The sequence below is a fragment of the Alosa alosa genome, chromosome 19, assembly GCF_017589495.1.
Source record: "Alosa alosa isolate M-15738 ecotype Scorff River chromosome 19, AALO_Geno_1.1, whole genome shotgun sequence".
NCBI lineage: Eukaryota > Metazoa > Chordata > Actinopteri > Clupeiformes > Clupeidae > Alosa > Alosa alosa.
In genome coordinates, this window is record NC_063207.1 from 28,823,514 (window position 1) to 29,058,371 (window position 234,858).

The window sequence follows — 234,858 nt, forward strand, 5'->3', positions numbered from 1 at the left end:
TTGCCACTGCCCAGGTTCAGAATGCTTGGATCATGTCACTGTCTGCTCACGTTGGTGACCGGACCAGGGCAAGCACACTTTCGCAGTTCCCGCCGGAAATGCAGTCTAGTTATCATAGTTAGTCTTTCTGAGTATGCACGAGTCTCCCTCGTATGAACTCTAACAACAGTTAATACCTTGGAGAATGTAAAAGGAATTGAAAGTAAAATCATTTTCATCTTTTTACCACGTTGCCAGGGATGGTCAGTATTTCTAATTTAAAATACGTATTTCAAATACAAAATACTATTTTGCTATTGAAACACTTGAAGCGAAAACTATCATTAACTTGTTCAGAAAATTGAAATAGTCTGGCGAGGTGGGGCCACAGGTTGGCACATTCCCGGGATGGACCTGCTCGCCTTCATCCATTGTTTAGTCTGGTTTCTAAATCTGACCATGGAGTTGACTTTGGCGGAAAGCTGAAGGTAATTGCTGATAGGCTGTCCTAATCAGTGGCGCACAATCCAATCACGTTTGAGAGGGAAACAACAAATTAAGGGTTTCCGAGATTTTTCTTTTTTCCTTTTTTTTTAGAAGTAGATAGATGATAGACTTTATTGATTCCCAGGGGAAATTCAAGAAATATAAGTAACGGGTACTCACGGTTATGGATAGAAATGTAGTGGAGTAAAGAGTACAATATTTGCCTCTCAAATGTACTTGAGTAAAGTCATGAGTACTCCCCAAAAATGATACTCGAGTAAAGTACAGATCCCTCAAAATTGTACTCAAGTACACTGTACTCAAGTAAATGTACTCCGTTACTGTCCGGCTCTGTTTAGTAGTAATAACGCAACCTCAAGCTGATGCAAAATGGCATGCTCACACAATAGGTACAACTGTTTTGAGGTGATTGTTCAGTTTTGCAGAGGTTGTCAGCGTATGCAAGGTTTCTACGTGTTAGGCTAGTAGTTCGCTAGTTAAGGACCAAAAACTCCATAATGCTTCTCTAAAGAAAACAGGCTCTGAAACAAACTGAAAAAAAAAATGTTTTAGTCCTGATTTGAAATAATTACTACATAGACTGCAGAGTGGTGTGCCTTTTAGAAATATCCATGTTGACATGGTAACAGTTTGCTCTGAAACTCCTTCACAAAGACCAGGTGATAATGGGTTAATTTTGGATGATGTAGAAAAATGGTGGGATTCTATGCATGTTCATGTGTGTAAGGGACCGATCAGTGAAGGCATGAGGACACAAGGAGGTTTGGTTCAAAATGGAGGGTTTTTATTACGCAGAAAATGATCAAAGATTGACAAAGTCCACAAACTGACAATTAGGCCTATAAAAGAGGTCAACCAAAAGTATAATGACACTAAAGGCACAACTGACGTGACGTAATCTGAACAAAAAACTGACCTGACACAATGAAACAAAAGGGAACATATATATCGGCTTGGCCAAACCAAAGGACACAAAAAGGGGATAAACTAAAAAATAAAAAAGGGGATAAACACAGAGCAAAGTAACTAAGGCCAAATTCCCCCCTCGGGCACATGGCAGACGTGGTACGGTCTAATATATCGGCACAGAGACTTAGTGTTAGACTTACTCTCAGCCCTCAGCCACGCCTTTGCCCAACCAGGAAGGGAACGCCCCCAACGCTCAGCCCAGGTAACTCAAGACAAAAGAAACACATGATTAGTAACAAACAACTTATATAACCTTACAGTGTTAAAATGTGTGCACCCATATAAAACAATGTAAAGCTAAAGTACAAAAACGAATAAAGTAAATAAATGAAACAAAATGTTGCGTGAGTTATTTCAATAGAATAGCACATGTGACTGCAAACAATAAAATGTGCAGCAAATTCATGATGCACCAAAATAAACTAATAATGTGCATTTGTGCCCCAGCTGTGGCGCAAGTGGCTGGGGCACCTTCACCATATGCCGGCGAACCGGGTTCGATTCCCGCCCGTGGTCCTTTCCGGGTCCCACCCCTGCTCTCTCTCCCATTCGCTTCCTGTCACTCTCCACTGTCACTATCATTAAAAGCATAAAAAGGCCAAAAAAAATATTTAAAAAAAATAATAATAATGTGCATTTGTAGAGTGAGGGCTTGTGTTACCATGTGCAGCTGTGGCCATCACAATGTGAAATTGACATGTATCGAAAACAACCAGACTTTTTGAGGTAAAAACAATTGAGCCCTGCTTTAAAGTTGTAGGTGTTGCCTTTTTTGTCACCTTTCTGTGGCTGACCAGAGGTAGGCTCTAAAAATAAAACAAAACACAAAAACAGTGTTCAGCAGCTCTCCACTCACTTTTATCTTCTGTTCTTCCTGGCAGGATTTGACAGGTTGATAGTAACTCAGGACAGAAGAAAATGGCTTTTTCTCCATCACTCAGGCAAAATCCTGCTGAGTGACTTAATTTCCAAGTTCAACCTCCAGAGCAGAGTTGGCAAAAGTAGCCTATAAACTTTCCTCAAGGAGACACACAGATTAAAAACATTTATGAGCTCCGATTCAACTTCTTTGATCCAGTAAGTGCAAAAAGTGCAGACTATAAAAGTAAAAAATGAAAAAGTAAAAAGTATCAAGGACTATTTTACCAGCTGTAGTCTAGAAAGATATTCTAATCTAACAACTGTAATTTCTGAACCACTATGGAATTTCATAAATAAAAAACATATAGGGCAGCATCCAGGGAAGAGAAACACTTTAGCTGCAAAGGTTATAACAGTGCATCAGTGGTAAATATTGTGAGAAACTATGATTAATCTCATCCCAAAAAATTGATAAACTGACCTCCAATATTACCAAGTCAGCTAGTGGCACAGTAGTGGCATGGCATATGAGGAGAAATATGTGAATGGATTAATGCATTTTTTGAAACCTTCCACCATTTTCTCAAAACTGTAAACACAAACTCCACATTTCAATCTACATTCACAAAACCTCTGACAATCTCAACCACAAAAAATATTTCATTACTCAGTGGATTCAACATTTACTGTAATAAGTTTGTGTTTACAGTTTTGAGAAAAGGGTGGAAGGTTTCAAAAAATGTGTTTTAGCATTTGTAAAAACTGTATACTGGAAAACAGGCATTTCAGCACTTGTAAATGAGAAGTACATTACAGTCTACAATGCACTCTAATGGCTCACTGATAGTTTCTCTGTATTTGTGATATGAACCTGCACTTTCCATCAACTTGTTTGCACTCTGAAATAGCTTATATTGGTTGTGTCACATCATTTTAAAACAAGTGTGATCAATTTTGAGTCGTTGTGTTTAATGTATGACATTTGTGCTTTCTTTGTGTTTACCTGGGTTTGCCACATGTGGTTACCATTATGCATCACAAGTGCATCAAAGTGCATGCAAAATGTGTTTTACTGCATGAGAATGTGTTTTGCAAAGAGTGAGATCTGCAAGTTGTGTTTTATATTTGAAAACTGGTTATGATTTTGCCAAAAGAGTGATCGATTCAAGAAATGTTCTTAAGCATTTGATTCAGAGAATGGCTTCCCACAGCAAAAAAAGAATGCAGGATCCCAACAGCCAATCAGATTGCAGGATTCCCACAGCCAATCAGATTACAGGATTCCATCCCCACCCATATTGTAGGATTCTGAGAGCCAATCAGATTCCAGAATTCCAACAGCCAATCAGATTGCACGATTCTGGGAGCCAATCAGATGTCAAGGGTCGTGGAACAGCAGGTGCTCGGGCCCGCCATCGCCGCTTGTGGCTACATTTCTATTTAGAGTTTTGAAGACAGTGACTACAGATTGCACAACAGCATGTTAGTGCATGTTAGTGTTATAAAAAAACGGTAAAATCTTACTGACTCCATACATTTGTTGTTATTCATATGAACCCTCGCCTTTGCTTACATTTACAGTGTCATGTCCTGTGTAATATGTCAGAGCACGCCATTTGAAAATGCCTTGCAACTATTGTTTGCCCTGCTGTTATAATTAGCCTGCAATGGCACTGGGTGATTGTCTCTAGGAGTGCCGCCATCTCCCTGATGTGTTTGTTTCCAATTGCATCACCTGGTCGCAGTTTTCCCTAAAAACAATTTAACATCAGTGGCTGCAGCAGCTGCTGGCACTGACAAAACAGGAAGAAGGCCGTGGCCGCAGGGCACACAGGTAATGGCATCTAACCACAGCACACAACATTAACATGAGCTGATGGAAAGAGAAAAATGTGAGGGGAAGAGTGAGTGAACAAGGGAGTCAGATAATGAGAGGGACAGTGAAAGGTAAAGGGAACAAGAGAATGAGGGAGAGACAAAAAGTGTGAGAGAGAGAGAGAGAGACCAAATGGACTGCAGAAAAAGTCAGTTTTCAAATGCCACGTCGTCTGTACTAGAAGCACAAGGTCGATTGCTGAGATTTTCAATAGACACTCTACAGAAAAAAACACTATTTATTAAGAGACAGAACACATTATTAAGAAACACACACCTGCCTTTCAGACAGGAAATTAAAACAATGCAGTGTCATACTGGTGAAAGTCTGTAGCAGCCATATTTTTGTCAGGGTGCTTCTTCATCCTTGAGCACATCCATTAGATTAAGAACTATGCTGTACATTTCAATATTGAAACCCATTCACACCCATGATGCTTTATCCAGCCACATGCCATACAAAGTCGAGCAATAAGTCAATACATACTCATCGGAGCAGACCTTTTGAATACCATCACATCACATCACATCTGTATGCATGTGATTGCCAAGGCACATTCTAAAGCCTTACAGCCAAAAAGTCAAAAACGTAAAAAACTTTTCAAAAAGGTATTATAGCAAAGTAGCCTAATTATTGGTTGGGTTGGGGATGGGGGTGCCGTCCATGGTGCTGGCCCGTCTGTAGCATTTGGTGCAGCAGAGGAATAAGGGGCACAAATAAAAGGCTCTGCAGCAACTGGTTTGCAGCACTAAAAGATGTTTTGCCGCAGCTTTGAGATATAGGCAGTGGAGTTGTCCCTGATGCTGCTATGTCTTTTAGTATTGCACAATGTGTTGCAGAGAATAGCATACACATTGGAATTTATCTAACCAAGTCTGCAGCAGCTTTGAACAACTGTTCAGCAAAGAGGTATTTGCATTACAGGAGCTTTGAGAAGCATCTGGCTATGAGCAGTAAGACGTGTTCAGATTTCTGTTGCAACTTTGAAGTAAACTGGACTAAAATATATGATCTGTTTAGCCTGGGTGCCAGCCGAACTTAGCCCTGCCCACAACATTTGAGGTTGGGAAGTTCAGTCTGGCATTGCTCCATTGTGGAGCAACTATGCTCGAACCAGAGCTGTTCGGACCAATCAAATCGGGTTTTACGATGATGGACAGGTGAGCAACAGTGCCTCGTCTATCACGTCATCTGAGCATGCTTAGGTTGATTTTGTTTGCAACAAAAACGCTGTGGCTAGAAGGAGACAGGTGGCTTCTAAGACCCCATAAGGGAAAATGCATATTATTTCATTTAGGTTTTATCACTGAAAACGATTATTTCTGAAAACTTTGACCAAAGTTGAGATGTGGGAAAACACATGGTTTCACTTTCATCAAGGGAAAAAAGCGTGTTGCATTATTTGCGACAGACTTCCCCAGCTGTTTATAACATTGTAGCATATTGGTGTTTTAGAATTATTTTTAAAAACGGAGGGGAAATATCAGTTTTTCCTAATTGCCTACCCTGCTATGTATCTCTTAGATTTCGCTAACAAGTGTTGTAGGAGATATTGATGGCACAATAACTTTTACAAAAAAACAGAAAACAATGTTAAAGCATTTGTGGAGAAGAAGGATGGTTTGTGTGTTCTTCCTACATCTCACCGTAAGCTATTTCGTTGCTCTGATTGGTTAGGTCTATCCAATTGAGTGCAGAGGCATTCCCCCCTGTCTCGGTTGAAACACGCCCCATAATTACATCCCATTGGAGCCGTATCAGACTCATATTCTGACTAGAATTTGAGTATGACAACGTCAGGCTATTATCTGTTAGCTAAGAAGAGAATTACTAGTCACAAATTATGTTAGAATTCTAAAACGCATTGAACTAGAACTAGGTGAAATTACATCTAAAAATGCAACTGTTCCATTCCATTTGATAGATGTTATAGCAAATAACTTTCCTGTTGGAGAGAATTTAAGACTTTAGACACTGGGTGAAGTGTGTATATGTGCTGCTGACACTCTACCGGACATATACAATGCACTCTTCTTATTTAAAAAAAACTTTATTAAGTAGACTAGTGTGTGTGTGTGTGTGTGTGTGTGTGTGTGTGTGTGTGTGTGTGAGTGTGTTTGGGATTGTTGGAATTGGACATCTCCCCCCGCTGTCATCGCTTCCTGTCTGCATTGTGGCGTGTGTGTGAGAGAGCCAGTGGAGCCACTGTAGGGACCATTACAGGGTCCGGTGGGAGCAGGGGCCCATCCCTCAGCGGTGCAGGCATGAGAGCCACACATTTGTTATCCAATCGTCCAATTTATGGAGCTGTCAGCTGCCCGCAGGAGAGAGCAGCACGCGATGGATGGAGGCTGCGGGGTGTGTGTGTTGGTGTGTGTGTGTGTGTGTGTGTGAGTGTGTGTCTGTGAGATAGATAAATAGATAGATAGAGGAGGAATGGAGGTTTAGGAGAGAGGCAGGTTGCCTGGGGTTGCTTCTGTCGTCCTATTAATCTATTCATCAAAAGGAACCATGTCATTGTGAGCACTGGATTATCTGCAATGACTGTTTTTGCAGAATGTGTTTTTTGTGCATCACTGCATTAATGTGGGGGTTTGCCACCCCCACACCACACAACAGTGATTCACCTGAGTAACCATTTGTTGTTTTTGACTACAAGTAGATATGGAATTATTGACCAAATATGGACAGTGCCAGCGGACACAGGAAGTATCCTGTGCTTCATTCAAAGCCGAGGTGTGGGAGATCACTGTCATCCAGCTCCAGCTAGCTTTGTGCCCTTGAACATTTTCGAGGTTTCCCCTGCTCGCACTCATCCCGGCTCCACTGGACAGGGTGCACACGGACAATTATTCTGGTTGCTGGATGGCAGAGCTCAGGCTGTTGTTGCACAGCCAGCCTTGGCAACTGTCTATGTGCAAAGACCTCCTGACAAGCGATGTGGCACCCGAGAGCTGGCGTCTGACTGCCTAGCCTGTGAATGGTGAGATTGCTGAAGGCAGGACTACCAGGCTCAGTCGTTGAACCATACAGAGTGCGAAAACCCTGTCCAGACAGTTCCTCTACTGTACTCTCTATCTACTGACGAGGTAATGTTTCACAATTCTCGCAAGATGTGTCCGGGTCGACAAGAGCTGAAGTTTCAAGGCTGGTTCTCCGGGTCACTAACTAGCTGTGCTCTATGGCTATGCTTTTATAAGTTTGTTTACCATCAAATTGGCTTCAAAGCTGTTATAAAACCGTAAAAACGTTGACTTCCCATTGGTTAGCGTCTTGCGCTCTCCCTCAGAGAATCAAGGTTATATTCACATCCTTACGTAATGTTTGGTTCTTTGACTGTCCTTGAGCTCAGTCAGAACAGGTGGATGGTTGGGCTGGTTATTGGCCTTCAGATTAACAATTACAGTTTTTTCCAGTTGCTGACATGCAAAGCACAATTACATGACCACTTCAATCAGGAAGTAAAGCACTATGAAAAGACCACAGGTGAGCCTTGTGAACAACAATGGAAGACGTTGCAGCGAGAGGAAGAGGGAGGGTGAGAATGAGAGCGGGAGGAAGAGTGAGAGCTGGTAGAGGAGTTCATGGCCAAAGAAGAACATTTTTCTGCAATTTTCTTTTTTAGTTTACTGCTTTTTGTGAGCATATTTTTGTTGAAACATTAAATATTTCAACAACATGTATGTATATGCCAATATTTGTTTTAGTATTATGGCAAAGCATACTAAAGATGAGAGTGCTTTTCATTATGCCCAACAGTGTGTAGTTGGTTAGACAAAAATCTGGTAATATGACTGAAGTGTGTGCCATTTGGTGCAAAAGTTTGATTTCGATAATGCTATACTGTATGTAGTTTTGGTTGCAGTGCTTCATTTTGCAGGCTATATGAGGTATTTTGCAGTTTGGGTGTGTGGTTTTGTGAATTGTGTTAAGTATTTTTATAAAACCACAATAGTTTGCAAAATAGTGTGCAGGATCCTTAATGGCTTGGTCAGATTTTGTCTTCCACGATGGTCTTTTAGGATTGACCATATCAGACTATGCGAGCATAGAACCATAAATTCTTGCCACGTGTCTTGGTCAGGAGACTGGACACATTACATAGTCTATATTTCACGTTGTGTGTCGTCATAAGGGCTACATACACACCGGTGCCGACATGAGTGTGGCCCACTCCGCTTTCAACATTCAGTTACATTCCACTGTTCTCAGTACAACTCTGCACACCTTTTTCATTAACTATTTTTGGCACAGTCCTTTTTTCACACTTTGGGGCCGATAAAAGTAATGTTTTCATTAAACTAGATTTCTATTGTTTGCTGCTGCATTCCCACATACATTCCCACAATCCCTTTGCTCTGCACATGGCAAATTCAACATTGCTGCTGTAGAATCACACCACCCCACATGTGCTCTCCTGATGTGTTATAGGAACCATAATTAGGCCAAAAATCAAATACATTGTTGCATGATGTGCGAAGACCGGCCTCCACTGCAGCAGCTCAGTCAGAAATGGCCCTTGGTCCTGTAATTTCCAGTTGTCAGGCTCAGCCACAGTGGAGGCACTAATATTAGACTCACCTAAATTAGAGAAGTCCTGCTCCCTGCTGAACACCATCTGCCCTGATGGGGATGGAGAGGGCTCTGTAATTGATAGGTTGTGGAGAGACAAGTAAGCATTTGGGGAGGCTGACTCTGTGATGGCTACCCTTTTATTATTGACAAGCAGGTCACTGGGGTGGTCCTCTAACAGTCATCTCCCTGTCTTCCACAGACTCTAGCCCATGTGTGCTTTTAAAACATGCAATGCAATGCGGCAAAAAAAAATACACCAGTGTACAACTAGTTTTCTGTTCATGTAACTGGGTCATACTTATTCTATTTTGTTGTTTCATTTTAGTTCTCTTCTTTTGTAGTGCATTATAGTCTTCTGGTATTTTAAAGTGTCCCCTTTAAAATACCAGAAGACTATAATGGTGTCCAGTAAATTTCTAATTTATTTTGAATGCATAGACTGGATGTCTGGTGTATTAATGTATTAATTGTAATGTTTCTTAATGTCTCACCGTTACTGTTTTGCTGATTTTTATACTGCCGTGTTAAAGTAGTTTTCTGCTACAGTATTTGACATAGCCTTTTTATATTAGTGAAGCACTTCTGTTTTGTGTGCTATAGCTCCTGCTGCCAGGCATGGAGAGTTTCCCTACATAGAGAGAACAAAAGTATTTTTGTAGTGAGATTATTGGGAAATGTTTTTGTTGGTCTCGTGTGTTATCTTCACTGCCAACATGTATGTGACGTGTATACTATACTGCACATACATATATGTACAGTCTATGTCATCTGGTCTGATGAGCTCCCAAAACTCTTTCTTGCACAGATGCAGGAAAGACACTTTTGACTTCATGTTGAGCACTGCCATCAGTTTGGCTCCATGTTTCCTTTAGGATGTCTAGCAGAGGAAGTGTGATGGCAACCTCCTGTTGCAATGGTGCTGGTGTGAGCTTAGGACGGAAGATCACTCTGCTGATGAAGTACTTCCTGGCAGATACCATTGACCTCAAAAGCCCGGAATGCCTCCTTGTCCTTGGTGGACATGTGGTCCGGCACCGTGACAGTGTTCCAGCTGCTCACACCCATTCATGATGACAAAGTGTGAAACTTTCACTGAACTCAAGCTGTCGTGCGTCCTCACTTGGAAAGCGAAGGGCATTACAGGAAATAGACATAGAGAGAGAGAGAGAGAGAGAAAAAGAAGAGAGAGGAAGAGAGAGAGATTGAGATGGAGGGATGGAGCCAGGAAGTGTGAGAAAGAGATGAGAGAGTGATGGAAAGAGAAGACCAGCAAGTGAGAGAGAGGAAGTGCCAGAGAGATGGAGAGAAAGAGAGGCAGACAGAGAGAGAGAATGAAGGAGGGAGGGAGAGTGACAGGTGAAAAACAAATGTGTGAGGTAGGACCAGACCTCGGGCTGACAGTTGCATACAGAAAGTTCAATCAGGCAAAACCCATTTTAACAGTCATGTCATGTTCCCTGTTCGCCAAGCAGACAAAGCTGCCACTTGACATTATGCAATAGTGGAAAAGCACTGAGTCAAAAGGAGAAATGAATGCAGCATGAGATGTGAATTTCAGCCATGACAGGCATGAATAATCTCTCAGAGGTGGCGTGTGTGTGTGTGTGTGTGTGCTGCCAGTGATCGCAGTACTGTGGTTATCTTGTTTTGAATTCAGCCATTTAGAGAAAGCCTCTTTGTTCTAGTCTACCCCACTTTATGGTGATGTTTGCGGGCCTAACATGCAATAATGACCATGACCAACAATCATTAGGGTTTAAAAAGTAAATAACCCTGACCTAAAGATACTAATGTTTTCTGATTGAAATGTCTAGGGGGATAAGGGTTAAGGCTGCCAGTTGTTGTGTTTCTTAAACATCTCTATGTAAAGTCATACAATCACAATACATGTTAGCAAAGCCTATATATATTTCTGATATGTTGCTGATTGGATCATAAACGGCCACAGCAACGAAGAGGAATGACTGATAATGACTTTTCTCTATTATTGTGTTAGGCCTACATGCTCCAACTGTAAAGCACTTTGAGCTGCATTCTGTGTATGAAAGCAAAGGTGTTATACAAATAAAGCTTAATATTATTATTATTATTGTTATTATTATTATTATTATAGATAATCTGGAAGTATGTGTTTTACTTTCTTAAAGAAGATGAAGTAACTAGCTGTACTTATTATTCTCCCAATGGAATTTTTAACAATCGCTAATCTTTTCAGTCGAGGGGACTTAAGAGGGACTTAACATTTCGGTCTCTTTACCTCTACCAAAAGAACCGATCACCATCCACTCTGTGATTTCTCAACTCTGAGCTGGCTTTCTGGGGAGAAACCCGTTTCCTCACCTTTGAGTCTGTCATCTTGTGCCAGTCATGGTGGGTGTCGATGTTACTAACGGCTAGTCAGTGGAAGAGATCACGCTATGACACCTCCCTCGCCTGCCCCCTCTCTCTCTTTCGGCCTGGTGTACTGTACCATGGAGACACGGCGAGACATGTGAGTGAGAGATAGGTCCTCTCGGCAACTCCTGAGGGGACTCATCTTCTCCAACGCAATGAGGAGGACGATAAGAGCCACCCCCCTGTGGTCAACACACTTCTTCAGAGGCACCCGAGACGAGATGAGGCATTAGTGCCAAACGAACTCAAATTTGAAATCATTTATTCTGCGAAGGCATCGTCTTTAATGACACTGAGCGAGGGGAACGTGAATATTTGTGTCCATCTCTCTCTCTCTCTCTCTCTCTGTATAGGTGTGTGCATACATCTGTGCAATTATAAGGCATGGCCACCAGTGGCATTCGATTCATTTGCCATTCATGACGATTGTTTGCATAATTCAGCGCTTATTTTTAAACCTCTATTAAGACGGTCACTTCACACTTTCAAAATGGGTGAAACGAATGGGTGATAATGGCGGCGAGTCCTATGCCCATGCTTTTTAATTAAGTCTCCTTTTCTGCTGTCACATGCTGGCCATGCTCATGCTGAGAGGCCCTCATTGCAGGTCCTATTTACAGAAAAGGATCTAACGCCGTGGTGGTCAGCTAACTAGACTTTTTCTCTTTGTCTCTTTTTAAAATAAAGAGTCCTTCAGAAGTTCCTTCTGACATGACTTGTAAGTCTTATGTAATACCATTTACACAGGCTGAAGTCTATGTGTTAAACAAAGCAGCGAGATCGCATTGACTGGAGGGAATTGAGCTCTTTAGACTATGCACAGATGGTATATATTGCAGGGCCAGTGCTATAGAGGAGGCATAGAATGCAGATGCAACCGGGCCCAGTGTAAGGAGGCGCAAAAAATGAAATGATATTGCATGACCTTAGGCAAGCTCTCCGTGTTCTCTCCACAAAATAAACCTATTCAGTGCTTTTAATCGGTGATGGGAAATGTGGCTTGAACTATCTAATAGCAGTGTTCACTGTTTCTTAGGCCTATTCCAGTGGGCCACATGGTTCAGGGCTTGTTCTCATCAAAACACATAATTGACACTGCACAGTTTACAACATACTGTATGTGCCACCCCTATTGGAGCACTATCCTCTATCAGTTCTGAGCAAATAGGGTGTCTGACAGGAGGATCGCAAATGGCCTTGATATATTGTGAATTAGCAAAGATTCACAGAGAAAGAAAGATTCACTGCTTTCCATGCATCAGTATTGAAGACAGATTAAGGACGGAAGCACTGGGACCAGAGCTGTTTATTGTATTTTTTGTTGACAAAAGCCAGTAGCAGTAAATTATTGTTGTGCATTTGTAAAATATACCATTGTGCTGTAGCAGGTCTGAGTTCCACAATATCCACAACTTACATTAAACAATTCAAAAATTCCAAAACATATCCAAAAGAAAATATTCACAGCATGTATATATAAACACAAACATACACACACACACACCCCTGTATCTCTGTAAGTAGAAATATTACAGTGTGTCAACCCAAACTCCTGCTCCCTAAAAATAGCAACTGGAGCATCCCTTAAGCTAGCACAGTCAAGCAAGGATAATCTTCCGTCACCAAAAAGCGACCGAAGCGGCACAATAACTCATCCAGAGCCCGGAGACAGGCTGAGAGGATTCTGGAGTCTATTTCTAGAGCGGCCGCTGTCTCTCTTAAGTCCCCTCGGCCAAAGCCTTTTCACTGCAAAACCAGATAGCGACAATGGATGGTTGATGGCAATTTTCTCTGCTATTCTCCCCCCCCAACGTAATTAAAAGTACTCTAATTCAGTTTTTTCTTTCTCTGACAATGCTGTTTATGGGCCTTGCTGTTGGGGAAAAAAACACACCACTGCAGCCCCATGGCTGCTTGTCTATAGGTCAACTTGCCATTACTGACATTGACACGACAAAAATGGCTGTCCTGATCTTATCCAGCCTGACCTCATCGTACCCAGTTTAGATGAAAGTCATTACAAGTCATTATGTTGGCACATGAACGATTAGCTGGCGGGGGCAGCAGGGGTTTGACTGGGAGCCGTTGCTGGATGAGCGAGCGAGCAGATTTTGCACTGCCCTGATTAGGGCTGTAATGAATCAGACATTGGCATGATGGCTGCTGGATCACAAACACACTGCCACTGAATCAGACGGCAAATCCATTGTAGTAATTAGGGCGTGGGGCCAAAAATGCAGGACGGACTGGTGACTGTCCTGAGGAAGGAAGAGTAATTAACTGGGCCGAAGCAACAATCTCATGTCAAGGACTTTCAACCCATAACATGAAGCCAAGTAAAGCTCCATTTCACCACTTGTCATTTCTACAGTGTGATCAAATAAGCCATAAAGATGACTTTGTCAAGGGAATATGCATCACCAAACAGACACAGACAATCTGAATTTCACATGTAACAGATGTCTGCTTCTGCCTAGAAGTCCTTTGCCCATTTTGCTAGCTGTATGACACCACAGTCAAAGGTTTGGCAGCATCAGGCCCCAGCCTTCAAACAAATTCCAGTGCATAGTGCAAAAAGGCATATTCAGGTCCTTAGTCTGCTCAGTGTCTTCAGAATAAGATTTTGCGTTCTTGGATCTTTTTACCATTGGATGTTTTCCAATGTTCTTTTAACTGTTTTAATGCTCTTTGCCATTTATATTCCTTTGTCTGCTCATTTGTAAAGCCCCTTGAGTTAATAATATGTGTGAACTGTGCTAAAAATTGGTTAGGTCTAGTCAGAGTTTTTTTCACATGCATGCACACAAACGCACATAAACACACACACACACACACCCCATTACCCCCACACACATTCACAAGCGAACAAACACACACACACAGAGAAGCACACATGTGCATAAAAGCAAACACACACATACACACACTCATTTACACACACAAAAGTTGCAAGAGTAGGGGATGGAGTCGGAGATGGAGACAAATTGACATGCGTGATTCATTTTTGCAGAGAGAATGTGCAGGACTGAGCGATGATCATATTTTGTACCACTATGCGGTACATCTAGTTAAAGGTGCTCTACCTTGCTTTGCTGATGAAGCCGAGACATTCTTTAGGATATAACTTTAGGGGGCAACTGTGCATCTTAACAGTTCTGACCTCTAGCCCCCTCTAGCCTTCTGTAATGGGATGATAGATGTGGCCTCTGTGGACCCCTGCTGTGGCGTTTATTAAAGAGACATGTCCGAGACAAGGTGGCACTTAGCAACAGCCGGGCACCAACTCTGCCAACGTTTCCTCGCCCCTACTCCACCTGCTTTTTTCTTATTAAGCAATTAAAATCTAATTAAAACAAAACCGCAAGGCAAAGATGACAATGTGACAATGTAACCACATGGCGTAATGGACAGTCTGAGTTGAGATGAAAGCATCGTGTAACCTATTATGTCACTTTCAAAACTCCGTGTTTATGGGACACTTTGACATTACAGGAACTCTGTGCATTGGCTGGAGCAAAATGAGATTACATCAATTGCAGTCATGAGAGAAAAGGACAAAAGGTGTTACTTTGCAAAAATTTTGTCATCCCTGAGAATTTGTGAAAATGCTTGTGATTTACAAATGTAGGTCATGTGCAAAACATATCACAATTGAGCAGCATCTCTCTCACACACACACACACACACACACACACACACACACACACACACACACACACACACACACACACACTCAAGTCATTACGAGCTGAATTTGTTTCGGTGGTCAGATTCATATTGACAAACAGCATGTGAGAGCTGCTGGCAGGAAAGCAGAAGGGTACAAAGGTTACGTCCCTTTTACTTTGTTCTCACTTTCTCCTTTAGTGTGTGTGTGTGTGTACTGTATTTATGTGTGTGTGTGTGTACTGTATTTATGTGTGTGTGTGCTTCTAAGTATATACATATTCCTCACGGGATCAAAAGAGGATACTTATACTTACTTACTTATACATAGGTCTTGGTTTATATAAAACCGTATGCTGTACATACAGTATGTCTCTCTCTCTCTCTCTCTGTGTACAATTTTAAATCAGCAGGCCTGTGTTTGGATTACAGTAGCATGATCTTCTGGACTGCTCTAACTACCAAGGGAATACTGAGGGATTAGCATGATCTTCTGGACTGCTCTAATTACCAAGCGAATACTGAGGGACGCAGGAGCGGCAGGAGATTATTTCATTACTTTGGAGGAGGGCAGCTTTGGCCCTCGCCTGTTATTCAGTGCCAATGCCATTCTCACCTGCTGTGCACTGAATGACTGTGTAGCTTCCACAGCAGTTTGCACCAGTGACACATCGTGAAAGGGACAGCTTAGGTGAACATTAAACGAAGACGTGTTACTTGTTGTAAAAAAGAAATAGAAAATATAATAAAAAAATAAGAAATATAAAATTGAATATTGACATAAAAATGGAAACAACTGTTAAGTAATTTAATCTATTCCCCTAAAATGTCACCTTCACCTAAAATTTCATCATGAAATACAATGGTGTTTAAATGCAGTTCCACAGGTGATTCTACAGCTTCAATCACTTTAAAATAGTTGCTTTACTTCGACACACATCTTTCCAAATCACTTGAAAAAAGAAAAAATTCAGTAATTTTTAAATACAAATAGAGAATGTTTCATTTTGTCATGTAACTATTTATAAAACTATTATTTTGGGCATGGTGGAGCAGCGGTAATGTAAATTGTCACTGACTTACAATTACTGCACCCAGGTTTGATTCCCACCCTTGCAAGTCTGTGTGGATTTGGATAAAAGTATCTGCTAAATATCAGTACACTTTAACTCTTAACTTTAAGTAGCTTATAGTATTTACTTAGTCTCAGAAAGAAAAGAATCCATGACCTTGGGACACTAGTAGCGTATCCAGCACCTTATTACAACTAATTAAATAATCAGTCCAAATCAATCAATCAATCAATCAATCAATCAATCAATCTATCTATCTATCTATCTATCTATCTATCTATCTATCTATCTATCTATCTCAATACAGTAGCATATTTAATTCATTAATAAATGTAACATGACACAGCCTCAAGAATAAGAGTGATATGGACCTTTTAGAGTAAACAGTTGAGAACAGAGATTAATGCTGCAGAGTGCTGACTGACATTTCACAACAGAAAGACTGAAAATGGAAATTTCACCACATGCTCATTCCTTCTGCACGTGCCTCCTTGGGACGGCTAAATGAGTTCGGAGAGTGAATGAATGGTCACCTGGGTAACAGAGAGAAGACAAAAAGAGATATGGAGAGAGGAAGAGCAGAGGAGTGAGTGAGACATTGAAAAAAGGCAGCAAGAGTGCAAAAATGTGAAGGTGTTTTACTGTTTTTCTCTTGGTAAAGTTTGTTTTCCTATGAAGAGATTCAAATGATCAAACCCATGTTTACGATGTTCAATTTTCATTGAATAATTATCCACCTGTAAGTATGCTGTATGTATTAAACAGCGTATTTCTTCTCTCGGAGAGAGAGGTAATGTTGAATAGAAGCTGAGAGCAGCATCACGGTCCTCAGATGACTGTTTCCTTGGCAACAAAGAGCAAACGCATGTGTGTATGTGTGTGTGAGAGAGAGTGTGTGTGTGTGTGTGTGTGTTTGTACAGAGGGAGGGTAGCGGAGAAAGGGAGGTATAAAACCAATGAGCGCTCCTCAGCCAGGCTCACAATTCCAAGCTCACTGCCAACTCTCTGAGAGAGAGTAACAGAGATAGAGAGACAGAGAAAGAGAGAGAGAGAGGAGAAAAGAAACAGAGATAGAGAGCTAGAGAACTGTGAAAGAGACACCAATCAGAGAAAGAACTCAATTTACTCTGAGCACAAACCTTCCCGCTCCAAGGCTGCTCTGCTGTTGAGGTGGTTCAGTATGCTCCGACCAAAGGATCTGTGCCAGGGATCTGGCACCAAGACCTTCCTGGATGCCATGCACAGTGGCAAGCTGCACCTGGCCCGCTTCGTGCTGGACGCTCTGGACGGCCGCATCATCAACTCCAAGACAGAGAGCGGCCGCACACCGCTAATGTTCGCTGCCAGCTTGCAGGAGTCCGCCGGCAGGTCAAAGTTCATCCAGATGCTGCTGGAGAAAGGGGCAGATGTGAACGCGCGTGACGAGCAAGGGCGCACTGCCCTCAGCCTCGCCTGTGAGCTTGGACACCTGGATGTGGTCAAGCTGCTGGTCCAGTTCAACGCTGACCCTGAGATCATGGACACCTGGGGGAACAGCGCACTGATGTATGCCGCCTTTGCCGGGCACAACCAGGTGCTTGAGTTTCTGGTCCGGGCTTTCAAGAGGCTGGGGCTGCAGCTGGACCACACAAACCGGGCTGGACATTCTGCTATACAGGTGGCCGACTACTTTGGACACAGTCAGTGTGTCCAGGCTCTGAATGGTCCTGGAAAGAAAGAGGTGGGGCTGAGTTTGGGGAACTCTTGGAAAGACCAAGATGGAGAGTCACAACATCCAAACAAACTCCCTAAACAGGTCCTTGAAAGGTTCTCCAAGCCGTTTCACAGTAAGAATGAGGAATCACTGCCAGCTCTGTTCCAGAGACAGGTATGTGTCGGGGACACCCGATTCAAGCGCCAGCCACCTTCCCCTGAGAGAATGACTAATGGACAGTGCCCCTCCAAAAACAATTTTGGGGAAGAAGATGAAAACACTTTATTTAATACCAAACAGATCCAGAACTCTATGCTGAGGGATACCAGAGTCAGGAAAACCATAGACTTCAGTCCAGAGAAAGGCACAAGACATGACATAGGGGGCAGGCAGGAGGTGAACGGACACGTTCCCCTCTGGGGCAAAGCAAAGTCATTTAACCTAGAGCTCCTAACTGGCAGAAAACAGTCCTATCAGGGTGATGTCCAGGATTTGCGCCATTCCGCCAGGCAATTCAAGAGAGCCTCACTGCAGGACGAAAAAACTTTGATGAAGATCGACTACCTTGAAAAGATACATAGAACTCGGCAGTTGGCGAATAATAAGGACAATCCTATCAAACTTGCGCCACTTTCAAACGGCACCAGTCACTTTCAGGAGGAAAACAGCAGTGACGACGAGTCAAAAACCGTCGGGGGCAAAGGCGGGTGTTTTTTGGTGAGAAGAGACGCACTCAAACGTGGTAGCATTCCACAGGTCGCGCGACAGAACAAGCTTCTCCTCCACCGAGAAGAAATCCAGCCGGAAAAAATTACAGTCCGTCCACCCGGCTACACCGGTCTGGGGACCAGGTTACTGAGGCGCTTCACTGCCCCAGAATTCATGAAATTCGTCAGAGACTGTCCTTTGGGAAATGGCAAAGGGAAGATTGCCCGGTCGGAGACCTTTCCACTGTCACACACGCACCAGAGAGTCAGCAGTCAGCCGAGCGTTGACAGCATCAGTGGCGTGAGGTGTGAATTTGAGGGCAGCCCTCGTTGTATGTCTAATAATAATGCGAATTAATCTGTCACGTTAGCAATGCGAGTGCTTTCAGTAGGCTACAATACATGCAATATCGTGATTATGAATGAATAACTTTTTTGTAGAATGATGTCTTTTGCTTTGATAATTTACATTGAATTGAGTCGTTGAAGAATGATCCAATGCCAGCTTAATGCGCTCCAATGACTATTCTTTCGTACAGGATGAATATGTATAGGTGTGCCTATGTATAGTGCAATATATATCATGCGATTATATGCATACTGCAGTTTGCAATGTGTTTGGCTGTGCTTTGGTCGATCAAGAGACGTGATACACAATAAAATCAATCATAAAAAAACGTGTCTGCTCAACTGGTTTAACTGGCTCACTGAATGAAAAATATGTATAATTACTTGATTTAGACAGGAAGATAATGGGTTGGGGATGGGCAGAAGGACAGGGTAGTGGTCTGACTCAGTGAAAATTAAGTTACTTACCAAATAGCCCTTGTTGAATATTCAATATGCATAATTTATTCATTTTTACAAAATTAAAATAATGCTTTTCTCTTCATGAATGACCTACATACAAATACAACCATGAAATGTATTCTGAAAAGAATACCAAGATGATGAACACTGTGATCTCAGCTGGTGAGGTCCTTTAGAATCATGTACCAAGCCCGTGTGCTTTGTCTAGATGCAAACCAAATGCAGAAAACAGTCTCACAATGTATTTTTTGTCGTTGTTCCAGTAGCAATACACACATCCTGGGAAAAAAAGCTATCACAGTACCACTGATAGGATGCTCACCTAACAACATTAACAAAATGCATCCCCAACGTAAACACTCACACTTTCCAATTAAAGTAAATTAAAATAACATAATAGTGATAGTGATAATAAATTGGGTTTTTGTTATCTCATAATTTGACTACAGCCATCTTGCAGACACATACAGGTTTATATTGATTTTGAAATATACATCACTTGACCTTCAGCTAGGATTTTGAGTCACAATTTCAAAATTAAACCACTGAGAGATCAAAGTGCCATATTTAAAATATCACATCTTACAAACATCTTGTTTTGGAAAAGTATAGGGACCACTTTTAGGGAATAATTCTAACAATAATATCAACTCAGTAATCTCATTTGAAAAAGTCTGTCACCACAGCTGATAAACACCATTATGGTTGGTGACAACAAAGCATAATCATTTTTTTCTTAAAACATGGGAAGCTTTTATGCGCATTCAGATTCAAGCTAAATGTGCCCCTGATTTAATCATGCATATCATATGCAGAGGAAGTCCCAATCGAGCGCACAGTGTTCAGAGGAACACAAGGAAAGCGCTGCTCTTCATGACCCACGGCAGAGCAGAGCGAGAGTCACTTTAAAAAGTTTGCAGTTGGAAATAAAATAAAAAACAGCCTAAAAAGCATGATCAACTGAAGAACAATGGGGGCTCAGTAGAGCATTTGAAAAGAGAGAACCCTTTTAAAAAAACAAAACAAGTTTGGACCGATCAGTAGTTCAGGAAATTCCACCACCACAGAGGTTCACTTGGTGAGGAACCAGTCTGGGAATCAAGTTCTCCTCGGTCTTACGCTTGTCACAATTACAAGGGAAAATTACTGTCTCTGAAGCGTAGCCTACAGACGCATAAAGTGCTTTCCTTCTCTCGTGTCATTGCATTGGATAACTCTGATGTGGTTACTCCGTACTTCAACCAACCAGGAGGGACCCATTCACAGAACCATGCAGGGAACCATTTTCTCTCCCCCTGCAAGATGCCATCCTAGAATTCCCACATGGGCACAAACTCGCCAGTGGAGCCGGACGTGATGACTTGGCATGTCAGAGGATGCCTGGCTGGTGAGCAGTGTGTGTGTGTGTGTGTGTTTGTGTGTGTGTGGCAGGCAGGCAGGGGGGTCTGACAGGACTCCAGCAGCACATTGTGAGGGTAGTGTAAGAGGGTGTTCCAGCCTCAGCATCGGGACATGCGCTTGCGGTACTGCTCCACCAGGGGGACCAGGCACTGCGGCGAGCTGCTCTTCAGCAGGAATGGGTGCTCCAGAAGGTCCGTGGCCGTGGCCCGGTCCAGTGGGTCCCGCGTCAGCATGCGGTCCAGGAAGTCCCTCAGAACTGGTGAGATCTGTGGAGAAAAAGGCCACAGAAAAAAGCATGCATAAACTGTCTTCAGAGGTGCAGAGCTGTACCCACAGTATGTGTATAAGCCTTTCACTGTGGATGAAGCAAGTTGGTGTTTATATGTGTCCCTGCACTTGTCCCTTCATTAAACTTCTACATGTGAATACATTTGCTAATAGGCCTATATAATTATATAATAATTATTTGCTAATAGGCCTATATCCTTTTGTGTGAGTGTGTGTGTGTCTCTCTGTGTGTATTTGTGTATTTAGGTATGTATGTACTGTATGTATGTATGTTCGCATATATGTTTGAACGTGTGCTTGTGAGCATACAGTATGTGTTTGAACATGTGACCGCTCGGTCATCAGTACTCATTCTGCTTGACTTATCGGCTGCCTTTGACACGGTTAATCACCGTATCCTTCTCTCTATACTCGCTGACATGGGAATCTCCGGTTCTGCTCTCTCCTGGTTTGAATCCTACCTCACAGGACCTTTCGTTTAACGTATCATGGCTTGGTCAGCTATCCGCACCTCACCATCTCACCACAGGGGTCCCCAGGGCTCAGTGCTGGGCCCCCTCCTCTTTGCTATCTACACCACCTCCTTGGGACAGATTATCCGTTCGCGACGGCTTCTCATACCACTGCTATGCAGACGACACACAGCTCTATCTGTCCTTTCCACCTGACGACCCCTGGTTTCAGCACGGATCTCAGATTGCCTTTCAGACATAGCTACATGGATGAAGGCACACCACCTCCAGCTGAACCTCTCAAAGACTGAACTGCTGGTCATCCCAGCTAAACCTACCATACACCACGACATCAACATCAAATTTGACTCCCTGTCTGTTTCACCCAACCAGGACTGCAAGAAATCTAGGAGTTGTTCTCGACAACCAACTAAACTTCTCAGATCATATTGCCTCAGTCGCCCGGTCATGCCGTTTCGCACTCTACAACATAATGGAAAATCAGGACTTACTTGACTCAAGATGCTACCCAACTTCTGGTTCAGGCAATAGTCATCTCACGACTTCGACTACTGCAATGCCCTCCTGACAGGTCTCCCAGCCTGCGCAGTGAAACCACTTCAGATGATCCAGAACGCGGGCGGGCGCGCCTGGTCTACAACCAACCCAAAAGGGCACATGTTACCCCGCTGCTCATCCAGCTACACTGGCTACCTATGGCTGCCCGCGATCAAATTCAAGGCTCTAACGCTTGCCTACAAAGTAGTCTCCGGTTCTGCTCCCACCTACTTGAATGCCCTCATACAGACTTACACTACCTCCAGACCGGGCTGCGGCTCCTCCTCTGATCGAATCCACGCCTAGCTCTACCACCGTACGCCAAGCCAATCCAAACTTTTCTCATCTGTTGTTCCTCGTTGGTGGACACACTGCCAGTTCCTACAAGGGCAGGGACATCCTTTTCCACTTTCAAAAACTCCTGAAGACCCAGCTCTTTAGAGAAACATCTACTCTCATAGCAACACTTACAACAAGTCTTACTGATCCTAGCACTCACCAGCCGCTTTAAACTGACAAGTAACTGCTAAAACAGCACTCACCGACGACTTATTCTTACTGTACTCTAATGTTTTTTTTAAACTGTCCTAAAATTGTGAGAATTGTTCTAAAACTTACTGTTTACCATGTTGTTAGTCGCTTTGGTTAAAAAAGCGCCAGCCAAATGTAATGTAATGTAATGTAATGTAAATGTGCTTGCAGCCTGTGGTCCACATGTGTGTCCACTGACCTGATTGATGTTGCGTACGGTGGGAGCCGGCTCATCCCGTAGCCTCTTCATGGCTGCCACCGGTGTCTCGCTGAAGTATGGAGGCTCACCGTCCACCATCTCCACCACCATGATGCCCAGAGACCAAACATCCACCTGCCAAGAGCACATTCATCAACAAAGGGCATTGGCTACACACCCATCGGCCAACATAATACAGAGTTACGAACAAAGTGCGAGGACAAAACCTTTACTTCTACCACTTCTACCTTCAGTTCTAAAAATGACTGTTACAGAAATGGCAAAGAATAACACAGGGAAAATATCATAATCTCATCTTCCCTTTTTAAGTGGATTACTTAAATGTCCAAGGACCACTGTGTCCACCTGCCCAAAGCAGTTACCTAACGTGAGTTACCTAAAGCCTCACACCAGACACCGCACACCTCTATACAAATCAAAACTGTTGTGCAGAGATAACACTCAGACTGGCTCGATGACTAAGTTGAGATCAAAAGCAAGCCTGTGACACATGTCTACACAACAGTTGCTATTCAGTGTTGTTCTGAGCAGTTATTTAATATGGTTGAGGGACACTTTTGGAGAGGCCATTTAAGTCTATTTTTAAAACTATAACCACAAGGAGCTCAGTCATGGCTAAATGGATTTTTAATGTGTTATGAAAGTCAGCTGTTGGACATTGGGCACTTCATTCTGAATACATAGTGCTTTTCACAAAAACGTGTTACAAAATGTCTTAAACACAATACAAGAAGCTTATGCAAGCACCGTGCACTCTACTTGACATAAGACTAACTTATAAAGTATACCTTACACATATAGGGCCAGTTTCCACTACATGGGTTAATGTTAGTTCATAAAGCTTTTGTCAAAGGACATTTTCACTGATGTTCTCTTTTAGTTTAGGACTAGGCTTAAGCCATGTACAGGAAATCAGCCCACACTGTGTACCATAGAGAGAGAGCAAAAGAGAGAGAGAGAGAGATAGAGAAAGAAATATAATTTCCTTTAAAGAAAATAAAAGAACTGTAGTAGAAATGTAGCAATGTAAAGCAAAGTAGTGTTTACCTCAGTGCCATAGGGTGATTTAGAGATCACCTCAGGTGCCATCCAGTAGGGCGTCCCCACTAGAGACTTCCTCTTAGGGATATCTTTACTGATCTGGGCACAGAACCCAAAGTCTGACAGCTTAACCTAGAGAAGAAAAGCACAAAGTACATTTGTGACACCTTAAAATAGCATGAACAACAACAGTATTACATAGCCTCACCGGCCAATATAAAACATTAACATGAGCTAACATAACAAGTTGACGACAATTGACGAGCCTTGAGATATTTTTTTACATTTATTTTATTTAAGTATTGGCGATTATAATATATAATTGAGTAGTGTTAATTTCGTCAGACGAGACTAGAGAAAAAATGTTCGTCAACAACCTTTTTTTCCATGACTAAGACGAGACGATGACAAGACTGCACTAATGTCCTGAAACACTGACTAAGACTATCTTAAGATGCATTATTGTTGACGAAAAAAGACGAGACTAAATTGTTTTGCATGAAATAAAAACTAAGATAAAATCTCTCTTCATTTTCGTCTAAAAAATGAGAAGACAGAATAGCTGTTACGTTTTCAAAATATTCCGAATGAGTTCAGGTTCATGCGCAGCAGCTTTCCTGTAGGCTAGTCTACGTGCTGTTGCTGCAACTAGACAGTCTCTGCTGCAACCCTGTACGAAACTACATGGAACAAGAACACCGGAGATTTCTGCCAGAGTTAGCAAGCTAACTACCTAGGCATTAGGCCACAATGCTACATACCCAGAAGTTGAAGCTTCTCTCATACATATACAGATTAACATCCCCCAGAATGTCCATACGAAAATTTTCAGCAAGTAATGTCAACTATTTAACTAGTTACACTGATGATGCAAAGTTTGCTAGCAAGTAAGCTAATATGGAAAGTTCGCTAGCAAGTTAGCTAAGATAGAGAGTTTGTGTTGCGTTTGGGCGCATATTGCCATCTAGCGTGACGGAGTAAACATTCATACTTGAGTCTAAGACAGTGTTTCTCAAACTTTTTCAGATGAAGGACCACTTAACTAATCAATAAAAAAGAAACGCACGGACTACCTAGCTAAAAAACAATTAAAAATAGACCTAGCAGTATATTAGCCTACACAATACTCACTGAACCACCTTGCTTATTGTCTTTGCACTTTGCTTAATTGTGTCAGAGGATTCATATGATTTAAACTGGCATATCTGACATAGACAGTGTTGTAGAACTGTTTGAATTTACATACAAGTTGGTTCAATATTGCAAACAACTCATCTATATTATATTTTACCAGGTCTGCTCGTGGACCACTTGGGATAGCTTATGGACCACCAGTGGTCCCCGACCACACTTTGTGAAACACTGGTCTACTTAAGATCATGACAGTGGTGCAGTCAAATCTTTTACTGTCTATGGTCAAATCCCAGCCGAGCTATAACTGTAGCTTGACTTACCTGTGCATGTAAACATACTGACTGACTGAAATAATTTGTTATAAAAAAAGACTGAAATGTTTTGACTAAAACTGACTAAGATAGCTTTAGTTTTCTTTTGACTAAAACTAGACTAAAATTACGAGACTTTTAGTTGACTAAAACGTGACTAACAAAAATGATATTTGAATGACTAAATATGACAAAGACTAAAAAGGACATTTCGTCACAAGACTAAGACTAAGACTAAATGAAAAATAGGTGACAAAATTAACACTATAATTGAGAAACAATCGGCAAGCTAACCATTTTTTTTTTTTATCAAAATATGCTTTAATGGTGATCAACATTCATCTTTAATGCCATACTGATGCTAGCCCTGTCGCCTAATGTCTATGGTCCCCTTAATTCTCAGAACCAAACATGGTGAAGTAGAGTTTAGCTGCTATGCGGTTCAGCTCTGGAACCAATTTCCAGATGATATAAAAATGTTAATAAAGAAATAATTTACTAGTATTTGCTATTCTCTGTTTCTGTCTATGTAAAGCACATTGGCTTGCCTTGCTGTATGAAATATGCCATATAAATTCATGTGTGTGTTAATAAATGAAAAAGACAAAAACATGACATCTAGATGTTGACAGCTCTTCTTAAAAGCTGTAAGTCTCTTGCTCATCGTGAAACAGCAGTGATGCACACTGTGTTTGTCAGTGTCACAGTTAAGACAACTGATGATTCATGTATAGTGGGTAACAGGCAATTGCCTCTGGCTTCCGAACAGCTTCACTAAATGCAGAGCAGAAGAGAACCATGGGACAGAAAGTCAGAGAGATAGACAACTTAATGGTTTCATTTGACACGATCCTTATGGTAGGGCCATTATCCCAACACAGTTCCTGCTAAACATATGTCCCATGTCATTTCTGGGTGGAATGTCATTTGTGTCTTAATTGCTTTATCTGCTTTGCTTTCTCCTTCTCTATGTCATTAACCTGTCATGGTAACTTTGTTCAAATGCTTTAATGACCTGTCATGGCTTTGTTGGAACTTAGTCGCAAAGCCTGCCGATTTTATTCATTTAGTAAGGTTTGCAAAGGTTACTGTTGTACAGTACTATGTACTATACAGAAATACAATATATTGCGCCAATGTCCTTGATGCACTGGGAAATATAAAAACCACTGCATACACTACACAATATAGCAAATAAATAACACTTTACAATTATTTTTACATCCTAGGACAGGATTTCTAATCTGGTGTGAGGTCTGGTGACTAGGTTATAGGCACAGGTAGATGTACACAGACATAGGGAGGCTAAATCATCCTAAAACTGGTTTAAAAACAGTTAAATTGTTAAATTGCATAATATATGATATATGCCACAGTATTTGTATAACTTGAGCATTTTGTATTTCTAGTCTGTTCTCTCCTCTGCTGTTATACGCAAGAGAGCACGCTCACCCTGCCGTCCAGTGTGAGGAGGATGGAGTCACTCTTGATGTCTCTGTGGATGACGCCCTGTGAGTGCAGATAGGCCAGGGCTTGCAGCACCGCCTCGCACACTGTGGCTATCTGCTCCTCACTCAGCCTGGACACAACAGACACACAGGGAGACAAAACCATCATGGGACAAAGGAAACAATATGGAAAAGGTTTATGAAACCAAAAATAGGAATCACATTTCAGAACAACTGCATGATTAATCTGTTAATTACTTAAATTGTAAAAAACCCTGGTAGGTCAGATATACATTTAAACTTATATATTTTCTACTGGTATGTGTAATATATAATGTAAAAATGTATTTCATGGATTTTTTTCCATATATGAATACAACCCCTAATCAAAAGAAGTTGGGTTGTTGTGTAAATGTGAATAAAAACAAAATGTAATAATCTGCAAATCTCATAAACTCATATTTAGTTGCAAAAAGGACACAGACAACATATCAAATGTTGATAATGACAAATTTGATTATTTCATAAAATATGTTAAATTTGATACTAGCAACACGTTGGGACGGAGGTAACAAAATGCTGGAATAGTTGTGTAATGATAAAGAAAATCAAAGGAGGAATATTTCCCAACTAATTAGGGTCACTGGCAACATGATTGGGTATGAAAAAGAGCATCCCATAGAGGCAGAATCTTTTAGAAATAAAGATGTAGGGGTATTCATCACACTGTGCAAATCTGTGTGGACAAATGATGAAACAACGTAATTTAAATGCCTCTGAACATGAAATTGTGAAGTATTTGGGGAGTTCATCATCTACAGTACATAATATCATTAACATATTCAGAGAATCCAGGGAAATCTTTGCAAACAAGGGATAGAGCTGAAAAACAATATTGGATGGCCGTGGTCTTTTGGACCTCAGATGACACTGCATTAAAACCAGACCTGTTTCTCTAAAGAAAATCCTTGTATGGGCACAGGAGAACATCTGATAACCATTGTCTATAAGCACAGTTTGATACTCAATTAAGAAATGCTAGTGCAAACCTTACCATGCAACAGCCAAAATTGTATTTAGACATGAGTCAGAAATACCACCATCTTATCTGGGCCTGAGCTTGTTTAAAATGGACTGAAGTAAAATGAAATAAGGTCCTGTGGTTAGACCAATCAAAATGTGCAATTCTTTTTGGAAATCATGGACTCATCTGGGCTAAAGAGGAGAGGGCCTATCCAAGTATCCAACCTATCCAACTTGTTTCAGTACTCAGTTCAAAACCCAACATCTATGACGGTGTGCAGGTGCTTTAGTGACTACAGCATGGGCATCTTGCACATCTGGCAAGGCACAATCGATTCTGAATGATGTATACATGTTTTGAGCTATGTATACTTCTATCCAGGCAATGTCTTTTCCAGGGAAGAAGACATCGGGCAGGAATGGGACAACATTCTCACTCTAGCAGCTGGTCCATTCAGTTCCTAAACATTTATAGAATTTTGTTAAATGAGGAGGTGAAGCAGCACAGTGGTAAATATTCCTTGTTCCAACTGTTTTTTTAAATATTATCACATTCTGTTTTTATTTGCATTTTACATAACGTCCCAACATTTTCTGATTGTACATCTATAGTTACATTTCTATACTGTATTTACATTCATTCACACTTTTATCAATTAATCACATTGTCTGAGCTTTTCCAAGAACATAAACTTAGTTTGAAAATTTTCTGTGAATAAACATCTTTAGTCACATTAAAATGCCAGCAATATAGGGTTGCTGCATATTTAATGCCAGCCAATGCACACAAATTGCAAACGCTGCAAAATGGAAGAACCAGTTTTTAATTATCAGTCTATGAACCCAGCTTGGAGACTGGTCAGGACTGAGGACAACTTCATCTACATTCTGCTAAATAAATCATGGGATTGATTTATTTTTTTAGTCTTTTTTTTCTATATCTCCATGGGGATTGCGAGCTTATGATTAAATAATAAAACTTGTGGTCACTCTTTCCGTGTGTCTGCAGTTTGACTTTCTGACACAGACAGACCCTGACAAGTAACACAAACTGAATCTGCCCCCAGCTGTCATGTCAACTGTCCACTGTCTTAGAAAAAAAATCTGGCATCTCTTTCAATATAATCTTTCAATACTCATCCCTTAGGTCAATGCTTGTCTCCAATGCCAAAGCCATTTCTCACTCAATCGTAAACAGCAGTGAAAGGCTGAGATAATTTATGCAGTGTTAGCTGTTTACTTTCAGCACTGTTGAATAGGCTATTTTTAGGGGAGTGAATTTAGCCTGCAGAATAGAGACCGCAGAGGTCCAAGGTTTGAGATACTGACCCAGAATAAAAGGATCTCTTTTTTTGCATGACAACCTAACTCAATTTCTCCATGTCATTTCAAAATGTAATAATGCAATTATGTAATTAAATTTGCTAGGTTCCCATAGGAACAGAGGCTGACAGTGAGTGTAGTCTGTCAGAGAGTGCAAAGAAGACCATGCAGTGCACTCCATGACCCCTTCTAACACACAACGTTATAGTGTCCTCTAGTGGTGATGAAAGCACTCACAGAAAAAAAAAATCCTGGCAGCAGAGTGGTCTTTTTTACTGATGAGAGGGGTATTTATTTACTGATTCCAGAAATCAATGAATTATAACAGTCTAATGAACAACTTATGAAGGCATGGAAGACATTGCCTATAATATCAAAAAGGAATGGACATAATTCCTACTGCAAATCCCTGTAATTGAATGTATTCAACTATCCATGGTGTTAACAGATGGACGTGTACCTGGTCTCGGAGACAATGTTGGTCAGAGCTCCACCCTGCAGGTACTCCATGATGACCCAAAGCTCCTCCTCGACCAGAGCGCTCTTGAACATCTCCACCACGTTCTTGTGCTGGTAGTCCCTCATGATCACCACCTGAGAGGCACAGCAAAGAAACACGCCCTGAAACAGCCTGCTTTAATACTATTGCTCTGTTACACTGTTTTACTATGCAGCAATTACAATGTTGTTATGGTTCCTTTGGGGAGCTGCCAACGGTTTTACACAACTCATATAGTGAAGAGAATGTGCTGAGAATGAGGATTAAACATCTCTTGTGAACAACTCATCTCTTGAGTAGAGAATGGAAAATGATACTGCTAAGTGTGCTGTTAAGTGATTGGAGTGAGACTTGGAGTGTGACAGAGAGGAATTCTAAAGAATTTTACACAGCTTCCAGGAATCTTTCCTAAGGGTCAAATAAAAGATAACATTTATTCATTATGAATCTTTCTATCTAAAGTGAATTTAAATGTAATTATTTTTCAGGACACATATTTAATGTTCTCTTAGCTGATGCATATTGTAGGGGAGCTAGATGTAACATTGCACACCAATATATTTTAGATATAATATTTAAGCCCTTATGTCTGGCTAGGGCAAGAACATATTTCACACTCCAATTCTACCAAAGCCATGCAGCATTATACTTGACACAGTGCCCTTTTGAAATTCACTGACTGGGTCACCAAGGCCCATTTCCATTTAGAAACCTTAAGGGTTATGAGCCAGTAAATTGCATTACATTACATGTAGATGCATTACAAAAGAATCCATTAGGTATTAAGGAATTTTTAGATATTTACTTCTTTCTTTTACTTCTTCATTCTTTTACATTATATTCTTAGATGGAAATAATATATCCTGCAAACTAATCTGTCAAAACATTACATTCAAATATGAAATCATCATATAAATATTTTTACAAAGAACCACAGAGTTACAGCTTTAGTCGCAATACACTATTCATTTCAATGATTTATGAGTGAAGTATTGCATTCCAGGATGCAATCTCAGACTGGCAGATCTAAACCTGGCTCTGTCTCATTGCAACCGCTCTATTGGGGTTTAAGCCTCAGTGACTCTGTCTTCGCTTTTTTACCACATGACAAATTGAATAGCATCCACTCTCCTCCTGTCAAAGGTGAGACATTTCAAATCTCCCTAAGGGACAGGGCTCTCTAGTCTGCATGACACCATCAGCAGGTGGGGCATATATAGGGACGAGAGGGTTTGATTTTATTGCATTTTCCCCATTTTTTTAATCATTGGGGCGTTCTACCTCATTAAACAGCAGCTCCCTTCGCTGCTGCCTGCGCAGGTCCATCATCTTGACGGCCACCTGTCGGCCGCTGTGCTTCTCACACGCGATGCACACCACCCCTGTCGAGCCCTCGCCAATCTTCACAAAGTTGTCCAGGTAGGAGCGTGGGTCGCCCTTGTCCACCACCATCTGCAGTGCCGCCTTGAACTGCTCGTGGGTCACCTTGGGCGGGTCAGGCGGTGGCCGTGGCGACGGGTGCTGGGGCGGCCGGAAGGCGGGCGAGCAGGTGCCTGGCGGACTGGTGGCCAGCGAGCCCGTGGGCGAGGGCCGAGGCTGGGACGGACTGTCCTGCCGCGGGTAGAAGCCTGGGTTGGTGCTGGCCGAGTGGCGCAGGTAGGGCTCGGGCCCGCCGGGCCGCAGGCTGATGTTGGGTGACAGGCCGATGGTGTAGCTGGACGAGGAGCGCACGGTCCGGTGAGGTGGACGGGCGCCGCTGCTCATCATAGGGCTGTTGGTGCAGCTGGCGAAGAGACCAGGCTGGTGCCTAAAGACAGCGTCGGCCTGGGAGACAGACAGGAGAGAGGGAGGGAGGGAGGGAGAGAGTGAATATATGTAAATTTAAGTTAGATTGGGAAGAGGGAAGGAGAGGAAGAGAAACACAGAACATGTCAATCAGAGAGAAAGAGAGAGAGAGAGAGAGAGAGAGAGAGAGAGAGCTGCAACACAGAGAAGTCAAACAGAGAGAGAGAGAGAGAGAAAAGAGTGCAGAGAAAGCAAATACACACAGACAGACCTAAAGAGAGCAAGTCATAGAGAGAGACAGAGAGAGGGAGAAAATGCAGAGGGATGCAGAGGGCATAGACAGAAAGAGAGAGAGTGAGAGAGAGAGAGTAAATGAAAGAAAAAGAGAGTTAGAGATAAAAAAGGACAAGCGTTGGCACATCTCCCAGAGGTCTTTGCCCTCCCCGGCTACGTCGCTGCATGCTAATGGAGGCTAGACACCTTGCCACCTCCGCAACCCCCCTGCTAGCACGCCACTGTGCCCTCTCATGCCAGCCCCACGGGACTCTGGGTACACTCGGAGACACTGCCAAAGGCTAGTGTCGTAATGTTTACAGCCCCACTGCCCTCCCCAGCCTGTGAAGCCTTTAGCTCCCAAATCATGTTTTATCACCTTGAAAAACTAACAGCTTTAATTGAGCAAACCTGCCGCAGTGAGAGAGGGAGGAAGGGAGGGGGAGAGAGGGAGTGTGCCTTTAGGGAGGGAAGGAGTGGGGATTGCATCAACACATCCTGAGATCCAGCAGAAACTTGTTTTCAGGAAGGATGGAGCAATGGGTCCTGGCATCAGAGTTAGCACGCAAAGCTGCGAGTCAGTGCCTGCAGTTCTTTTCAAGGCAAATCAATACAGATATGTTGCCATTAAGTAAAGAAATTTCATCATCTGGACTTCACCTGAGTTAGACTAGTGAGGCAATAACTTGATTTAGTGTCTTCACATCTGAGCCTCCCACATACATATTTGTACCATCAGAAAAAAGTGCTGGTAACGCTCAAAAGTATGCTTAAAGGAGCCTCTCAGAACCAAGGAGGTGAAATTAAACACTATCCTTATATTACACTATATAACTTCCTAACATTTACAACAGATGTGAAAACACAGTATTTTGTACCAGAAATGCATAAGTAATCATTTCCTGTGTCAGTGATGTCAGTTTTGCAAGAGATCTCAATTTGTACACAAGAGCTCTCATGTACACCTACAAGAGTACAAGGGATACAAAGAGCTAAATGACACTTGTATCTCCATATCATTGGTATTCACCAGATGCAACATGCTGGATCAATAGTCACATTCCGTCTAATTTGAAGTTAAAGTTCTTTTCTTTGTTTATTTGTAACATTCTTTGTAAGTTTCTGTATCAAGCTAATTGCCTGTAAAATAGTTCTACAAGAACACCCTCATTAATAGATTCTAACTAGGATCTGCAAAGTCCTGCCAAATAACTTTATTTCCCCCGATTAGTGCACAGGAACGCTGTTTCCATCCTTCTGACCTCATTACACCATGGCTATTCCACTTGTCTGTCAAAAGTAGCCGTGCCCCCACACTGCGTTATATTCACCCTGTGAGTCACTCACATGAAAAACTGCAGTATGACGCAGCCGGGCAGAAAGAGAGAGAGAGAGAAAGAGAGAGAGAGAGAGAGAGAGAGAGAGAGAGAGGTTCACCTTCAGGTCGTAGGACGAGTACGGCCTCCCAGGGCTGTTCTGTGAGTGGATGAGGAATCGTTCAGGGGGATGTCCACCAGGCTCCCCCATTGGTGGTGGCAGTGGTGGTGGCGGTGGCTGGACATGTCCGGCAGGGGTGTAGAAGCACGACATGGGCCTCTGGCCTGGGGGTGGCAGCGGCCGGGATGGCGGTGGTGCCACATCCCTCCGTGCCATCAGGCGCTCGGTGGGGCTGCCCATCTCGCCACCGCCTCCGCCGCCACAAAGGTACATGGGTGGAGGGTAGGGCACAGGGATGGGCGGAGGGGGCAGCGGAGGTGGGAATGGCGGGGGCCCGATGGCCTCCAGGGACGTGATGCTGACCTCGTGACGTGGACTTGGCGCGGGGCAGCATTCCATTGGGCTGCAGCGTCATGCTCTTCTTCATGCCCATGTGTGGCGTGCCACTCTCGCTGTGCACGATCCGCGCCCGCTCGCGTTCCCGCCAGCGCCCCTGTCCGCTGTCCGCGCACTCGCCGCCGTGTGGGTCAGCAAGCGCCAGGTCCTCGTACTGGTAGGGCTCGCCCTCGCGCTCCTCGCCCAGGCGGCCCAGCGACTGCGCCCGCTTGCGTGCCGACGGGCTGCTCTTGCGCAGGGAGTTGGAACTGCTGACCGACAGGCGGCTCATGTCGGACAGCATGGCGGAGATGTAGTCCCCATGGCCAATGAAACTCCCACGCACTATGGTCTGAGAGGAGGGAAGGAAGAGGGAGAAAGAGAGACACAATTAGAGAGCATGTCTGTCTGTCTGTCTGAGCGCATGTCTGTCTGTCTGAGAGCATGTCATGTCTGTCTGTCTGAGCGCATGTCTGTCTGTCTAAGAGCATGTCTGTCTGTCTGAGAGCATGTCTGTCAGTCTGAGAGCATGTCATGTCTGTCTGTCTGAGCGCATGTCTGTCTGTCTGTCAGGAGAGCTAGAGAAAGTCATAGGAAGAAAGACACAGACAGAACTGGAGAGAGGGAAGGAAAGAGAGAGCCTAAGATGAAAAAACTAAATGGAGGGAGAGTCACAGAGATAGGGAAGTGAGAGAGAGAGACAGAAAGTGAGAGAGCCTGTCCGACAGACGGAGAGACAGAAAGAGAGAGTGAAGGAGTGCTTTCTTGAGATTTGCGTGCCACTTTGAGTGCAGTCGGAGCAGACCTTTGGGCTTTGGGCTTATGAGAGCAGATCTGAAGACATTGCTCTTCAAAGGGGAGCTAATTTGGGAACTCTGAAATAACCTCTTCAAACTCGTTCTGATAATCTGTGCCTCTGTTGAATCCAACCGTAAAAGTCTGAAACACTGGAGGTTACAACGGCGGCTCTGATACATGACCTGTGTGTGTGCATTTGTGGACGGACATATCACCTTTTACATCCCACATGACAACAGAAAATGCCCAATTCTGATACACAGATAATAACTGAAAGCATATGAGAAAACAAGACAAACAAAAGCAGTGAAAAGGATCAAACTGACTGAAATCTGTTTGGCAGTTGACATTTGACACTGTTGGCAATAAACAGTGCAAATAAGATTAGATTTGCTCTGAGTCATCTTATCATAGTTCACGTTTGTTGACAGTTTCATTATGTGGTAAATAGATAAGCATCCATTTGGGATCATTAAATAAACCATTAAGAAATTACATGAATACAAAAATGAAAATAGCAGAAGAAAACAAATAAAGATTGATGCATTAAATACATAAAAAATTAAATAAATAAAGTCTTTTAAGTCTTGTATGAATGCAGACATCTTTTTAAAAAATGTTTTAGCCTAAAATGTGTTTTCTTTTTTCATAGTTTTATTTTCAAAGGCACCAGAGCTAGAAGCACACAAAAGCGGCTCCTCAGGCTAAAGAGGTAGAGCACTGTGCTGGGGATGGGAAGGTCACCATCATCTAGAGCTTACTAGACAGCTCTGCACTTCACTTTCAATAAAAAGCTGCTAACCCTTCCTTTTACAGTCCCCGAAAAAATACTCAGCACTTAGTAAATACTCAGCACTAGTAAATACTAAGTAATTAGTGGACTGTAAAGGGAAGGGTTAAAAGCTCTATAAATATGTATCAACATGCATACTCTGTATTTTGGCAGTAAGGATGAATCTGTTCTGAATTTGTGTCTTTAGGGCATTTATTCAGGCGTACAAGGACGGATAACCTGCTGTGGCCTGCTACGTTCAAGAATTTTATTGCAACAGTATTTTGCTCAATGTGAGAAAACAGAGCATTTCTGTGCTTCCATGTAGTATCTGTCAGGCACCGATGCTTCAGAGGGGACCCATCATGCACACGAGAATGTCCTGACGTTCCAATACTCCCCACGTCTGATGCAACACCATTCTGTCTCGAGGACGTTTTGGTGTGCTGTCACCTCCAGCTCACATCAGGGTGACACAAAAAGAATTGTGTGGCACATAGCTGTGACGCATGGCACACAACTACACTAGGGGGGAGGGGGTAATGAAACCCTTGGCATGACGCTGTGCTTGCTTAACTTCTCCACAAAAGTTTCCAACAGCCAGTTAATCAGACTCACAGTGAGGCCATGCTCCACTTAAATCTTGTGGAATATTCTGTCCTTAATATACATTACGTACAATACGTTTTTCAAAACTCTTAACACAGCAACCCACATACAGTACATCGTGAAACTAGCCTGTGACAAGAACACTGTCCAAAACTGTTGTAGAGAGAGTACCAAGTTTTTCAATTATGGTAGAACTTTGCAAAAAAAATCCTAATCTCAGTTCTCTCAAATTGTTTCTCCTAGATCATTCTGTGAATGCATAAAATGATACACTGTAATATTGTCCTACAGGAAAGTTGAAATTGATGGCAGGGATCAACAACATACATAGCATTTGGACATTTGAGATTTTCATGTCTAGCATGCTGTGTGTAAGCATTTGCAAATTAGACCAGAAAGATTCATAATTTTGGTATTGGGTAAACTTGTATGCAAAGAAAATGTAAGTGTTCATTGCCTGCATATTGCGTGAAAACAACATGACGTGTGTTAATGGTATGGCCAAAACAGTAGGCCTTTGTGGTAACTGAGTTAGAGTTTTGAAAATTAATACAGATTGGTCAAAAGCTAGCCTGGATGCCAGCCAAACTTAGCCCCGCCCACAACATTTTGGGGGTGGGAAATTCGGTCTGGTCTTGTTCTGTTGTGGGGCAACTATGCCCAAGATGTTCAGAGTCACGGTTTGGACCAGAACTCCTGACCGGTTTTGTTCAGAGCTGAATGCAACTGTGTTTGACAGAGGACAGATGTTGCTAGTGACAAAATATTAACTTTCAGTATGGTACGATGTCTTTGTAAGTGACATTTAAATAAAAAGCGTCTCATTCTTCCTAACAACATTCTTCCTAATGTCTGTGGTACAAGATATTGACAGCGCAATAACCAGAAAACAATGTTAAGGCATTTGTGGAGAAGAAGAACCCCTGTTGAAAAACACACCATAATCCCAATGGAGCAGTATCAGACTCAAATTCTGACTAAAATTGAGTATGACGACGTCAGGCTAGTCAAAAGAATGTTAGCGATTGTAAAAAAAACTTTAATTCTCAATAAACTGATTGATGTATTGATTGATTGAATGGTTGAATGATTGTGAATCAAAGTATTCTTTTTATATTAATAACATTTACAAAACGTACTTAGGTGTTAGTGTTACTGTTTTTAACTTATCTAAACATTAGCACATAAGCAAAAGTGCATTTAGTACATTTCAGAATACATTTAAGTGCACTATTTATAGAGTGCACACCTGACTTTTCTGCATCAGTGTCTGTCTTTCTGTCCGTCCCTGTTCTTGTCCTGTGCGACACATATGCTCAGGTGCCATGGCCACATTTCACATCTCACCTTGTCCTCTAACTGAGACACACTTGCACTGACGATGCGAATATAAACATGTTTCTAAACCAAAACACCACACTGAACTAAAACACAAGGTGCTCCTGCTCCACTGATGCTGCTTTTAAATCACTACTGCTGCTGTACGGAGCTGTTCTGCTCCACTCCGGAGTGCTGCCGTGTAATATTGGTGCTTGTTTACCCTTTACTGTTTCCCCTCAGGACACTGCAGCACTTCTCAGCACGGCAGCAGATTATCCCACATAGTGCTGCAAATCCACATCTTATATCACAGCTCACAGCCATATGCCGCCGCACACATGGCCCCGAGCTGACAAGGCCGTTTCAGAACGCACACCCCGCACCCGTCCAATGTGCCGATGGAAACACATGAACTGATTTCCCCCACTTTGCTCTGTGTTGCGTGGTTGTAGACGTTCCAGGAGGAAACCCCAGGACCTGGAAGGTGAATCTCTCATTGTCTCTATCTCTCTTTTCCTCTCTTGCTCTCTTCTCACACACATACAGTAGACTACAGTATATATACTGTACATTCAAAAGCACAGAAAATACACACTCTCATACACTAATACACATACACTTTCTTCCTTCAAACTCTTTCTTTCTCTCTGTCTTCCTTTCTTTCTTCTGTTCACTGTCCCCTACCCTCTCTCTTTCTCACCCTTTGTCTCTCCTCTCTCTTAATCCATATCTCTTTCTATCTCTCTTTATCTTCTCTCTCAACTCCATTTCTCTCTCACACATACTCCCATTCTCTCTCCTTCCTATTGTCTCTCTCTCCCTCCCTCCCTCTCTTCCTCTCTCTCTCTGCTGCTCCTGCAGTTTTTGGTGGCTGGGCCTGCTGTGGGTGGGTAGGCAGTAGGCACGGCGGATCGTTATTAATTGCCGTCGAGGAGTAATAAATCTTGCAGCCCCTCTAAGGACTGGCGTTGTACAGTCAGTGTACACAGCAGGGTCGTTAGCCCAGCCTCATGATAGATAAGAAAGCAATATGACAGCAAGTGGAGAGAGGGAGGGATGGGAGGAGAGGGGGAGAAAGGGAGAGAGAGGGGAGGGGAGCAGAAAGGGGGTGTTTGCATATGTGTGTGTTTTTGTGAGTGTGGTTAATGTGCGCAAGTTTGTGTGTGTGTGTGTGTGTGTGTGTGTGTGTGTGTGTGTGTGTGTGTGTGTGTGTGTGTGTGTGTGTGTGTGTGTGTGTGTGAGAGAGAGAGAAATAGAGGAAATAGAGAGAGAAAGAGAGAGGGGAAAGGGGGAGAGAGAGGGAGAGAGAGAGGGAGAGATGCTGTCCTCAGTGCTGTTTTCTGATCTCGCTTTTAAGTGAGACAATGGAGAACGTTCAGCTGCAATGTCCTGGCGTGTACTCATATGTCACTGGATTGCACCATCCAGGGGTAGTGCCTGCTAATCAACGTGCCAGCCTGCCTCCTCTTAACTGGTAGCCTGCACCTTAAGTGTAATTGGAACAAGACAACAAAGTGTCCCTACAACATACTACACAACAACACAGATAACACAAAGAAGACATTACTCCTGACCTAAGAAAACACATAGAAACATGAACGGAACAGGCACAGCAGTAATCAGTGGGGAGGTAAATAAAAACGTCATTCTATTTCTAGGTAGTTAACTAAGAAAAAAGGCCTAATTGAGAGACAGGCATGACTACACACAACAGGCACTCTGCACCTCCAGACACCTTTGCAGTTACATAAAAACAATCTGGGCTTCATCGCCTACTCCATCCACCAGCTGATGCTAGAACAGATTCACAGTCTCTCACACGCTCACTAAGTAAAACACTTCTACACTGAAAGCATTCTAGCTCAATTTGATGAATACATAGAATGCTATATTTATAGATTGTATGGGGAAATTTGAAAACAGATACAAATGTCTAATGCAATGCAATGTATGTTTATGGCAATGTATGCATGACAGTAAAACTGTATGCTAGTAAAAAAAGAGAGACATTTATAGTGTAATTACATAAATATGACTTATTTGTATAATCAAACACAGGAGGTAAGGAGTGGCTTCACCAATGCACTGCCATAAATGACATTAATATACTTCTGATTAGATAAGCAGTGAGATTAGAATGTCTCAGTTAACCTTTGCCCTACCAGGCAGATCAGTAGAGATTAAAAATGTCTCTCTCAGGAGACATGACCCATAAAGTCACATAAGAACATGAATGTACTGTACAGGCCAGGCAATCAAAGCATGACAGCCCCTCTACAATACAAATACTCAGGACCAGGACACGTGATCCCAGCCATACGTGACCAGAGCCGTGCTGAGGTACCTTCTTTGGTTTGAGCTCCACCGGCGTTATCCTGGATGGGTCCACCATGGGCCGGGGCCTGCGCAGGTTCTCTATGATGCTCTGCCATTGGGTTGGCAGGCCCACGAAGCAACCACGCTTGGCATCGAACGACGTGTGGACCCGGTGCTCAAAGTTCTTTGGCGCTGATATTTCCGGTCTCTTCTTTTTCTTCTTGCGGAACATCGTCAGCTCTATACACGGAAACCTGTCAGGATAATAAAAAAAAGCGGTCTGTTAATCGAAGACACGCGATGTGACTTTGTTGTTCTTTCTCTGTTTGGTTTTGGGGTTTTTTCAGTGCAGGTGCCACATATAGACACTTTTAATATATCTGCGCCGGATGCTTCCGGAAAAGATGAAAGGCACCTTGTGGGCTTAGAAGCAGGCTCATGTACCCTGATCAAGCATGGTCAAAATCCACAAACGCTGTCACGAGCTCGCTCCCTTGGCGCACAAGCACACCAAACACACAGCTATAAATGTTAGTCTAAAATTACACCAGTGCTGATTTCAAGCTTGCTTATGTTCCCTGGATTAGAACCTCCAGTGCTGCGCTTCTGCCTCTTGCAAGGCTACGCAATGAGCATTTTCTATCCCTCATCTAAAATGCTTAAGTCGGGTCGGACAAGCTTTTTCCTGTCTGCCTTAGTGGCATCTGAGCCTCTCTACTTGCCTGGGAGCAGGATGGAGGGTGGGGGTGGGGATGGGTGTGTGTGCCCACGCGAAATGAAGAATATCTGCTCAATTAGGGCTCGCTCTTCCTCTCATGGCCTTTATCTGACAGGCTGAGCAGAGCGCACTTGAGTGAGCCGCTGGACCAGGCCTGAGGGTTAACAGTGCATTAGCCGAGGAGAGGAAAGGGAGAGAAAAGGCCCATGCCACAAAGACACCGACATCGCCGTAACCTCAGACTTGCCATGCAACTGCTCCCAAGGGTACCCTGCCCACCAAGCGTCCACTTTCCTTATTTCCAGGGAAAATAGTCATTCAGGACATCTTGTGTTTTGTGCTGTTTTATCTTTTTAACCCCGTTTCCCTCTCCTCGTAGTTTGTCCTCTTACTCTGGAGGGCATTCAATGAGTCTTCTCCCTCCCCGCCTCACCTTTTCTCTCCCTCCCTCTCTATCCCTCTCTCTCTTTATCTCTCCCCACTCCTCTATCTGTCTATCCCTCTCTCTCTCTCTTTCTCCCTCTTTCTCTCTCTTTCTCTCTCCCCACTCCATAGTGATGAAGGGCCGAGTCAAGCACTTGTGCAAACACTCATCCTAGAAAGGGCCTCCTTTGATGGTTAATGTGACGCACAGTCTTGCTGACTTAGTGTTCGGCTGGACTTAATGGACGATGTAATCATAAATATTGATGAGGCGACGCAGCGTGGGTCCTGGGGACGGAGCGAGAGTGAGCACGAGTGTGAGTGTGAGTGTGAGCGCGACCGTGAGCGTTAGCGTGCCCGCGACGTCGCCTCCCACCCATGGAGCCAGCGCCCCTGTAGTGGGCGTTTGATGCGGGCGCTCTTGTTATGATACGGCCCAAGAACTTGGACGCGACACCAAGCAGCTGAGCAGATGCTCGATTTTGAGATGGATGCAGAAACATGAGCCGAGGCCCCGGCCGGCGCTGGAGGACAGATCGAACGCCGACGCCAAGAAAGAATTTAACAGATAAGATGAGACGCTGAATAAATGAATGAGCACTGCCTCTCTTTTCCCCCTTTCACTCTTCATATTCATGTCTCTATCCCCAATTCTCTCACTCTCCTTTTGTCCCCTGAAGCCCCTTCTTCATCAGCGCTCTCTCTCTCTCTACCCCCTCCTCCTGCTCTGCCATGTCACAGTGCTTTGGCCCTCAGACACTGTGTAATCAGCTGTAATGGGGCCTGTTATGAGTTGTATCAGTGACTGAGCAGGCCGCCGGCCCCCAGCCTCCTCTCTGCATCCCAGGGGGGAGCACGGAGCAGAGAGATGGAGCCCGCATCCATGTGCAGGATCAGCCTGACTCACTGGGACAGGCCAGAGGAAGAAGAGAGAGGGAGAAAGAGAGAGAAAGGGAGAGAGAGAGGGGGAGGGAGGGGGGTGAAGGGGGAGTTCAATATAAGCATTCACATGATTGAGACACATACACACACAACTGAGACAAGTTATGAAAGAAGACACATACACACACGCAATGACATGCATGCAAGGGCATCCTACTCATATCTATAGATGTGATCTTTAAGACGCCCTTGCACTAACGTTAAAAAATGGATCACATGCATGCGAGGCATGTAGGCTATAGCATGCGTGCACACACACACACACACACACACACACACACACAAATTGAATCACATGCAAGCAGGATAAGACTGAAACCCACACATAGGAGTGTCCCTTGGTCACACACACACACACATACAACGTCAGACTCCCTAGTCCTTCATGGATAACTCAATAAGTGCTCTAATATGCTGCATACTGTAAGCATGTCCTGTGGTCTCCCCATGGACCCACCCTAATGCAGGACGGACAAACTGAACTGTCCCCTTTAAGGATGGTATGATAAAATGATTTTGTATGCAATATTCTATGTGTGTGTGTGTGTGTGTGTGTGTGTGTGTGTGTGTGTGTGTGCATGTGCATGTGCATGTGCATGTGCATGTGAATGTGAATGTGAATGTGAATGTAAATGAATGTATGTACATGTGTATAAAGGTTTTTGTGGTTGTTTGTTTGTGTGTGTGTGTGTGTGTGTGTGTGTGTGTGTGCGTGTGTCTGTGTGTGTATGTGTGTGTGGGTGGGTGGTTGATAACAAATGTGGGCAACAGTGTGTATGTGGTGGAGTGGTGCATTTCTGTGACAGGAACCTTGTTTTTTTTCTATTGGCCTAAAACACAGAAAGGCTTTTTGCCATCCTCAGCCCTGTGATTCAGACAGTTAATCCTGAAGAACATGTTCGCAAAGTACTGTAAGTACCAGGAAGACTTAGTGATAAAAAATTATCGCATTGGAGAGAATAATCACCAACAGTTTACAATTTACATGAACACAACTCACTCCCTGTTCAATATATGACAAGCATGGGTCCCCATATGGACAGTGACCCATGCAATTCCCTAAAGCCAATTTAAGAGCAAGCTGTGTATTCCTAAGGTTAAATGTTTCAGATCCACACAACCCTGTCTATTTGTAAAACACTGCAATACAGCCCAGTCCCGAGAGACTGTGTGACTTACTTTAGCAATATCCTTCAGCTCCCTTCTCTCCCTATGGAGTGGGCTTCATGCTATCACACTGAAACGTCATATTGTATTTCTGTGAAGAGCTGTACTGATACTATCAACAGGAGCCTAAATATTTACTAGCAAAGCTTTTGTTTGTCCAACCCAAACAGATCGATAGGTGTTTATGGGGGGAGTGAAACTTGAGCCTGCCCCCTGAACCCTGGGTGCAAACCATAAGAGTATTGCCAACCGCTATCGCAAACACAATCTGTGTATACTGCATCAGTGGCCGCAACATTACAGACACTTCAACAGCAGTTAGATAGCCTGGTACATATAGATATATATATAGCTATATTAGCAGAGGACGTAGCTCTCTATTGCTATTGCTTTCTATTGCTCTGCTATACTAGGTCCATTGCTTCTAAAGCCATTTTTCAAAGGATTTTTAACAGCAAAGATTCAGTCTTCAGTATGTTTGTTTGTGATTGTGTGTGGCTCTTCTCTCATGTATGCCCCCATTTTAGTTTTAGCTTTAAAGGGGGAAAGCTCCCTCTGGTCCCTCCACTTCCTCTAAAGCCTGCCCGGTTTCCTGTTTCAGAGGACTCGACAATGACAGATTTGTGCATCAAGGAGCTGAAATCGGATTATAAAAAAGCATCTGAATGCCATGCTCTGCAGAATAAATTGAAAATTAGATATCATTATTAATTTACATCTTTTAATCGCAAGCACATGCCCTGCTATCGACCCCAGATAATCCACTGAGCTTATGGTGTGGCTGATAACAACAGATAATTGATTTTTTCATTCTGTAGGAAAGACAAGAATAACAGAACCACGGTAGTAAACTAAACCAGCAAAGGCATTAGTTACAAGTCCTATTTACTTATGAAGACAAAGCAACTTGACTAGATAGGTGCTATTGCCCTATGACATTCTCATAACAACATTCTTTCAGGAAATAACATCATTTAGCTATAGCATCTCTTGTTATAGTAGCAGTGACATTTTCTGTAACAATAATAAATAAAAAAATCACTGAAATCCAGAAATTATGCCTGATGTGGTTAATTCTCCATTAACCAGATGAATAGTCAAATGAATTCTCCATTAAAGTACTGAGCAATACAACGTAACACAAAGCCTCTCCAACACAAGGTTTCTGTAGTCCTGTAAAGGACAGAAAAGATCTGAAGGTTAAATAAAAAATAATTTTAAAAGGTAGGTCATTATGGCATTATACTAAGAGCCTTGTCACTGGGTGCTTTGAGCGGAAACTGAAAAGCTACTCACTGTGAAACATATAAATGAGTAAATATTAAAAAATAAAATGAAATAAATAAACTTATCCAAATTATTGTCCAAACCATTAGCCACATGCAACATTAAACCAAGGCTTCACACTGCATCCCTGGAAAGAGCTATCTTGTAAGAACTTCCCTGTCAATCCTGACCTGGGGGATGAATGAGTGAAAGTGTGTGTAAGAGTGAGTAAGTGAGCCTGTGTGTATGTGTGTGTGTGTTTGAGTAAGTGAGTGAGAGAGTCAGTGAATGAGTGAGTGAGTGAGGGAGGGGGAGAACATAGAGGAAGGTGGTGAAATTAACCTCCATCTCACATTCAGAGAGCGAGAGAGAGCAAATGAGACAGAAATAGAGACAGACAGGCAGGCAGAGAGTGAAATAGACTGTATGTGAGACAGAGGGGGCTGAAGGAGATTGATAATACATACATACATGGACAAAAGAGACAGCCATACAGGGAGAAAATAGAGACTACTGAAAAGAGAGAGGAGGAGGAGAGATTTGCTATTAAGTCCTCTTTGCTGAAGACCAGAAAAAGAGGGGGGGTGATGTTATAATGATCTAACTGATGGAACGTCTGCTAACGCAAGCAGGCACGCCACACAAGCACACAAAGAGCAGGCAGGTAGTGATAGCGATGCTAGTGAGGGATTAGCGCCGAGCCCGCCCGCCCGCCTTGCCCTGTGCTGATCCAATTTTGGGCTCGCGTTCACAGTTTCCGTCCTGGATCCGTGTCACATTGGGAGGTGTGGGTGGGAGAGAGACGCTCCGTAGTCCTCTTTTCTTGTACTCGCCCGTGCACAAATAAGCATAATCCCGTCCAAATTACACACATAGATTTTGTTTGGCGGCAGAGATAGTGACCGGGTCGGAACAGCTGTTTTTCAGTGTGTGTGTGTGTGTGTGTGTGTGTGTGTGTGTGTGAGTGTGTGTGTTTGTGTTGGTGCACTGGAGTGGTGGCCGCACAAGCACAGACTGGTCCTCTGTCAGCTTCATCACAGTGACCGGTTTGACCTTTGAGTATAATGAGACTGCATCACCTCTCAAAGTGTGTGTGTGTGTGATAGGGATGTTTCTGTCCCTTTGTACACACACACACAAACATTTTCTGCCTCTTTTTCACTCACTCACACACACATGGTATCAAAGGACAGGAGGGTGATACACTTAAACAGCAGTCCTATTTCCTATGATGGTTACATCTACACACATACGGTATGTACTACATATTTATCTGTGTAAAAAATTCTTGGTACAGAAACGTTACATGGTACAAAATCACAAGGAACAAGTACTGTAAACACCATAAGATCCTATTGTATGTGGTGTTGTTGCTGATCTGCCCATGAAATCGATAGCTGGTTTACTAGAAGAGGAGACATTACTGAGAGCACTAAATTCTGCATTGGACTAAAATGTTAATTGGAGATGCACCATCTTATTTGAGAATCCATCCCATGAATGCAAGTGCAGTCAAAAAGCTGAGCAGTGTTATGATGAAGGTTACTGAGGTGAGGAAGTCACACTTCCTGACGCATAGCGTCATCATAAGACGTTGAGCCCATTTCCTGCAGAATATCAGAAGTTGAACAATTCCATCCTGACTAACATACAGTACTCCAATCCCATTAAAACCTGCCTGGTAGACCTGAAGGATCAGATTGGTGTCATCTGCTGCAGATCATCCTCTTGGCTGTATTTAAAACCTCCTGGTTTAGCTCTATGGGCTTGCCAAGTGAACGCGTTTTGTTGTGTGGTGGAGAAATGACCCATCTGACATCAATGTGTTTTGTGCTTGCGCTGAGGCGGCCCGAGACTCACTCTTCCACCCCATTTTGTTCGGGCGCAGTTATTGCCATCTCATCTTGCCCTGTCAGATGTGTCATTCTGTTAAATAAGCAAAAAAAAATTCAGAGGGCGCAGAATCATCCTTGATGCCCTTCTGAATCCCTCGCTCTCTCTCTCCCTCCCCATCACCCCTCCCCCTTATTCCTGCCCATGCTCTCATCCTCTAGCCTTTCAGAGACATTTCTTTCTTCCCTTTCTCAGGAGATCTCTTGCCATCTTAATGAAAGGAATCGCCTCAGGTGAGGCAGTGTACAGCGAGTAACTTTTACTCCGACACACTCGGCACAGCTGTCTGATGTTCAAGGGCAGACGATGAGGGTAGGAACACACACACACACGCACACACACACACACACACACTAACACAGGCCCTCCTCTCTGTTGTGTTTACAGAGACGTGGGCCGGGGCAGAAAAGCCCAAAAAGACAGAGAAAAACAAAGACTGAAAAAAAGAAAGATGGACAGAAAGAAAGAGAGGCAGGTAGAAAGAAGAAAAACAAATTCAGAGGATAGAAAAAAAAAATGATACAAAGTAAGCCAGGCCAAAAAACAGAAATAAAGAGGAAAGAACAAATGAAAGAAAGGGGGGAAGAAGAAAGAAAGAACAGTCTGTCAGCAGGGCTTTTACTGGCTGCTGATGTCGTCATCTCTCTTACTCGTTTATTGTGTGCATTTGTGTGTGTGGTGTGGTGTGTGTCACCCTCCCTCTGTGTTTGCATGTTGTTCTCTTTCATGGGGACAATGTTGTTTCCTTGCACAAAACAAGGACAGCTGGAGTGGCAACCTCAAACCGACATTTGTTTTTATCTGGAAGCTGATTTGATAAAAAAAAGGACAACAAACTCCAACTGCAAACATCCCTGCACCTAGATCACACTGACACAGATACCAGGCAAACATCCCTGCACCTAGATCACACTGACACAGATACCAGGCAAACATCCCTGCACCTAGATCACACTGACACAGATACCAGGCAAACATCCCTGCACCTAGATCACACTGACACAGATACCAGGCAAACATCCCTGCACCTAGATCACACTGACACAGATACCAGGCAAACATCCCTGCACCTAGATCACACTGACACACTGAAACATCAGATCACACACACAGGCAAACATCCCTGCACCTAGATCACACTGACACAGATACCAGGCAAACATCCCTGCACCTAGATCACACTGACACAGATACCAGGCAAACAAGCACAAGAAAAAGATGGGCTACAACAAATGTGTCCATCCCCAAAGCAGGACAGAGAAGCGGTGTTGTTGTGCTGTGCTGAGGACCTAATCTCCTGCAGGAGACGGGCAACGCTGGCACGCCTTCAGGGCCAATCACAGCCGCTTACACCCGGCAAACACACAGCCTCCCCGCATGCACTGCTGGGAGGGCTTTACTCCACACTTTGCTCATATTTGTATTATTTATAAAAGAGCTAGTGACAGACTGAACTGAGGTCAGTGCCATGCGGGGTGGGAGAAGTCATAATGCCCATAGGAGAAAGTTTATTTCTGTGCTCCTGTGCTGAAATTATTTTAATTAAAGATGCCTCTTCGCCTCAGCATCATATCCCCCTCAGCTAAACTCCCCATACTCGTTCTCTATGGGCAGATGAAGAGGTATCATCTGCCCGGTCCAATCAGACAGGCCAAATGGCCTCTCAGGGGCCTAATTTATTGATGTGATGAGGCTTCCTCCAGAGCTTTACTACACCGGCCCCTTTAGAGAACCATCTCCCACCCCCTCACTCCGCCTTTCACTTACTCTCACTCACTCACACACTCAGCCATTCACATACTCTCTCACACACTCAGCCATACACATACTCTCTCACTCTCTCACACACTCAGCAATTCACATACTCTCTCACTCTCTCACACACTCAGCCATTCACATACTCTCTCACTCTCTCACACACTCAGCCATTCACATACTCTCTCACTCTCTCACACACTCAGTCATTCCCTCATTCTCCTGCTCAAAGGCTCAGTCATTCCCTTTCTCTCACACACACTCACTCTCCTACATACTCACATACTGTCACTCACTCACACTCACTAATGTGCTCGCTTGTTCACTCATTCACTCACTCACTCACACACTAACTAACTCACTCACTCTCTCTCCAGTGGTCACCCCATCACTGTACAATATCCAGTGAAGCCCAACTTTACCAGACACTGCCCTATTTTTAGTTCCCCCTGTCTGTTTTGACACTGGTTAATCCAAAAATGTTTCACATTTGGTGGCGCTTAGCCCCTGTAAGCTGTTAATGCAGGTTATCACCACTCCCGGTTTGATTATGGCTACATGGTGAATGTTCTCTCTCTCTCTTTGTCTCTGAATGTCCAGGTCTCCCATTCTCTCTTTTCTCTCCATTCTTTCATCATCTGTTTCTCCTTTCTCCATGCGTTCCTTCTCCCTCTATCCCCACATACCTCCTTGTTTGAGGTGACACATGGGACTTCTGACTCAAACAGCTGTGTGTGTGTGTGTGTGTGTGTGTGTGTGTGTGTGTGTGTGTGTGTGTGTGTGTCCATGTGCGTTTCACTGGGTCTGCTGCCCTGTGACAAGATGTGTCATTTGTCATTGGGGTGACAGTGGCATCTTTGTGGCTAAGGCAGGGTAACTAGACCGTGAAGACTGAGGATGCTCTGAGGGCAACAAGACACAGGGGTATCGAGTGTGTGCGTGTGTGTGTGTGTGTGTGTGTGTGTGTGTGTGTGTGTGTGTGTGTGTGTGTGTGTGTGTGTGTGTGTACATGTCTGTGATGTTTCCCTTGTGTGCAAATTGCCCCCACTCTATCCTCCACGCTGCCATATGCCACTAGTTGAACTATAACATGTGTCCATTTTCTCCTTGTTTGACTGTCTCTGTCACCCTCTTCAATCTGTGTGTGTCTGACACAGTCATGTCATCTCCTACGCAAACAGGACGTGAAATCTGAGAAACAAATATGAAAATATACAGCCAGCCTGAAGAATTGAAGAAACCTGAACACTGATTACAGTTTTTCTCGATTGCTTTTACCTGCTTAAGTAAACAAGAACCCACTTGGTCTTCATGACTACTTTCTTTGCACAGCAGAAGTCATCTCTTGCGAATGTGTTCACACATTTTCTTTGGGTTCACACATTTCTCACACCCTTTTGCAAAACAGTTAACACAGGTGTCATTCAAAAGCCCCAAACTCTATTGGTTTTCCCATGCTAAACAAAAGGAAAACATCTTTTCACAGGTGGTATAGATTCCTTGCATAAGTCTGAATTTCTGATACACCTGTGTGAAACTCCTTTGCACAATTCTTCAATCAGCAATCATTCATTCTACATAAGAGATGTCTGTTCTGTGTTGCTATTTGCAAGTATGGATCTAATGCACATTTAGACAAAGTACTGTATTGCCTATTTGGTGGAGAAAACAGTACAAAAGGTCTTTACTGTATGTCTATTTCGATGAAAGTTGTAGTTCAATGAAATGTACAGTATCTTGCTAGGTGTTTGCTGTATGTCTTACATGTCAATGACAGTTACATCTTGGGAGGAACGAATAATTTGTTTTTTTATTCAGTACATTTTGTCTTTTCAGAGTTTTTTTCTGATACCAGAAAAATGAGAAAGTAATGAAACAGACATAGCAAAAATGCTCATTTTGAGAACTAGATTTTGCATTTTGTTGCCCAGTGTGTAATGATTGATTAAAGAGTGTTTTTGAATTGGCAACAAGTTGTAGTGTTTGAAGGCAAGATTTGCTTTTGCTGCATGTTTTAAGTGTTTTGAGAGAGTAACAGCCTTTTGCAAGCAAAATGTGTCATTTTGTCCAGAGTGCTTTTGTTCAGACACAGGTGTTAACTGTTTTGAGAATGTGATGTCAGAGTTGACACAGGTATCAAAACGATCGAGAAAAACTGTAAATAAAGCCATTTAAAAACTGTTAAACGCTTAAACCAATTTTGACAGGATATCAATGGGGTGAAATATCCCCCAAATTCTGACAGTTTTAGCGAAGATATACAGTATGCAGAACAGAAGGAGATCCTTTTGTTAAGAAGACCAAATTCTGGTCCTACACACCTGTATGTATGTCATATACTTATCTTGGAAGTACACACTCACACTAATTTTACCCTTAAACCGAACCACAGCCACTATGTAAAACATGATAAAACACTAATGTTGACACTCATGCACCATGCTAATCAGTTGGACTCATATGCATAATACCTAATGTCACACAATATGGCCTATGTTTTACAATGACTTCTAAATCCTCGCAACTGATGCTTTAAAGGTGTCTGTTCAAACATGACCCCCACCCACCCCTCACCCCAACCCCACTCCTCTTCATAGGTGATTACCGTAGTTTCCTGATTACGAAGTAGTAACCTCTTCAATCAATTAATCTGAGCTAATGAACGTGTGGAGAGAAGGGGGTTTATTTCAGTACAAGTCCATTAGCTGCACCGCTAGTGTCAAATGTCTGTCACAGACCCCAGTGGACCGAATTCAAATGTCTGTCACAGACCACAGTGGACCGAATTAGCAGCTAACACGCACGCCACACGCAGACAAACTACATGTTTGACATTCCCAGCAGAGACCTTGCGTCTGCATGTATTGAACTACTGGATGCAGTAAGTGTCCCTGTGCGGAGCAGTCACTGTCATCAGCTTACACTGAACAGTCCAACAGGTCAACATGCATGCTAATGGCTGGTTTCTGCAGTCTCTGTAACATGTCATTACCAGAGTGGTGCAGACAGGTGGTTCTCTGGGTTGCCTTAAGTATGGCACACATTCCGAAAGAGCATTCATAAGGAAAACTGACAAGATATATATATATATATATATATATATATATATATATATATATGTTAGTGTCAATATTATGATTTACCTGATATGTTTTAAAAAGGAACAGACTTTTAGGCTCTTTGTACTTCTGGGTATTGTGCTGGGTATTGTGCTCCAGTAACATATTATCATCTCTAAGCACACATTTTGGTTACTTGGAATAAGAAAAGACTTTTGCACTAGCATAACCTCTGCTGTAGGCTTGCATTGACAACACAGCACTTTGTGTAGTGTTACCCAAAGGTGCACTCTGCTTTACCGATAAGCGAAAACTTGCGTGAACAACATACACACACACACACACACACACACACATTCACAAAGAGAAGAGTACAAAGGGGCAGGGAAAAGGGTTTTCGCCCTGAAGAACCTTGCGTGTCGGCCTGCTTCAAGTGAGTCACTTTTCCTCCACCTTCAGCGGCACACTTCCAGAGCATCTGGATAATTCTGGCTCCGGTTCAGTTCAGTGCACGTCTGATAAGATCGGCTCTGCCAAGCGCTCTCACTCTCTCACACGTACACTCACACTCATCTTCACACACATACACACACACACACACACACACATACAGTACACACACGCATAAGATGACGGCAAATACTCAATGACAGTGCTAGCTGCCCCAGTTCCCAGAGGCTGAATCTGCAAAGCTGTGTCAGTGTATGCTTTATGTGCCTCGGCATCCCAAACGCACTGGCCTTGGCTACAGGCCGGCTGCTTGGACCGCCTCCATGCAATGGAAGGTAAGGATAGACAGACACAGTCAAACACAGACAGGAGGAGAGAAAAAGAAAGAGACAGAGGGGGTGGGGGAATGGGAGTCAGAAAGATGAGTAGGTGAAGGAGAACCCCGACAATCTACCAGAATCTGCTAGCTGCCTCTCCACCCCCACTACCACTACTGCCGCTGCCCCCTGAAGCTCAACTGCCTCCATCTAAAGCCCCTTCCTTTCATTAGCACCTGAGCTTTGCGCATTCACTCCTCTGTCAAGCCCCCACGATGCAACGCTGCTAGCACACCCCCGTCACCTCTGTATGCCTTCTGCCTCGGTACACTACCCGCTACTCATCAATGAAGCTCAGCCTTCTTTCTCTTTTTACTATAGACCCTCCTCACACACACACGCACACACACACACACACTCCTTCTGTCCTCTCCAACCCCCACCGCACTGGCTCAATATCTTTTGTTCCCGGGAGGAGGAGAGCGGAGGGGGGTCTAGCAGGATAAATTAGCAGACAAAAAAAACACAGGCCTCCTTACCTTGTGCTGAGAGCCGCGAGGAGGAGAAAGAGAAGGAGGAGGTGGAGATGGAGGAGGTGGTGGTGTCGGGGGCGAACTGAGGAGCGAGCGCAAGAGAGAGCAAGCCTCTCCTATGGGAGGAAGAGGCTTTCTTTTTGCGAGCGAATGTGTGCATACACACACAGACTCTTGAAGACTCACACACACACACACACACACCACACACACACACACACACACTCACTCGCAGAGGAGGAAGGCTGGCTGGGCTGTGCTTTCAGGCAGAGGCAGCAGCAGCAGCAGCAGTGGAGGCTGAGTGTGAGTCTGAGGTGGCAGCAGCAGCAGCAGCAGCCCAGGCGGAGGAGGTGGAGGAGGAGGTGGTGGAGGCAGAGGCTTGGGCGGACTGCAGGCTGCCGCTTGCCCGGGAAAGCCTGATGCGTAGCTCCCTCCAGGCAGACGCTCCACGCTCGGCCATCTCAGAGGCTTCTGGTTGGGGGGGATCGGCACGGCATGCTTCCACATCCGCGCCCGCTACGGCAGCTGCCCGCTAGTAGCCCCCGCGTGGGGGCCGGCTCCTGGCAAGGCGACTGGGCAGCTGACGGAAGGGAGTGAGCCATGCTGGAGGTGTGCTAGCATCCAGGTTTGATTGGGTTTATCCTAGCCTGACAGAGAGCTTCGCCGCCTTGCCCCTCTCTCCCTCCCTCCCTCTTTCTCTCTCCCTCCTTTTCTATCTTTCTTGTTTTGTCTCTCTCTCTTTCTTGCGCGCACGCTCACTCTCTATCATACTGATAGCTCTCTCTCTCTCTCGCTCTCTCTCTGTCCCTCTCATACACACTGCCTCCCCCTTTCTCAACCCTCTGTCTCTCTCTCACTCGCTCGCTCACTCGCTCTCGTTACGTCTGTCTATTACCACTCTCACCCCTCCCTCTCGCCCTCACTTTCCCCTCCTCCTCCCTTTCTCTCCCTCTCTCTCCCTCCCTCCCTCTCCCTCTCTCTCTCTCTCGTGGGCTGTCTTTGCAAAGACCCTGTAAGCAGCAGCCAGCATGTGTACTATACATGTCTGTATAGGCTGGATTCCAGAAGAAGAGGCCACCCCTATATCACCTGAAATCCCACCATCCACCTGTGCCCCAGCAAACCCACAACCCCCAACACACCAGGGTTGTGCACAATTCGAATTGCAATTCTGCTTCCTGTTTGTAACCTCAATTGAAATGCAAGTGAAATTCAAGAATTGAATTGGAATTTAAGAGCCAGTTTCAATTAAATTCTGGAATTTTGCACAAGCCTGCAACACACACACACTTCCCCATCATCATGTTTGGAAGGAGCCCTTTCACATGCACTGGAAACATGAGACAGCAGGTAGTATGTTCTATGAGGTGTAGCTACTGGCTATCTCTTTTCCTCATGTATTATCCATGCACAACAAGGGTCCAGGATCAGACTGGCTTTTTTATCTCACTTTATTCTAAGTTAATTAGTCAAGATAGTGTGACATTTTGCCATATAATAATATAGGGCTTAATGCATAATTAATTCATAACATGAATAAAATCATACATGTTGTGTGTCATTAGAACATAATGGTGAAAAAATAGTTGAATCCTTATATTTTACGCATAAATGTTTCATCAACAGCCGGAGAGATGTCTTTCGTATTTCTGATTGCATGTATAGGGGACAAACACTGTCTCCTCATTTGCAGACATGGACATGGGTAAAATGTTGAAGGACAGCCTAAGCCATTTCTTCATTTCGTGTCAGCTCACACGCAGCTCACACCACTTCCCTCCAGGCTTCCCTCCAAATCCTTACCCCTTCTTCCATCAAACACAAATGCACCCAAAAGGAGAAAATAAACACACACACACACACAAACAAACAAACACGAGAAAAAACCCTCGGCCTCGACCTATTTGCATTTCAATAATAGAAAAAAAAATTGCGCTGGCGGGGGAGCATGGCAGATGTGACCCCCCACCCCCACCCACCCCACCCACACACACGCACGCACACACACACACGCACACACACACACTCACACCATCTCTCCCCTATCCCTCTTCTTTTCTTGCCGTGGCTAATATTGATGACCCCACACGTGCCTGCCCCTGCCCCTTCCTCTCAGCTGAGTGCACTCAATGGGCTCAATGCTGCTGCATGGGATTACTCCTCTACTGCTCCACCCCTCTCTCCTGTGATGGCTGAGGGAGGCCTGGCCCAGTGAGGGCCCCGGGGCCTCGTTTGCATGTGACATGCATATCACACTTGAGTAGCCATGTTGGGTTCTTCCATATAAATAATCTCTCACACACACTATTGCATGCCTGTACAAGCATAGTACATACATCTCTCTCCCACACACACATACACACACACACAGGAACATAGGTGTGCATACTCACATTCACACAAGCACATAAGTAAGTTTATAAAACTCACACAAATACACTCACTCACTCATTCTGACACACACAGCAGTGAGTCTTTCAGAGCCACGAGTGTGTGTTGACCTTATACCAAGAGTTGCTTCAACGCACTCCCTGTAAAGGACGACTCCGCGGCAGAAATTCCATGACAATGGGCTTTGTCATCCCAGGATAAAGGGCTCCTGAATACCAAAGAGTGTAATTGGAAGCCCTAATGGCCAGTGTTTCATTCGCATTTTGCATGTCAACAGAGAAACCCAAAGTTAATCATGCAAGCTGACCGAATGAGATAATTCTCTTGATCCCCAAGAGAGATCCCTTCACACAGCAGTTCAACAACAAGCAAAAGTATTCAATAACAGTTTCTTTCCTCCAGAGCATGGCACTGACATTCATTTCTAAATATGTGGCACAGACATTTGAAGAACATTGGCCTCTGGCACTTGTTTGCTACTGGCCTGTTAATGTCAAGCCAGCCAACGCATGATGACATTTATGTTTACTTAATTAGTGCAGATAGCACTTTATCCACGCCAGATTCCATGGTTGGCAACCCACTAAAGTAAGCAGCTGACTCTGAAGCGGCTACGGCCTTGCCCAGAACAGTGGCACACCTGAACCAGATCAGCACCAGGTCGGGGTCAGAGCCATGCCAAGTCCTCACCAGCAACAGCCGCTATAAGAAAGTGCTACACTCTATCAGTTGTCACAGGATGCATTAGTGATGTATACAACATGACATTTTTACATCTTTAGGTCCGATCTGAACAAGATCATCACTAGATTGGGGTCTGATCGGAGCCAAATCCTTACCAGCACAAGTAACCCAACACAACGCTCCATCAGTTGATACAAAATGAAGGTATACAGCATGAGATTTTTACATGTATGTGGGTCTGATTCTGTGTTTTCTCCCTGAATCTTAAAATGCACCTTGAGCTTCAATGTCATGTAAATTGTCCTAGATGTGGCCCGTGGCTCTTTGACCTGTTACACTGCACCACCAAGCCTCCTCTGGCCATTACTGCAGTGGCTCTGATATTTCAGCGAGAATGAATGGATGGGCTTTTGGCTTCGTCATTTTGGCTGCTGGTCCCAGTGAGAACAACTGACAGAATGTTACAGGCAAGACAGGACCAACACTGGAACCCTTTCTGTCTATTTAAGTCAAAAGAAACTAAGCCAGGACAGCAGAGAAATGGTCCATGGCAAGTCTGTATGAAAACCTGTTAAGCACGCGCACACACACATCAATACTCCTATTGAATGAGAGTGCTATTGATTTCCTGTCTATGGATATATTTATCTGAATCGGTTACTGGTTGCCTCTTAGCCTACAGGTGAGAAATGATCTGTCTTCATAGTCTTCACACAGTGATCAAAGAAAAAATATAACTTAGGTTTTGTAGCCTATATTTTCACAAAACATTGAATAAATGTAAATAGGCCTGTAAGTACTCACTCCTTGTCGAGACAAGAGAAAAAGCCGACAATAGACTACCATTAACTTCTTCAGTGATGACAGGTCAGTTGATAAAAGTTCTCCGTATAGCCTAAGCCGTGAATGACGACTGGATGAAATGCAGTTCTCTCTCCTGCTGCTAAACACATCTGCTGTGGGGTTAGGTCCCAGGGGTACCATCAAGCCAGCCCTCTCCACAATGACCCCAAAGAGACTGCTTTTGACGTGCTAACAGCCAAAGATGCGCGGCCATACCAACACCTGGGTCTCTTTGCAGCCTAAGATGCTGGATTGGCAATCACTCAATTTCTCTCACCACCAACGCCAGCAACACACGGTTTAACATTCTACTTGGAGGACATTTGTTGAAGGGAAAAAAAAGATTCACATAAACTTTACACCTACAAAATAAACGCGTAAGCTGCTGCCTGGCGTTATAACAGATTGGCAAAGTAAACACCCTCTTATGAGGAGCGGTAGGGTCGAACGCTGCTGTCAGAATTAGGTCCAGAGAGCGAAGCAAGAGAGAGCGTCGTCTCTCTGCGCATTTACCATGCAAGACCGTAGGCCGAGTTTTCATATCATTAACCTAATTAGGACATGAGGGCAGAAGTGGATGCATTAGCCTATAGCCTACGCCAAACTGCCCAGTGTTCGTCTGACAGAAGTCCGCTTGCATCGCGACCTGGACGGTCAAATTGTTCTTCTCTGGGGAGCATATTCATTGAATAGGGTAGCACACTTCCTCTTCTTATCCAATTAAAGATTCAAATGTCATTAGTAGCCAAGGTACAATAAGTATCCATTCATAGGACTATGCTCTAATGAACCCAGGGCTGTTCGGTTCTTTCCCGCTCTTGCGCCCTCTGCTGTCAATCTAAGGAAACTCCGGCAGGCCACAAATCCAGAGCAGTGGTGGACATTGTGTCTACACATCATAATCAAAGCCTCCTGCCTCAGGGAAATTGTTTTATCAATACAGGCGACCAATAATGTGTTCAAGCTCATCACTGAGACAAACCCTATTTTACACACACTGTGATGGCAAACGTAAAGGATGTTTTGCGAGACATTTATGACATTTAAACGATCACTTATGAATAGCTGCTGAATCATACAGTCAGTAAAAAAATGACTAGACACACCCACTGCTCCAGCTCTTGAAATGGAGATTAACAGCTAAAACTAAACAATGTTAAATCAAGGGACCCCATTTTCATTATTAACATCTAGGAAACAAAATAACCAAGTTAGAGCTTTGGGTGTCTGAACAACTGCTTTATTTGGGGATCTGAATGAAGGCATACAAAACTAGCGAAATATTGTGGTTCAGGAAATCGTGCAATTCTTTTTTTTTTTATTCTTCAAATTGCATTTGTTTCTGTTGAATTCTTCACAATGCATATGTTTCTTTAAGAGTACAATGTATAGAAATGTCCCCTTAATTTACAGTAAAAATGTACATGTAACTGGGAAACCTCAGGACAATCTCATCTCAAACTCATTGCTGGGAAGGTGAAGCTGAATATGTAAATGCCCCTATATCTGATTATGCACCAAACTGCAGCTTGATGCCAGATGGAGGAGTGTGAAGGTTAGTACAAAAAGTAAATGAGTACTTAATCCTGCTGCTTATATTTACAGTATCTCGGTCATAGCTCACTTTTAGACACAGAGAGACAGAAGGAATAAAGGAGGAAGATCACATACAAAAGTGAAAAAAAAAAGAGTTGCATTTACTGTAACACAGTAAGTGCACACGCACACGCACACACACCCTTCCTGAGGCCATTCACTGTGAGGGACCAGAGCTGGACTGTCCTGCACAGAAGCTCTCAGAAGCCGCAGATGTTCCTGCTGCAGATGTTCCTGCTGCGGCGCTCTGGCCGCTGCCGCTGGCTACCAGTCTCTGGGCGTGCTTTTGGCGGTAGCGCTCGGCGCGCAGCTCCTCGAAGCAGAACTCGGAGGCGCCGCTGAACAGGAGCTCCTTGCAGTACATGCTCTGCTCGCGGGGCTTGCCGTTGGTGCCGGGGGCCTGAGACCCTCCGGCCTGCTGCTGCTGCTGCTGCTCCTTCCAGTCCTGCAGGCGCTTCAGTGGCGTCTCCTCGCGGTGCGGCTTACGCGCAGACAGTACACAGTTCACCGCCGGGTTGATCTTACACGGCGTCCTGGACACAACACAGGGAAAAGCAGCAGATTTTAATACAGAAATATAAATCCCAAATTACGACACCTACTATTAGTAGTGTTAATAGAAATACCATCTCCAGATCTGCTGACAGGGGGTAATTCTGTGTATTGGGACACCTATGAAGTAGATCTGGTAAATGAGTTTAAGCAAGTCTATGTGCGTGTGCAAGCTGCTTTAGCTAAACCCATTCAGTAAATCAGCAGAAAGATGTGCACTCACACAGCCGGAGTATGCTCACACTCCTCCACAAACGGCTGGAAGGAAGGCTTGGCCGGGGCGGGCATCACCACCGGGAGGCCAGCCCTCGTCTTCTGGGGCAGCTACAAACAGTCGAGGGAAAATGAATGAATGAATGAATGAATGAATGAATGAATGAATAAATAAATAAATAAATAAATAAATAAATAAATAAAACGACTGGGATCCACCATTTCTCAGGACCTAAAGTGGACTTCCCACATGGTCACTGTACAGAAGGCAGAGGTTATAGTTCCTGCCACAGCTCAGGAAGTGCAACCTGCCACAGGAGCTGCTGATCATGCTCTACTCAGCCATCATTCAGCTCTGCACTTCCATCACCGTCTGGTTTGGTTCAGCCACCAAACGGGACAAGACCAGACTGCAATGGACAATCAGGGTTGCAGAGAGGCTCATTGATGCTGACCTTCCCTCCATCCATGACCTGTACCGGTCCAGGGTCAGGAAACAGGCAACAAACATCTCTGCTGACCCCGTTACACCCTGGACACAAACTGTTCAAACTCCTTCCCTCTAGTAGGCGCTACAGGGCACTGTTTGCCAGAACCAGCCGACACAGAGACAGCCCTTTTCCCCAGGCAGTCGCTCTGATGTAGCATGTAGTCACAGAGCATGAGGGAAACCACTGTGCAATACGGTCCACTACATATTCGTTGTTATTTATATTCTTATTTGCTTAAAAGCCCCGCCTTATATTTAAAAATGTAATTCCTTTTATTTTAAACATGTGATATTCTCTTTTAGTCTATTTCTTAAATTCTTTATGTATGTACACTGAGAGCAAAGCTTAACCAGAGTTAAATTTCTTGTTGTATACACAACTTGGCCAATAAAGCTGATTCACAATGGTGTTGAAATGACCAGAAATGACCATTTTGTTTTCTAGCGTGCGCTACCTTGGCCTTGGTCCACTTGTCTGGTTTTTGCTCATTCTCCTTGTGGCGGGCGCTGGGTGGACCCATCCAGCTCTCCAGCTTGGGCTCCTGAGACTCGGCCAGTCCCTTGTTCTCGTCGAACACCATCAGGCGGCTGTTCCTGACGGGAGCCATGGGGGCCTTCATCTGCAGCCCACGAGGTTGAGCTGACCACGAGAGAGAGAGAGACAAGAGAATGATGGTCTGCCTAAATCGTATCATTCATTTACAACTAAACAAAGCCCACATGACAGAACTCATAGGGAATGTTCTTCCATCAGAAAACTTGCATGTTACTACATGATGTGGACTTCAAATGCAAATAATATATAGTACTCCAACAAAGCTTGAGTACACGAGAGCCACAATGCTTGCAGGCCGCTTCTGAATCTAGCAAAACGACCAACCGATGCAACAATTCAATCACTTAATAAATCAAAATTCAGTTTATGTATCTGTATGCCCAATGACCCTTACATTACCATAAATCGGACAATCTTAACACAAGTGCACTCAAAAACAAAAACTTTCACTTTTAAAAGTGGTTGGTAAGAGGTTAATGAGCATCAATAACGCTGATGCTTCAAAAACAGTATTGCAACCAAAGAAAGATTTATAATTATGGGAATTCTATGAAATATGCTTAAATATACACATGTACCAGCCAGAGCTTTATTCAGAGCTGTAGAAATGACCCTAAGTGTGTTTACTAATGTTAATGACAAGAGTGTGATGACAAAATAGGTGACATACTCGTTCATGCTAATCTTAAGAGTGCCGGCTCCACTGAAGTGTAATTTTTACCGCCACAGGTTTCAGACCTGTGGGAAACGCTTAAGTGTTAATGTAAAGACATCATTAGGTCACGATGAGGAGGCCCTGGTTTCTCTTACTGTTAACGATGCTGCTCCCTCTGCTGATTGGTGCCACGGCCTTTTTCTTCCCCAAGGCTTTCAGTTCTGCCAGTGTCTTCCTGTTAGGCTCCTCCATCTCCATAGTGTCATCATCACTTTCTTGACCCATTCCCAACATCACATGGCGAGTCACACGTGCCTGCAAAGCCCTGTGGACATACAGACACAACTTTATCTTGTGGTACTGTATAAGAGAAAGCAGAGTAAAAATTGGTTGATAAAAAAACAAAAAAGCAAAACAAAAAAACATGCTTTTAAGGTGCACCGGCGAAGTCTTTGAATACACACACACTGAATTTTACCCCACTTCACAAAACGCTTTAGTGGTTTATTATAAAAGGAACGCACCTTTAACAGAACTGCTAGCTGCTCCATACAGAAAGCATAAGAGCATAACTATGCTGGAGGACAGTGACGAGCTCATTAGGGACTTACTTGTGGAACTGTTTAAGTCGATCTCGAGGTTCTGCCCCACATTTCAGCCCGTCCTGCAATGTGGTGTCAGCGTTCCGGAAGTTTCCCCTCTTCTCATACTCCTCAGACCAGGCTATGTAGAACGCAGACAACATCAGCCCAATCCCCTGAGCGTGCATGTACCGGTAGATGTCCAAAGGCTCTGAACAGCTGTCCGCCTGAGGAAGGACAGAAGTGTTTAAGTCAACAGCATGCCTCAGGGATTTCAGATTAGTGAAACCTATTCTGACAACAGGATGGAGCACTTTTGAATCTGTCCATATCGAGTCAAAGGGGCCCAATTTAAATGCTGGGCAAAGTACAAGGTCAGTCTATGACTGCGTTTACATGCAATTCAGTGTCCCGGTTATGGGGCTTATCCCAATTTTGATCATACTCAGGATATGGTGTTTACATGAACAGAGAAACCCGGTTATTAATATCCCTGTATACATGATCAATACTTGTATTACGGTTACCAACAATAAAGTTCTATTAACACACATCATCCCGGTTTATAATGCAATCACACATTTGCAAGACAAACCGGGATAAGGTGTATGGAACAGTATCCCGGTTCCTTTCGGAGTACTCCACCAAGCATAAAGTGCATGTAAATGCATTCTATGAGCAAAGTTCTCCTGCATGAACTAACGACATCATGTGGCATGAGGCAGCTTTTAGCTGACCCACCGCTGTTCATGCTTAGGATCTCTCTCAAGGTATTGAATTTGCAAACAGATTTTGCCACTTATTTAAATACCGGGCAAAGTCAGTCAATGAGCAGGCATGTGAGAGCTTTCAGTTGATTAACTGATGTTAGCACTGAAGTGTCTCATGCAGGATCCAAAGCAATCTTGTGGCGTGTGAGAACTTTTAGCTGATTAACTGATGTTAGTGCTTAAGATCTTGCTGATGATAGTTGTTGCCATTAGCTAGATATAAAATTAGTTTTAATTCGATTTTGCGCTTTGTCCAGCATTAGGGCCCATACTGTCTACCAATCAATCAAATAAAAGTCAGCTACAGCGTTGTCACTTACAAACTTAATCCAAAGGTCAACATAACGGACATCATTGTAGTACTTCTTCTCTTCAGTAAACTTCATGACTGCTCTTTCCAAAAGCACAGAGAAGTTGCTTTCTTTCCCTCCTTGAGGGAAGGTCTGTTCTGTCCACTTGATGTACCTGTCAGAGACACAATTAATACTTGCAGGGACATATAATGGGTAAATGAGCCAATATACACAATTTTCTTTCACCAAACAGTCGAAAGGAATCTCACCTATCCCATACATCTAGTGGATCGTCGCCTTCATATATGCGCAGCTCTGATTCAAATGCCCTGTAGACAGAAAACAGTATGACATTATGTTCAATGAACTTTTACCACATAGAAAATTCTCACTTTTTAATTTACCCGACCTCCAGATCACTATGCTTTGCAAAGAATTCAGTAATGTAGGGTCACAAGATGAAGGGTGGTGTGTGGGGGGGTAGATGACACCATTCAGAGAGCATAGAGCACTGTTGCCCCTCCCCAGCATCTGTCCAAAACATCCCATTTATAAATGCAGCCTCTTACTGCTGGGTGCGCTGTGTGATGGCTGAGCTGCCCTCCTGCTGCAGACTGAGGGCCTCTGTCAGTGTTGAGATGGCGCGGCCTCGCCTCAGCGGCTGGATGTTCTCCTTGCAGAGCTCCCACTCTGCTTCTGCCTCGGCCATTGCAGGGGGGCGGGTAGCTGACCAGACTGGATAGGTGGCATTGCAAATGAAGTTAGTTAATAGTCAATACATAATATTTAGCATGTGTTTATCCACTGAAATAGTGTATTGTTGTGAGAATAATTGTCATTAGAAAATTGCATGAGAATCCACAACAAATTAAAACAAGTTAATACAGCTCTTTACTGCAAAATGATCAATATCAGCATGAACTAAATTCTGTTTCAGTATCATCCAAATTATGCCTACACTCATACATATGCACGAAGACGTTCACTTGTCAACAAGTGGTTGACATAGGCTACTGTAAACAGCAAACATTCAAAAGAAATCCTGGCATTCATTGGCCAAAGGCCTTCGCCTGTTAGCCAAGCCTGATCTTGCCCAAACCACTGTCTCAAGATTATCATTATCAAGGTAACCTAACATAATTGAGTTTGCAAAGTGACATTGTTAGCAAGCTTATTGCTATATTTCCACCACAGATCTATGATATCTACTGTTACCAGAGAACAGCCATCATTAACGTTATGCTATGTTGCACTGACAGGCTGGCTAGCTAGCTATCCCTACTAGCTAGCCGCTACCTGCAGTTGAAGACCTCACAATGAAACAAATCTAAACTGACTTGTAAACATAGATATCAACACAATAGATATACAACCACACAGATAAACACGTTTTACCTTGTTTCGCCTAAGAGATCAAGGAATTCGTCTCGAAAACCGTATACAATGTAAAATATCACAGTAATAGTAAAAAAGCTCAATTTTAACGTGGTTAGAAGACGTTGTTCCAAGTCTGTCTCCTCCCTTTTCTCATGCCTGGCTGTCTGACCCCCACAAGGCAACACATTCAAACGAAAACCGCCATCCCTTTTTCACGAAGCTGATTGGCTAATCGCTGTAGCCACTAGATTTAAAGCAACTTTAGATAATATCTGGTTGAAAGTATGATTAAAAACAGATTGATATGTGACGTTTTAGTGACATGGAGACTTAGAGGCTGCTTGATTCCCTAATTTCTATGTATGTATTATTTTGAGCAACTTCCCTACAACAATTCTGGCCACGCCCATAATGGTGTTCGACGGGAAATCGTGTTTGACACTTTTCGGGTATAGTTTATTATTTGCTTACAACTGAGGATTTGACGAGTGATTAAATCATATTTATGCACAAGATAGCATATCAATATAGCCAGAAACCTTAGACAATTTTACATTGCAAACAGTACAAGATATTTACTAGAATATGTTCCCTGAAAACTACATTTACCAGTGTTCCAATTTCCTGACAAACTTCCTGTGTTTTTCCTGATGTACATGAAGTGCTGCTTTGGCATTAGAAATGCACTCATAAGTTGGAAGTATTCACCTTCTTCAGAGTGATCACTCTGTTCAAATTATATTTCATGTTCAACAAAGTGCCGTACATCTCATCTGAAGGTATCTCTGCAGGTCATGTTAGATATAAGTCCTGTCTGGCAGTTTTACAGCTGACAGAAATGTGAGAGTTTGCTATTTCTGTAGACCTAACGTTAGCAAACATATCTCAACGTGTAGTATAACTTAACTTAACCTATCATTGTTATTAAATCATCAATTATTTGGATCAGAGTCATTATTTATCGACATGGATAATCGCTGCTATGGCTGTGCTTCAAAATTCACCCTCTTCAGAAAAGAGGTAAGCATGCATGCTCCATTTCATTTTATGTGTTATGAAATGTCCCTGGCACACTAGATATGTGGGTAATATACGTTTGAAATAATACCCCATTAAGGCAGTGTGAAAACCCTCACTGTTACTTATTATTTTTCAGATAGGCTGTAAAAATTGTGGACGGGGATTTTGCTCTGGATGTCTCACCTTTAACGCTCTGGTGCCACGCTGCGGCAACACTCAGCAAAAAGTCTGCAAGCAATGTCACGGGAATCTCACAAGGTGGTAGAGTAGACTTAGCATTGGATATGGCAATGCAGTAGCCTACTTGTGCCATGTGGCATTATTAACCAGTGACGCATTACTTTTTGCAGCAGTGGTGTCCCCAAAAATGATGCTGCAAATTGGTCACCACCTGAGAACTACAAGAAGTAAGCATATTTTTGTACACTGGTCTTGATTTTCTTGTCTTAGTATCTTTGTGGGTGGACAATTTATCGTCTTTACAGGCGGGTTGCTGCACTGGAAGCAAAACAGGCCCAACACCCTACTAGACCTGGTCAAAGTAAAAACAGCATGGTAGGAAATATCCCCACCAAAGGCTTAAGCAAGGAGGACCATGCCCTGGTGGAGAGGCTTGAGAAGCTGAAAGAGGACACTAAACTAAGTGAGGGCAACATTTTAACAGCATACCTTATGTAAAATGCGATGTTTAACCTCTGTGTGAACCTATCTCAGTATATACTGTCCATCCTCCATAGAGTCTTTACCATCAGACAAAGAGATTGAGGCACGACTAGCCGCTCTGAGGGCCCCTGTGAAGCCGGTGCCTTCTTCTGAGGAAATGGAGGATCGCCTTGCTGCTCTACAGGGCAGACCACCATCATCAAAGGCTCCCCCACCAGTAGGCTTATACAACAACTTTGTTTGTGTCCTCACATTTACCGTATTTCATTTGGTTTCAGAGATCTGTTCAAATCCAGTGCAATTTAGTTTTAAAGTAGCTGTAAGGGATACTTTTCACATATAATACAGCTCTGTAGATACAGTTAGACTAAAAAGGTGATTGTTTATCGTAATCACTTGGGCATGGTAACTTGGAAGGCTATGTTCAGGTTGTAAAAAACAATCCAAAAAATTACATTCCACGGGTATTCCACTGCCAGCCATTTTTTCTGTGTGTTCATTGCATATTGTTATGGGAGATTAGGGAGGGGCTAGACTGTGGTAACTGCTAGTTTACTTCTGTTGGATCAGCAGCAAGAACTGATAACGTAACTGACTGTATAATTCAGCTGAGTCATCACAGCTCAGTACCTCTGTGGCTCTTCTGGTGGCTAGCCTACATCTGAGTCTTTTCTTGTGCAGGTGCATCAGCCACCTGATACTCGCACACAGACAGAACAGGCCAATGACCTCATGAAGCAGTTGTCTGAGGAAGTGGCCATTGACGGCCAACAGCCAGCAGCTGAAGGTATAATGCTTGTGGCTTGGAACAAGAGCTTGCTGAAATGTTACCACAAATCACAAAGTGACTGAGAACTTTGTGTTTAGTTTATAAAAACTTACTCAGCCATAAAGTCCTCGAATCAGACGATTTCTTCACATAGTGGCGTACTTTGTGTAATATTATTTTTTATTCTTTTTTGTAAAGACCATAATTTATATAGCTACATCCCAGATGTGTCTGTGTGGAAAGTCAATATCAAAGCTATTTGGCTTTTTCAATTACGTCTATGAGATGCTACGAAATATGCATGTTTTTAATTTTCTAAAATGCACAATTTGAACCAAGTGCACTGTCCTCCTGACAAATTCATTCATCCACTGTCACATCCAGTAGCACATTTATCTGTGTATTTAACCATGCCTCAGTGCATTACTATGGTTACCGTTTTTCTCTTATTCTTCAGCTCTTTTTAATAGTTTTCCTTTTCCACAGCAAGTGCAGATGTTCTGAACGACCTGAACAAGCCCAAGGATGAGCTACTGGACGAGAACCTGGAAGATGTGCAGCAGGTGGCCAAACAGCTGGAGGCGGAGAGGAGCCGCGTGCTGGCCGAGGCCATGATGGAGCTGGAGAGGGACCAGCAGAGCCAGGAGCAGATCCTGCACATGGCCAAGAGACTGGCCCAGCTCAAGGGGCAGGACCCTGACAAAGGTGCTTATTAGTACCCCTCACTGCCAGTAGGGGGCAAGGGATATGCTCTCTCTCTCTCTCACTTACTCACTCACACTCTCTCTCTATCTATCTCTCTCTCTCTCTCTCTCTCTATCTATCTCTCTCTCTCACTCTTTTTCTCTGTGTATGTATTTGTGTGTGTCGGCTCATATAACTTCAAATCTACTCTGCACTCTACACTTTTCATTGTGAGATACTGTATAGGCAGAGAAGAAGAGCAAGAGCGCTAAAGGAGAAATGACCAATATGAGCGGATCCTCTAGAGGAGTTGTTAGACTGTACCTGTAGCACACTCTGGTTACTGGAAAAATGCAGCATTATTGACCACTTTTCTAAGGTTATGCAGCATGCAAAGTGCTTTTCAGATAGATCGCAGTAGTGTAAGAACCTGAATAATACATACTGCGTGCAGACACAAGTAAGAGATGAAAATCCAATCTATTGAGAGAAATCCCTGTAAATGCATTAGTAAAAGTAATTACACTATGTAAAGCGACCCTGGGTTTGAGAAATGCGCTATATAAATGCAACTTATAATTTATAATTATTTAATTAGTGTATCCAACAGAGATAATAATTCAGCTTTTAATCCTAGTCCAAGGGTGTCTCTCAACAAATTCGAAAGTTTTATACAAATTAAATCTTCAAAACCTGAAGTTCCATCTATGTGAAAGGCCATTTATATAAGGGTTTTCAGCAGTTCCCAGCTGGGCTGTGAATGGATTCAGTGTTTTGACACGCTTGTGTTGGTCAGGCTTGGCCAGGCAGATGACCAGTGTGTATGTCATCCACACTTCCACTTTGTTGTGTGCTCTATCAAACTGTGTGCTCTGTTAAACCCTAGTCTCAAAGGAGGACTTCCAGCAGCCAGACAGTGATGAGGAGACAGAGGAAGAGGCCATGCAGAGGATACTGAAGAAGGTAGGTAATACACATGTGCCCACGCATTTACATGTAGTCACAACAACTTACAGTACAGATGTACATATTCATTGGTTGTTTCCAGTCTCCCAAGTACCCATGAACTTGGTGTTTGTGCCACAGCAGCATGTGATGGCATAGTTGAACAGGATATCATCAATCCAAAGTTTTAATTTCTATTTCTAGTTCTTATTTCTACAGAAGTAAGTAGAATCATTAGACCATGATCTGAGATTATTACATGTGGTTTAAAGAGACATCTGGCATATTAAAGCTCAGTAGACCAATCACTAAGTATTTTACTCTGACAATCATCCTAAACAAGGACCGTAAACAGAAAAAAGAAGAATGTGAAACCAACACTTCTCTTTGACCCTGTCCAGCTTTGTGAACGTTCCCTCGTAATTTGCACATCAATGTCCCCTTGAAGAGAACAATTTGCACATCGTCTGGCTTTCACATTTAAGCAAATAAAGAACACGATACTTGAAGGGGGGTCAAGGCTGTACCAATGACTCACTCTTTTTTTGGAGTGTCATTGGAGTGAAATTTTGTAAAGGGTTGCTTTCATCCCTGGCAATTAAGGTATTCAAATGTGCTTGTGTAAGTGAATGCAGATCTTGCACTTGCAGATCTAGTTTCATAACAGTTTTTTTTCAATTATGTTTTCTTTCCAGCTTTCAGAAGAGGCGGCACTGGACGAAGCGAGTGGTTACAACATCCCCCCTGAGCGCAGCGGCCCTCGAAACATAGAGAGCACCAAGACCAGCAAGACAAAGGTGACTGAACAGGACCCACTTCAAGAGGAGTTGGAATTGTTTGTTGATGACTACCGTATATAAATCAAGTGTATTATTCTTTTCATCAGTCAGGTGCCATTATATCCTACGTTTGTTTTCGTGTTTTGCTGTATTACCAGAGTTAGATTATTACAAAATGACAAAAAGCAAAATTTGGAAGCATCTTTACAAGACCATGAAATACTGATCTCATGGCTGAGTTTCCAGGCTTTATGGATGATCAATATTTGACTTGTAGATCTCTTCCTGGTTCAGTACTTTATAATAGTTTACATTTCTGAGGCTGTTCTATTTGAGTGTGTTAATGTAGTGTCTCTAAGTGTTGATATTGCAATTAATGGACATCCATTCTAATTGGAATTTCACACATTAAAGTAAAACTTGATGAATGATTGCAAGGTACAAAAATCAAGAAGCTTAGAAGTACTCTTGTTTTATCTTAGCGGTCCAGTATTTAGAAACTGACACCATTGTAAAATGCAGTTACTCAATATATTACTGATTACAGTTTTTTGTGACATACAGAAGATGTGATTGGTGACAGGCTATTATTATTCTGGACAAAGTAGAATTTTATGATGAAGTAGTCTGGCCACTGCTGGTTTTAAAACACACACACATCCTCTTGCAGGTCCCTGCTCAAGGACCGGCCCTTTCATCCAAGTCCAGGCCAGCTGCGACTGCCTCTGCTCTTCGGCGCTCAGACAGTGAGGATGACGAGGATGAGCTGCCCTGGTGCTGCATCTGTAACCATGACGCCACCATCCGTTGCCATGGCTGTGATGGGGACCTATACTGCAGTCACTGTTTCAGGTGGATGGTTGCTTCTACATTACTACTACACACAGGAGTTATAGATATTAGCATTGAGTTTCAACTGATGTTTACTATCATTCATCTCTCTTGAGCTGCATCTGATTAGCTAATAGATAGTGGTCCTATACTGAGAAATGTTGATGAATATTTTACAGCTTAGAGAGAACTTTACCCTGATAATCAGTCACGTTGGAGCGTTTCCAGTTTCAGAATCACTCAGACTGCATAGTTTTACATGGTAGTCAGCTGGATTAGTTCATGATCAATACCCTAATGAACAATTAGGTGTGTGTCGGTCATGGGTTGTTTCTACATTTGAAACAACTGACATTATCTTGTAATATTACGAATGATGTGATTCAGTTGCGGTTTTAACTGATCCAATGTATGTCAGAGACTGAACCTCTCTGGTGTAGGTGTTGTCCAGGCATGCCATGCAGAACACAGCCTACAGATACAAAGATCAACACCAGTGTTGACAGTTAGTGTTCAAAACGTTTTGTTGGTTGGTTTGTGATTATTTGTGATTGTTTGTAATTCTATTACTTCATCACTACAGAGCTTGTTTGCTATCCCGGCCAGAGACTTTGAGAACAGGTCTCAGAGAGCTAGCTGCCTTCTCCGTCTTCTTTTCCTCATCTCCTGTGTCTACAGCAATTCCCACCGCGTTGCTCACATAGACTGGAATCGGTTTCCCTTAATGTGTGATAACAGAGCAGTTAATGCAACGCGTTTAATGTAGAACTATTAATAGCACTTAATGCAGCAGTCCCAATAAGTAGGTCAAGGAGGAATCAGCAAATCAGAAAGTGACTGAAAACATTTAGAAAATACAGTCACACTGGTCTAGAACATAACAGCATGCACTGGTAATTATATTGCACTGGTGGTGTAATCACTGGTTGGAGGAGAGGGACAAAATATCATGGATGGAGCCAGGTGACCCACAAACAACAACAAACAACATTGGAACCCCAGGAGCCATGGGTCACCTACATCTTAGAGTAGCGTTTAGAGTTGTGTAGAGGTCAGATAGATTAAGACATAAAGGACACTCATTTCTAAATTCTGACTAATCCTTTATATTGATATGTTGTGAATTGTTTAAACAACATGTTGTTAAACTGCCCAATAGAACAGCATTGTGCAATGGGGCGGTAAAAGCATTCATTTATATTTAGTCGTTAAATATTTATGAATGATTATATGTGTCTGTGTCTGTGTTATATGTCACTGATAATCATCAGTGGAATTCACCAGTCTCCCATTTTCATTCATTAACAGGGAAGGGCATGATGAATATGACAGGAAAGACCATCGCACATCCAAATACTCGGCACCAAAAAAGGCCAAGAGGAAGTCTTGAGAAGAACAGGGTTGGGCAGCAATTGGCGACTATCAACCAGCATTCTCAGAAACCTGGAGCTGTTAGTCAGTCAAGTGTCAACTTCAGGTATTGGCACATAGACTTTGTTGTAGACCGTAAATCACGCCGTTGCCAGTGTCATGCGAAAGGCAGCAGTCTTTGTACTGTAGCCGCCCACTGCACCACAGCCACTGTTGTGTCTAACAGAGTAGATTCCATAGTAGCACTTCAGCTGGTCTAGACAGTTTATTAATTGATTTTTAGCTTGGTAGGAGCCTTAACTACATGCTACAGTCTTAATAGGGTTCTAAAGCTTTTCATTTTATATTTTAATTGTGCAATATTTCATGTACTGCCTTAATGATAATAATTGTTATAATGGTAAAAATGTCTGTGTCCCTTTTAAAACGAGCCATATACTGTAAGTATCAAATCCAGATAGGGCAAATAACACTCCTGAATGTTATTTCAGTCCTCAATGAAATAAACTCTTAAGCACCGATACTGCCTCCTTGAACATGTGATATAACACAGGAATTCGTTAAAGATGGGTGTGAGTGCCAAGGCATGTGGGTGCATTTGCATGTTATCGAGACCTCAGAAGCCCCATCTGCTGTCATCTATTGCCTAGGGCAGAACTGACTCATTTGGCAAAACACAACAAATATATACACACACACACACACACACATACACACACACACACAAGTGCACGCATATACACATTTCTCCAGCATGAATCGACTTCCCTGATATGGTGTGCATGTTTGTGTCCTTTTATGATCATCTAGTGTGTGACAACAACATAATGCTGATCTAAGCCAGGCATCACTGAATTAACTAACCATCTCTTTAACATGTGTCCACACAAGCACTATCTGATCCATGTTTGTAGGATTATCAGTGCTCAACAACACAATTTTATTTTATTTTTATTTTAACATCACATTCAGCTGTGGTATTTTATGAAGCTGCCCTTATGTAGTGGGATACCTGAACTGACCCAGACTTAAGCACACACACACACACACACACACACCTCCCAGTGGGGTTCTTTGATACGGGGAGATGGAGCAGGTGACGTGATGGGATTAGTGGATTTCAGTTGGCAGGCATCACAGTGGGAGCTCTGAGCCCTTTTGGGCCGCTTGTCTGAACTGTGCGCATTGGGCATTTAAACCCTTTATTTGGATGACTCACCTGCATGTAATAGTGTGGCCAGTCCGTCATGTCTCTCGTCTGTCTGATTAGTCCGAGCGAAACCCTCACTGTGACAAGTAATGCTTGTATTAGCATAGTTTACAGTACTGCAGACCTTTCACACAAACCCTTTCAGGAGCTTGCCAGTCTGAGCGGAGGAAGACCAGTGGATCAGTGATGTCCAGTCAATCTAATGGAAATATGCCACTTACTACACAAGCAAACTGAAGGGTGATGGTAATTTTGATACCACAGATGAATAGATGCAGAACATTAAACCACATATTGGAATATTGGACATAATGTTCTATTCCACATTCTGTCAAGGGATACAACTGAAACATGCATAGCAACATTGTAACACTCATTTTAACCTTAGAGTACTATCAGAAATCAGACTATAATGAAGATTTCGCACAACTCATGTCTGGACTACATACAGACTATGAGTTTTTTTGGAATCACTGGAAATGTTACATTGTTTTTTCTCCCTTTGAACAGAAGTGGGCAATTGTATAAACTCTGAAGGAATGCCTAGACTCATATTCATGCTAGATGAAGTTACTGTATGCCATTAAAGGGAGACGTCATGTTTTTTATTGATTGCGAGCATAAGGGTAAGAGTGTTTACAATTCGCTGGAATGATGAGCTTGCAGAGCAGTGGCCCTGTTATAGATTTTTCCGCCTGCTGTTTAAAAACAATTAAGATCCAATCAGTGGCGTGGGGATGATGTTGCACAGAGGCGTGGACAGGAGCACTCTCAGGTCACCGGGGGTACCCACAAGAGGATGAGGAGTCAGGAAGAGCGCTGTCGCCAACTAGTCTGTCAGAGACACTGATGGAGAGGGAGGGAGGGAGATTGCCACGGAATGTGAGAGAGAGAGAGAGAGGAGGAAGAGGAGAGTGCCAGAGAAAGAGTAAGTGCCTCCACATTAGTGAACATTACTGTCAGTCATTCCCAGTGGGGACATAATGAAGATTGCCCAGGGGACAGGAGGGGGCCATTATGGGCCAGATGGACACTCTCCGTGCCCACACACCCCTCCACCCCCACTGCTCCTGTAGTGGACTACCTCTTGAAATTCCCCTGAACACAGCCAACAGGAAATGCATCTTGCTAATGGATTTCCTCATTGCAATGTGGATGCCTGTCAGATATTGCTAAAGCACACTCCTACTGTGAACTGCGAATTAACTACAGCTGCATTTGTCACATTCCACCACACACAGCTAATTCGAGCTTCAGTTTAGTGTTGACCGCATACAATGTAATGTGGGGAGAGAAACACGCAGACACACAAACACTGACATCTGACCGCTCATCTGTCTTAGATGTCTGCCATGCTCAGTCTCAAGGAGTAAGACTCAAATGAGTAAGTCCAACAGTGCAACAATGCAGAAATAAAGTAAAGTAAAGTCTATATATCTATATATTTAACTATTTAAGAAAATGTGTGGCCACAGTTTGGCTGTGGCATGGAGGGGGGGTATACATATGTGCTAATGTGCTAATATAGCATGCAAACAGTGAGGCATAAAGACAGTGGTAAAAGTGGCTAGTGGACAGACAGTATCCAAACATGGAGGGGGTGAAGAGGCAGACAGACTATGCAGAGAAGTCTATCTCTCCTCTTCCCTTAAGTGAGGCATTGAACAGTTCAATGGCCCTGGGGACAAATTACTTTCTCAGTCTGTCAGTTGTGCAAGGCAGTGGCTTAAGTCTACAGCTGATCAGGCTCTTCTGCTTAACAATAGTGCTGTGGAGTGGGTGACACTCATTGTCCAAGATGTTGATCAGTTTGTTCAGGGTCCTTTTGTCAGATAGTGAAGTGATGCACTCTAGTTCAGCTCCCACTACAGAGCCAGCTTTCCTTACCAACCTGTCAATTCGCCCCACATCCTTCTTCCTTGTGCTTCCTCCCCAACATACTACTGCATAGAAGAGGACGCTGGCAACAACAGACTGGTAAAACATCCTGAGGAGCTTACTGCACACATTGAAGGACCGCAGCCTCCTCAGGAAGTACAGCCTGCTCTGCCCTTTCTTGTAGAGTGCATCAGTGTTGGCTGACCAGTCCAGTTTATTGTCCAGGTGGAGACCCAGATACTTGTAGGTGCTAACCACCTCCACATTGACCCCATGAATGTGGACTGGTAGCAGAGTGGGCTTAGACCTGCGGAAATCCACCACCATCTCCTTGGTCTTTGAAGTGTTAAGTTGAAGATGATTGAGTTTGCACCATTGCACAAAGTCCTCCACCAGGCTCCTGTACTCCTCCTCCTGCCCGTTCCTGATACACCCCACAATTGCAGTATCATCAGAAAACTTCTGCATGTGGCATGACTCGGTGTTGTAGCAGAAGTCAGATGTGTACAGGGTGAACAGGACTGGAGAGAGCACAGTTCCCTGTGGCGCTCCGGTGCTGCAGATCACAGTGTCAGAGAGACAGCTCTTCAGTCTGACGAACTGTTGTCGCTCGGTCAGGTAATCTGTAATCCAGGTTACCAGGTGAGCGTCCACACCCATCTGCAAGAGCTTGTCTCCCAATCTGAGGGGCTGGATGGTGTTAAAAGCACTTGAGAAATCAAAGAACATGATTCTCACAGCACTTTTCCCCTTGTCTAGGTGAGAATGTGTCCTGTGTAGAAGATAAGTGATGGCGTCGTCCACGGCCACTTTCTCCTGGTATTCAAACTGTAACGGGTCTGGTGCATGGCGTACCTGGGGTCTGAGCATGCCTAAGACCAATCGCTCCATTGTCTTCATCACATGTGATGTAAGAGCGACAGGTCTGTAGTCATAGGCTGTTGGCTGTTTACCAAATGTATAACCCAATATAATGTTAGAGGTATTTTCCTCACAGACCCAAGAGTTGGCCTTCCGCATTCTCCCCATCTTCAGATTGTTTTTTTGGCCCTGCTTTAGAAATCATGTTTTGGAACAAGTCTAAGCTGTAAAAAGGGTTAATGACTAAACTATATAATAAAGATAACAAGGTTAAACATCTACATCCTGAAAATGTTTCTTTTTTATTGTTATTATATTGACATACAACACTGGTCAGAACAAAAAAATATATAAATAGGCAACCAAAATTTTGTCGTCATTCACAGGTCACTGAAAAAAAATCATACATTTAGAATAATAGACATTTCCCATTCCCAATGATACTGACGTCTGCCAGAGAGAGGTGATTCTGTTCAACATGTCCTTAAATAATAAAACCATTCCTGGAATCTGTCGTTAGCAGAGACCATTATTGACCCACAGAGCATAGGGAAGAGGGACATGTACTTTTTATGTTCCACATTACAGGGTTTCTAGATACAGGTTACTGTGTGTGTGTGTGTGTGTGTGTGTGTGTGTGTGTGTGTGTGTGTGTGTGTGTGTGTGTGTGTGTGTGTGTGTGTGTGTGTGTGTGTGTGTGTGTGTGTGTGTGTGTGTGTGTGTGTGTTGAGCGAGGAAAAGAGCAAGGGAGCTGGGGGTGTTTACATAAACTACATTTGGATATTGACCTAATCCTCATTTCTTCAAGGGTCCAGACATCTTGCGGAGGCCCTTCATTCGGTAAAGCAGGCCGTTGATGAAGTCCTGAGAGGAGAGGAGAAGAGGAGATTTTTAGCCAGTCCAGGCGAGCCCATCTTAAGTCTATAGCTGCACCAATACCACTCTCTTCAAACCAAGTGTGAGTGCAAGTACTTACATTTGTGTGCTCACATACCACAACTTAATAAGGCAGATAAGGAGGGCTACTTGATAAGGGAGTATTTCTACCATAAAAATATCACTATCAAAGTGCCATGAATTTGATTTGAATGTTTGCTGTATTTTCATCAGATTCACTCTGGTTGACATAAAATGAAATAAAATGAATTTCAAATTGATTAATTAAATTAAGTAATTTTACCACAAAGTGGTATCAGTGCATTCATTGTGCTGAGGGAACACAGCACTAAAAGCTTCAGCTTGCTTGAATCCCTGACACACACCTTGTTCAACTTCTAAGCCACCACATGGCCTCAATAAGAGAGAGAGAGACTCAAAGCAAATGCAGTTTTATAGTCCTGGGCAGTGAAGACTTGCGTAACAGTGCTAAAATAATTCAAGAAGTTATGCAATAAGTTTGTATTATCTTAAATCTACAAGCTGTGTCACAGGGCATGGGAAAATAAAACCTTATTCGTATCTTACCTCTTTTGGCTTGCCACATTCCTGTAGTAAGTCCTGCAAAATAACAAATGTTTGAAAATGAGCAAGGTGGACAGTAAGTAACCATTATGCCTGTATCATTATGTATAGTCTAACATGGGAATTATAGGGTAGCATAACACCACAATGATAGGCTACTCTGTAGGTAAATATATCTTAACGATCCCAAATCCTGTTCGATCCCAAATCCTAACCTAAACAATATGTAAGTAGAAGGTATCAGTGTGCTGTACATCACTGTATTACACCATGAACCCTAATTTAAAAGGGCAAAGTCTTAAGTCTTAACTAGCTCATTTCAAAATGAGGCAAAATTATTTTGCTAATTTAATATGATGTGCAAGATCTTAAGCTTTAACATTGGTGGATCAATTCAATCCTCCCACAGCCAATGCAATAGCTTTAAGTCCTGCATGAGACATGAGTATTGTTACATTATGACAAGGACACAATAACATGACATGTGACCAGACAGGGATGTAGAAAAAAAGATTCAAGGAAGAGGTGAATCTGTGAGGGTGTGTTTGGGGGGAATCTCTCAGGAAGACTGAATGGCAGTGGCACTTTTTTGCAGTAGGAGCACTCAAATATCGATTACTGCTGTCAGTGTGATGCATCGCTCCCCAGCACTTCACTCGATTGGTCGGGTGGCCTTGCCATGATTCATTCATCGTGTCACACATCCATGGAGGCAGCTCTCTCTCACACACACAAACACACACACACACACACACACACACACACACACACTAGAGTGTGTGGTGGTGACGGGATGCGAGTATCAAGGTGACTCACCTGTAGCCGTGATCTCTGCTCTGCATCAGGAAGCTCGAGGAGCTCATCAATGTCGATTTCCAGTTCAGGAATCTCCTCTTCCTACACACACACACACACACACACACACACACACACACAGCAACAAGGGGGATCAACTCAACATGCCCACTCCATACTAAACAGACATTTTTTATATTTGTCTACCTGTCATATTTCTTTTGCTCAATTTAGGTTTAGCTCAAACTGCAGTTCATGCCAATACTGGTAATATGCAAAAAGGTGTGCCAAACCTAGAAAATCAAATGAACAATAAGGGGAAACATAGTTGAATAGTATCAACTTCGTCATCACTCTCACAATCTGTGTCCATTTTCCTCTCTCTCCATCTCTCCACAATTCATTAGCATTGCTCACATCCATCGCCACTTCCTAATGTTTTACTAAATATACTTCATGGAACATTTGTGTCTGTCTCTGTCTCAAGACATCCATGAAAGTTCTCTGGGTAATCAAGCCTGGCAGGAAAGAGCAACATCTCAGTGATGACTCACCTCATCTGCCTCCCTCTCCCTCATTAGGGAGACAGAGTGAGAGAGTCACACAGCAGCTCCAGCTGCACATTTGGATGTGTTGGCCTCCTGTGCTAATGATAGTGATTGTTTTTCTGTGATAGAAATCTCTGGATGGATTTAACTAGAGTATGTGTCATCTCATCTGTCCACTCTTTCTTGACCTGATATGATTTGTATACTTCATGGGGCAATTTGTGTGTGCAACCTCTTAAGGGGTTAGTAGAGCAAAATTAAATGTCAGACTTGGCCTTGCGTGACCTCCAAGTGAATGAGTAAACGGCTTCTATATTCACCTACCATCTGATCACCTGGGAACACTACAAAACTGTGTTAAGAAAATCCAATGCAAAGCCAGCCCTTCAAGGCGTTAATGAGTAACCATCTACAACTAGCAATAACAACAGTCCTCTAGCAAATCAGTGCTGCACTCCTCTCCTCAGCTCCTCAGCAGAGCTGCTATGCACAGAGACTGATGTGGCCGACGGAGGAGACATATCCTGGCTGTGGTTTTAGTGAGATTTTAATGGTCGATTTCCTCCTTGCTGAGGGCTGCAGGCTGCAGTGCAAGTGTTGATGAGCAGTGTCACTGTCAGCACAGGGCTATTTTTAGCCAACTCATTTTGGGAGAGTGTTTTTTTCCCACTCGGTGGGTTTTTAATGCTGGCTGGAGAAAAAAAAGAATCTGTCAGGCCCACACATACATCAGTGTCTCTTTTGTCCTTCTTTAGTGGCAGAGGTGACAGGAGTCTAATCAACTACGCTGACAACTGACAGGGAGGATGCAGAGATGTGTTTCTCTCTCTCTCCTGCTTTCTCTAGTTCTCTCTCTCTCTTTCGTCTTCACTCTGTTTCTCTCTCTCTCTCTCTCTCTCTGTCTCTGTCTCTCAGCGGTGTTGGGTCTATGAGCCCCTTCACTGATGAGTGATCATTTGTGGCGCAGTGGCCTGCATCTCTCGCCCGCTGAGACTAAGAGATTTATCTCTGGGGGAGGAAACAGTCGCTGATGCACCAAATCCACCCTCTTACGTCCACATCTCCTCCCCAAACAAGTAGCACACTATTAGAGCTGTCCATCCACCTGTGTGTTTGTCTCAGTCTCCCTCACCCACGCCCTCTCTCTCCCTCTATCTATCTACTGTATCTATCTATCTATCTATCTATCTATCTATATATATATATATATATATATATATATACAAATAAAGTGATAGATGATATGCATAACCCAATTCAAACACATGTACTCAAATGAGGACATTTTTTTCCAAGTATTTTTTTTTAATTCTGGAGAACTATGGAGAACTTGACTTTGAAATAAGATATCCCCCACTGCATGACTATCTGAGCAACACGGGGAACAAAATAATGTTTTAGATCTACACTGCTGCAAGAATCTTGTAAGAATGCTGTAAGAACAGCCCAACCCCATTATGGAAAATAATACTGGGAATGTAGTTTCCTCAAAGCAATATATATTCATTTTTTATCACTCTAGAGTGATATTCTGGTGTAGACTCTATAGGTTATAACTTGAAAACTCACTGAATGGTGTGAGGAAGATGATTGTTCTTTGTCTTCTATATTGTACTAGTGGGCCTATGGGTCAGGCAGACAGTATTATTGTTTGATGGGGAGCAGGGATGTGTGGTCAGGACAGGATCCCTGCTCAGTGTCAGCACAGAGAACGCGGGAAGTCGGACAAAGGCCGCTCGTTCACTCACTCACTCGTGTGTGTCTACCACTAATCAGATTTCCCTCTCCTCGCTTCCTGCACTGCGCTGCTGAAGCGCCTACTCATCCAATCGTAACAAGGCGAGAGGTGACAGGCCGACCTCCCTAATGTTGTTCTAACCCCATGGATGTGTAGGAATGTGCGTGCTTATGGCCAAGCGTTCACACTGTGTACGTGCTCTGAGCCCTTCACAGACCCTGGAGGGCCTTTGGATCTACCTCATCCACATCTCCCCATAGATGTGCATGCAGAGATGGACTCCCACATCTCAGAAGCTTTGACCAAGGCACATAAGTACTTTCATATTTCTGTGCTCAGTAATATGTGAATCGGTTGGTATAGTATTATAGACCTGTGCCTCATACACTGATATTGTTAACAATGAAGAGGAAGGTGAGATGTCAGGTTTTGGGGATAGAGGGAACTCATTCCGACCCAGCATCAGCATGGCCCTGCTGCATACGTATGAATTAGAAATGGAGCTAAATTATTAAGCACTTGACACAGGGGGCTGGCTGCACCTGCTTCCACACGGAAGAGTCAGGATACCCACAGCGTAACCTTTCCTGCGCCGCCTATGCAACATTTATGGCCTTTGCCCAACACGTGGTGGTGGTGGTGCTGCTGAGTCCTGGTCCACTCCTACAGTAAGTAGGCATTTGCCCCCGCACCCCAACACACAGGACAACTCTTGTTAGTTTGATTTTCAGAATTTGGGCTCTCTTAATGGACATGGTGGTTTTGATATCCCCAGATAAGGAGAAATATTTCATTTGCAAGCATGTTATGTCATATGTATGAATCTGCACTTCTGTACAGTTAAGCCTAATATATTTCCTCTTTATCATTATGTCTACAGTATGTCCATTAAAATGCAATCAGCCTTAGTCTAGATGTGTGGCTGATTGACCAGCATCAGTATGTGGTCAGCTTGTGTGCATACACTCAAGGAGAAACTCAACAAAGACTCTGTTGTACCCCCAGCAAACAAGACACAGTTTGTCTGAAATAAAGGCTTTTCAAATAGAAGAATACATTATCAAATAAATTAATAAATAAGTGTTTAAATAAATATCATGTTGTTTTGCTGTTGCTCACATTATCATAACACAACCTCGGTACGAGTCTTCAAAAGTCACCATAATATTTTTTTCTTATTATTAAACGTAAGTAACAAAAGTAAGATGTGTCCTGTTCTGAATTGGGTGCCCCATTCCCTTGCTGGGTGTGGAAAACAAGAGCTTTCACAGCAATCAAGATCATATATTACCTCACATTCCACGACTGTCATTGGCCAGTCCTGTGGGGAATCTTGTCAAGACTAACCCAAGAATTCAATTTGCTGTTGTACCAATGAAACAATCTAATTTGAACTAATTTAAACAAATCTATTTGTCTTTGTGTCTTGACACAGTGCATATAATTGTGGTGTACTAAAGAGAACTATAAGTCTACCAAACCTCCAACCAAGAAAAGTAAATCGCTAGAGAGTCCAATTAGAGCTGACCATGAACTGACCTCAGCCCACACTTCCCCACTACATTCATCTCTGATCCAAAACCAGTTCATGTCACACTTGACTTGTCCATGATATGGCCAGGCTCAGAGGGGAGAAGGTCATCTCTCTCCAGGTCTGTGTCATCGGGTTCTTGCTGTTTGAACACATGCCTTTTATTCCTGCTCTAGAATCCTGTTGCCATGACATCCCCAGAGATGGCTCAGTGCATCAATAGAGCTCATACACCTCACCCCCCACCACCACCCAAGTCATCAACACACACACACACACACATAACCCTTCCTGATATAATTGGATTTCCCATGGTCGGATAAGAACACAGGGACAACACAAGCGAGGCGCTTGCCAGCTAAACCTCATGGTCATCCCTTAAGTCGTCCGGCGTCCAAAATCAATCAGTTGGCCTTAGAAGTCAGAGGGTGCAGCCCTGGCTGGAGGCAATCACTCAGACAGCCACCCTGCGGGGCCCCTAAACCTCTCAAGTTCTTAGATGTGCTCAGACAACAAACTGTAGGGAGAGCAAAGATTTACGATCTGTCTGAACCCCCCCCCCCCTCACAGCAGGAGATATATTTACATCTTTTGCATAAAGAGGCTTTCTGAGGTTGCTTGTTTGGGGTGGGGTGGTGGGGTTCTCTGTGAATTGCAATTGAGGGAATCCACTCCTCCATGTGCTCCTGATAAGGCACAGAGAGAGTAGTGTTGTGAACAGTGCCTTCTGCATACAGGACATGCTGTCATTGTTTTCTGGCTACTTTCTTATGCAAGATTCAATTAGCAATCCTACGCTGAAAACGTCCCATTCAAATACCAACCCCTCTCATATGGGAATTATTAATGTTGGGAAAGTCCTTTCATTTCAAATAATGATCATAATAATCTGGACCACAGATTCCCGGCAGGTTCTTATCTTATCGTCCACGAGGTCCCAACGACGCCCCAGAGCAAAATACAGCGCCGCTGATACCGTGACCAGGGCTGAGCAGTACAAACACCCCTGAGAAACAGAGACGGCCGTGAGACGCTCCATAAAAAACAAGAGCTGCACAAGGCAGTTAAACACAGAGCAAGCCCAGACGTGTGGCTGCTCTCCCACCCCTCTACCCATGAACAGCTCTCTCTAGTCTGCTCTGCTGCTTTCCCCCTCGCATGTGAAGAATGCACTCGGCACACACTAGAGACACACGCACTAGAGAACAGCGAAGAGACAGATGTTGTTATCCACCTGCTGTGAGCCCACACCGTTACATGTGTGTACATGTATGTGTTTGTGTCAGTGTGTGTGTGTGTGTGTTTGTGCATGTGTGTGTGTGTTTGTGCATGTGTGTGTGTGTGTGTGTGTGTGCACATGAGAAGGAGAGGAGACAGAGAGGGAGAGATGATGCGTGCATGTCTCCGCTTACCTCACAGTCGAACAGCAGGTGCAGCTGGCCGTCAATCCACTCCTCAATGTCCAGCCTGCGCTGCAGGTCCTTGCGGTTGTATTTGACCGTCAGCTTTCCCAGTTTACGGTGAGGGGGCTCTTCCTCTTTGGTCTGGAACATCACCCTGGTCTGGGTGCCGGCCTCCGACGCCATGCCTGCCACGGCCGCGGTGAAGCACTGGATGGCCGTGTCTCTCCGTCTCGCACTCGCTCTCTCTCTGTTTGCCTCCCTCCCTCTCTCTCTTTCTCTCTCTCTCTCTTTCTCTCTCTCTCTATCTCCGTGGTGAGTCTGTTCCTCCCTCCCTCCCTGTCTGAGTATCTCTGTCTCTCTCCCTCTGCCTCTATCAGCTGCTGTTCCAGTCTGAAGGTCCCTCTCTATTTCTCTCTCTCTCTTTTGCTTGCTCCCTCCCCCTCTCTCTCTCTCTCTCTTTTTTTCTCTCTCTCTCCTCCCCCTCTATCTCTCTACTGTTCACTCCCTCCTCTGTGGTAGCTTGCTCACTACCAGCATTCTGGGAAGGATTGCAATAAAAATTGCTTTTTTGTTGTGTGCGTGAGTGTTTGAGCGGATTTCTTTGATCAGTCTAAAGCAAAACAAACACATTGTTTACCCATTGCTTTTCCCTGTAATCTGTCCTGAAAAAAAATACTACCTCATCAGATCATTTTGTTTTCCCTGCTATTGTGAAAAGGGAGTAAACATTTTCTCAATAAATCAAATCAACCAGGTATGCACTGTAAGTATAAAAAAACTATGGGATTAGGATTTTATTAATCGGATCACAAGACACTGAGGAGCTGATTTCAACATAGTCGAGCACCTTTTCCTTCCTAATGGAGTTTTCTGTTGTATCCCATACCAGGAAACAGCTGAGAGTAATGGATGGTATCGACCCCAGATTCTCTAATTAAGAGTGAGACTAGAGTAATAGCATATATGCTGAGGATTGGAACCAGGCATATTCATTTGATATGCTGACTTTGCCAAACGATGCCTCAGATTGAAGCTCTGTTGTTGCCAAAGTATTTATTATGCTGTTGTCATTATTCTCCCTGCTCAGATAATCCTGCTCTAAGAACAGTGCTATACTTCTCTGTAGTAGTCTGAATGAGGGGATTAGTACTTATAGAACAGACGATTAATCTGAACTGCTGAGAAGAAGAGCCTGATGCTTGTTGGTGAGGTGACTAAAAGAAAGGTGTGGTTTTGATTTCATGTCTGCAAACTGGCCCAGGCTCATTCCAGTCTGAACAGCCAATTAAACCAGAAACCAGAATTGTCTGTGATGCAGGAAGCCTTTGCATATACATGTTGGCTTCCTGCAGAAACCTGAAAGCCACCACACATTGGGGAACCCTCTGATACTTGTAGTATTGATCTGCTGCATCTGCTTTGACTCTCTGATTAGTCATCATCCATCACGATGTACTTCGCCATGAGTACATGAGACACCAAGCGTGTCCTTTATAAGCCGCCATTATCAGGTGTGCGTTTAATAAGCCTTGAAGCTAAATTGGCAGCCTGGGTTACATGTCAATAAAAGATGGATGAGAAAAGGTGCACAACCAGTTACTGCCATTAACACTCAGGGGGTGAAAAACATGACAAAGACTTCAGATAGGACAAATGAATGGAACCATTTTACCCAAACATCACTACGAGCAACATAAAATACAATAATGTCCAAAGCGTGTGGCAAACTATTACTAGCCAGAAGAGTGTCTTACAAGGGTAAGCCATGGAGTTTCCAGGGATCCAGTTACTGATCATAACAATGGCTTCCCTTCTCTTTTTGTGTGTGTTTTGGCAGAGTGTGTCAATCACCTACAGCCCTGTCCGCTGGGTAGCTGATGCACCGTCTGTTAGCAGTGCTGAATTATTAAGCACCTTGGCAGCTCACCTTTCTCAGACAACAAATTCATTCTGCCCGGCCCCTTACGATCAGTTCTACTCCATCTGTTTCCGTGAATGGGCCTAGTTTGTGTATATCCATCATTATGTTAATTTACATAATTATGCAAATTAGGATGGAGTGGAAATTCTCCTGTAGAAGCACTGGCAGAGCAAGGTAACAGGTCATCGGCTCATGTGTCTCGATCAGCATATCGGCTCTAACTTAAATGTGCCATGCTGTTGTTTTTTTGGAAATTGTTGGTGAGTAATATGAAGGTAGGCCTGGAATTGGAGGAATAGGAGTGTGTCCTGTCAGGAATTCTAATTCACTTCTCCATTACTGTGTATTGATGAGATATACAGTTAGTTGCTTTTAGAATTGCACATTGCAAACTTTGAGTCAAGGGTAACCCCATGCTTTACAGATACAGACACATTTAGCATATTTATGTGGATGTGCTACTTTTTTCACTTTAACAGCGTGAAGATAGAAATCTTAAATGAAGTGAACTGCCTCAGTGCATGGGTGCAGCAACAAACATGACTGTGTCACAGAATATTCTTCTTCTGCAGTGATGAAGATGTTTTATGTTTTAGTATCGGCCTATGTTTATGTTTATGATATTTAGCAGACACTTTTGTCCAAAGCGACTTACAAAATATAACAATTCAATAGTAACAATACAAAATGAACAAAACACAGTTTTAAAAATTAGACTACATTAAGTAAAATAATAATAATAACAATAATGTCAATGCAATATGATAATGATCTCTGATATGTTTGCTTGTCTAAAAAACATAGAGCTATATATACCAATCCACTCATATATGCTGCAACCTTTTTGTATTGTACAACACATGTTTTTTTAGATGAATTTAGTCTAGTCTTTATGTAGGTCATTTTGTCTTGTTCTCCACCTTCTCAATTAAGTGTAGTAACCTTGGGTGGGTTAAAATTGTCTACATTGGCTACATTTACATTTAATGATTTAGAAATACAATATGGAACAAGGTTTTCAGGAGCAGGCCTAATACTCTTTTGGTTTAATTGATTATTATTGAGCTCCAGTAACTGCTGTAACCTACTGAAATAGACAAGAGGTTCAAAGTCTCCATTTCTTAAAACTGTGTAGTTCACTCAAACATCATACCTTCATTAATTACATACATGAGAGGGTGTGTAGTGTATAGTCAAACTAGTCTTTGCAAACATTTGGTTGTCTGGAGCATGGGAAATTCAAGGGAAATTCAGCCCTTAAACTATCCACAGGCAACTCTCAATTTATGCCCCCCTCTACTGTGAATGACAGTGCCATCTTGTGGTTGATGAAATCAAAAAGCACATTGCTGATTGAGGTTTATTTTTGAATGAATAAAGAATGTTGGGTCTTGGGTCATAGACTCCCTTACAAAAAAGAACTATAGTAATACTATAAGATCTATAGTAGTCCTATAGTGATGCTTCTATTTTGTAACACCTCTATAATATCCTTGCCCTCTGTAGAGTTCCTAGTCTTATAGGATTCTTCTATGTCCCAAAATACATTATATATAAAGTGCTGTACATAGGTTAAGACACCCATGCTAAAGTTGACTAAAAAGAGGAATAAAAAATCTTTTGGAAATGGATCTGGGGCAGCCGGTTAGCCTACTGGTTAGCATTTTGGACTTGAATTAGTGTGTGCTTCACCTCACTGTGTGTTCACTGTGCTCAGTGTGTTTCACTAATTCACAGATTGGGATAAATGCAGAGACCAAATTTCCCTCACGGGATCAAAAGAGTATATATACTTATACTTAATGTCTTAATTAAAAGAAAAAATCCAACCTATTTTCTTGCCATGGTTTTATTTCAGCCTTATAGCTGGTTTGATTTGCATTGAGAGATGATCTTATGGAAAGTACCCCATGCCAATCTCTAGGTATGGTGAAGGGTATGTGATGATGTGGGGCTATTTATTTTATTTTATGATTCATTCAAAAAGAAAATTGGTTCGAAAATTGGTTTATTCCTCTTTTTAGTCAACTTTAGTGTAGGTGTCTTAACTTATGTACACCACTGTATATACAGTACCAGTACATACATACACACACACACACACACACATTTTATTGGAATATATATATATATATATATATATATATATATATATATATATATATATATATATATATATATAAAATGTTTTTTCATAAGTCTGCAAATCAGGTAGTTCCATTAGATGAGTGTTGGTTGTTTAACTGGTATAATAGAAATGATTGTGTCACTTTCCCCATCAACTATGTGTGGATATATTTGTGGATGTCTTTCTCTGAGAGGCTTAATCTGGGTTGCTCTGTTCCCTTTTAAAAACAAGGTAGGCTAGGCTTATCAATGTAGTAGACATATGGCATAGTAGGCCTATGGCGCATTTGTTGTAGTGATTCCATATTTTCCTTTTTTTTCCAAAAGTCAAAGATGGCAAAGATACGAGAAAATTTCATAGAAACTACGTCCCAAGTGCAACAGCCATGGTCGTGAATCACAGTGGGCGTGGTCGAATAGAATTTCACTTCCTGGATATCACAGGTATCCGGACACACCTGTACCTATACACAAGAGCGTAGTAGTCGCAATCAGTCGTTTTACCTTGATTGATAGACCTTTTATTTCGAAATCGGGCATTTTGGTGGATTTCATACACATTTAGCAGATGCGAATCTCCAGAACGCGTGAGAATTGAACAAGTTTGATTTAAATGGTAAGCGTGAAATGTATTTTCTTTCGTCTCTGGCAATCGGTAGCCTAACCCATTTTCACACTCAGCGCCATAGTGCTGCGGAAATAGATCTAGACGGCTACTTCACATCCTCATTTAGGCTACACTTTATTTTAAGCAGATTGACTTTCAGGAATTATTATTAGGCTATGTTATTATTATGCCCTATAAGGGAAATAGCAAGGCGTAGGCCTACTGAAAAGTATGGATAACAGACAATCGATACAGATTAGCCTAATGTTGATATTGAATGTCCACTCACTCATTTAGCTTTATAAAGTTGCGTGTGTTTACGGTTTTCACAGGTCCTCATCTGAGAAGTATTTGATCAAAGAACTGTCTATAAGAAGGATGACACTTTCCCGGATAGAACTCTTGTTCGGCACCGTGGTGTTGCTTCAGGTATTTACGGGGAGCACAAAGGCCCAATCATCCGGTGAACAATGTCTGACGACGTTCAAGCAAGGGAAGATAGATTTTGTCCTGGACACCGAGGAATCTCTGAAAGATGGCGCGACATTCATCTCATCTCCGCCTGTGACGGTCGTTAATGACTGCATAGTGTCCTGCTGCAAACACCAATACTGCAACCTGGCTTTGGTGGAGAACGGCGACACAGAAGGATCAATCAAGACATGTTATCTGTTCAATTGTTTGTACAAACAGAAGAAGGTTTGTCGATTTTGGAGGAAGGAAGGATTCAATAATTATGTTTTAACCTCAGTCTTCGGGAATTACCTGGATGATCCAAATCCAGGTAAGAGCACAACACTATTGTATCTTGCAAATAGCCTGTTTGTGTGTGTTAGTGTATCTGTCTGAGCATGTGTTTAACAGACAGTCAAATTCAAATAGGCTGGTGTTTGTGATGAAGATATGAAGTTCTAACTAAAAATATGCAAACACTGATAGTTGAGTAGCCTATAGCCTGATGATTTGTCTCCCTGTTTGGTTTGTCTCTCTAATGATTTGTCTCCCTGTTTAATGTTTGGAGTTCTCAGAGGCCTGCATAGTGGCCTTGGTAAGGCTTCACAACAAAACATTATCAGGCATGTCCTCACACGAACATCCTCCTCAAGTAACCCCCTCGCATATAAGGTTTCGTTTGTTGGCTACTTCAGTTTTCCCACTTTGAGTTCCTTACGGGACTTTGACCACTGCAGTGCCCATTTTTTCCAGCGATTGAAGTGTCCTCCTCAACAGTGTCTATTGAGCATAAGCTATTCTTAATAAATCTGAGCCATGCTTTTTCCGTATTAGTGTTGATCTGCTTTGTGGTGAAGGTGAAGTATGTCACTAGAAATCTGGCAGTTCTCATAAGATGAGTGTTGGCTTGGTATCACAAAAAATGATGCAACTTTCCCTATCAGCAATGAATCTCTGAACATATTTGTATCGGTGCCATATTTCCTGTCACACAACTGAGATCACATTATTTTATCACACCTCAGAAGATGAGGATGACCACCCCCCGATTGCCAACGGTGGCCAGGACCGAGTCATCCAGCCTCAAGAAACAGTGACCCTCGATGGCTTTCAGAGCAAAGACGACAAACAAATTGTCAGTTACCAGTGGCGTATGGTATCAGGACAACCATCTGCTGTTATAGAGGTGCGTGAGTTCATTAAGAAGACCTGGGTAAACCCCTAAGCACAGTCACAGATTTGGTCTTTTCCACATCCATTATACTTTTGTGTTTTGTGTGATGATGAACTTTATCAAAAATCTTTGGTATTACAAAAGGATGGAGGGGTTTGTTAGTGTGTTTAGGGACCATCGAACCTAGCGACACTTTCACTGTATTTGAATAGGAAATGCCATTGAGAGATAATCCAATGTGTTTTGCACAGGTTACATGAAATAAAAAAAAAAAATTAAATAAAGGAAAAATAGATAATAGATTGTAGATGTCAAACATTAACATTTAGCGTTATTGTTTAATCTTCTGAAACAAATATTGGTTTATTTAAAGCAGTGACCGTACTGAGAAATCTGTCTAAACCTTAGTTAATGTGGTGGTCAAAAAAAATTGAAGTGAGGCATAATCCATTTTTCATATCTCCACAGAAAACAAACTTTGAGGATCAAGTGAGTGTGTCCAACCTGTCCTCTGGTGTGTACAAGTTCCAGCTGACAGTCACAGATTCTATCGGCCAGTCCGACTCTACTCAAGTCACCGTCCTAGTGCTTACCCTTGAACAGTCCAACCGTAAGTCCACTGTGGTCGCAAGTGCTTTAAAGAAATGCATTTGTACATTTGCTACATAATGAGACACTGCACTTAATATAAACAATGCTTTGACAGTAACAACCATCAAAAGGGGGAAACAATCCCAAAATGAAAAGGAAAATGTCAAATGAAATCACTATATTTACCTATAGCATGGAGTGTTTTGCATGTTTATTAATGTGCATGAAAATGCACTGTACTGTTCTTCCTAGGCTTCTTTTTCTTATTATTCTGCTGACCACTTTTCCCGTAAGCTACACCCTAGCAACCATCTTAATTATTGTAGCAACAACCTAGTAATCACCACTATAATGTCATCCTAGAAACTACCATAGCAACCAACATGATTACCCTAACAACCATCATAGCAACCACTTTATTTAACATAGCAACCGCCATGTCTACCTAGCAACACCATAGTAACTATCTCTGCATACTTTATGGTATTTTACATTACTTTACTTTACTTATTTTACTTTATGGTTTTTGCATTTTCATGCACTGGTAATTCCCTTGGAATTTCATCTCTAGTTTAAAAAAGTCTAGTTAAATAGATGGACTACAAGGACTTACTTCTGCTACCCAACAGCCTAAGTTAGGTTAGAAGTTGTTAAAGGGACTGTGATTTCCAGTCAACTGGTTATTGTTTAGTGTGAGTCTGGTCCTGTAAGTGCTGATGACAACAGACCAACTGTTTCCTTCTCCATTTATGGAAGTAATGTTACTTCAGAAGACTTTTTGGTTTTGCTTAACATTGATACTGCCATACAATAGTGTGATTTCATTTTTTATAAACATAGTTTAAACATGCTAAAAACGTAGTTGCAAATGTGTTTTCTTTTGAAAAATGCTGTCCACTTTCCATTTTGGTTTTGATCATCCTGTCCAAATAACTTGTTTGGGCTGGACTTCTGTTCTCTAGATAAAATCTGCTTACCATATTCTAGCAATGTTCTCAAGACTGTGTTAGAACGTCCTTATTTCTGACGTCAATTCATGCATGATTTTTAAATCTGGGATGCAGCCTATTATTTCCACAATATATTTCACTTCTTGTAGGTGTGAATATGAATGGACTTATAGTTGTTATTAACAATTGCTTTGTCGTTGTAATTACAATTACTTTGTCGTGTGTATTCAATCACACGCAGGGATTAAGATGTCTCTGTGAATAAGTAAGTAAGAAGACTACCTTTTTCGGTAGAACTCCTTCACCCCTCCCCTCCCGTCTCAGAACTGGTTTGGTGAGTTTGTAGGCAGTTTCACATACAAGGTAAAACACTGATACCCTTGGTGGGTAACATTGTCGTCACTCTCTAGCTCATGAAACCCTCTCTGGTTGGCCTTTTTGTGTACACGCCTTCACAGACATGCACATTGCTCAGGCCTACCTCATTTCCTCAATGCCAAAATTCATGTGAAGGTTTTTCAGCTATCTCTGTGCTATAACACAACCACACAGAAAGAAACAGCTGTCTGGTTTAGTCAGTTAATCTTCTGTGGTATTGGTGGGAATGTATTGCAGTGCCAAGGCACGCTCCCATGACGCCAGACAGAAAAGCGTGTTCTTAACACCAATGAAGCTCTGTGTAAACGGAACGGCACTTTCAACAGTTTAAGGCGGACTGGTTAGACAGAGGATGTTTGTTATTTTAAAACGGTCACAGTGCCTTGGAAAAGTATTCACCCCATGCTAAATCATCTTTTTGGAAATTGATCTAATTAAAAAAATGAGAAAATCCAACCTTTTAAGGACACCAATTTTATTTGCGTATGAATAATGTATAGTAAATAAATCAATGTTCTTCATTAAAATGCAGGGTGCATAAGTATTCACCCCCTATGTTGAATTCCTATAAAGGCAAGCAGATTTTTATTTTTAAAGGCCGGTTATTTAATGGATCCAGGATACTATGCATCCTGATAAAGTTCCCTTGGCCTTTGGAATTAAAATAGCCCTACATCATCACATACCCTTCACCATACCTAGAGATTGGCATGGTGTTATTTCAGCTAGCCTATTAGCTGGTTTGATTTGCATTAAGCTCAAGCCTAACCAGCCTACTCCAAGACCGCTCCCACCATCACACCAGCAATCACACATGTAATTAACACTTCTCTGGCTTCTAGTACATTCCCAACTGCTTTCAAACTGGTTCAGGTAACTCCTTTGCTTAAAACCTTCTCTTGCTTCCACCCAGGTGGAGAACTATCGTCCTGTCTCACTCCTACCTTTTCTCTCTGAAGCTATAGAAAGGGCATCCTCCAAACAAATCACAGAATGTCGCTCACAGAACAACCTCCTTGATCCCAACCAGTCTGGGTTCAAAAGTGGCCACTCCACTGAAATGGCTCTGTTGTCTGTGACCTGAAGCCTTAAAATCTGCCAGAGCAGCTACTCAGTTTTCAGTCCTCAGTCTTCATCTTGCTTGACCTATCAGCTGCTTTTGAGACAGTCAACCACCGCATCCTATCCATACTCTCAAACATGGGAATTACAGGCAAAGTGCTCTCCTGGTTTGAATCCTACTTCACCGGGCGTTTGTTCAATGTGTCATGGCTAGGAGACAAGTCTGCATCACATAGCCTTGCCATAGGAGTGCCCCAAGGCTTAGTGCTGGGGACCCTTCTTGCTGTGTGCACTGCCTCATTGGGCCCAATCATCCACTCACATGCCCTCTCATATCACTGCTACGCAGATGATGCATAACTTTATCCTTCCCATCTGATGCCACAGTATCGGCACGGATCTCGAACTGTTTCTCTGGTGTATCTGCTTGGATGAAACATCACCTCCAGCTAAACCTGTCTAAGACTGAACTACCATTCTTCCCAGCCAAACAAACCATACATCACATCAACATCAAAACTGACACCCTCTCTCTTGCACCTACCAAGGCGACAAGAAACTTAGGGATCATGATGGACCAACTAACCTTAGTCTGGACCAAACATTGAAAAAAGGCCTCAGAAAAGAGGCAGTAGGCATTTTTGAGGAAAAGTTGTTATACAGCATTTTTAGATAGTTCAAAGGGTCCTTAATACAAATCCACCATATAACATTTTGTTTAGTTCCCAAGTTTCTCAGAATTTTCCTTCAAAAATGGATGCCTTGCTCTCAGGCGAGAAAATACTGGTAGATAGGGTAAAAAATTTAAACCTTTATGGATCACCACAAAACTTTCCCAGTTTGTCACGTACATTAAGACAAGTATTTTTTTGTATTACAAGTTTTCTGAAATGTAATGTTTTCAATATGCAATTGAGGCTTAATCTACTGAAATATGCGCTAATATGCACACATTTCCAAACTTGACATGTACACATTGGATGAAGCATCAATTGCATTTTTGAGGAAAAATTGTTATACAGCATTTTTAGTTCAAAGGGTCCTAAATACAAATCCACCGTATAACATTTTTTTAGGTCCCCAGTTTCTCGGAATTTTCATTTAAAAATGGATGCCTTGCTCTCAGACGAGGAAATACTGGTAGATAGGGAAAAAAATGTAACTTCTACGTATCACCACAAAACTTTCCCAGTTGGTGTCTTACATTAAGATAAGTATTTTTGGTATTACATGTTTTCTGAAATGTAATGTTTAAATATGCAAACAAGGCTTAATCTACTGAAACATGCACTAATATGTACACATTTCCAAACTTAGGCTAGGGTACTACTATGATCGTATCAAAATGGCTAGTTTTAAAATACTAAGGCAGCTTGACACAACTTGACACTTTGCTTGTACTATTATCAGGCTTCCTACATATGAACTCGAGCATTGATAACATTGTTTGTTGCAAAGAGTTTACTTTAAAGACGTTTTTGTTAGCACAGGACCTACATCGCCTTGTCTTCCGGTTGTTGCCATAGGTAAGGTCCAGTGTTGTTATTTTAAGGAAACTTCTTCTAGGCTACACAAACAATATTCCCAATGCTCGAGTTGATGCTATTATAGCAGTGCCCCTAGCGCTCCCATTCCCGTTTGGCCAGGGACCAGATGATGACTACATCCATAGTGAAACGAGAAAAGGCAGAATGAAACGGGACAATGCAGATGAAGATGCTTTGCTTGCAGTCTTGCAGAGGTTTGGCCTTTTCTCTGCCAACCTGTCCCAGACCCTGCAAAACATTGCAAACAAAGACTTGGCCACGCAGGATATTGAAAGCGAGCTGTTAATAGCACCACAGAAAGGTCAAAGTCAACTAGATACATTTGTTGTTGAGAGGCTTGTTGCCATCTGGGGGGGGGGGGGCAACATCTGCCAGAGACAAATGCCCTTGTCTCTGGCAGATGTAAATAGACAGCTTCGTTCAGGTTCAAAGGCAGTGTTTACTAAGATTCTAGCTGCTGGCATTCCATGTCCCAACCACCTTGATAACAGAGACCTTTGGGATGAACCAATGCTCATCATTGATGGTCAAGCTCTGGTCATTGCCATTGGAAATCCACAAGCAGCAAAGAGTTTTGTGGACCTTGCTGACGTTTTTGTGGAATCAGAAGTGGAGCACAATTCCAGCGAATTGATGTTTTGTTTGATCACTACCACACACATTCTATCAAAAGTGGAACATGAAAGCGCCGCGAAAGAGGCTTGGTGGCAATCAGAAGACCAATTGAGAGCAGAGATTTGCCTCTTCCTGCAAAGTGGGAGAACTTTATTGCTCATGCAGACAACAAGGCTGATCTTGCACACTTTTTATCCCAACAGCTGATTGTTGGAGCTCCAGCAAATAAGATCATAGTTGCTGCAGGTGGCTTCAGTGATGAATAGAGAGTTGAAGCCTCTAATTCAACCTTTAACACTGACTGCTTGGAAACCAAGCATGAAGAAGCAGACATAAGAATTGTTCTTCACTGCATTAGAAGCAACGCATCAAACATTGTTGTCTCAGCGAGAGGCACCGACATCTTGATACTGCCGATTGCCCATTTCCACATGTCGTCATGCCAAAAGATCTGGATGAAGGCACGTACAGCAAAGGACAGAAAGTACATTCCACTTCATGCCATAGTGGAACATTTGCAGATGGAACCACAGGTCCTCGATCTGCTTCCAGGTTTTCATGCGCTGACTGGAAGTGACTCAACTTCGTACATTGCTGGACGCACAAAAAAGTCATGTTGGGATGTATTTGTACAGCATCATCATCTGTTAAAGGGGCTTGGTGAAGGTCCTGATCTTAGTGAACTCACCATTCAGAATGTAGAACGTTTTTTCTGCAAACTGTATGGAGCAATGAATGTTGACCACATCAGATGTTCGAGTAAGCATGTTTGTGAAGGGCATGACAATAGAAAAACTGCCACCCACCAGAGATTCTCTCTACTTCCACATTCAGCGTTCTCACTTCCAGGCTTTGGTCTGGCAGCAGGCCCACATGCAGCAGCCAATTCTGCCACCCCCTGAGACCATGGGATGGAAAATGGAGGAAAGTTCACTTGTTCCTCAACTCATGTCACTACCTCCGGTTTCGGATGCTTGTGAGGAGTGTATCTCCTGTGGTTGCACCAAAGAATGCAAGACAGCTAGATGCAGTTGTAAGCCTAACCCATGTACTGCTGCTTGCAAATGCAGAATGTCATGTGATACTTGTATGAATCAATAATAAGTAAAAATAACATTTCAGAAAACTGAGTTTTATGGTGGTATCTCTTAGTTTTTTCCCCCCCATTCATACGGTGGTGTTTTGAAAGTGTCTGAGATGCATATTGTTTCAGTACAAAATATTAAGAACTGGTACCCTAATGAATATGTTATATAGTGGATTTATATTCAGGAGACATTGAACCGTATTATCAAAATATCATGTATAACAACTTTCCCCCTCAAATGGCTTCATCCAATGTGTACGTGTCAAATTTGGAAATTTGTGCATATTAGCTCATATTTCAGTAGATTAAGCCTCATTTGCATATTTAAACATTACATTTCAGAAAACTTGTAATACAAAATATACTTGTCTTAATGTAAGTGACAAACTAGGAAAGTTTTGTGGTGATTTATGTCCCTCTTAAAAAGTCAGATGCTTACAGTATTAAGCCATTGCTAGAGTGCCTACATGACATTAAAGGAGAATTCCGGTGTGATATTGACCTAAAGTGTGTTGAAACATGATACCGAGTGTGAACGTATGTCTCATTGCTGGTATGATACAGGGATCAGATTCCAAAAATAATTCTGTGGAAATGCATGGATTCCAGTTGCTGCTACTGGAAGAAACTGGAATCTATGCATTTCCACGGAATTATTTTTGGAATCTGATCCCTATCATACCTGTTCATTCTTACTTTCGTCAAATTTCGACTTATATCGACTAAATTCAAGATGGCTGCAAACGCTAAACTTTGAAGATACTGTCTGTATAAATCGTCTTGTAAGTAAACTACCAGTGCTTTTTTAAAGTTCTCAATGTCTCGTTTTAAATGTCAGGGCCCTCGGAAGTCTACCAATGAAGTGTGGAGATGCATTGAGCCTCGTAAATGGTGTAAAACAGTGATTTATTTGCATGGCTAGCCCGATGCCGAAGCACCACCATTGAAAAAGCTGTTGGTAGCATCGGCTAACTAGCGCCAGATTTTGGAGTGCAGGGGACAAGCAGAGATGGGCTATGAGACATACGTTCACACTGGGTATTTCAACACACTTTAGGTCAATATCACACCGGAATTCTCCTTTAAAGCCTGGATGTCTCTTAACTTTTTAAATTTTAATGAAAAAAAGACTGAAGTCATGGTCTTTGGTGGCACTTCTGTGACCCCCCCTGGTTGTTTTGGGTTTGTTAGCACAGTACCACAAGCCAATCATGACAAATTTGCGGGTAAAAGTGGACTCTGACCTTAAATTTGACAGCCAGATTAAATCTGTGGTAAAATCAAGCTTTTTCCAGTTGAGGCAGCTGGCAAAAATTAAACCAGTCCTTCAAAAACAGCACTTTGAAACAGTAATCCATGCCTTTGTGACCACCCGGCTAGATTACTGCAATGCACTTTATATTGGGGTTAGCGGGTCCTCCGTTGCTCGTCTGCAACTGGTACAAAATGCTGCTGCCCGTCTTTTAACTAGCACACGAAAGTATGAGCACATCTCACCTATTTTAGCTTCACTCCACCGGTTGCCAGTCCATTTTAGAATTCATTTCAAAACTCTTTTATTTGCTTTAAAAGCCGTGCATGGCCGTGCCCCACCTTACCTTTCTGAGCTGCTCCACCCATACACTCCCAGCCGCTCTCTCAGGGCCTGTCCACACGGAGACGCTTTTTAGGTTAAACGCAGAGGTTTTGCCGAGCATCCAAACGAATCCTGTAAACGCACTGCCCGAAACCGCACTTTTCTGAAACCTGGTCCCAGAGTGGAAAAATCTGAAACCGTAGCCCGTTTGAATTAGTTTAGACAGCGAAACCGCACATCCTGCTTGTGTATCGATGATGTCATCGCCACACCTCAGCTGCCCTGGACTTGCACTTATAGTATTGCCTAACAATACTAGTTTTCATACACGACATTACCTACGATTACACTCCGTAAGATAAATATCACAACTGGTGCTTTCTTGGCCGATAGCTTATGACTTGCTGGACTGAACACTGTTTTTCCCAGTGTTTTTTTATGCATTCTAGCTACTGTCAGTGGCCTTGAGAGAACTTAAATTATTAGGAAAGTCACGGTGTAAGTTTAGGCTACATTAATTTGTGCGTAGTGCCAGTGTCATTCATTTATTTTACATGTCTTACAACAAATATACATGCATTCACAGTCGAGTGAAATCAGATATAAGCATACAAAGACGCTTAGAACTCACGTTAAGCCGATGGTAGCACACTGAATGCAAATGCGCGATTTGATGCAGGCAAACGTATTGACTGTTACTAACGAAGGTTTTATAGCAATATTATAAATGTGGCGACAGAATAGCCTAGAACTTGGGTAAGCCTTGCGTTTAGTAGCCTAATTGCTGTGATGGCCAAAACTAATGTGAATCACGGACTATCCTACAACCAAAGGAAGTAAAGGTGATTAGTAGGCCTACCTGCGTTAGCCAAATAAAGGACGGGACTGCACCCTTCACAAACCGTAAAATAAAGTTTATTAGTTTTACAGTTGGCTACAGTTGACAGTTCACCATCAGTCCACACAAACAATTCTGGTTTCCTTGCACTAGCCATTTTAGGTAAGTAGCCTATTCTGTTTGTAAAGCGCAGGTTTTGGTCAATTTCTGTAAAGAAACAGTGCCACCTATAGGCCTGGGGTATGAAGTAACGTTTTGAGTCGTGTTGAGATGGATCCGTTTGGACGCAAATATTCTTGATACGGTTCCAGGGAAGACGGAGGAAAAAAAGATCGGTTTGGTACGTGTGGACTAGGCCTCAGGTCAGCTGACCAGCTGCTCCTGACAGAGCCCAGAGCCAGGCTAAAATCTAGAGGGGAACGAGCTTTTGCCGTTGCAGCTCCAAAACTATGGAACGATCTGCCCCTTCACATCAGACAGGCCCCTTCACTGTCTCTTTTTAAGTCCCATCTTAAAACTCACCTCTTTTCTCTGGCTTTTAACCCCAGGTAGCGTGTTGATGGTATGTAGATGTGTTATGTGGGCAGTATATTTTATTTAATTGATTTTATTTTATTTATTGGATTTGAGTTTTTACATTTATTTTAGTTAGTTTTTATCTCCTTTTAATTTTAATACTTTATCCTATTATTGGGCTTCTGTGGTGTCTTGTGTTTCTTATCTTGCTGTACAGCACTTTGGGAACCTTGTGTTTGTTTAAACTGTGCTATATAAATGAAGTGGATTGGATTGGTGATGCATAAAAGTTAAAAATTTTACCCTATCTACCAGCATTTTTCTCACCTGAGTGCAAGGCATCTATTTTTTAATGAAAATTCCGAGAAACTGTGGACCTAAAAAAAATGTTATATGGTGGATTTGTATTAAGAACAATTTGAACTATCTAAAAATGCTGTATAACAACTTTTCCTCAAAAATGCCTACATGGTTTCAGAGTCCTGAAATCTGGTCCTGACTACCTTCTCCGACCATGTCGCCTCTGTTGCCCGGTTGTGTCGGTTCACACTATTCAATATAATGACAGTCAGACTGTGCCTAACCCAACACACAACTCGGCTCCTAGTACAGACCATGGTTCTGTCACGCCTTGACTACTGCAACGCCCTCTTCACAGGCCTTTCAACTTGTGTGGTAAAAGCGCTACAAATGGTCCAGAACGCTATGGCCCATCTGGTTTTCAATCAACCAAAAGGGGCACATGTCACCCCGCTGTTCATTGAGCTCCACTGGCTTCCCTTAGCCGCCCACATCAAATTCAAGTCACTAATGCTTGCTTACAAAGTGATTGCTGGGTTTGCACCCACTTATTTAAGTGCTCTCATAAAAGCGTATGTTACCCCTCAGCTGCTGTGCTCCTCCAAGGAACATCGTCTGGCACTGCGGCCCCCACTCCCACGCCATTCCAGACTTTTTTCATCTGTGGTACCCTGATAGGGGACCAATCTGCCAAGCTCCACCAGAGCAGGGGCGTCCCTCTCTGAAAAATTTTTGAAGACCCAACTCTTCCAAGAATACCTCCTCTCCTAGCACTTCTGACAACCTCACATCTAATGCGCACTTAGCACACTCTTCCCCCTCTTCCCTCCTCCCACTCCACTAGTACTTAATATGTAGGCACTGCTATCCTCTAGTACTAGTGTTGATAGATACAGCGATACCTCGCTAGCTATATTCTCCTCTGCACTGTAGTTATTCTGCTGTAGCTGAAGCCCAGTAGTTTAAAAGTTTAAATGGTAAAATGATTATATGTTAAAGGCACCTTTAACAAGATTTGCTCTCAGGGTCCCCCTCTGGTTGAGAAGTGCAATTATAAACAAACTAAATATATAATTTTTTTGCAACAAAGTATGAACATAACTCCGATATAAGTATATACTCTTTTGATCCCGTGAGGGAAATTTGTCTCTGCATTTATCCCAATCCGTGAATTAGTGAAACACACACAGTGAACACACAGTGAGGTGAAGCACACACTAATCCCGGCGCAGTAAGCTGCCTGCAACAACAGCGGCGCTCGGGGAGCAGTGAGGGGTTAGGTGCCTTGCTCAAGGGCACTTCAGCTGTGCCTACTGGTCGGGGTTCGAACCGGCAACCCTCCGGTTACAAGTCCGAAGCGCTATAACCAGTAGGCCACGGCTGCCCCCAAAGGTAAAGCACACACTAATCCCGGCACAGTGAGCTTCCTGCAACAACAGCGGCGCTCGGGGAGCAGTGAGGGGTTAGGTGCCTTGCTCAAGGGCACTTCAGCCGGATAGAGGGAATATATAGAGGGAATGCACTGACACCAGTGTAGAAATATCTCATAATTCCTGTAGCATAGCAACTCTTTTGCGTTTAGATTTCCTACCCAAAACTAGAATGTTTGTAGGTCAGTAATCGCCTACAGAGGGACAATGGCAGAAGTGCCGTTCGTCATGTTATGATGTTATGCCATCAAAATGATTTTTTGGAAATGTTATATTAAGGCCTTTAATGGCTTACATTTCATTCTATTGCTGTAGTGTAGCTCTGTAGCTTAAATCTAAAAATGCAAATGCGTTAATAACCTAAATGTTCTATTGCTGTAAGTCACTTTGGACAAATTCGTCCGCCAAATGAATAAATCTAAATATGGTAAATATCATATTTTGAGCATATGTCATAAGTAAAATGCTATACACAATTCAAGGCTTACTAGACTATTGCTCAGAAGTGTTTTTTCTTCCTGATGACACCTGAATGCTGAATGCTGGTGATGCATGCTGGACTTCTGTACATTGCAAACATGCCTTGTGTGAAGTCCATCAAGTTCAGCCAGATCTGCGCAAGTGATGCATGAAGTCTAATGAGCCTATTATTTTAGCAGGCCAAACCCTATTAGTGTTTGTCAGTAGCCTATATGTCACTTCCTCTCAGAGAAGCTGTTGTATCATCTTATCCATACAGGACCAGGTGTTATCATGGATATAAATAGAATGGGAAAAACACATGAAAGCCACGCTTTCCCCCTCACCTTCACACATTCACACGCTATCCCACACATGACCGACGCTACCACTGTCCAGACATTCAGTGCGGCCACTGGTTTGTGTTGAAGTGCTATAAATATTTGCACTTCCCCCTTAAGAAATGACTGATATTTTGTGAACTCGGCACTTCATGAGCATTAATAATGTATTTGTTAACGGTGTGATGGGCAGTTTTCGTCACCATATTATAGTTAATCAAAGGTAGTGGATGAAAAAGTAAGCATTCTGAATGGTAACATTATTGTTGTCTTTAACGACAGTAAATGGTTCCCAGTGCATATTGAGCAATCCTGGAAGAAGATAATAAGCACCTGATTCCCAATTCAGTCGGGGTAGATTATTCATTTTACACTGAACTCCAGAGTGCGTGGATTTCTGCGGACATCAGCACAGGCTCCAGCTCTCACACAAGGCAAACGCTGGAAGTTGCGGTCACTTTATAGTGGGATACAGCATCAATGCTAAATGGACTGTGTACACTCTTCTACTCCTCAAAGTGCTTCAGAGATAAATGCTTCACAATAACACATTCATACACAGACATCAGAGGCAGCCATGCAAGATGCCGACCTACACATTGGGCCCCCAATGACTCCCCCACACACACACACACACACACACACACACACACACACACAACATACAACATGCATTCATTTACAATCCTTTTCTTGCAGACCACTGCCTAGTGCCCAAGAAGGTGGGCCCCTGTCGAGGCTCATTCCCCCGCTGGCACTACAACGCTGTCACAGAGAAGTGTGAGGAGTTCCGCTTCGGAGGATGCAAGGAGAACAGCAACAACTACCTGTCCGACGCTGAGTGTCAGGCCGCATGCGATGGAGTATCAGGTATGAAGAAGAGGGGCAGGGGCAACACAAGACATTAGTACCGTAAATCCTCAAATTATGGCTGGGATTCTATTTATAGCCGGGCCTCGGAAAATAGACAGGTCGATTCAGACAAATAAATGTCGGTCCCCAAATGCAAGCCGGGGTAATAATTGCCTACCAGTATCAGTCCAATAACTGCCTACCAGGGCTATTAGTCCTCGAGCACTAGAAGGCATTGTTTCGATTTAAAGGTGCTCTAAGCAATGCCACACGTTTTTTGTCATTTACTGCAAACATCACCTAACCAACCGCTAGCTATCTGTGTCCTGAATACACTATAAAAAACGTGATCTCTGTGGACAGCCCAGGCTCCAAGAACAGCAACAAAAACGACCTGGGCAAACCTAGCCCATTAAAACATAAACTGTTCCAGCAAATCACAGACGAGATGCGCGTTTAGGAGAGTTTTAATTGCACGGGAGCAGCACGGGAGGGAGGGGGAGGAAGTAGCGAGCTAGCTCTCTGTTTTGTTTGAAAGTCAACAGAAGTGTCGTTGCCCAGCATCACTTGGGGCACCTTTAACTCAGTGAAATAAAAGAGTTCTTCTTAATATTTTATTTTGTTGGTTGGTTTAATAGCCAATGAAAAGCCGTTGTCCTACACCATGGTCTCCAACACGTCGCTCTCAAGCTACCCGTCGCTAGCCGCCCCCTTTTGAGCTTGCCACAGAGGCTGAAGTAGTACTACATTTAAGCAATATAGCACGAGTGAGAGGGTTGGTCATGGATATTCCCAGGTGTTGTTAGGCCCGTAGCCCCCGCGGGGCGGAGGCGAGTGGGGCAGGCAACAACAGCCGTGGGAATATCCATGACCAATCCCGATCACGAAGTGCTATATATTACTTTTAACTAATTCTACCACAAACTAAATCTGAAAACATCCCGTTATTGTTTAAAAATTTTAATTTCGACATCGTTCCTACGCACCAAAAAATAGTTCCCTTTTCAATAGACAGCGTCTTGGTTGCTAGGTAACCAACATTCCAGATCCCTCATTACGGGTCTTTGTGGTTTACGTGTCTTCTTGAAAGAAATGTTGAAAGTCGGGCTGAAATCACATTCATATCTGGAACGTCTCTCGGCCAATCAGAAACAAATAAATAGTTCCATAGAACCCAATTGTTGTATAATTAAATACAATTGTTGCCGCGAGGCATTCTAGCCTACGAATTTAATAAAAAGTAGTTAATTAAAAAAATAACTCAATTTAGGCTACTTGGCTTCGCAATAAGGTTTCCATTAATAAATCACTCCGCAATACAATGCGAAGATTAGAACTAGCTGTGCAAAAGTCTGAGTTGAAATCAAAGATTCTAAAACAGAGCTCTGTTCTAGAATCTTTGGTTGAAATGTCCAAGGATATTCCAACTCATGGAACGTCTCTCAGCCAATCAGAAACAAATAAATAGTTCCATAGAACCCAATTGTTGTATAATTAAATACAATTGTTGCCGCGAGCCATTCTAGCCTACGAATTTAAAAAGTAGTTAATTAAAAAATGACTCAATTTCGGCTACTTGGCTTCGCAATAAGGTTTCCATTAGCACAGCGCACGTTCATGAGTGAATGAAAGCGGCTGCCTTGTCTCGCAATAAACAACGGGCGGAAATCCTGACACTCTTTCAACTACATGAAACTTATTAGTGAACCATCAAATACCCCCCAGATTTTAGTGCCCATCAGTCCCAACATTTAGCAATATAATCAAACAGTCCAAGAGTAAATTAAATCCCAAACCAAACCGAAAGTCTGCTTTTGATAGCCTACGGGTATGCCGCTCCAAACGAAACACATGTCTCATAATAAAATGCCCAATGTAAGAAATAAAGGCCTGCCTCGAATACAAGCCTGCCCCAAATAAAGGTCTGTGCTTGGTGCAGCCTAAGTAAATAAAAGACCCCCATAATTTGAGAATTTACGGTATTAGCCTTTCGCAGTACAGCATGATGTGGACTTTCAGAATTGTGGTGATTTGGCAACACAAGGCAAAATCAGTCCTGTTGCTTTGTCTAATATCTATATTTTGACTTGGTGTTGTGAAGCACTAAGCAGTCTTATTCCCAATATAGATTATACAGATAACAGTAGTATTAGTCTTTCGCAGTACAGCATGATGTGTAGACTTTTGCGATATCAGAATTGTGATGATTTGTTTTGTTTTCTGTTGTGCAGTTATGCCAAGCGGGACAGGGACAGGAACATCAACAGGAAGAAGAGTGCCTGCTCCAGTCCCTACAGGTAAGCAGTGAGAGGGTTCTGCATTTGAAATGGTGAAGGCTACTGTTTGTGTGCCTGAAGAAAAAAAATAGTTTTTTTAAAAAAAAAGACCTGTGCTTCTCTAATTTTACCAACTACTAGTTCTCAGTTTTGGTTGTGTGGATATAAGGCAATGTCTGCCAGGGATGCAGGAGATATTTTCAAAGTGAGGGGGACTAAATTGTCAGCAAAAACCCAGATAGTGAACTCAGGCTTCCAGATATTATTTAGCGAGTAAGGCTTTTTTTCCTTATCAAAGGTGAGAGGGATGATTGCTTTCGCTTAAAAAAACTGTGTCATATCTCTGTGCCGCCGGTGTGCCTGCTAATGGCAAATGGGCGGGCATGTCTGACCTTTATATAGGGCAATGTCTGCTATAGGCAAATGGGCAGGTGTCAGGTCAGAATTTCAGACTATTTGATCAAAATCCTAAAGGAAATGACGACTAAGATATATAGGTTCATTTCAATTGTTTACTGCACTTTTTCATGGTTCACACTTAACGTTTAAATTGACGTGATTGCGTGATTACACTGTACGTTTGACTGCTCACATTGTATACATTACACATGCCACCCTTTCACTGTTGTTTGTGTGTGTATGCACGTGCATGTGTTCAGTGGAGATGTGTGGGCAATCCTGCCATTCTGATCAGTTCACATGCGCTAATGGCTGCTGCCTGCACCCGGGGCTGGAGTGTGATGGAGAAAAACAGTGCAGCGATGGCTCAGATGAGAACTCTTGCGCAGAGTGTGAGTGTCTCTCTCTCTCTCTCTCTCTCTCTCTCTCTCTCTCTCTCTCTCTCTCTCTCTCTCTCTCTCTCTCTCTCTCTCTCTCTCTCTCTCTCTCTCTCTCTCTCTCTCTGTGTGTGTGCGGTTTGCCTCTATTTCTGTAATTATTGATCTTCCTATCTGTCTTATATATATATTATATCAACATATATTGTTGATGTATGATTTATTATTAGATAAACATTCATTTTAATCATTTATTTATTAATTAAGAAATACAGGATGCCTAGCTGTGCAGAGTAATAGTTTGATGGCTGTCCATTCAGAGGATAAGTTTCCTCTCTCTGTTTCTTTTGTTTTTCTCATCAGTGAAGGATCACCTCACAAGGCTTCTCGACATCAAAGTGAATGAGGGGAAAGGTAGTATATGTAGTTTTTTCCCTTAATCTTTCATTCATCCTTTCTCTAGTTACCGACCCTCCTGAACCAAGTGTGAGAGGTTGCCTTGCCTACATTAATTATTGTTTTATTTTCAAATTCTGTAATTAAGGTTATACTGTTAAAGGTTACACTGTAAAAGTTAATGATTAAATATTTCAAATTGAAAAGTAGCTCGAGATATTGTAATTAAATTATAAGCCTATTCTTCTTCATTTGACATTGATCCAAAAAATATTTGACGGGGTCATTGCCCGATTATGGGTAACACTAAACTATTCGGTTGTTACGTCCGACGTCTAGGGCCCAGCAGCTTTTTTTTTTTAACCAAAAAAAAACATTTACTAGCACAGCCAGCTGGTTTTCACAACTTGTAAACCTTGTCACCATAACCTCCGTTTAAGTGAGGGTAAAACTAAATCACTTAACTTTAACAGAGTAATCAGTGTAGCTGTGCAGCTAATAGCCGATGCAGATGATATAATTAAGGGTAACGTCCAGGCTTCCGCGTAACATAGGATTTTATTAGGTTGAGGCAACAAGTGAGTAGTAGGATGACAATTTTCTGAATATCTTTAGTTTAATAATAGTTTATTTTACTGTTTATGGATATTCACAAGTATGGAACCTGAACATGATCCCCTGCCTGTCTGTGTGCTGTGTTAACCTGTGTTAACCTGTGCTCTAGTTCTTCACTCTCTCTGTGTGCCGTGTTAACCTGTGCTCTAGTTCTTCACTCTCTCTGTGTGCTGTGTTAACCTGTGCTCTAGTTCTTCATTCTCTCTGGGGTCATTCCACGTCAATTTAACCAGGGCCCACGCACTTAGGTCTCAAAAAATTCTGAAAAAATGACCAGGTGTACCTATGTTATCCAGGAGACACTGTAAAATTACTTTTATGTAAGATCAATACTTTCCAAGATACAGCCAGTTTTACAGGGGGAGAGGGGTGTCGATTTTGTTCAGCCTCTTTTTTTTTTGTCAAAGTTCACAAGCCCATAGCACAAGAACTAAACCATGTAGGAGACTCAAATGTTGCATGCTGGTACATACATAGGAATAGTAGGTATCAAAATCATCACATTTGGTCTGGATGATCCTGCATGGTCATAACTGTCCCTCAAAGTTGATCAAAATGTTATTGGAGTTTTTGGCTGGGCTCTGTTTAGGCCTTCAGAAGACATATTTGTACTCAACATAGGGTCTTGATTTATTTTCATTCATATGAACCAAATACTGAGTGATAGAACCCACCCTGGATGGCTGACTGAAGGGTAAACAGTCCTGATCCTGAATGACCCCCAGAAGTGGGCAACCCCATCCAACTACAGGCCAATAGCATGCCTCTGTACAATGTGGAGGCTCCTCTCCGGCATCATAGTGGATGTGTGGTAGAGTACCCGAGTGGTGAAGGAGAAATCAGGCAGAGACAGCAGGTTAAAGGTCTCTTATGGCTAGGCTACATACCAGTATATGAAGCAGACCTGACCGCAGGACTCACACCAGCCCCTTACCGTGCGTCCCAAAACTTTGAACCCTGCATAGAGAAAAGCCGGCGTTCAAATGGCCAATTAACGAATTACTTCCGCCGACACCGGTGAAGTCTAAACACCAAAACGGGCACGCCGCCCCTACCTGGCGGACATCTAAAGCAAACGTCATGACATCAAAAATGACCATAGCACACCCCCAAAAACACACATGATCAAATATTAAAGCAACACCAAAGAATTTTTGTATCTTAAAATAATGTTTCCAAAGTTGTTTCCGTGGTTCATCAACTCGTAACAGGGTGAACGGCACTTCTGCATTTGCTTCGCGGCCCTCTACCGGCTATAACCGCACTATGTAAGTTTGCCAGATCGGGTAGCGGATCTGTAGTTCGATGGAATGAGACATAAGAAACTACAAATTTGATTTGCATGATGTTGCAATACATCGTAATTTCATAAAATCATGCAACATATTCTACCTTGTCTATGGACATCGTTATTTGCAAAGCAGTTGCTGGATAAACAAATAGCGTGCGTGCGACAGAGGAAAAGTTCTTTGGTGTTGCTTTAAGCAATGCTCCTCGCGCGCAAAGGAACGCACCCAACACATTGAACACGCACAAATAATAAAGTCATGAAATTGACATAACATGAAACATGAAAGAACCATAGTGCGATGTGCTGCTGAGGCGGCACATCATCACAGGATATGATGAGTGGGCACATCAGAAAATACATGAGTAGAGCACAGAAAGGGATTGGCAATAACACCATAGGAGCCAAGCAACCGCTACTGGTGGATAAAGCGGTCTTCAGAGACTGCCAGGGTAGACAGACCAACCTGTGCACTGCCTGGATTGACTACAAGAAAGCCTTTGACTCCATACCGCACACATGGATCCTGGAATGCTTGGAACTCTACAACATCAAAATGACAAGAGCCTTCATCAAGAACTCCATGGTGCTGTGGAAGACAACCCAAGGCCAACTCTTGAGTACATTGCAAGGTCACCATCAAGTGTGATATATATATACCAAGGGGATGCTCTGTCACCACTACTATTCTGCATAGACCCCCTGAGCCAGATCAATGACAAGAGAGACTATGGCTACAAACTGCAGAATGGAACCACAGGATCTACAGTAGTGACATCAGAATGACATTCAGGCTAGACAAGTGTGGCAGGATGGTAACAAAGAGAGGTGGTCAGAACAGAGGGGATAACACTATCAGAGGGCAACCTAACAAATGTGGGGGACAGCTACAAATACCTTGGAATGCCACAGGCCAATGGGAACCAAGTGGACTTAGCAAGGAAAGGTGCTTCTGCCAAGTATGTACAGCGGGTGAGAGGTCCTGAATAGCCAGCTGAATGGGAAGAACAAGATGCAGGCCATCAACAGAAACACCTTACCTGTCATCAGGTACCCTGCAGGCATAATAACCTGGCCAAAGGAAGAGATAGATGCCATTGACATCACAACAAGAAAGCTCTTCACAATGCATGGAGGGTTTCACCCCAAGTCCAGCGTCCTGAGGCTGTACTCTAAGAGGACTAATGGGGGCCGAGGACTAGTGAGTGTCCAGGATGAAACAACTAAGATCCACCAATACATCCAAAAGATGGCCCCATGTGATTGGATACTTAGTGAATACTTCAGGCAGCAAACACCTGAAAAAGAGGAGTGTGAGGAGGAACCATCATGCAAAGACTCAACCCTGTATGGTATGTACCACCAACAGATAGAGGAGGTAACTGACATTGAGAAATCCTACCAGTGGCTCCATACAGCTGGACTGACGGATAGCAAAGAGACACTGATCATGGCAGCACAAGAGCAGGCCCTGAGTACAAGATAAATAGAGGCTGGGGTCTACCATGCAAGGCAAGATCAAAGGTGCACACTGTGTAAGGAAGCCCCTGAGACAGTCCAACACATAACAGCATGATGCAAGATGCTGGCAGGCAAGGCATACATGGAGCGCTATAATCAGGTGGCTGGGATAGTATATAGGAACATCTGTGCTAAGTATGGGCTGCAGTCAAAATGGGATACACCTCCAAAGGTGGTCAAGAATGACCAATACTGTGGGACTTGAAGATATTACCTTGAATTTCCCCTTGGGGATCAATAAAGTATCCATCCATCCATCCATCCATAAAACACTACATTTGAATTAAATCTAATAGCAAAGTATCTTCAAGACAGCACTACCTTTGAATGAAATCTATAGTATCTCCTTCCCATTTTGAATTTGCACTTTTCTTATCCTGTTCTGCATTGTCTTGTGTATTCTGTCATTGTTCTTCGATGTTACATTAGAAATGAACAAGCTGTTTTATTGCTCAATTTTGTTTTGTTTTGTTTTGAAAGCAATTTCAAATTAACATGGTTATGTCATATTTCGTATTTACCTTTTCAATGTCCGCCTACATTCCATGTATGTTGAAGGGTATGTTTTTGCTACATACTCATAAAAAATTGTTAATTTATCACTTCATTTTATGGGCCAACTACCTGGGAACATACAGTCCAAATTTGGTGAGTTTCTGATCATTACTTCCAAAGATATATGTAACAAAGCAAATGATGTCCTTCTTGCAGAATCCGAAATTTTCACAAGATCCGGTTTTGGGGAGGATTCAAATGCCATCCAAAAAGCTAGTTGTGCAGTAAAATATTTTTATACAACAATCCATTTCATAAACTAGACATATCAAAGATATAAAAAAACATGATTGGGTGGAGGTATCTCAAAAACTAGGCCATTTGTCCCTGGACTAATAGGGTATTCTATTTGTCCATTCTATTGGCTCCATTCTATTTTGAAGACTTGTGCTGGCTACACAAGTCTAATTTAAGGCTCTCACAAATAAATAGTATGGCTATATTGTATATATTGTACATTTTCTGAATCATCAGAGTGCCTTGAGTATTGAAGTTGTTGAGTTTTGTGTCCCTGGTGTTCTTTCAAGCCACAGGGATAAAATAAAGCATACAGTTTAGGCGGAAATTGTGAGAAAATGTGTGTTATTTCTGGTTTAAAGAAGTCATGTGACGTCTGTGTTTGTCAGACAGATTCAGCACTGGCCTTAAATGAAAGGTCCCCTTTCCAATGATACCAAGCACCATATTATCGAATATTGACAATATCCCTACCATGAGATGAAAAAAGATATACACCAGATTTAAAAAACGGAATTTATCTTAGGGGGTTAGTAACTTCATGAGCTGAAAAAAGTGATTTCGCTACCACCCCTGCACTGCTATCGTGATTTTTCTAGTACTAGGGGTGTATACCTTGCCAAAAATCACTATGAGAATTAGTCCCCCTAGATGATACCGATGGCCCAAATTTGGGGCCCTGGCTCATGGACTATATGACCATGCAGGATCATCCAGTCCAAATGTGACAATTTTGCTACAAACTATTCCTATTGATGTACCAGCATGCAAAATTTGAGCCTCCTACATGGTTTAGTTCTTGTGCTTGGGGCTTGTGAACTTTGACAAAAGAGTCCGAACAAAATCGACACCCCCCTCCCCCTGTAAAACTGGCTGTATCTTGGAAAGTATTGATCTTACATAAAAGTAATTTTACAGTGTCTCTGTAAATTACACCTGGTAATTTTTTCAGAATTATTTGAGACCTAAGTGCGTGGGTCCTGGTTGAATTGACGTGGAATGACCCTCTGTCTCCTCTCCCTCCTTTCCTCTTTTACTTTTTCCCTCTCTCTGGCCCCCTCTCACATTCCTAATGTCTCTCTCTCTCTCTCTCTCTCTCTCTCTCTCTCTCTCTCTCTCTCTCTCTCAATTAAATTTGAACGGTTCAGGAACATTATTGCCAAATCTCAATTACATGTACACGTAAGAGATTGAAAAAAACAATAAATATAAGGGGACATAAAAGTAGACATAGAAGACAAAAAAGTAAAATGACAATTCTGATGATAAAAACAAATATACAACATTGTTGGTGGTCGTGGCCTCACCGGCTGTCCCTCAGGTTGTGGCAAGCTGCTACAAATTTTGCAGCCAGAATGGCCACATCCTCATTCTCTCCGAGGATGTAGGGCAATTTTGCCTCATTTGTCCAGGTTTGAAACTCAGGCAGGGTTGAATTTTTAATTTATTGAATGATATAATATCTGTATCCATATAATATCCGGGGTTACTCATTTTAATGTGTCGCTAGAATGTAAGGGCTCTTTTTCGAATGTTGATAATAAGGGGGTATTGGCCTAATTCTGCCCTGCATGCGTTGTGCATCTACATCTACATACACATACACATACATACTGTACATAATGCAGTCTGTTGTTCCTTTTCTGTACATAATACAGTCTGTTGTTCCTTTTCTGTAATGCAGTCTATTGTTCCTTTTCTCCAGCGCGTTGCACTGAGCCCCCGGTCACTGGACCCTGTAGGGCTAGCTTCAGCAAGTGGTTCTACGACCCTTATAGCCAGTCCTGCTCTCGCTTCAACTACGGTGGCTGTAGTGGAAACGACAACCAGTTTGAAAAAGAGGAGGTCTGCATGAAAGCCTGTCAAGGAGTAACTGGTGAGAGTAACTAGCGTTTCATGATTATAAGAACACGGTTTTAGCACTAGGCCTATGCTACAATTCTCCCCCTTTTGCTATCATTGTAAAATTTATTTTGATGGTATATGGACACATGAAAGACAAGATGACAAGATACCGGCTATTCCCACTAGCTATCCTGTCCTATATGTCTGTGAGTCTCAGAATGGACCACAGTGTAAAAACATTAGAAAAACGTTCTCTACAGGCTTTCGCCATCCATATTGCCAAAAGACACCAGTTATATTTGTATGACATTTGTCCCCATTGTGCTGTTGGTAGTGTGTGTAGGGTTTTAGGTGCTTTTAGACCACAGCTCTCTCTACTGCTACATACTTCACACGAGACTCCAGAGACAGAATCTAGTCACAATGGAAAAGAGGTTGCATTTGCTAAATGGCATTTTTGTCTGTTTTGTTCTAACTTGAACAGACAGGGATGTGTTTGAACGAAAGGGGCAATTCCAACCCCTGGAAGGTGACAGTGATAAAGGTATTTTTTTTTCTCTATCTTGCACCACTTTTCTTTATTTTATGGCATGTTATGTCATATTAGTACCATAAGAAAAAAGGAAGAAAGCGCTCGCTCTGTTTCTAGATGCAGTACACATTTTGCCAATGTTTTGGCTGTGCTCCCCAAGCGCCGCTGTTGATGCAGGCAGCTCACTGCGCCGGGATTAGAGTGTGCTTCACCTCACTGTGTGTTCACTGTGTGCTGAGTGTGTTTCACTAATTCACGGATTGGGATAAATGCAGAGACCAAATTTCCCTCACAGTATCAAAGGAGTATATATACTTACTTACTTATACTTACTTTTGCCATGCCATATTAAAGCACATCATACTAAATATTAGCATTGTTGCTACAACAAACTACACCATGTCATACCATGCCATACCTTACATTATTACTGGTGCTCCATGTCATTACATAACAAAACATACCAAACTACACCATTTAGAAGCGCCCCATTCCACCCCATGCCATCGCAGTACCTAACTGCTGTTGTGGTCTCTACTCAGGCCCCATGATTATCGCTGTCCTGCTGGGTGTGGCCATCCTGGTCCTGCTGATCGTGTTGGGCTACTGCTTCCTGAAGGGCAAGAAGAAGAACCAGTCACACCACCAGCGAGTGGGGGTCAACGGTACACATGGCACTGCTGAGTACACCGAGAAGCTTGTCTACAACAGCACCACCAAGCCCATCTGATGGGGTTGGTCAACATCAGCACCACTACCTGATGACCTACCTGATGCCACCACTGCCTTTCAATTTCCCTCTCTTACGTGTGTGGACATTAGGAAGGCTAGGAGGTAGCTTTCTGTACACAAACTCTAGCTATATATATGTAAGTGTTTTTTAGCAGGTTTGTCCACAGTGTGTCCCGGTGCTTTGGATTGTTGGTAAAGGGACAGTGGGTGCAACCGAAACTGTGAGGCTTTTTTTTTTTTTTTTTTTTTTTTTTTTTTTTTTTTTTTTTTAGAAGTGGTCTGATTTGTTATGCTATAACAAATGTGCTATGTGAATATTTTTAGGGTTAACATGAACTTTATTTCCTACCAAATATAAGCATACCGGTAATTATTTTAAGTGAAGTGAGCAATCTTAAGAAGCTTCATGATTCCTTATTTTCACAAGAAATGTTTTTAATAGTCATGTCTGTATGTTTAATCAGGTTGTTGTACAGCAACTCTGTTCTCAGGGTACCAGTGGTCTGTGGTTAAATGATATACATGGCTATGGTGTTACTTTTAAAGCCCCTTCACACCTATAAAAAATATTCGCCACTGTATCGACAGCTGTCTAGTTCTTGCATAACAAATGTATCTCTTTCTGACAGAAGAGATTTTTGTACATAAATACAAATGTTGTGTAGTACAGTAATGCTATAGTATTAATTTCTATGATTTGCTCAATGTAAGAACAACATACATGTCTGGAACATATATTTTATCTCTCAGTCGTATGTGTATAGAAGGAATATGTTACTTCCCTTCCCTTCTCCCACCTGAGCCTCTTTCTGCATTTGTACATAGTTTTAAAATATCCTAGAAGTGACTTCCTGAGAAGAACTGTTGCATCACCTTACTCCAAGAACTGAAATAAAATCTGAATGATAAAAAAATGACTGTGTGGAGTTTGTATAGATGAGGTAAACCATCTTGGTGATGGTTCACCTCATTCAGCTCGGTGATGGTTAACCTCATTCATCTTTTTTATGCGTACCTGGAATTATTTTGATCTAGTTGAGGTTTGTTGGACATAGAGAAAGATGGGAGATGTCTCAACTCATCTTTCATCACATCTTCAGGGTCAATGCTTTCAGAAAATATATTGTGCAATTGGTTAAATCAATTTTCCCTCCATGAGATGCCAAAAGATAAGTCATACACTCGATTTTACCTACACCATCTTATGCATTTGCAACAAGGTAAATAGGAGGATGAAACTTATCTCAAGACATGTTAAATAACATCTTAAGGGAATATGCTTTCAGAAATAACGTTTAGGTGGTTAAATCAGCTTTAGCTAAATGAAAGGATATTAGCCATACACCCGATTTCCCTATACCCAATGTGTTATGCATGGGCAGCAAAGGCATGAGGAGGGTGGGAAATGTCAAAACGCATCTTAGTTCAAATCCTGGGGCTGGGGGTATATGCATAGACTATATATGGTTTAGGTGGTTTAATTAGTTTTCCCTTCATGGTACAGTCCAAAATCTGTCAGCCATACACTTGATTTACTAATACCCAATGTGTAATGCATGGGCAGCATACTAATGAGGAGAGTGGGACATGTCTCATGTCATGTGAGATTACATCCTGAGGGTATAAGCTTTCAGAAAAAAGTAGGGTTTATATGTTTAAATTGGTTTTCCCTTCATGAAACAGACCAAAATATATTAGGTGTACACTTTTTTTCACCTAAATCCATAAAATCCCATTCATGTCAATGGGAAATTTACTTAAGAGGGTGTAGAAATCTTCCGCTGTGAGTTTAGAAAGGCCATCACACATTTTTGTCATGTGGGGGCCATAGATAAACAAATTAAAACAGGTTTAGTGCCCTCTCGTGGCACCAATTTCTCCTGTCTCATAGACTAAAAGGGTAGCCTAAGGCTGAAATTCTTTGTAATACTGTACACTACAGGGACCGTTTAATGTAAGACTACATTTCATAATTTGCAGAGTGCATCATAATTATGTTTTTTAATAAGACTGACATTGGATTTAAACCTGTTTTGTTTGAAGAATTTTCAATGGCCTTCTGGTTTTCCTGTGAGGTAAATTATGCCCAGAATTCACCAGCAGAGGGCAGCCTTATTTCAAGTTTTACAGCACAAGTTTCTGTCCAAGCCGTTGTAGTTTCACTGTCTATGGTTGTAGTCTAGTTCACAAACCATGGTCAGAATGTTGCCTGTTTACAAACCCATACTTGAATAATTAAACACACTTTTTGTAGTGGCGTTCAGGGACATAATTAGTTGATATTTGAAAGGCATGTTCACATGTATCAGAAGTTAGCAAAGGTAATGTGGGTCCATGTAATTTCATTTTCACATGAATCATTTTCAGTAGGCTTATGGGCATTATTAAATGGTAAGAACTGAGTCAGAATTTTCAGCTAACTGGCTGGAGGTAAAGTAGTGCTTCTGAACAGCATGTGTCACTATGCCTTCACCAAGTCTGTAGCCTAATGATCAATCCATGATTAATGTGTAGCTTTCCACTTCTAAATGTATTTAGGAGTTATTTACGTTATATTTATTACAGCGGCCAGATGTGGTACAAAATGGCATAGCAAGAGAGCCGGCCCAGCGGTATAGGTTTGCATGTTGTCTTTTAACATGAGCCTTTTAACTAAGCATATACCTGGTTGATCAAATGATGGATGGAAAATGTCATCACTTGCAGGGTTGATATCATTATGCATTCTTTCAAGATGTGTTGTCTTTGTGTAGTCTGATCACAGACCAAATTTAAAATTCTGCTTCAATGGAATTATGGACATACCATGCAAATATGTTCATATACCAAAACAAATGAAAGAGGAAACCAGATTAGATCAAATATTGTTGCTCCTTTGCTTTCCATCAACCCTTTCACATTGTGGAGAGAAGCTTCTACAAATATAGTAATATTGAAGTGGGTTGAGATGGAGAGAAATTGTTGACTTCAATCCATGTAGGTGACACTTCAAGTTTCGACAACTTTCAAATGAATGGCATAAGCAGAAACATTATGAGAAGGTGCGCTCAAGGTGAAGCAAGCAACTCTGTTGTTATGCCAGTGACGTAATGGATGTGGGCGGGGTGGTTCTCGCGCTGTAATTACAGCAAAGTGGAGTCAAGTCGCGTTTTGAGCAGGATGAGAGCGGGACATAACTTGAATAGGATGGTGCAATGATTTCAATGGAACGGTGTGATGACCAAGTCTTTGCGAATGTGAATACATAATCGTATCGCTCATTTTTTTGTTTGGGGACCTAACGCGCAAGAGCCAGATCTAAAGTAAACTGGTAAGTGCAATTTGGCAACTGTTGACCAGGCGAAATAGAAGCGCCCTCCTCATTAGTAGCTTGCACAATATAGCTTAGTTTGGGAATATACGCCAACGGCAGATGTTAGGGTATCTGACAGTTGCATTTATCTTAAACATTTTTCAGTTTTTGAGTTAGGTGTGGTGTGAGACTGTCAAACTTCACCGTAATGTTGCTGTAGTGGTGGTGGTGAAGACAAGACTGTCTTGCTCACTGAATTCCTCAACCGGACTTTATTTGCGTTTAACTGGAAGTTTTGTGCCCGTGAATCATGAAAAAGACGTATTTTTTTTAATGAAATTCTTTGAAAGGACGTTTTGGAAGTCTTTCAGACTAACATCTAGATGGCTATTAGTCTGCCACTTTGTGTTTCGTTACTGTTCTTGTAGCCTATCAAATGTTTTTTTTGTGTTTCCTTTCATTATAGACATTTACATATGTTTTGTCGGTGCATTTATGTTGTCATGCCTTTTGAGGGTCAGGCTGCCATACTTGTCCCTTTTCAGATCTGTTTATTGTTAAATACCTTTACTGATACCCTGAAGGATAAAATGCATTTTTACCTTAGCCAAATACTCTGACGATATGGTGACCTACATCTATACTGCTCTCACTCACTCACACTCACACACACTCTCTCTCACACACACTCTCTCACACTCACACTCACACACACACACGCCACAACGACGACCCAGAGCCCTGGCAAGGGTAAAAGTTTCTGGGCAGATAAGGGCTGTTTGTTTTATAAAAGAAAACATTACCATTAGCAGCTGAGCTGAACTTTGCTCAGCCCATCAGCACAGTGTGCTCTGAAAGTGAGGGTTGACCTTGGAAAGATTTTTATCCACCTCCTCCCCCTCTGCTACCTCCACCTCCTCCACCCATCCCCAGAAAATATCTACACCCTCTACTCTGTTTCAGTGAGGAAGGACTGCAGAGTGGTTCCTCGCTATCTGATCGTGCATCTTGTTGTGTCTGGGGGGACACATTCACTGCAGCTGGAAGGGGAGGAACACAGATGGGGAGAGTTTGTGGCTTCTGCTGTGCTGTCAGAAGAAGGGGAAGATTGTTATCTATGACCCAGACATTTTGGAGAAGGGGAAAAAAATAAATGTTTTTGCATTTCAGAAAACTAACCATAAAGGAACTCCACCTCATACCCCAGACATAACTACATGACTCTGTGTCCCAGAGGACACACACACACACACACACACACACTTGCAGCCAGCCTGCTCCAGCACATATAGCATTGTTAATGAGAGGATATGTTTTAAAAACTAAAGAGCCATAGTTAAGTCTAGTGCAGTTCTCATATGGGAGGTGGGGTTGTGGAGCAGTGTGCTCTAGTGTGTCCCATTGTGTGTGGAGCAGGCTGCAGAGCTCAGCAAGGGCCTGTGGCGTGCCTCACCCCAGGGTGTTGAAGCGTCGTCTGCTTCCTGATCTCGGCACAGATAGGTGCTGCCAAGGGAGTGGAGCTCTTCCGCCTCACACTGCGCTCACTTCCCCTTATCGCTGAGCACAAAGCCAAGCGCCTCACACAGTCATCACCCCATCTGATGGTGAAAACCGACTGCTGGCTGCCATAATGCTGACAAAGGCCCATGTGATAAATGGTGATGCTCAAAAATGCTGTGTAGGGTGTGGAGTATGTTTGTATGTTAATGCTGGATGGTTTTTAGTATCTCTATGGAAATTAGAGTCTTGTCATGTGTCTGGTTCTATTTCATACAGTCGATGTCTATGCCGAGGATTCTCTTTTAGGACCAAATTTGATACCATTTGTGGAATTTAAAGGAACTGTATGTAAGATTGTGTTAAAAACTGGTACTGCAATCACTTTCAAAATACTGTAGAGCGATGTATCCCCTCCCCCTCCCCCCTGACTGGCAGAGCTGGCAACCCGGATGCCGAAACACTGACTTTGTGATTAGCTGATAGGTGGAGGGTGGCGCATCAGGCCAAAACACAACATGACAACATCAACATCAGTTGAGGGCTGCAATTTCACTTTTTAAATGACAACAATATCCTGTCCGGACTACTGTTGTCAGTGATATAAGTATTTGAAATGAACATGATTTATTAATGTCTAGTGACATATCAGGGCCATTTTATGATTAATTGAAATACATTTCTTACATATGGTTCCTTTAAAAATAGGTGTACACACTTAATTGCTTCTTCCCACAGAGGTAAATTTAGATGTTTTACTCATAATCTGGTGTGGAATGGTTATTTATAGAACATGGCTGGCACTCTTGGGCTGACATCCTTATAAAAATAAAATAACCTATGAGGAACCACTCTACCAAGAGAGTCCAGTAACTGATGAAAAGAAACGGAATATTTTCCTGAAAGAATCCTTTGTAGAAGTATAGTTTGGAAAAGTCCTTTTTGTATTAAAATAAGTTGTTTCCTGCCCCTCATTCGGTAAGGTCCAGTGAAATTGATACTGGGTCTGTACCACCAGAGCCCCAAATTATAACAGAAGTTGAAACAGACTCGGTAACTGTCACTTTGCTTTGGAAAAGATACAGAATGACTTACATCTGTGTGGAGCAAAGTGAGATCATCAAATAGGTTTCTAGTGTTTCGACTGTAGAGCCTTTCTAAAAGATGCCAAATGGAGCCATTTAAATCCAGGCAGCTGGAAATTGGGTAGCAACCCCTCTGGCATTTATCCAAACAAAGAGGACTGAGTTGCCAGAATTGAGTCTGGACGTTTCAGGTTTTGACTATTTTATAAGGACTTAGTGGTGGATTACATGGACAAGATAAGAAACCCTGGGAAGGTCTGATTGAGGCTGAACGAGGATTAGTCTTAAAACATACATTCGCTGCTGTCGTGTACAAGCCCCATTTCCCAGGCCGCCCTCAAGGACTAACCACTCAAGGCAAGATAAACAAGGTGACTTAATGACCACTTTCTAAAAAGGTTGTGTTCACGGTCAAGTCTTTTCCATGACCTGATTTGTGCTCTACGACATTTCCTTTTTTAGAAGTCCAATTCACTTGAATATTAGGTTTCCTCATGTCACCCCATTGTGGGAATTGGGTCTTTTGAGATCTTAGAGTGACACAGTGTGCACACTGTGCTTCGGTAACAGATGGATGTCAACTCAAGACTTTATTCCTCAGAAAGAGCTTCTCATTGAAGGTGAAGAGGTTCTGTTAATTATTAGCACTTGAAGCTGAAGGGTCAGTTAATGGTCCTGGCTGCCCAATATCTAGTGCTTTATAGTGGCTAAAGTGTCGTATTATTGAAATGGTAAGTTGTGCTCAAAAGTCTGCAAGTATTATTACTGAGTAGTGGTAGAGGAAGAGTGTGTGCGTGTGTGTGTGTGTGTGTGATAATAATGAAATAATATGTGTGCTGTATGTACACACTACATATCCTGAGAGAGAGAGGGAGAGACTGTGGTTTATCATTATCCTCCTGTGGTTGGCCAAACGGCAAGCTGTTGACCTGTGCCATAAACGCAGAGTGGTGGTGTGGTGTGGGAGAGGCATTGCTCCCCCAGCATTGTGTGAGCCGTGAGAGATTTCCTTGAGTGGGGGGCAGGGTGGTTGGGAAAGGGTAAGAATGGGGTCAGGCTGCATAAACAAAACCATACCACTGAAATAATAAAGACTGTTTTGGTCCAGAAGTCTCCGCAGCCACAGTTAGTTTGTCAGTTGGGATTTTGTTCTTTGGGAGGTGGGGGAAGGGCATTAAACCCTCTTCTCCCACCCCGTTCCTCTCTCTCCTCGTCATGTAAACGTTATGACGGCATTTTTCGGGAAGCTTTCTCATTGCCTTGCAAGCAAGTTTCAAGGGGCCCCAGTGATGCCCTCACAGACCCTGGAGCCGGCTAGGATGGCTGATGTTAAGAGCAGAGGCTATTTGTGGTCTTTCAGATGAGGCTTTCTGACAGGGTGGAGTCAATTCCCCAAGTAATGTCTTTGTGTGGAAGTTTGTATTTTAAGTATTGTGATGAACTGCGTCCGGGAAGCACACACTAAAAAAGTGTCCAAAGTGATACTTTTCTGGAATATGTCAGTTTTGTTGTTTGACATTCTGATATCATCATGAAAATTAATGTTCTGGGAAAAAATGCTGTGGGACTGTCTTGGGCTCTGCTATGAGCGACTAAAATGGCTTCACTCTGGCTCAGGAAACTTTAAGGAGAGGGCCATCTTTGCCTGTGTGCACAGTGCACATTGGGGGTATATATGTACTCCTATGCACGGCAAATCAGGTGGACGTTAGTAAGAAATGCTCACATCACTTACAGTGTGCCATTAAAGTTGCCCAGAGTGAGTGTTTGTCCTCTATGCCCTAATGAACCTCACTTGTGTGAGTGCATGATCACTCACTTGCATATTAGTTGAGCTGACCTTGAATTTGGCTTAACATAGACACATAGCCACCTCTTTTTATCTCTGGTAACACTTTGTTGTGAAATTAAATCATATTCAGCAGCATGTCATATGATACCTCTCTGACCCCATACAGAGAATGTGAGAAGGGCGTACTCACCTTAAGGGCTAACTTTGGCTCAGCTTGCAGTTTATTGGTCCCTTTGGGCAGGTTAACCATAGGTATCCCAATATCCCAGTATCCCAGGCCTATACTCACAGGAAGGGCTTCTTGGAAGTTTCTCAATGAGGAGCAGGAGAAATCGTAAAAGATTGTTTACAGTTCCTGTGTTCAAGAGATTATTTATGAGATGCACGTTGCACGTTTTTAACAGTATGGGAGGCTGTGTGTGAGTTTTGTAATGACTTTTTATATCGCACACACATATTTATACACAGACACACACTCACACACACACACATCCCTCCTCACATGCCCAATGGACAAATTTATGTAGCACATTGCCATTATTGCTACACATTAAACACACACACACACACACACAACCAGGACTTGTGCTATTGGGAAGACTACTCTGATAGCATTGTTTGCATTATATCTATAAGTGTGCGTCTGGTCCATTCTTCGCTCTCCTCAAGGGCTTGACATAAGCTGCTGTTTGAGCTCGGGCTCAGGCTCTGTGCTGAGGGGGAGGAACATGTGGAGATTAGAGGGCCCCTAGATAGCGGCTGGAACAGCGCCTGATCAGGGCCAGGAAGATTCTAGAATCATCTTCTGTCAGACATGTTATCAGTTACCAGGAGAGAGAGAAAGAGAGGTAGATAGAAAGGATTTAGAGAGGGAGAGGGGTCGATTTTCAGGAGAGTGATGTCATGAGAGAGAGAGAGTGAGACTGAGAGAGAGAGAGAGAGAGAGACTGAGAGAGAGACAGGGACACTTGAGTGGGAGAACATGGTGGGTGCAGGGGGAGAGATTGTGAGTCAGAGAGAAAGAAAGATGGACAGAGGTAGAGAAAAAGAGAAGCAAGGAGGATGGGGTAGCACACGAGAGAGGGGGCGGGGCTGGAGGGTGAGAGGGAAGGTGGATGGAAGGGGTATGAGTGGGACAGAGAGAGAGAGAGAGAGAGAGGGAGGGCTTGATGAAGTGTGTGAGAGAACAGGGCATGAGGGAGAGTGAACAAGTGAGAGAAAAAAGAGAGGGAGTGAAAGAGATATGGGAGTGTGGGGAGGAGGCCCTCCATTTCCACTCCTTAAGCCCATGTTCATATGATCCCCCTCAACCCCCACCTCCTCTCCACCTCCCTCCCTTCACATCTGTGTCCAATTAGGAAACAAGCTCCAGGCCTCCGTTTGGGTGGTTCGCCCCTCGGTTAACACACTTATCAGCTGTGGGAACAAATGCTCTCCATTTGTGTGTGTGTGTGTGTGTGCCATTCGGGTGTCTGGCCTCGACCCAGGTGAGCAATTACAACGCCGCATCGGCCTGCGAGGGGTTTATCCAGTGGAGATTATGAAAACAATAACAGCTGTCGTACAGAGCTAAAGTTTTTGGAAGTTTTGTAATTGATTTGTAACACTTGTTTCAACCACAATGTTTTTGTGTCTTTGTTGTGTGTTTTTTTCTTCCCTTCCCTTTTAAAAGCTTCCTTTTTGTTTAGGGTTCACGTTGGTCATTGAATAAAACGAGAGCCCCAGTAAGCCTGAGTTCTGTTGTCAAGCTTGCGTTCTCTGTTTTGTCTTTGGCATGGTTTTCCATGTTCCATGGCTGTGTTGAATTTTTAAATGTCAAAAAAGCCACGCACATCCAGGCAAACCTTTATCCATTGGTGCTACAAATGAAAAAGTATAGTCTGCACACTAGATACTGCTCCCTAATTAACTTCATGTTTTTAAACCACCATGCATGACTTTTCAGGCTCTTTTAGGAAGGGCTTGTGTTGAATTTCAGTCATTTTCCATGAACTGGGTTATTGGCCTTATCCATGTCCGGCCAGATGACCAATTGGGTCTCCTATTTTCGAGGGGAATTCTACTCAGGCTTTTTGAAGTGGGCATTGTTGGCTGTGTAAACTTAGCAAACATTCCTGAGTATAGAAGGACCTCAAAGACTGATATGTGTGCTTTTGTGTTCTGGCAAAGCAAAGTAATCCTTAATCGCCCTTTTATTAGCAATAAGGGCTGAGATGAATGAATGGGGCTTGTAAGCCAACAGAACTTAAAATCAATGAACATCCCCCTTTTTCCAAACTTCTTACAAGCTTTTTTTTTTCTCCCATTCACTGTCGAGCTCTTTCTTGCTCCCTCACAAACACTCACTCACTCACTCACTCACTCTTTGACGGTCACCTCACTAAACTGAGTTTATGCAGTGGATATTGAGCTAAGATGTTGAGGGAAGAATTTGAGTTTTGAACGTCTATCTACACTGTTGTAATTCACTTCATCCTCTTTACTGTGTGTACAATAGAGCATTGGCTAGATAATGATGTGGATGTGGATGTGGCTCTCCACAGCGCTAATGCCGTGCCCTGTCAGTGAGGGAGCCTTCCTCTGCTTACTCACTCATGCTGACCCTCCCGTGACATGAAAGCTTTGGTCTCCCTTCAGCAGTAGCCGGCCGTCGTTTCGGACCAATGACGAGCCCACTCTCCGGAACAATGTCCGTCCATCCTAATCCCTGAAGAATTTTAGCCCGGCTCTGATCTAGCTTGCGCCAAAGTATGCGGCCCTTTCAAAGGCCCCGACGGCTGTGATGATAGCTCACCAGGAATCACAGTCTGGGCCCTCAGAGGTGAAGTCTTGTGGATTAATTTAATTCGATTTCATTTGGGAATGGAGATTTAACCCAGCCTCCCCCAGCTCCCCAAATACACACACACACACACACACACACACACACACACACACCATCTCCTCTGCAGGCCTGTGCGATGGCTTCAGTGATGTGGGAAACAGAGTCATTTGGCGCTTTGACACGCCTCATCCACATGAGAGAACTAGCCGGGGGATTAACAGAGGAAGACTTTTTTGAACTTCTGCTGCAGCTGTAACTTCTTCCCCTTTTGGGCTGATGTAATGAGAGGTGATGCTTCTGCCTGGAGTGTTGGCCAAAGCACCTCGACCTCCTGGCCCTTTCAACTTGGCCTCTGTCCAAATCTTGCCACACAGACCAGAACCTGCTGAAAAGTTCAAGTTTACTGTAGCCCACAGAAACTGTGCGTCATAAGGATTTTTCATTTTGACAGAGGTCCTGAAAAGCTTAACATTCTTTAGGTGGCCATCTGGACTTCTTCAGTCCATAGTGGCCGTGATTTAGTTGGTCTCTTGGTCCACTTAATGGACATACACTGTACAGGTATTATCTGCAGACGTGCATGAAGAGGAGAAGAAAAAGGGAAAACCCTAAAGGGCTTCTCAGGGTGAACCCCGGGGTAGAACACCGCTATCATTTAAACAGAGGTGTCAGGGCGCCTGCAAAGCATACCTTTTATTAGATGCTGTAAAAATTTAATTGAGCTTTGAATTGGACATGGGAAAAAGTACTTAGTACTTAAACACGCTGCGCAAAAGAATAAAATGCTAATTAAAAAGAAATCTCAGTCCCACAGGTGAAAGAAAAGTGAGATTTAGTAAAACACAAAAAAACAAAACAACAGTGAACATACACCAACAGCTGAATTAAAATAAAAATGGAATATAAAGACTTGAAAAAACCTTAAGAAGGAACAGAAAAGGGAGTGAGGATGTCAGTGGGAACACGACCCATATGCCGCTCATGTCATGAGTCCTGTAGTGTGTCCATGCCGGTCATGAGTCCTGTAGTGTGTCCATGCTGGTCATGAGTCCTGTAGTGTGTCCATGCCGGTCATGAGTCCTGTAGTGTGTCCATGCTGGTCATGTCATGAGTCCTGTAGTGTGTCCCAGAGCCGGGTCATGAGTCCTGTAGTGTGTCCATGCTGGTCATGAGTCCTGTAGTGTGTCCATGCTGGTCATGAGTCCTGTAGTGTGTCCATGCTGGTAATGAGTCCTGTAGTGTGTCCATGCTGGTAATGAGTCCTGTAGTGTGTCCCAGAGCCGGTCATGAGTCCTGTAGTGTCATGAGTGTGTGTCATGCCGGTCTTGTCATGAGTCCTGTAGTGTGTCCATGCTGGTCATGAGTCCTGTAGTGTGTTCCAGAGCGGTCATGAGTCCTGTAGTGTGTCCATGCCGGTCATGCCATGAGTCCTGTAGTGTGTCCATGCTGGTCATGAGTCCTGTAGTGTGTCCCAGAGCCGGTCATGAGTCCTGTAGTGTGTCCATGCCGGTCCATTGTCATGAGTCCTGTAGTGTGTCCCAGAGCGGTCAAGTCATTGGCTTTGACCGCCTCATCCAGTGTGTATGTGGGAAACAACTTGAACTTCTTCCCCTTTTGGGCTGATGATGTGGGAAACAGAGTCATTTGGCTTTGACATACTCATCCACATGAGAAACTAGCGGGGGATTAACAGAGGAAGACTTTTTTGAACTTCTGCTGCAGCTGTAACTTCTTCCCCTTTTGGGCTGATGTAATGAGAGGTGATGCTTCTGCCTGGAGTGTTGGCCAAAGCACCTCGACCTCCTGGCCCTTTCAACTTGGCCTCTGTCCAAATCTTGCCACACAGACCAGAACCTGCTGAAAAGTTCAAGTTTACTGTAGCCCACAGAAACTGTGCGTCATAAGGATTTTTCATTTTGACAGAGGTCCTGAAAAGCTTAACATTCTTTAGGTGGCCATCTGGACTTCTTCAGTCCATAGTGGCCGTGATTTAGTTGGTCTCTTGGTCCACTTAATGGACATACACTGTACAGGTATTATCTGCAGACGTGCATGAAGAGGAGAAGAAAAAGGGAAAACCCTAAAGGGCTTCTCAGGGTGAACCCCGGGGTAGAACACCGCTATCATTTAAACAGAGGTGTCAGGGCGCCTGCAAAGCATACCTTTTATTAGATGCTGTAAAAATTTAATTGAGCTTTGAATTGGACATGGGAAAAAGTACTTAGTAGTTTAACTGGGAAAAAGTACTTAGTACTTAAACACGCTGCGCAAAAGAATAAAATGCTAATTAAAAAGAAATCTCAGTCCCACAGGTGAAAGAAAAGTGAGATTTAGTAAAAAACAAAAAAACAAAACAACAGTGAACATACACCAACAGCTGAATTAAAATAAAAATGGAATATAAAGACTTGAAAAAACCTTAAGAAGGAACAGAAAAGGGAGTGAGGATGTCAGTGGGAACACGACCCATATGCCGCTCATGTCATGAGTCCTGTAGTGTGTCCATGCCGGTCATGAGTCCTGTAGTGTGTCCATGCTGGTCATGAGTCCTGTAGTGTGTCCATGCCGGTCATGAGTCCTGTAGTGTGTCCATGCTGGTCATGTCATGAGTCCTGTAGTGTGTCCCAGAGCCGGTCATGAGTCCTGTAGTGTGTCCATGCTGGTCATGAGTCCTGTAGTGTGTCCATGCTGGTCATGAGTCCTGTAGTGTGTCCATGCTGGTAATGAGTCCTGTAGTGTGTCCATGCTGGTAATGAGTCCTGTAGTGTGTCCCAGAGCCGGTCATGAGTCCTGTAGTGTGTCCATGCCGGTCTTGTCATGAGTCCTGTAGTGTGTCCATGCTGGTCATGAGTCCTGTAGTGTGTTCCAGAGCCGGTCATGAGTCCTGTAGTGTGTCCATGCCGGTCATGCCATGAGTCCTGTAGTGTGTCCATGCTGGTCATGAGTCCTGTAGTGTGTCCCAGAGCCGGTCATGAGTCCTGTAGTGTGTCCATGCCGGTCTTGTCATGAGTCCTGTAGTGTGTCCATGCTGGTCATGAGTCCTGTAGTGTGTTCCAGAGCCGGTCATGAGTCCTGTAGTGTGTCCATGCCGGTCATGCCATGAGTCCTGTAGTGTGTCCATGGTGGTCATGAGTCCTGTAGTGTGTCCCAGAGCTGGCAGAATGAGCTTGACGTTGGCGAGCATCTGGCACAGAGGAGCACAGAACACTGAATGACTCTGTCTGCTGGAATGACCGGAATTCTCCCCCCTCTGAACGGAGAGATAAGACCCATGGAAACACCACTGTGTGTCCACACAGAACACAGACACACACACACATATCATATACACACAGACCATACACACAGAGACCACAAGTAGTTCACACACACACGCATGTCTGCGTCTGTGATCCACGATCACGCAAGCCCTATAAAAACATGACAGTATAGCGTGTATATCATTAGCACAGTGCTTAGACTGACAGGGTTCCATAAATAAGAGAGTGCTGAATGACGGCTGGAAGCCCCCCTTGTTTTTTTACAGACGTAATGGCTGGAAAGGCCCTTTTTTGTCAGCAGTTTTGAGACACGCAGGTGGATAGTTTTTGTTGGTGTGTTTGGAGGGCAGGTATTTTTTTCCCGGTGTGAGACCTTGACATGGCCTTTGGTGATAGAGGAGTTATTCACTACTGGAAGGAATTATTAGAAATAAATATTACATTTTATTTCCTTGTAGTTTGTTGTCTTTGCACACTTGTTTTCGTAAGCAAACATTGTCTTTACTGCTCTGGCTAATATTTCATAACTGAATTAATGAAATGATTATTGTGCACTCCATTGATGTCGGATAAAAGCCGTACCATACTGTATCTTGTACCTTATCTTGTTGTGCTGTGTGTATTCTACCTGCTTGTGAATTCTCCATGGTTGTGTATTCCCTTTGATGTAAATCTCTCTCTCTTTCTCTTTCTCTCCCCCACCCTCTCCCTCTCCCTCCATACTCCCCACTCCCTTTCTTCCCCAGCAGGCTCTGTGAAGGGAGTGACATGCCCGAGGGGTCCCACTGGACTCTCCACAGCAGCCCAATGGGAGAAGGTAAGGCCCACCCCAGACACTGCACTCCTGCTTTTACTCCACAGCAGAGCTCATGGCTGCTCTCACTCCATGAATAATGGATGTGTTCATCTCTCTTTCTCTCTTTCTTTCTTTCTTTCTTTCTTTCTTTCTCTCTCTATCTGGAGATGTTATTCATATTCCTCCTTTCTGAGATGCAGCTGGATAACGAAACTGATATGAATTTAATATGTACCACTACCAGGTTAAAATACACAATGTGTATTATTTTTTTTCTTTTTCATCTTAATCTTCTTTTTTCTTACATCCTCATTCATTCATTTTCAGTGCAGGTCACACACTCTAATATTTTCTTGGATCGCCTTTAGCTTTGATTACGGCTCGCATTCGCCTGTGGCATCGTTTCCACAAGCCTCTGCAATATCACAACATTTATTTCCATCCAGCATTGCATTAATTTTTCGCCAAGATCTTGTATTGATGACGGGAGATTCGAACCACAGTCTTCTCCAGCTCATTCCAAAGATTCTCAATGGGGTTAAGGTCTGGACTCTTTGGTGGCCAATATATGTGTGTTAATAATGTCTCACGCTAACTGAACCACATTGTCATCTTGGAATATGCCCGTGCCATTGGGAAAGAGAAAATCCATTGAAGGAATAACCTGGTCATTCAGTATATTCAGATAGTCAGCTGACCTCATTCTTTGGGCACATAGCGTTGCTGATCCTAGACCTGACCAACTGCAGCAACCCCAGACCATAGCACTGCCCCCACAGGGAGGCTCTAACCTATTTGCTTAGTTAAATCCAGGTGGTGACCTTTATTTTGGCCTGGCAGTGGACATTCATATAATACTGTATATCCTCAAAATGTTTCTGAGTGGACGAGAGGCGGAGGTGATAACAATCACAAGCTTCACTTGAATGTTATGTTGCCACAGCAACCGTGACCAGTTCGATCTGGTCTAAACCTGATTTTTATCGAGGTTTGAGTTTTTTCCCACTCTCAAATAGACTAATGGCCCATCACCTCTAAACACAGGATGTGATTGTCTAAAGCCATCATGCAGTTAATATCTCTAGACTAACACTCATGTAAAGTTGTAGCTATTGACCCAGTGCCAAGAATAGCCTTGTGTGTCGGTGCTCGAGCTCACATTGGCTGGACCCCTGCTCTTTGCGAGGACCAAACAAGTGCAGGAATGTCTGTGAATCATGCCCAATTAATATGATTAGGCTCTGGGAGGTATGGCCAAAACCCTGGCACTCGGACCCCAATAGCACCATTCAGTGTTTCCATGGCAACAATTCCAGGAGCAGGGCCAAAGTCAGGGCTGTGGGTTATGTATGTGCTGGACTGTTGTGTTTGGACTCGGGAGCTCAGGATTTATAGGACGTTATGCACCAGGGCAGTGTGGAGGGGGTTGGGGGGCATCCTCCAGTGCCAGAGGCGTCGTTGTTGCCCCTGTGCCGTCCCTCTGCCCCTCCTCTCCAGCTGGCGAGGGCAGTTGGCGTGGAGCTGCCACCCTGGCTGAAAAATGCCCTTCGTGTCAAAGGCTTCCTTCTCTCCCGTCCCTTCCCTTTCCCAGGCTGTGCCTCCCCAACGCCAAAAAAGGGGCCCGGGACTAGGGCTTGGCCGGTGTGTGTGTGTGTGTGTGTGTGTGTGTGTGTGTGTGTGCATGCACCACCCTCTCTCTCTGTCTCTCTCTCTTTCTGTTCCTCTGTTCTGAGAGGCTCCAGCGTCCACTCCGCTGCGCTCCACTCCGGGGGACTCTGCGCTGCTCCTAATCTCTGTTCCGTGTCTGGGCACAGGCCCCAGATCTGGGATTTGTATCAGTCTGCCGCTCGCGAACCTCTTCCTATTTATAGCACCAGTGTATCTGCGTTTGTGGGTCTTTTCCCCCCTTCACGTTTTTTTTTTGCGTGGGTGGATGTTTGTAACCTGGTATGCATGGGGCCAGACGTCTGCTGAAAGCCTCGTTCTTGGGGAGAGACTGCTGGACAAGCCCTGCTTGTGATCTGCGTGGGGGACGGTCCTGGCGAGGACGGCACAGCTGTGAAGGCGTCCTGGTCATCTGCATGGCCAGTCTGTCGGAGTGAAGTGAGAGAGGCAGAGCAGGCGCTGGAGGGAGGGAAAGAATGCGAGTGCTGAAAGGAGGGGCGAAGGGCTCTCTGCTCCGCGTCAAGGTAAACAAACAAACAAAGAGACACACTGAGAACAACACCAGCGGTGTGTAAAAGAAGGCCAGTGTTAAAGTGCACCCGCACTTGAGTTCACTGCTGGGGTGACCCACAGGTGTGTAAAGATTTGTACAGTTGGACTGGAGAGTTTGAGTGTTTTGGTTGCAACAAAGCCAACAGCTGAGTCCACATTAGTTTCAGTCCACATTTGGCTCTGGTCTGTCTCAGATTGGGCCCAGATCTACATCTGGCAAAGATGTCTCCCTGACTCTGATGCTGTCTGCTGCTCATTACTTTGTGTGGTTTGGCTGTTTTTAATATTAAAGGTCATCTAACAATTGACTTTATGTTGAACGTCAGAGGAGGGTGGGTGTTGTGAGGTTGTTTCCACATAGGCACTGCATTGGAAAACATGATTTTGCCACTGGGATTTAAGTACAAAGTTAATAAGTTTTCAACAGCAATCCTCTTAGGAGCTTCTTCTTAATTCACCACTTGGAGCATGTGATGTGGTCAGGCCCTTGGATGTCGGTCAGTATGACATTAGTCAGAAACGTGCTCCGACCCTCTCTCCCTCTCTCTGTCTCTCTGTCTCTGTGCGTGTGTGTGTGTGTGTGTGTGGTGATTACAACAAAGACGCCACTCTGTTTTCACACACCCTGCAGTCCCTCTTGTCTCCTGCTTATGATCAATGTCCCAGACTGAGGCGGACCCTAAAGAAAACATTCCCCCTGACCCCGGTGGAATTCAGCTGGGCCTGTACAACCCAGTGGCTTGGAAGTGGAGGAGATCCACAGACTGATCCCAGGAGATTTTCCAGGCCACTGGATCACTGACCTTGGCTCCGGGAGTGTCCAGCTCCCTAGGTCAGCGAATGACCAGACAGTAAACACACACACACACACTCACACATACTTGCACACACCACTTGACGTTTGCTGCTGTAATTATGGCAGGCCCCACACCAGAGCATCTGCTTAGTAAATATTTAAATTATTTGGGTGCAACACATGGGAGCATTTCTGCCCCCATCCCCACCCCACGTTTCTATCTTGGGGTAGAGTTTTGTACCCGGAGACAGTGGGGGTGGTGAGTGGGCCGTTCTTGCCCCCTGTGGAATTTCAACAGCCCAAGATTTACTGTCCTTTTACCGCATTGTCCCCTATACCATGGTCTTTCTCTCATTACTCCCACTGGGGATGATTTTAGTGCGTCCAACAATGACTTTCTCTTCCAGTGAATTAGACCGATTCTCCACAGTCCTTCAGCTGCGAAGGAGCCCTTTTCGCTTGTGGCACTGCCAAAATGCTATTGATAACCAACCACCCTCTGCTAAAAACAGATGCCATACTGCACATTGTTAACATCCATTTAATGAGGTCCTGCAGGTTGCCATAGAGATGTCTCGTGGCCCCCTTGGTGCTATGCACTGACCTCGTCATGCGGGAATGCATTGCCTCATTCTGAAGAAAGAGTTGTGGCAAAGCCCCCCGCCACCCCCCTCACACACCCTGAAAAAATACAGTCCTCTTTCTCCCATGCACCCCCAAAATCTCGCCTACTGAACAAACCTCTTACCCTCCTTTCTTCCCAGATCCACTCCTGAACACACACACACACATACACACACACACACTCTTCCTTTCGTCCAACTTCCAATGCAGCCATGGCTTGATTCCACAAGGAAGTGCTAACAGGGTCACTGTTTTTTTCTGTGGATTTTCAGGCCAGTGGTAAAGTTTACAATGGACTCACACCTTTGACATCCAGCTGCACAGATGGCTTGTGTCGGCGACCACAGGAAGTGGGGATTTGTGCGGCCCAGGCTCCAGAGAACAGAAGGGGGGCTCTTGAGGGTCAGGGACTCCGTAATAGCGCTCAGGCTAATTGGATCTGGTGCTTTTGCCTTTATTCTCCAGCATGGCTTTGCTAACATCAATGGTGACCCCCGCGGAAAATCATTCATCATCATCAAAATCGAGTTTAGCTTGGGGTCTGATTTGATCTCTCACTCTTTTTCCTCCATCTCCCAGCCCTCTCTCCGTGGTTAAATAAAGACTTCTCTTGCAGTCAGTCCACATGCCCATGGAGTGAACACTTCCTCGTGGTCCTCTTTGATCATACACACCGAGATTCTCTTTCTGAGCTTGCTGAGCTCTTGAGGTATTTTCACACAGGAACTGTCCACTGTACGAGAGGACATTAGCACTGACCGCTGTATTTTCATGACCTTTCTTTGGGTGTCACAAATGAGAGAAAACACTCTGGCTCCTGAGTGGCTGCCATATTTCGTAATCCTGGAAAATCCTGTTCTCAGAAGCCTCTTGATTGCCTCAAATTACTGGGTAGACCTGTAAGAATCCACCAGCGTCTTTAAAACGCTGCTGGAAATTGAAGGGGGTTCTGGACGATTATAAAGAAGAAGGTGACACAGGTAGCTCTTACACATGCGTTACGAGATACCTTACTCTAAAAATAACTGAAGGCATAATTTGGATCATTTGTAAGAGCAACTGGGGGATAGACTGAGCACCGCCAGTCAGTATTTGAGCGTCTGAATGGTGTAATTAAGCTGTCATTGCCTGCAGCTCCGTGGAGCATATGGCAACCAAATGGGGAGTCTTCAGAAGTGCCTGTTAAAAGTATCAACACACGAGTGGCTGTTTGGGGTCTTGAGCACCTGTTTTTTTCTCCTTTTGGGGGGTTATTTTCCCTTCTTTTTCTGCATCTCTGTGATGAATGCGTTGGAACTGACCTGAACTTAAACCAACAACGTCCCGACCTTGACAGCCGCGATGGAATGCTGGACTAGAATTTCCCCCCGCTGGTCAGTGCTGCCACTCTTAACCTGTTTACCAGCCGTCGAGCTAATTATTAACAATTTCCCCGGTCCACTTTGATAGGAGGTGGCTGCTGATACCCTGGTGGTGTGTGAAGGGGGACACAGCAGGGATTCCTAAGCCAGTCAGAGTTTGAGAAAGGCCCCTAACAAGCTTTTCCTTTTGCCAGCGTTTGTCAGACATCAAATCGACTCAAGCTGCGACAGCAAAGCTGCAGTGCTAATAAGAGGGCAGCGCTCTGGTGACTTTAGCTCTGTGGCTCGTAATGGAATTTGCCGCTGGTGGCCTCTTCTGACTCCATGTTACCCATAGAGCTCAGTGGCTAAGCCCTTCATAGCCACAGTCACGTCTTAAAAGCTACCTCCTCCTCCTCCACCTCCTCCTCCTCCTCCTTTTCCTTCTCCTCTTTCTACCTCCACTCCACACTGCATGCCCAGTGGGGCTGTCTTTTGCCACTGCTGCTGTGGAGAGGGAGGAGACTTTCCCAAGGGGGATAAAGGCAAAACCGCATGCCCCCTTGTGTCTTCCATTACCCCTGCATTGGCCTCTTGGGAACCCCTGGTGTGGTTTTTGTGGTGCATGTGGGATGCATGTAGGGCCACTGAAGGCCTTGTTTGGATGTAAAGCGGAGGACCCATTGTGGTCTTTGTGGTGCGGTGAGAGGGGTGACTCGTGAATGTTAAGGACTTGGCGGTGTGGGGCTGATTGACTCTCAATGGTTAAATTTAACTGATTAATGAAAGCTGGAGGCACCATCGGGAGATTCTGGCCGCAGCTGAATGACGACCCACAAAAAGCCCTAATCAACAAATTAGAGGGATGGATTCTCTCGGACGTGCTCTCCGTCTTTGTGTGGGAAGAGAGGGCCATCCCACTCAGAGCACTGGGCTTGTCTTTCAGCACGAGAGAGAAAAAGAAAGAAAGACAGAAAGAGGAAGAGTGAATGAGAGAGGGAGAGAAGGCAAGAGAAGGGAAAAGGAAAAGAAGTGTTTCACAAAGACTCAATCTTTCTGTTTTTGTCCTTTCTTTTGCAGCAAGTATAAGTTGGCTAAAGGGGGAATGGCTGCTATCATTAAGGTTTTGAGCAAAGTCAAGTGCAATTCCTCTCTCTGACAGGAGGAGGGGACATTCGGGACAGACACATAATTATGAGGGTATGATAAATGAAGCTTCAGATGTGTTGCTTCTGAGTGGAACAGTGTGACAAAAGCATTTGTCAAGACATTTGTCCTCTAGAATGCAACATTCCCATCCACTAGATGAGTTCCTTAGAAAGCGTCCAAAAAGCATACATTTACATGGATTGGCAATTTGTATCGTTTACATCCTGCTGTGTCTGGTGTTGCTCACAGAGGCTTGCGACTGTAGCCCCTCCTCCATAGTTCTTCTGTTTTCTTCATTTTGAAAGAGGGGAAAGAAAGAGAGTTTGGACAGGAAGGAAGCCCATGATGCAAGACATCTTTCAGCACGGGCCCAGATCGGGTGATGTCATGGTAAACCAGGGTGAACACTCCACGGGCCAGATGCAGTAAGCCCTGTGTGTTTTCTTTCTCTCAGCTTCACCTTCACTGGTGTCATAATGGAGCAGTGAGAGTGGGGGAGCATTTGCATGAGCTCAGTCAGCTGTTCCTTCAGCCAGGCCCTAGATTTGGTTATGAACTACCAGTCAAATAGCTGCTCTGAACCTGCTGCCAAAGCACTGGTGATAAGACTGCTCATGTTTGGGGACTCATCGGGCCCACGGTTACATCACAGCCCAAGGCATGGAGATGGGAATTGTTACGCAACCCATACCTCTGTGCTAATCGGAGTCAGCTCGCAATGGTTGTCGAAAAAATACAACAGAGCACTCTTTTGTTTAAAATATAAAAGACCACGCCAAAGTGAACTCCATCTTTGAGGTGCCTTTTAATCTTATTAGTGTCATGTGATCTCCCACTGCCTTTGTTATTGAGTCGTAAAAAAGGTGTGTGTGTGTGTGTGTGTGTGTGTGTGTGTGTGTGCATCCTAGAAGGGGGAGAGTGAAGCCTTAGAAGGATGTTTCGTTATATGTGGGAGTGGCATATGATTCATCCCAGCTCTGTCTGAATGAGCAAGGAAGATCCAAACATCTCCAAACGTGAAGAGAGAGTGAGATAGAGAGAAAGAGAAAGTGTGTGTGTGTGTGTGAGAGAGAGAGCGAGAGAGAAGAGGTACAGAAGCCTGCGCTCCCGCACTACCAGACTCACTAACAGCTTCATACACCAAGCTGTAAGGATGCTGAACTCTCTCCCTCCTCTCCCCCCTCCACCCTCAGCTACATAACATCCTGGACATTGGACCCACAATGGCCGCCTGCACTACTCCACCTGCACACTTGAACACTTGCACACTTGTACACTTTACAACTTGGTGTTGTTGTCCTGAAAACACAACACTTCTGCTGCTCTTACATAACTTGCACCACTATGCCACTTTCTTTATTACTTAGGTCAAACAGTATTTTATAGTATTTTACAGTATTTGCACTAGTATTTTATTGACTGTCTATGCACAATTTCAACAAAATTTTGCTGCTCTTATTTTTTCATTATTATTATATGTGCCCTCTTATTTACTTATTTACTTACTTTTTTGTTTACTTGAATGTTATGTTTGTCTGTGGACTTAAAATTGGTCAAATATGTCTTGTCTTCACCGTGGGATAGTGAGAAACGTAATTTCGATCTCTTTGTATGTCTGGAACATGTGAAGAAATCGACAATAAAGCTGACTTTGACTTTTTGACTTTGACTTTGAGAGACAGAAGTGTGTGTGTGAGAGAGAGAGCGAGAGAGGGAGAGGAGGAGAGACTATTCTTGATGGGGATGTGAATAAGTAGTCTGCTGACGGTCAGGACCTGCTATATCTCACTCTTGCGCTCCGACTGACAGGAATGTCTCACCTTGCGCTGTAGCTGTAGCACACACCTGTGGCACTGATCAAGGCTTTCGTTACCATGTCAAGAGGAAGGTATGTGAAGACGTTTCAAATGATGCCTTTCTGTTGCTTTCAGCTTTCATGGGCATATTGTTTTTCTCTCTGACATGTTTCAAGACTGATTTTGTTTCCTGGTTTATAGCTGTCATGTCATGATGTCTGATATGATACTGTATGTTGTGTTTTGCTGTGTTGATAATTTGTGTGACCATTAGTGTACTCTGGAGTTATCTATGTAGAACATATTCTAATTTAAAATTTGAACTATTTAAAAGTAATATTTTGAATATTGCTGTAAAATAATGCAAATGTAACCATGGGCTTAGTACTTATTTAGCTGAAGTGCAAACATGAGCATAATACTTATTTACCTAAAATGATATGCATGATGCATTACATTATGCACTCATGTTGAAATAACAAAGGATGTTCTGAAGTTTTGAATATACTTAACACTGTCTAGCTGAGGTGATAAGTTCTGTCGAACACAGCGTTGGCCATGTGTGTAATATGGCTGCATGTCCCCTGGTACAGAGGGCTCCATCATGGCTGATTTGACTGGCAGGGAAATTTCAATGCTGGAAAGAAACAGGTCTGTGTTGCCCAGGCCCTAAATTTGCATTAGGTGCACACACACCCCACCCAAGTGTCTACGTAAGGATGGGCAATGATCAGCACTAGTAATCCAAGATAAACCTTTAGACATAGTAACCAGTTATGGAGAAGTCCCAGCTCAGGACAGTGAAACCATATAGAGGCTGTTTTAAAATGAAACTGTTGTTGCATTAACACAGGCTTCCTGTAATGTGTTTGGGTTTAAACCGTAGTTAATTATGCAGTCTTTTGTACTACTAATTGGTGTAACTTGTATTATCACCCACAAAATGACCACTCTGGTCAAAGAGTTAAGTTATGTTAAGTTGTAACTTTGTTCTCTGCATTTTGCCCTTCTGGGGGTAGTGCGCACATATACATACACACACCTTGCGCTGCAGTGGAGCAGTGAGCTCAGAGCACACATACAGTACAGTACACACCCAGAGCAGTGGGCAGCCGGGGAGCAGTTGTGGAGTAGGTGCCTTGCTCAAGGGCACTTCATCCGTGGATGTGAATATAGGAGAGCGCTGTTCGATCACTCCCCCCACCCACATTTTTCCTGCCAGTCAGGGATTGAATCGGCCACTGTACATTGAGTAGAATCAGTTCTACTCAAGGGTGGGACTGGAATACCTACCATGCTGGTTAGTGCCTTCAAAATAAGATATGCCATGTCAATCAAACTGCTTTTAGGCAAATGCTAAATGCCAGTGCCATGGCTGAGCTGCTGACTAAATGTCTAGCTCTGCCCAAGCCACCTATGTCTGAGTGCCACAACACACACACACACACACACACACACACACACACACACACACACACACACACACACACACACACACACACACACAGTGCAGATTGGGATCGGATGCCTTTGCATAGATTCCCTTTGCGGAAGCAGCACGGCTAGGCTTTGTATGGAGGCCTTTGTTTGCCTCTCCTGGAGGACGGATGGAATATGTTTTTGCAGTCTCGGCAGGAGGAAAAACATGAACTAACAGCGTCGGTGACATTTTACTCTCCATGGCACAGCCTGTGCTTGCAGCCACAGGCAACAGGTTATGGGGGGAATGCAGAGCGAGAATGAGAGAGAACCGGGAAAGATGTGTCGATTGATGGAAGCTCTTGGATTTTTGAACCACTAGCTAATACCTTTTGTTATGATTTATGGCCATTGCACTTGAAGTGTGCACGTTATTTACGGAATTCCTCATTATATTGACTTCCTTTTACAGGCAATAAATCTTCCGAATCCCCTTTCCCCCTAAGAAAAACTAGAATACCTATCTCTCTTCCACATCAACTCTATCGTCAAGTTCATCACCTCTGCCGTCGGTTCTGGCAGGTAGCACACAAGTCTCATTCATTCTCGTCAGACCTAAAGGTAGACCTCCACCTCCCTCCTCCACCCCAGTGTACCCCAGCACCACCCTCAGGGCTTGAGCACAGCATGGCCAGGTGCAAGGTGAGAGGTGAGTGGGGGGCGTGTGTGAATGACATGAGATGGAAATGTCCCGTGCTGCAGACAAACCACCCCATTGGCCATTCCCGTAAAGTTTAACCCACCGGGTAGGAATGGCAGGAATGGCTGGTTGAAACGTTTAGGCAAATCGCTATGTCTGGAATTTTCCCAATCTACTCCCCAACACACACACATACACACACATACACACACACACACCAGAGTGATGGTGACATGGTGAATTATTTGTTAATCCACCCAGAAGTGACCTAGACCCTCTAAAGTCCTTTTAGTGTATGTTTAACAGATTGCTATGGCTTTGTCTTGGTTGTTGCACCATGGTTTGAGCTGCTTGTGCAGATTTCTGCTGTGTAAGGCTGTGTTTGTACGTAAACATGTAGATTTGTCACAAAGGAATTCAAAAACTACACTAACTCTGTCTTGAGTTCCTTCCTGCCCACAGTATAGCAGCGTGGAAAAATACAGAGTTTGTTCTGAGCAGGCACTGAGTTAGGCATGAAAGCGAAGCCCCCCCACCCAGACAGGGAATACAGGAGGAGGAGGGACAGAGATGGATTTCCAGAGTGTTGGCACTAGCAGTGTGGCATGCACTGGGCCTGCTCTCATGAATGGGCCCTTTTCTGAAGACTAATATGCTCTAACTGTGTCTGTGCATGTCTCACTTCTACTGTGGGCCAAGGCCATGGCAACAAAAACATCAAAAAAAGTATTATAAATGTTACTGTGTGTGTGTGTGTGTGTGTGTGTCCTAAATTGTGTAATATATTATACATGTTGTTGTAGATGTGTTTGTGTGTGTGTGTATGTGTGTTTGCGTTCACACACACGCTGTAAATCATGTAACATTTGCTATTTGTGTATTATTCATACTGAATGACCGCAGAATGAGTAGCTGTACTTGCGTGTCTCTATGTGTTTATGGTTGAATCCAGTAACAGTCATCCTAGTGTATAGTCTGCTTTTACTTGTTTCTCTGTCACATCCCTCCTGTTAGATGAGTCCTCTCCCTCTTCTCTCTCTCATCTTCCCACTCCCCTGTCTCTCTCTCTCTCTCTCTCTCTCTCTCTCTCTCTCTCTCTCTCTCTCTCTCTCTCTCTCTCCCCTCTATCTCTCCGTCTCTCTCTCTTTGTCTCTCTCTCTCATCTTCCCACTCCCCTGTCTCCCTCCCTCTCTCTCTCTCTCTCTCTCTCTCTCTCTCTCTCTCTCTCTCTCTCTCTCTCTCTCTCTCTCTCTCTCCCTCTATCTCTCCCTCTCTCTCTTTCTCTCTCTCTCTCTCTCTCATCTACCCACTCCCCTGTCTCCCTCCCTCTCTCTCCCTGTCATTACCTGTCCTGCACGTGGGCAGCTTGTCAGTCAGCAGTCTAGACAGTGATGACTCTCCCATCACCCCAGTGGCAGCAGCAGCTGTTCTTGGCTTTGAAACGGCATCTACATCTGTCCAGTTGTCATCCCTTCATCTTCGGAAACCGTTCCTTGAGATTGAGAGAACTTCGAGAGCCGTCTCTCCTCAGGTGTCGGGACTCTTTTGTTTTGCTGTGCGTTCGTTTCACCGAGTTTCCGCTGACAAGAATGTAGCCACCTGTCGAGCAACGTCATGGTTAAAATAGCTCTGCTAATGTTTGGTTTACACCAAAACCACAAGGTTGCCCCAGCTGCTGAATGGTGTTTTGTGTGTGTGTGTGTGTGTAAACCTGTCAATTCTTCTCATGTTTCCCAACAAAGCAAGCAGTGACCTCTTGACACTGATGCTCTTGATGTTCTGAAGTGTGGCATGCTGCTGCTTTGTTTTGGTCCACGGGAGCACACTGATGTCATTGGGCTCAGTCATGTGTAAACGTGAATTGTTCAGTAATGGCTTCTTCAGGCAAGAGGCGCATAGGCAGGGTGTCATGGCGGCGCTGGCTTTGCTCATTGTTTCCGTGGCCTTTGACTCTGGCTGACACAGAGTGGAGTTGTTGTTGGCTGCTGTCTGTGATCCTGTGAGGATCACTGTTCCTGCTTGAGTTGAAAAGTCTCTCTCTCAATATCTCACACACACACACACACACACACACACTCCTGTCCGCTTGTTAGCTCACTCACTTTTTTTCTCTCACACATACACACACACACACACACACACACACACACACACACACACACACACACTGACACACACATACCTCCCGTTATCTCTTCACCCATATGTTCACCAAGTAGTTTTCATTCCATAGGCTCACCACTCTGCCAGCTGGAGGAGAGATCATGGACGCTCATTAAAATGACATGTGTGCACGTCCCAGGCCTCTTCAGCCCTCTTTGAATCTTATCTCACACAAGTGGGGAATCAAAGCAACAGTTATCAAGGGCTTCTGGTGGGTCTCTCCTGCCAAACAATGGTGCAGGTTCTAACAGTACCCTTAACCTCCAGGGAAGCTTGTAGCTGTGGGGCTTTCAGGTGTGAGGGTTGGCTATTGTTCCCTCTTGGAACATCTACTTCAGTGAGGATGATGACGATCCTAAAATGATGATGAGACCCTGTAATTGCTTCGCCGTGACACTTCACACTGTTCCAGACTTGGGACAGTGACTCATTCATTCGTGTGCTTTTCTCCATTGGGTTTGCATAATAACCTTTTATTGTCTGACTGATTACCTGAAGCCCAGGTGTCAGAGCGGAGCAGTGCAGGCTCATCAGTCCTCGTTTTGGCAGGCGTCGTGCCACGTTTGGCAGCTGATACAATGTCAATGGAGTTCATAAAATTGGCCTCTGAGACTGATTGTGAAGTCTACTGTGTGTGCAGGTCGTAGTGTGTTGTTTTGGAAAGCACTGCCTGCTCACAATTGCCTGGCTGCCCCTCTCTTCTCTCCCAAGGCTGGTGTTTTTACACAGGCAGTTTGATGGCAGACTAATGTGATAATACTGCCGCAATTGCCGAGGCCCCTTCACAGGGGCGTGAAATTGAAATGAGTGCTTCCTGTTGTGTGGGTCATCTGTTGGCCACTCTGCCCGGGCTGTTACCGCAGCAAGGAGTATGTGACCACAGGGAGGAGTGTGTGTGTGTGTGTGTGTGTGTGTGTGTGTGTGTGTGTGTGCGCGTGTGTGTGTGTGTACGTGTGTGTGCAGAGAGAGGAACAAGTGCGCCCTCAGCACCTCAGTGGTAAGACAGATGGCTTTTCACCTCACACTGGTATTCGACACACGCCATAGGTGACTGGACAGAGCACAATGCAGTGTAGTGCTTAATTTAACTAGGATTGCTGTGTATAAACCAGGCTCCACTCTGTAAACTATGTTTTAGCATTTATACAGTATGCTTGAAAGGCAAATGTGCTTTCTTATTTTTTGACCACAAAAGCCACACATTGTATCCCCAAGTGACTCCTGCTGAGAGAGTTTAGAGTTGTGTTTCGGTGAGCACACATGGATTGGCATCAGAATTGGGTTTATTTGTGAAGTGAGTCAGTACACACAAGAGATTCTGGCTGATGGCGTCACTCTAGAAGTGATGAAGAGAAAAACAGAATCATGTTTGGGGGTATAGAAACTGGTCACTGGTTCAACTCTGTAACCAGCGGGGTTAATGAGTGACCGTGAGAGAACTGTCCAGGGGGCAAACACCACCAGAAAAGGGTCAGAATTTGGTTGTTATGTGTACATGTGTGTGTAGCACATTCCCCTAACAGACTCCTCATATTGTCTCCTAACGTGTGAAAACAGGCAGGGCAGCCGCTGACTAACCGTGAGAGGCCGTGCTCTCTGGCAGACGTCACTTGGAGGAGTGAGTGGCTCTCGCTGACTGTGCCCGTGTGGATGTTCCCAGGAACAAACACTCAAACTTGACTCACGGAAAAACGGGCAGAGCTGTGCCAGTGTGCCACAGGGCGGGTTGTCGTGCGGTGATCGTGCAGTGGCACGTTCCGAGGTCCTGCACTGGCATGCTTTTTTGAACGTCTCTCAGTTTCCCGCAGCTTGTGCCTGCCTCCAACTCTGCTGCTGCTCTGCGTCTGTGACGGTCGCTCCTGAAATGACAGGCTTGGGCCGCCTCACGGCAGCGATATGACGTCAGCCGCCCCTCAAACTCACCACCTCGCCACCACACAGCCGAATGTAGCACTTAGCAGAGAGTCAACTCAGAGCAAATATCAGGAATCTCGACCGACGCCTTTGTTTGTCTACAGAAATAAACAAGGGGTCATGACAACTCCCATAGAGTTGCATTGTGAGCTTTGTGTGCTACATGCCTAGCTTATTAAGATAGTCTAAGTCTGAACTGATGAAGAGTTTATTTTACGATTTTATCCTAGGCTACTTTATCCTACTGTCATTGGTAGACCTACCTCTGAAACACATTGCACAGTCCCAGTCCAACCCTTGTTGCTTGTAGCCTACAGTACTATCTGTGCAACATGGCAATTTACATAACTAAACAGGCTAGCTACTAATTTCTTTGACACTTTTTCTTTGACATTTGTTGTCTGCCTTACCTGTCAGATTCCAAGAAAATTACCTGCCTGTGATGTTTGGTACCCTACCTTAGTACAGTATGAGAAGTATGTAAACACTAATTGCTAAAAATAAGACTCGCATTCCTAGTCTTGGCCTTTAGTGGTATTGTTGTGTGGCCTGTCACTGCGTGTTCATTGTGAACTCAGTGAGCCGTGGTGGGAGTCTTTAGTGGTGAATGTTGATCTGATCTGATCTAAACCAGAGCGTGAGCCGGTCCTCCTATCTCTTCTTATCTCCTCCCCTTCTTCCCTCTCCGTCTCGTTCATCTTGGGGCACACAAACGATGGGAAGCTTCTTCTCCAGCGACAGACTGTGTAGACAATCCCAGCCAGTGAGGCCATCCTGTCAAAAGAGGAAAAAAAAAAAAATTTCCATGAGCGGGTGCTCGTCATCTTTTTCACCACTGCTCCACTTCCCATGCGTGTTCCAGTAGCTCATGCTAGTTTAAGGATGACACACAAACACAACAACGCCCGAATGCCCCCCAAGCCTCTTCCTTGTCCCAGATACTGTACCCCCCCCCCTCCCCCACCACCATGACCACCACCACCATTTCCTTGTCCCACTATTCCCAGCCTTGGCCTCCACGAGTCCAGGCGCTTAGAGGAAGTTGTCAGACTTTCTGAAGAATGTGAACCTCAGTAATTAGGACACGTCAGTAATCATTTTCAATGAATGCGCCCCCCCCCCACCCGATCCCACCCCATTACTGCTTAATGCTTGAGAGTTCTATAGGAATGAAGCAATGATTGGACTGGAGCCACAAAAAGTTAATATTTTTTCCTTCCCACAAGGCACGAGAGGTCAGTGAAAAGCTACATCTCGTCTGCCCAGTGTGCTTCCTGTAAAATCTTGAAGTTGGCACACTACAGCAGGAACATTGTTCTGTGTATTTTGAATGCAAGGAAGGCACATGTAGAGGGGGAGTCCTATCGCTGGCCCCAGTGTGACGGGTGGAGTGTTTGACTTTCTCAGCACCTCGTTGAGCGGCGGGTTAATAAGTATGGACCTTTGATCTTGTGTGTGGAAACTGGGTTAGGAGCCCAGGAATGTCTGTATGAGGAAGAGGAGCTGGGAAAATGCATGCTTGTTGTTTTTTAGGTCTGCAGAACCATGGGAGGGAATTTGAAACACGTTTTGGAGATGTCATTCATCTCCATGGAATTCCCCGCGCTTACCCATTCCTCTCAGTTTCTTGATTAGTCAATGCTTTCTCTAAGAGCTTCATACCGTGCACTCACACTGACACAAACATATGCTCGCTCTTTTGCAGACACATTCCTTATTCATTTGGATTTGCAACTCCGACTAAACAGTTAAAAACACTTGAATAATTGAACCAAAGTCCAAACACACTTGATTAATTGAGACTGCTTAGGTGAACAACTGTAAACAAATCTCCCACACATAACACGCACAGCACATACCCACAGCCTCTCTCACTCCCTTTTGATATATTTGTTCACTAATGTCCTCTCCCTTCTCTCTCCTCCCTCTCTCCTAGAGTCTCCTCGCTTGTCCACGGGCTCGTCCGTAGGGAGCCATGACCCCTTGTCCTCTGGCGCCCCGGGTGACTGCTGTGGCCTCCCCTGCTCTGAGCACTCGGAAGACGAGCGTCCTGTGAGCCTGGTGTCCACCCTCTCGTCCGGCTCGTCCCGCGACGAGGGCCCGAGCGTCGGCTGCAGTGCTGCCACGACCCCCCTGCCCCCCCTGTCCACCACGCCCTCGCACGCGCCCTCGGAGGAAGAGGAGGGGGAGCAGGACATTGACCTTCACCTCAGCCCACCCTCAGAGGCTCACCCCAGGCAGCCCTCACTGCCAGGACTGCCCCCTGAGAACACAGGCTGGCAGGAGCTCCGGCAGGACACTGACCACGTCCACCTGTCGCCCCCCGCAGACGGACCTGCACCCAGGAAGCTCTCCCTGCCCGACTCGCCCGGGCACTCGCCATTCGCCACTGTCGCCATGGCGCCCAACCCCCAGCTCACCTACCTGGACCGCGTGGTCATGGAGATCATTGAGACGGAACAGATGTATGTGCGGGACCTCTGCAGCATAGTGGAGGTGAGAAGGTCACATGATCACTTGATAATCACTCCTAGTATCAGTATATTGAGGAACAGCTGAGGAATACAAACTGCAATGAAAGACTATTAGATTATTAGTACTGTAATAAAGATAGCCCAGGCTGTCCTTGAATAACATCAGGCTTCTCATACACGCTGCCTGTAAAGAGTCTTTCCTCACCCGCTGCTCCAACACTTGCTAGATCATTTAACAGCTGTGGTGAATTGAATGGCTCTCTATTGCAGTGTAAAGGCCAAAAACAAATAGCGCAGGCTGGCTGGTGCCAGAGGCGGGCTGTGTTGCGTTCACCGCGGCCCCATGGCCCTGTGGCAGAGCTCTGCTCCCAAATGAAACAGCCGCCGCGGCTGAGCCACTGGAACGGCATAATAGCATTTTTCAGCAGCGTCAGCCGTCGCAAGTGTCTGGGTGCGTTTTCATCATCTGCATGAAACGCATTTACAGAATCCATTTATTTTCCCCCGAAAATAAAATTGCGAGGGGGGGGGGGGGAACAAGCTGCAACCATGCAGAAACAGGTTGAGAGAGATTTTTTTTTATTACTGACATTACTAGACAATTTGGGCCCAATGGGCTCTCAATCCTTAGAAAAATGCACAGTCGTCGCCACGGGGCATAGAAGGGAGCGTTAGCAAAGCAACACAATCATGGCTCGTCCCAGTCTGTGTTCTGCTCAGATGAAAGACGAATGGCAGTATGGAATAGGAGGCGGTCCACTCCACGTGAGGCGCTTAGGAGTTTGGGGCTGTTTCCTGTTGTAGTCGGCCTCATGGTTTTACAATCTTCCCAGAAGCCCCCAGAGCAGTGTAAATTGCCCCCATTTCTTGTCTGAAGGCTGTTTAGCGTGCAGCATGTTGAAGTGGAAAAAGAATGCATCAGAGTTTCTAAACATATATACACCAAAGGCTGGGATCTACTTATGCCTTTTTCTGTTCTCAACTTGTCAACTTCTGTATTCCTGTTCTCAACTTCTGCAATACTCAGAGCTCACACATATTGGATAATGGTGTGTAGTTAATGGAGACAAAGAACACAAACTTGCACGCATTATTGGAAATCTAATTTGCTGATTTATATTGATGTTCCAATGCTACGTTCATTGCTAGACTAGCTTACAGATAAATCTACTCTAAGATGGCATGAGCAGGCATGTCCTATTAGGGTGCCTGGGTGAGGAAATGACTACATTTCACAATATGTTTCTGTGATCATCAATCAGAAGAACATGATGAGATCATTTGGAACGTTCCTTTCCTCTCTTAGTAATGATTCTAGTTGAGCGTTTTGAACAAACCCAGTCCTGGGTTTCCACGTCTGCTGTGTTGAGGGGTCGTGTGATGCTCTGAGGGGTATTGAAGCCCACGGCCCCAGCTGTGGCCTGGCCAGTGGTACCGCCCTCTCTCTCAGACTTCCTGTCCAGCCTGGCCCCACTTTTCCACCAGCTCTGCAGTTGTGCCCCCTGCCCCCAACACCCCAATGATACAGAACCCCTCCATCTAAACCCCCACAAGAGCAACATTGCACCTTTTAGAGTCACGCTTGGATTCTGGGGGCCTCTGATATAAATCTTCTTCATACAGCAACTCCCTCTCCAGCCCAGCACCCCCACTCCACCCTCATCTGTGACTCTCTGAACAGAGCCCACAACAACTGCTGCTGCTGAAGCTGGGAAGAGCCCACAGAGTTCTGAGCGCTGGGGTTTTCCTGCGACTCCCTGAATGGGAGCCAGGCTCTCGGTTTCTTTTCCCTCGGCTGTGGTGGTGTAGCCATACCTGTAATTTGAAGCCCCACACACAGTTTGGCTGGAGACGCCTCTGGATTCTTTGTAACGTTGTAAGGGCTGCCCTCCCTGCCTAGGAATGCGTCTGCATCTGGACAGATTAATGTGTGTATGCTAGCTGTCCATACAGCTGAATCAGGGATGTGCAGTGACCATGACTGTAAAACAACAATGGATTGCATGGTGTCATACACTTGCTTTATGTTCTGGAAAGAAAGGAAGGAAGCCATTTTGCCAGAGTCTCTCTGTGCAGTGAGTGCTTTTTGGAGCCAGAACAGAGTATGGAGAAAATCTGCCAATCCAGCACCCAAAATCAACCATTTTGTTTAGTTCCTTCCTGTGGCTTCACTTTTGAGTGGCCATACTAGGGGCTCCCCCTGCCTTGTGACAGCAGTGTGCTGTACCTCATGGATGGCTTGTCTTGCTTGTGTTAGACACCATCGGTGTGTTCAAAGGTGGCAGCGGCTGTGTTTATCCGCGCAGATAGGTAGTTGCACATCTGTGTATCGCATGTTGATCAATGTGTGTGTCCAGTGAGTGTTTTTATTTGTATCAGGGTGTTTCTGTCTGTTTTGGGGTATGTATGTTTATGTTTTGTGTGCATATATGTTTATGCATGTGTGTTTCATGTGTGCTTTGCTTGTCTGCACGTGTGTGCACATGTGTGTGTGTGTGTGTGTGTGTGTGTGTGTGTGTGTGTGTGTGTGTGTGTGCTGAAACAGCTGTGAGTCTCTGGAGGCCAGTGTACCACTCAAGGCCCAGCAGTGACTCTGAACCACAAACACACCACCGACAGAGTGGTGGAGAGGAGCTCCACAGGGGCCAGACATTCTCACACACACACACACACACACACACACACACACACACACACACACACAACACACTCAAAATACACACACACACAACACACACACACACACACACACACAAAATACACACACACACAACACACACAAAATACACACACACACACAACACACACACACACACACACACACACACAAAATACACACACACAAAACACACACACACACACACATAGCTGGATGGTAGCCACAGAGTTTGGAGAGACCGTAGCCTAATATGGCAGAGCCCAACTTTCACCATCTCACCGAGGCAAGAAAGTGCGCGAGAGAGACCCCGCCCCCCGCCTCTCTGATCGCTCTGAACTCGCTCACAGACAACTCGTTCTCATTCCCTTTTTTCCGAATAAATGTGTTTTATTTTCCATGATGTTTGGCCTTGGTGTAAGGGGCCAGAGGCCGTGGGCTGGCCAAATACCTTCTTGGTGAAGTCCAAACGATGTGTGTGGGCATTATGGAAACCGCCGTGACCTCCCTCCTCTGGTATTTCTCACCGGCTGCTGTCTGGCCCATGAAGGTGCTGGTAGTCAGTTGCAGTTGCCCTGTAATGCCCTGCTAGGTGAAGTATTTAATCCATAGGGTGGTGGCAAGCAATGAGCGCTAATGCTGGAATGCTAGACCTACTGGAATGCTGGAATGCTAGACTAATGTGTGTGTGTGTGTGTGTGTGTGTGTGTGTGCGCGCGTGTCTATGAGCAAGGGAAAATGGTAAATAAAGAAGTGAGCCTCTATTAGTTTATGACTTTATAATGTGTGTGTGTGTTAGAGGGTAATAGAGTCTCAAAAAGAGCAAACAGACACAGTCAAGCTAGCAAGTGTGCCTAGTGTGTGTGTGTCTGTCTGTGTGTGTGTGGCCCAAGCATCCACTTCAAATGACCCAGCTCTCTACAGGGGTTATATTGGGTCATCATTTTGGTCACTGCTGGTTGTTGTTTAAAAGCCTGCTACAGGCAAGGAGACAGAGCTGCGCACTGCAGGGTCAGGAGATGGGCTGTGGGTAATGCACAGTCCACTTTGGGTTCCATCCCAGCCTGTTCAGTCAAGGTGTGCGTTCAAAAGGGAAGATGTGAGGTTTCAGAAGGTCCTCGTGACTTTTTTCTAAGTACATCTGTCATGTCTTTTGCCTGTTACTGCCCTCTGCTGGTGAAGAATTGCCCATGCTGGAAAATTGTGGGTGTAGATGGGTTGAACAAGAATATTTATTTTATTTATCACATTAAACATGTATGCAGTAGCTAGCATATCAAACACAGTAACACATTATTCAATATTATGCATATATTTTAATAATATTTATTTTGTCATGTTTCATGGCAGGATTACTTGGCCCACATCATAGACACAGGCACTCTGGGTCCAGAGCAGGTCTCTGCCCTGTTTGGAAATATAGAGGACATCTATGAGTTCAATGGGTAAGTAACAAACACACAGCCAATTTAATACAAATTCCTTCCGCCAAGTGAATCGTGTGTGTTGATGTAAATAATCTTACTAACAAAACTGTCAAATCTGTAATGACTGTCTAGGTTCAGAGTATGTTTGTAGTCATTGTGCAGCTTGGTTAAATGAATAAAGTTAGACTTCAGGCTAAGCCACAGTTTATTTCCCAAAAGAGCATTTGTGTCATCGAATGCAACACAGAGTAATCTGACATTCAACAAGGCTTTGCTAAATATGCAAATGCCCTTTATGAAGTGGATTTAAAAGCAATCTGGCAGCTCTAGGTTTGAGAAGGAGAGAGAGGGAGAGAGAGAGAGAGAGAGAGAGAGAGAGAGAGAGAGAGAGAGAGAGAGAGAGAGAGAGAGAGAGAGAGAGAGAGAGAGAGAGAGAGAGAAAATAATAAGTGGAGAAAGAGATAGTATAGCAGTTTGACCTAGACACTTCATTATTGTTCATGGAGGCAAGACATGAGCTGGCCACCAAACTCTGCCCTTATGTAGAGGTCATGCTACAGGGTACGTTATGTGTCCAGTGGCTGTTGTTAACCCTGTGCCATCCGCACTGACGTCACCACCAGCACCAGCACCAGCACCCAGCAGGATATTCTAATGGAATGAAAGTGATGATGCATGTTGCCCTTAAAACACCTGGAGGAATAAAAGAAGACATCGAGTGCATCTCTATGACGTACAGCCATCCATCCATTTAAAGCAAGGGATTGTATCACCACTCAAGACATAATTTGCACATCACAGCTGACACATGGCCACAACCCCCTAGGAGAGGTTTCCCAGCTCATCCTATCCTACTGTCTAAACACTGACGGACAGTAGAAACTGGACAGTTAAACAGACATCACCCAAGGTCCATAGCCTGTTGTATTCCGAGAAGTGGCCTTCCAAGCTGCTTTGGGACACAGTTTTGGTTAAACATAAACGCTGACGATAATGAGCGAACGTGAGGAACCGGGGGAGTTGCGCAGCGTGGTGTGGTGCGCGGTGGCTCGGCTTCTTTGCTGTTGTTTAGCATTCTGAGTGACTGGTGCCAATTAGCGTGAAGGGCTCAGGGGAAGCCAGAGCCACTGATGTGAGCACAGCCCTAATCTCAGCACGCCATCGCCATCGCCCGTCTGAGAGCAGGGAAGGCGCGCGTGTGTGGCATGCAGCAGGCTCTCTCTCTCTCTCTCTTTCTCTCTCTCTCTCTCTCTCTCTCTCCCTCTTTCTCTCTCTCTCTTTCTTTCTCTCTCTCTCTCTCTCTCTCTCTCTCTCTCTCTCTCTCTCTCTCTCTCCCTGAGGTTTTCACAGAGGGAAGGAGCATGGGAAATGAAATGTGAATCATAAACACGTCCAGAGACGTTGCATGCATTATCGACCACGCGGAGCTTCCTGAAAGCAGCGGGCGAGTCTTGGGGATCTCTGGCCAGGGACAGTGTAACCTTTATAGCCAGCCATGTACCCTGAGCACAGCTCTCACGGCTGTCGCTCACAGAGAAAAGACAGAGCGGGAGAGAGAGAGAGAGAGAGAATGAAAGAGAAAAAGGAATATGCATGAGGCTCTTGAGCCGGCAGCGTGGCTGGTATTTAAAGCTTGTGACGTATAGGCGAGGTTCCGCTCCAGTGGAGCTGGCCAAACAGGCCCAGGAGCCCAGCTGGGGGGTGGGCGGGGCTGGTTTCTCAGCTCCACCAGGCCTCATGTGATTGGCCATGAGATGCTGGTCTGTGTGGGTTTATTTGTGAATGTTTAAACTAGTGTGAAAAGATGGAGTTTGTTGTTAAACATTGATCCCTGGCAAACAAGCATAAATATACACACACAGACACACACACACACTCTCTCTTTCTCTCTCTCTCACACACACTCTCACCCACACACACACACACACACACACACACACACACACACACACACACACTCACACATTTAGCTCCTTTTTGATGTGTTGTCCCATATTTACATGGCTTGTCAATGATTACTTATTGTCCAGTCTGTCCAAGGAGAGAGAGGATGCTGTGTAAGTACAGTCATGTAAGCGTTTGAAGACCTTGAGTGTGTTTGCTGGTGCTTGACCCTGTGTGTTTCACTTCAGATGCATGCGGTCTTTGTGTAACAAACACTGTGTGCATTTCTAAGCCGTTGTTTTGCATCGTTTAGTGTGTGCTGGGGACCTTTTCCATTGTGGTGTCTCTACTCCATGGCCTGTGTATTGGTTCAGTAAACTATTACAAAACAGCCAGGTGTCCAAAATGAAAAGTAAACTATCAGCCATTATAATTTTGTGTAGACCAGTGCTTACATTGCTGACAACCAGTACTGTCTGCTCTTACTGTTTTATGAATTTAACACAGTGATGTATTCATCTGAAATAATGCAACGCAACCCTCAAAATCTGATGTGAATGTTACATTTTCTTCCAGGGAACTGTTGCAAGCCTTGTACATGTGTGACAATGACCCAGTGGCCATAGCCAGATGCTTTGTTGACAAAGTGAGTTGAGTTGAGCCTTTTAGTACACAATGCAAGTATATGTCATAAAAATGTGTGTGTGAGAGAGAGAGAGTGAGTGTGTGTGTCTATATGCATATATCTTATATATATTCTTCTCAGTTACTGCTCCAGACCAACTCAATTTCCTCTCCCCCTGTCATTTCAGAGTGAATATTTTGCCATCTACACCCAATACTGCACAAACTACCCCAAGTAAGTGAAAGGAGAGAGAGAGAGAGGGAGAGAGAGAGATATTTCTTGACAATGACTTTACCACTGAGCTGTCTTGTCAGGTGATGGAGAAAAGTGGGGTGGGTGGATCTCAGAGCTCATGGCTTTGGGCTTGTTGGAGACAGCTGCCAATCCAACATACTGTAGACCCCTGCCCTTACATACATACACACACACACACACACACACACACACACACACACACACACACACACACACACACACATCCTGGGAGCAATCTCCGTTAGCTGGAGCTGACAGCTGTGTTGTGCCGTAGCCTTTATTCCTTCCTACAGCTTTGTCACTGGCATGCTCAATATTCCCCTGGGACTTCTCAGGTAGTCAATATCAACTTGACACAATAAAAGTCATATATTGGAACGCTGCTGCTATATCGGCTTCAGAATGGTACCGACGTTTATGAATGAAATATTCATGAAGGGAATTAAAATTCCATGGGCGTAGCACCGTTGGTGGCCGTGGTAAAATGGCTCATGGAGCCCCGCGCTCGGTGCAGGCCTCCGGGTCACAGAGGATTGGCTCTCTGTAGGGAGGACTGAGGACCAGTCTGTTTAACAACACAGTGCAAGTTCAGCATGCTCAGTCTGTAGCCCTGTGATCATTCTTTTCTTTTCTATTATCCTCCTTCCTTCTTCTCTCTTTCACTTCCTTCTTTCTTTCACTTACTTTCCTCCTCTCTCACTATCTCCTCCTCTCACTTGCTCCCTTTGTCTCTCTCACTCCCTTCTTCTACCCTTCATTTCTCCTCTCTCTCTCTCCCTCTCTCAGTTCTGTGGCTGCTCTGACAGAGTGCATGAGGAATAAGAACCTAGCCAAGTTCTTCCGGGAGCGGCAGGCCTCCCTCAAGCTCTCCCTGCCTTTAGGCTCCTACCTCCTCAAGCCCGTCCAGAGGATCCTCAAGTACCACCTCCTGCTCCAGGTACCTGACCAGCCGGACAGCCTGACCGCAGGCCTGGGTGCTCTGCTGTGCACCACAACCCATTTGGAAATCATTAAAAAAAAGTTTTTAAAAGTTTCTGGTAGCCTCCCATGTGTTTATATATTTTTCATGAAACACAGAGCTCCAGTGTCTCTGAGCAACCCAAGGACAGAATGTAGTTTTCTTCTTGGTCAAGCAAATGTTTTGTCTGAGCTCTGTTATAGCCACTTCTATCATATCTACATTAAAGCAACATCTACTAATGTTGGATTCTACTAATCTAATTGGGTTATTCTCAATAAATACATAAACATCTGTTATGTTTTAATTTGATTCCTTCAACATTAAGCAATCATTAACTCTGTAAATCAAACATTTGTTCCTAAACCTACTACCAGTCCCCAGTCCCCACACTACCATGTTTATTTGAATTCGGTCCATCTCATAATCCCTTGTTGCTATGTCTCTGTTTCTCAGGAGATCGCCAAGCACTTTGGCTGTGAGGAGGAGGGCTACGAGGTGGTGGAGGAGGCCATCGACACCATGACTGGTGTGGCCTGGTACATCAACGACATGAAGAGGAAGCACGAACACGCCGTCAGGCTGCAGGTCAGTGCCAGGCTCTCTCATTGGTGGACCCAATTAAATGCCACCAATCGGATGTAGTCCCTGTGGGAAGCTGTCAGGGAGAAGAGACTGAAGCCTCTGAAGGACACAGGAACACACTGATTCCAGTTGACAGAGCTGCTCTTTGTCTGAAAGCCCTTGTGTCTTCTAGTTGAAGATTTCTCGTGTCTGTGAGATTTATGAAATAGTGCTGCAAATAAATGCTGGATAGGTTGGATAGATAATGCTGAAATGTTAGATATGTGGTCTCTTTTGAAAGCTCGATTTAATGCTTGTTTTTTAGTCCAGTGACTAAAATGCCCAGGGGCTTACTTATAACTTGATAAAAGTCTCAAGCTTCTTTTTATAGATAGATTTATAGATAGATACATGCATACATACAAGGTAAGCAGCAACAGAAATTAACTATACATATTCTTAATACTTTATACTCTAAAGAAGTTAAAGACAAATGCTGAAAATGTTTAAGAATGAGGACATAACAGTTATGAGTTCACTGGGCTGTGCCTTCTTTGGAACTGGGATGAGAGGCCTGATGGGTTCCACCCTCCCCAGTCACACACTCAAGTGCTTAGCCCTCCACAAAAGCCAGCTCCGCCCAAAAAAAACCTAAACAGTCAATAACTATGCTCAACATGGAGCCCTCGCCAAAGTCAGACATGGCAGAAGCAACACAAAACAAAGCTCCATTTCAGAGTGCGTAGATTTTCTTTTTTCTCTTTTTCCCCTCTTCTTCTCTTCTGGAAGTGCTTGTAGGGAATCGATTACTAGTAAAAATCTGCTGAGTCCTCCTTACCTTGCACCTCTCCCCATCTCAGCCTAAGCTGGAGCAGCCGGAGGAGCTATGAGAGCCTGCTGCGTCCTCTGGGCTCTCTGTATTGAACTGCAGCGCTGAATCCACCCCGTCGCTGGGTCATCATAATGATTAGCCCCTCCTACTAGCGGCATCAAAGATTCAAAGTCTCTACTGATGGTTAGATTTGCCGTGACTGTGATGCTGTTTGGCTTGATAGACATAAGTGCTTTTGGAATGGGTTTATTTGTTTTGTTGATGTTGAAATGGTATTTAATGATTATTCACTAGAGATGTCAATAAATTGATCAGAAGTGTATTGTATGGTGTTGCTCTGTGCAGGAGATTCAGTCGCTGCTGATCAACTGGAAGGGACCGGACCTCACCACCTACGGGGAGCTTGTTCTGGAGGGAACCTTCCACGTGCATCGTGCCAAGAACACCAGAACCCTCTTCCTCTTCGACAAGATCCTCCTCATCACCAAGAAAAGGGGAGAGCACTACATCTACAAGAACCACATCTCGGTAGGGACTTCAGCCATGTCTAAATAGTTCTGCTCAATCACACAACTTCAGTTTAGATTCAGATCAACTTTAATTGAGGCATTTGTCAACACTATGCAGATTGCAAAAAGTAATTGTTGCATTAGGAATAGAAATTTTAGAAATTAAAAATTTGAGATTTATAGTAATATCAGAGCCTTCAAAGAGACAATCCATTATAAAAACCCAACTCTATTAAATAAATACATATGGAATGTATTTGGGTATTTGGAATGATATGCATTAAACACTATGTAACTTTGAATCTGTAGTATGTCACAGCTGAAAGACAATGTGATGTGAGTGTCTAACTGGAGCCTTGGCCTGTCCATACATTTCAGTGCTCCACGCTGATGCTGATTGAAAGTGCCAAGGACTGTCTGCGCTTCAGCGTCACCCACTACAAACACCCCAAGCAGCCGCATACAGTCCAAGTGAGTCTGACCCTGGCCTTGTGCCCGCTGCTCACGTCCCGGGTTGGCCCCTGTGACACACACACACACACACACACACATACATACACACACACACACACCGCCCATGCCCTCTTGTCTAATCTGCTTTGAGCCTCGCAATTGGTCGTTAACCGTGTTTGTTTGTGTCGGCCCTTTCTCTCAGGCCAAGACGCTGGAGGAGAAGAAACTGTGGGCTCATCATATTAAGAGGCTCATTCTGGAGAACCATCAGGTGGTCATCCCACAGAAGGTGGGCAGCGCAGGCCAGAGACTTCCTGTTGCTCCATCCAGCCTGGGTTTACGGCTGATGTGTTTCACAAAATGTACTTTTATTTATTTGCTCTGTGTTTCTTTGTTTGCTTTGTTGTTTGTGTAGGCGAGAGAGGCCATTCTGGATATGGACTCTATTTGTAAGTACTAGACATTTTCACATTTATTATGATGCAGTACCATTAGAAGATGATGGCATGGTCTGTAAATGTTATCAATCTTTGTTATGAAATATTATTTCTACAATGCAAAAGATGTGTTTACACAACATAAAATCATATTCATCATAATACAACAACTATTTAAAAGTACTAATGATAACACAACACGCACAGCAACATCATCTGTATGCTGAGACAGCAGAATGCACAGCTCTTCCAGGAACATCCAGCCTCAGTTCCTAGAAATGAGTCCAGGTGACCAGTGGGGTTTCCACTGCTGCCCGTCTGGCTCAGGAGCAATTTAAATGAAAGCCATGACTCACCTCTTGCACTGCTGAGAAGGTATCTGCTCCATTAAGAGTGTCCATGGAGAAAGCTAAAGCCTGGAAGTAGAGGAGAAGAGTTTCTCACAACAGCTGAGAAATAGGCTGGCCTGAGTCCTGACCAGTGATTTCTCGTTGGTCTGGAGAGTACTTTGCATCTTGGGTGTTTTTTTTGTGCTAAGACAGGAGGTTGACAGGATGACTTTTTTGCAGGCTCTTTACCGGTGTTAACTGTAAATGGTGTTTTTTTTTTTGGTCTAAGAATACTCTGTGTAATTAGCCTAGAAATCTAGACGCACCTTAGCGGCAGCAAATGTAATTTGCAGCCAGGGTAGTCTAGCAACTCTCCGTTGGCTTACGAGCCGGAAAAATTAAACTTTAATGAGGCCAATCACATCGTGTATAGAGTCGGTGGGCGGGCTTAACATAAGGATGGCAGAGTTGCGACGGTTCTAGCGAACAGCGCGACACGAGTTAAGCTTTTTTTTAAGTTGGCAAAAGTTTGATCAACTAGCCAACTAGCTCCGCTGGTGGGAAAACGCATGGGACTCATCAGTTTTATTCTATTGCGTGCAGAGGGGATTTGAAAGACAATCATTCATCCCACTCCTCGGATTGAGCACTGTGAATGATGAGTTCCCAGACCCTACATCTTGCTCTGGGTCTGGCTCATCAGGCTACTGTGTAATGGGAAAAGGAAATTAGGTTGACCTGACTCAGCGAGCCCAAAAAGTGCCAGTACAAAATCCCCACCAGACATCCCCTGTGGAGCTGTGCTTAAGGGAATGCTTGAGCTACTGCTGTCTCCTTCATGCCCTCTACCCTTACCCATGCCTTATGCCCCCACCCCACCCCACCCAGATCCTGTGAGGTACCGTTATAGCCCCGAGCGCCTGAAGAAGCCTCTCTCCTCTCAGGGCGAAGACTTCACCGGATTTGGCCGCCAAGAACGGAGGAGATCAGGTCAGTCTCTCTCTCTCTCTCTTTCTCTTTCTCTCTCTCTCTCTCTCTCTTTTCTCTCTCTCTCTCTGTCATTTTCCCTCTCCTACTGTCTTTCTCTCTGTAATTCTTCCTATCACCCCCTCACTCACCTTTTCTTCTTCTGCACATCTTTTTCTCTTCGTTTCTCTTCTCACGTTCCCTGTTTTAACACCTCCATCCCTCTCTGCTTCTCTCCTCCTCTCCTACTCCTCCTTCTCCTCTTCTCACCTCATTAATCTCCTCCTTTCTATTCCTCCTCCTCTCTTCCTCCTCACAGTCACACATGACAAAATCCACAGTTCCAAAAAACAGGACTTTAAACAATAATAAAAAAGACTCTTCTGTTTCCCTCAGACTGATCAGCAGAAGAGAGAGAAATGATGATAATGAGATTCTACTTTAATGACTCAGACAGACCTGTTAGAGCTCATCTCATCTACTCACTGTTGCGTCTGAGAATACTTCATCAAATCATTTGACTCTTTTGTCTTTTTTAACCTCAGAGCCAGCCAAGCAGATCAAGAAGTCCACCAAAGGTACAGCAACACTGTTTGTCTCTCTTCATTTCTTCCTGTTCTTGTCTTTTCTTGTTTTTTTTAGTCATGTTTTCTACAGAACTCCATAAAACACAACATATACTTTACCACAATCTGAAAGATGCAAACCAAGATTCGGTGAAGGTTTCAATGTGTCGCTGATATTTGAGTTCATCAGCCGATCAAATTGCACTCCTCCTTTCAGTGTGCAATAAGCATCATGGCTCGAGCCACTATGTGTTTGTCCTGCTTGAAGAGCAAGAGGTGAAATGATAAATGGTAGGTGTGTAGAAAGTGGGCAAACAAAGGCTGAAATTGTGGCTATTGTCAGTTGTCGCCTGCCATTTTGTTTACAGTTGTTTATAGTTCAATCTCACATCTCACTTCATAGTGTGCCCCGCAGTACTGTGTATGAGCACCTGAGCACCCGGACCATGAGGAGCTATTTATGGGGGTTTCTACAAACAGTTCAGTTTTAAATCTGGTATCATAGGCTGCACCTCTAACTGGATATGTGGCACTCTGTATTTATGATGAACCTGTACTAGATTATTATGGTCTGTAGATGCAATAGATTCCATTTTTGGCCCTAATTTGACCTGCCATTGCCCAGATAGAGGTAGCGAAGACAGACAATACACAGGGGGGGAAATCTCCTGGTCAGAAAGGTGGACTTCTTGCCCACTTCATTTGGTGTGGTTTTTATGACTTCAAAGGCTTCAGGGGAAACTGGACAGCCCCCATACGCCAGCCCTCTGTGGCCAGATCAAAGGCCGGGCCCCCTCCCCACTCCTCTGCGCTCTTAATGATGTTAATTACCCGGCCCGGGCCCCACAGCCTTTGTGGAGCCTGCTGCTCCTTTCCGTGGTCAAATCTGTTTTTTGGCATCCGATGGCTGCCTCCTATTATACCATCTAATTTAGTGGTAATGAAAGGCAAGGCTAAGCAGTTGTACATCATCCATTCTGTTCTCTTGTATCCGCCTCCACCCCCTCTTCTCTCTCTCTCTCTCTCTCTCTCTCTCTCTCTCTCTCTCTCTCTCTCTCTCTCTCTCTCTCTCTCATACACACAAACACACACACACACATCTCTACACTCAATCTATTTGCATTTCTCTCTCTCTTCCTCTCTTTCAATACCTCTTTTTCTAATTCAGTCTCTCATCCTTCCTTTATCTATCCATCTCTCTCTCTCTCTCTCTCTCTCTCTACCTCTCTCTCTACTTGACCCACTAGATAGTGAACAAAGAACTAAGAATATTAAACTAATGTCATTTTCATCTCATTGTGTGTATTCTGTTACAAAAGGATGAAACAGATATGTCAGAGTAAATTAGTGGGAGCGGTCCTGATTTTTCCTGTTTATGAATGATTTAATTACTCTGCCAAAGGGAAGCCATAATCTACCTTCAGCTGATGAGCAGAGTATCATTATTATCCATTTAAACAGACCCTTGGGGAGATATAGTTGGAGACACCCATAAAAGACACACAGACACAACATAATAACAGACTGTTAGCATAATTACATACTCCTGTCTGAGCCAAGTATTCAGAGGCGCTCCAAGCATGACATTGAAAGTGTTTGTATGCGTCGCACGCCAGCAATCTGTTGTTGTGTATTGAATCTCAGATACGTCCTAAAAATGCCCTATTCAGAAGTCGTATTTGACTGTGCTGTGCTGTGCTGTGCTGTGCTGTGCTGTGCTGTGCTGTGCTGTGCTGTGCTGTGCTGTGTGAATAACCTTGGCTACTCTGATTTTTTTCCTCACCCATCTCTCCTCTCCCCGATGCTGCTATCTGATTCCACCATGCAGCTGTTCTTAAGGTAAGCTTGTCGAGGTCACTCTTCTCTCTGTTTCTCTCTCCCTTTCTCTCCCTATCCCTCTCCTTCTCACTGTGTCTCTCTTTCTCTCTCTCTCACTATGTCTCTCTCCCTTTCTCTCTTTCTCTGACTCTCTCTCTATCCATCTCCTTCTCTCTCTCTCTCTGTGTCTCTGAAACTCTTCCCCAAGGGAAATATGTACTTTGAGTCCCTCTCTCTCTACTCAGTGCTCTCATCTCATCAGAACACATTTCTTTTTTTCCTCCCCTTTTGCTCTCTAAATGCGCTCCTGTCGAGTAATCCTCTCACAGGTTTGACTCAGCAAAAGTTTTCCTCATTTCTTTGTGAATGTGTGTGTGTGTGTGTGTGTGTGTGGGGGGGTGGTGTCGGATGCATGTGTGTGTGTGTGTGTGTGTGTGTGTGTGCTCTCTTTTTATAGTGTGAGGGCAAATCTATTTCTGTTGCTAAGTGAGTTTCACAGGCCTGGCTGCTGGGCTTATGCAGGAGCCAAAAAGGAATATTCCGGAAAAAATAATCAAATTCACGCTGATTCTCCACTCACCTCAAACTCCACCAAGCCCCTCAATGCATGTCTGGTGTCCTAATTTAAGTTTCATTCAATTCTTGTCATGGTTTTTAGTTTGGTGGAGCAAGTGGAAAATTAGTGTCTATGAGATTCTTTTAGCTTCCTGTAAGAATATTCCTCTAATTTATAAGTACATTTACTCATGCAAGCTTGAATGGACTGCTTGCATTTTGTTCATCCATAGCCATAATCTTCTGTGTTGGATGATGCATATCCTCTCAAATCCTCATGCATTTGCTCTGTAAAAAATGGCTCAGCTGAAATACAACTCTGCATCGCCTGTTAACAGCTCCGTCACCCTTTAACATGTTTGACTTCACGCCACAGCACGCAGAGAGTGAGGGCACCCTGCTGGTGGACAGTGCAAGCGACAGGTGCTCACTGCAGCCAGCTACCAGCCTCAGCTCCCTGGCCTCCAGTCTAAGCGAGTCCCAGGCTCCGCCGAGGCCTTGTCTAGAAGACGGGCGCGAGGTGCTGGACTTGGGCAGAGAGTCCGAGGAGAAGCTTAGGGCCGAGGAGGAAAGGTCGGAGGACTCGCTAACACAGAATGTTCCAGAAGTGGAGGTGGAGCTGCGGGAGACACCGAAGATGGAGGAGAAGGAGAAGAAGGAGGAGGAGGAGAGAGGGAGCGAGGAGAAGGAGGAGGAGATTCTGATGGTGGACGACCAGGTAGCCGACTTTGCCAGCTCAATGCTGGCCGCCATCTCCTGCTGGCACTATAGGGCCCGGGCTTTGCTTTTCACTCGGCTCACAACGGTGAGGCTCTCAGCCACCCACTTCCACCTTCTTTGTGCCCCTCCACCCCCCATCACCACTTTACCCAACACCCTGGACCCCAACCACCTCACCCGCATTTCTGCCATCCCATAATACTCACCTGTTTTGCTGACCAATCATATTCATTCCTCCGCATCACCTGATTGTTGGTCACTAACGGTACTACAGTCTGCGCATGTGGAAAGACCCGGTGCACTCACACTCTCACTGCAGAGTTGCATGATAAACGTATAAGCCAATGATAAAGCGCATGAGGAATGTACTGATTGATTGATTGCATGCATGTTCCCATGGTCAAGGGTGATGGCATGCTCGCCCTTGATTGCCTGGCAACTAAACCTGATCACTGGTGCCTGGCCTGAATGACTGCAACTCTCCTTCCTCATTTTCCCCCTTTGTCTTCAGTGCTTGGCTGGGTAAATGTACAGAACAATGTATTATACATTCGCTGGCTGTGTCATGAGTCTTCTGTCAAAAGAGTTGTGTTTTCTGTGTGGTGTGTGGTTTTGATGAGTTTGTCACATGGTCTTTTCAAGTCATTAATGATAGGGTTGATGTTAATGTGGTTGACAAGCTTCAGCTTAAGTCATAAGAGTATTGCTAAATAGCTCTTCACAGAGTGAGGCTTTCAGGATGTCCAAATTACCTTATGTTGGGTTGCCTACCATCGCCTCCTTTTAGGCACAGCAGAACAATTCACAGCTAATCAACCCACCAATTCAGCAGTAATTTGATTAATTATATTCCCTGCAAATTTGTAGACACAATGCTTTATTCAGCTAATGGATTTGCACTTCAAGAAGTGAAAACAGAGGGGATAGGCTCTGGCTTCAAAAGGAAATTTGGCTGCCAGATTTTACAGGCTATTGTAATACAGAGTGCCCTGTCATTGTAAAATCAAATTCAACCCCCAAAGGTTCCCCTTTTATTTTTAATTATACCGAGATTTCAAAAGGTCACTCATTCTAATCGAGATTAACAATGGGCTAGCCTTGCCTTATTTTTTACACGATTGCCAGCACTTTTACAAGTTCTCCTTTTACCTTTTGTTCCATCAAAGCCCCTTTACAAAGCCATTCATCATGGTGCAAAAGCAAGGTAGACAGAGATAAAACATCTGAATGGGAAGCTGGGACAGATATGGATTTTCTTCCCTTACGGAGGCTCCCTTGTTTGAGTGTGTGTCCCCTCTGTGTGCTGCTGTGTCTCTGTCTCTTTATGCATTGTGCTGTGGCTTGCAGGATGGGGAGGGCTGCACTGCTGTGGAGGAAGACCAGCCGGTCCCGGGAGAGGGGACCCAGACTGTCCCCGAGGAAGAGGCCTCTGAGCCAGCCGTGGATGAGACGCTCAATGACCAGGTAGGGACGAGAGACGGAGGGGACGATTCTGCTGGCGGCTAGATAACAGTGTAGTTGTGATGGTCAAATGGGTTTAGTGTGTCTCAGAGAGCTGTGTGTTCTTGTGGCTTTTCAGAATCCAGCAAGGTGTCACTCTGACATTCAGTCTGTATGTACATTTCAGTCTGTATGATCACTGAGCTATAAAGTTGTCTCACACCACAAGATTTGAGTATCATGAAGAAAACATGTGAAGGCTTTTGTTTGTGTGTGTGTGTGTGTGTGTGTGTGTGTGTGTGTGTGTGCACGCATGTAGAGTACTTCTTGTTTTTCACCTGGTCCGTGTCTCATTTCCAGTCTGCCCTACACAAGCACAGGGACTCCACCTCGGTCCTCTCTCTGTCCTCTCTCTCTGTCCACTCTCTGTCCTCTGTCCTCTCTCTCTCTCTCTCTCTCTCTCTCTCTCTCTCTCTCTCTCTCTCTCTCTCTCTCTCTGTGTGCGCTGAGCTTTCCCCAGCTCTACCTCACAGTGGAGAAATTAAACCATGAATTGCATTTAACAGAAAGGACAGAGCTCTTCTTCCACACATCAGCAACGGCCTTCAGACTTAATCCTGCACCACACATGCCACGTCCCTCCTCCTTTCCCACCTCCCCACTCCGGATTGCACAGTTCAGTGTATTTCCTAATCAGCTCAAACTCACCTAATATTGCTAATCACAAGCACTATGAATATAAATGACTGTGAATTACAGTGAGTTTGACGTTGATGTGCTGGAGTGGAAAAACACGACATGCAGGGATCTAGCAGGACACAGAGACACTAGTAGTGGACACTAAAACAGGCATTTTATAGAATCTAAAATCTGAATCCCTTAGAGGAAACAAGCTGATAATGGCAAATAAAAAAGCCTGTTAACAGGAAGACCACCTCAGCAGAACCCAGCTCACCTTGATCTGGTGTGATCCTGCAGGAGCAGAACCCAGCCTATACCAGGGTTTGGACCTAGTGTACCTCTACCTGTCTTCTCCAGTATCTCTCTCTCTCTCTCTCTCTCTCTATCTATCTATCTCTCTATCTCTCTCTCCCCCTCCCTTTCTCGCTCCCTCCCCTCTGTGCAGTCACATGAGAAGAGGGGCTGTTTTTCACAACAGGAAGGGAAGAGTCTGTCACAAGTAATTCCTCTGCCTCATTTTTCTGCTAATCATCATCTGCACAGCTCAGCATGTGGCCACAAAATAAATGCATGTGTCAGTGCCATTCCCTCTCCGCTTGGCTAGGGACGGATGCTTTCTTAGTGTGTGTGTGTGTGTGTGTGTGTGTGTGTGTATATTGACTGTTTATGTGCAAATGAGAGACAGTGAGCATGAGGCAGAGAGAGCGAGCGAGCCGTAGAGAGAGAAGAGATTCAGAGGACTAAACGAGATGTGATGGATGTTGGGTGTCTGTGGCACTCACAATGGGATGTCCCCAAACAGGCGTGATGTCGACGTCGTCCCCGTGTCCTCTCCGTGTCCTCTCTGTGTCCTCTCCTCTTGTCTTATCTCCTGCCACCAGTCCCTTGGCCAGTCCCCCTAAGAAGGCACGGCAGTGCCAAGCACAGATGGCTGCATCCACTAAATCAGGCTCTATGAAAAGCCTGGGGGGTCTAATCACTCAGATGGAGAGAGAGAGAGAGAGAGAGAGAGAGAAGAAGAGAGAGAGAGAGAGGGACTTTGGGGATTGGAGGGCAAGGCTTAGTGAACAAACAGATGAGTTGTTGCGCTCGTGAACTGCATACTTTGAAGACTGTGTGTCTGTTTGTCTGTGATGATGTGATTGTTTAGCCTGATGTGACCTCCACACTCCAGTACAGTGGACACACACACACACACAGCACAGACAGTCATTCAAACACCAACGTTGACATCAAAAATCAAATTAAAGGGATGACATGGATCCCTAGAACTACTTAGTAGAACTAATATCATAAATATGGATTTGGTTTTATCATAATTTCCTTGTGGCATCAAGCTGATGAGCTTATGACCATGTCCTTAAGTGACACGCTCTCCTCCCTTCATCCCCCACAGATCTTAGCAGCTCAGGACAGCACTGACCAGCATGAGAGCCCCGTGGAGAACCGGAAGAACATTCCCCGCATCCACATAGAGGAATGCCCCGAACTACCACCCGGCTATGGACGTCAGGGTGAAGTGGAGGAGTGTTTGAGGGATGAGTCGGTTGTTGATGAAGACGGGTTGGATATGAGCACCATGGGCCAGGAAGAGAAGAGTAGCTTCAACAGCGGGACATTCTCCGAGGCTGAGGAAGAGGAGGAGGCAGTCGCCATGGAGACAGAAGCCTCCAGCAGCAGCATCCTCCCTCCATCGGTACTGGACCAGGCGAGTGTGATCATCGAACGCTTCGCTGGCAGCCTCTCGCGGAGGAACAGCCTGGTGATGGCTGGTGACCTTCCACTCACCGCGTCCCAACAGTCAGGGGTCCTGACCGGCTGCCCCCCACCCCTGGCCACCTCCCTCCAGAAGCCTGCGGCCTCTGATCTGCCGACCCCGGCTCTGACAGTGGAGCAGGACCGGACACCCCAGTGGCGTCAAGACTCGACACTGTCCAAGAGGGACCAGCTGCTGATCCACAAGATCCGGCACTACTACGAGTGCGCCGAGCACCAGGACGTGGGCTTCTGCATCAAGCGGCGCGAGAGCCTCTCCTACATCCCCGCAGGCCTGGTCCGCCACCTCAGCCGCCAGATCGACGGCAGCCCCACGGACGAGGCCACCACCGCCGCGGCAGCGGCGAACAGGAAGGGAAGCCCCAGCGTGCGTCCAACTTCCTGGTCCGTATTCAGTCTCCCCGGTTTGGACAAGAGGGACGAGGCGCCGAAGTCTTCGGCCAGCGCTAGAGCTGCAGTGTGCTTGGCTACTGAGGACAGAGGCTCCAAACGGAGAGCGGTCAGCGTCAGTGATGAAGACTTCCACTCGCCCTCTCACATCATCCCAATGTGGCAGGATATGGAGGCAGAGGTGAATGGGGTGCGGGAGGATCGACAGGCCAATACAGAGACAGAGGATGACCAGACTGGACACGACATCCCAATGCTTCACCACGTGAGCTTCCCCAGTCGGGAATGCAGGCGTGCTGAGGACGGCGAGGCTTTGCGGATCCAGGAGGAATCTGACGTCAGCACGGTGGTGACCGACGCGTCCTCTGTCCCCTCCCCTCCTGTGTTTCTGTCCCCCACCAAAGAGGAGGCACCAGTGCTGGACCCCGAGACCAGGGGCTCAGACAGGCACCTCCAGACAGGCCGGCCACCGCGGGCGCCCCTGCCCAGAATCATCACCCTGCGCTCGGGCGCCGAGGAGGAGCAGATCCTGCAGGATGTGGAGAAGGTGAAGAACAAGGTGTTCCAGCTGGCCCGCCAGTACAGCCAGCGCATCAAGAACAACCGGCCTGTGCTCAGAGCCAGGGCCAGAGAGACGGACAGCTACCTGATCCCCAAGAACCTGGCCTCTGTCCAGGAGGAGAGGAGTCCAGTGAGAGAGAAGGGTAGGTGAATTAGTGACCCAGTTTTTAATTAATCAAAAGCTAAACAAATTGTATTATCTATATGGCCCAATAAAAACAAATGTAAAAGCCTTATATGCAAATCATGCACCTGTCAATCATCTATGCTACCTTTATTTTTACCAGGGCTCTTGACATTACAAATGTTATTTTTCAAGAGCAACCTGACAATGACAGCAGGTTTAGGGCACAAACTGCATGACGGAGCATGAAATGACAATAAGAAAAACAGTCGGTGAAGTACATTGAATACATAATCAAATATTAAGGCGAAAAAAAGAGCTGGCCAGTAAAAATTCACAATGAAATATTTCTCCCTCAAGTTTGTTTATGCTCTCTCTTTGTCTTTGTCTTTCTTTTTCACGCCTGTCTGCTTTTTACATAGGCCCATCTCTCTCTCTTCTTCCTCTCTCTCTCTCTCTCTCTCTCTCTCTCTCTCTCTCTCTCTCTCTCTCTCTGACACACTCTGTAGTAGATCAGTATTGTGATGTGTTATTTTGTGTTCCAGGCTCGGCCGGCCTCTTCCTCTCTCTCAGCTCCTACGATCAGGTGACCATTCAGGAGCTGAAGCTGCGGAGCCCGTCTCCCGGCGCCACCACCACCAGCTCAGCGGGCAGCTCCCGTGTCCAGTCCCCTAGTCCTGGCACCAGCACCAGCACTGGGCCGCCCCTGAGCCCCAGTGCCGTGGAGCCCTTCCCCTGGCCCGACGTCAGGGAGCTGCGCTCCAAATACGCCCCCGGCCGGACCGGTGGCGCCATCGGCATCAGTCGCAGCCACTCAACCCCGGACAAGATGATGATGATGATGATGATGGCAGAGGAAGGGGAGGAGGGGGAGGGGGAGAGGTCTCGGACGTCACTGAGTCGCTCCAGCTCCAACTCCAGCGGCTGCTTCTCCCCGGAGCCAAGAGGCTCCCTGCCGGACATCAGCTCTGCCGTTGCCGCCTCTGCCAGCGATGTCCGCTACTGCAGCCTGGGCAGCGATGTCCAGCTCGGCGTGGGCACTGCTGGGGAGAAGGAGAAGAATGAAGGGGCTTGTGCCCCCAGGCTGTTCCGGGTGAACTCTCTGGATCACGTCATGGGTACACTGCATACCAACCAGCAACAGCCACAGCAGCCGCATCAGCAGCACAGCCTGACCAAGTCACACAAAGACACCCACAGATGTGCAGGAGAGGGCAGGCTGACACAAGACAATCGGGTGGTCGCCGCGGAAACGGTCAGCATGCCCTTGACAGGACACCGGGGGGGAAAGGGTACCGAGACGAAAGAGGAACATGACCAAAATATCCTGAACGGGGGCTCTGAAGACAGTAGGTCAGCCCTGGAGCTGGAGGCCTGGAGAAGCCTGCGCCGGAGAGACTGGAGGACTTACGAGAGGCTGCAGAGTGCTCACCGGTACTCCACTGGCTCGCTCAGGAGACTGGACGGCAGCCAACACAGCCTGGTCAAGAACCTACGGGAGAAATTCCAAAGCTTGAGCTCATATACATAAAACTACACTTTAGACATATGGGGTTATATATACTGTATGTTCAACTGTCTGATCACTGGCTTCGGCATGCTCAAGGTGAGAGTATCTAAGCACCTGATGGGAAATGGGAATCGGTACTATGTGTCAATAAGACTTGAGTCTGTTAAACAGATTGGCCAGTAACTAAACTGTTCATTGCCAGATTGGCAGCTAACTCTGGCGTGGTTTGGCCACATAAGGGTCAGATCTGCATTAGACCAGGACTAAATTGTCATGGGATTAGGACCAGATTTGCACTAAATCAGGGCCAGATCTATACTGCACCAGAACCAGATCCAAACCGGATCAGCAGGACCGGTTCTGCACCAGATCTAGGCCAGATCAGTGCCACTTTAGTTCCGGAGTTGGCTGCCATGTCACGTATGTCATTGCTTGTGGTAACGTCATATACATTACTATGTGTCATTTCTTATCTTCTTATTTCTTGACACATCCTGCAGTATCTGGGAATCTGTTAAGGGATACGTAGCAATTATGAGTTCTATTTAACTTTTTTAAAGAATAAGTCTTACAGAAACAGTTGTACATTTGTTTATACCTGTACTCTCTTTACTTTTTATTCACTAATGTGGATATTTAAAATGTATATACGCTTAAATAATGAGGAAAAAAATATACCGTATATACAGTTTTCACTCATCGGTCAGAGAAAATGCATCCTTTGTTGGAAGAGATTGTTTTGTATTCAGCTTTAACACGTCTGTACGTTGTAATGTAATATGGGTTTGGGTCACATAGCAACACCTTGCTGATTGGATGTCAGATCTCCTTGTTGAACAGTTCTCTAAGGCCCAGTAGGCTCTCCAGTGCTGTGTGTAGATGTGGACGTGCACTGAGACATGACCAGATTTTGGCAATGGCTGACACATTCCCCAGGTGTTGATGGCCTCCTGTGACTTACGAGATGGCAAAAATAATTGCCAACACTTTGTTTGACACAAATCTTAAGGCGTTGGTTAAATGACTCACCTATGAAGAGATGGAGATGGAGAGGTGTCATGTCATATCTGTTGAAGTAAGACTCTTTAAACAGACGCCTCTTTTCATCAAGACAGATTTCATAACATGGCTGCTTGTATAGTGTGCTACTTTACACGTGTAATGACAAAGGGACTTCTGGGTACTTTGGCATAATGGATCATGGTATGGTCCTTTTCTTAGGCACAACCACAGGGACAATCAGGGAGGGACAATAGGTGACCACTTTTTATTTAAGTTATGTTTATTCACCCATATTGATGAAACCCATGTTCATGACTTATATGTTTCAGCCAGTCCTGGTGTTTTAAATCCCCATCCCTAGCACTAGAAGTCCACTTCAGTCCACAGTGGTTTGTTTGTCTGTTGTGTTTTGCCTTGTGCTACAGTTACTGTATGCTTGCACACACCTGCTATGACAGTAATGCCACCGTGGTTCTTATGAGGATCAGCTCAAAAGTTGCCAGGATATCATCTCAAACGGCAAGCACAGTGAGAACGTGAGCAAGCTGTGCATTGAATGTTTTTTTGCCATGCTGCATCAGCATGCGTCTTGTTTAGGCTCTCGCAGCTGCTGCACATTCTGTCGGCTCGCCGATCTGCTCACACACCCATAGCTGGTCAGCACTGTCCAGATGATGTAAGAAGTGAATCAGATGGTAATTTAACATGCACCGTCTTCCCTAGTCATGCATGAAACAAGTCCAACCCTGAAACACATTCTCCTCAGCAAGCTGCAATATCAACTGTCAACACTATCATCATTATCCTCAAAGCTACTATCTGTGTAGTATTTTAAAGATGTCACCTGTGGTGTTGTTCCTCTCTATTAAATAAATGTGGTTGATCAAATAAAGGCACTGTGTAACCCAGTATGTTCAGCTTCTTTTTTGCTCTGTATGATCTGTGAAAACAGTAACATGGTTGAATGGCGAGTGGCACGGCAGGAAGATTCCTCCCATTCATCCATACATGCAATACAAACTTACACAATCTTTTCAATCACAGCCATATTATGACCGAGGGTGGCTCGGATCTCTGTCCAGATGACTGCAGTGATGGCATGCAGTGGGAGAGGAGATTGTTTTCTTTTCCTTGAGATCACGTGGAAGCTCTCAGACGGTGGCCTCTGACAAGGCGGGCACTGCCCTCCTTCATCCGGTGGACATGAGAACAGGATTAGGCTGATGGGTCTCAGCACGCGGGCGCTGGAGTTAATGCCCGGGTTGCTTTTTCAAAGGGTGGTCTGTCAGTATCACATTCCATCAGAGTCACTCATCCTTTAGCCTGCACATGAGGCTACCCTCACATGCAGGCAGGCCAGTGCAGTCTTGTTTTAGTCTGTCATCACCATGCCACTAAAATCCTGACAAACTGCTGTTTAGAAAAGTGGCCAATGCAACTTCCAGTGGAGCCCACGGCAAGACACGGAGCCAAGAGAAGATGTCAGAGAGTCTCATGAGAACATGCACAGCAACTGATTCATGGCAGGGTCCCATTTTACCTGCGAGTTTGGCACCTACAGTATGCATTGGTTACACTGAGGCTGTGCATCCTAGTGTTTGTACTATATTGCAATTTCTTTTTACACTACATTATTAGGTAGAACTACAAGTGAGTGTGCCCATTATCCCAGTCCACCACCTGTCATATTCAGTGTGTAGTTATTACTCATGGATGCATTGTGAAATGATATCTAAAAAAGCTGAAGTAATTTGATCTATATTTTTCTTTCCACCTCCAACAGTAGCCATCACACCGTTTTTCTAGAAGTAGGCTAACTGTTAAGACTCCACCTCTTCTTCACGCGCAGGTTACAGGTTCCGAACTCGGCTTTGCACACTGCTTCGGGACCGTGCGCCTCGACGGAGGAAACATTATGGGAATACGCGGAATATACGCGCGCTAGATGCGTCTACTTCACCAAGCCTCCGCGCCGGCACCGTTATTTCTGGGAAACAACAATAATCGTCTGTCCGGTTATTTCTATTCTTATTGCCAATTGCGAGCTTGAGTTTATAATCACACAAAAATGGGATGCGCAATATCAGGGCTGGGTTTGGCACCCAGGCAAACGACAGAGCCGAAGAGTGAAGAGGATGCTGTTGCGCATCTTACTGGGGACCAGATCGACATGATCAAAGATTCTTGGAAAGTTATTCAGGAAGATATAGCGAAAGTTGGAATTATCATGTTTGTCAGGTGAGAGTAAAATAATTTATAAAATACGTTAAATTGTCAGACGTCGTTTAACATACAGAACACTAGGCTACGTGTTACTACCACTGTCAAACTCTTGATAATAGGATATGATGATAGCGATGTGAGGAAAGTCTTCTACATTGCACAGAACTGTTTTTTTGGCGGCAACTTCGTGGCAAGATGTATATGGCCAGATGACAGCTTTTCTCACAGGAAGAAAGATGCTTTTCTGATTACGCCGCTAGTTTCAGCGGGAAGGCTATGCGAGGCGAATGTCTCTGACCAGCTTCATGGTCCATCCATATTCACGTAGAGCTTACAATGTCTGTGGTAATACCGCAGCTGGTCTTTTGAACAGTGTGGAAATCAGAAGGATTACAACGGACGTATGTAGAATGTTCGAAAATTCCCAGTGGATTTAAATGCCCGTTTGCTTGTATTTTAATATTCACACAGAGATTTGGCTGTGATGCCACTGTAACTACTCTGTTCTGTGCTGGGATAGAACTCTTGACATCTTCATCTTCATGCCTTTACATGGAAATAAAATAGAGTCACCAGTTAGCCTATGTTTAGGATCAACAAATGTCATTTATTTTTCCATAATGTTATTTAGCCTACTTGTTCAAATAAATTGACATGTTCAACATTTAGGGAACCCAGTCTCTCAACCAGTGAACCTGCAGCATTGTGTGTGTGTGTGTGTGTGTGTGTACACAGTAGGTCATGTAGGTTGCAGAACCATTGGCCTTACACAGTGGCCTTACACGCAATTTTAAGTGGTGATAATGTATCTAGACACAGGCGCGTATATGCACATAGGAGACAGTATGTGTGTGTGTGTGTGTGTGTGTGTCAGAGTGGGGGTGGGGGATAGAGAACACGAGGCAGGCAAACACTGAGCTCTGAGCACAGTCAGGGAGACGTGTCCCCCGGGAGCACATCCAGACCAGGGAGGAGATTGACCTTAGCGTGTTAGCCTAGAAGCAGCCGCAGCAGCAGAGGCCTCTGTGACGGGGCTGACCGGGGGAGCCCTCTAGGCCTGAATGGCTAGAGCGCCTCACTAGCAGGTTGAGCTCAGAGAGCAACTTGCATATTCCTTGCATATCTCCTGCGGGCCATTTTGAATGCGTAGGAGCGTGCTGCTTGCTGCTCCTGATGTACGTGTGTGTGTCCTTTGTATTCACTCCAAAGACTGGAGCTGTCTGTGTGGACACATACAAATGTGATAATAAAGTTGATTTTGAGTGCCCGTTGTGAGGGAACACAAACATGCAAACAGAAGGCCATTTCTGTTGTGAACAGATGACAAGCAATGACAAGCACTCACACAAGAATACCTTAGTCTCTCATTAAAGGCAGGGGGGGTAGGGTGTGGAGGGGGAGGGGTACAGATTTATGAGCACAATCATCCTGGCATTCATAATTTTGCGGAACCGGAGCCTATTTTCCACAGGGTGCATGAGAACACTCTGGGCAGGCACAGCAGGGGATGCGTGCCGTGCACAAGCAAATTTCAGCTGTAGGTGTGTGTGTTCAGAATCGAGGTTTGCAGAATGGAAACCTATAGGAGCAATTCTTGAGCCTTATTGAGCCAACACCTACTTGTGTTTTTGTGACTCTCTACAGAGGACTCTTGGCCATCGACGAACAATTTTATCTCCTCATTTCCTTTTCAGTTTCCTCATAGTGCTCTTTTTTTTCTTATCAGCTGCCATGCAGGGACATGTGTTGTTGTTTTCTGTGCTGTGAAAGTGGACTGACATTTCATTCTGGCAAGACCATACTGTATCTCTCATCATCTGCTTCCATCAGCCTCCAAAAATGGACTGAGTCCCACATCCGTCTTAAGCGACAGCAGCCATTACCAGGGAGAGCTCTTTTTAAATCACTCACCCTTCCCTCACACATCACAGGCCCTTGTGCAGCGTCGTGGATTCCTTCTCCCTCATTTGGTTTTGACACAGCGGCCACCTCATTGTGAAGACACTAATGTTTATGACAGCTCATGGGGAGAGGTGAGCAAACCATGGCGCTAACCAGGGGTGTGAAGAGGGTGCAAATGGGCATGGAGTTCAAACCAGGCCCTCCTGCCCACACACTTCCTCCAACAACAGGTAGTTAGACTCATATGGCCTCTATATGTAGGCTTACTATATGTACTGTAGGCCTCCATATCTATGGCACACCTGGGGCCATATGACTTTGAATCCATATCACAATTTAGAGATTAACTGATATGAGCAAGATGAAGACAATGAGAGGTTCTAGATGCATTTTGGCTTTTTGCCCTAGGCATACCTACCGTTTGGTATAATCTAAAAGTGTAAATTGTTTGGGATGTTTTAGGGCTCATATTGAGTATTTAGTTCATTAGTCTTTCATCTCTCCTCTCTTTGTTTCTGCAATGACAACACACCACAGGGGGTTCATAAACATTTGGTAATGGATACATTTGAACTCTCCTTACCTCCTGTACCAAAGAGCTGAATGGGAAATGTGTTTGTATTAGGAGACAACAGATGTGTTTAGGGCTCAAATGGCACTTTTCGGCTGACAATGCACCATGACTGGTTGTATTCCTGCAGGTATGACTTAACAGCATCTGGCTATTTGGTGACAAACATCTGGTTCATTCCCAGCTACTGATCAGTGCTCATAACTACATGGCTAATATCTGCCATAGCACATCATCGGGTAGCACAATTGTGATATCTGTGGGATCACTAACCCTTATCCTCATCAGTGCTGCCAACAGTTAATTGTGGCAGCTGCTGGGTTAAAGATGGGGTTGGAGAGATGTCATCAGGACGCCACTGTGAGTGTTTGAGAGGAAGGTTATTCTAGGTACAGTTTGATGGAACCCTGCCATGGCTGGCATATTGTTTTTTTTTTTTTTTTTTCCAGATTGTTGGAAAAAAGTAGAGACGGAAAGAGAGGAAGTGGAAACTGCACCTTGCCCTCTGTTTCCTGTCTCTTCCACTCACTTTTTCATCCTCATTGTACGGTCACTGACTTCAGCCTTTTATTCCCTTTCCTCTCTAAACCTCAGCAGTCTCTCCAGCGTGGTAGTCTACAAAAAAAAGACTAACCATGTTCTTTTTTGCCTGACCCACAGGCAACTGCTTTAGTCGTCTCTGTATGGGCATTCTCTGTCTTTCACACCACCCTCCTCCGTGAGTCTGATTGCAGCATGTAGGGTAGCCCGGCAGGGCAACGTTAGAGGAGGTCAGTTCAGCAGAAAAGAAAAGACCCTGTTCAATCAGTGTCATTGGTTTTCACTCTTAATGACAGAGGCCTGACCTGGCCAGTAGTCTATGCACATGTGGGCGCATGAAATATTGATAAGTTCATACTGAGACTTGAGCAATCACAGTAGCTCACAGGGTTTGCGTTAGCCTTGCACAAGGATATTCAGCACTAGGGAGGTTTGGGGTTTGGGGTATCAAAGTGAATATAAACGGACTGCTATGACATTACTTATATTTCCAGCTCATGAAAGCTCAGAGGTGTCTGTTGTCTTGGAAACAGGCTGTTTGAAACTCACCCTGAGTGCAAGGATGTGTTCTTCCTGTTCCGCGATGTGGAGGACCTGGAGAGGTTACGCACAAGCAGGGAGCTCCGGGCCCATGGCCTAAGGTCAGTCGGCCCAGCGGGCTGTTTCTTTCTATTCCTCCTATTACTTATGCATGGAGCTCAGCACCCCATGGAGATCCATCTCAGCATATCATAATACCGCCAGCTTCAGCAGCCACAGTCGAGCCATTTATGTGTGGGTAACCAAAAACAATGTTTGATCATAATGATATGCAATGATATTCTTGAAAGAACATGAGCAGCATAGTTGGAATATCTGAGTGGTATTCAAAGGAATCTTCAGCACAGTCAGGCCAAGACTGGCCTATTAGCTTTCTAATTTAAGCTTTTGCAAAAAACTGAAGCTGCCTGTCGCTTAATGCCATGGTCTCATTTCCTTTCAAAATTCGAAGCCATCATTCAGATGGCCAGACTGTGACTGACATCTCGAAAATGAGTGGGGACTGAATATAATAAAACATTCATCATGCAAGCCAAACTTAATCGCACAAATCTAACCAGCACTATTTATTTGTTAGAAAGCAGGCACAGTTGAGGAGGCAGGTGGGGTTTCAAGTTTCAAAACATCAGCAGCACAAACATGTCCGTTTGCTTTGCAGCTATATAGTGTTTAAATGTCTGCCTCAAGTTTTAGGCCTGTGTTTCTATTATAGGTAGCGGTCTGAATGCACGCTGGCTCATCAAATATATTTATTTATTAGTGAATGAGCAGTTGTAATGTGTGCTTTTTCAATTTTGCTTCCTCTATCAACATCAGTGTTTTTTCCCCCAATCATGCAGCTCTTGAGAGCACACTCAGTTTATCCTCCCAAGCGTCATCTCCATCTGGTCGGCTGTCCAGCCCTTATCAGACTATGAATGCACCTAATCCAAAGTGCAAGCCCTTCACTGTGTGCTCGCTGCTCCACCGTGTTTGGCTAGGACACTGCACCTTTTTATGTGGTTATCCCCATGAAAGGCCAACAAGACCAATTAAGCCAGAGGGCTCCACTTAATCAAAGCTGAGGCTGCCTCGTCCGTGTGACTGAGCGGTCGTGATTGGCCTCAGTGGCTCTCCACCGACACCACAGACGTGCCTCTCACACACAGTATGAAAAGGCCAAGTGGCCCTTCTGTGTCAACCATTGACATTAGGCTAAATATTCTCGGTAGCCGTGAGGATGACAAAAAACGTCTAATTTCCCTTCAACAAGTGTTTGTGATTACGATTGATGCAGACTACAATTTGTTCTTCTGATTGATATCGCTCCTGTGGCCCTTGAAGAGGAAACACCTGTTTTGAGCGCTGAATGACAAACAAAATAACATGTGTTCATGAAATCATACAGGACAACATTAACTAATATTAAGTACTCTTGGGACAACACTTGTTTGTTGTTTTAACACATAAACCATATGTAATGCAGTCTTTCCCGTGTCCCTGAACAGAGTAATGTCCTTTATTGAGAAGACCGTGGCTAGACTAGACCAGCTAGAGAGGCTTGAACATCTTGCACTGGAACTGGGCAAGAGTCACTATCGCTACAACGCGCCTCCCAAGTACTATGGGGTAAGATTGTAGATAGTTTTGGCTGGCACAGACCATACAGTGTGTATTAGAAGCTGATGCTAGAGAGAAGCATAATTCCTAATTAATTATAAAACTTGCAGCATTTAGACAGCAAAATATGTAAGATGAATATACCTTTTGAGCAAGCATCTTAGGTCATCATAGACAGTGTCAACATGTGTAATAAAATTAACTTGATTAATGCACTATAGTGTTAAATCCAGGCTGTGCTCAGTTGACTGATGCATTCCTTTGTCAGTATGTTGGGGCAGAGTTCATCTGTGCTGTCCAGCCAATCCTAAAAGACCAATGGACCCCAGAACTAGAAGAAGCATGGAAGGTATGGCTGTCCCTCACTTGGCCCAAGAGAAGACGCATCAGGTTTTACATATGAATCCCTAATTCTCCATCTACATGGTCCATGTTTGTCATATTATACATAAGCCATCACATAGAACTCATTCAGTAAAGCAACGTCTAACAAAACTATGTAGACTTGTAAGGTTTAAGCACTCTTGAAGGGATCTACAAAAAGGTTAGACTAATTTATGGTGTTATTTTACTTATGGGTTGTGTGCTGTGTGTTCCTTAACGGCCCCTTGTCGGTGCATGTCTTGTCATTTCACCAGAGTCTGTTCCAGTATGTCACTGGGATCATGAAGCGAGGCTACCAGGAGGAGGAACGGACCAGACGCCATCATGTGGTCGTGTCCGCCAAGGAGCGGCCGGACAAGAAGAACACAGCCCTTTGAAGCTCCTCAGCTCCAGAGACTGTTTTAAACCCCAGCAAGGAGACACGTCACATGTGGCTTATAGATGTGTATATACTGTATTTATTATTTGACTTTTTTGGCTATTTCTTTCTTACTTTACATTTTTCACATGAACCAAAACACAAATCCGTCCCTCTTGGACCCTGAATTGTTAGTTGACCATGTGTGGCTTCATCATATTAAGACCTTGCATTAAGGGCAATTCATATTCCTAAGCCTTACTGTAAAAAAAAAAAAAAAAAAAAAAGTTTAGGCCACTGAAATTTTTCAGTTTTGTCCAAATTGAATTGTTAGGACTACAGATGAGTTGCATTGCTTATTCAAACAAAACCATATCTGACAAATGCATATTGCTGTGATATAAGATACGAATAATGCTGAATCCTCTGTCTAGAGCTCTTTGTTTGTTCCATACATTTGCTCCATTCAGTGGCTAGAGTCCAATGATTCTATTTTTTCAGAAAGCATGTGGCCTGGGTAGATAAGTAATGAGTGAAAGGCATGTGTCTATACCAAAGGATCAAAATCTCCTGAATAACTGTACCACTGTATCACCACGGTCTGGGCCTTAAGCAAAACAAACACGATGGGAGAATTACAAAAATAAGAAACTCATTCATATTCCACTTAATTCTTAGTCCTATTTTGGAATTTAACTAAGCTGGACACTGGGTGGGATTAGCTTGCATATAGATGTATGCAAAAAAAACAAAAAAAAACAAAAAAAACAAATACAATCCTCTTAAATTAAAAACATTTTTGAAAATACTCTTGATGTTGCAATAAAAGAAAATCCACCGACCCGACCCTCCCCAGATGATTATGGCACCTCTCCTCCAATTAATGTGTAGTAGCTATAGATTTCTCATCATCTCCTCTCCCCTCACCAAACATCAGGTACTGTCTCCACTGCTAAAAATCAACAGACAGCCGCTTTACCAGGAGCAAGCTCAGATGTGCCACAGTTCTGAAGGTCTAGTAGGCCTCCAAACAAAATGGAGGAAGATGTCCATCTATTGTGCATCCGAAGCCTACAGAGGAGACTGATGAGGAGAGGGATTTGTAAAGTCAGACACCCGTTGCCTTCCGAAGGCCAGCCTTGGCTAAAAGGAGGCTCAATCCTTAACACCGTTTTAGCCGACGGCGGGATGGATCTGTGATAGGGTCTTACGGCAAACACATGAGAAGGAAGAGGGGGTTGGTACATGCTGAAACCAGAGGGAGGGACCAGGCAGGTGGAGGTTGGATCCCCTTGAAGAAAAACAAAATGGCGCTGATGGGTGCACCCGCGTTTGATGTAACAGTCTGTAGCTTCCCTCACTGCGTGGCTTTGGTCTTCTTGCTTTTGCTCTTCTTGTCTTTCTTTTTCAGGCCATCGATGTGTGCTCGCAACAAATTGGAGTAAGCCTGGGTTCACAAAAAATATTCCCAAAGGAATAAATTAGCTAAAAACTGCATCACAGAAAATAAAAAAATAAACAAAGTAGCTTCTGGAATTAGGTTCTTTAGTGGAACCAAGATGCATTGGATGTTACTTTTAGAAACTACAGAGTATGGTCAAGCAGGTTTGCTATGCAACAGAAAAACATGCAAGGCTGAGCTGCTAGCTTAGCACCTGCCTGCCACCTTTTATTGAATCAGTGAAAATTGAGCGCTTACCATCTGAAACTTGATAACCTCCTTGGAGCTGACCTGAAAAATGACAGCAAAATATAATTATTTCTGATCTCAACTGTCACCGTATCTGACAACAGCAATCCAAGGTCAGTGAGCAGGCTGGAGGGTGCCATCAAAAGACTGGCACATTTTTGACTGATTAAAGCTCGTCCCTCATGCGTCCAGGTTTTCAGCAAAAAAAAAAGTACAACTGAAAGAACACTCTCTGCAAAGGCCACGTAACTCTTGACAAACCTGAGCTAAGTGTAATTGGCTTTTACTAACACTGACCGATAACAATCATTAAATGTATGTCATGAGAACAGCTACACGATATTTCATTAACTCCAAAGCCATTGCTTCAGGTGAAACTGTCCATAACTAAATGCATTTGCTAGCTTTGAACGCTTTGAGACCAGGTGTGAATGCCACATGGTGCAACAGTATCAAAAGCTGGACTCGCTACAGTTGGCCCATGTGTTTAATCTGCTCCAAAACGTTATGAGTTCATCCTTGTACCATGCTACACCTTTCCGCCAAGTTTCATGGAAACTGGGCCAGTAGTTTTTTAATTATCCTGCACACGGACTGACAAACCACACCAAAAACATTACCAGTGGAGGTAATAATTATATTAAAAAAACATGAAACATTCAGTGTAGCAGACATAGCAGTTCTTTGGACAGTACTGAGCGGAGAGAATTTGGGGAAAGAAGAGACGAGGGAGAGAGGGCTGAGGGTTTATTCTTATAACAGGACGGCAGCAAATCAGATACAACTGTGTGGGTGTGCAAGCTGTTTTATTTGACACACAGTGCCACAATGCGTGGGATGTTTCATTAAACTGACATCTACAATGGCTAGACTGGCCCAGAAAAAGACTTTTCTGGCAGAATTTTGTCACAAGTAAAAATCCAAAGACACCAGCCCCCCTTCCCAGCAGCCTTACCACTGTGCTTATCTTCTTCTTGCCATCCGACGCCCTGAGGAGGCATTTGTTATCGTTTGGCTCAAACTCCGAGTGACCTTTCCTTGGGACAGGTTTTGTTCTTCCATCATCTGTTCATTTGTGGGGAAAAAGGCATAAAAAGCTAAGGTCAATTCTTGTTAATGCTGAGCTATGTGTCATGAATTGGGCCTGCCAGTATTTCTGTCAGTGTGAAGAGGATTATGGGTATCTCGACTCACATTTCTTTAAAGTGAGGACCACACTGCCGCTGGTTCTGCATTTCTGAAACAGTCGCGTCAGCTCCGTGAGAAACTGTAGCATTTTATGGGGAAAAATGGACAGGACATCAGAATTCTGTTTCAATCTTCACTGGATGGATTACCCCGTGATATTCAACAGAATAACACCAGTTCACACATACAATTGAGTAACAACAGATTTCACCTTCCTAAACACTAGGTAATGCTTGCATCACCTAGTTCAGTGTTTCTCAAACTTTTTCAGACCAAGGACCACTTAACAAATAAAAAAAAAGCCTCAAGGACCACCTAGCTTAAAAAAAGTAGACCTACAACAGTATATTACACAATAGACCTACTCACTGAACAACCTTGCACTGGTGTCTTAGCACCTTGCTTATTGTGTCAGAATTCATATGATTTAAACTGGCATAGCTTACATAGGCAGTGTTGCAGAACTGTTTGGATACAAGTTGATTTCAAGTTGGTTCAATATTGCAAACAACTCATCTAGCCTATATTTTACTACCCTGGAAATCCAGAGTTCTCGCGAGAGCACAATGGAATTGTCTCTGCGAGACACTCTGGCAAAGAGCAATGATGCACGTTACTTTTACCCCACATTCCGGGGAACCAGCTAAACTGATGAAGACAGCGCTGCAACGTTGGAGGACAGTACACATTGGTCGTAGTGTTATCCGATTGCGTCGAAGTCCGAAATCATTCAAAGTAAACATGGTCTAGTGTTATCCAATTGCGTGCAGTGAGATTTTTAAATGCATGCTTGTTGCCGCCCCTCGAGTTGGCCCATTACATTGTTCTTTGCCAGACCCTTAATCTTTCTAGATTATCAGGGTCTGGATTTTCCAGGCTAATATTTTACCACGTCTGCTCGTGGACCACCAGTGGTCCCCGGACCACACTTTGAGAAACACTGATCTAGTTGGTTTTGTGCCCATAGGGACAATGACAATGCCTTACATAAACTGATTAATTACAGAAGACATTATTTGGGAGAGGTTATTCTAGGTGACCATAACCTCCAGGTTAGTACACCGTGCCTACTGAATGTACTGGAAGACTGAAGGCCATTTTAAAAAGATAGCGATAGAGAGATGGATAGATAGATGTTTATTGGGTCATTTTGCATGTTGCACCATGCAGCTCGTCAGACAGACAACAGACAAAAGTATTTTGAAAAGGTGTCCTAACCTTGACTAAACATATAACGTTATAGTCTGCTATTTAATATGTTTGTGTGGGAACTCAAATTTGAAGAATGGTCCGTAGCAAAACAACCTTCCTGCTGCTTACAGTTAAAGACTGCATTTGGTGTAGCCTATTCCGTACACATCTGTATTGAACCTTACGCCCAGTACCTACCTACGTGTACCTTTACACCCCTACTAGTTGGTTAAAGCAGATGTAGACCACCTGCAGTATTCTGACAGTTTCACATTGTTTATCAAATTAGGACTGAATGTGTCACTTTAGGGGGAATCAGACTCAAAATCCTATTTAAGAACGAAGATTAGAGCTGGAATCTTTCATTCAGACCAGCAAGACACGTCAGAGACATTCAAGTCTTCCAAAAGTTAGATTTGACAGTAAACCCAGATTACGATAGCCTCCAGACAATGCTGATCTAATTTGATTCTTTCACTACGATAGATTCTACATTTAACCAGAGCCCGTCTACGGCCCTTATTAGACATTCTCTGATTTAACGTTGAGTTTCATACATTTCACAATCAGTGCAATGTAACGTTAGCTGACGACTAAACTGTAACACGATTTAAGTGAAGTGACTACAAATGAAAGTCCCACTTAATTAGGTATCCCTTGTCCATCTACCAAGATTACACTTTGTGACATTTAATGAGTAATAGCTAGGCTAACGTTACTGTACTAACGCCCCTATTATTTGGAGAAAGGCTTACAAGCCATAATAGCCAGTTAGCCTTACTTTATGCTAGCTAACTAACGTTAAGGTTACTTTGCATTTCCTCGCATGCTGCTCAGCTATATTTTAGTTGTCAGTGTTCGTCTGAGTTTCAACGACATTTCAACCTGCCCACTTCCCGTACAATAATAATTTTACTCACAAATTAGATAAACATATGTTACAAACGACTTCATGTGTCTGCATTGGGAGGCTGCCGTGCACCGGTTAGCTTCGGCGTGTTGCTATGATTTCTTTCACATTAACTTGCAAGTTAGCTTAGCCTGTTAAATTGGGAACACCGCACTGCGAAATAGGGAATGCTCATCAGATATAAAGCTGCAATATCTAATTTGTATTGTCTTACCGAGTCGTTTTCCAACAACACCATGTTGTTATTTCGCTTGGACCAAGTCGACGTTTGGTTAGCAAAGCTCCACTATGAGTTAGCGTAAACTCTGGTTAAGCACACGTAGCTCCTACTTCCATACTTCCAGAACACTAACTCCTCCCCTTGACCTTTCCACTCAAAATGTAACCCATCAGTTCGAATGCTACTGCCTCCCATCGGCATTAAGTAGCATCTCAACTGGAAATTATGGTACAGTACAGGTCAAGGTAGGGAAAAGGAATGTCTTCCATTCTTTAGGTTTGTGTTTACATTAGCCCATAGATTATTTTTTGGGAAAAAATATGTCAATTTTTGTTCATTCAATGATGCACCCAATTTTACAGGTCTGGACTGCAGACATGTCATTTAGGAACACTTGGATCTATAGGCCTACTACTACTGTTGTAATATGTGCAGAATTCATTTTAGCATTGTTTTTCTGAAATATTCAAGGTCTTCCCTGAAAGGGATGTCCTCTGGATGGTAGCCTATATGTTGCTTAAAGGGATATTCAACCATTTGGGGATATACACTCGTTTTCCACCTCCCCTTGAGTTAAACAAATGAGTTTTACCTTTCCCCAGTTCATCCAGCCGTTCTCTGAGTCTGACAGTAACACTTTTAGCTCCAGCTCATTGAATCAGATTAGACCGTTAGCTTATAGGAAAGACGCTAACGGTCTAATCTGAGAAGTTTCCATGCCATAGGCACTAATGCACCTCCACACCGTCATAGATGCTGGATTTTGAACTGAGCACTATAACGTTGGATAAATTGGATAGTCCCTCTCCTCTTTAGCCCAGATGAGTTCATGATTTCCAAAAAGAATGACACATTTTGATTGGTCTAACCACAGGACCATTTGTTATACCCAAATATGGTTCCAGTTTATCCAATTAGTTGTGAAAATTTCATCCTTTTGTTGTCTTTATCATTACAAACGTTTCCAGCCTTTTGTTGCCCCTGTCCCAACTGTTTTGAGCTTATGTTTTCCATGAAAAAGTAAAATTTGTCATTTTCAACATTTAATGTGTTGTCTATGTCCTACAACTTTTTTGGAATTGGTGCTATGTGGCGACTGCACCAAATACATGCAAACTATTAGTAGGCCTAGTAGTATTCTAAATGTAAAATGACAGCGATTATGCAGGAATAATAATAAAAAAAAAACAAATCATCAAAGTTAAGTAAAAAGTAAACTTATTCATAACATAATGATTTTTATACATTACAGAATAAAAAAAATATAACTATAGAGCACATCATTACATGCATAGTCTATAAAGAGCAATATAACTTATAAAACATACTGTGGCAAAACACTGTTTTGCAGAGCAATATGATTCTCGAAGATAAAAAAAACATTGTGTGATGTATCTCCACAGAAGTGGTCACACTACTATCTAGGCTACAGACATCCTGCAATCAGGGTATTTGTGCAGTTCATTCAGAGGCACAGCGAACGGGGAATCCCAGTCCCGGAGGAACACGGCCCTGAGCTGCTGTTGGAAGGAGCGCGCTGAGGAGCTCTGGTTATGGGCCTCGGAGGATATCACCAACCCCACGCCAGCAGTGGTGCTGAAGTACTCTTCTGACCAGTTGGATGTCCCTATGGCAATCAAGCACAACTTGTCACATGGATCCACTCATGCAAACAAACATGTATTGGTAATTTAGAATGGCATCACTAGTCTAAGAAAAACTAAACATACCAATATATGCCACCTTGTCTGTCACCATGTACTTGTTGTGGTTAACTCTTGTGTATGGAATAGTGGATTGATTCCCAACAGGCACAATAAAGGCTTTCTGAAAATAATTAGATTAAATTGAATGTCACTGCCAGTCTGAAAATGGACAAAAATGATAATGGACAAATACATGTGATATTTAATTAATTATATTCTAATGACCAAATTATATTTTTAGATTTCTGATATTCAAACCTAAATGAAAAAAGAAACCTGCCTAAATATTAACAGCTAAAATACTAAATAATTTATAAAAAATACTGCACTCCAAAAACGGTAAGTAATAGCTGAAATGACTCCTGCAAAGCTTTTGCTCTCTTCTTACCACTTCTACACTGATGTGATGCCGCAGGTAACGCATGGCCTCCAGTGAGCGAAGGAAGGGGAGCATGGCTGGGTTTGTGTCCCTGCCACAGCTGGCCAGGAGACGCACAGCCACGTGACGTCCAAATGCTGCCTCCCTCAACACATTGTCAATTGTTGGCCAGTACCTTTAGTATCCAGGATAGACAGTAGCAACATGTAAACTCTTAACTGATCATTCAAAAATGATATCCATTTATAACTATTCTAATCAATTCTGTTATCTTTACTTAACTGAAGCAACATCCCATCTTTCAAGGGCACTCAACTGCATTGAACTCTCAAACATTGTGTACTTTGGTACTTCTGGAAACATCTCACTAACTATACAACATACACATAGATTTAGTGATCATGAGGTACAAATGGGTTACCTTGGTGGCCATGTGAACTGAGTGGTGGGGTAGTAGTCCATGACTGCCACATAAACAAAATGCTCTGCCTCATTAATGGCCGACAAGATTGCATCCAAGTCTCTGGAGCGAGACTCTGGGCAGAAGGAGGGAGGGGAGGCCTGGATACACAGACCACACCGCTAGAGAGAGATCCTCAAAGAACAGACACACCACGCATCCACAAGGACTATCTTACAGATGAATGCCGATCCAGACCTCTTTACAGCATTATTTTGAACCTTTTAACAACCTACTGTTTTTCCAACTTGAAAAGAAATAGAATTTAAAATAATGAGAATGTGTTAATGATTATGGTAAATATGGGTTTTTAATACAACAAATTGATTTAGAATAACTCACCTTTTCCTTACATGCCCATATAACCTTTGACATCTCCCATTATCGTAACAAAAGACAAGAACCAATTTGATTGGGTAATCAGGAACATTGCCCTGTTCGAATCTTAACAGGACAATGTTACTGATTACCCAATCAAATTTTACAAGACTATATAGGTCATGGATTGCAATCAATCAATAAACTGTATATGAGCACTAGAAAGTTTGAATGCTCCTCACTGCAATGTAGACTGAGCTGGGGACACCACTAAGGTTGACCAGCAGGGGGCGCTCATGATTGATAGAGGTATCAAAGGTCGTTGGCCAGGGCTCTGGGATGGAGGCATTCTTGTGGCCCATCATCCAGTAGGAGTCGAAAATCTTAATGAGGTCGTGGGCCAGTCGGGGGGAGTCATAGATGACCACTCCAAGTTCCTTAACCTCAGTAAGAAAAATCAACAAAGGTAATCAACACAGTGCTTTATATTAGGCCCTTACTCCACTTGGGGACAATTTAGTAAAAGCTTTGAGTTTACCAATAGTGATTGTGAGGGCTTGAAAACTGAAGGCAGACAAAACCATTTCTGGGGTTCTTACCTGTGTGAGCGACCTCCAGTCCATGTTGGGACTTCCAATATATATGTGCCTTCTATCAATAATCCAGAATTTACTGTGTAGCACTCCATTGGTCAGACGCCGGAAGTTAACTCTCCGTACATGGACACCTAATGGAACAGATAAATGTATAGATTCAGTTTTCTGAGAATTCATATTCACAAACGAAGTGTAGACGCTATAAGGGATCTCACCACTTTCCTCCAGTTCCTTTAGATCAGTTGAGTTTTTTGCCACACAGGTAAAACTGGCCACAACATGAACAGACACATTTCTTGATGGCAGGGCTTTAAAAGCCTTCAGTATATCTCGGCCCTATTGAAACCAAATGTAAGTTTGGGGTGAATTCATCTTCATTTTTCAGTTTACTTGAACATGGTTGAGGTGAAAGGCACAACATTGACACTGGGAGTTTATAACAAGATGTACTTGATAGTTTTACAGGCTATCAAGTACAACTAGGTGTATCTAGTTTTATAGGCTATGTGTCTAGTTTTCAACTCTATAGCTATGTGCAGTCTGTGTGTCGATTGAAACTCAGTGCCATGTGTCAGTTGTGTCAGTAGTACTCACAGGAGCGTCGGTGGACGAGTTCACGAAAACGTCCTCACCAGTAAGAGTCCAATAGAAGGAGGCCACCTCCACTTGTTTGGTTGCCATGGAGAGTAGGCTTTTCCATGTTTTGTAGAGCGGAGTTCCGAAAGTGGCATTTGGGCCATAGTCCAAATCAAGTGGAATGCCTTCTACAAGCTCAACCCTACAGAGACAACAGTGGTTGGCATCCTGTCTGGCTCTCTAGCCTACAATACAGTACATGTAGCTAGTGATATGATTTCAGTTAGTGATGCATGAGGGCACAATTTATCATGTCAATTTAGCATGTCAAATCACTTACACTCATGATTTCTAAAGAGTGGATTCAAGTGTAATAGAAGTCAATCAAAAATAAATAAGATATACAAGATTAGTGTGGTCAGTGGCATAGTTTATAAGAGCAGTATTAGCTGATATGTGTAGCATTTTCACTCTATTCATCCAAACTATTCCTTATTTAGGCTACACGATGAGATAATATAAGGCTAAAAACAGACCAAAATGCATTATATCAGGAGAATACCTGTCAGACAGAAAAAGAAGAGTACTGAAAGCGAAAACACCAGTGAAAGCCATTTTCATATCCCCTTACCTACTCTGCTCAGAGGTCTCCTGCCACTCATTTATAATGGCTGTTTTATTACCAACCTCTTCTGTCCTTTGGGTGAATTGTTCCTCACTGTTGATCTTTTCAATTATAGAGAAGCAGAGCAAGGCTGCAAACCCCACCAGACAACCCACTGACAGGGCTACATAGATCACCCTAAAAGAACACTAGTAAACAACATTAGAATGAGTCGGAAATCAGAGTGTAAATGACCACAACAGTAAATTATCAGTGCATTAGGAGGGGTGGATTTACTTTGGATTTAACTACTTATTGCATTAATAGTATAGTGCTTAAATACCCAAAGCACTATATAGTACGGGGGGGGGGACCCTCACTTCAACCACCATAAATGTATAGCAAGAAAAAATTATGAACAAATTATTCCAAAGAAATAAAACTTACAAACAGTATAAATAACCGGTCAATAAAACTATTTATTTTTCAAACCATACCATTCAGCCGTAATATGTAAAATAGCTCAACAATCAGTAAAAGTCGGAAAAGTGTGAAATTCAATTTGACAATACCTGTTGTTTGGGGACATAAACATCATCAAACCTCTCATAGGGGGAGCATGATCCAAGTGTGTCTGAGGCAGCTCTTGACATTCTGTCTAGATCTAGGTTTAGCCAAGAATTGGAATATGTACTTTCATTTCATTTCTTTATTTATTTATAAGGACAACCATAATCAGCATTCCTGTAAATGTGGCAGTGTTAGCCAGCTGGCTAATTGTACTTCTCCTATTTACATCATGCTTTTGTTAGATGTTGGTATTTTACATTCTACTTTTGTAAGGTAAAATATAATTGATGGTAAACATGTAATGAATTTAGCCTGATGAGGTTTTTTAAAAAAACACAATGTAGTTCTTTCACTCAAAAACACTCCTACTGATTTTCATGCAACACTGACAGTATGGAGAATGGAGACTCAGACATTGCCAAAGCACACCTGGGACACTTGTTATTGCAGTATGGAACGTCTAAGTAGCCTACGTCGGAAATTGTCAAAAAGGAAATTCCTACACTGTGTTTCTTTAAACATTTAACTCACTTTTAATTGAAGACTCAATATTTCACTAACCTGAAGCTGTTGTCTGCTTTGCTCTTTTTCACTGGCATCTGCTTTGATTCCTCTCTGTTTCTGTGCTCCATTCCTCTCTGTAGTAACATCATCTAGTTCCTGTTCTCACTTTCAGATCCTTCTTCACAATTGCATTGCATGGAAAAAAATGTAGGTATGTTTGTCTGTCTTATCTATTTTCAGTTATCAGTTGAAGAAAAAAACCCTCAAAAGTACACTCAGAGTCAATGTTTGCCCAGATCAATTTATTACAAACAGAAAAATCATACACCTCTGAATTACATTTATGCACAAAATTATATATATTTTCATTACAAAATTGTACTTTTTTCATGACATCGATAACTTATTTCTTTACATCTGGTAGGCAAATTTGACATTCAGCGATTGATACATTCTGTATAAATGACATGATTTCATACAGCTAACTTTAGAGAGAGAGAGAGCGAGAGAGAGAGGAGAGAGAGAGAGAGAGAGAAAGAGAGCAGTTTAAAGCTTTAAGCTGGGATTTTGTTATCAGAGTTGAACTGCTTTATAAAGGGAAGTTCATTTGGTCCAAGATGTAACCAAGCAATTCCATCCAATTACCACAGTCTGAGCACCAGAATTGCTTGAAAAAACCAACATCAGTGTTCTATTAAAATCTGTTTGAGGTGGAGGAGAACAAAACCTTGCCAATGGTCTGAGGATGAAAATATCCCCAAACAACTGGAGCCTCACGCCTGCTCGTCTGCTCTCATGCAGATATAGAGTGCAAATCAGTGTAGTGTGTCAGTCTGAACATAGAAACAGATATGTACCCAAAACCTCCACTACTAAAAAAGTTGTGGAATGAAATATACACTCTGAGGAAGTGCCAGATAACCTTTAATAGTGTGTCTACAAAGACCTTGTGTGTGTGTCATACATTTTAGCCTATGACTTGTGTACAGTCAGTTGGTGTCTTTTTTAACAAAGGAAATAAAATAATCACTTCTCAATTGTGACCGTGGTGGTTAACACCATAACAAGGCAGGCAGGAAGTCAGGGCCTGTCTGGGAATACAGTAACCATGGCATCTGCATAAACCGCAAGAGGAACACAACTCTGTGCAAGTGACGCATATGATATTTTTCATGTAAACAGCACAGGTGTGCAGACATGGACCCTATGGTCAGGTGTACCGCAGGATGCAGGAGCTCCCAGTCGAAGAGATATAAAGCACCTCTGAAGGCAACTGGGCTCACCACAGCAGAGAAGCTCTGGTGGCCATAGTCACCCAGGAGCCCTTGTGTCTGAAGCTTCAGCCATTTATACTAAACCATACCTGTGCCTTGACAAAATGAGACAAACTAAGTTAATCACAAGAACTAAATGTGTTTTATTTTTGTTTGTGTGTGTGTGTGTGTGTGTGAGAGAGCAAGAGTGAGTGTATGTGAGTGTGTCTGTGAGAATGAGTGAGTAAATAAGTGTGTGCGTGTATGTGTGTGTGTGTGTGTGTGCACTGACAGCATTCACATGATTTACACAGCTGAGAAGATTGACACAGCACCATTGGTGCATACTGCTAAATAATCAGCTACACGCAAACGATTGTCAATCATAAAAAAATCAGCAGCAATTTGTACATGACAGGCACCTGAGACACCCAGAGCCTCATGTTTCACAGACTTCATCTGTAGTGTTCAAACATTTTAAATGCAGATTCTCAGCTCTCAAGATCATTCTGATTGGAAAGGATTTCTGAAGTGTGAAGAGAGTGCTGGCCATTTCTTCTTAAGGTCCGGTCAAAGTCTCAACAATACAAGAAGTCCAATACAAGAGCCAGGCAGATCCAATGCTGAACCTCTCTGATCCCAAACTACTGTAGTGAGTAGAGAGTTTGGTCCTGAGGAGGAGCCCTTTGGCTGTGTGTGGAGAACACTGCTGTGGGCCAAGCCTCAGTGCACCTCCACACCCTAAATAAGGTCACATCAGCAAAACTAGCCAATCACAAAGGTTGGGCAAGTAATCAGAAAAACTAGGCCAAAGCACCCTATCCCATTCCCTCCATAGCAAACCACCCCCTTATAACACACCAGCACAAGCACAAGCAACGGCCACCCTCTCCGCATAGATGCTCAGTTCTGGTGCACACGAAGCCTGACAGGCACATACCATCAGTGCACATACCATCCTTTAGTCATTTACAACTTCAAACAGACAAAGTGCATGTTGACCTGCCTCCCATCTCCTCAATATAATTATATATAGCTTTTGGCTCTCAGAGACATAGGCTCATTCATGTACTTACATACAATTTCTATAGTCTCACTAATATGCTCCCATTGCTGTGTTGTGGACAGAATAACTTGGGACAAATTCATTTATTCTGAGGAACGGAGTAACTTTAAGCCATCCACTTCCACTGACTTCCAAAGCAAAATAAAAGAGAAACTTCACTAATAACTTTGTTTGTAGGTATTACACCTACACGTGATTCAACCCAACAAGGAAACCATTTATTAACCCCAGATCAAGACCTGTATAGCTCTACAAAAATATATACACAAAAAAGTCAAGTAAACTGTGTAATATTTCAATATGTCAAAGTGACAAATTCATCTGATGTACTTCATGGCACTGGAGCGTCCATGTCACCAAATACGAAGTGCCCCACTGTGGCATGGTTACACACACATACACACCCCTCCCCATACACACAAAATAAAATGCCAAATGACATGAAGAGAACAAGTGTGGGCTCTCTAAACAATCCTTTTTGTGCTGCAAAACAGTCGGTCTGGTACAACATGGACAAAGTGCAAATATGTCTCCCGACTACTGTCAGTGCACTAACTTCTCTCATCTCTCACTCTCTCACTCATTCACTCTCTCTCACTCTCTCTGTTTCATTCACTCACTCGTTCTCTCTCTCTCCCATCAGTGCAGCAGCAGTCCCAGTGAGAGTGCATGGCGAGGAGACCTCCAGTGTCCTCCTCCTCCTCCTTCTTCTCCTCACACCACAAAGCTCTCTCCGTCTGAGGCGGCCCCGGACTTCCTGCTGCCAGGTCTGGCAGGTGGGGGCCCACCACCACCACCACCTCCACCTGCTCCTGCTCCGCTGGCCCGTGGGGAGGTGGTGGGCCTCCTGTCTCTGAGGAGCGGCCTGTCCCCCCTCAGCCCCATCAGAGAGGGCGTGCTGCTGGAGGACACCCGGCTCAGCTCAGCCTTGCCATCCGGCTCGATGATGTTGTTAATGACTGGGAAGGAGAAAGGGGAGATATACTGATGAATGGAATAAATAATAACAATTCTCTCACACACGCACACACACACACACTACATTACTCACAGCACATATTCCACTACTCTGTCATTTGTTTTGCTATATTCTTAGAGTAAGAGAATAATCCAATACATAGAAAAAATAAAGAAAGGCTTCAATATTACTTGTACATCAGTATGTCCTGTGACCAGATTTAAAATATCATTTCCGGCAGTCATATTTACCTAGCTCAAACAAGCAAGCACTCAAAGAAAAACAAAATGTGAAAAATCATCAGTCTGCCTGATTGCTTGCTTGCAACAATTTAGTTTTTCTTGTTTGAACATAATTTATACTGTTTCATGAAATTGTCTGTCACCATAGTGAACTTGATTAGAATGGGGCAACGCAGGAGAGAGGACAAACACAGATGTCTACGAAAGCCTCACGAATCCATTAACATCAGTCAGAAGAAGGGACCTTGATGATGCACTGACCTTCCAGTTGTCTCTGCACTCTTCTCAGCTCTTTTAGAATAGCTGAAATTTCCTAAGATGGAAATGTAACAAAGTTATGGAGAGGACAACATTTGTATGTTAAATAATTACTTCTAAAAGTGTCTAAAATGTCTTAATTACTATATAAAAATTCATAAAATATACCTTGTTGCCTGTTTTGTGAGTAGGAATATCATTGTCTGAATTGATTGCCTCAATTTCCTCCCAAACGTCTGCTTTGTTCTGAAACAGGACCCTGAAAAGAAGAAATATATATATATATATATATATATATATATATATATATATATAATATATATATGTATATATATATATATATAATTTGTTTCACAGCATAAAGGTCACAGCATACATTCTTGTTAGAAAACATTTAGAACACTTCTTAAGGAAACACATTTAAAATACCGCATTTCAACAACCATAAACAGGCTTACTGCCCACAGGGACCAAGATTCAAGTCTGACCTCAGGTCGTTTCTCAAACCTTCTCCCCATCTCTCTGTCCCACTAATTTCCTGTCTTCTCCTCATTGGCCTGCCTAATAAAGGCTAAACAGTCCAAACACAGAACTTGGACAACAAATGTTTCTCACAGCGCTTGCAGCGTTTGATTACAAATATCAACTGAGTGCTGTGAAGCAGACTGGGATATTCAGATAGAGCTATGAAGGGCTGCGCTGATGCCATCAATGGTAAACAACACTAAGGTGTATTTCTGCATTTAAAACCTCCATTTACAAGATATGTTTGCTGAAAAGTTCTAGTAAGAGCCAAAGGCCACTTTAAATTTAATTTCACAGCTGGTTAGGCCCCTTGGAAATCAGAAGTGAAACAGCCAGGTGTCAGCCCTTCTGAACACTGACTGTTTTTTTTCACTAACATGTCCAAACATTCGTTTAAAGGTAAGCACAACTACAGCAACAGCGACTCACTTTAGTTTTTCGGTCAGCTGTTCAGTGTTTTCCCGTATAGCCAGAGAGACCTGAGACACAGGATTCAGCAGCAGATTTTCTCCAGCCACCTAAAGAAGAGGGGTGAATAAGCCACAATAGCAAAAAGAACACATTTTTACTAAGTTGAAAACTACCGGTAAGCTAAGTCATGGGAAATTGAAAAGATCAGGGGTCTAATCCAAGTGTGTGGATTAGTGCAAACCTGGGTAAGCTACTGATACTGATAAAGCTCCAAAAGGTAGAACACTATGGCTTCATTCTAGCAAAACAAAGCCATAGGACTCTTCTTTTACCCTAAGTTCACATATCCAGGTTAGTCACTAAACCACCCCAAGTGGAGGCAGAATAAGAAGAAAACATCCCAACCTCATCTTGGGCTCTGCCCCGATGTTTGGAGGTCATCTCTTGGCTGTAGAGGACCTGATCGGGGTGTCTGGCCAAGCCTGAGGCAGACTGACTCTTCTGGAAGTTCAAGCTGGCCTCTGGAATGTTATGCCGTAGCTGTGGGGGACAACACACACACTATATTAAATGTCAATAAACAAACAATCATACAGCTTCAGCTGAGGACTTTATTTTAAGTGAGCCGGGAGGTTTCCGGAGGAATATTGAAGGCTAGGCATACCCATGACCGTATTCATTTGTGACTCAGAGACACACACACACACACACACACACACACACACACACACACACACACACACACACACACACACACACAGTATGTACTTAGAACTGCCTGTAGCAGTACAATGCTGTATTTCAGTCATACAATTTCTAAGAGCATTAACACTGTATGTCTTTTCCTTTCAGTGAGTAAACATGTCTCAGAGTAATTATCATGCTACCAAGCATAAAGATCCAGCATCTGACTTGTAGGTGTGACATGGGAGGTGTGGACGGTGGGGTAAATAACCCACCTCCTCTCGCACTGGCACGGTGGAGATCGGTTCGGCTGCGTCCGCCTGCGGCTGTTCCGTTGCATCTCCTGCCACGTCATGGATTTCCCGCGCCAAGATGGCAAGATCCTTCGCCAGGTCCTGACTAAGCCTGCAGGAATCATGGAGAAATGTCACTCACTGACGAGGAGAATTTACAAGGCCCAAGTACGCTTTTGAGAAGAAGAAAAAAAAAACTATTAATGAACAGAAAATGAATAATAAATGAATGCATTTGACATTTAAAATATTCTGCTTGAATATCAGACAGGAGAAAGCACCCAATAAATGTCACAGCCATTACCATCTTCAAAGAAGGTTACACTTCCCTTCCTTAAACACCACAAACAGTTATAACAAGGTTACCTGAGCCAAAATAGCCCAAAGCTCTTCAAAGGCAGAAGTATGTTCTGCATGACGGGCATTTTAAGTGAGTTTTACTTAACTTTTACAAAATGTGCCATGATATGGCTTATAGGGACTTCCTCTTTCTCTCACAGCTGTGAGCGTACCGCTGATGGAAACTGTGAGGAAGCTTTCTGCACCTCTGTGTACTTACAAGTGAGTACTTAAGGATGCTGGCCACTACAAATACACAGCCTTCAATTAAGGAAGTATTTCATTCAGGATATCCTCCTATGTTCTTACCTTTTCAAATGCAATGCTTTTGTAAAATATAATTATCTATCTATCGCTTGGCTAATGCTAATGTTAGTTTTTGTATCTGATTTCACAAAACAAAAATTAAATAGCCATTTAGCTCAAAATTAATGGTAAATATGGCTGAGAACTGTGAAACAATTTAACTCTACAACAAAAAATAAAAACTCATTCAAGGCCTGTGACATACTAGAAACCCACCTAGCATTGTCTTCACTGTGCATCCTTTAAGTCCAAATTAAGGATGAACATGACTAACAACTGTTACTGTATTAAACAAACACATACACACATGCAATATCATATATGAGCTCTTGCTATTGGCAACAAAACCAGACTGCAGATGCTACTGTAGCTCCACCGTACCTGGCGATCTCTGCGCTGTGCGAGCTCCAGTTCTGGAAGGCGTCTCCCTCTCCGTGGCTCTCCTCCCCAGATTCCCGGCTGCGCACACGCAGGCCGGCGCGGGCCAGCACGGGGGTCTGACCGCGGGGCGTCCCCGAGGCTGATGACCCTGAGGTGTGGTGGGAGCGTTTGTGTTTAGGCGTGCTGTGGTTGGAGTCGTACTCCTCCTCAGACGTGGAGGTGTAGTCGGAGCCCTTCTGGCGCCTCCGGGAGCCTAGCGGCGGCACCCCGGGCAGGTAAGGAGGCGAGGGGGGGGGGGTGTTGTTGTTGGAAGCACCCGGGTTAATGAAGGAAGGGAGGTTTGGAGTGTGGAGAGGAAAAAGGGAAAAAGAGAGGGAGGCCAAGAAAGAAGGGAGAAGAGGAAGAGAGAGGGAGAAACAATGTGAAAGGAAATCTATTCCCAAGACCACAAAGTCCCACACTCTGACCGAATACCAGTTATCAGAGACTGCACAAGTGCCTTGTCAGATTGGAAAAGGGTTCATTTATTTTCTTTAATTCTATAATCTTGACCTTTTCAAATTCCCAAACTGACAAACACTTTGGCAGGCCTTTGGAAACATTTTTCCCAAACGTCTGCAATCCAAAGTAAATGCACTTCAAAGAATGTCACAGATAAACATGGTCAGAATGATAGCCCAGTAAGAGTAGAATGAGATTAATCATTAGGTTAGACTAGAGGATACTAATCATGAGCTAACCAAAGACCTCTATTTACTTGTCTTATCTCCGTCTCCAAAAGAGATTTGAAAAGGACTGAGAGGTCTTTATGTTAGCTTAGGTTTAGTTATCAACCCTAATTCTGAGTCATACATACCAACAGGCATGGAAGGACACTGTTGTCATCAAACACACACTCACACAATCACTACACACTCCAAAGAGGTTGTGTGATAGTTAAAGACAATGGAGGGGAAAAAATAAACCCCAATGGAAACCAGGTCAGCCACCTGACCCCAATTGTCATATAAACCAACTCATTCAGGCCTCAGGCTCATATCCCGCAGGCTTACATTCCTTTCTATTGACACCAACCAACCAAACTATCTGCATAAAATCTTGCACTCACTGATAAGGTATACATATCTCACTTTAAAATGAATACCATGGAACGTTGAGCACAAATGTACACTTACAACACAAATGTACACTTACATATACAAAAATACTGTAATTAGGTTAGATGGTCGGGAGCTGAAACAGGAAGCAGTGTGGCTCGTACTCACTGGCTGTGCTGCTGGCGTACTTGGCGCTGCTGGAGCGTCCGCGGATGATGGGCTTGTGGGCCGCTTGCACGGCGGCCTTCCTGGCCACGCTCTTGGGGTCGGCGGCCACGGAGGCCTTGCGCACAGACGTGGTGGACTCGGAGCTGCGGTTGGAGAAGCCGGTGCGCGGGGGGGCCGAGGCCTCGGTGTCGCTGGGCGTGGTGAAGGAGCTGGTGCGCTTGCGTGGCAGAGCCAGGAGGTCCAGCCGTGAGAGCGGCCGCTGCTGCTGCTTGACCTCCTGGGGCGGCGCGCGCGTGCCCACCGGCACTCCGGACTCGTTGGCGCTCTGCCAGGTGCGCTCCGTCTCGGGGCCCTCGTTGTCGGAGGCGTCTCCGAGGCGGGCCCGGCGGAGCATGGAGGCCCGAGTGGGCCGGGGCGCCGACAGGGAGTTGGAGCGGCCCAGAGCCTGGGCAACAGCACCGCCTCCTCCGGTCCGGCTCGTCTTGGTGGGCTCCTCCCTCTGCAGGGGGGCCGCGCTCTTCTTGCGCATGAAGGACGTCCGCGAGCCAGACTCCTGGTCAGAGGTCATGGAGTCGGACCAGTGTCGCGTGCCCACTCCCACGCAGCCAGAGAGCAGGTTGTCCTCGCTGAAGTCCATGGAGCCGTGTTTGCTGACGCTTTGCCGCAGGCTGGTCCGGGGACGACCAGAGGAAGACAAGGAGTCAGCCGTACTCACCTGCCGCTTCTCGTAGAGACGAGTGCGGGCCGGGCTCGGTCGGCTGCCGTCCTGGTCCATCAGATTGACAGATGACCTGGTCTTGTGGACACTACCTGTGGCTGTAGAGGAAGAGGACTTCTTTCCGGTCCCGGAGACCGACTCTCTGGAGTTCTTGCTGCTCAGCTGGCTAACTGTGCTGGACGTGTCCACGTCCGACTCTCCGGATAGCGAGTCCTCTACACCAGCTGAGGCGCTAGCGGGCAGCGACTGACCATAGCTCTGAACCTGCAGCTTGGCTTCCAGGGCAGCAAGGACATCCTCGGTCTGCTTCAGGTACGAGTGAGTGTCCTGGGTGCCAATGCCAGCAGAGGCGCTGCGGTCCTTTGAGAAGTCCTGGCTGTTGGAGATGTTGGGCAGTCGCTTCTGCTGACCATCATCGCCGGCCTGGCTCTTGGTGTAGCTCTCCTGCCTGGAGAACGACGGGGAAGTGCCACCCTCGCTCCGGCTGGCGCTGCCGGCTCGCTCCTGGCCGTCCAGGTTGGGCGGAGAGGTGGTGGAGCCGGTGGCACTGGTGGGCCTGTGCCTGGTCATGGTGGCGCTGGAGAACTTGGGCCGCTCGTCCTGGTCCCACTCGGGCTTGGTAAGGCTGTCCTCGGAGCTCACGCAGTAGGACGTGGACTTGGCGGACACGTCCAAGGTGTCGGTCCGGTTCCGGGACCAGCTCTTGCCACCGGACCTCCCTAAACTGGACCTCCTGCCCTGCTCGACCACGGAGCTGTCGTCTGACTTGCTGGCGTCGCTCAAGCTGTCCGGGTCCAGGTCGTCCTGCACGTGCAGGCGCTGGACGTCTTCCTTCTGACGGGGGCTTTTTGACCTCCGACCTTTGACATCGTAGGTGCCGTAGGGGTCTGGCTGGATGTGGATGCTGGGTGGGCTGGCCTCTGCCTTCTCCTGCGACGGCACCTGAGGAAGGACGCGGCGTGAGCGCGTGCCCTCGGACTCTGAGGGCTCAAAGCTCTTGTTCAGCATGGCCTGGTGGATGATCCGCGCTCCACCTGGGACACATGGACAGATGCTAGCTATTGGATTCACATTATTTATTTGTACGGTATCATAAGTTGGGACAATTATGACTATCAAAGTGTAATGCTAAAAGAAAAAATCATTAGAAAACCCACCTCACCACTGCATGAAAAACAATGACATTGTGTATTTGGTTGCATATAAACCAATATGCAACAGTCAGCTTTACCAAATGTTTGCTTCAAATGTTTGCTACAACAACAAATGGTGGGTATTTGTATTACTCAAAACAATATAATTTTTCTCCGCTTTGAACAAGCAGGTAGAATGGGTCTTAAATATTTAGAGTGAAATTTTCCCAACGTCTCACCAGAGCTTGAAAGGTCCATCTGAGCCGGGATGTCGAAGAGGCCCGTCACTGGGTTGGAGTCGGAGTAGCTGTCAGCCAGACTGGCCCACCTGGACACCCACCTGGGTCCCCCGGAGGACTCCGACTGGCTCTGTGGAGGAGCGGGTGGACATTAGTGGACGGCCACATGGGTTAGGACAGGGGGAGAGGAGTTGGTCTTCTAGCGCAACTGCACTTCTGTCTGTGGGTGGATAGGAGATTTGTTTCTAAAACGGGGACTCATTTTTCACCCTTTCTAGTGGGTCCTTAACTATTTGTGAAATACTGCTTTTGCAAATGTTTGAGGTTCCATGATTGTTAATACATGATGGAACAAATCTTAACACAAGGCCAAAACAATGACCCAATAATACTAATGAATATGATTTCAATGAATTAATTTGTAAAGGTTAACATTCTTGCAGTTACTGTAACACACATTTGAACAGCAGAAAAAAGCCCCATCTCACAAGGCAAGTCCCATATCCAGCACAGAAGCCATCACCAGAGAGAGAACACTCAACCTCACGCATAAACACCAAATCACCAGAGGAACCAAACAACGGGGTGAGGGATGAAGAAGAATCATCACAGACAGAAGAACCACTGGCAAAGATTGCAGGATGGAGCTTCCACCTAGGAGGATGGTAGGCTGACCCACTGATTGGCTAAGTGATTGGATTGACTGGGAAGATCGACCAATGAGATGGATCAGTGTGTGGGACAAATGGTTGAGAGGAGAGCCCAGAGGAGCTTTTGTTGTTGTTTTTGTTTAGTAAAGTTTTACCTGCGACTGGCTAAAGCCTGCTGAGTAATTGCCCTGGGCAGGGGCAGAAGAACTACCCTCACTATGAGAGAGGCTGCTAGACTGGGCCTCCCTGCTGCTGCGTCTCCTGCCCAAGAGCTCGGGCCTAAAGGCCTCGGGGCTGGGCTGGGTGCTGGAGTCAGGACTCTCCACAACACCAAACACCTGTCAGGAACAAAGCAGGCATGAGAGAGCGACAGAGAGAAGCAGAGAGGAGAGGAGAGGAGAGGAGAGGAGAGAGGGGAGAGAGCCAAGAGAGGAGAGGAGAGGGGAGAGAGCCAAGAGAGGAGAGGAGAGAGGAGAGACAGACTGAGAAACCCGAGAGAGGAGAGGAGAGAAGGCAGAGAGCGAGAGAACAGAACAAAGACAGCAGAAGGTGCGGCCAGGGCAAGACTCAACCTGCTCCCCAAGAGTAAGCTATGGTACTTAGCTAAACTGGAAAATTAACCTTTAGGAAGGGAATGAACTTTCAATTCAAAAACAGTTTTTTGGTTAGGAATCCGTTGGGATAATGCCTATTATCTTGTATCCCCTGCAAATCTGAAATCTGCAAATCTAAAATCAGTCAATGTTAAGCCAATTGCAAAAATGAGAGGACTTGCAAATGTGTTTCATATTAAACCAAACTGCAAACGATCTTCTGTCCTTTCCTAGTAAGCGTGGATTCCAACAGACTGCTTTCTGTCTGCAGTGAGTAGGGAGTGGCTGTGGAACAGTATTTGAATAGATCAACCCAAACAAAGTGCAGCCATGCCATGCCTCGTGCTGCAGGAGAGAGATCAGTTTCTCTGGAGATTAGCGGTGATCCCCGATATGATGCCTCCAGAAACAGCACTTGTCTGCTGAGAGAGTCAGTCTCCCTCCATGCTGCTAATGAACTAGCTGAACACAGCACTTCACTGAGCAGGCTGAGGATGTAGCAGCTAGGACAGATGATCGGTCAACAATGGACAACTGTCCCTTTTTAATCCTGGACACTACTCAGGAGGAGGCTTTCATTTGCCTTGTTCAGAAGAAGAACCTTTGTTTATGTGTACCTTATGCACATAAGTCCAGTTGAGTTCTCAGTGTGTATAGTGTCACAGTGTGTGTACCAATTAACTTCAGCTAGTCAAGTTAAGTTCACTTGAACTTTATCAAAAATGGATTCAATTACTTTAAAATTCATCCAAACTCCATTCAGATATGTTTGTTTGTTTGTATGTATTGTGATCCCCTCAAATGACGGCTTTATTTACCTTATCGATCCTGTTACGGGCTTCCTCGACCTCCTTGTCCTGGATGTCGCCCTCTATGGTGTAGGTACCAGCGTCACTGAGGCTGTCCTCCTCCTCGTTCCTGAAGGCTCTGGGGGCCTTGGGGTCTGGGTCCGACCCCTTCAGGGACATCAGGGGCCCTTTCATAGGCACAGAGGACTGCTTGGGGCCTGAGGAGTGGTGGCTGGGGCAGGAGGCTGGCGTGCTCCGCTGGAGCGGGGCTTGTGTGGAGGCAGCGGAGGTGGCGGTGGATGCTGAAGGTGAGGAGGAGGAGGAGGATGAAGAAGGGGCAGGGGCAGCGGTGGCTGACGGAGGACGGGACTGGCGGAGGAACTCGTTGGCAAAGTCCTGCGCCAGCTTGGAGCGTCGGCCCACACTGCCGAAGGGCCGCGACGAGGCCGAGCGCGAGGAGAAGTTGGAGGAGGAGCCGAGACGCACGTCCGTCTTCTCCCGCCGCAGGGAGCCGGCCCTGTAGAAGCCCCCTGAAGACGACGAGCCCTTGAGCGGGACGGTGAACTGCTGCGTTGGCAGAGTGGAGCCCTGCGCTGCAGTGCCTCTCTCACCCAACAGGGCGGCGCTCTTTCTCTTCTCCAGGCGGCTCTTCAGCACAACGTTGGCCTCGCCTGGGCCCATGTTGTTGCTGAAGGAATGCGAGCGCTTCTTGCGCGCGTTGCTGTCGTCAAAGAACTCGATGACGAAGGCCTGCTGGGGGTCGCCCCGGGCTTGGCTCTGGGGCGGTGAGGACAGAGCGGGGGTGGAGGAGGTGAGCGGGGGCTCGATAGAAGGAGGGGTGAAAGAGCGTGCGGTGGAGAGGTCAGAGGGTGAGTGCTGCCGGGGTTGTGGAGACCTCTGGGTAGAGGCTGGTGACTGAGAGTGCAGACGTTGTTTCTCCTTTAGAACAGGATCCTCAGAATCACTCTGAGTCCCATCTTCATGCTGGTGATCTGTCAACAAGAGAGAATAAACACCATTAAAAACAAGCAAATAGTTACAAATAAATACAACAATAAACAAAATCTCCATGCATAAATCATGCTACCTATGTTTACACAAGTTTTGTGACAACGTTTACGTTGGCCTCTGCTTAAGGCTTAAGAAACCAGGTGAAGGTAATCTCAAGCCTTCCAAATCCCTTCTCACAATCCCAGCGCTAACCAATGGGGCACCAGTTAGTCACCAGTTATTCACCAGTCAGACACACACACACACACACACACACACACACACACACACACAGGCTCTCTCACCGTTGAGTGTCTTGTTGTTAATGGGCAGGTCACTCTTGGTACTGTACAGATCATCTGTGCGCGACTTCCTCCTCATCATGCCGACGTCGCTTTGTACCAGCCAATCAGCGACCTTGCTCTCTGCCGACATCTCCTCCAGGGGCGTGGCGGCGGCTGATGCTGCCGGCTCCCCTCCACCGCCCGACTCTCGCCGGCGCTGCCGAAAGGAGAACTTGGTCACGTGGTCCTTGATCATGATCTTGCCCGGCTCGCAGTCGTCAAACTCGATGGTGAAGGACGCGTGGCTCTGCACCACAGGAGGCGTCTCAGGTTGCGTCGCCGGGATGGGGATCGGCAGGCTCGGGACCTGGGCGTCCGTGTCCTTGGTGGGGATTTCCTGGAGCTGCAGTGGCTGCGGCGGCTCGGACGTCTTGGGTCGGCCGGCCGGCTGCTGGATCTCCTTAGTAGGAATCTCGAAGTAGCTGGGCTCCCGTCGGTACGAGTAGACAGGCTTGGACGGGTCGTCGCCGTGGCAGCCATTGACCCCCGGCTCCTTGGAGTCGGCTGTGTAGGGTAGAGATTTAGAGATTAATCGGCATCTGTGATCGGCGATGTGATCTGTGCGAGAGCCAAGGCACACCGAGGAGACGGGACAGACCACAGATCAGGATCCTCGGGGGCCAAGCAGGTGAGAGTTCAGCACTGCACAGAACCTTATCGCAGTTATATTTAGCCACCACTGAGCCTGATCTGGTCTCATTGTAAGCAGGCAAGCAGGTTAAGAATTTACAACACCCACATGCACAACCGCACAACCATACAAACAAACACACACACACACACACACACACACAAAACATATACAAATAGAAACAGCAAATGACAGCAGGGAACTGATGCAGTGTATACACAACAGCATACGTGATGGGCGGCCGTGCTGACGAAAGCGCCAACAGAGCGCAGCTCCTCCTGCTTTTGTTTTTGAAGACGGAGACAAACAGAACCAAACAGAACGACTCCCAGTGGCTTTGACTAAACAGAACTCAGTCATGCTTCAGCCCATCCACCCGTGCCAGCTGGACCGCTCCATACACACACGGCTCTGAGAAACTATCCTGGAATAACCCAACACTGTTGGAATAATCCCTTAGAGTCTGGAAAGAGACTCGGTGTGTATGTGGGTGTATGTGCTTGTGAGTGTGTTTGAGTGTGTGTAACGGTGTGTGTGTGTGTGTGTGAGAGCTTGTTTGTGTGGATATGTGTGTGTGAATAAGGAAGATAAATGTGTGTTGGAATACACTGTATGAAATACGCATGAATGTGTGACAAGGCTTCCGCTCTTCTGAGTTCAGTTCTGTCAAAACAACTAACCCAGTCTACATCAAACCGCTCATACACTCAAGCATCACACAGATCAAATGGATTTGTCAGACAAACAGGATTATGGGTGTGTATGTGTACTGTATGTGTGTATGTGGTATGTTTGTGCGTGTGTGTGTGTGTGTGTGTGTGGGGGGTGTCTGTGTGTGTGTATTGACAACATGAGATTGTCATCAATTTTACTTTAATTCCATGCATTAGGCTTAACATCCCCTCACCAACTGAACTGGACTAAGAGAGAGATGAGCTGGTATTGCTAAATAATGGCACAAAGGCTAAGGGTTGAGAAACCCAGTACAGATGGTGACTTAATAGATGCATGATGTGACCGGGGGGTTGAGTTAGTGTGTGTTTGGGGTTTGTGCTTGAGGGTACATGTTATAGGGATCAAGTGCAATAGACAGCGAGCATGTGTGTTTGTGTGTGTGCATATGTGTGTGTGCATATGTGTGTGTGCGTGTGTGTGTGTGCGTGTGTGTGTGTGTGTGTGTGTGCGTGCAATTTCCTTCAAGCAGGTATGTGATTTCAGACCTGTGAGGCTGCTGTCTGCCTGTGATCATCCATCTCTGTATGACTTTATCGCTCTCTTTTCTCTCTCTCTCTCTGTTTGTGCGTGTGTGTGTGTGTTACTGTGTGACAGTGAGAGTGTGTCTGCAGACCTTTACCGCACTGGTCCAGGTGCTCCTCGTCATCATCTCCCCACCAAGAAGGCTGCCCATACAGAGGAGTGGGTCTAGACACAGGGGCATCTGAAGAGACCGCACACACACACACACACACACACACACACACACACACACACACACACACACACAATAACAAAGACAAGTTAGTCAGTAAATGGTGCCCTGCCCTATGTTTGTTGTGTCAATCACATGACAATGCTTTGACTTGACCACAACAGGCTTGTCTGACAGCATCACATAAAAGTCTACCGTCTAGCTTCTGTAGGACTGGACATGTACGCCACTGTGTCCTGTGCTGACCATAATGACTCCAAGTCAGACCATTTGTCCATTCCATTCATGTTTACATTTCACATATAATTTGATGACATCATAACAAAAGATAAAAGTTATCATACAATTTTCAGCATTCAGATTCTGATAAATTCTATGTGAAATGGCCTGTTGTGCGCCCACCCCAGCCGATGAGGCAGCATGTCTTTTGTAATGTGGATTAGAGTGGCCTGCCGTGTAAAACCCTTCAGACTGGAGGCATCAGAGAGCAGCAACAAGACGACAAGAGGACATGAGCCCCCACACCCAGCAGACACACGGCTTAATCCGCCTGCTGAGCTGCGCACACACACACACGCACACGCACGCACACACGCACGCACGCGCACGCACACGGACACACACACACTCTCTTTCTTTCACACACACACACACGCACGCACGCGCACGCACGCGGACACACACACACTCTCTTTCTTTCACTCTCTCTCTCTCACACACACACACACACTCTCTTTCTTTCACTCTCTCTCTCTCTCACACACACACACACACACACATGCACTGGGTGTAATCCCCCTGCAGAGAGCCAACACAGCTCCTAATCCTAATCCTGTCTTTTCACTGGAGGTGATGGAATACAAAAAAATCAATTAAACAGTGACACAGTTGTGGCTGTGCATGGCGTGATGGAGACAGACTGAGAGCCAGAGAGAGCCATATTCAGATAGAGTCAGAGCGCAAGAGGGAGATAGAGGGAGTGAGAGAGAGAGAGAGAGAGAGAGAGAGAGAGAGAGAGAGAGAGAGAGAGAGATAGCGAGAGAGAGACACAGAGAAAGGAGGCAGAGTTTTTGTGTAAATGTGGGTTTGTGTGAATAAGAGATGGTCGTCATCAGCTTCCCTACTGATGATGAGGCCCAAAGCGAGCCTATCACCTCTCTCTCATGACGTCAAACAGCTGGGTTGGCTCTCTGCCTGTTAATCCGTCTACTTGTTGTCTAAATGCAAAAAAGATAGGGGGATGGTCTGTGTATGTGTGTGCGCGTTTGTGTGTGTTTGTGTGTGTGTGTGTGAAAGAGACAGAGGGTGCTGAAGCGGCACATTCTTGATCAGCCGAGCAGTTGAGCACAGTCAGAGAATCAGAACTCTAGCCTGTTACCGCAGTAACCCAGAGTGGAATCAACAAAAGAAGAGAGGGGCAAAGAATGCAGGACACACACACACACATACACAGTCTAAAAAGATTACTCACTCTATTACTATCTAAAACAAAACCAAATATGGTAATAATAAACATCCAACTTTCATGTCTCCAAAGATCTGTCACTGACACATATCCTAAATTCTCTATTGACTTCTTTCTGCATATCATTCCATTATCTTCTGTTTGCTTTCCCCCTCTGTCAAGACAACAGAGGGACTGTTTCAGATAGACACGGTGTCTTGCACAGTGCTGTACTGCTGTAGGAACACAGTGCTATAAGCAGGCTGTCCCTGGACGACTGGGAGCTAATGAAATGTAACCAGCAGTGCTGAGTGTAGCTAATGTAATGTTGCTATTCAGAGCTCTGCTAGGGTTTGGTGTAGCTCTAGCTGTATGCAGGGCATCTCTGGCCTGCAACTGGAAAGAATGAGTGCCATAGTCACAGTGGGTGGGACATGACAACACCCCGCTCCCATCGGAAAGAGAGAGAGAGAGGCAACACATACATGAGTGGAGGGAGGGAATGTCTCAAGTGCAGAGTGCAACCCAAACAAGGATAGAGGGATAGACGGAGAAAGAGTGAGAACATGGGAAAAATAGGAGTCAGAGAGAGGAAGAGAGGTGGAGACCATGGGTGAATGAGTCAAAGAGGAAGAGGGAAAGTCTGTAGGAGTGAAACATAAATAGATATATAGAGAGACACAGAGACCACCAGTGGGACTGAGAGAGAGAGAGAGAGAGAGAGAGAGAGAGAGAGAGAGACTGAACCCTGAGTGCTCTGAGACTGAACCACCAAAGTAGCTTCCCTGCATAGGGCCTCTTTCACAAGCACCACATAAGCTCATACACCGGAGACAGTGTCTCGTCCCCCCATCATGTTTTCAACTAGTCTCATTAATTTTTGAAATTGGCAATTGGCAGTTCTTGTCTCCAGTGAATGGTGCCAATGGTGCACAGCTCATATCAGAGGCCATGATGAGGGAGCATGAAGTAGCCAACGGCTCCTCAGAGTAAAACAGCCCCCCATCTGACATGGCAACTCGGAAACATCCCCTGCTGCTAAAACACTGCAAACATGAGCCCACAGTCTGGGCTTGCCGACCCATGCCAATCTTAACTAACCAACCAAGCACATGATCTTCTTCAAGGACATACTTGGGGGAAACACCTGACTGGGCTTGATGATGGGTCAAGGAGGAGGAGCAAGGAGGGATGTGCTGATCTGCACATGATTGGGGGGTTGATCTCCTACTTGTTAGTGGGGTGGAGGAGGAGGTGGTGGTGGAGGAGGAGAAGTCCCGCTGCGGAGACTCCTTCTCCAGAGCACCTTACTGAAGGCAAGGAGCAGAGGCTAATCCCTCTTCTGTGATCAGACTGGATAAAGGTCTTCATTAAAGCTCTGCACCGGACAGCACTGCTCTGCGCTGAGCTGTGCTGAGTTGGCGAGATGCTAATGAGACGAGATGCCTGCCACGGGGCAAACAGGGTAAAACCCAGGAGGGCATTTATCACAGAGAACAGGGACAGAGACAGGGAAGACTCAGTTCTACTGTATATTTGATATTTTGATATCTTAATAGTACAATACAATGTTCTTAATACAGTGAGTATTTTGTAAAATATACATTCCATTACACTAAATTAAAACTAATCCTAGTAAGTACACAACAACTAATGTACAATGTACACACTGATCAAGCTCAAGTTCAAGTTGGGTTCTGTAAACTGCCTTGAGACATTCATGTGTTACTACATAAATAAAATTGAACTGAATTGAACTGATCAACCAATTACATAGTAACTCTGCACACTAAATGTAAACTAAAGTGTGGACCTTTATGTAATGGCTACTCATATTTCCCCATTTGTGTGAAACTGCCAAGACAGATTGCTAGTTTCACATTTTCTGATTTAATTTTAGGGAATCATGTAATATGTAAACATAGCCTTGGGTCTCATTAAGGAACGTGTGCGTGTGCGTGTGTGTGTGTGTGTGTGTGTGTGTGTGTGTGTGTGTGTGTGTGTGTGTGTGTGTGATACAGTGTGTGTAGTGTGAACTACAGAGGCCTGTTTAACTGTGGCCAATAGAAAAAAATGGTTCCAATCCATTAAGGGCAGAAAGCACCAGTGTCTCTGGGAAAGGAAGGGCAGGGAGAGGCTTTCCCAGATGCTAGCTGACACATGAATGAGAGGCATTCACAGCCAGCCAGAGCCTTTCAATCCCGCATGACTCGGGCTCAGGATCTATGAGATGCTTTAAATCTTGGAGGCACCATGAATTTGAGCACCACACAGTCACTGGCTCTGTCTGGGCCAGTGAAGATCCCCTAATGCCCCGACAGAGGGTGTGCTTTGCTGGCAATCCTTCACTTTCTGACAAACTGCTTGGTAAACAGTGTAGTGGCTTAAAGCATTCCAGGAAGAACCACCTGAGTAACTGGGGAACTACAGTAGAGACCACATACTGGCATGGGCATAATGCTTAACATAAAACCAAATAATAATGAAAAAAAAAAACATTTGGATTACCCAGAAAATAAACAAACCACAAACACACACACACACACACACACACACACACACACAAGCAAATGTGTGTGTCCCAACGGCATTCTGAGAAATAACTTCAGACAAACACCATGCAAAAAAAAGGGGTTGGGGAGTCAAACCCCCTTGGATTACCTGCACGCACGCACACAGCATTCTAAATCCAGGCAGGGCACATGTACCAGTGAAATCACAGGCACCTGCTGAGACACAGTGGCTTGTCCCTGGCAAAGGCCTGGGTGGTTGGCGGGAGAGCTGAACATGCAGCCTACCAAAATCTCCCAGCATCCCTCATCCCCAATCATTCTATCCTGAGCTGAGCACGCCAACACCAAAACCCCATCCAAACCCTGCACAGCGCCTCTGATGCCTTACAGTTGAACAGAGAGCAGGGATGAGTGAGTACAACATGGGAGAGAGTGGAAGACAGGCCGAGAGAGAGAGAGAAAGAGAGAAAGAAAGAGGGAGTGGAAGACAGGCAGAGAGAGAGAGAGAAAGAAAAAGAGAGAGTGGAAGACAGGCAGAGAGAGAGAGAGAGAGAGAGAAAGAAAAAGAGAGAGTGGAAGACAGGCAGAGAGAGAGGCAGAGAGAGAGAGAGAGAGGCTATTTGTTCATTCACATTATCAGCACATCTCATGTGCATGCAGGAACATGGTCAGGGCAGAATTCAAATAAGCGGAGAGCAACACACTTCCTTTTCCCCCAAACACATGGGCGTGGAGTTGGGTGGGAGAGATAGCCAAATAAGGACCGACCTTCTGTACTACTGGACAAAACATCTCAATACAGCAGCACACAAACCGCACAACAAAGACACCCAGATAGCCAAGGGTCTCTTGTCACCCTGAAGCTTAGTTTGAAAGTGTAGGGGTTTACCGTTTACACCATTTGTGCTGGAGGATGGGGGAGGTGGGGGGTTGTAAGCTGACAAGTGTGCAGCTCTGCAGTTACCTGGTGTGGCCTTGCGGTCACTCTTGTCCTGCTTAGAGCTGGGAGACACCGTGGCTCTGCTCTTCTCCTCCGCGTGCTCCCGTCTCTTGGACTCTGACGTCTTTACACCGATCTGCAGCTGGCTGGTGTACTTCTCATGCTGGTGTTGTACACACACACACACACACACACACACACACACACATCAGTTGTATGCACCCCAAAGACCCATCATTTCACACATTCAGAGGGGCATGAATTGACCCACGCTCCAATGACAAATGGCTTTTATAATACAGTATTGCCATTCATGAAGCACTCAAGGCTGAGAAGAAGAAAATGCCCCTCATACATACATAACTGCATAAACAGCCCACCATACATAAACACAGAACAAAGAGCCATACAACACACACACACACGTAACGTTAACCCATGAACACATTAACTTCCCCCTTCTTAAGAACAATCACACAAATAAAACAGACATTAACAAGACACACACACACACACACACACACACACACACACACACAATTACCTTGAGAGCCTCCTCTGGTACCTTGTGCTGGCTCCTCTCCAGGATGTACACGTGAGCATGTGGGCACTGCTAAGGACCTTAACACCAGCACTGATGCCAAACACAATTACACACAAGACCTGGCCTTGGAACAATACACTTGAGAAAACTTGACCATCAGCTTACAATGACTTACAGCTAGTGGCCCCTTAAAAGAATTCCACACAAACATTTAAGATAGTTAAAAGAGGCTTTCTATAAACTATTCTATAACATGTGTGGTTCCTTGGAAATCATGTCTTTGATGTAACTAGCACAACACAATCACATTCTTCGAATGTTAGGCTATGTGTGTGACCCTAATCGGATGTGTTGTATAACTTACAAAGGTATATGGAAACACACAGTCTTGAATGTTTAGATCATGACTGGTATTCCTTACAGAACATAGTGAACATTCACCGACTCACAAACATGAAAGCGGCTTTGCTGCCAGTGATCCAAGTTGGAATTTGGGTGTGCTTAATTTTTCCAGGTGAAGAAACACAAAAGGTTTTCTAGTGCACACAAAGGTTTAATCTGAACCACCTGACTACACTGCACTACATACTGTATACTTCCTGATTTCAAAAAGTGGAAAAACAACCAAATTAAAATGAGGAGATGTGCTTGAAAAGATATCATATCCAAATCGGATGATGTCGGAGAGCTTGAGCGTGATGTAGGTTTGGTCTGGGATTCGGAGGTCGTTGACAAAGGTCTAGGAGGAGACACAAGACAACACAAACACAAACCAATCAAGACACCCATAGAACACACAAACAATGCAAGCCTGTGTTTAATCTATCTCCCTAAAGCCTAAGGATGCTACTTTTTGTAGTTTTGTAGAACAAGTCTGTATTTTTTGGGGGGTTTAACTATGTATTGTTGACTTTTTTGGGAATGTCTTAATGAGCAAATGAGCAAATGAGCAAAACTTCCAAAACTTTTACACAAATTTCCATTCTTAACCAACTCTGCTGGTTGTTATTTTGCATGCTGCAGCCAGTGGAGGCTCCCAGGTCCCCCTGTGAGGTGTGCCAGGCCTGTTACCCCCACTGAAAGTTAAGCCCGCACCACCGTAAGACTGTAATAAGATTGCAAAGGTTATGCAATGAGGGTGTCTAAGCTCAGGGAGAGGGCCAGTGAAGGGACAGATGGGGGGTAAAAAGGCTAAATGACGGGCATGATGGAAGTGAAATAGTGGAGGTAGGAAGTAGTGAAACAATATTTACTATAGGGGCACACCAGCACAGAACATCACATTTATTTTGCACTTCACTTTCACTGAACGATTTTCACAGATTACTGATATGTGTGCATGCACCTTCATAGGCAGTGCATTCCCATAAATTACATCTACTTATTTAAACCCATTTGTTTTTCAGATGAGGTAACTATCAAAACAACACAATGGTGTTTTTGTACCTTAAAATAATGGCTTCAGGAATGGCTAGTATTGCATGTAATGTTGTCGCGGGTATGAGCATGACCCTTTCCATCGATTTTAGACTAATTGTAAACTTTCCCTCGGGATTAATACCCCTATCTATCTAGGGGTAGCCCTTAGGGCTATATGTAAATGGGTAGCCAGTATGTTGACATTTGAGGAGAAGGGGAATTCCTACAGTGTGCAAGTCTGTATCATCAGTACAATATCCATTGTATTGTGTTTCTTTGTGAGGACTGTGACCTAACTGAGACACCTGAAGAATCCTATCTGCCAGGAACAAGAAAGCACAATTATCCAACAAACAAAACAAAAACTCCTCCTCTCAGGGTCATCATTTCAGCTCTACATTCCTAGAATAGTCAACTTCCAAATCTACAGACACGTCTATACATATGGATTTCGCCTACGGCAAAAACAAAGGCAAACACAATGCACACAGCAGACTGTGAGGTAGGCTGTTGGACCAGTTCCAACCGTAACCAAAGAAACCACAAATATGCTTGATTTTCAAGCCAAGGTTTATAGTTAGGTATCAATGAGAGATGTGTGTTCCTAATGAATGAAATGTGTAAGCCGCTTGTTCTATGAAGAGTACTATTGAAATGGAACCGCCCAGCCATCATGCGCTGTTCTGGTTATTTAAGAAAGCTGAGGGTGACTGGGATTGCACTAAACAAAGCAAAGCATTAGAACATTAGGCCATCAGGGTTAGATAGGGTTCCACCTGGGAGGGGAACTGGACAAGGGGAGCTGGTTGTGCTGCAGCTTGTAAGTTTAACTATTAGCCTCTTGTCAGCGCTGAGTGCTTTGGGAGCACTGAAGTTTATTGTCAAAAGAAACACTCAATATTGAAACTGAGACGAGCTGTTAGGACAGAAACTACTGGAGCGACAGTTCCCTGAAGAGAGCATGATTTAGCAGGTGCAGAGAAACTCAGAGAGAAAGAGGGGGGAGGAGAGGAAGAGGGAGAGAGAATGAGAGAATGAGAGAAAGGTTGAGGATACAGAATGAGAGATGGGGGGAAGGAGAATATGGGAGAGAGATGTTCACATAGATGACAGAATAAACAAAGAGTAACAGGGAAACAAAGTTGAGAGGGAGAGAAAGAGAGGGACAGACAGATAGAGGGAAATAGCGAAAGAGAGGAAGAGAGCGAGAGAGAGCAAGGGGGAGGGAGAAAGAGTGCAGCAAATAGAATGGGATCAAAGCAGCAGAAGAATGCACTGCTCTCTGCCTCAGCCCAACCAAGCCAGAGTGGCGTTGACAAACAGCTCTTTTGTGCTGAGGGGCCCTCGCTGGAGTTGTGCTCCAGAGTGGGGACAGGGACCTGCTACCTACTCGCGCATTATCAGGACTCTAACTGACCGCACCCTCACACAAAGATTGAGCAAACAAACATGTTCTGTCCCAAACACGGCATTTGGGCAGCTCAAGACCAGCTTGGCCATCTGTTGTGTGAGTGACACCCACTCATTCACCTTGTACATTACAGAGGTGCTACTATGGGGCAAGCAATCTGCTTTTACTGCACCACTCTCAAGGGGAATGGGCAGTGAACTGGGCTAACGTGGACACACCTCCTTTTCTGCAGCTGTGCTTTAATTTCTCTTTTCTTTTTTTTTTGCAGGTACTCAGTTCTGACCTCGAGCTCCGCAAAAACGCAGGGTGTGTGTGGCTAATGTCACCAGAAAAGGCTCACTTTGGGTGACTTTTTGAGAGCCTGTTAGCAAATCTCTGCCTCCGACCTGAATCTGGAGCTTCAGTAGCTGATCAGTAAAAGATATTACAACAAAGGTGGCCATAATCACACAACAGATACCTGGTTGTGGCTGAACATCCCACACCAAAGAAAGGGTATAAATACCAGAGCCCAGCACCTGTGGAGCTGGACATCCGCTGCCAAAGAAAGGCATTAGAAGCGATGCGAGGCAGTCCCCCATGGCTAGAGGTGCCTGTTTAACTCACCCCATTAAGGCTTCCCAGGTCCTTCACCAGGTGCTCATCCGTGGCAGGGTCATAGTTAATGACAGCGTGCTGTTTGTCCACACTGCGGGACTGTGAGAGGGATTGAGAGAGAGAGAGGGAGGGAGAGAGAGAAAGAGAGAGCGAGAAAGAGAAATGAGGTACAACGATGTCAGTTACAGTTGATACAAACATCTGTGCTAGTAGCAGGAAATGAACCTGCATTATGTGCTGAGTATATGAAAGTGTCATAGCACGTAACTAAATGTAGTGGCTGGCATAAAACATTCCCAGCGTACTGTATGTACAGTGAACACAGAGAGACATTTTACTGTTGGTTAAAGAGACAGATCAGGCATGCTTCTTATGGAATACAGTAATAGGCACTTTTTCAAACCACATTTGACTAGAGAGCCATATCATTACTGAACATCCCATATGAAACCTCATCCATTTGCATTGAGTAATGACACTGGAATCAACATAATCGAAACACACGGCAAAGTTGGACTTTCCTCTTATGTCATTATTATCCACTCAAGGTCTCCTCCCTCTCCTCCTCCTCCTTCATCTCCAACATCGCCTCCCTACTTCTCCTCCTACTCCATCTCCTCCCTCTACGCTTGCAGCAGGACTTCAAAGGCGAAGCCCTGGACAACTGAGCTCGTTTGCAGGGGCCTCGTTAGGGCCCATTAGCGAGGCCATTTCATGGCTCTGTCAAATTGTGTCAATTCTCCAGCCAAGAGGGAGAGAGAGAGGAAGGGAGGGAGAGACAGAGAGAGAAAGAAGGAGAGAGAGAGGAAGGGAGGGAGAGACAGAGAGAGAAAGAAGGAGAGAGAGGAAGGGAGGGAGAGAGAGAGAGAGAAAGCAACACAAACACAGAAAAAGAAATGTGCTGGAGAAACAATGGAAGGGTATAGAGATATCATGAAGAGGTGTGAAAAGACAGGAAGACAGAGAAAGAGGTAAAGAGAGATAAGGCAGGTGAGAAAGAAAGAAAGAAAGAACAGAAAAGAACAGAGAAGAGAGAGGGTGAGTGGGAGAAGAGGGAGAGAGAGGTTGGGAGGCATGCACATTGCGTTCCAGTTTGTTACACACAGAGCACTAAGGAGGCCTGGGTCATTGAGCTCAGTGGACTTGAACACTCTGTGGTCTCGGAGCAGATTGAAATGCTTCAGCAGATTAAGGGCCAAACTAGGGGAGTTCAGAGCTACAGAGCATGCTCTTTTTCACTCACCCCACTCTCACCCTCTCAGCTGCCCTTGCTAGAATGCAAGACCACACACTGCACAATCCAGATAGCCATTTATTATTGAGCTATTGTGAATCTATGAACATTTCTATTTTTTAGTTGGTCACAAATAGACCACACACTTTCAGAGGCGTTTGTTTGTTTGTGATTTTCTGGCCACTCTAAACACAAATTGTATCTTTTGACCATAGGGAGCTGCTGCAGCTCTTATCAGTGAGATGGCTGATAGGAGACCCTGTGGCCATTGTGTGCAGAGAACACGGCTGATGAGGAGGACGAGGCCTGGCCTATTTACTACTCACTTCCTCAAGGGGGACCTTTCACTAGCAGGCCAGCACGATGTTATCTTCACCACAAGCGTGAGGAAGACAAAACATGATCCCGCCTAACCACCCACACACACACACACACACACACACACACACACACACCCCACACACCCACACACACCCACACACACCCACACACACCCACACACACACACACACACACACACACACACACACACACACACACAATGCAGAGTTTTTTAACGACTACGGTGAGCATGCACAACAGCTGGCATCTAAACTGTGGTTCTGACTGAGATTCCGTGCCAGAGGCATTGTTGCCAGTTCACACCAACACTCCCGTTCCTCCTTGTATCAACACTGAGAGGAACAGCACACTCAGCCATAGACAACAACTCTATGAACCAATCAGGGAGGAGGAGAAGCAAAGAAAAGAAAGAGTAATGCTTTTTAAAGAGGCAGACAGAAATTATAAGCCACTCATCACACTAAATGGGCGAGGCATTGAAGCTGCGGACAGCCAGCCAGCCAGCCAGCCCCTCTGTTCCCTTGAATGTGCACGAGAGCACTTTCAAATTCTGCTGGCTAACCATTGTGGTAGGGCAGGGCATTCAGAGCAAAACCACAGGCCGAGGAAACCATATAAACAATTTCAAGAGGAGGGATCTGCTTCATGGTGGTGCTGTGTTTTCCAGGGGCCGACAGAAAGGGATGGAGGAGAGGAAGAGGAGATGTAGAGGAGCGTGCAGGCGAGGAACATTCCAGAAGCAGGAGTCTCGGCCTGCCAGCAAATGGTGAGAGATACTGTGCACTGGACGGAACTGGACGGAATGCAGTGGTTGCGTTTTGAGATGCTGCCAAAAGGGAAGTCTCCCTGCAGGCAATGTACAGTAGAGGCACTCAAGAATTGTGTACCCACATACACACACATATGCACACGCATACACACTTGACCTAAGCCAAGATCAGAAAAAACACTGACATACAATAGGCTTCAACAGAACAGTACAGTAAAGTAAGAACACACACACACACACACACACACACACACACACACACAGACACACACACACACACACACACACAATTAGATCAGGAAAGGCTTCAGTCGTCCAAGCCACAAGTCAAGTGGGCTACTTGAGAATCAAACTCACTAAGAGACACACAGACACAAACCCCACCCTGTCTTTATCATACCAACAAAGAGTGGCATCTCATTCAGTTTGCCAGAGCTCCACACCCATGTGGAAGAGTAGTCGCACAAGTTGTGGGGAAAGGCTTCATCTCTGGACAGGCAGCTGCCAGGATGACCATGTAGTGCCGCTGGCTTTAGGACCCTCACCTGCAGCATGAGCTCGCAGTCATCCCGGCCCACGAAGATCATCTCCCGCGGTAACCGGTGTCGTGTCCCTGAGCTGCTCACCAGGAACCATGATGTCACACTCATCTTTGCTGTTCAGAGCTCCAGCAACATCCTTGGGAAAACAGACACCACAATATTCCACTTTCACTGCTGTCATTTTTTCCAGAATGATTCACTTCATATATTTTAATAAAAAGTATTCACCAAACAGAAAAGCAAGGTCTTCGAGTGGTCTAAAGAGTGCACTTTACTGGCCACTGTTCATAAGTACTTACCCTGATGTGATACGCAAATAACATACAGTGTAGAGAAGACCAAATCTGTGTCTGTGCTTGTTGCATTTCTCTCTTATCTTGTGTCTGTTTTTAAAATCAAAAGTGAATTTATCTGAAGTATGGGCAGCGATGAAACTGGAGCTGCCTTGTTTGTTTAGACAGCTTTTGGCAGACCCAGCAGCTGGTCGTATAAAAAACAACAGCATCTAATCAGCCCTTTGGACGCTGCACACTGCAAGCACCCGCAATTTCACTGATTGAATCACAGGCTGCACACACACACATCTGAATGCAGTGTTATCCACTTGGAGACTTAATCTACAGTAAACAACAGATTTAACACGTGACTTCAACTACAATGTGGCGCAAGTAGTGACTAGTCATATCGACCATATTTGGGGTAAATACAGAGGTGACATTGTCATTCGGTAACGTTAGTTGGTGGCCTAAAGAAATTACCCATGACATGAAAATATGAAATTACAAAATTGATGATGGTGAGTGGGCACGGCTACATTACACAGAAGGAGAGACATTTTCTGACCTAGATATTAATTGTAGACTGATAAATGGTGTGCTGGTACCATGACAGCCAAACAGCTGTGCAAGCCGAAGGGATTCTTTCAAAAGTAACATCCGCAGTCCGCACAACAGTAGCCTACAGTCCTCCACTTTCACTGGTCAACTCAAAGACTAGTTGAAGTTAAAACACCTATCGACAACGGTCACCCCCCCAAAAAATACGTTAACTTCAGAGGGGAGAACAATGTTTCTATGACTGTGAGAGCAATGTAGTGACATACGTAGGAAGTCTCTCTCAGCGTGTCGTTAACTGTCTGGAAGCGGAGCATGGAATTTATCAACACGTTAGCAAGTTAGCTAAACTAGCCAACTAGCAAGCAACAATTTCGTTATAAGCTAGCTGGGTCATCTCACAAAGTAAGTTATTTTAGCTATTTTATATCGACTGGCAAATGCATTTGTTAACCTAGATAACTTTTACAATATGCCCTGAACATTCCCCCGCTCATGGTAAGACCAGACACGAATACAATACAGGAACTTCCAACTGTGAGACAAGCTTCCTTCTTCTGACATTCCCAGCCCATTCCATTTCATTTGACAACCATATAAGTTAGCAGTTAGCTACCTTGAATCCAGATTCCTTTCACTGAAAGTGACAGCCAGTTTTGATCCCAGCAATCTGATAAGTTTTGCCTTGTAACGCTGTGTATCTCTTTCCTTGTCTTGTATAAAAGTTACGCATTTGTTTGACAAACAACGAGAAAGAGGAAATCCACACGTCGCTTGTCCAGGTGGATGCAGAACACACCCTCTGTTAAACTGGCTTTGACTTCTAAAGTGGAGCGGAGCCACCAACAGCGCCTCTGGATTACAATACAGCTTGGTGACGCAACTGTCCCAGCAGTCAAATGAAAAAGCCTTGGCACCTGACCGAAAGGAAGAACCCCACCTTTTACGAAAGGTGAGCTCAGTTAAATTACAGAATCCTCATACCGGGGAGGTCAGGCAGGATTTTCTCACACACCTTTATATAGGGCTAAGGCTATCCTCTTTCACTAATAACTTTAATGGGCCTATAAATCTCTTTGTCGGATTCTCATCCTGTTAATTTGTTTAGCGTGATTATGCATTAACAGAAAGTGCCGCAGGAAAAACGATTGCTCAGATATTGTTAAAGTCATTGGTAGTGCATTGAGTTATTCAAACTTAAATAGTTCTAAGTTGCAACTGCAAGCATTTTCCTAAATATTTGAGGGTTGCCGGTTCCAACCCCGACCAGAATGGCTGAAGTGCCCTTGAATAGCCTAAAAGCACCTAACCCCTCACTGCTCCCCGAGCGCCGCTGTTGATGCAGGCAGCTCACTGCGCCGGGATTAGTGTGCTTCAACTCACTGTGTGTTCACTGTGTGCTGAGTGTGTTTCACTAATTCACGGATTGGGATAAATGCAGAGACCAAATTTCCCTCACGGGATCAAAAGACTATAGGCCTACTATATAGATAGATAGATAGATACTTTATTGATCCCCAATGGGAAATTCAAGATGTTTATGCTTATATTTACATTTATTAGCAGACGCTTTTGTGCAAACATGTAGCCTGCATTAGCCTGCAAAATACTATAACCATAACCAATAACCATTAACCATAATTCTAATTCATAAATTCTAAAAATCTTAAAATCCCTCTTCCTGAGTTAGGTCTCTGTCTAGACATCGACTACAGGAGAAGTTCTAATTTAGGAAGTCATCCATGGGGTGGAGTTTCATTGTCCATTCAGAGTCAGTGAGAGAATGAAGAGATCATGTCTTTCATCATGTCCACAACTGCCTTCCTGTGAAAGCGGATGGATTTCTCACATAGGTTACAGCGAGGAAGGCGGCACACAGTCTGTTCAAGTAGGCCTATGAACCACTAGGTGGAGAACTTGACCAATATATCCCATTTCTTTCACCTTTAGGCCTGTTTATCGGCTGTAGGCCTATGTTTCAGCAGACTAAACCAAAAGCATTAGTCATCAATTCAAATTATGCCAAAATGAAATCAAACCTCATGCAAGTAGTATTACTATTTAGTTTGTTTTTCTTAATCATAAACTTTGTCAGCCAGTTAGAAAAGACAGCAGTGTCTCTTTTTAGGGATCTCCAAATGCTTCTTTTTAGTCACTGACATTCAGCTGGTTAACTCAATTTGCATTACTCAGACAAGGAAATCTAATATGTAGCCTACTATTACCGGCATTGGGCTGAGGAGATATCTAGCAAAGAAAAGAAAAACATTTTGGAATGAAAAGCTTGTTCCTTCGCCACTGATTCCATATTTGTGCATGACTAGGCATGACACAAGAAGATTATCATCATAGGAGCTGAACACACAGAACTTACTGATAACTCTAATGAGAACCACTCTCTTGTTCTTAAAGGATTCAATTAGAACTTCTACTCTAGTCCATTGTGTTGCTGTGAGTGCGCTGACTTTCCGTGCACCTTTAAGCCATGTCATGTCCCTACCGTTAAAAAAGCAAAATAAACGAAGCTCAGGTTGTAGACCCGTCAGCCCTGTCTCAGCATTCAGACACCCGGTCAGTAGTCTCAGTCTGTGACTCTGAGGGTGGGCCTCACCTTCTCCGTCCTAAACCCTCTTGTAGCAGGAGTCAGCCTACCGCCTTTATTTGTGTTTCACTCGAGTCCCTTTAGAAGCAAAACCCAGATGTGAAGTAGCACTGGACTCCAGAGCATCACAGATTTCACAATGTCCTGAAGATCTTTGTTTGTATTAAGCAGAAAATATTTCTACATTAAGTAGACATCCATTTATCACCATTAAGGTAACCACAACAGATATGATAAATGACTTGAATACACATTGTGAAAGTCACTTTTCCTGCCCAGGGTCACAGCCTATGACTGTATTTCCCAGAGAAAACCTGCATTAACACAGCTGTACCTCTCAGTCAAACCAAACATGCTTAACAAGCTAACTGTGCTGCAGGATTGCACAGCTGATGTGAAAGACTGGCGGCACTATATGGCCATCTAAAACGCATGGTCACTGGCGAATAGCTTAAATAAATGTAGGGGTTTGTCCAGTCCACATTGGGGTGGTTTGTTATGAAACGTCGGTCGCCTGGCGCAAAAAGGCGGTTCTTATGTTTCTTTATCAGTCATGGGTGTGTTTTGGGTGTAACATCCTTTAAACCAATGAGAGTGACATCTGTCAATCCCTTTAACAGCAAGCAGCGCAACTTCAAACAGCGCATCGGTATTTTGATGGTCAGTGCATTTGAAGGAATCAGGTATTCCACTACACCATGCTTTACTAAAACCTAGCAGAGGATAGCCTACACACATCTGCACTCGTCTATTTTTTGAACTCATTGGCAAAGTGAAACTGACTTCACCGTGGTGTCATAGCCAACGATGAACACTTATAGTTAATTACTTTCACTATTGACTGACAATGGGTTACCATTGAAAACATAGCCTGGAAAAAACAACACTTACCCCAATAATGTTCGAATGACTGAATAAAAAAACTAAGGACATTTATCCTGCACGGGAGTTGCTGCTTACATCTTGTGACAGTGCGTCTTCAGCTGTGTTTCATATGTGCCTCTCGCCTAATCACTTTTATCCGTCATTACCAATTTGCAAATGATTATGGTGAATAACTACTCATTGTGAGATGTATTTTGTAATATCTTATGTTTCCCATTGTAATTGTGTAATTTGCAATGTTTTGCAAGGATGTGCGCTGGTGCGCGTTCGTTGATGAGAGAAGCAGGGTTCGTTGTGCACCCGCCCACTTAATAAAAACATAAACAACTTGACAAGGATTTCTGACCAGGTTTCTCTTGGTCAGTGGCGTAATGATTTTTTAGAGGGTGTAAGATAGCAATTTTGGATTGTGCGCCAGAACACACCTTCTGCCAAACCCCTGGGCGCAAAGCTTAATTAAATTACTGCGCATGGCGAAAAATCTGAGAGTAAGATTGGAATAAACGTTGCGTCAGGATTATAATCTGCTTTGTGCCAGGTTTTGTGTCGCGGAAATAGGGCCCTTAGTTGTTCCAGAAAGTAAACTGTCAACTAGTGGTGACCGCTGGTTTGCAGTTAGAGCACCCAAGCTTTGGAACAGCCTCCCTTATAACATACAATCTGCACATTCAGTGGCTGTTTTTAAATCTAGTCTACAGACATTTATATAGTGTACAATTGGCTTCCTTAGTGAATGATTCCACATGTCTCTGCTAATTTATTATTATCATTATTATCCTTCTTGTTTGTTTGTTTTGGGTACTGTACTGTATATTGTTTTTTCTATTTGTTTCTTATATTGAGTTAAGTTTGTGTTTGGTAGTTTGTCCTTTTATTTATTACTATTTTATTATTATTATTATTATTATTATTATTGTTTGGTTTCTGTAAAGCACTTTGTGCTGTGCTTGAAAAGTGCTATATAAATAAATTGTATTATTATTATATTAAAATAATGAATAAACAATCTTCTGTCTATATTACATTTGCCTGGATGTTTTTAGATGAAGATTGTTTGTTCATATCACCTCTCTCCAGTGTAGCTGGTCATTCCCTTACAATGAGATGCCGTTTGGCCTGTCACCTTGTGTCTGGTCAGTCCTCTGCAGTGAGGCATCTTCCACAGCGCGGTGAAGAGCAGTTGTTTCCCTCCTCAGGCCAGAGAAAGGTGAGCCTCTCCTAGGGAGGGGCATTGTTCTCATGTAGCCACACACAGCTGGCTGTCAACATCTGCTTCTCACAATGAACCATATGGGCTTGTGGGGGGGGGGGGCAGGGAGGGTTCTTTCTACCTCAGTCTCATCAGAGTCATGAAGAATGCCAGGATATAAATCCAATTGCACATATGAAAACTCTCTTTCTCACATGCACGCACACACACACGCACACACATACAAGTATTCACCCCCCTTGGATACATCCTCCTTTACTGCTTTTATAAATGGAATCTTGATCTATTTAATTTGACCTTTTTAAATAATAATTTACAAAAATCCCCTCTTTAAAGGGACACCAGGCAACGTTTTCGTGTTAATTACTCATCTTCGTAAGTCGGTATATGGTTAAATGACTCATTACAGGGCGAATGAAGACTCTCTTGCCCGCCCCTACTACCTGTAGGAAGAATATCCCACTTGCAAGTTCAGTGTATCCTACCCGCCGACCGAAGCAGGATCAGTTTACAGCACAGAGGCAGGCTAACAAAACGCTAGAGATTGTTGCAAATGTGTGTATAATGGCAGAGCCGGCGAAGAAGCAGCGAAAACCCTTGACGGAAGACGCAAAGAAAAGGAAAAGAGCTTCAGACCGAGCGAGGGGGAGTTTCGTAGAGAAAAAGCATCAGGCTTGTCTGGTGTCCCTTTAATGTCAAAGTGAAAGCAGATTTCTACAAAGTAATGTTAATGAATTAAAAACATATAATGTAAAATAAGAGATTGCATATGAGTGAGAAGAATAATGGTGGAGGCAAAGGCCACAAAGGCACCTATGAAAACTCTGAAGAATTCAGCATTATTATATGGAAATCCTAGCCTAGAAATCTAGACGCACCCTAGCGGCAATTACATTTGCTGCAAGGGCTAGTCTAGCAACTCTCCGTTGGCTTGTGAGCTCGAAAAATTCAACTTCTATCAGGCCAATCAAATCGTGTATAGAGTCGTTTGGTAGGCTTAACATAATGATTGATAGCAGAGTTGCAGGTTTGGCTTGAATTCCCTGCTACTTGAAAACAAATAAGATGGATGTTGCTGTTGGCGAACAGTGTGACACAAGTTAAGCTTTTATTAAGTTGCCAAAAGTTTGAACTAGCCAACTAGCTCCGCTGGTGGGAAACGTATGGGACTCAGCGCTGTCCTATTGCGTGCAGAGGGTATTTGAAAGACAACTGATTATCCCGCCCCTCGGACTGAGCACTGCATTTTAATGTGGGTCTGGCTCGTCAGGCTATGGAAATCCTGGAGGACAATCTGATTCAGTCTGCATGAGAACTACGACTTGGGAGCAGATTTACTCTAGCAAGACAATGAGCCAAAGCCTACAGCAAAAACTACAAAGAAATGGTTTAAAGATAACACGGTGAATGTTCTGGTGTGGCCGAGTCAAAGCCCAGACCTAAATCCTGTAGAAAATCTGTGACTGGACTTAAATAGGGCTGTCCACATCTGATCCCCTTCCAACCTGGCGGAGCTTGAGCAGTTTTGCACAGAAAAATTGAGTAAAATGGCAGTATCCAGATGTGCAAGCCTAATTGAAACCTATCCATGTAGACTCCAGGCTTTAATTGCGACCGAAGGTGCATCTACTAAACGCTGAATTGAAGGGGGTGAAGTGATTTATGCAATCACTTATTTTGCATTATATATTTTTAATTAATAAATTAACGTTACTTAAAACGTTAAAAAAAAATCTGCATGCACTTTGACATTGACATTAAATTATTGTAAAAAATCCAAATTAAATTGATCAAGATTCCATTTAGAAAAGCAGTAAAAGTGGAAATATGCAAGGAGGATGAATACTTTTTATAGGCACTGTACTTATGTTTGAATATTTTTGCTTTTATAATTCCAAAAAAGTGTACTGAATGCAGGAACCTACATATACCCGTATACAAGTCTGCAGCCATCTGAGAACAAGAGAAACTGATCTCTAGTCTCTTTTATATCCCCAAGTGCATCAATTACTTTCCAAGGGTCTTTTTTGTTTTACTAGGCATTGCTTTCCTCTTATAGCCACAATTTCCTTTGTGGTTTGGAGACATTGACTCTCTTTCATTCTTCATGTTTTGTTTCAATAAACTTGCACAAGGGTGTGCATACAGTATTTCATCAAATAGTAGTCTGACTAGAACCACAAGCTGTTCTGAGGTAAAAAGTAAAACACAAATCGCAAGACCACTTTAGTCAAACTGTTTATTTGATCAATTCCAAGGAAAACATTCTAAACCGTAAAAACAGCTGAACAGTGTGTACAAAGTTTATATTATTCATTACGAAAGCTGGTGTCTTCAGTTTAAGGGAAGGGTCGAGAGTAACAAATAAAAATCATAAAAAATAAAAAAAATGTAAAACTTCTCCCTATTTTCAAAAAGGTGACAGGGAAGGCAGAGTGGGCATATGCATAGAAGACAATCAGAACTAAAATGTGAACATTGCTTACAAAGTAGGAATTGAAGTCAATAGAAATAAAGAAGTTAAAAGCCATTACATTCATTAGAGTACATTGAATGAGTTATGTATTGAAATTGCCGTTTTGTAATCCGAACACTGTGTTTGTTTTTCAATTTCTTTAAAAAGGCATACAGTATTCAGAAATGTTTCCATAAATGTTTACCTACAGATTCACCTATCTGTACACAGTTAAGTCTGACGTTCATTGTATGTCAATCGCTGTAAAAAAAAATTGTATGGTATTTACACCAAATTTCAGTCGACACTTGTGGAATAAATGTGGAATAAATTGCCTTCAACGACAAAGAGTAACAAAGTACAGAGAAGTGTACAAATGCATCAAACATTTATCTTTACTCAGGGAGGAGGGGGGATGCAAAGTGCATGTCATGGCCCTGATCCATCCCCTCATTCCCACCCACTGCTTCTGTCATATAAATAAGATCAACGGAAACTTCTTAGAGAAAAATGGAGGTCCTCTGCTGTGAGTGAGATTGAAGGCATGAATCGTGACTTGACGTGAGTGTGTCTCCCCTGAACCAAAAAAGCCAGTTTGTCTCTGAGAGAGAGAGGAAGAGTGTGTACTATAATGGTGACCTCACTGAGGCTGTGGTGAAGGCACTGGGACCTTGGTGTCCCAATACAGGAAAAACCCGGTTAAGAACAACAAAGAGAGAAAGAGAGGGAAAGAGAGAGAGAGAGAGAGAGAGATAAAAAGAAATCCAGAAAAGTACCTGAACGGCTATGTGGGATCTGCAGAGAAATTGCTGGGGAGTGGGGCAGATTTCAGGAAGAAAAGAAACACACAAGCACTGAAATAAGGACAAGTGTGTCTATGTGTGTGTGTGTGTGTGTGTGTGTGTGTGTGTGTGTGTGTGTGTGTGTGTGTGTGTGTGTGTGCACGTGTGTGGGTTTTGGGATGGAGGGGGTTGGTTAGGTCCAAAAAAGAGTCTTGGGTGGTATCATTGTTTATTTATCAAAAGACCAATATCTGTACTTAAGTTGGTCCCATACACTTGGTCCCAGTTTTGAAGTGACGTTCTTAACAACTGGACAAGGTTGCTTCATGCTGGACAGCATTAGTATAATATTAAGCATGAAGTCCTTCTACTGGGGTCATGATGCCTCTGCTTGGTCTATTACTGTATTGCACATGTCTAAGTGGTGTAGCAGGGGCATTTTAAGGTGGATGGTCCACTGTGGAGGCAAAATGATCAATACAAGGTCTTATTCATAGGTCAGTTTTCATTTGATTTGACTGGACTTCTGTTATTAGGGATACATCTCCGGAGGACATGACAGTCTCAGTGAATGGACCTCTACATTCTCAGAGACTGGTGTCAGACCGACAGTGAGTCTGACTCTCTTTCTTTTAAGAGTAATAGCCCAAAATGGAGCCTTTTGAAAAACTATTCATTTGGGGGGCAAGGAAGAATTCTCAACATTGAGGTCATGATTGGTCCATAGCAATATAATATTTATTTTAGTTTTCAGTCTTTTCATTTTAGGTGAATTCAGACACAGGATTTCTCCTCTTTACCCTGCCATTTAACATTTGTTCTCTTTCAGCATAATAATCCATCCCATTAGCTGAATCTTAATGAACATTAGGATTGTCTGATCATGGCGATTCATGTTGGAAACGCAATGTAGTGTAACCTCTTTCACATCCCCGGAAAAGACAGCAAAAAGAAATCTAAGGCCACAAAAATAACCAGAGTTCTTTGTTCTGTTTTTTTTCTTGTTTCTTTCACATCTTCTCCTTAGGCAAGGTCTTTTTTAACATTTTTTTTTTAACAGAGAGACAGAGAGAGAGAGAGAGAGAGATGTCTGTACTAGAACACAATCAGAGACTTGTGCAGGAGTGGAAGGAAAGAAGGAAAGAGAGAGAGAGAGGAGGAAAAAGAGGTGGTGAGGAACATGCCACAGTCCTGGAGCGTGCAGTCTGCTGGGATGGCTGGAAATGAACGGAACTGCTGGGGAATGCAGAGGAACGTGAGGAGGACCTTCTAGGCGGTTCCGCTCGCCGAGTAAGAGAACTGGGGGAAGTGAGGTCTCCGTTCGCTGTCAAAAGACTCCATGCTCTCGTCTACTGGAGGAAAGAGAGGGATAGATGGAGACAGATGGGGAGAAAGAGTGATATTAGGGCTGAGTGGCAGGAACAAGAGAACAGAGCCAGTGGAGACCAAACCTATGAAGAACCTACCACCCCCACCACTGAATAACACTACACTTCATCATCCATTAGCTACCATATAACAATGGGCCTTTTTAATGTGTGCCTCATAACAATTCACAGTGAACTGATTTCCTCTGATTCAGTGTTACAGAAAGATGACACCTAGGAGTTGTGGAGATTCACATTTAAGTTTCACATCCTCCAGTGAAGGCATAGCCATGGGTCAAGCTGTATGCACTTTAATGTATGCACTGTATGACTTACTGAAATGTGGTCTGTAAAATAAAGATAGGCAATAGCCCTTAGCACCACACTTTAGTGATTTCTCTTTCCACCTGGCCTGGGAAAGATTTTCAGAAATGTTCCTATCAGTGAATACCAACAAAGTAATCAAAGGCAATTTTGTATTTCTGCAAATGTAAATTAGTTAGTGTATGTCCGTCACTCTGGTGTAATGCCGATGCCAATGGCAATAAGAGACAGAGAGACACTGTGTGTGTGCATGTGTGTAAGTGTATATGACTGAGAGAAAAAGTGATCTCCATACCTTGTCCAGGTGGAGTAATCGTGATGGTCTGTGCAGTGAACTCCTCATCGAAATACCGTGTGTCCGTTTCCGAGGTTACCTGGGGCTTGAAAGGTGGGACCAGCTGCAAAGTGAAGATTTAGTGTGTGAGATTTCAGGTCCACTACCGCCCCCTTCTGGTAGCCTCAGGTAAAACGATTATGATTATGATGGTTATTTACTATACAATTCAAAAACTCAAATTTAATGTTCATGTAAGCAAGGACTATGAATGCAAAAAATATTCTAAATGAATCTATATTGCATCGAAATTGCCAGAAAGCCTCATAAGGCATTTAATTGAAAAAAACAAAAAAACAAATGAGGGCAAATATCTTACTTTCTTTTCATAGACATCTTGCCACACAATGCCAGCAAAGAATTTGTGCTGCATGATCTCCTTGGCGTCATCAGGTCCACCTCCTAACCTAAATGTCCAAATGCATATATGTCAAACAGACAGCAGACCGCCTGTGGACCACATACATCAAGATCGATACATAGAGCCCAACATTCATACACATAGATGGACAATACTGATAGTATTTATGCTAATCTCCATAAGCACACGAGTTACAGCATAGCATGATGACATTTCACAGATGAAGATGTGGAAAAATGGATTTCCTAATTCAAGAGTACCCCGATATCACGTGCTGGGGTCTGGGGATATGCAGTGGATGAGAGAAGAACAGAAAGAGCTGCTGAATGACTGAATCTGTGGGTGGGAGAGTTTCAAAGTTACTGAATGATCCTAATGGGGAGCTGGTAGAATGAATTAATGGGTACATGAATGTGCCGAGTAGTAGTGAATGAATTAATCAATAAATGAACCAATGAATGAATGAATAAGGGACTGACTGCACTTCACAACGTGTGTGAAAGTGAATGAGAGACTGAAATAATGAGTATAAGTTTGTGAGAAATGAATGAATGTTTGCACCTTGCATGCACCTTGGACCATATGGAACACTATTTCGTTCAGCTGTGTATTCAGTATATGGAGAAATGAAAAAGCTGACGTGACTTGAATTGAATGAGTACATGACTGTATAGATGGAGGACTGGCATAGGTGAGTTTGTGGGGTGTCCTCACCTTTGAATGAATAAAGAAACCAGTGAGTGACATTTTTGACTAACGAATGAATGAATGGATGGATGGATGGATGGATGGATGGATGGATGGATGTGTGAGTGAGTGATGAGCCCAGGGGAGTGCGCTGGCTGTGCCCACCTCTGCTTGGGGTCCTTCTTGAGCAGGCCGGAGAGGAGGGACTTGGCCTCTGGGGAGAGGGTGCGGGGGAAGCGGATGTCCTCCATCAGGATGAGCTCAAACAGCTTCTCGTGGTCCTGGTTGTAGAAGGGCAGCCGCCCGCACATCATCTCATACATCACCACGCCCAGCCCCCACCAGTCCACCGCGCGGCCGTAGTCATTATCCTCCAGCACCTGGACACACACACACACACAACATGTTATACATTCATTACACACAAACACATCCTCTCATAAATGACCACTCCCAGACCACACCAGTATACATCAAAGCTGTAGTCATAATGCTCTAGCAACCTGAAGAGGAAGACACACACACTCATTATACAAACTTTACACACACACTCATTATATACAAACATCACACACACACATTCACTCACACAGATTACCAGACATTATACAGTATAGACAAAAGCATTGGCACACCTGCCCTTAGATCCACAGGAAGTGCAATGGCATCCCATTGTAACTCAATAGGCATTACTGTGAAGTCAGTTCCCCATGTGCAGCTAGAACAGCTTCCACCCTCTTGGTATTTGTGAGGCAAAGCCAGGGGCGCAGCTACCCATTTTTGAGGGGTATGCAACAACAATATTGGCCCCAAAAAAAAAACACAAACAACTAAAGCAAAACAAAAGGCCAATAATTTTTCACTATTACTGTGCATTAGTGTCTATTGAATATGTTTTTAAAGAAATGCTGCCAATTTGATGTTTAACTTGATGTTATACTTGATAAGTATTGATAAATGGTGCATTGCCACTTCAAGAGAGTCTAAACGGTTCTCATAACGTCCTTTTGCCAGCTATTGCTCACAATAGATAAGGCTGATAGGCACTCTAGCCTTGTTTGTTTGCACCACATTGACAACACAATATTAAGTTATTACAAGCAGCCTTCATTGTTAGGATATGGAAACATGTAATGAGTTGCTGCTAGCATGACATTTCTGTTTGCAGTTGGCCATTAAAAGTGCAGTATGAGCATGGTAGCCACCTAGCTATCATTAAGCTTAACAAACGCTAGCTAGTCTGTTAACATTCATATTTGCAAGCCTCCAAGTACAGACGTCATCACTTTAAATCCTACCTGTTGCCTTTCACCGTCCACTTATTTAACTGCTGTTGCATCCCTTGACATGCCATCTCCTTCTCCCTTTCTTTTTCTATTTTTAGTCGTCAACAGTTTTTTTTTGCTGTATCAATCTTTTTCCATAGACAGCAACTCACTACTCGTAGGCCTATCTGCTCGCCCAGCGCTCACGGCGCCCCCACTCCCTCTTCTATGTCAAAATTCTATGATGGAATCTTGTGAGATAGGGCGCCTACTCTAGCCTGTTAGTCCTCTAAAATGTTATAGAACATTGAGAAAATGTTGAAATAATTTAGAAACGGACAGCAGTAGCTACATATAGAAAATACCAAATATATTATTTATTTATTTTACCATCGCTTTGGCGCCCCCATGGAGCTGCGCCCCTATGCGCCGCATATAGCGCATACCCACTTTTTGCGCCACTGGGCAAAGCACTGATGTTGGAGAAGAAGGCTTGCCTTGCTATCCCTCCTCTAGTTCACCCAAAGGTAATAGAGTTCTCTGTGGGCCAGTCCCTTTTGTCTATATATTGCACATGTCTATGGCCAGCCCCCACCAGTCAACATCACAACCAGAGTCATTGTCTTGCAGCACACGAGGAGACACACTCATTATAATAACATACTCATAGATATTGGCCACATTTCAAGCAAACCTATATAGAGCCAAGTCAAAACTACAATAACACAATAACCAGCCATTGCCCTCCATCACCTGTTCTTCAGCGCTTTTGCATCTACAACAATCACACTTCAGTACAGTTCAGGCCTTTGAGTAGGTGCCCCAAGTAATAATATCTATTCAATATGACGAAGTGCAAAAGAAGAAGACAAATAAGTGCACTATTAAAGGTGTTGAAGATGTTAAAGACTGAGGACACGTTATACAGACACATCACACCCAAACATACAGTAGCTGTGGCCACAGCCCTGCATACATTATCTCTCTCAGCGCTATATAGGGTTACACACACACACACACACACACACACACACACACACACACACACACAGGTAACGTTAACCCATGAACACATTAACACACAAACACAGGCAATTCCCCTTTCTGCTGAAGAGTCACCCATCAGGGCCGGCAGAAATTAGCACACATGTCAAGAGGCACACTTAGAGCAAAACCAGACAGATGGGAGGACAGGACACAGCCCATCTGATACCAAGACTAAACAACTAACTCTATGTCTTCAGTCTGTCATGTGGATGAATGCGCACGCGTGTGTGTGTGAGTGTGAGTGCAATGTGCTATGTTTGTGTGTCGGTGTGTGTGTATGAGTGAGAAAGAGAGAGGGAGTGTGTGTGTGCGTGCGTGCGTGTGTGTACTGTATGAGTGAGTGAGAGAGAGAGTGTGCGTGTGTGTGTGTGCATGTATGTGTGTGTTTGTGTGTGCAAGTGAGTGAGGATGAGAGGACAGTGGCAGCTCCAGTAGAGGAGGCAGCACTGTCCAATTGCATCTGATATTAGGTGCACAGATAGAGTTTCCTCTGGGGCTCTGCATATTTAATTAGTGTAGGCCTGGGTATACACACACATATAAATGTACACACAAGCACACACACACACACCGACACACACACACACACACACACACACACACACGAATGAGCCCTATCACCTCATCACATAGGTCAAAGCTGATTTCTCATAAACGGAGAGTGACTTCAAACTAGCCCTGAGTCTCACACCACCCTGCACGGAAAATGGTGGTACCCAGCACATGAAAAAGTGACGCAAAAGGGTCACATTCCTACACTGTACAACAGACACACAGTGCAATATCAATATCAATATCACAGTGAAAAAGACAGACACCCCATTATGAGACCTATGTATTATAAAAACTAGTCTGAAGCCATTGTTTGAAGGTAAAATAACTACATAATGTTTCTTTAATACTATCTACTGTCAATAAAAAACAAACAGTGCTTCGAGGTACTCTATTAAAGGTCTCTGGAAGTAAACAGCTCATGCAGGCCATAAATAGATTCAGATAGGACAGGATGGGACAGCATTGGGTTTAAATATGCAGTCTGTAAAAGGTAGCCGGACAGGGGACAATGTGGACAACAGATGGAGGGAAATGCCTGAGAATGGAAGAGGACCAGTAACCGTGGTGACCATAGCGGACGTGCCGTGTGGTTTGTGCGCACAACTGTTGGGTCTGCGAGTGCCTGGCATCCAACTGCCCAGACAGAGAGCAAGACAGAGAGAGAGAGAGAGAGTGAGTGAGTGAGAGAGAAAGAGAAAGAGAGAGAGGGAAGGAGAAACACAAGATACAAAAGGAAAAAGTTTGGGATATAAAAGTTGGTCAATAGAATTCAGGGAGATGGCGAAGCAGAGGAGAAAGGAAAGCCAGAGGCATACACTGGGAAGAGACACCCAGAGTGTGTGTGTGTGTGTGTGTGTGTGTGTGTGTGTGTGTGTGTGTGTGTGTGTGTGTGTACGGAGGAGGAGGGCTAGCCATCGGGTGGGAGGCGGCGGCAGTAACGTGAAGCCGGTGCGCTGCTAGGATTACTCGGCGGTCTCTATTTGCAGTGCTGCTGTCGTGTGATTCACGCCGTGCGACAGCTGGCCTCGCAGCTGCCCCATATATGTAGAAGAGCCACACAGCTGTGAAGCTGCCAGGACCACGGGAGCCAGAGCTGCAAACACACACACACATACACACACACACACACACACACACGTTACCGGCACTGACATGAGCAGCGAGCCACTTGCTGACGCCATCCTCCTCTTTCACACTGCAAAACCTTTGGGCCCCACCAGGGAGGAGCTCTACCTTTCTCACCCTCTAAAAAACGTCAATACACGCTCACACACACACACACACACACACACACTCACAGAGACAGACACAGACACACACACACACACACACACACGTAACCAATACTGAGACATACTGGCTGTCAGTTGACAATACCAAAACCTTTACTACTACTTTTCAGGCCCTGAGGACTTGGCCAGTGACACACACACACACACACACACAAAAAGGGAAGCAATTTCAGACACCAGAATAGGCCAGACTGTCCAGATTTACACATACTATGTGTGCACTGGATACACACACACACACACACACACACACACACACACACACACACACACACACACACACAGTCTAGTCTAAAGTCTATTTCTGTGGTGTGCTGTGGCCCAGATGGAACCTTTCCTGTATGTGCATAAACACACACATAACACTAACCCAAACACTAAGCCACTTCTAGTGCCAAAAGCACTGAGGCTCTCCTCTGGCTCCCCACTTTACCATCAGTCGAGTCAAGTGGAGTTCACCAAAATAACCTAATGGCTCTACTCTCCTCCATCCTCTATCTCTCTCTCTCCCTGTCTATTTCTCTCCCTCTTTCTCTCCATCTTCCTCTTTCTTTCTCTACCTCTCTCTCTCATTCCCCCCTTGTTTAACTTCTTGCCTTCTCCCTCTCCCTTTTGGCCTGATGCTTGTCCAGAGTTGTGGCTCCTGTGAGGGTGTGGCCATCTAGTTTCTCTCCTCTCCTCCCTCTGCTGGACCGTGCCCACTGCCCAGACGTGACAGCATTCCAGAGCACTGCGGGGGAAAGCGCACACAACACGGCCATTGTTTACCCCGTCCAGCAACCTGTAACACGGCCCGGGCCCTCGCCCGCGAGAGTCCACCCCGTTGCCATGGCGACGTCCCCTCTGGAGCCCGCGGTGGCGGTGCTGGTGTTATCATGTCAACAAGCTCGGTGGCCATCCCAGGGAGGGGGGGACGGGGGTGAGGGGGGGGGAAGGTGAGCTTCATATCCACAACACAACTGACACCCGAGAGCACTACGCACAGCTAATGATCAGGTTTGAACAATGCCTTTGTATACAGACACAGAGAGAGAGAGAGAGGAGGATAGTTGAGAGAGGGAAGAGAAGAGAAGTGGTCGGCAGCAAACTCCTGGCGTTAGCATTCTTTCTCTCTTGTGGGGGGGTGACTCCATCGCCGTGGTAACGGGGCGCCGAAAGTGAAGAGGATTACATGAGTGGTGAGATCACCTTCCCTCACATCAGGGACAATGGACAATGGACACACACACACACACACACACACATACACTTACCTTCAATATCAATGCACTCACATAAAATACTGCAACTCTTCAATGCATTTATAACAACCTTACACAAAGGTAACACAAACATCAAACATCAGCTTGTCCTCACACACACACACACACACACACACACACACACACACACACACACACACATACACAGCAAACACTTAAACACCTGCTACAGTGCTAGGATAGCGGTATGGAGAGAGAGAGCCCATATAATGTGTGTGTGTATGGATGAGAGAGAGTGTGTGTGTGTGTGTGTGCATCGCGTCGCGTCTTTCTTTGTGTCGCGCGTGGTGTGTGTGTGTGTGTGTGTGTGTGTGTGTGTGTGTGTGTTGGGGTCTGGCAGGGAGTCTGGCATGGGGGCCAGGGGCCAGAGAGGCCCACGTGGCGCACCCTGAGCCCAGGTCAGGGGGGAGGAATGCCAGGCAGCTGTGTGCCACAGGCCCCCCTCAGCACCTAACACAGCCCAGGGGCAGCTGCACACGCCCTGGCCTTTTCTCATGGGACGGAAGCTCACGTTTCCGTAGGAGCTGCCAAGCACACACACACACACACACACACACACACACACACACACACACACACACACACACACCATCACCACCACACCACTCAACACACACATACACACCACGACCACATCCCAACTCACTCACACACACACACACACACACACACACACACACACACACACACACTACAATCATTGCCACACCGCAAAACACACACACACCACACACACACACACACACACACACACCACCACTGCCCCCCAAGACACACACAGAGACACACACACACACACACATCATCACCGCCCAACCCCAGGGCAGATTCCATAAGGGGGCTAAAAACAACGAGGCGGCAACTGTGTCAACATGGGCACCCTTCTCCCGGAAAACATTCCTCTGAGAGCACACACACACACACACACACACACATTCACACACACACACACTCACACACACACACACACACACACACACACACACACACACACACTCACACACACACTCACACACACACATACACACACACTCACACACACATACACAATGCCCTATCACGTTACACTTAAACACATGTCATACCTGCACGCCATGGGGACTACCACACCCTACTTATGTGGCCTCTTGAAAATGGGGTGTGGGTGGTTAATGCCTTGGAGACACATACACACACACACACACACACCCCACATACACACCCACACACACACACACACACACACACACACACACACACACACACACACACACACACACACCGCACACACACACACACACACACACACACAGGTCTCTTTGGTGGGGTAAACCATTACATATTGGGCAGACATAAACACACAGCTGCTATAAGCCCACACTTTCACACACACAGCACCAAGTGGGCATGCCTGGTCTGGTCAGTTCCAACCAGTATCCACATGCTGCACGCTGAAAAGTTGTAGATGACTCAAAGTGTCAAACTGTGACTCTAAGTTCCTCTTCCGGTCAAGATAGATGAATGGATTAAAGGACAGATATAATGTTGCATAGATATATAGAGAGAGATAGAGAAAGAAAGAAAGAAAGAAAGAAAGCTGTGTGGAGGTGTGGACAAAAGACCCTCTCTTCTTTCTCCTCTCGTTTTTTCATTCATCCCTTCCCTTCCTCGGTGACCTGCATGCTGTTTCATGACGAGGGAAACCTGAGTGAACCTACATGTGAAAGTTAGCATGGGGGTGAATTAGTGAATATTTAACCAGCGCATGCAGGGTGTTCTTCAATGTTGCGTGTAAATTATGAATCGGGGCGATGAAATGAAACTGGCTCTCCATGACACCTCACAATGACAACGTCAAGCCAGCTGAACTCCACTGATGATGACCAGGAATTACACACATACACACACTACAACCCTCAAGGTCATCAAGGACACCCAAGATGGAGGCTGCTCCCAGAACAGATCCCAGGTGTGGATGTTGTGGATGGACAGTGGGCTCTTGTGGCCTTTGGGTCAGCTGGGCAGCACTGATGGAAGTGGAGGGGGAGGGGGAGGGCAGCGGACGTGGCTCTGAGCAAGCACAGCTGCACAGCACACCGACACCCTCTCCAAGCTCAACACCTTGCTCTGGCTCTGCACTGACCATCCTGAACACCAGCTCGCCATGGTCCTCACACACACACACACACACACACACACACACACACACACACACACACACACACACTTTGAGTTTTCAAGGTCACTGACACAGGTGCTAAGTCCAGAGCAGAAGGATCTGGCCCTGATCTGGCCTTATCCCTGATCCCAGATCAGCAGCACATCCTTCCGGACCCCGCGGGTCTCTGGGACAGACTTTGGGATTCCCAAGCACCAGGGAAGGGACCAGATGTGGCTCTGATTGGACAGGGGTAGGGGTGAGGGACAGACTCTGTGTGGGTGGGGTGGGGCACAGGGGTAGGGGTGAGGGACAGACTGTGGGTGGGGTGGTGGACTGTACCTCTGGGGCCAGGTACTCGGGGGTTCCACAGAACGTCTTCATGGTCGCACCGTCTGTGATGCCCTCCTTGCACAGGCCGAAGTCCGTGATCTTGATGTGGCCGTCTTTGTCCAGCATCAGGTTCTCCAGCTGCGGGGTGAGAAAAAAAAGCTCATTACACTGCAATGTCTATGAGTGTGTTGCAAACATTATACTGTACGCACATTTCAGTAATGCAGTACAGATGATAAAGACGTAAAGAAGATGAGGATCCAATTCATTGTGCTATTGGTTGGGGACTTCCCACTACCACCAAATCAACAACCAATATGAACTGACATCATACAAGATGATGCAGGACACAGCAACAACGCACAATTGGCTCGAGACAGTCGCAACACAAACTGCAGTGGCCATTTCAACATGTCCTTTGTGGTCACTGAACTATGACCTTTCTGTCTCTACAACAGGAGTCAAGGCTCTGGCAGATGAGCCACAGTCTAGTGGTTAGGGCATGGATATGCTACTGAAAGGTGCTCTGAGGCGCGCGTGTGTGTGTGTGTGTGTGTGTGTGCGTGTGCGTAGATGAGTGTATGTGAGGGTATGTGTGTACATATGGATGTATATGTGCGTGTGTGTGTATGTGTGTGTATGGCCTGTGACTAAGCGTTGGCAGCTAGCACCCCCTGCATGCGCTAATATTGTCCTGTGTCCTCTGGGCTGAGGAAAGTCACCTGGCAGCTGTGAGACCCACGTGGGCCAGTAACAGCAGCAGCAGCAGCAGAGGCCAGCAACACCCCACACCACCCCACACTACACCACCCCACACCACCCACCTCACCCACAGGCCCGCAGTCAGCAGTCAGCACATCCTAGCCGCCTCATCCTGCTACCCTGGCACTTTGTCCAAAACCTTAGCAGCCTGGGAGCTGAGCTCATGCTCCCGGATAAGGAGAGAAGACGTGTGTGTGTGCGGGTGTGTGTGTGTGTGTGTGTGAGGACAGAAAGAGTGTAGGGTGTGTGTGTGTGTGTGTGTGTGTGTGTGAGGACAGAAAGAGTGTAGGGTGTGTGTGTGTGTGTGTGAGGGGAAGGCAAGGGAGAGAGAGAAGGAGAGAGACAGAGAGAGGTAGGAGGGAAGGGTGTGTGTGTGTGTGTGTGTGTGTGTGTGTGTGTGTGTGTGTGTGTGTGTTTGTGTGTGTGTGTGTGCGTGCTACTGGAGCTTCGGTTTCATCATCTGGAGGAAATGGGGGCAGTGGATTCCCCCCTTCAACCCCTCCCTCTGCCCCTGTCATCAATCAGCCAGGTCGGACGGCCACTCTGCTACAGCTGATCGCCTGCTGGGCAGCAGCCGGCCACTGACCATGCAGAGTCTCACAAGAAGAGCAAAAGCCCCGGGCAGCACAGTCCAGAGCCCAGCACACGGCCAAGTGTGCTCTACCGCCTGCCAGCCAACACAAATCTGCCCCAAATGCACACACACGGCTGTTTAAAGAGTTTGTGCATGTGTTTGTGTTCTCATCTCGGAGACTAATGCATGCAAAGGTGAGAACATAGCAGACATAAGAAGAGTAAGCACAATATGCAAACTAAATATAAATCTGAGGTGGCTGCTCTTTTGCGTTGGCCATGTTGGAGTCATCAGTCAGCTGTGTGTGTGTGTGTGTTTGTGTGTGTGTATGTGTGTGTGTGTGTGTGAGAGAGAGAGAAAAGAGAGATAAAGAGAGAGAAAGCGAGCAAGAGAGTTTATCAGGTGTGTGAGGGGGTGTGTGTGTTAGTGTGTGTGTGTGTGTGTGTGTGTGTGTGTGTCTGTGTGTGTGTGTCAGGTCCAGCTGCTATGGAGGTCTGAGTCAGGACATGGCTGAACGGAACATAACCCAGAAGCTGGCCTGCGCCCGATGCAAATTGCAGCCACGCCACAAGACCGCAAAACAACAAACAAATCGCCTTTTCCCAGGGAGGCACAGAGAGAGAGAAAGAGAGAGAGAGAGAGGGAGAGAGAAAGAGAGAGAGAGGGAGGGGTAGTTATGGGTGGCTGAGAGGGTGAACTGCAGATGTGCAGACTCAGCGAGTAGGACAAGGGGCAGTGCACTGTGTGTGTGTGTGTGTGTGTGTGTGTGTGTGTGTGTGTGTGTGTGTGTGTGTGTGTGTGTGTGTATGTGTGTGTGTGTGTGTGTGTGTGTGTGTTTGTGTGTGTGTGTGTGTGTGTGTGTGTGTGTGTGTGTGTGTGGAGGAGAAGAAATAAGACTAAGACCCACGCACACAAAGACATGGGTCACGTACACAGACATTCACACATACACTCATACAAACATGCCCTCATCCATAAATACATGCTGACGAACACACACACACACACACACACACACACACACACACACACACACACACACACACACACACATTGGGAGACTGACTACCTTCAGGTCCCTGTAGACCACATTCCTCTCGGCATGCAGGTAGTCCAGCGCCGAGACAATCTCTGCTCCGTAGAACCGAGCGCGTTCTTCAGAGAACACACGTTCTCGCGAGAGGTGGAAGAATAGCTGCGGGGAGGAAGAGGAAGGAGAACAACTGGCTTGACTTCCTCAGTAAAGATCAGCGCTCTGAGCTGATCCACACAGTAAGCGACATTTCAACACTGCGCTCTGCCCAGGAGAGACGTCCTATTAATGCACAGTCAGGTCGCTCTGTCACTGCTCGTTGCTTAAAAAAGTCAATGTAGTGAGATAATATTTTGTTGCCCTTAAAAAAAGTAAAAAAGTAAAAGAGAAAAAAGTGTCAGACTCCGTTCTGAATTGAGGCAACTCAGCCAGTGGATGTTCTTACCTCTCCTCCGTTGGCGTATTCCATGACAAAACACAGGCGGTCGTGGGTCTGGAAGGAGTATTTCAGGCCCTAAGCACAGGAGGGAATCAGCAAAGTCAATAAAATACAATTAATCAGTAATATATAGTAATATCTGGATATACTATACAATTAAGAGTTCTAGTGTCATCATCCATCATCTATCAAACTCTACAATGTTGTTGGAGCATTTACATGAAAATGTAAATGTTCCCAAAACATTTTCTATAAATTATTTTACATTTCATATATTTTAATCTTATCTTATTTATTTTATGAACATATTTGGGTTGTTTTTGCTTGTTTAGCTCGCACATCCCGGTGGTCTCTTTACATTAGCTAATCCAATTCATGGAAACTGCCAAACACAAGTGTGCACAGCACCAAAGCACTTCTTCCACAACGCCGTTAGGCAACGCAGGTCAAACACAGAAGCTCACACACAGCTCTTCATTAACCACTGGACATATTTCCTTCTCCTTTCTACTCTGGAGTTCCTCTTGGCAATAAAGTGGCACCAAAGCTGAGAAAGGAAGAAGAGCCCTTGACTGGAGAGTGGCCATGGAGGGGCCATACAGAGATGCCACTTGAGAGAGGACGCCGCACGTATTCAAAGACAACTCAGTGAGAAACACTGGCAACAACTCCACGCCTTTTAAGGCATCACTCAAAGCACGCACCGCACACAGTGAACTTCATCGTCCAATCAGAGTGAGCATCATCAGGAAGTAGGCAGGGAAAAGAGGCAGCAGGTGATAGGGTGACACACTAAATGGTCCTCATTCCCTCCACATCTCCACCTCTCCCTCTCTCTCTCTCTCTCTCCATCTCTGTCCCAAGGAAGTGTTGCTCAAGAGCTCCTAAAACAAACAAACTGGATGCTGGACGCTGAATGGACGCTAAGAAGCCAGAGAGGCGCTGAGAGGTGGAACCTGCTGAGCACTCCTTCAGTGTGCTGGAGTAGTGGCTGAAGGGGGGAGGGGGATGAGAGGAGTCTCTCACCGTCAAGAACGGGTGCTTGGAGTTCTGGAGCACTCGGTTTTCTGTTAGAGTGTGTGCCACTTCATCCTGTGAGAGAGAGGGACAGAGAGGGGGAGAAAGGGAGAGAGAGAGAGAGGGGGAGAGAGGGGGAGAGAGGGGGAGAAAGGGAGAGAGAGAGAGAGAGAGGGGGAGAGAGAGGTAAAAGGTTATGAGAGTGGTGTATTTC

General features: G+C 44.3%; 12 protein-coding genes across 21 annotated transcripts in view; 5 read left to right on the forward strand and 7 right to left on the reverse strand.

Annotated features, from left to right (window-relative positions):
- The first annotated feature begins 16,925 nt into the window (after window positions 1–16,925).
- On the forward strand, window positions 16,926–18,945 carry LOC125284360 (ankyrin repeat and KH domain-containing protein 1). The gene has a single exon (XM_048228277.1). The coding sequence runs from the start codon at window positions 17,081–17,083 to the stop codon at window positions 18,656–18,658; it is 1,578 nt and encodes a 525-aa protein (XP_048084234.1). The 5' UTR covers window positions 16,926–17,080; the 3' UTR covers window positions 18,659–18,945.
- Window positions 18,946–19,114: 169 nt separating this feature from the next.
- On the reverse strand, window positions 19,115–52,335 carry LOC125284724 (serine/threonine-protein kinase PAK 6). The gene is given in 10 exon segments (XM_048228840.1): window positions 19,115–20,777; window positions 22,540–22,674; window positions 23,608–23,733; window positions 26,499–26,625; window positions 29,301–29,434; window positions 30,621–31,163; window positions 32,835–33,203; window positions 33,205–33,561; window positions 39,053–39,278; window positions 51,777–52,335. Coding segments are annotated over 10 exon segments (2,463 nt in total). The 5' UTR covers window positions 52,055–52,335; the 3' UTR covers window positions 19,115–20,609.
- Window positions 52,336–56,683: 4,348 nt separating this feature from the next.
- Window positions 56,684–62,896, reverse strand: bub1bb (BUB1 mitotic checkpoint serine/threonine kinase Bb). The gene is made up of 9 exons (XM_048227981.1): window positions 62,567–62,896; window positions 61,741–61,906; window positions 61,441–61,500; window positions 61,199–61,343; window positions 60,139–60,335; window positions 59,683–59,852; window positions 58,772–58,956; window positions 57,837–57,937; window positions 56,684–57,594 (listed from the first exon to the last, which is right to left on the reverse strand). The coding sequence occupies exons 2-9, from the start codon at window positions 61,878–61,880 to the stop codon at window positions 57,219–57,221; spliced, it is 1,374 nt and encodes a 457-aa protein (XP_048083938.1). The 5' UTR covers window positions 61,881–61,906; window positions 62,567–62,896; the 3' UTR covers window positions 56,684–57,218.
- A 313-nt stretch (window positions 62,897–63,209) lies between these two features.
- On the forward strand, window positions 63,210–70,131 carry zfyve19 (zinc finger, FYVE domain containing 19). Of its 3 annotated transcripts, none has more exons than XM_048227771.1 (11): window positions 63,210–63,568; window positions 63,705–63,826; window positions 63,919–63,975; window positions 64,054–64,211; window positions 64,306–64,448; window positions 64,913–65,018; window positions 65,487–65,705; window positions 66,571–66,647; window positions 67,325–67,426; window positions 68,079–68,260; window positions 69,548–70,131. In XM_048227771.1, exons 1-11 carry the CDS (start codon window positions 63,515–63,517, stop codon window positions 69,627–69,629), a joined length of 1,302 nt encoding a protein of 433 aa, XP_048083728.1. In that variant the 5' UTR covers window positions 63,210–63,514; the 3' UTR covers window positions 69,630–70,131. The 3 variants fall into 3 exon arrangements, with proteins under 3 accessions (XP_048083728.1, XP_048083729.1, XP_048083730.1); XM_048227772.1 differs by having other exon boundaries at window positions 63,922–63,975; XM_048227773.1 differs by lacking the exon at window positions 63,705–63,826.
- Window positions 70,132–73,829: 3,698 nt separating this feature from the next.
- On the reverse strand, window positions 73,830–81,385 carry ppp1r14d (protein phosphatase 1 regulatory inhibitor subunit 14D). Its single transcript, XM_048270770.1, has 4 exons — window positions 81,045–81,385; window positions 75,837–75,917; window positions 75,024–75,056; window positions 73,830–74,423 (listed from the first exon to the last, which is right to left on the reverse strand). The coding sequence occupies exons 1-4, from the start codon at window positions 81,216–81,218 to the stop codon at window positions 74,355–74,357; spliced, it is 357 nt and encodes a 118-aa protein (XP_048126727.1). The 5' UTR covers window positions 81,219–81,385; the 3' UTR covers window positions 73,830–74,354.
- Window positions 81,386–85,516: 4,131 nt separating this feature from the next.
- On the forward strand, window positions 85,517–111,546 carry spint1a (serine peptidase inhibitor, Kunitz type 1 a). Of its 2 annotated transcripts, none has more exons than XM_048227998.1 (11): window positions 85,517–85,699; window positions 86,023–86,474; window positions 87,172–87,329; window positions 87,786–87,927; window positions 99,707–99,877; window positions 102,091–102,156; window positions 102,795–102,926; window positions 103,275–103,325; window positions 109,229–109,399; window positions 109,853–109,912; window positions 110,443–111,546. In XM_048227998.1, exons 2-11 carry the CDS (start codon window positions 86,069–86,071, stop codon window positions 110,628–110,630), a joined length of 1,545 nt encoding a protein of 514 aa, XP_048083955.1. In that variant the 5' UTR covers window positions 85,517–85,699; window positions 86,023–86,068; the 3' UTR covers window positions 110,631–111,546. The 2 variants fall into 2 exon arrangements, with proteins under 2 accessions (XP_048083955.1, XP_048083954.1); XM_048227997.1 differs by having other exon boundaries at window positions 85,518–85,699; window positions 87,169–87,329.
- A 2,236-nt stretch (window positions 111,547–113,782) lies between these two features.
- LOC125284028 (pleckstrin homology domain-containing family G member 3) lies at window positions 113,783–165,719 on the forward strand. Of its 4 annotated transcripts, none has more exons than XM_048227715.1 (19): window positions 113,783–113,942; window positions 125,129–125,199; window positions 141,233–141,792; window positions 145,777–145,871; window positions 148,314–148,383; window positions 148,550–148,596; window positions 149,404–149,554; window positions 150,032–150,163; window positions 151,317–151,499; window positions 151,859–151,951; window positions 152,136–152,222; window positions 152,349–152,382; window positions 153,588–153,689; window positions 154,211–154,243; window positions 156,060–156,070; window positions 156,981–157,409; window positions 158,672–158,788; window positions 160,842–162,315; window positions 162,842–165,719. In XM_048227715.1, the coding sequence occupies exons 2-19, from the start codon at window positions 125,151–125,153 to the stop codon at window positions 163,825–163,827; spliced, it is 4,653 nt and encodes a 1,550-aa protein (XP_048083672.1). In that variant the 5' UTR covers window positions 113,783–113,942; window positions 125,129–125,150; the 3' UTR covers window positions 163,828–165,719. The 4 variants fall into 4 exon arrangements, with proteins under 4 accessions (XP_048083672.1, XP_048083674.1, XP_048083673.1 ...); XM_048227717.1 differs by having other exon boundaries at window positions 156,981–157,322; XM_048227716.1 differs by having other exon boundaries at window positions 125,132–125,199.
- Window positions 165,720–166,688: 969 nt separating this feature from the next.
- Window positions 166,689–173,360, forward strand: xgb (x globin). Its single transcript, XM_048228732.1, has 5 exons — window positions 166,689–167,046; window positions 170,578–170,685; window positions 172,072–172,192; window positions 172,452–172,532; window positions 172,822–173,360. The coding sequence occupies exons 1-5, from the start codon at window positions 166,877–166,879 to the stop codon at window positions 172,942–172,944; spliced, it is 603 nt and encodes a 200-aa protein (XP_048084689.1). The 5' UTR covers window positions 166,689–166,876; the 3' UTR covers window positions 172,945–173,360.
- srp14 (signal recognition particle 14) lies at window positions 173,006–178,267 on the reverse strand. The gene is made up of 5 exons (XM_048228733.1): window positions 178,119–178,267; window positions 175,810–175,882; window positions 175,571–175,680; window positions 174,625–174,657; window positions 173,006–174,372 (listed from the first exon to the last, which is right to left on the reverse strand). Exons 1-5 carry the CDS (start codon window positions 178,140–178,142, stop codon window positions 174,283–174,285), a joined length of 330 nt encoding a protein of 109 aa, XP_048084690.1. The 5' UTR covers window positions 178,143–178,267; the 3' UTR covers window positions 173,006–174,282.
- Window positions 178,268–179,156: 889 nt separating this feature from the next.
- Window positions 179,157–183,953, reverse strand: LOC125284546 (5'-3' exonuclease PLD4). The gene is made up of 11 exons (XM_048228530.1): window positions 183,895–183,953; window positions 183,336–183,427; window positions 182,791–182,972; window positions 182,178–182,361; window positions 181,799–181,919; window positions 181,587–181,714; window positions 181,230–181,430; window positions 180,631–180,770; window positions 180,219–180,384; window positions 179,855–179,951; window positions 179,157–179,751 (listed from the first exon to the last, which is right to left on the reverse strand). The coding sequence occupies exons 2-11, from the start codon at window positions 183,414–183,416 to the stop codon at window positions 179,546–179,548; spliced, it is 1,506 nt and encodes a 501-aa protein (XP_048084487.1). The 5' UTR covers window positions 183,417–183,427; window positions 183,895–183,953; the 3' UTR covers window positions 179,157–179,545.
- Window positions 183,954–184,133: 180 nt separating this feature from the next.
- On the reverse strand, window positions 184,134–212,765 carry cep170ba (centrosomal protein 170Ba). Of its 3 annotated transcripts, none has more exons than XM_048228528.1 (19): window positions 212,538–212,765; window positions 211,092–211,224; window positions 208,211–208,300; window positions 205,435–205,513; window positions 204,775–204,833; window positions 204,255–204,393; window positions 199,253–199,342; window positions 197,235–197,777; window positions 195,970–196,931; window positions 194,714–194,896; window positions 193,909–194,038; window positions 191,819–193,570; window positions 190,554–190,806; window positions 189,510–189,639; window positions 188,956–189,090; window positions 188,569–188,657; window positions 187,783–187,873; window positions 187,618–187,669; window positions 184,134–187,115 (listed from the first exon to the last, which is right to left on the reverse strand). In XM_048228528.1, the coding sequence occupies exons 2-19, from the start codon at window positions 211,194–211,196 to the stop codon at window positions 186,871–186,873; spliced, it is 5,127 nt and encodes a 1,708-aa protein (XP_048084485.1). In that variant the 5' UTR covers window positions 211,197–211,224; window positions 212,538–212,765; the 3' UTR covers window positions 184,134–186,870. The 3 variants fall into 3 exon arrangements, with proteins under 3 accessions (XP_048084485.1, XP_048084484.1, XP_048084486.1); XM_048228527.1 differs by having other exon boundaries at window positions 191,819–193,594; XM_048228529.1 differs by lacking the exon at window positions 194,714–194,896 and having other exon boundaries at window positions 191,819–193,594.
- Window positions 212,766–218,843: 6,078 nt separating this feature from the next.
- Window positions 218,844–234,858, reverse strand: part of akt1 (v-akt murine thymoma viral oncogene homolog 1) — a 57,954-nt gene continuing 41,939 nt past the window's right edge. Inside the window, exons 7-14 of one of the 2 annotated variants that reach the window (XM_048228532.1) lie at window positions 234,654–234,719; window positions 233,634–233,702; window positions 233,225–233,350; window positions 230,829–230,957; window positions 223,094–223,308; window positions 222,200–222,287; window positions 221,842–221,944; window positions 218,844–221,204 (exon numbers count right to left, since the gene is read on the reverse strand). In XM_048228532.1, coding sequence (XP_048084489.1) covers window positions 221,125–221,204; window positions 221,842–221,944; window positions 222,200–222,287; window positions 223,094–223,308; window positions 230,829–230,957; window positions 233,225–233,350; window positions 233,634–233,702; window positions 234,654–234,719 — 876 coding nt within the window. In that variant the 3' untranslated portion in view covers window positions 218,844–221,124. Of the gene's footprint in view, window positions 221,208–221,841; window positions 221,945–222,199; window positions 222,288–223,093; window positions 223,309–230,828; window positions 230,958–233,224; window positions 233,351–233,633; window positions 233,703–234,653; window positions 234,720–234,858 lie in introns of both variants that reach the window. The other variant, XM_048228531.1, reaches the window with a different exon arrangement.

Excerpts from the sequence above, each read along its gene's own strand:
- LOC125284360 (XM_048228277.1), top strand. The coding sequence starts at position 17,081 with ATGCTCCGACCAAAGGATCTGTGCCAGGGATCTGGCACCAAGACCTTC.
- bub1bb (XM_048227981.1), bottom strand. The coding sequence starts at position 61,880 with ATGGCCGAGGCAGAAGCAGAGTGGGAGCTCTGCAAGGAGAACATCCAG. Across the intron at positions 60,336-61,198 it reads TTGACCTTTGGATTAAGTTT|GCGGACAGCTGTTCAGAGCC; the intron begins GTAAGTGACAAC and ends GTCCTTCCTCAG. Across the intron at positions 57,938-58,771 it reads ACAAGTGGACCAAGGCCAAG|CTGCCCCAGAAGACGAGGGC; the intron begins GTAGCGCACGCT and ends GACTGTTTGTAG.
- zfyve19 (XM_048227771.1), top strand. The coding sequence starts at position 63,515 with ATGGATAATCGCTGCTATGGCTGTGCTTCAAAATTCACCCTCTTCAGA. Across the intron at positions 63,827-63,918 it reads TGTCACGGGAATCTCACAAG|CAGTGGTGTCCCCAAAAATG; the intron begins GTGGTAGAGTAG and ends TACTTTTTGCAG. Across the intron at positions 63,976-64,053 it reads CCACCTGAGAACTACAAGAA|GCGGGTTGCTGCACTGGAAG; the intron begins GTAAGCATATTT and ends TCGTCTTTACAG.
- ppp1r14d (XM_048270770.1), bottom strand. The coding sequence starts at position 81,218 with ATGGCGTCGGAGGCCGGCACCCAGACCAGGGTGATGTTCCAGACCAAA. Across the intron at positions 75,918-81,044 it reads ACCTGCTGTTCGACTGTGAG|GAAGAGGAGATTCCTGAACT; the intron begins GTAAGCGGAGAC and ends GTGTGTGTGTAG. Across the intron at positions 75,057-75,836 it reads AGCAGAGATCACGGCTACAG|GACTTACTACAGGAATGTGG; the intron begins GTGAGTCACCTT and ends GTTATTTTGCAG.
- spint1a (XM_048227997.1), top strand. The coding sequence starts at position 86,069 with ATGACACTTTCCCGGATAGAACTCTTGTTCGGCACCGTGGTGTTGCTT. Across the intron at positions 87,330-87,785 it reads AACCATCTGCTGTTATAGAG|AAAACAAACTTTGAGGATCA; the intron begins GTGCGTGAGTTC and ends ATATCTCCACAG. Across the intron at positions 109,400-109,852 it reads AGCCTGTCAAGGAGTAACTG|ACAGGGATGTGTTTGAACGA; the intron begins GTGAGAGTAACT and ends TAACTTGAACAG.
- LOC125284028 (XM_048227715.1), top strand. The coding sequence starts at position 125,151 with ATGCCCGAGGGGTCCCACTGGACTCTCCACAGCAGCCCAATGGGAGAA. Across the intron at positions 149,555-150,031 it reads AGTACCACCTCCTGCTCCAG|GAGATCGCCAAGCACTTTGG; the intron begins GTACCTGACCAG and ends TCTGTTTCTCAG. Across the intron at positions 152,383-153,587 it reads TCTGGATATGGACTCTATTT|ATCCTGTGAGGTACCGTTAT; the intron begins GTAAGTACTAGA and ends CACCCCACCCAG.
- xgb (XM_048228732.1), top strand. The coding sequence starts at position 166,877 with ATGGGATGCGCAATATCAGGGCTGGGTTTGGCACCCAGGCAAACGACA. Across the intron at positions 167,047-170,577 it reads GGAATTATCATGTTTGTCAG|GCTGTTTGAAACTCACCCTG; the intron begins GTGAGAGTAAAA and ends TCTTGGAAACAG. Across the intron at positions 170,686-172,071 it reads CTCCGGGCCCATGGCCTAAG|AGTAATGTCCTTTATTGAGA; the intron begins GTCAGTCGGCCC and ends GTCCCTGAACAG.
- srp14 (XM_048228733.1), bottom strand. The coding sequence starts at position 178,142 with ATGGTGTTGTTGGAAAACGACTCG. Across the intron at positions 175,883-178,118 it reads TGTTGTTGGAAAACGACTCG|TTTCTCACGGAGCTGACGCG; the intron begins GTAAGACAATAC and ends AAAATGCTACAG. Across the intron at positions 174,373-174,624 it reads AGGTTATCAAGTTTCAGATG|GCTTACTCCAATTTGTTGCG; the intron begins GTAAGCGCTCAA and ends TTGTGAACCCAG.
- LOC125284546 (XM_048228530.1), bottom strand. The coding sequence starts at position 183,416 with ATGTCAAGAGCTGCCTCAGACACACTTGGATCATGCTCCCCCTATGAG. Across the intron at positions 181,715-181,798 it reads AAAGGAACTGGAGGAAAGTG|GTGTCCATGTACGGAGAGTT; the intron begins GTGAGATCCCTT and ends CTGTTCCATTAG. Across the intron at positions 179,952-180,218 it reads ATCACATCAGTGTAGAAGTG|AAAGCCTTTATTGTGCCTGT; the intron begins GTAAGAAGAGAG and ends AATTATTTTCAG.
- cep170ba (XM_048228527.1), bottom strand. The coding sequence starts at position 211,196 with ATGAGTGTGACATCATGGTTCCTGGTGAGCAGCTCAGGGACACGACAC. Across the intron at positions 188,658-188,955 it reads GGGGCAGAGCCCAAGATGAG|GTGGCTGGAGAAAATCTGCT; the intron begins GTTGGGATGTTT and ends CCTCTTCTTTAG. Across the intron at positions 187,874-188,568 it reads CAGCTGACCGAAAAACTAAA|GGTCCTGTTTCAGAACAAAG; the intron begins GTGAGTCGCTGT and ends TCTTCTTTTCAG.